Source organism: Somniosus microcephalus, chromosome 25, assembly GCF_052327205.1.
Source record: "Somniosus microcephalus isolate GS21.2 chromosome 25, FLI_Smic_1.0, whole genome shotgun sequence".
Classification (NCBI taxonomy): domain Eukaryota; kingdom Metazoa; phylum Chordata; class Chondrichthyes; order Squaliformes; family Somniosidae; genus Somniosus; species Somniosus microcephalus.
In genome coordinates, this window is record NC_141011.1 from 1,809,760 (window position 1) to 2,053,642 (window position 243,883).

At 45.7% G+C, this 243,883-nt stretch overlaps 1 protein-coding gene across 10 annotated transcripts; it reads left to right on the top strand.

Annotated features, from left to right (window-relative positions):
- The first annotated feature begins 22,661 nt into the window (after positions 1-22,661).
- Positions 22,662-230,982, top strand: usp48 (ubiquitin specific peptidase 48). Of its 10 annotated transcripts, XM_085966771.1 has the most exons (28): positions 22,667-23,277; positions 49,523-49,643; positions 54,966-55,122; positions 61,995-62,122; positions 63,491-63,615; positions 74,984-75,092; positions 88,637-88,770; positions 95,907-95,989; positions 105,574-105,753; positions 108,679-108,813; positions 110,751-110,900; positions 116,962-117,162; positions 135,959-136,073; positions 157,131-157,273; positions 166,857-166,931; positions 178,055-178,179; positions 183,891-184,013; positions 189,226-189,287; positions 194,921-195,095; positions 196,347-196,453; positions 201,465-201,598; positions 202,433-202,539; positions 215,544-215,648; positions 224,622-224,786; positions 225,831-225,956; positions 229,194-229,242; positions 229,543-229,569; positions 229,944-230,982. In XM_085966771.1, the coding sequence occupies exons 1-28, from the start codon at positions 23,144-23,146 to the stop codon at positions 229,964-229,966; spliced, it is 3,318 nt and encodes a 1,105-aa protein (XP_085822897.1). In that variant the 5' UTR covers positions 22,667-23,143; the 3' UTR covers positions 229,967-230,982. The 10 variants fall into 10 exon arrangements, 5 of the variants coding, with proteins under 5 accessions (XP_085822897.1, XP_085822896.1, XP_085822901.1 ...); XM_085966770.1 differs by having other exon boundaries at positions 229,543-230,982; XM_085966773.1 differs by lacking the exon at positions 194,921-195,095 and having other exon boundaries at positions 22,668-23,277; positions 196,343-196,453.
- Positions 230,983-243,883: the final 12,901 nt, after the last annotated feature.

The window sequence follows — 243,883 nt, forward strand, 5'->3', positions numbered from 1 at the left end:
CCATTATAAAAGATGTAATAGCAGAGCACTTGGAAAGCAGTGACAGGATCGGACAAAGTCAACATGGATTTACAAAAGGTAAATCATGCTTGACTAATCTACTGGAATTTTTTGAGGATGTAACTGGTAAAATAGATAAGGGAGAACCAATGGATGTGGTGTATTTGGACTTTCAGAAGGCTTTCGATAAGGTCCCGCATAAGAGATTAGCGTGCAAAATTAAGGCACATGGGATTGGGGGCAAGGTATTGACTTGGATAGAGAACTGGTTGGTGGACAGAAAGCAAAGAGTTGGAATAAACGGGTCGTTTTCCGAGTGGCAGGCAGTGACTCGTGGGGTACCGCAAGGATCGGTCCTAGGACCCCAGCTGTTCACAATATATATTAATGATCTGGATGAGGGAATTGGATGTAATATCTCCAAATTTGCAGACGACACAAAGCTGGGTGGAAGGGTATGCAGTGAGGAGGATGTTGTGAAACTCCAGTAAGATTTGGACAGGTTGGGTGATTGGGCAGAAACATGGCAAATGCACTATAATGTGGATAAATGTGAGGTTATCCACTTTGGTGGCAAAAACAGGAAGGCAGATTATATTTTGAATGGCAATAGATTGGGAGAAGGGGAAGTGCAAAGAGACCTGGGTGTTCTTGTGCACCAGTCGCTGAAGGTAAGCATGGAGGTGCAGCAGACGGTTAAGAAGGCAAATGGTATGTTGGCCTTCGTAGTGAGAGGGTTCGAGTACAGGAACAAGGATGTCTTGCTGCAGTTGTACAGGGCCTTGGTGAGACCGCCCCTTGAGTATTGTGTGCAATTTTGGTCGCCTTATCTGAGGAAGGATGTTCTTGCCATGGAAGGAGTGCAGCGAAGATTCACCAGGCTGATACCTGGGATGGCAAGAATGACGTATGAGGAGAGATTGTGTCGATTGGGCTTGTACTCACTGGAGTTTAGAAGATTGAGAGGGGATCTCATCGAAACCTATAAAATTCTGTCAGGCCTGGACAGACTAGATGCAGGAAGGATGTTTCTGATGGCCGGGGAGTCCAGAACCAGGGGTCATAGTCTAAGGATAAGGGGTAAGCCATTTAGGACTGAAATGAGGAGGAATTTCTTCACCCAGAGAGTGGTGAACCTGTGGAATTCTCTGCCACAGAGGGCGGTGGAGGCCAGTTCATTAAATATATTCAAGAAGGAGTTGGATATATTTCTTAAGGCTAAAGGGATCAAGGGATATGGGGAGAAGGCAGGGACAGGGTACTGAATTTGGATGATCAGCCATGATCTCATTGAATGGCGGAGCAGGCGCGAGGGGCCGAATGGCCTACTCCTGCTCCTATCTTCTATGTTTCTATGTTTCATCTTCCTGGCGGGCTCAAGTCGTCATTGTTAAAAATCCTCTGAAGCAACACAAGAAACGTCTTTGCATCGATTACTCACAAACTATTAACCAGTATACCGACCTGGATGCCTACCCACTACCACGCATCGATGACATGGTCAATAACCTTGCCAACTACAAGGTATTTTCAACTTTTGATTTAAAGAGTGCATGCCATGAAGTACCGTTAAAGCACTCTGACAAAAAGTATACGGCCTTTGAGGCCAATGGTCAGCTTTATCAGTTTTGTCGCCTTCCATTTGGGGTCACCAATTGGATGGCCGTCTTTCAACGGGCAATGGATAGCCTAGTCAAACAGGAGAACTTAACGGACACTTTTCCATATCTGGATAATATCACCATTTCTGGTCATGACCAGAGGAGCATTATGCCAACCTCCAGAAATTTTTTGACGTTCTCCGTCATCGCAACTTAACCTTAAATGAGTCCAAATCTGTGAAATCAGTACCATCAGTCAACATCCTTGGCTACTGGGTGGGCAACGATGTCATCAAACCGGATCTGAAGCGACTTCGTCCGCTTCAGGAGCTTCCTCCCCCTACGAATCTCGGCTCTCTTCGTCAGGCACTCGGCATGTTCGCCTAATATGTGAAGTGGATACCCCACTTCTCTGACAAGATCCAGCCCCTGCTTCACGCAAAGTCATTTCCGTTGGAGGCAACGGCTATTTCAGCTTTCAACCTCCTCAAGCGACAACTGGAAAAAGCCACGCTTCATTCCATCGATGAAAATCTTCCTTTCGTGGTCGAGTGCGATGCATCTGAGGTGGCGATCTCGGCTATCTTGAATCAAGGTGGTTGACCCGTGGCATTTCTGTCCAGAACTTTGCAGGTTAGCGAGCTGCATTATCCTCCTGTCAAGAAGGAGGCTACGGCTATCATCGAAGCAGTACGTAAATGGAGTCATTTTCTCGCTCGTCGCCATTTCACGCTTATAACCAGTCAGCACTCCGTGGCCTTTATGCTGGCTAACCGGATACGCACTAAGATCAAGAATAACGAAATATAGTGCTGGAGGATGGAATAGGCCGCCTTTGGCTACATCATACATTATCGACCCAGCAAAGAGAATGTAGTCCCGGATACCCTCACGCGTGCATTCTGCTCTTCTATGTCAACTTCGACTCTTGTGGATCTTCATACTGACTTATGCCATCTTGGTGTTACCCATATGTTGCACTTTGTATGATCTAAAAAGCTCCCATTTTCTACAGAAGATGTGAAAAGAACATGCTCCACCTGTAGAATTTGTGCGGAATAAAAAACCGCAATTCTTCCATCCGTCGGATGGCTCGCTCATACACGCTATGCAGCGACTCAGCATTGACTTTAAAGGGCCATTGCCTTCCTCAACGAGAAACACCTACTTGCTTACTATGGTGGACGAATATTCACGCTTTCCCTTTGCTTTCCTCTATCCCAAAATGTTTACTTCCATAGTGATCAAATGCCTTGATCAAGTCTTTTCCCTTTGCGGTAGGGCCAATTTCATCCACTCTGATCGGGGTCCCTCCTTCATGTCAAGCAAACTCAAAAGTTATCTTTCCCAACAGGGAATCGCCACAAGTAAAACGACACTGTATCATCCCATCGGTAACGGACAGGTTGAGGGAAATTAGGGATAGCATAAAATCCAAGGAGAGGACATATAAATTGGCCAGAAAAAGCAGCAAACCTGAGGATTGGGAGCAGTTTAGGATTCAGCAAAGGAGGACAAAGGGATTCATTAAGAAAGGGAAAATAGAGTATGAGAGTAAGCTTGCGGGGAACATAAAAACTAACTGTAAAAGCTTCTATAGATATGTGAAGAGAAAAAGATTGGTGAAGTCAAGCATAGGTCCCTTGCAGTCAGAATCAGGGGAATTTATAATGGGGAACAAAGAAATGGCAGACCAATTAAATACATACTTTGGTTCTGTCTTCACAAAGGAGGACACAAATAACCTCCCAGAGATGTCGGGGAACATAGGGTCTAATGTGAGGGAGGAACTGAATGAAATCAGTATTTGTAGGGAAATGGTGTTAAGGAAATTGACGGGATTGAAGGCCGATAAATCCCCAGGGCCTGATAATCTACATCCTAGGGTACTTAAGGAAGTGGCCCTAGAAATAGTAGATGCATTGCTGGTCATCTTCCAAAATTCTATAGATTCTGGAACAGTTCCCATGGATTGGTGGGTAGCTAATATTACCCCACTATTCAAAAAAGGTGGTAGAGAGAAAACGGGGAATTATAGACCGGTAAGCCTGACATCGGTAGTGGGGAAAATGTAATAATAATGTAATAGCAGAGCACTTGGAAAACAGTGACAGGATCGGACAAAGTCAACATGGATTTACAAAAGGTAAATCGTGCTTGACTAATCTACTGGAATTTTTTGAGGATGTAACTGGTAGAATAGATAAGGGAGAACCAGTGGATGTGGTGTATTTGGACTTTCAGAAGGCTTTCGATAAAATCCCGCATAAGAGATTAGCATGTAAAGTTAAAGCACATGGGATTGGGGGTAAGGTACTGACTTGGATAGAGAACTGGCTGGCAGACAGGAAGCAAAGAGTTGGAATAAACGGTTTTTTTCCCGAGTGGCAGGCAGTGACTAGTGGGGTGCTGCAGGGATCGGTGCTAGGACCCCAGCTATTCACAATATATATTAATGATGATCTAGACGAGGGAACTAGATGTAATATCTCCAAGTCTGCAGACGACACAAAGCTGGGTGGGCATGTGTGCTGTGAGGAGGATGCCGAGAAACTCCAGTATGATTTGGACAGGTTGGGTGATTGGGCAGATGTATGGCAGATGCAGTATAATGTGGATAAATGTGAGGTTATCCACTTTGGTGGCAAAAACAGGAAGGCAGATTATTATCTGAACGGCAATAGATTGGGAGAAGGAGAAGTGCAACGAGACCTGGGTGTCCTTGTGCACCAGTTGCTGAAGGTAAGCATGCAGGTGCAGCAGGCGGTTAAGAAGGCAAATGGTATGTTGGCCTTCATAGCAAGAGGGTTCGAGTACAGGAACAAGGATATCTTGCTGCAGTTGTACAGGGCCTTGGTGAGACCACACCTTGAATATTGCGTGCAGTTTTGATCACCTTATCTGAGGAAGGTTGTTCTTGCCATGGAGGGAGTGCAGCGAAGATTCACCAGACTGATACCTGGGATGGCAGGAATGACGTATGAGGAAAGATTGGGTCGATTGGGCTTATACTCGCTGGAGTTTAGAAGCATCAGAGGGGATCTCATTGAAACTTATAAAATTCTAACAGGACTAGATGCAGGAAGGATATTCCCGGTGGCGGGGGAGTCCAGAACCAGGGGTCACAGTCTAAAGATAAGGGGTAAGCCATTTAGGACAGAGATGAGGAGGAATTTCTTCATCCAGAGAGTGGTGAACCTGTGGAATTGTCTACCACAGAAGGCAGTTGAGGCCAATTCATTAAATATATTCAAGAAGGAGTTAGATATGTTTCTTAAGGCTAAAGGGATCAAGGGATATGGGGAGAAAGCAGAGACAGGGTACTGAGTTTGGCCGAATGGCCTACTCCTGCTCCTATCTTCTATGTTTCTATTATTTGGAACGCTGTTCGTCTTGCACTGAGGTCACGCAACCTACCAGAACAGCAGTGGGAAACTATGCTCCCTGACGTGTTGCATTCCATCTGGTCTCTTCTTTCTACGTCCACCAATGTCACTCCTCACGAGCGATTCTTCAGGTTCCAGCGTTGCTCCAATCATGGGACGTCCCTACCATCATGATTGGCAGCTCCCGGCCCCGTGCTGCTCCGAAGATTCGTCCGATCTTCCAAAAACGATCCCCACGTCGACGAGGTGGAACTAACGGACGTTAATCCCACTTACACACACGTGCGGTACCCCGATGGCCGGGAGTCCACCGTTTCACTCCGAGATCTGGCTCCAACCAGTCCCACGGGCCCAACTGGTAGAGGAACCCATGGTAATGATGCCGACGCTCTGCGCCCTTTGAGGATGACGCCCTACCTGGGACATCAAGGGATCTGCCGGCTACTCCACCGGCTCAACTCGGGGAGCTGAGCGCTCCCCATGGGATGGCCACCCGAAGCCAGGACGCCAGTCAATCCTCGGCTACCAACCAAGATGACGCCAGCTCTGCACCTGTGGGGACCTGCACCCGGAGTCACGATCTCCCCAGTCTTCCGCAGATCGATCAAGGCGACATGGGCCCCGTTGATCTACCAGTGCGGACCAAGCGACCCAGGGACCAAGACACGGTCCGAGGAGACGTGCCTTCCAGCCACAAGCGAAGATCTAAAAGACTGCGGCTATTCGTGGTCTGTCTAATCCACTAGAAGGAAGTCGTCGGACTTCCCAAATCTTTCAGGCGGGAAGGATGTCCTGAATCTAATCACGACTCATGAAGTAACACTGGGCGGCCAGCTGGTGGCGCGTCCAAGGAGTATAAATACTCAGGCGTGGGCCCAGCTTGCTCAGGATGTTTCTGTAACCAGGAACTAGTGATGTAACTAGAATCTCATGGTTTTGAAACAGTTAATTAAAGCCTTGTTTTATACTCAAACCAAGTGCTCAGTAGTCTTTTTACATCGGTCTACAGAGCAGCAGTGATACCCGCCCTGCTGTATGCTTCAGAGACATCGACCATGTACAGCAGGCACCTCAAAGCACTGGAGAGGTACCAGCAATGCTGCCTCCGCAAGATCCTGCAAATCCATTGGCAGGATAGGCGCACCAATGTCAGTGTTCTCGCTCAGGCCAACATCCCCAGCATCGAAGCTTTGACCATGCTCGATCAGCTCCGGTGGACAGGCCATATTGTCCGCATGCCCGATACGAGACTCCCAAAACAAGCGCTCTACTCGGAGCTCCGACACGGCAAGAGAGCCCCAGGTGGGCAGAGGAAACACTTCAAGGACACCCTCAAGCCTCCTTGAAAAAGTGCAACATCCCCACCGACACCTGGGAATCCCTGGCCCAAGACCGCACAAAGTGGAGGAGAAGCTTCCGGGAAGGCACCGAACACCTCGAGTCTCTTCGCCGGGAGCAAGCGGAAGCCAAGCGCAAACAGCGGAAGGAGCACACGTCAACCCAAGCACCCCACCCACCCGCCCCTTCAACCACCGTCTGCCCCACCTGTGACAGAGACTGTAGGTCCCGCATTGGACTCAGCAGTCACCTGACAACTCATTTTTAGTGTGGAAGCAAGTCATCCTCGGTTCCGAGGGACTGCCTAAGAGGAAGAGGTGCCCTGAATTGGACACAAAACTCCAGCTGGGACCTCACCAGTGATTTATAAAGGTTTACATAGTATTTACAGCACAAAAACAGGCCATTCAGCCCAACAGGTCCATGCCGGATCTAGCGTAACTTCCTTGCTTTTGTATTCTGTTTATCAAGCCAAGAATCCCGTATGCTTTTTTTAACAGCCTTCTCATCTTGTCCCGCCACCTTCATTTATTTCTTTACATTCACCCCCAGGTCTCTCTGTTCCTGCACCCCTTTAATATTGTACCATTTAGTTTATATTGCCTCTGTACCTTCCCCAGCACCGTGACATCCTTCCTAAAGTGTGGTGTCCAGAATTGTACACAATGCCGAACCAGAAATTTGTAAAGATTTAGCATGACTTCCTTGTTTATGTATTCAATGCCTCATTGCTGACTATATTTCTGAGTTTCATGTCATCTGCAAAACTCTGAAATTATACCCAATTCACATCATTAATATATATCAAAAAGAGCAGTGGTCCTAATAAAAGGGAGGCATGGTGGCATAGTGGTTAGCACTGTTGCCTCACAGTGCCAGGGACCCGGGTTCAAATCCGGCCTCGGGCAACTGTCTGTGTGGTGTTTGCACATTCTCCCTGTGTCTGCGTGGGTTTCCTCCGGGTGCTCCGGTTTCCTCCCACAGTCCAAAGATGTGCGGGTTAGGTTGATTTGGCTATGATAAATTGACCCTTAGTGTTAGGGGATTAAATACGTGGGGTTACGGGGATAGGGTGGGATATGTGTTGGTACAGGCTCGATGGGCCGAAATGGCCTCTATCTGCACTGTGGGGGATTCTGTGATTCTGTGAATACCGACCCTGGGGAACATCACTGTATACCTCCCTCCAGTCTGAAAAACAACCGCTCACCACCAATCTCTGCTTTCTGTTTCTTAGCCAATTTCACATCCAGACAACTGCTCCTTTAATCCCATGGGCTTCAACAACAACAACCAGGCTGTTCGCAACCTTGGTTTCATATTTGACCCTGAAATGAGCTTCCGACCACATATCCGCGGCATAACTAAGACCGCCTATTTCCACCTCTGTATCATCGCCCGTCTCTGCCCCGCCTCAGCTCATCCATTGCTGAAACCCTCATCCATGCCTTTGTTATCTAGACTACTATTCCAACGCACTCCTGGCCAGCCTCCCACGTTCTACCCTACATAAACTTGAGGTCATCCAAAACTCGGCTCCCATGTCCTAACTCGCACCAAGTCCCGTTCACCCATCACCCCTGCGCTTGCTGACCTACATTGGCTCCCGGTTAAGCAGCGCCTCAATTTCAAAATTCTCATCCTTGTTTTCAAATCCATGGCCTCGCCCCTCCCTATCTCTGTAATCTCCATCAGCCCCACAACCCCCCCACTCGAGAGATATCTGGGCTCCTCTAATTCTGGCCACTTGAGCATCTCTGATTATAATCGCCCAACCATTGGCGGCCGTGCCTTCTGTTGCCAAGGCCCTAAGCTCTGGACTTCCTTCCCTAAACCTCACTACCTCTCTTTCCTCCTTTAAGACGCTCCTTAAAACCTACCGCTTCCCTAATTTCTCCTACTGTAGCTCGGTGCCAAATTCTGTTTTATAATACTCCTGTGAAGCACCTTGGGACATTTTACTACGTTAAAGGCGCTATATAAATACAAGTTGTTGTTGTTGTTGTTATTAACGCATATTTTTCCGAGTGACAACTTTTTTTGTCTTGGATTATAGGGGGGAAAAATCCGTGTACGCCAAGAGAATTGCTGGTGTCACCGGCAACTCGAGTTAATGGCCACTGAAAATGGCCGTAGCACTACTATTGGCGATGTGGAGCGCAGCGCTAACTTACCGTGCTACACTCTCCAAGTGGCGTAAATGGAGGCCTCCGACCCAAAGTTCCTGTTCACAGTCGGCGTTGCTGCTTCTTACAGCCTGTGGGAGCGAGGCTGTGGAGTTTGCAAGGCATTGTGGGCAATTAAAGGGGCTATGAATTAAAGGGGCAATGCATTCAGAACTGATAAAAATTACAATACAGTGAAAAAATGCAGCTTTCAGCCCTTGCTGCCTTTCGTCTTGCTTTCCCGCCCTCCCCTCACCATAACTACACCCTTGTGCCTTCCTCAGTTCACACACCCAAGAAGACGGGGAGGAGAGTGAAGAAGAAGAAGAACGAGAACAGAAGATTGATTTGACGCTCCCAGCCACCAGCTCCTCAGTCGTCCTGCAAGGCCATCTGCAGTGTCCCCCACTGAAAGTCAGCAGCCTTCCACCAGCCATGCTGCAGCACTGCATGGTATCAGTAGGATAGGCAAAGGCACATACAAGCCAGTCACTAAGAGAATGCACAAGGGTGATGAGTTGATTTCTTGATGTCATTTTGGATAGATAGATGTATAAAGTTGGATTGGAAAGTTTGCTTTGTGGTGGCTTTTATTTCAGCTTTGTGGTCAAGAGGTCACTGAGCTGGTCAGTAACAGAGGGAAGGTAAGGTGTGGGACTAATGTTGTAAGGGGAATTAGGGTTGTGGTTACTGGGACCGCAGGCGGATGATTCCATCCCGGATATCCCAGCCAGAAAGGGTCTGTCTGGGATGCATCCTTCCATCTGCTTCCTCCTCTTCTGTGTCTTCCTCTTCCCTCTGTGAGCGGATGCTGTAAATCTGAAATGACAGCATAAATTGCTGGAAATACTCAGCTGGTCAGGCAGCATCTCGACCTGAGACTTGAGCTCTGTTTCTCTCTCCACGGATGTTGCCTGACCTGCTGAATTTTGCAGCATTTTCTGTTTTCTCAGAGGCCTTCCTTGCAAGCATTCAGCAGCACACCCTACACACTTAAAAACTTTTAACATCTATTGCAGCAAACCACTACTTCAATAAAATCAAAAAAACCCAGTCCAAAAGCTTAAATGCAAACTTACCTGAAAGATGTGTGTGTCCCGTTAAGAAGTGCTAACAGCGCCTCTGTCAGTCTCTTTGCATGCTGGGTTTCCCTGGCGTGGTTATGACCCAGCGCTGAACTCAGCACTAGGGTCGAAGTTGGCCGTGGTGATGTTAAGTCGGCGTGTGATGTCACCAATCTGTCATTTTTATTTGCAGGGCGCTAAAACTGGCAGCGCTATGGGGAGGTCCAAAATGGAGGACGCCATGGAACCCGCCACCAGCTGACGAACGAGCGGCGGCCACCGCTGTTTCGCCATTTTTTGACGGTAACGGGTGCCGTAAAGCCCACGAATATTTCACCCATATTCTCTAAAAGTTTCCCCACCACTGACGTTAGGCAGACCGGCCTGTAGTTGCCGGGTTTATCCCTCTCCCCTGTGAGGGGGCAGTGACCGGCGGCAGAGCTTAAATACCGGCAGTTTGAAATCGGCGGCAGTTGCGAGGTGAGGCGTACCAATTCAACAGCAGAGGAGAGAGGTAAAAAGTAATCCAAGTGTGACGTCACCAGGAAGCAGGTAAGTGATTGGTTGGTGAGTATTTCTTTTATTACAAGCTTAAATTCTGCGGTTTATATTTTCTTGGGTCTCTGTGGTGTAGTGGGGACAGTTGGTAAATAAGCGCCCTAGAGTATATCTTTAACTGGTGGTATTGAATTAATTTAAATTAATTAAAGGGGTAAGTCATGCCAGGAGAGCCCGGCCCCGTGTTATGCTCCTCTTGCTCTATGTGGGAATTCAGGGACGCTGCCAGTGTCCCTGATGACCACGTGTGCCAGAAATGCATCCAGCTGCAGCTACTAACGGGCCGTATTGAGGCGTTGGAGCTGCGGATGGATGGGTTGTGGAGCATTCACGATGCTGAGAGGGTCGTGGATTACACGTTTGATGAGTTGGTCACGCCGCAGGGTAGGGCTGCACAGGCAGGAGGGAAATGGGTGACCACCAGGCGGAGCAGTAGAAGCAGGCAGGTAGTGCAGGAGACCCCTGTGGCCATCCCCCTTTCAAACAGGTATATCAATTTGGATACTGTTGAGGGGGATGACTCACCAGAGGAAGGCAGCAGCAGCCAACTTCCTGGCACCGGGGGTGTTGCTGCTGCTCAAGAAGGGAGGAAAAAGAGTGGGAGAGCAATAGTGGTAGGGGATTCTATCGTAAGGGGAACAGATAGGCGTTTCTGTGGCCGTAGACGTGACTCCAGGATGGTTTGTTGCCTCCCTGGTGCCAGGGTCAAGGATGTCACTGAACGGCTGCAGGGCATTCTGATGGGGGAGGGTGAACAGGTAGAGGTCGTGGTTCACATTGGGACCAACGACATAGGTAGGAAAAGGGATGAGGTCCTGCAACAAGAATTTAGGGAGCTAGGTAGCAGATTAAAGAGCAGGACCTCAAAGGTTGTAATCTCTGGATTACTCCCGGTGCCACGTGCTAGTGAGTATAGGAATAGGAGGATAGAGCAGATGAATGCGTGGCTAAAGAGTTGGTGCAGGAGGGAGGGCTTTAGTTTCCTGGATCACTGGGCCTGCTTCTGGGAAAGGTGGGACTTGTACAAGTCGGATGGGTTGCACCTGAACCAGAGCGGGATAAATATCCTTGCGGGGAGGTTTGCTAGCACTGTTCGGGGGGGTTTAAACTAAAATGGCAGGGGGTTGGGAACCTGAGCAGGGAGGCAGAGGAAAGGAAAACAGGGATAAAAGCAAAAGATAGGAAGGAGAAAAACAAAAGTGGCAGTCAGAGAAATCAACGGTTTAAATCAAACGTGGCCACAGTAAATAATAATTCTAATAGGTTTAAGAGCGTTAAAAAAACAAGCCTGAAGGCTTTGTGTCTTAATGCGAGGAGCATTTGTAATAAGGTGGATGAATTGGCTGCGCAAATAGAGGTAAACGAATACGATTTGGTTGGGATTGCAGAAACGTGGCTCAAGGATGGCCAAGACTGGGAACTCAACATCCAGGGGTATTCGATATTCAGGAAAGATAGGCAAAAAGGAAAGGGAAGTGGGGTAGCAATACTGGTTAAAGAAGGGATTAATACAATTGTAATGAAGGATATTAGCTCTGATGATGTGGAATCTGTATGGGTAGAATTGAGAAATACTAAGGGGAAAAAAACATTAGTGGGAGTGGTATATAGACCTCCAAACAGTAAGGTGAAGGTTGGGGATGGCATTAAAAGGGAAATTAAAGAAGCGTGCAATAAGGGCACAGCAGTCATCATGGGTGACTTTAACCTACATATAGATTGGGCCAACCAAATTAGTAACAATACTGTGGAGGAGGAATTCCTGGAGTGTTTACGGGATGGTTTCTTGGACCAATATGTCGAGGAACCAACCAGAGATCAGGCCATCTTAGACTGGGTATTATGCAACGAGAAAGGATTAATTAGCAATCTTGTTGTACGAGGCCCCTTGGGTCGGAGCGATCATAATATGATCGAATTCTTCATTAAGATGGAGAATGAAGTAGTTGACTCAGAGACAAGGGTCCTCAATTTAAATAAGGGAAACTACGATGGTCTGAGGAGCGAGTTGGGTAGGATTGAGTGGGGAATGGCGCTCAAAGGGTTGACGGTGGATAGGCAATGGCAAACATTCAAAGACCGAATGGATGAGCTACAGAATTTGTTCATCCCAGTTTGGCGTAAAAATAAAACAAAAAAGGTGACTCAACCGTGGCTAACAAGGGAAATTAGGGATAGCATAAGATCCAAGGAGAGGACATATAAACTGGCTAGAAAAAGCAATAATCCTGAGGATTGGGAGCAGTTTAGGAGTCAACAAAGGAGGACAAAGGGATTAATTAAGAAAGGGAAAATAGAATATGAGAGTAAGCTAGCAGGGAACATAAAAACTGACTGTAAAAGCTTTTATAGATATGTGAAGAGAAAAAGATTAGTGAAGTCAAGCGTAGGTCCCTTACAGTCAGAATCAGGGGAATTTATAATGGGAAACAAGGAAATGGCAGACCAACTAAATGCATACGTTGGTTCTGTCTTCACAAAGGAGGACACAAATAACCTCCCAGAGATGCCGGGGAACATAGGGTCTGATGAAAGCGAGGAACTGAAAGAAATCAGTATTTGTAGGAAAATGGTGTTAGGAAAATTGATGGGACTGAAGGCCGATAAATCCCCAGGGCCTGATGGTCTACATCCCAGGGTACTTAAGGAAGTGGCCCTAGAGATAGTAGATGCATTACTGATCATCTTCCAGAACTCGATAGGCTCTGGAACGGTACCCATGGATTGGAGGGTAGCTAATGTTAGCCCACTATTCAAAAAGGTGGTAGAGAAAAAGCAGGGAATTATAGACCGGTAAGCCTAACATCGGTAGTGGGGAAAATGCTAGAGTCTATTATAAAAGATCTAATAGCAGAGCACTTGGAAAGCAGTGACAGGATTGGACAAAGTCAACATGGATTTACAAAAGGTAAATCATGCTTGACTAATCTACTGGAATTTTTTGAGGATGTAACTGGTAAAATAGATGAGGGAGAACCAGTGGATGTGGTGTATTTGGACTTTCAGAAGGCTTTCGATAAGGTCCCACACAAGAGATTAGCGTGCAAAATTAAGGCACATGGGATTGGGGGCAAGCTATTGACTTGGGTAGAGAACTGGTTGGCGGACAGGGATCAAGGGATATGGGGAAAAGGCAGGGACAGGGTACTGAATTTGGATGATCAGCCATGATCACATTGAATGGCGGAGCAGGCTCGAAGGGCCGAATGGCCTACTCCTGCTCCTATCTTCTATGTTTCTATGTTTTGAACGGGGTGTAACATTTGCAATCCTCCTCTTAAATGCTTCATCCTGGTGCAGAAATTGAGCAACTGTAAAATGAGTCTTTAAATAAGGAGCAGGCCGGAAGTAGAGTGGAGGCACCATAGTAACCGTCTTAACTGTCCCAACAAAAGTTCTTCCTCTGGGAAGGGAGGACTGGTGCTGTGAAGACTAACTTGATAAGGAGAATGGCCAAAGGGCTGTGTTATAGTGGAGAAACACCACCATATAATTGGGTCCTGATAAGTCATTTGGACTAAAGGGAGGGAAATAAACGTATCGGTCAACCTGCTGGAAAAGCCAAGTGGTTCAAAGGGCAGGAGAGGCACTGCAGTGAGTGAGTGTGAACTGGATAGATAACCAACAGCCAATCAATAAAAAATAAAAAGGAGGCACATGCATTCTTCACATCCATATGGTGAGCCGCAATGGTGCAGTACTGGAGTCCTTGAATGGAATTATCCATTGTCCAAATCCCACGTGGTGGAAAAAGCTGAATTGCTTCCTCACAGTGGGGAAGAGCCTCTGTGTAATTAGGCCCGCCTAAGTCGTTTTGGAAAACAGGGAAAGAAGCAAATGTGTCAAACACCAATTTGCCAGCCTGAATGGGAGTGACCCAGGCGTTCGCCCGTCAGTTCTGGCCATCGCTGTTTGATAGCCTGTGGCTGAGGCCAGCAACCGATGAAACAGCTCTCCTTTACAGGACTGGGTCATGTTAAACAACATCATTTGTCTGCAATCTATTTTGTTTTCTACTTGGAAAGAAGCAACACACAAAATAGAGTTCAGAATTTGACCCACGTTCTCTGTGCTAGTTCTGCCCACTCCCTGCCACGCTAAAGACTCATCCCAAATCCACAAGAGTGAAATGTTTAGGCTGTTGTTTACACTGAATAGGTGTAATAAATATATCCAGCCTTCTGGACTCCTTTTATGATTATAATAACCTGACCACATTGCTTGCAGCAAGTAGCTGGAAGCAAGGCTCTTACAGGTAAAGCAATAAAATAACAAAAAACAATGCACCAGTGAGAATGCAAATCAAAGAATGATACAGCACAGGAGGCCGCCATTCGGCCCATGGTGCCTGTGCCGGCTCTTTGAAAGAGCTCTCCAATTGGTCCCACTCCCCCGCTCTTTCCCTACAGCCCTGCAAATTTTTTTCCCTTCAAGTATTTATCCAATTCCCTTTTGAAAGGGAATAAGAGCGGCTAAGAGAGAGTATGAGAAGAGATTAGCGGCTAACTTAAAAGAGAACCCAAAAGTCTTTATAAACATATAAATAGTAAAAGGGTAGTTAAAGGAAGGGTGGCGCCGATTAGGGACAATAAGGTGCTATTCCTGTGGAGCTAGAGCGCATGCCTGAGCTACTAAATGAGTACATGGCATCGGTCTTCACTAGGTAAGAGGATGCTGTCAATTTTGCTAACAAGTCTCTTATGCGGTACTTCATCAAATGCCTTCTGAAAGTCCATAGACACAACATCAACCACACTACCTTCATCAACTCTCTCCGTTAATGTAGGAAATGCGGCAGACAATTTGCGCACAGCAAAGTCCCACAAACAGCAGGGAGATAAATAGCTAGATAATCTGTTTTTAGTGATTATGGTTGAACGGTAAATAGTGGCCATAAACTGCTGGCGCTGGAAGCAGAAGACATGCTGAAGGCCAGCCTCCCTGCAGCAGAGCGGGATTGGCGATATGTCGGATTTGAGCTCGCCCACTTCGCGAAGGAGGAGCTCATTCAGCACAAACGGCGGCACACTAGACAATATAATCCTTTGTGCGACTGTCTCCAGAGGGTCGACTGGGAGGAAGGTCGCCCCAGGGTCAAGCCCCTGTTCAGCGCCGTAAATGCCGTCCGCTCGATCCGCAGGAAGGAAACGTCCTTGCCATACATTTCCACAGCCGAGGGGCCGACAACCACGGCTACAACCTTGACGTAGGCATCGATGGTCTTTGTAGGATGGGTGTCACACGTCACACAGCTTTTTCAGCTCAACAGCTTGAAGTGTCCTGGGGCAGCAGAGGTGGCGGGAGCAACTGACACCCTCCCGTACTCCCGGCTCAGGCCTGGTGCTAGTGTATGCTGCTACGCTGTGAATTGAGACTGCAGACCACAAGATGTTTGTTCGCCAATCAATGCAATTAGTTGACCGGCCAAGAAAAGTTAAATGGCCAATCAGTACAATTTTTCCTCAGGCCAAAGGATGTTAATGGCCAGATGGTACTTATTAGAAGTGGGAGGGAGGACTGCTCGCCTCCAGCATCGTTAACGTAGTAAAACGTCCCACAGCGCTTCACAGGAGCATTATAAAAGAAAATGTGACACTGAGCCATATAAGGAGATATTGGGCCGGATATTCCGGGCGCTGTGTACTCACCCGTCAGGGGCATCAGAAATTACGGTTTCAGGCATGCACAACGCGTGCGCTGGAAACCGGCATTTCCAATCTGTCAAGAAAGCTCTCGACAGATCTTCCGGCTGCGCTGGAGCGGGGCCTCTGCAGGCAGAGAGTTCCGCTTTTTGGAGACCCTCCGCCCGCAGACAACACTTACAATTCTTGTGCCTGCTAAAAGCAGGTGCAAGGCCTGCTTTTACCAGGATAAGAGTTGAAAAAAAGTTTTTTTTTAATTTCCACTGATTTATCATTTAAAAATACTTCAAAGAAAGGTAAGTTTATTTTTGTTTAAAATAGTTAATTTACGTAATTTATAGTCATTTTAAAAATGTGATTTAAAAAAAAAAAATTATTTGAAGTTTTACCATGTTTTTGGGGGTGATTTCCATTCATATATTTGACAGGTCTTCCTGTCAAATCTATGAATGGAGATTCCCTTCTTTGATTGGCTCCCCATGGCCCACGTGATCCCAGGGTCGCTGCGAACCACCTGCGCCTCTGGGATACGTGGGCCCTGCGCACCGGCAGTTTGGAGAGGCCCAGCAACGGAACTCTGCACCTCCCGGGAGCCCTCCGGTCCAAGCGAAGATTTTTCCAAATCATAGCCCTCCGCCCGCGGGAGGCCTGCGAACGGAATTTCTGGGCCATTAGGGCAGATGACCAAAAGCTTGGTCAAAGAGGCAGGTTTTAAGCAGTGTCTTAAAGGAGAAAAGAGAGGTAGAGAGGCGGAGAGGTTTAGGGAGGGAATTCCAGAGCTTAGGGCCTTGCCAACAGAAGGCACGGCCACCAATAGTTATCACATTGCTGCTTGTGGGAGCTTACTGTGCTCAAATTGGCTGCCGCGTTTTCTACATTACAACAGTGACTACACTTCAAAAGTACTTTGTTGGCTGTACAGCGCTTTGGGACATCTGGTGGTCGTGAAAGGCGCCATATCAATGCAAGTCTTTCTTATAGGCGTTCTTAGTGATGGCGCGGACATATGGTCGGAAGCTCATCGCAGGGCCAAATATAACACCAAGGTTGCGAACAGTCTTATTCAGCCTCAGACAGCTGCCAGGGAGAGGGATGGAGTTGGTGGCTAGAGAACGGAGATGGTGGCAGGGATCGAACACCTTGGGCTGGATTTTGTCAGCCCCGAGGAGGCAGGTATGGAGGCGGGACTGTCGGTAAAGTTGCAGAATTTGGGGGTGGGTGGAAACCCGCCTCTGTGCCCTCTTGCCAGGAGGCAGGAAGCCCTCCTGGCCCGGGTCCCGTCTCCTCGAGGCGGGAAAGGGATTAAATCCTATTAACTGCTTGTGAACAGGTAGTTAACAAGCAGAAAATAGGATTATTCCCATTTTACCTTCCCAAGTGCAGGCTTCCTGACCTCGGGGAACCCCACCAGGGTGGAGGAGATGAGTAGGAGGTCTGCGGGGGTCAGAGGGGTCTGAAAGTGCAATGTAAAGCTGAGTGATGGGTGCAAGTGTGGAGTAGTAATTATGTAAGGTAAGTGTAAAGTGTTAGAAAATGCTCACTTACCTTTGTTTCTGCCTACAGCCTTCAGCCGCTGAGAAGCCAGAGTCCCCGACATCTCCATTGTAGATTTCACAGACTGGCTGTTGGATCCTCCGAACCAATAGCCAGGTGATTTCTGCAAAGTTGAAAGGTTTGATGAGTCCTGAACACAAGGAGTCATCAAACTACACAGAATGTCAGTGTTTGACAGCTTCACAGAGCTGTCAAACGCTGACATTTCTTCTTTCAAGAAGTCTTGACAGATAGCACGTCAGACGTTTACGTGATCTGTCAGTGACTTCCTCCCTAATTGGCCTGCTGAGCCCGCAGGGTGGGCTTAACAAGGTCAGTCAGGGAAAAATCCCTCTGGTTGGCCAGAAGCTGATGGAGGCGGGACTGAGACCCGGCAAGCAGCAGTCCCGCCTCCAAAAGCTTCCCATTGACAAAATCCAGCCCAATGGCTGCAAAAAACCTTTAAATTATTTTGTTTGACATGAATTATATTAGTACAGTAAGTGAAGATTACATAGAGTTTACAGCACAGAAACAGGCCATTCGGCCCAACTGGTCCATGCCGGTGTTTATGCTCCACACCAGCCTGCTCTCACCTTACTTCATCCAACCCTTCTATTCCTTTCTCCCTCATGTCCTTATCTAGTTGCCCTATAAATGCATCTGTGCTATTCACCTCAACTATTCCTTGTGGTAGCAAGTTCCACATTCTAACTACTCTCTGGGTAAAGAAGTTTCTCCTGAATTCTTTATTGGATTTATTAGTGGCTATCTTATATTTGTGTCCTCTAGTTTTGGATCCTCCCACAAGTGGAAACATCTTTCCTACGTCTATCCTATCAAAGTCCTGCATAACTTCATAATTTTAAAGACCTCTATAAGGTTACCCCTCGGCCTTCTCTTCTCTAGAGCACCAGCCTGTTCAATCTTTCTTGATAGATTGATTTCTGCTGCTAAAAGATTTTTTAAGTAACTTTTAAACTGCATCAGTCTCTCTGCGGAGCAGGTTCTACTGGTTTTTCAGTTTTGTTGGTTTCTGGCTAGCAGCTGCTGTTCTACTTGCTGTCCAGTGACTCGATCCACTGGTTGTTCAGCTTTGCTCGTCGCTGGCTTGTGGTTTTACATTTTCTCTGTCGCTTTTGATCTACGGTGACCTCCAACTTGCGCCAATTTCACCATCATCTTTCTGCACCGCTACCGACTCTCATTCCTACGCCAACAACCTCCATCCTCGAACTCTCTACCCTTCAAATAGCTTCTGGACTTCACTCGCCTGCTACACCTGTCTCCAAACTGTGACAGCAGTTCGTTGATGCTCCGTGCCGACTCCATCCTGCCTACGTCGGCTTTGTCCCTCCATGGATCTCGGACTTTGACCCTGGCCTCCCTGCTATTGTCTCCAACCTATTCCCTGCTACTCAAAGGAAATATGTATCCCATTAATTACTACATAACCAGGCCTATGTAACCTGAGTTTTTCCATGTCCATTCGCGGCGCACTTCGGCTGCCGCTCCGGACCCGAGCCGTTCATTTCTATTTCCACTTTTTTCTCCCCTCTTTTCTTTTCTCTCTATTCCTCCCTGACCGCGCTCTCCTGTTGTCGTGCCTCCTTTCATCTCTCCCCTCTCGGATACTCTGCCCTCCCAAATCCCTACCCCAACCCTTCATTACTCTTCGACCTTCCTACTCTCCTGCCGCCGTCCCAGGCTTGACTCCCTCTTAGATAGGCCTACAACTTCCCTCTGTGCCTCTCTTGGCATCCACCGAAAGGCCCATCGGGCCACTCGTCGCCGTCTCCGCAAAACCAGCATCCCCAACTGTCCCATCCTACTCTCTCACCAACCTTCCCACCCAGCGTGCCCACTGGGGGCAAATCTTGTCAATCTCCTCCCCGTCCAACTCACCCCTCCCAGCGCTGACCCTGTGGATGCTGGCAGTGGATCAGCCATCACCGACCCTCTCCGCATCACCCTGCAGAATGTCCGTTCACTTGCAAAGGCCCTTGCCATCCATGAGCTTATCGTGGATGACCGCATCGACATCATGGCTCTGACAGAAACTTGGCTGAGGGGTGATGACACCTTCCCTTTAAATGAAGCCTCCCTGCCTGGCTATACCTTCCACCACTTGCCCCGCTCAGACCACCGCGGTGGTGGTGTAGCTCTCATCACCAAATCACACCTTGGTCTGTCCCCCTACTCCTCCGGCACTTTCTCCTCCTTTGAGCATCTCACCTTAGTCCACCCCGTCTCACCTCTCATTTAAAATTCTCGTGCTCTACCACCCACCGAAGTACCAAAACATTTTTATTACTGAGATATCTTCACTGCTTTCCTCCCTCAGCCTCTGCACCAAACGACTTCAACCACCTTCTCAATTCATCATGCTCTCTCCCCTCTGATTTCACTGCCCTCCTATCCTCCCGTAATCTCTCCCGCCATGTAAACTCCCCAACCCATAATCACGGCTATTCCCATCATACCAATTGCAGATAAGGCCATCTCTGACCACTTCCTCGTATCGCTCTCCACCCACATCTCCCTTCCACCACTCCCCAACCCTACTTCCTTCTGTGTCCACCCCTAGAAAGAACCCTCTCTCAACTCTCTTACAGCTGCACTAACGATATCCCAACTGTCCAGGCTTTGGCCCTCAATACCCCACCACATTGCTGCAGCTACCGATCTGCTCAACCACACCCTCACCACCATGTTTGATGCCTTCGTCCCTACTAAAACAATTACCCTCTCACTCCCTGGCCGCTCCCCCGGTACGGCCCTCAGCTTCACTCCCTTAAGTCCGAGGGACGCAGACTTGAATGGTGGACAACAGGTTGAGCCATTCACCGCCAGATCTGGCTGGACCACGTAAAACATTATCGGGTCCTGCTCTCGTTTCTCAAATTGCTCACTATTCCAGAATCATTCTGGAATGGAAAGATAAACCCCGGCTTCTATTCTCTACTGTTGTCTTCTTCAACCCCTCTCCCCTGCCTCCTCCACCCTCACCTCCGACAACAAGCGTGAGGAGCTCATGGACTTCTTTGTCTCTAAGATTGAGACCATCCGATCAGCTGCCTCTGCCACTTCCCTTCCTTCCCCTAGCCCACCGGGCCAAACTTCCTCTAAGATTGCCCCCTGCCCTAGCCCTGAACTCACATCTTTCTCCAGTTTCTCTCCGATCGCCTTTTTGACCTTTCCACGCTCATCCTGTCTATGAGACCCACTTCCTGCTCTCTCGACCCTATTCCCACTAAACTGCTGACCACCCAACTTCCTTTTCTGGCTCCCATGTTAGCTGATATTGTTAACAGTTCTCTCTCCTCAGGTACTGTCCCCGTCTCCCTCAAATCTGCCGTCATCACCCCACTCCTCAAAAAACCAACCCTTCACCCCTCCGTCCTTGTAAACTACCGCCCTATCTCCAATCTCTCTTTCCTCTCCAAAGTCCTTGAACATGTGGTCGCCTCCCAAATCCGTGCCCATCTTTCCCAGAACTCTATGTTTGAATCCCTCCAATCAGGTTTCCGCCCCTGCCACAGTAAAGAAACGGCTCTCATCAAAGTCACAAATGACATCCTATGTGATCGTGCCAAAGGTAAACTATCCCTCCTCGTCCTTCCTGACTTGTCTGCAGCCTTTGACACGGTTGACCACTCCATCCTCCTCCAATGCCTCGCCACCATTGTCCAGCTGGGTGGGACTGCACTCGCCTGGTTCCATTCTTATCTATCTAATCGTAACCAGAGAATCACCTGCAACGGCTTCTCTTCCCGCTCCCGCACTGTTACCTCTGGTGTTCCCCACGGATCTATCCTTGGCCCCTCCTATTTCTCATCTACATGCTGCCCCTTGGTGACATCATCCGAAAACACAGTGTCAGTTTCCACATGTACACTGATGACACCCAGCTCTACCACACCACCACTTCTCCCCGGTCTCTAAATTGTCAGACATCCAGTACTGGAAGAGCAGAAATTTTCACCAATTAAATATTGGGAAGACCGAAGCCATTGTTTTCGGTCCCCGCCATAAACTCCGTTCCCTAGACACTGACTCCATCCCTCTCCCTAACATCTGTCTGAGGCTGAACCACACTGTCCGCAACCTTGGTGTCATATTTGACCCGGAAATGAGCTTCCGACCACATATCCGCAGCATAACTAAGACCGTCTATTTCCACCTCCGTAACATCGTCTGTCTCCACCCTTGCCTCAGCTCATCCGCTGCTGAAACCCTCATCCATGCCTTTGTTACCTCTAGACTTGACTATTCCAACACACTCCTGGCTGGCCTCCCACATTCTACCCTACGTAAGTTTGAGGTCATCCAAAACTGGGCTGCCCGTGTCCTAACTCGCACCAAGTCCCGTTCACCCATCACCCCTGTGCTCGCTGACCTACATTGGCTCCCGATTAAGCAGCGCCTCGATTTCAAAATTCTCATCCTTGTTTTCAAATCCCTCCATGGCCTCGCCCCTCCCTATCTCTGTAATCTCCTTCAGCCCCACAACCCCCCTGAGATATCTGCGCTCCTCTAATTCTGCCCTCTTGAGCATCCCTGATTATAATCACTCAACCTTCCGTTTCCAAGGCCCTAAGCTCTGGAATTCCCTGTCTAAACCGCTCCACTTCTCTTTCCTCCTTTAAGCCACTCCTTAAAACCTACCTCTTTGACCAAGCTTTTGGTCACCTGCCCTAATTTATTTATCCTTATGTGGCTTGGTGCTCCTGTGAAGGGCCTTGGGGCATTCTACTACATTAAAGGTGCTATATAAATACAAGTTGTTGTTGATAGAACCTCAGTCCTTGTAAAAAAAATTGCACCTTCTCCAGTGCCTGTGTAGAAATGTATAGTGAGGGTGCAGCTAATTGTATTTCTTTTAAGTTTTCCTTTCTAACTTTATTTAATCAAAGTTAAGACAGTAAATAAACTAACATAAACACAGCACAATTACCATCCTGTGTTTCATGTACGCTCAAGTTAAGCATAACTGTATGTTCTGATTAAACTTGTAGTCAGCATTGAAGTGCATATAGGCTTTTTCCATTCAGGATACATACATACTATAAAATCAGACATCGCATACACTTGTTTGAGTACATAAATAATCACTGAGATGAAGCAGCAAAACCAGCTAGGATGCCAACACATGGGGCTTTCTCGTGAATGAAACGAAGCAGTGTTAGCATACATTCAGTTACCGATAGGCCCGTTTGTGACCCTGCCATGTTAGAAAGCCGTGCTGCAGAGAAAGTCCACACACAAAGGAAGAAATGCAACATTGAAACCTGCCTGTAATATGGGCAAAGCGCAGCCCCAGCTGATCGTGTTGTGTGAGGAGCATCACTCCCTGCCTGTGTACTACGTCACGCTGTCCCTGTGTGCTACGTCAGGTTGGCGGTTGCTTGGCGGCGTAGAGCAGGCCCGGGACCGGAGAGCAGGCCGCGGACCCAGAGTGTCGAGAGCCCGGCCCCGACACCGAGTACAGGCCGCGGACCCCGAGTGTCGAGAGCCCGGCCCCGACACCGAGCACAGGCCCGGGACCGGAGAGCAGGCCGCGGACCCCGAGTCTCGAGAGCCCGACACCGAGCACAGGCCGCGGACACCGAGTACAGGCCCGGGACCGAGCACAGGCCGCGAACACCGAGTACAGGCCGCGGACCCCGACACCGAGCCCGGGACCGGAGAGCAGGCCGCGGGCCCAGAGTACAGGCCCGGGACCGAGCACAGGCCGCGGACCCCGAGCCCCCGACACCGAGCACAGGACCGGAGAGCAGGCCCGGCCCGGCCCCCGAGAGCCCGCTCCCTCAGCCCGCGGCCCCCCGCTAACCCTCTCCCCGCCCCTCAGCGCGCATGGCCCCGAAGCAGCAGCTGGAGAAGGCGGCCTGGCAGTGGGCGGAGAGCGTCAGGCCGGAGGAGGTGAAGCGGGAACACATCGAGCTGGCCTACCGCGTCCGGCTGGGCCCGTGCCGGAGGGACGCCCGCAGGTAACCGGGGCCCGGGGATACACAGACCACGGCCGCTGTCCGAGCTCCGGGCTGCGTCTCACACTCGCGCCATCACCGCCTGGGAGCGGCCCGGCCCGCGGGGGATGGGGGGGCCAACAACAACAACAACAACTTGGATTTATATAGCGCCTTTAACACAGTAAAACGTCCCAAGGCGCTGCACAGGAATATTATAAGACAAAACATTTTGACACCGAGCCACATAAGGATAAATTGGGGCAGGTGACCAAAAGCTTGGTCAAAGTGGTAGGTTTTAAGGAGCGTCTTAAAGGAGGAGAGAGGGGTGGAGAGGTTCAGGCAGGGAATTCCAGAGCTTAGGGTCTAGGCAACAGAAGGCACGGCCACCGATGGTTGAGCGATTATAATCAGAGGTGCTCAAGGGGGCAGAATTAGAGGAGCGCAGCTATCTCGGGCAAGTGGGGCTGGAGGAGATTACAGAGATAGGGAGGGGCGAGGCCATGGAGGGATTTGAAAAGAAGGGTGAGAATTTTGAAATTGAGATGTTGCTTAACCCGGAGCCAATGTAGGTCAGCGAGCAGAGGAGCGATGGGTGAACGTGACTTGGTGCGAGTTAGGACACCGACAGCCGAGTTTTGGATGACATTAAGTTTACGGAGGGTAGAACGGGGGAGGCCGGCCAGGAGTGCATTGGAATAGTCAAGTCTAGAGGTAACAAAGGCATGGATGAGGGTTTCAGCAGCGGAGGCAAGGGTAGAGACAGGCGATGTAACGGAGGTGGAAATAAGCGGTCTTAGTTATGCTGTGGATATATGGTCATCTCATTTCAGGGTCAATATGACACCAAGGTTCTGAACAGTCTGGTTCAGCCTCAGACAGAAATTAGGGAGAGGGATGGAGTTTGTGGCGGGGACCGAGAACAATGGCTTCGGTCTTCCCAGTATTTAATTGGAAAAAATTTCTGCTCATCCAGTATTGGATATTGGACAATCAGTCTGACAATTTAGAAACCGTGGAGGGATCAAGAGAAGTAGTGGTGAGGTAGCGCTGGGTGTCGTCAGCATACATGTAGAAACATAGGACATATAAATTGGCTAGAAAAAGCAATAATCCTGAGGATTGGGAGCAGTTTAGGAGTCAACAAAGGAGGACAAAAGGATTAATTAAGAAAGGGAAAATAGAATATGAGAGTAAGCTTGCAGGGAACATAAAAACTGACTGTAAAAGCTTTTATAGATATGTGAAGAGAAAAAGATTGGTGAAGTCAAGCGTAGGTCCCTTGCAGTCAGAATCGGGGGAATTTATAATGGGAAACAAGGAAATGGCAGATCAACTAAATACATACTTTGGTTCTGTCTTCACAAAGGAGGACACAAATAACCTCCCAGAGATGCCGGGGAACATAGGGTCTAATGAGAGGGAGGAACTGAAAGAAATCAGTATCTGTAGGGAAATGGTGTTAGGAAAATTGATGGGACTGAAGGCCGATAAATCCCCAGGGCCTGATGGTCTACATCCCAGGGTACTTAAGGAAGTGGCCCTAGAGATAGTAGATGCATTGCTGGTCATCTTCCAGAACTCGATAGACTCTGGAACAGTACCCATGGATTGGAGGGTAGCTAATGTTACCCCACTATTCAAAAAAGGTGGTAGAGAAAAAGTGGGGAATTATAGACTGGTAAGCCTGACATCGGTAGTGGGGAAAATGCTAGAGTCTATTATAAAAGATGTAATAGCAGAGCACTTGGAAAGCAGTGACAGGATCGGACAAAGTCAACATGGATTTACAAAAGGTAAATCATGCTTGACTAATCTACTGGAATTTTTTAAGGATGTAACTGGTAAAATAGATAAGGGAGAACCAGTGGATGTGGTGTATTTGGACTTTCAGAAGGCTTTCGATAAGGTCCCACATAAGAGATTAGCGTGCAAAATTAAGGCACATGGGATTGGGGGCAAGGTATTGACTTGGATAGAGAACTGGTTGGCGGACAGAAAGCAGAGAGTTGGAATAAACGGGTCGTTTTCCGAGTGGCAGGCAGTGACTAGTGGGGTACCGCAAGGATCGGTCCTAGGACCCAGCTGTTCACAATATATATTAATGATCTGGACGAGGGAATTGGATGTAATATCTCCAAATTTGCAGACGACACAAAGCTGGGTGGGAGGGTAAGCTGTGAGGAGGATGTCGTGAAACTCCAGTACGATTTGGACAGGTTGGGTGATTGGGCAGAAACATGGCAAATGCACTATAATGTGGATAAATGTGAGGTTATCCACTTTGGTGGCAAAAACAGGAAGGCAGATTATTATTTGAATGGCAATAGATTGGGAGAAGGGGAAGTGCAAAGAGACCTGGGTGTTATTGTGCACCAGTCGCTGAAGGTAAGCATGCAGGTGCAGCAGGCGGTTAAGAAGGCAAATGGTATGTTGGCCTGCGTAGCAAGAGGGTTCGAGTACAAGAACAAGGATGTCTTGCTGCAGTTGTACAGGGCCTTGGTGAGACCGCACCTTGAGTATTGTGTGCAGTTTTGGTCACCTTACCTGAGGAAGGACGTTCTTGCCATGGAGGGAGTGCAGCGGAGATTCACCAGGCTGATACCTGGGATGGCAGGAATGACGTACGAGGAGAGATTGTGTCGATTGGGCTTATACTCACTGGAGTTTAGAAGATTGAGAGGGGACCTCATCGAAACCTATAAAATTCTGTCAGGTCTGGACAGACTAGATGCAGGAAGGATGTTTCTGATGGCCGGGGAGTCCAGAACCAGGGGTCATAGTCTAAGGATAAGGGGTAAGCCATTTAGGACTGAAATGAGGAGGAATTTCTTCACCCAGAGAGTGGTGAACCTGTGAAATTCTCTACCACAGAGGGCGGTGGAGGCCAGTTCATTAAATAATATTCAAGAAAGAATTGGATATATTTCTTGAGGCTGAAGGGATATGGGGAGATGGCAGGGACAGGGTACTGAATTTGGATGATCAGCCATGATCTCATTGAATGGCGGAGCAGGCTCGAAGGGCCGAATGGCCTACTCCTGCTCCTATCTTCTATGTTTCTAACTGACACTGTTTCTGGATGATGTCTGCAAGGGGTAGTATATAGATGAGAAATAGGAGGGAGCTAAGGATACCTCCTTGGGGCACCTCCGAGGTAAGGATGCGGGAAGAGAAGCCGTTGCAGGTGATTTTCTGGCTACGATTAGATAGATGAGAACGGAACCAGGCGAATGTAGTCCCACCTAGCTGGACAATGGTGGAGAGTCGTTGGAGGAGGATGGAGTGGTCAATCGTGTCAAAGGCTGCAGACAGGTTGAGAGGGACGAGGAAGGATAGTTTACCTTTGTCACAGTCACAGAGGATGTCATTTGTGACTTTGAAAAGAGCCGTTTCGGTGCTGTGGCAGGGGCGGAAACCCGATTGGGAGATTCAAACGTGGAGTTGTGGGAAAGATGGGCACGGATTTGGGGGCGACAACACGTTCAAGGACTTTGGAGAGGAAAGGGGGATTGGAGATGGGGCGACAGTTTGCAAAGACTAATCGGACAAGGGTTGGTTTTTTGAGGAGTGGGGTGGTGATGGCAGATTTGAGGGAGAGGGGGACAGTACCCGAGGAGAGAGAACCATTAACAATGTCAGTTAACATGGGAACCAGAAAAGGAAGTTGGGTGGTCAGCAATTTAGTGGGAATAGAGTAGAGGGAGCAGAAAGTGGGTCTCATGGACATGATGAGCGTGGAGAGGTCAAGAGGGGCGATCGGAGAGAAACTGGAGAAAGATGTGAGTTCAGGGCTAGGGCAGAAGGATCCTTAGAGGAAGTTTATCCTGGTGGGCTAGGGGAAGGAAGGGAAGTGGCAGAGGCAGCTGATCGGATGGTCTCAGTCTTGGAGACAAAGAAGTCCAGGGGCTCCGCCCCAAACCTCCTTTAATATCTTGGTCCCTCCCCTCACTATTTTCTCCCTCCTTTCCGTCCCGCCCCTCCTTCCCTCCCTCCTTTCCGTCCCGCCCCTCCTTCCCTCCCTCCTTTCCGTCCCGCCCCTCCTTCCCTCCCTCCTTTCCGTCCCGCCCCTCCTTCCCTCCCTCCTTTCCGTCCCGCCCCTCCTTCCCTCCCTCCCTCCTTTCCGTCCCCTCCCTCCCTCCTTTCCGTCCCCTCCCTCCCTCCTTTCCGTCCCCTCCCTCCCTCCTTTCCGTCCCCTCCCTCCCTCCTTTCCGTCCCCTCCCTCCCTCCTTTCCGTCCCCTCCTTTCCGTCCCGCCCCTCCTTCCCTCCCTCCTTTCCGTCCCGCCCCTCCTTCCCTCCCTCCTTTCCGTCCCGCCCCTTCTTCCCTCCCTCCTTTCCATCCCTCCCTCTTTTTTTTCCTGCCCCTCTCCTTCCCTCCTTCAAGCATTGTTGCTGTGTGTATTTTGTGTCTTGGCTTGAACTTGAGGCAAATATTTCTCATTAAAATGTGGTGCTCTTAACCTATCACTGTAAATTGCTGCTACCAGCATGTAACAGCTCTGTAACCACTAGTATTTCACCCCAGTGTTATGTAGCTCGAAATATTCTTGTTTTTTTATTCGTTTATGGGATGTGGGCGTTGCTGGCAAGGTCAGCATTTATTGCCCATCCCTAGTTGCCCTTGAGAAGGTGGTGGTGAGCCGCCGCCTTGAACCGCTGCAGTCCGTGTGGTGAAGGTACTCCCACGGTGCTGTTAGGTAGGGAGTTCCAGGATTTTGACCCTGTGACGATGAAGGATCGGCGATATACTTCTATGTCAGGATGGTGTGTGACTTGAACATAACATAAGAAATAGGAGCAGGAATAGGCCACTTGGCCCCTCGAGCCTGCTCCGCCATTCAATAAGATCATGGCTGATCTTGGGCTCAAAGCTACTTCCCCGCCCGCTCCCCATAACCCTTCACTCCCTTATCTTGCAAAAATTTGTCTATCTCCACTTTAAATGTATTTAATGACCCAGCCTCCACGGCTCTCTGGGGCAGAGAATTCCACAAATTTACGACCCTCTGGAGAGAAGAAATTCCTCCTCATCTCAGTTCTAAAAGGGCGACCCTTTATTCTGAGACACTGCCCCCGAGTTCTAGATTTCCCCATGAGGGGAAACATCCTCTCTGCATCTACCCTGTCGAGCCCGCTCAGTATCTTATATGTTTCGATAAGATCACCTCTCATTCTTCTAAATTCCAATGAGTATAGGCCCAGCCTGCTCAACCTTTCCTCATAAGTCAACCCCCGCATCTCTGGAATTAACCTAGTGAATCGTCGCTGAACTGCTTCCAATGCAAATATATCCTTCCTTAAGTAAGGAGACCAAAACTGTACGCAGTACTCAAGGTGTGGTCTCACCAATACCTTGTACAGTTGGAGCAGGACTTCCCTGCTTTTATACTCCAACCCCCTTGAAATAAAGGCCAACATTCCATTTGCCTTTTTGATTACTTGCTGTATCTGCATGCTAACTTTTTGTGTTTCATGCACAAGGACCCCCAGGTCCCTCTGAACTGTAGCATTTTGTAATCTCTCTCCATTTAAATAATAGTTTGCTTTTTTATTTTTCCTGCCAAAGTGGATAACCTCGCACTTTCCCACATATACTCCATCTGCCAAATGTTTGCCCACTGTCTATATCCCTTTGCAGATTCTCTGAGTCTTCTGCACAACTTGCTTTCCCACCCATCTTTGTATCATCCGCAAACTTGGCTACATTACACTCGATCCCTCCATCCAAGTCATTAATGTAGATTGTAAATAGTTGGGGCACCAGCACCAATCCTTGTGGCACCCCACTAGCTACCGTTTGCCAACCAGAAAATGACCCATTTATCCCGACTCTCTGCTTTCTGTTAGTTAGGCAATTCTCTATCCATGCTAATATATTACCCCCAACTCCGTGAGCTCTTAACTTATGCAGTAACCTTTTATGTGGCACTTTATCGAATGCCTTCTGGAAATCCAAATACAGCACTTCCACTGGCTCACCCTTGTCAACCCTGCTTGTTACATCCTCAAAGAACTCCAGCAAATTTGTTAAACATGATTTCCCTTTCCTAAAACCATGCTGACTCTGTTTGACTGCAGTATATTTTTCTAAATGCCCTGCTACTGCTTCCTTAATGAAGGACTCCAGCATTTTCCCAATGACAGATGTTAGGCTAACTGGTCTATAGTTTCCTGCTTTCTGTCTCCCTCCTTTCTTAAATAGGGGTGTTACATTAGCGGTTTTCCAATCCACTGGGACCTCTCCAGAGTCCAGGGAATTTTGGTATATTGCAACCAATGAATCCACTATCTCTGCAGCCACTTCCTTTAAGACCCTGGGATGTAGGCCATCTGGTCCAGGGGACTTGTTGCCTTTTAGTCCCATTGTTTTACAGAGTACTATTTCCTTAGTGATGGTCATTATCTTTAGTTCCCCACTCTCTGTGGCCCCTTGATTATCCATTATTGGGATGTTGTTAGTGTCTTCTACAGTGAAGACAGATGCAAAATATTTGTTCAGAGTCTGTGCCATTTCCCCGTTCCCCATTACAGGTAGACTATCCTTTATCCGAACTTCCGAAAACCTCTAAAAACCGAAAGTCTTTTTGTTCAGCGTAAGTCGTGCGCACGACATGACCAGAGTGGCGCACGACTTACGCTGAGCAGGGCAGAGGGTCACAGAGTTCCCTCCTGGGTAGGAGATTGCAGGCCGAGCCAGGCAGTGTGAAGGAGATACCGGGAGAGTGAACCCAACAATACAGCGGCCCGTCCGATAGCTGCAGCGGCCCGTCCGATATTCTTTTCTCCCCTCCCCACCCGACCTGACCCCCGACCCGTCCGATATTCTTTTCTCCACCCGACCCCCGACCCGTCTGATATTCTTTTCTCCACCCCCAACCCCCGACCCGTCCGATATTCTTTTCTCCCACCCGACCCGACCCCCCCCCCCCCCGACCCGAACCGCGGCCCATCCGATATTCTTTTCTCCCCGCCACCCCCGACCCCCGACAAATTTCCCAGTCTTATAAAATACCTTCTGAAATCCGAAAACCGAAACTCAGCTGGTCCCAAGGCTTTCGGATAAGGTATAGTGTACCTGTATTAATTCCCCAGTCTCATCCTCTAAGGGACCAACGTTTACTTTAGCTACCCTCTTCCTTTTTATACACCTGTAGAAGCTCTTACTATCTGTTTTAATGTTTCTTGCCAGCTTACTCTCATAATTCATCTTCTCTATTATTTTTTAAGTCATCCTTTGCTGGTTTTTAAAAATTTCCCAATCCTCTGACCTCCCAACAATCTTGGCAACATTGTATTGTATTTTATTGTATTGTATTGTATTGTATTGTATGCCTTTACTTCCTTAGTTAGCCACGGATAGTGCTCCCTTCTCTTAAAATCTTTCTTTCTCAATGGAATATATTTTTGTCGAGTTATGAAATATCTCCTTAAATGTCCGCCACTGCATTTCAACTTTCTTACCCTGTAATTTGTTTTTCCAGTCCACTCTAGCCAGTTCTGCCCTCATGCCATTGTAATTGCCTTTGTTTAAGATCAGGACACTGGTTTGAGATACAACTTTCTCACCCTCCAACTGAATCTGAAATTCAACCATGCTATGATCACTCTTTCCTAGAGGATCCTTTACTATGAGATCATTTATTAATTCTGTCTCATTACATAGTACCAGATACAAGATAGCCTGCTCTCTGGTTGGTTCCATTACATACTGTTCTAGCAAACCATCCCGGATACACTCTATGAACTCCTCCACCAGGCTACCATGGCCAATTTGATTTGTCCAATCAATATGGAGATTAAAATCACCCATGATTATTACCGTACCTTTTGTTACAGGCCTCCAATATTTGTTGATTTATACTCTGTCCAACAGCATTGCTACTGTTCAGGGGCCTGTAGACTCCGCCCACCAGAGACTTTTTCCTTTTATTATTTTTTATCTCCACCCAAACCGATTCTACATCTTGATCTTCTGAGCCAATCTCACTTCTCACCACTGCACTGATCCCATCCTTTACCAACAAAGCCACCCCACCTCCCTTTCCTTTCTGTCTATCCTTCCGAATTGTCAAATACCCCGGAATATTCCGTTCCCAGCCCTGGTCACCTTGCAACCACGTCTCTGTAATGGCGATCAGATCATTCCCATTTGTATCTATTTGTGCCGTCAACTCATTTATCTTGTTACGAATGCTGCGTGCATTCAGATATAAAGCTTTTAACTTTGTCTTTTTACCATTTTTCCTGGTTTTGGCCTTTTTTTCTGTTACACTCTTATTTTTAAACATTCTGTCCCTTCCTGTCACACTCTGGTTATAATTTCCCCCATCTCTAACCTGCTCTATTGCTTTCTCATTTCTCATTGACTTTTTATTTTCCTGCTCTCCTGGATCCTCCGCCCCCCCCCCCCCCCCCCCCCACTATTTAGTTTAAAGCCCTCTCTACAGCCCTAGTTATTCGATTTGCCAGGACTCTAGCCCCGGCATGGTTCAAGTGAAGCCCGTCCAAACGGAACAGCTCCCTCTTATCCCAGTACTGGTGCCAGTGCTCCACGAATCGAAACCCATTTCTCCCACACCAGTCTCTGAGCCACTCGTTCATTTCTCTGATCTTATTTACCCTATGCAAATTCGCTCGTGGCTCCGGTAGTAATCCAGAGATTATTACCTTTGTGGTTCTGCTTTTTAATTTAGCCTCTAGCTGCTCGTACTCTCTCAACAGAACCTCTTTGTCCTACCTATGTCATTGGTACCTATGTGGACCATGACAACTGGATCTTCCCCCTCCCACTCCAAGTTTCTCTTGGAGGGGAACTTGGAGGTGGTGGTGTTCCCATGCGCCTGCTGCCCTTGTCCTTCTAGGTGGAAGAGGTCACAGGTTTGGGAGGTGCTGCCGAAGAAGCCTTGGCGAGTTGCTGCAGTGCATCATGTAGATGGTACACACTGCAGCCACAGTGCGCCGGTGGTGGAGGGAGTGAGTGCTTAAGGTGGTAGATGGGGTGCCAATCAAGTGGGCTGCTTTGTCTTGGATGGTGTTGTGCTTCTAGAGTGTTGTTGGAGCTGCACTCCAGGCAAGTGGAGAGTATTCCATCACACTCCTTACTTGTGCCTTGTAGATGGTAGAAAGGCTTTGGGGAGTCAGGAGGTGAGACACTCGCCGCAGAATACCTAGCCTCTGACCTGCTTTTGTTGCCACAGTATTTATGTGGCTGGTCCAGTTAAGTTTCTGGTCAATGGTGACCCCCAGGATGTTGATGGTTGGTGATTCGGCGATGGTAATGCCATTGAATGTCAAGGGGCGGTGGTTAGACTCTCGCTTGTTGGAGATAGTCATTGCCTGGCACTTCTGTGGCGTGAATGTTACCTGCCACTTATCAGCTCAAGCTTGAACGTCGTCCAGGTCTTGTTGCATACGGGCATGGACTGCTTCACTATCTGAGCAGTTGTGAATGGCACTGAACACCGTGCAGTCATCAGCGAACATCCCAATTTCTGACCTTATGTTGGAGGGAAGGTCGTTGATGAAGCAGCTGAAGATGGTTGGGCCTAGGACACTGCCCTGAGGAACTCCTGCAGCGATGTCCTGGGGCTGTGATGATTGACCTTCAAGTACCACAACCATCTTCCTTTGTGCTAGGTATGACTCCAGCCAGTGGAGAGTTTTCCCCCTGATTCCCATTGACTTCAATTTTACTAGGGTGCCTTGATTGCACACTCGGTCAAATGCTGTCTTGATGTCAAGGGCAGTCACTCTCACCTCCCCTCTGGAATTCAGCTCCTTTGTCCATGTTTGGACCAAGGCTGTAATGAGGTCTGGAGCAGAGTGTTCTTGGCGGAACCCAAACTGGGCATCAGTGAGCAGGTTATTTGCGAGTAAGTGCTGTTTGATAGCACTGTCGCTGACACCTTCCATCACTTTGCTGATGATTGAGAGTAGACTGATGGGGCGGTAAATGGCCAGATTGGATTTGTCCTGCTTTTTGTGGACAGGACTTACCTGGGCAGCTTTCCACATTGTTGGATAGATGCCAGTGTTGTAGCTGTACTGGAACAGCTTGGCTAGAGGCGCGGCTAGCTCTGGAGCACAAGTTTTCAGCACGATAGCCGGGATGTTGTCGGGGCCCATAGCCTTTGCTGTATCCAGTGCGCTCAGCCGTTTCTTGATATCACGTGGAGTGAATCGAATTGGCTGAAGACTGGCTTCTGTGATGGTGGGGACCTCAGGAGGAGGCCGATATGGATCATCCACTCAGCACTTCTGGCTGAAGATGGTTGCAAACGCTTCAGCCTTGTCTTTTGCACTCATGTGCCGGGCTCCACCATCATTCAGGATGGGGATATTCATGGAGCTTCCTCCTCCCGTTAGTTGTTTAATGGTCCACCACCATTCACGACTGGATGTGGCATGACTGCAGAGCTTTGATCTGATCCATTGATTGTGGGATCGCTTAGCCCCATCTAGCATGCTGCTTCCGCTTTTTAGCATGCCTGTAGTCCAGTGTTGCAGCTTCCCCAGGTTGGCACCTCATTCTTAGGTACGCCTGGTGCTGCTCCTGGCATGCTCTTCTACACTCCTTATTGAGCCAGGGTTGGTCCCCTGGCTTGGTGGTAATGGTAGAGTGAGGGATGTGCCAGGCCATGAGGTTACAGATTGCGGTGGAATACAATTCTGCTGATGGCCCACAGTGCCTCATGAATGCCTAGTTTTGAGCTGCTAGATCTGTTCTGAATCTATCCCATTTAGCACGGTGGTAGTGTCACACAACACGATGGAGGGTGTTCTCAGTGTGAAGACGGGACTTCGTCTCCACAATGACTGTGTGGTGGTCACTGCTACCAATACTGTCATGGACAGATGCATCTGCGACAGGTAGATTGGTGAGGACGGGGTCAAGTAGGTTTTTCCCCTCGTGTTGGTTCTCTCACCACATGTCGCAGGCCCAGACTGGCAGTTATGTCGTTCAGGACTCGGCCAGCTCGGTCAGTAGTGGTGCTACTGAGGCACACTTGGTGATGGACATCGAAGTCCCCCACCCAGAGTACATTCTGTGCCTTTGCTACTCTCGGTGCTTCTTCCAAGTGGTGTTCAACATGGAGGAGTACTGATTCATCAGCTGAGGGAGGGCGGTAGGTGGTAATCAGCAGGAGGTTTCCTTGCCCATGCTTGACCTGAAGCCATGAGACTTCATGGGGTCCAGAATCAATGTTGAGGACTCCCAGGGCCACCCCTTCCCGACTGTATACCACTGTGCCGCCACCCCTGGTGGGTCTGTCCTGCCGGTGGGACAGGACATACCCAGGGATGGTGATGGAGGAGTTCGGGACATTGGCTGAAAGGTATGATCCTGTGAGGATGACTGTGTCAGGCTGTTGTTTGACTAGTCTGTGGGACAGCTCTCCCAATTTTGGCACAAGTCCCCAGATGATGGTGAGGAGGACTTTGCAGGGTTGACTGGGCTGTGTGTGCCGTTGCTGTGTCCGTAGCCGGTGCCGAGGTAGATGCCGGGTGGTCTGTCCGGTTTCTTTCTTATTATTTTGTTTCATAGCGGTTTGTTACAACTGAGTGGCTTGCTAGGCCATTTCAGAGGGCAGTTAAAAGTCAACCACATTGCTGTAGGTCTGGAGTCACATATAGGTCAGACCGGGTAAGGACGGCAGATTTCCTTCCCTAAAGGACATTAGTGAACCAGATGGGTTTTTACGATAATCCGATAGTTTTATGGTTACCATTACTGATACTAGCTTTTTCTCACCACATCCCAAGTTTGGAAGCCCAGATGTAATTGTACTACAGGAAACTTCGCGATATCCGGCACCGACGGGACCGGCGTGATGCCGATCTAGGAAAACTTCCGGACAGACCAGCGCTAATGTTGAAGGATACGGAGGTTTTCATCTCCGTATCTGACAACAAACACTGTTGCTTAGCAACAGCTTGTAAACAGTCGGCCCGTACCTTGGAAGCGTCTCTGTAGCTTAGCAACAGCTTCAGAGACGCTTTCCAGAGACTGTTTAAAAAAATGCTAGGAGAAGAAAAAAAAAAGAAAAAAAACCTAACAAAATGGCTGCTGATTTCTGCCATTAGATCGAGGTTTCCGGACATACAACCTCTGGATAAACCAAAGTTTCCTGTATTGTATATTTACTGTTCAAGTGAATGTACTTGAAAATTTTACATGCCCACCATTCTGCTTTAGTGACATTTTATGTACAGCACTAAAGCTGGTCATGCTTGGCTACTCTGCATGCTTTGTAGCAGGTGGCTGTAAAGTGATTGGCAGTAGCCTTTGGCAGGGAAGTTCTTTAGCCTATGCAGACTCAGCATATAATTCCAGGCACCTTAGAGCATTGTCATCACCAGCATTCAAAGCCTGTAGGTCACCAGATGGTTTAGTTAGTGAGCATGAGCGATGTAGGACGTGGCTAGTATTTGTTCTCTCGGACATTTACCGTGGTGACGAAGGCACCATTGGTGAAGATTTGAAGTGCATTGTCCCAGTCCAGTTTGGAAACGGATGTTAAGTGCTCAATTGCATCGCGGTTAGTTGAATCCTGGTTGACGGTCTGTATGGTTCAAGATAATATGGTGATTTATAAAAGCATCTGCTCTCCACTCTTCCCGCCAGCGAGTTGATGAGGAAAAGTCAAATGAATCAATAAAGGTTGATCATATTGAGTGAGTTGGTGGATGAAACTAGAATGAATTGGCAACATGATTTTTACACAAAGCCTACTTAACCAATTTTGCATCTGACCAACTAAGATGTGGAAGAGCTATGTTGCAGAGGGCTAGTAACTTTGGTATAGAATTTTGGTTAGACCACACTTGGAGTACTGTACGCAGTTCTGGTCTCCGTATCGCAAAAAGGATATAGAAGCACTGGAAAAACTGCAAAAAAGATTTACAAGGATGATACTAGAACTGAGAGCGTACAACTATCAGGAAATACTGAACAGGCTGGGGCTCTTTTTTATCTGACTGAGTGGTGACCTGATAGAGGTCTTTAAAATTGTGAAGGGGTTCGATAGGGTAGACGTAGAGAAGATGTTCCCACTTGTGGGGAGTCAAAAACTAGGAGCCATAAATATAAGATAGTCATTAATCCAATAAGGAATTCAGGAGAAACTTCTTTACTCAGTGTGATGAGAATGTGGCACTTGCTACCACCTGGAGTGGTTTAGGCGATTAGCATAGATGCATTTAATGGGAAGCTAGGTAAGTACATGAGGGTGAAAGGAATAGGATATACTGATAGGGTGAGGGCGAAAGGAATAGGATATACTGATAGGGTGAGGGCGAAAGGAATAGGATATACTGATAGGGTGAGGGTGAGAGGAATAGGATATACTGATAGGGTGAGGGCGAGAGGAATAGGATATACTGATAGGGTGAAAGGAATAGGATATACTGATAGGGTGAGAGGAATAGGATATACTGATAGGGTGAGATGAAGTAAGATAGAAGGAGGCTCGTGTGGTGTATAAACACCGCCAGTTTGGCTGAATGGCCTTTCTGTGCTGTAAAGTTCTATGTAACTGTGGGAGTGAATTATGGCGTGATGTGCCTGGCAGACTACCAGTACAGTGGCAAACCCAAACGGAGTACAATATTTCTGCAACTGAATAGCAGGGTGTGAGAGCAAATAAGTGTAAAGTGGAGGAATTTGCTCCCAGACAGTTGACAAGTTTGGCAGTTAGGTTATTTCAGGTTTGAACTTCCTCAACAGTTTTGAATGGATGGTTTTTGTAGATTAGTGACCGGTCTCCCAAGTCAGCAGGGTGAGCATCATGTTGTAGGAGTTGACCATTTAGGATGTTAGGAAGTTCACGAGAGGCACTATGATTGTGCCAAGTGAAAAACAGAGGACACAATCTTTGTGGTACTTGGTTGAAGATGTTATTTCAGGCAGTTCTCTGCCATAAGTTTCATAGTCTTACAATGTGCAGTTTCCAGGGTGGAAAAGTTACTACCAAATGCACTGTCAACAGCATAGTTGGATTTCTGCGGTCTGGTCACAGGCAGGTCATTTACGTACAGATTAAAAAGGAGTATGGAGCTAGAACTGATCCATGAGGGAGGCCACTGATTTGGTATATCCACGTGCTGTTGCGGTCGGCCATGTGAATTCCAAAATATCAACCTCGGAGCTTTATTTCAGCCAAGCAGGGTGGCTCAATCTGGCGGGACTGTCGCCATTTTTGCCAGAACCCCAGTATGCTAGTCAGTGTGGTCTGGCTCAGCAGCTCATTCTGATTTGAGGCCCCTTAGTCTTTCTTTCCAGAATTACATCTACAACTTTAGTGTCAACTATTCATATAAGTAGTGAAAGGGTTGTTGGAGGAAGGGTGGGCCAATTATGGACTAGAAAGGAAGATCATCTTATGGAGGCAGAGGGCATGGTTGAGGTATAAATGAGTATTTTGCACGTGTCTTCATGAAAGATGATAGTAAAGGAGGAGATAGTAGAGATATTGTATCTGATAAAAATAGACAGAGGTACTTAAAAAAGTTGGTAGTATTCAAAGGAGAAAAGTCACCCGGTCCGGATGGGATGCGTCCTCGGTTGGTGAGGAAATAAGGGTGGAAATTGCAGAGGCTCTGGCCACAATCTTCCAATCCTCATTAGATGTGGGAGCCGTGCCAGAGGACTGGAGGATTGCAAATGTTACACCCCTGTTGAAAATAGGGAAGAGGGATAAACTGGGTAAATACAGGCATGTCAGCTTAAAGTCGGTGGTGGGGAAACTTTTGAGACAAAAATCCGGGACAAAATTAAGTGGCACTTAGAAAAGAATAGGTTAATAAATGAAAGCCAGCACGGACTTGTTAAAGGTTTGTGTTTGACTAACTTGATTGAGTTCTTTGAAGTAACGGAGAGGGTTGATGAGGGTAGTGCAGTGGGTAATGTGTACATGGGCTGTCAAAATTGAAGCCCGTGGGATTAAAGGGACAGTGGCAGCGTGGATACGAAATTGGCTAAGGGACAGAGAGCAGTGGTGAGCGGTTGTTTTTCAGACTGGAGGGAGGTATACAGTGGTGTGCCCCAGGGGTCGGTATTAGGACCACTGCTCTTTTTGATGTATATTAATGACCTGGACTTGGGTATGTATACAGGGCATAATTTCAAAGTATGCAGATGACATGAAATTCGGAAAGGTAGTAAACAATGAGGATAGATTTCAGGAGGACATAGATTGGTGAAAGACATGTGGAAAAGTGATATATTTTGGTAGGAAGAATGAGGAAAGGCAATATAAAGTAAATGGTACAATTTTAAAGGGGGTGCAGGAACAGAGTCCTGGGGGTATATGTATCGAAATATTTGAAGGTAGCAGGGCAAGTTGAGAAGGCTTTGGGGATCCTTGGCTTTATAAATGGAGGCATGGAGTACAAAAGCAAGGATGTTATGCTAAAGCTTTATAAACACTGGTTAGGCCCCAGCTGGAGTATTGTGTTCAATTCTGGGCGCCGCACTTTAGGAAGGATGTCAAGGCCTTGGAGATGGTGCAGAGGAGATTTACTAGAATAGTACCAGAGATGAGGGACTTCAGTTACGTGGAGAGACTAGAGAAGCTGGGATTGTTCTCCTGAGAGCAGAGAAGGTTAAGAGGTGATTTGATAGAGGTGTTCAAATCATGAAGGGTTTTGATCAAGTAAATAAGGAGAAACTGTTTCCAGTGCCAGAAGGGTTGGTAACCAGAGGACACAGACTTAAGGTCATTGACAAAAGAACCAGAGGCGAGATGAGAAACCGATTTTTACACAGTGAGTTATGATCTGGAATGCACTGCCTGAAAGAGAAGCAGATTCAGTCGTAACTTTTAAGCAGATTCAGTCGTAACTTTTAAGCAGATTCAGTAGTAACTTTTAAGCAGATTCAGTCGTAACTTATAAAAAGGAATTGGATAAATATTTGAAGGGGAAAGATTTGCAGGGCGATGGGGAACGAGCGGGGGAGTCGAACAAATTGGATAGTTCTTCCAAAGAGCCGGCATAGGCACAATGGGCCAAATGGCCTCCTCCTGTGCTGTATCATTCTATGATTCTAGACTCGGAAGAATAGGAATTGGTATTGTGCTCAGCTCAAGGTGGCAGAAAGGTTGGTGGAAAAGAAAGTTGTGAATAATTACAGTAACAATAGTAAAATCATTTTTAGTTATGTTATAATAAAGGATGGCATTGGGGCATTGGAAGAACTCCATTACATTAATGGTAGCAGAGCATAGTCTACAGGAGTGAAAACTGATGCAAAGCAACCATTTCAAACCTCTGCCATGTCCTGGAAGTGTACCTGAAACTCTCCTGAAGAGTTCTTCCAAGAATGGCTCAAGTTGGCCATCTTGACTTTGTTCTTCCACTCTTCTTTTGCCTTTAAGGATGACCTTTGCAATAGTATAGTATTCCAATTTTCAGTATAGAGAGGAGATACATACAGAAGATAGTGGATGTCGTTTGCTTGTGTGCGCAGTTTGGCACCCCACATCGGCCACGTTTTGATTTTTCAAACGTGCAGATCGGATAAGAATTCAGAAATACACTTCATTAACTGGAAAGATTTTTTTTAAATACAAGGTGAATTTTTCTTTCCATGTTTTGGTGCTACACTATACCATCCTTTGGCAAAGATGGTGGGCAAGCAGCCTGCTGCGAGGCTTTTGCCAGTAGTGCTTTTGAGTTGGCCAGAAAGCAGATAGCGTAGATGGGAGAACAATTCCAATACCTTGCTCAAGTAGGCATTCTTCGTGAGACCCCGGACAGTTAATGACTGAGGGAGCTGTTTGGCTGTGGCAGCTATCGCAGCTGAAGCTGTCTGACATAAGTGAATTGCTGCACTTTGCCCATGGGTTGCTGAAAAGCGAGCAGGAACCAAGGCTGATCTCTCGTTACTCTCTGCCCATAACTTAGGAATGGTGAGGCCAGTTTACCACTGTAAAACTAACTCGACAAAGTTCAGAGATCAAAGCTGGGACTGTCCTGTTCTTGGTGCAGCAGCTTGTGGGACATTCTACATTGATCTACTGGCAGGGGCATCTCCAGTTTTAATCTGTCTTGTGAGGGAGAAGCTGGCGAGTAGGTAGGAAGATTTCAGCTAATCTTCCCACCTCCTTGTTCCCAACGCTCCTGAAGCTGCAAGGTAATTGGCTCGCTCGGCTGTCTGATTTATGGTTCTGGGCTCTTGGTCAAGAAACAATAACCTTTAAATTACTTGGGCCAACTTCCAGAAAATTATCTAACATGAACTTGCGCTTCATCAAAAGTCATTAGATTTTCTTCCTCTAACCATAAGTTCAAGACATCTTTCATTGTTTTCTTTTCGATGCAACTGCAGTCCTGTCTTTTCCATAACATTTAAAATTTTTGCCTATATATATCTGGTGCGAGGTCGAAACTGCGAATTGATTGTTTTACATTGTAATCCACGCTATATTTATGAAAACACTTACTGCTAAGTTCCAGACTTTTGCCCATATTTCTGTTTCCCCATCTATCATGGTTTGCTAACAATACCCTTTAGATTCAGTCTTTGATCCCCCTCCTTAAAATGTGGAATAAGGTTAGGTTTAATTGTTATTCTGTACAGATTTATGGGCTGAATCAGTTGGACCCTCACTTGCAGTCTCAGTCTTTCAGCCTCTCTGCCAATTTAAGTGGACATCAGCATTGGTTCGGTTCTGTGTTATGTGTCCTCTAACTCACCTTGTGTTGGCACGACTCTCTCTTCAGCCTCATGGTGATGCTGCCCTCCTTCCCCCTTCCCTTTGCTGTTCGCTCTACTTGTTTCAGCTTCCAGTTTCCCCACTATGGAATTAATTTCTGAACTTGTAGCTATAGTAACAGCAACTTGTTTCTGATAATTTGCTTAAATTAATACTTTGGACAGCTTGTTTGGTCTGTACGGTGACATTTATCCCATCTTAGCTGACATCAGTTGTTACACTTTGGGCTTTTCCCCAACACTTGCCTTCACAGCAAAAAATAGTTTCTATAAGTAGAATGTGTCTCCTATGATCTAAAACCTGCTCCCTTTTATGTGCCATGTTTTGGAAAGTAAGAATCTAAATGGGGTAAAGGAGCAAAGGGATCTCTGAGTACAAATACACAAATCACTAAAAGTAGCAATGCAGGTCAATAAGGCAATAAAAAAAGGCAAATCAAGCACTCTGGCTTATTTCTAGAGGGATAGAATTGAAAAGTACAGAAGTTATGCTAAATTTGTATCGAACCTTGGTTAAACCACACTTGAAGTACTGTGCGCAGTTCTGGTCGCCATATTATAAAAAGGATAATGGAGGCACTGGGCAGGGTGTAATAAAGATTTACAAGGAGGATGCCAGAACTGTGAGGTTATAAATATCAAGAAAAGATGAACAGACTGGGTCTCCCTTCTCTTGAAATGAAAAGGCTGAGGGAGTGACCTAATAGAGGTCTTTAAAATGATGAAAGGTTTTGATAGAGACACAGAGAGTGTGGGGGAAGAGCAAAACTAGAGGCCAGCAATATAAGCTAGTCATCAAGAAATCCAATAGGGAATTCAGGAGAAACTTCTTTACCCAGAGAGTGGTGCGAATGTGGACCTCACTACCACAGGGAGTGGTTGAAGCGAATCGTTAAATGCATTTAAGGGGAGGCTGGACAAGCATATGAGTGAGAAGGGAATAGAGGGTTATGCTGATAGTTAGATGAGGAAGGATGGGAGGAGGCTCAAGTGGAGCATAAACACCGGCATGGACTGGATGGGCAAAACGCCCTGTTTCTGTGTAATTCTATGCTTGATTTGAAGAATACAAATCAGAAGAAAGAATATTGTAGTTTAAAAAAAAATGAATGGACATCCAGGCCGCAAAATTCGGCTCCTTTGCGCCTGCCGTTAGCGCCTCCGGGGGGCGTTAACGGGGCGCAAAGGGCTTATCGCCTGGGCGGAGGCTTCCCGTGAAATTTGACGGGGCGCTACTGAGGCGCTAGCCGATAGCGCCCGGGCCGCTGCGTCACCGGCGATGGTGTCATCGCCCCGCTGCGACCCCTTACTGCCCAACGGCCGAAATTTGGCTGCGCCCCACGAGCAGTTTTGGCACCAGCCTTGCGGGTCGCGAGCCAGGTCGACCTCTGCTCATGGGGTGCTAATTAAAGGGAGGTGCGGCCGCAACCCGCGCCGCCATTTTATTTATTTTCGACGACCTGCAGGTCGGCCCTCCTTGGCGTGGTCCGTGGCCGCCATCACGCAGCCTGGCACCGCGTCTTGTTGCCGGGCTGCAGCCATGGCACCACGCCGCCCTGGTGGGCTAGTGTGGGCCATCGGAGGCCCTACAGAGCTCACAGCATCCCTTCCCTTTAACAGAAGGGGAGGGGCGCTGAAACGCGTCAGTGCTACGGCGAAGCGGCCGCGTAGCGGTCCAGCGCTACCGCGCTTTGCGCCCCCGACACTGCCCAAGTGGAAGTGGAGAGCCCGAGATAGCGCTCCGCTTCCTCGCCGAGGCGGTAAGTCAAATTTAGCGGCCGGGGTGGTACTTCCGCGCTGGGCGATAAATCTCCGGTGTTAATTTGATTACCACCCCCAAACAGGGCATAACCAAATTTCACCCCCCCACCCCCCAGTTTTCTAATCGTGCCAACAAGATCAACAATTCTACCAAAGATTGGTAGACAACTGATGGTAAAGTACATAATCAACTTCAGGGAAAGAACTAACTTACTAAGCTAGATCAGGACTCCTCTGAAGTTCCTGCCTAGTACTGCGAGCTCAAAGGTGAAGTTGAAACACATAACTGATTTTATTGGTGCTGTTGAAAAAAGTCTTCAAGCCACGCTTGTACGCATGATTGCAGGAGATGACTTGTCATTTTGGATGTCCTTTTCCTCCCATGGCCTTCGAGGGGCATTGCGGGGCAACGGGTTCACTTTGCCAGAGTCATGGAACACATGAGCATCATTGTCCATTGAATTGATGCAAAGTTTTGGAGCTTTTGAGTTCACAGTTCCCTACCAGCTGGAAATTGTGTTTATCTACTAGAAGTGCAACTCAAATTGCTAGGCTCTGTTGAAATGAGGGTGCGTGCGTGACCACAGTATGATGAAGACATTTGAAAGCTGAACAACTCTGCCACCAGCATGTTCTTGAATTTGCTCTGTTGGCCCTGTTTCCCATTCCCTGCTTAAGTTCCCTGACGTGTATACCAGAAGCAAAGAGCAAGCTGAATGTGGCAGCACGGACAGGGATGGTAGGGAATGCAGTGGGAATCCGGATACTGGTGACATTGGTCTGTTACTGTAGCAGATGATTAAAGCATACACTTTCAGTGGCTGCAATCATTTCTGTAAAACTCAGGATATTCTGCGTTCTGTGCAGCTTTTACATTGCTGCAAAATGAACAACTATGATTGGAAGATCTGTCATGTTTGACTAAATCTTAGTGCTTTTTTAGAGACTAGAGAGACTGTTTGAGTTTGAAAGGTGGAAGTTGAGTGTTTACTGTGTGATGGATGTTTTTTTTTATGGACTATTAAAGATGCTGTTGGTGGCATGTTTACTGGGTATATGGTTACTGTGTACAGTGGAAGATGGACCGATGTGTAACTATTGTCGCATAGCCCTTCAATCCAAGAGATTCCTACTGAAGCTGAACACAAGCTACGTAGAAATCACCAGAGGAATTGATTTTAGCAAAATATAATGTGAAAGCTTGAATAGAGCATGTGTAGGTGTAACACTTTCTTCCTGCTGCACCTTGTCACCCTCCTGTCACTCTTAATCCTAGTCAAGTTTATTATAATCAGCACAAATTTATTCTAACCTAGTCAAATCTATTTTATCTAACACATCTAATTGGGTCATTCTTCCTATATGATTGACTCCCATTCCCAACTTCGACTTTTTCCAAGAGATTTAGCAGACCACTAAACTAAAACAAACCAATTCAACCCAACCTAGATGTAAAAGTAAGAGGGGGAGAAATTCGGTGGGCTGCGCCACCAGTTAGCGCCTAAAGAGGGCACTCAGTGGCTTTAGCGCCACTGGCCACGCCTCCCGCGATATTTAGCTGGGGCGCTAATGGCGGCGTTAGCCTGTTGCGCTGCGCTGCCACCAATGATGTCATCGGTGTGCGCAGCGCCCCGCTACCGCCCTGATCGCGATATTTGGCAGCGACCACCTCTAGCGCCGCTCGCTAATCGCGCCCGGTTCACGGGGCCTACCTGTGGCGGCAGTGGCGCAAATTAAGGTGGAGGTGCGGGGCGGCCTTTTTTTTCGGCGGCCGCCTGCCAGCACCTCCGTCCCCGGCCTCCTGTTCTCCCCCCGCGGCAGTGCCAGCTGTTTTCCGAGAGCCCGGCACTTCTCCTCGGTGCCGGGCTCTTTTGCCGGCACTCGCGATCGCTCATCGCGCTGGTGCAGGCCCCTCCCCCTTAAGAATGGGAGGAAGGCCTGCAGTACCGCAGCGCGCTGTGCGGCACGTTGCGCTGCGATATTCAGTTTCAGCGCCCTAAGGGACGCGGAGCGCCCCGAGCCTCGCCCCGTGTCCCTCTTGGGGCGCTCAAGCTGAATTTCCGGCGATCGCTGCTGCTCCGATTGCAGCGCTAAATCTGGCGCCCAGGCGAGCTTGGCGCCCCGTTTGCGGCTCCACCCAATTTCTCCCCCAGAGTGTTTAAACTTTTTAAAGAAAGATTTTCAAAGTTTAGATAATGTACACCTTTCACCTCCTGCACTTGGCTCTCTATCTTATAGATACAAACCAATCTTAAAATGCTTTGTTCCAGCTCCCTCCTCAAATAACATACTGGTTCTGCACTGCATCCAACTTGTTAATTGACCTGTCAAACAAACAAGGGTCCTTGTCTAACTGAACCTGCAAGTGAGCGCACCGTTTATTCAGAGTTCTTGAACGTGTTGTCGCCTCGCCTCTGATTCTCTGGCTACGATTAGATAGATAAGAATGGAACCAGGAGAGTGCAGTCCCACCCAGCTGGATGACGGTGGCGAGGCGTTGGAGGAGGATGGAGTGGTCAACCGTGTCAAAGGTGGCAGACAAGTTGCGAAGGACAAGGAAGGATAGTTTACTTTTGTCACAGTCACAAAGGATGTCATTTATGACTTTGATGAGAGCCGTTTCAGTACTGCGGCAGGGCCGGAAACCTGATTGGAGGAATTCAAAGATGGAGTTGTGGGAAAGATGGGCATCCATGCCTCCTCATCCTTCTCGACTTGTCTGCCACCTTTGACACGGTTGACCACTCACCATCCTCCAACGCCTCTCCACTGCTGTCCAGCTGGGTGGGATTGCACTCGCCTGGTTCCATTCTTATCTATATAATCGTAGCCAGAGAATCACCTACAATGGCTTCCCTTCCCGCACCCCTGGTGTCCCCCAAGGATCCATCCATGGCCCCCTCCTATTTCTCATCTACATGTTGCCCCTTGGCGGCGACATCCGAAAGCACAGCGTCAGTTTCCACATGTACGCTGACGACACCCAGATCTACCTCTTCTCTCGACCCCTCCACGGTCTCTAAATTGTCAGACTGCTTGTCTGACATCCAGTACTAGATGAGCAGAAATGTTTTCCAATTAAATATTGGGAAGATCAAAGCCATTGTTTTCATTAGCCACTGACTCCATCCCTCTCCCTAACATCTGTCTGGGGCTGAACCACACTGTTCGCAACCTTGGTGTCATAGTGACTCTGGAATGAGCTGACCCTATATCCACAGCATAACTTAGACCGCCTATTTCCACCTCTGTAACATCACCCATCTCTGCCCCTGTTTCAGCTCATCCACTGCTGAAACCCTCATTCCTGCCTTTGTTACCCCTAGACTTGACTATTCCAACGCACTCCTGAATGGCCTCCCACATTCTACCCTCCGTAAACTTGAGGTCATCCAAAACTCGGCTGCCCGTGTCCTAACTCGCACCAAGTCCCGTTCACCCATCACCCCTGTGCTCGCTGCCCGTGTCCTAACTCGCACCCAGTCCCGTTCACCCATCACCCCTGTGCTCGCTGCCCGTGTCCTAACTCGCACCAAGTCTCGTTCACCCATCACCCCTGTGCTCGCTGCCCGTGTCCTAACTCGCACCAAGTCCCGTTCACCCATCACCCCTGTGCTCGCTGCCCGTGTCCTAACTCGCACCAAGTCCCGTTCACCCATCACCCCTGTGCGCGCTGCCCGTGTCCCAACTCGCACCAAGTCCTGTTCACCCATCACCCCTGTGCTCGCTGCCCGTGTCCTAACTCGCACCAAGTCCCGTTCACCCATCACCCTTGTGCTCGCTGACCTACATTGGCTCCTGGTTAAGCAGTGCCTCGATTTCAAAATTCTCATCCTTGTTTTCGATTCCCTCCATGGCCTCGCCCCTCCTGTAATCTCCAGCCCCACAACCCTCCCGAGCTATCTGCACTCCTCTAATTCTGCCCTCTTGAGCATCCCTGATTATAATCACTCAACCATTGGCGGCCGTGCCTTTGTTTGCCTAGGCTCAAAGCTCTGGAGTTCCATCCCTAAACCTCTCTGCCTCTTTACCTCCCTCCTTTAAGACACTCCTTAAACCTACCTCTTTGACCAAGCTTTTGGTCACCTGCCCTAATTTCTCCTTGTGTGGCTCGGTGTCAAATCTTCTGTCTTACAATGCTCCTGTGAAGTGCCTTGGGACGTTTTACTATGTTAAAGTTGCTATATAAATACAAGTTGTTGTTGGGGACTTTTTTTTGTCTGTTTTCCCCCACGCACTCCCTCCCCATTTTAGTTGGCCCCAGGCACAATTACTGATTGGGTGAAAGTAAATGCTGATCCTGGACCCAGGGTATGCAAAATTCTGGGATCGCAGGAGTCGTGTGGATTGTAAACTATAGTACTTTTCCATTATTATTTAATTTGATATCAGAAACCTCCATTTACCCCATGTCGAATGAGTTGGTGTGTTGTCTCAATCAGTAAGAAAATGTTTTTGATATGTACATTGGTAGCTGGTAATCTGATGCTGTTTGAAATCATTCTGTATTAATGGACAACATCCTAATCCAGTGACAAACCCCATGATTGACAGCCCTGCCAGAGCCTGGGCTCACTCCATGTCGAATACAGAGGCATGTTCCAGCAGTAGTAGTTAGATCAGGAAAGGGAACCCTGGCTGATGTTTCTCCACCAAATTCTTATTTTAAAAATAATGTTCCTTAGAAGAATAGTTCTGAATCTTGGCCAGTTCAAATGGAACCAAGTTTGCAAAATGTGCCAGGCGTCTCCTTATTTATATGCTGGAGCCATTCTCGTTACCTGTCGCGCGACTGCAGCCACAGTAGACATGTGCCTGATCCTGGAGCTCCTGACTTGCTCCTGCTCCTCCTCTTCTGCATGTCCAGCAAAGTGCCAAAGCCCCTGTGTAGACTCGAGGTCATGTTGGTCCTTCCAGTGTCTCTTGTACTCCTTTCTGGACCTCCGCTCACTCTGGATGCCATAATGTCACCTTTAATAATGGACATCATTAACATTATGCTGTATAGATACTAGGCAACTTGGTGTTACCGAATCATTATTTACTGATTTACCTCATTTCCTTTTACGTTCTTAATTCTTCACTTCAGTTTTTCCATTTAAAAGTTGAGTGTGTCATGGAATTTTGAGTAGGCAGTATAACTGCAGTTTTATCAAGATTTTCAAAAGCAGTTCTTAACCTATGAGATCTGTGTGAAATTGTGACGTTTAGAAACTGGGTTTGTGGTCTAATGCAGGTTTTAAGCTTTACTTAAATTAACACCGTGATTGAGACTGGTTTCACTATACAGGTAGACTATCCTTTATCCGAAAACCTCAGGACCAGCCGTGTTTCGGTTTTCGGAAAATTTCGGATTTCAGAAGGTATTTTATAAGACTGGGAAATTTGTCGGGGGTGGGGGTTGGCGTCGGCGGGGGGTCGGGGGTGGGGGTCGCGGGGGAGAAAAGAATATCGGCCGGGCCGCTGCAGCTATCGGACGGGCCACTGTATTGTTGGGTTCACTCTCCCGGTACCTCCTTCACACTGCCCGGCTCGGCCTGCAATCTCCTACCCAGGAGGGAACTCAGTGACCCTCTGCCCTGCTCAGCGTAAGTCGTGCGCCACTCTGGTCATGTCGTGCACACGACTTACGCTGAATGAAAAAACTTTCGGTTTTTAGAGGGTTTCGGTTTTCGGAAGTTCGGATAAAGGATAGTCTACCTGTACCAGATACAAGAAGATAGTAACAAACTTGTAGAATGGGCGCATAAATCAGCGTCACAAATCATTAAAAGTAGCAATGCAGATTAACGAAGCCATGAAAGTGCAAACAAAACACTGGGGTTCATTCCAGAGGAATAGAATTCAAAAGCAGAGAAGTTATGTTAAACTTGTATAGGACCCTGGTTGGACCACACTTGGAGTATTGTGCACAGTTCTGGTCTCCATATTACGAAAAGGATATAGAAGCATTGGAAAACGTGCAAAACAGATTTACAAGAATGATACCAGAACAGAGAGGGTTCAACTATCTGGAAAGACTGAACAGGCTGGGGCTCTTTGAAGCCTGAGGGGTGACCTAATAGAGGTCTTTAAAAATTATGAAAGGGTTTGATAGGGTAGACAGAGAAGATGCTTCCACTCGTGGGAGAGTCTAAAACTAGGGGCCATAAATACAAGCTAATCACAAAGAAATACAATAAGCAATTCAGGAGAAATGTAAGTGAGGTGAAGTAAGGTGGCAGGAGGCTTGTGTGGAGCATTAACACTGGCACAGACCTGTTGGGCCAAATGGTCTATTTCTGTGCTGCAAAATTCTATGTAAATAACACTTGAAAAATAGAATGAATTAAAATTAGTTTTAATTTGTTAATTTTGAAGTTAGCCAGTAGGAGTTGGCATTCCTCTCTTGTGGAAAGTAGTAACGTATGCCTGCGTTTGGTTCTGTGGGGATCAGAGCTCTCTGCCCAATAGCCAATATTTGGGTGAGCCTGGATGGAGTGTCAGCAGGCTCAGACCACGGTGGGAAGGGAGCCTGATCCTGTCCTTGCCTGGTATTCTCCGATGTAGATTCTGCAGTATGGGTCACTGGGCAGTGATCAGGAGCTCAATACTGTTTACGTAATGAGTCAATAGAGTGCACGATTGAAGGCTTTTAGAGTGAGTTAGTAATAACAAAAATTAGATAATTGGATCACAAAATATTGCAACAGTTTTACAAGCACTTTCTTGCTGGCAACAGTGTTTTAATAATTGTCTGCAAGACTCACTCACGGTTTTGATATTAATGTTTGCTTCCCCCTCCAATGTAGACGCAACTGTAGAGGAAACCCAAACTGCTTAGTGGGTCTTGGTGAACATGTGTGGCTGGGAGAAATTGATGAAAATAGCTTCCACAACATTGATGATCCAAACTCTGAAAGGAGATGCAAGGTGAGTAAATGCAGTGCATTTTGGAGATAGCTTAGTGCAAAATGTAAAGAGGTAGAGTTCCGCTTTGAGTGCAATCTGCAATCAGGGCGCAAATTGCACTCAAAATTGCGCCAGTTTTCTAAATTGATTTTATGCTTCAAGTTTCTGCTCGCTCATTTGCATAATCACAAATGTAAAATCTTCCATGAATCATAGGAGCAGGAGTAGGCCATTCGGCCCCTCGAGCCTGCTCTGCCATTCAATGAGATCATGGCTGATCATCCAAATTCAGTACCCTGTCCCTGCTTTCTCTCCATATCCCTTGATCCCTTTAGCCTTAAGAAATATATCTAACTCCTTCTTGAATATATTTAATGAATTGGCCTCTACTGCCTTCTGTGGTAGAAAATTCCACAGGTTCATCACTCTCTGGGTGAAGAAATTCCTCCTCATCTCTGTCCTAAATGGCTTACCCCTTATCCTTAGTCTAAGACCCCTGGTTCTGGACTCCCCGGCCATCGGGAACATTCTTCCTGCATCTAGTCTGTCTAGTCCTGTTAGAATTTATATGTTTCAATGAGATCCCCTCTCATTCTTCTAAACTCCAGCGAGTATAAGCCCAATCGACCCAAACTCTCCTCATACGTCATTCCTGCCATCCCAGGTATCAGTCTGGTGAATCTTCGCTGCACTCCCTCCATGGCAAGAACATCCTTCCTCAGATAAGGCGACCAAAACTGCACACAATACTCAAGGTGTGGTCTCACCAAGGCCCTGTACAACTGCAGCAGGACATCCTTGTTCCTGTACTCGAACCCTCTCGCTACGAAGGTCAACATACCATTTGCCTTCTTAACCGCCTGCTGCACCTGCATGCTTACCTTCAGCGACTGGTGCACAAGGACACCCAGGTCTCGTTCCACTTCCCCTTCTCCCAATCTATTGCCATTCAGATAATAAGCTTCCTTCCTGTTTTTGACACCAAAGTGGATAACCTTGCATTTATCCACATTATACTGCATCTGCCATGCTTCTGCCCAATCACCCAACCTGTCCAAATCATACTGGAGTTTCTCTGCATCCTCCTCACAGCACACACGCCCACCCAGCTTTGTGTCGTCTGCAAACTTGGAGATATTACATCTAGTTCCCTCGTCTAGATCATTAATATATATTGTGAATAGCTGGGCTCCTAGGACCGATCCCTGCGGTACCCCACTAGTCACTGCCTGCCACTCGGAAAAAGACCTGTTTATTCCAACTCTCTGCTTTCTGTCTGCCAACCAGTTCTCTATCCAATACCTTGCCCCCAATCCCATGTGCCTTAACTTTACGCGCTAATCTCTTATGCGGGACCTTATCGAAAGCCTTCTGAAAGTTCAAATACACCACACCCACTGGTTCTCCCTTATCTATTTTACCAGTTACATCCTCAAAAAATTCCAGCAGATTAGTCAAGCACGATTTACCTTTTGTAAATCCATGTTGACTTTGTCCGACCCTGTCACTGTTTTCCAAGTGCTCTGCTATTACATCTTTTATAATGGACTCTAGCATTTTCCCCACTACAGATGTCAGGCTTACCGGTCTATAATTCCCCGTTTTCTCTCTACCACCTTTTTTGAATAGTGGGGTAATATTAGCTACCCTTCAATCCATGGGTACTGTTCCAGAGTCTATCGAATTTTGGAAGATGACCAGCAATGCATCTACTATTTCTAGGGCCACTTTTTTAAGTACCCTAGGATGTAGATTATCAGGCCCTGGGGATTTATTGGCCTTCAATCCCGTCAATTTCCCTAACACCATTTCCCTACAAATTCTGATTTCATTCAGTTCCTCCCTCTCATTAGACCCTATGTTCCCCGACATCTCTGGGAGATTATTTGTGTCCTCCTTTGTGAGGACAGAACCGAAGTATGTATTTAATTGGTCTGCCATATCTTTGTTCCCCATTATAAATTCCCCTGATTCTGACTGCAAGGGACCTACGCTTGACTTCACCAATCTTTTTCTCTTCACACATATCTATAAAAGCTTTTACAGTCAGTTTTTATGTTCCCTGCAAGTTTACTCTCATACTCTATTTTCCCCCTCTTAATTAATCCTTTGCTGAATCTTAAACTGCTCCCAATCCTCAGGTTTGCTGCTTTTTCTGGCCAATTTATATGTCCTCTCCTTGGATCTTATGCTATCCCTAATTTCCCTTGTTAGCCACGGTTGAGTCACCTTTTTTGTTTTATTTTTATGCCAAACTGGTTTCTATGGCACAATCGGGCAGCATTTTACACCGTAATTGTTTTTTTTTCTTCCATTAGAAAATATTCTGTGATATACTTAAGAGTGGTAATCTGGTGCAGTTTGATTAATACAGCTGGAAATAGGTTTATCACCAAAAATAAGCATTTTTAATCACTGTCTAGTCCACCACCCGTGAGTAACCTGACTTTAAATAATTGAAAATTACTTTAAAAAAAAACTGTACAAAACCATTTACTAGTTTCACTGCTGTACACTAGTCAGCTTCTTAGTAAATTAAAACATTTACATTTTTAAAAGGTGCCTGTTAGTGCCCTTGCGCCTAAAAAAAGCTTAACATTGAGCCTCCTCGAAGGCCCACAAGCGGGCACAATTAGCTGAAACTCCCAATGTTGATTAATTCGATCTGGAGGCGTGGCCAGTTTTGTGGGTGGGGCCGGCTTCCAGCACAAAAGTCTGCGGAAACTCAATTTGTGCTGGACGTAACTTGCACTTGAAATTCCTTCATCTTTTCACAGAATCACAGAAACCCCACAGTGCAGATAGAGGCCATTTCGGCCCATCGCGCCTGCACCGACACATATCCCACCCGATCCCTGTAACCCCTACACCAACACATATCCCACCCTATCCCCGTAACCCCACGTATTTAATCCCCCTAACACTAAGGGTCAGTTTATCATAGCCAATCAACCTAACCCGCACATCTTTGGACTGTGGGAGGAAACCGGAGCACCCGGAGAAAACCCACGCAAACACGGGGAGAATGTGCAAACTCCACACAGACAGTCACCCGAGGCCGGATTCGAGCCCGGGTCCCTGGCGCTGTGAGGCAAACAGTGCTAACCACTGTGCCACCGTTGCGGTGGTTTGGCCGATTTCGCGCTGCACAGCCTAGTGGACATGCTACCCCAAGATTGAGATGTTTTTGATTATATGTGAGACGCTGCGTAGATATGCAATAGGGGTTTAATCGGTGAAAAATCCGAAGGGCTTTGGAGGAGGACGTGTCCTTCTGGCAGGTGTTTTGATGTTTAACGCAATACTTGCAAGAGATTATAGGCTCTCCAGGAGATGCAGTGCTTTTCTACTTTTACAATTTGTTGTTGCAGTTCACGGGAGTAAAATCGCGAGACAATTTTTAGCCTTTCTGCTGTACGGGGAGTAGTTTATCGATAAGGCAGTGTTCAGTAGAAATTGCTGACTAGCAGCTACATGGTATGGCTACGGCGACACCATTTTAGGCACATGCACTAATTTCAGTTTTAAAAGAAATGCCTTGCATACACTCACAATACAGATAAATGTACTTCATGTGCAATGTTCCCTCTAATTTTGTTTGGTGCAGCGCCGCCCTTTTAAAGTACCACGCATGTGCGGTTTTTGTATTGAAAAGCCGACTGCGCGGGTTCCCTGGAGCATTGTGCAGCTTTCAGGGAACATTGTTCATGTTCTTATCCATCTAGTCGTAGCTAGAGACTCACCTGTAACGGCTTCTCTTCCCACTCTCGCATTGTTACCTCTGGTGACTCTCAAGGATTTATCCTCGGCCCCCTCCTGTTTCTTATCTGCATGCTGCCCTTTGGCGACATCATCCGAAAACACAGTGTCAGTTTCCACATGTACGCTGACGACACCCAGCTCTACCTCACTACCACTTCTCTCAACCTCTCCACGGTCCCTAAATTGTCAGACTGCTTGTCCGACAAGCAGAAATTTTCTCCAATTAAATATTGGGAAGACCGAAACCATTGTTTTCGGTCCCCGCCATAAACACCGTTCCCTAGCCACTGACTCCATCGCTCTCCCTAACATCTGCCCGAGGCTGAACCACACTGTTCGCAACCTTGGTATCATATTTCACCCTGAAATGAGCATCCGACCACATACCCGCAGCATAACTAAGACCGCCTATTTCCACCTCCGTAACATCGCCCGTCTCCGCCCCTGCCTCAGCTCATCTGCTGCTGAAACCCTCATCCATGCCTTTGTTACCTCTAGATTTGACTATTCCAATGCACTCCTGTCTGGCCTCCCACATTCTAGCCTGCGTAAACTTGAGGTCATCCAAAACGCGGCTGCCCGTGTCCTAACTCGCACCAAGTCCCGTTCACCCATCACCCCTGTGCTCGCTGACCTACATTGGCTCCTGGTTAAGCAGCGCCTCAATTTCAAAATTCTCATATTTGTTTTCAAATCCCTCCTTGGCCTCGCCCCTCCCTATCTCTGTAATCTCCTTTAGCCCCACAACCTTCCCCCCCCCCCCCCCCCCCCCCCCCATATATCTGCGCTCCTCTAATTCAGGCCTCTTGAGTATCCCTGATTATAATTGCTCAACCATTGGTGGCCATGCCTTCTGTTGCCTAGGCCCTAAGGTCCGGAATTCCCTGCCTGAACCTCTCTGCCTCGCTACCTCTCTTTCCTCCTTCAACACGCTCCTTAAAACCTCCCTCTTTGACTGAGCTTTTGGTCACCTGCCCCAATTTATCTTTGTGGCTCGGTGTCACATTTTTTGTCTTTTAATACTCCTGTAAAGTGCCGTGGGATGTTTTACTATGTTAAAGGTGCTATATAAATAAAAGTTGTTGTTGTATATTTACTTAACAAACATCTCCCACTATTCAGTAACCAAGGAAGTAAAGCACTCAACGATCAACAAACACTCGCACTCTCTGCTTTTACCAACAAATGCACAAAAAGATTAAAGTACAAATGCAAAAGCTGTGGGAATGAGTATTGAGATCACATGCCTAATAATGGTGTATTTTATTTACTAATCAGAAATGCAATTAGCGGTATGTGGCTAATATATTGGACAACATTGCAAATAAAGTGTTAAATGTGTTCTTGCAATCTGATTCCCTGTGAGGTGCAGCCTGCGAGCTTGGGCCTTCATTTGTCTTATCCTGTCTGGGCCAGTTGGGATGGTATCTATAGAAAGTTCCCTTTATCTTTTATAAACTCTGTAGTTTAGAAACCTGAATTTTCACCGTGCTTATTTATAAAAGAAACCTGAATTTTCACCGTGCTTATTTATAAAAGAATTCTTTCTTGTAATTCAATCTGTTTTTTCTTTTTCTTAAGAATACCTTTGTAGGACTAACTAATCTTGGAGCTACTTGTTACGTCAACACCTTGCTTCAGGTTTGGTTCCATAACCTTGAGTTGCGACAAGCACTGTATCTCTGCCATGGTCCTCGAAAGGAGATGGGCACTGGAGAAGGGATTGAGGAAGATGCAGGTGAGTATTGGCAGTGGAATAGTCTTGAGGCAATTGAGAAAAACTGGGTGGACTTTGACCAAACTGCAGTGTAGTAGCTTCTGATATTTTCTGTTGTATTATTAGACTTGTGAGCATGGCCTGGGTGACCATAAGCAACTCATTAATTCACATCCTCAACACAAACTTACCCAGAATTTGTTATGAATGGATCCTTTTTGATAATTCTCATAGGTGGTGTAAAAATAAGCTGCTGTGGAAAATGTCACAGCATATAGATGCAATAATGTGCTTTGTCATAGAACATGGGTTCTATATGTTCGTTACTTGTTGAGTTCTTGATCTCACCAAGTGAAAGTGAGCGAGAAAGCCTGTACTGACTTGCAGCAACTGCAAGAACAGGACTGGCAGTCCTGGGTTGAAGTTCCTTTGTCACTCTCTTGGCCAGGGAATAGTGTCTTTCCTCTTTGCATTATGAAGGTGGAAACTGTAACAGTGAGGGTCAGTTTTGAGAATGTATTTTGATTTCAGGACATAGATCTCTAATTTTCTTCCCTGCTTTCCTCTCAGTCATTGAATCAGACGTTCAGTGTAAAAGCTCAATGTCTGTTTATGTTTGAAGTTGACCTCTGCTGTGAAAACTAGACATAAGGGGCAAGGAAAGGGCAATATACAAAAAGACTGGACTGGTGGTAATTTTTAAAAACATAAAGTCCCAATTCACCCTTTGAATCCTTTCCAAATGGTCATTGTCTTTTTGAAGGTAGGCTGTCCAAGAATGCATGAGTTATTTCAGGTGTGACCTATACTAGTTTGGAATAACTTTTAGTCAAATGCCCTTTAAGACGCATCCCTGTAAGTGAATGCCCTTTGTCAGTAATAGATTCTCCTTGACTGGATGCTTTCAGTGAATGCTCAGTAATGATCTTCAGACCTGTTTGTTTTCTACTTTTGCAAATGAGTACCCTTTCGTTGTGTGTACATTTCCAGTGTACATTGTCTTTTTTTTTTAAATACATAGAATTTACAGCACAGAAACGGGCCATTCGGCCCAACTGGTCCGTGCTGGTATTTATGCTCCACACGAGCCTCCTCCCACCCTACTTCATCTCGCCCAATCTGCAAATCCTTCTATTCATTGTACTTAGCTAGCTTCCCCCTAAAGGCATCAATGCTATCAATTGGCATTAACATCCATCAAGTTAATTGGTCCAGATTCCTTTGAATTTGCTAATAATTATCACATGGCCATGCAGCTTTGGAGTCATTGGCAAATTTAATAGTACAAGAGGTATCTCACATCACAGCATGGCAACCTTCTGGCTGCAATCATCCTAACGTGGCTCACTCTTCGGAGGACTAAAAATTAGCGTGTTGTTTGAAATACTTCTATTAAAAAAAAATATTTTGAAGACTATTGTTTGAAGATGAATTTGTGTAAATTTCCCCTTGCCCTTTTGTTTGAGGTTAGTGCTGTACATCCTGAGCACTGAATGCATCGCATTCTGCTAAAGACAAATAAATGTGCATATTTATAAAATGAAAATAGGTCCTCAGGAGCCAAACATAGGAGCAGGAGTAGGCCATTCGGCCCTTCAAGCCTGCTCTGCCATTCAATATGATCATGGCTGATCCTCTATCTCAATACCATATTCCTGCTCTCTCCCCACACCCCTTGATGCATTTTGTATCTAGAAATCTATCTATCTCCTTAAATACATTCAGTGACTTGGCTTCCACAGCCTTCTGTGGTAGAGAATTCCACAGGTTCACCACCCTCTGAGTGAAGAAGCGTCTCCTCATCTCAGTCCTAAATAAGAACATAAGAAATAGGAGCAGGAGTAGGCCAATCGGCCCCTCGAGCCTGCTCCGACATTCAATAAGATCATGGCTGATCTGATCCTAACCGCCAATCTATCACAGAACCATCTCCTGAATCTAACAGAATTAGACACACGAAATAGGAGCAGGATCAGGCTACACGGCCCCTGGGCCCGCTCCGCTACCCACAGGGCCATGTCCGATCCGAACCTAGACTCATATCCAAATTCCTGCCCGTAACCCTTAATTCCCTTTACTTCTAGGAAACTGTCTATTTCTGTTTTAAATTTATGTAATGATGTAGCTTCTACAGCTTTTTGGGGCAGCATATTCCATGGACCTACCACCCTCTGAGTGAAGTAGTTCCTCCTCATCTCAGTTTTGAAAGAGCAGCCCCTTATTCTAAGACTATGCCCCCTAGTTCTAGTTTCACCCATCATCGGGAACATCCTCCCCGCATCCACCCGATCCAACCCCTTCACAATCTTATATGTTTCAATAAGATCGTCTCTCATTCTTCTGAACTCCAATGAGTAGAGTCCCAATCTACTCAACCTCTTCTCATATGTCCATCCCCTCATCCCCGGGATTAACCGAGTGAACCTTCTTTGTACTGACTCGAGAGCAAGTATGTCCTTTCTTAAGTATGGACACCAAAACTGTATGCAGTATTCCAGGTGCGGTCTCACCAATACCTTGTACAACTGAAGCAATACCTCCCTATTTTTATATTCTATCCCCCTAGCAATGAAAGCCAACATTCCATTGGCCTTCTTAATCACTTGCTGCACCTGCATACTAACCTTTTGAGTTTCGTGCACCAGGACCCCCAGATCCCTTTGTACTTCAGTACTTTCCAGTTTCTTGCCATTAAGATAATAACTTGCTCTATGATTTTTCCTGCCAAAGTGCATAACCTCACACTTTCCAGTATTGTATTCCATCTGCCAAATCTCTGCCCACTTACTTAGCCTGTCTATGTCCCCTTGCAGGTTTTTTATGTCCTCCTCACTCACTACTTTCCCTCCCACCTTAGTATCATCTGCAAACTTTGATATGTTACACTCGGTCCCCTCCTCCAAATCGTTAATATAGATTGTAAAGAGTTGGGGACCCAGCACTGACCCCTGCGGAACACCACTAGTTACTGATTGCCAGTCTGAGAATGAACCATTTATCCCAACTCTCTGCCTTCTGTTAGATAGCCAATCCTCTATCCATGCCAGAATATTACCCCCAATCCCGTGATTTTTTATCTTAAGCAATAATCTTTTGTGTGGCACCTTGTCAAATGCCTTTTGGAAGTCTAAATACACTATGTCCACTGGTTCCCCTTTATCCACCCTATATGTTACTTCCTCAAAGAACTCCAGCAAATTTGTCAAACATGACTTCCCCATCATAAAACCATGCTGACTTTGTCCTATTAAATTATGATTATCCAAATGTCCTGTTACTGTCTCCTTAATAATGGACTCCAAAATTTTACCTACCACAGATGTTAGGCTAACCGGTCTATAGTTTCCAGCCTTCTGTCTACTGCCCTTTTTAAATAAGGGTGTTACATTAGCTGTTTTCCAGTCTGCCGGGACCTTTGCTGAGTCCAGGGAGTTTTGGAAAATTATTACCAATGCATCCACAATCCCTACCGTCACTTCCCTCAAGATCCTAGGATGTAAGCCATCAGGTCCAGGTGATTTATCAGCCTTGAGTCCCATTATTTTACCGAGTACCACTTCCTTAGTGATTTTGATCGTGTTTAGCTCCTTCCCCCCCCCCCCCCCATAGCCCCCTGTTTGTCCAGTGTTGGGATATTCTTAGTGTCCTCTACTGTAAAGACTGATACAAAATATTCATTCAGTGTTTTTGCCATCTCCATATTTCCCACCATTAATTTCCCGGTCTCATTCTCTAAGGGACCAACATTTACTTTAGCCACCCTTTTTCTTTTTATATAACTATAAAAACTCTTACTATCTGTTTTTATATTTTTTGCTAATTTACATTCATAATCTATCTTCCCTTTCTTAATCAATCTTTTTGTTATGTTTTGCTGTCTTTTAAAGTTTTCCCAATCCTCTATCCTCCCACTAGATTTGGCTACCTTTATATGCCCTTGTTTTTAGTCTAATACTTTCCTTAATTTCTTTACTTAGCCACGGATGGCTGTCTTTTCTTTTACACCCTTTTCTTCTCGGTAGAATATATATTTTTTGTAAGTTGTAAAATAACTCCTTAAATGTACACCACTGATCATGTATCGCCTTACCTTTTAATCTATTTTCCCAATCCACTCTACTCAGTTCCGCTCTCATACCTTCATAGTCTCCTTTATTCAAGCTTAGCACGCTTGTTTGAGATCCAACCTTCTCACCCTCTAATTGAATATGGAATTCAACCATGTTATGGTCACTCATTCCAAGGGGATCCTTTACTAGGACATTTTTAATTAATCCTGTCTCGTTACACAGGACCAGATCTAAAGTTGCTTGCCCCCTGGTCGGTTCAGTTACATACTGCTCAAGAAACCCATCCCTAATACACTCAATGAACTCATCCTCAAGGCAGCCCTGCCCAATTTGATTTGTCCAATTACAGGAAACTTTGTGCTATCCGGCACCCACGGGACCGAGCTGCTGCCGTTGCCTAAAAAGTGCCGTACTCTCCAGAGTTAATGTTGAGAGATACGGATAGCACAAAGTTTCCTGTAATATGATAGTTAAAATCCCCCATAATTATAAATGTTCCCTTATTACAAGCCTCAACTATTTCCTGATTGATACTCCGTCCAACAGAGTTGCAACTGTTCGGAGGCCTATAGACTACGCCCACTAGTGTTTTTTCCCCCTTATTATTCCTTACCTCCACCCAAACTGTTTCATTATCCTGATCTTTTGACTCAATATCATTTCTCTGTATTACAGTGATTCCTTCCTTTATTAACATAGCCACCCCACCTTCCCTTCCTTCCTGCCTGTCCTTCCTGATTGTTAAATAACCTGGTATGTTTAATTCCCAGACATTGTCACCCTGCAGCCATGTTTCTGTAATGGCCACAAGATCATACCCATATGTAGTTATTTGTGCCATTAACTCGTCTATTTTGTTACGAATGCTACGTGCATTCAGATAGAGAACTTTCAAAAATGTTTTGTGACACTTAGTTCCTGCTTTTGCCCTTTTTATTACTTTACCTTTTACTCCATACCTACTGCCCCTTCCTGACACGCTCTGGTTTTTAATTTCCCCACTGCTACCTAAGTCTATGACCTTCTCTGTTGTCATTTTTATTATTTGCTCTCTAGGAACCTCCCCCCCACTAGTTAGTTTAAAGCCCTCTCTACAGCCCTAGTTATATGATCCGCCAGGACTCTAGTCCCAGCACTGGCCAAGTGAAGCCCATCCCAACGGAACAGCTCCCTCCTGCCCCAGTACTGGTGCCAGTGTCCCAGGAAGCAAAACCCATTTCTCCCACACCAGTCTTTGAGCCATGCATTTAACTCTCTAATTTTATTTGTCCTACCCTGTATCCTGAGACTGTGACCCCTCGTTCTAGACCCCCGCCCCCCCCCCCCCCCCCAAAGCCAGGGGAAACATCCTCCCTGCATCCAGTCTGTCTAGCCCTGTCAGAATTTTATACGTTTCAATGAGATCCCCTCTCATTCTTCTAAACTCTAGTGGATACAGGCCTAGTCGACCCAATCTCTCTTCATACGACAGTCCTGCCACCCCAGGAATCAGTCTGGTGAACCTTTGCTGCACTCCCTCTATGGCAAGTATATCCTTTCTTAGGTAAGGAGACCAAAACTGCACGCAGTACTCCAGGTGTGGTCTCACCAAGGCCCTGTATAACTGTAGTAAGACATCCTTGCTCCTGTACTTAAATCCTCTTGCAATGAAGGCCAACCTACCATTTGCCTTCCTAACTGCTTGCTGCACCTGCATGTTTGCTTTCAGTGACTGGTGTACAAGGACATACTCCTTCCCACCACCCCAATGGTCATGCTGTAGAGGTCCAAACTGCACTGATGCTTCCCAAGCAGCAGTTTTGCTGTTTGTGTGATGCCCTCTATAGCAATGAGAGTGTTTCTGTTTATAAAAAAAAACTAGGATCATTTATTCACCACATTGGAAAGATGAAGGCAGTTTCATGTGTGGCGGTGATGCCTCCCTTCAAACAATGTGGACTTTCGCTTTGTAGAAGAAGTAGACTTAAATACAGCACAATCCAGTTGTAGTGACCGATTTGGAAAGGAACCCGAATGATCACTAATCAGAAGGTGGCACTCCCAAAACCAGTCGGACTGAGAGCTTTAAAGTGCCAGTAGGCAGCTTTGCTAACCGGCTGAGCAGAGCTGGTCAGCAGTTCACACAGCTGATTGGTAAACTGTATACAAGTACTGTTGCACTGCTTAGCCTTTGCTCCATTACAGTATACCTGCAGTATATTACAGAGTTGAGACAAGAGTAAAGTATTGTTTATGGGTTCGGCACAATCCCAGTCCGTACAATCAATGGAAATCATTTAGATTCAATACAATGTGTTTTGGCAAGCAAGATTTAACCATTTGCATCCAGTTATAACAAGAAGTGATCACTAAAAGTGGATTCTGTTGTATGTACTATCCTATAGGATATATATCACAGAATCACAGAAACCCCACAGTGCAGATAGAGGCCATTTCAGCCCATCGAGCCTGCACCGACACATGTCCCACCCGATCTCCGTAACCCCTACACCAACACATATCCCACCCTATCCTTGTAACCCCACGTATTTAATCCCCCTAACACTAAGGGTCAATTTATCATAGCCAATCAACCTAACCCGCACATCTTTGGACTGTGGGAGGAAACCGGAGCACCCGGAGAAAACCCACGCAAACACGGGGAGAATGTGCAAACTCCACACAGACAGTCGCCCGAGGCCGGATTCGAACCCGGGTCTCTGGCGCTGTGAGGCAACAGTGCTAACCACTATGCCACCATATAACCTGAAGATAAGTCATTCTAGAGCAAAACAAGATTTATTAAAAAAAATAATCAGTTATTAATGTGTTTTCTACCTCCAGAGTTTGAACCGCAGTCCATCTGTGAGCATCTTCAGTACTTGTTTGCTTTGCTGCAAAGTAGCAATAGACGATATATTGATCCTTCTGGCTTTGTAAAAGCATTGGGCCTGGATACAGGACAACAGCAGGTAAATGGATGCGAATCCAAACAACTCATTTGCCAAGAAATATGCACGGATCAGGATTTCTATGACTTCCAAATTACAAATAAGCACCCTAGTTAATCTCGATCCAATTTAAACAATAGAAAAGATTTTTTGCCAAGATTCTCTGTTGGTTCATAGTTGACTATAATTTCCTGAGCATTAAATACCAAGTTTGAGGATATTTCATGCTTGGATCATGGTTTTGTATTGTATGTTGTGGAAACATAAAGAATCATACTGGTGTAACAGTGGGCAAGAAAACCTAATGTACTATCCAACAGTCGTGGTTCAGTTAATAAAAAGTAAATTCACAAATGCTGGAAACTGCAAATACACATGTATTGGTCAGAATCTGAAAGATAATTAGCAATTTGGGCAGACCCTTCATAGAACTGCTTAAAGAAGAAAAGTCGGCAAGAGTCCAAAGGGAGGGTCCAAGAGGAGTTGGAAGGCTGGAGGTAGAAAAAATGGTTGGAATGGTGAGGAGTACCTCTGGCTAAGGAGAAAGCCTGAAGACAGGGGCAGCAGAAGATGTAGTCAATAGCAAAAATGTTGAGTTTTGAATTCATTGAGGTGAGGGTGGAGGAAGAGGAAGGTTAAGGATCTTGCTGAGGACACATTATTCCGGGTCAGAAAGTGTAAATGTGGAAGGGCTGGTGAAAATCGGGCAGGAGTGCAGTTAAAACTTGTCACTGAATCATCAGTTGATTGCTTCTAAATTAGCGAGCATCCACCAAAATATCTTAGACTGCCGATGCTGGAAATCTGAAATAAAAACAGAAAATGCTGGAAATACTCAGTAGGTCGGGCAGCATCTGTGGAGAGAGAAATATCTTGTTATCTGAATGTAGTCGTCTGCTGGGATAGCATGCCAGTGTTTTTAGGACAATTAACTGCAGTTTTACAGATCCTTTCTAGTGCTAGATTTTCAAGAGCTGTATTAAACTTCCTTTTAAGTGCCTTTGTGCAATTATTATGGTAGCTTTAAAATGTTTAGTCCTATTTTGGCAGGGACAGAGTGCTAAAATAGAAGTTAACTTGGTGGAGAATGTTTACAGTTGAGGACCCGCTCTGGTTTTCATGGACACCTAACCTTAGCTGTAAATGTGGCTAAAAGTTGGGAATCATGTCCAGTTGATCGCAACTTCATTAAATCATGGTTGTTACTTGGGATTTTGAAGACTAAATTGGTAATCACATGGTTGCCTTTGGAATTGATGGAAACGTCCTGTTTTAGATTTTCCTGCTTTACAGCCATTTCTTAAAACCCTTAATTTATGTCCAGTAGTTAGGATGGCTGCTTTTATCTTAACTGCTAAACATTTTAATCTTTTGTAATTGTGTCTACAGGATGCTCAAGAATTCTCCAAGCTTTTTATGTCACTGTTGGAGGACACGCTATCAAAACAGAACAATCCAGATGTACAGAATATTATCCAGCAGCAGTTCTGTGGCCAGTACGCCTACGTCACAGTGTGAGTGGACTGGAATCTATTGCTGAACTCTGCTGCAGAACTTTGCAGATAATGTTTAACTCTAAAGTATATCAGTAAAGAAATTGCAACAGGAAAAAAACTGAGACACACACAAACTGGTAACCTGTGTCCCCCCTTTGTTGCTGGAAGTGTGTGTTCTTTTGTGACTAGTGAGCTTGGCTGATTTGATATATTTCAATTTGGGAATATGATTTTTGAAGTGTATGTTATTGTTTCAGTGCTGCTCAATGTCTCTTTCTTAACCATCTCCTACAGAATATTAACAAAAGTTCACCCTGTGATGCAGGAATGTAACATTTATTTCTCCAGAGTTTGATTCAGAGACTAACTGTATAGTGAGAAAAAGAGTCCATTTGCACCATTTTAAATATTTGGATTCCCTGCCATACATTTATTTAGAACCTTTTATCACTAACTGTAACTAACACTCAACTGATTATCTGACTTCTCCAATATCCTGTACCATGTCTGAAGGTATAGGCAGTGGTTAACTATCTTGCATTCCACATGTCCCTGCTGGAATTCCTTCCTGTTTGTTAGCAAAGTGAGAAGCTTCTGCTTCCTGTTAGCTTTAAGATGTTTCTACCCTGAGGCAAGAATTTCAGAAAGACACACTTAATTTACCCATATTGCTACATTTTATCCTACCTACAATTCTTAGATTAGCCAATCTGCCTTGGTTTCAGTAAAAACTAAAAGTGCAAAAATATATACAGTATACAGTACTCCAACACAACCCCTTTTCAAAACACACAACACAACACAATGCAATATTGCAAATCAAACAATTCAAGCAATGGTGGTGAAACAGGCCAACAGGTTCCAGAGTACGAAGCTATGGCAAACTGATTAGGGACAAAGCCAAATAACTTACTGCCTGGAATGACTCAATCCTGCCATCAGCAAGACATTCTTCTGTTTAATTAAAAACCCCACAATATGCTGGAAATACTCAGCAGGTTCACCACACAACAATGGCTCCACACCTGAAGTGTCAATTTCTCCATTCTCTTCACAGTTGCTGATTGACCTGCTTAACTGGTTTACCATCAGCAGGTTTTTCACCTTTTTGTTAACCCTCTTCCACAGATATCTCTACCCATTCCTCGAGGGTCACCCTTACTGATTGATTCAGTGTCTGATTCAGGTGCATCTAGTTAATTCGGCATGATTTGGTCTTTCTGAATCCCTCAACATAACCTCTTGAGATACAGACTCCCAAACATGACTTATTACTGTTGTGGCGGTATACCTCATTGTTCTACCTTCAGGCATTGAGCCAGCAATTTTCAGTGATGTTCTAACTGTGATAGCTGAAGATTTTAGGTCAAGCTTCCTGGGACCATAGCTGGTGTATTTTATATGGGGCCAGTTTTAACACTGTTCAGCTTCTGGGCTTGTTTTGAATTCAGCGCTGAGAGCTCCTCCTCAGAGATCTGCCTTTGGATCAGGTTAGGTCAGTTGATGATCACTCACACATTGAATCTGAAGGTTGTAGCTTCGAGCTGCACTCTAGAACTTAAGCACATATTCTAGGATGACACTTCAGTCTGGTACTGAAAATATGTTGTATTGTCAGAGGTGTGCTGTCTTTTGGATACGACATAAAACTAAAGCCACACCTGACTGTGCTGGAGGTTGTTCGACTCCTTAGCACTATCCAAAGAGAACCAGGGTGTTCTCCTAGTGTCCTGGGCAGCATCTTCCCTCAACTAAATCTAGTATGGCCTATCCTCACGTTGATTCAAGAACGTGTTGTGCCAGAAAACTGTCTTGAATACATTCAAGAAATTCGCTGCCTTTGGGATTGGAGCTGTTTTGCTTCATCCAGTCTATGAAAACTAAAGCACTCTGTTTTTGCAACAAACTACTCTGATCTATGTTTATGCATTCAACTGCTTTATCACTGCTATCAGGAGGTCTGTACACAACTCCCACCAAGGTATTGCATCTTTTTCGATTATCAATGTTGCTACTTTCCCTCCTTTTCCAATTTCCCTGCCTGTTTTTATAGCCTGAAATATTTCCCTCCCAGTCATGCGCAGCTTGTAGCCAGGTCTCGGTGATGGCCGCCAGGTCTCGGTGATGGCCGCCAGGTCTCGGTGATGGCCGCCAGGTCTAGGTGATGGCCGCCAGGTCTCGGTGATGGCCACCATGTCACGCCCTTTAAACTGGATTTGCGCTTCTAATTGGTGTGTTTGATTCCTTCTGCATGTATAGAACTCTTCTTTGGGCAGCCAACCCTACCCTGCCCTTTTGCTGTTTTTCTCTCACTTTTTAAGTTATCACACTTGTTTTTTTTTTTATCACTCCTGTTGTATTTTATCAATTCCTACAATTTTTTCTGAACCTGAAGTATTTATATCACCTTTAACACTATTTATCATCTGGACTTTGCTCTCGCCCTTTTTTCTTTAGTCCCTTTGCTACTCGCCCTGGAAACTGCACTCAATGCTATGAAACTTGTGGAGGGAAATGTATTGAAGCCTGTGGCTAGAGGGAGAGCTCGAGAATATTCCCGAGAGTTACTGGTCCAGAAGTAGCAATGTTTGTTTTTGTGAGATAAAGTTTGTAATTTTGTTAATGGTCCTGTTTCTAATGCTGGGCATTAGATGTACTAACTATCACGATAGTACCAAATAGTATCCTACGTAAGTTTTTTTTACTGTCCTTAATTCTAGTTTGTAGACAATATCTACATTGTTGGTTCAGTGCTTGCACTGCTTTTCACTGTATAATATGTGCAATAGTAGGTTCTTCTAGGCCCAGGGCAGGAGACAGTGGATTTAATTTGGCTGTGTAGGTTTATGGAGATGGAGTTGTGAAATTTCATTGGAAATCACAATGTGGGTATTGGGTTCATGAGAATCTACTGTACTCAATATTCAAAGATTGTCCTTATATACCAGGATCTCAGATATAGCAAGTGAATAATTGCTTTCAACATGGAATCTGCACAGTAAAATATTGGTATTATACTACAGGTAGACTATCCTTTATCCGCACTTCCGAAAACCTCTAAAAACCGAAAGTTTTTTCGTGGAGCGTAAGTCGTGCGCACGACATGACCCAAGTGGCGCCAAACATGACAGGAGTGATCCGGGAACTCTGCCTTTCCCTGTGAGCAGGGCAGTGGGCCACAGAGTTCCCTCCTGGGTAGGAGATTGCAGGCCGAGCCAGGCAGTGTGAAGGAGGTACCGGGAGAGTGAACCCAACAATACAGCGGCCCGTCCGATAGCTGCAGCGGCCTGTCCGATAGTCTTTTCTTCCCCCCCCCCCCCCCCCCCGACCTGATTTGCGGGCCGGCTTACTGTAGGAGTCAGCCGATATCCGGCTTTCCCACAACTGGCGGCGGCAGTCGAGCCCCAGACCCCCGCTAAGTCAAGGAATTCAGATACGGAGCAGGGGGAGCCGGAAACCTCGATCTAACGGCAGAAATCAGCAGCCGTTTTGTTAGGATTTTTTTCTTCCCCTAGCATTTTTTTAAACAGTCAGGCTGTGGAAAGAGTCTCTGTAGCTTAGCAACAGCTCCAGAGACGCTGCCAAGGCAGGGCCCGAGTGTTTACAAGCTGTTGCTAAACAACAGTGTTTGTTGTCAGATACGGAGATGAAAACCTTCTGAAATCCGAAAAATTCCGAAAACCGAAACACAGCTGGTCCCAAGGTTTTCGGATAAAGGATAGTCTACCTGTAGAAACTATACGTGCCTAAAGTAGGGGGAACTCTCATTTCGACCAGCTTTTTATTTAGGATTTCGAACTGAGTTCCATTTAGGTAGTCTGTGCCTGACTGGAAAGGTCAGCAATTTATAAAGGAACTTTTCAGGCAAAGTCCTTAATTAACTTTAAAACCACACAATCAACATACGCTTCTAGTATAAAAACAGAAAATGCTGGAAATACTCAGCAGGTCAGGCAGCATCTGTAGAGAGAGAAACCGAGTTAAAGTTTCAGGTCGATGACCCGTCGCCAGAACTCTTCTAGTGTCTGAAATGTATTTATTTTCCCCTAGCAATAGGAGTGCATTTATGTTAATAGTATATTTTGTAAAGCCAGGCAAACTAATGATTCAGATTATGCTGTTAAAATAATGGTGAGGCTAATGGCACTCAGTGTTACTTATGCGCAAATGGTGCAGTAACTGTAAGCGAGGCGTAGACGCGCGTTAAATGGCATTATCCAAAAGTTGCTGCTCGAATTGTGCCTCTCCGCTGTTAGCTTCACGAAAGCGGCATTTTGCTGTCTACCTCACCATTGAAAGGCTTTGAATGTCGTGAAGTTGCTGTATTTGCGCAGTCGATACAAACTAAACTCGCCATAGACGGTTAAGTCTTGTTACAGTATTTCAAATGTAAGTACCCTTTTAACATGTGTGTTAATTACTGCCAATCAACCTCTCTGGCACTGAAAATTAACTTTTACAAGTGTGGAGTTTCATTCCTTCAGCTATTAATTATTGTTGGAGATTTAAAATTTACATTTTTAAAAACTTTTTCTTTGTCTCTTTTTCTTTCTCTCTTAATCTGATCTTTCTCTCTCTCGCTCTCTGTACCTGATTTGACATTGAATTCACTCACTCTAATTGACACTTCCTTCTTGGTCCTTGCGCTGTTTACTTCTCAGTCCTTCAATCTGATTGGTTAAGGTGATGCAGAGTTTGTTGCCCTGTTCACTCAGGTCCCAGATGCCTGGTTTCCCTCGCTGTGACATTATCAGCTCTCACTTTCAGCAACCTGCCATGCAAAAAATTAAAAAACCTAAACATGCAGGGGCAAGTCTAACTACCCTGCTCCAACAAAGTCTGGGCCATTATTTCTCAACTTTAGTTTAACTACCATTTACCAGAAATAATGTTAACTTCAATTTAGGATTTGTCATTTATCACATAAAAAGTAATTACGAATTAACATGGGAACTTTTCAATATATTGGTCCCATTGAACTGAGTTGTTTTATTGCCCTTTCAAAAAAAAATATAGGCCAGGATTTCGTGGTCAGCGGCGAAGTGACAGTGCGCGCTGCTGATCTTGAAGAAAGCTGCCCACAAAGATCTAGTGATCTCCGTGGCGTGATTTTCACCTTTCCCGACATTCATTTAATTTCTGCCGCCATCTATAGGAGATCTCTGGCGTCCAGCAACAGTGATGTGATCAAGCAGGCTAAGCAGCCAGTCACATTGAATAATTCTCAGCCAGCAAACCAGGAAGTAAAAAGAACTGATTATCCTTCACTTTTTAATCATTTTACAGAGAGCAAAATAAAGATTGGGACATACACATGGGATGAAGGTAGAAGCTGAAATACCATAAACAAACTTAAAAATATTTTTTTTATTATTTTGAAACTGTGTGGAATTTTTTCATAATGGAGAAATTTGACATTCCACAAACATAAAAATAATTTTTCAGTGTCAGAGAGGCTGTTCAGTAGGAATTATGACTTAGTATGCCGTTAGAAACCCAGTTACACCTCATTCAACAGGCTTAACATTTTCGGGGGGGTTTTTACAGCGAGATCAGAGCTTCTGAGAGGCATGCAGAAGATCCCATGATTCTATTCAAAGATGAGTCAGGCTTCCTGGTTTCTGAGCCAATCAACATCATTACAGCAGATGATTTGGTCATTTATCTCATTGCTGTTTTATGGGAGCTTACTGTGTGCAAATTGGCTGCTGTTTCCCTATACTACAACAGTGACTACACTTCAAAAGTACTTCATTGGCCCAGAAATTCGGGTCGGGGGCTTCCCGCGGGTGCAAGCCCCCGACCTGCACTTACCTACCACGCGGCCGTTGAGCTGTGGGCCCGCATGGGATTCCGATCCTGGGCCTCCTCCAACTGTCGGCGCGCAGTGCTTGCGTATCCCAGGGGCGCAGTTAGTTCGATGCGTCCCCTGGGGTCACGTGGGCCATGGCAAGCCAATGGTAGCAGGGAATGCTCCATTCACAAGACCTGTCAAACCTATAAATACTATAAGCCCCAAAACATCACTAAATCTTCTATAAATTTTTTAAAAAATCAAATTTTTAAAGTAAACTATAAATTGCATGAAATAACTTTTAAACAATAATTTAAATTTTTGAAAAAATTAATTACATTTTCTAACGGGGCTAAAAATAAACTTTCTTTAAAGTATTTAAAAATAATAAACCTGTGGAAAAAATGTTTTAATTTTAATTAATTCACCACTTACCTTGTTAAAAGCAGGCCTTGTGCCTGCTTTTTAAACGTGTAACTCCTGGAGACTTGCACTCCCAGGAAAAGCTGGAAAAAAAAACCGTAAGTTCGATGCGCACGCGCTGCATCTCCTGCACATGCGTTCCACCTCTGAACCCCTTCTTTCAGGGGAACGGAAGTGCCGGTTTCCCGCGCATGCGCAGTGCATGCAGGAAACCGGCATTTCCATTGGGCTTACGGGTGAGTACCCCATGCATACTCACCCGTGGAGACCCGAATTTCTGGGCCATGGGCTGTAAAGCGCATTGGGATGTCCTAAGGTCGTGAAAGGTATATAAATGCAAGCTATTTTTTTTCTCTATGTTCTGCCTGAGGATCTTTGTAAAGTGAATTTATTAGTTGCCTCTCATTGTAATGTCGTTTTAGCCAGGATCCATAGACGATTCCTCTGCCTTTGCCAGTACTATTTTGTAATCGGCTTCTGGGAGGTGCACAGAGGCAGCCTGGGTGACTTTGTTGCCAACATTTTTTCCACTGGTGTTGAAATGCTTAGTTTTCATGCTGGATTTCTCCCATGACTACTGAGAGTGGGAGATTTCTGTAAAAATAGTTATTGTGTATTGGCATTCCCACATTCAGCGCATTTTAAACTAATGAAATTATAAATTTCAGTACAATATTTAATTTTTACACTTGGTACAGAAGGTTGTGTATTCATTGGTAGTGCTTTGTGAAGTTTATTTGGTCAGATTGTGAGTAAATTCTTTATCTTGTAAAGAAATGCATGAAGTTTTTTCACTTTGATGTTCTAGACTCAACCATTCGAGCCATACACAAACTTTACAGTGGGGTGATGAGCTAAACTAAAAGGTGCACTGCAATGGTTATTCTAATTCAGGTGCTCTCTCAACACACTCAATTCAGAGGCACAGTAAAAAGTCAGTTTCCAGAAGCTGACCTGTCTCTTCTATGAACTGAAACTTGCACTCTGACAGGAGCTGTGAATGGGGTAGCATGGGGCTGCTCACCTGGTTCTCCTGTACAATTTTAGCAGTGCAAAGTAACACTGGCTGATTGTTACCTTTAACTTCATGGTCAAATTTGTTTGCTGGTATTACACACAAGCAGAAAGACACAGCAAGAAAGTAGCAATCAAAGATTTGACTTAAATAAAGCATGAACTATTTCAGTACTCTCCAGTCTTCAGACGTAGTTCCGTTCAATAACCTTTGAACTGAGTCACTAATATACCCTTATATTGGCAGAACTCCACAGAGCCCCTCCACTTGGCCGCCTTGTATGAAAAGTGCAGTGAGTAGCAGGGGACTGGAGGGATATGAAAACCTCCAGCTCTTGTACAATTCTCCAGTGCTTCCAAAGGCCGAGTTCCTGTGACGATCAAAGACCTTCTTAACAGCCAGGCAATCCGCACAGCTGTTATTTCAGCTAGATTAAGCTATGAATTTATGCAGTGTCTCGGTTGTTTGCCCTGGAAACTCGGCAATGGCATAAACTATTCGGAATATCTGTTATGGGTCTGCAAGCTCAAATTCATTAACATTTCAAAAATGTTAGACTGGCTAAGCAAACTTGCTGATTTTAGATTCTGATTACAGACAATGATATGCTACCCCCCATGATTGTCTATGTCACAGAATCACAGAAATCACAGAAACCCCACAGTGCAGATAGAGGCCATTTCGGCCCATCGAGCCTGCACCGACACATATCCCACCCGATCCCCGTAACCCCTGCACCGACACATATCCCACCCGATCCCCGTAACCCCTGCACCGACACATATCCCACCCTATCCCCGTAACCCCTACACCAACACATATCCCACCCTATCCCCGTAACCCCACGTATTTAATCCCCCTAACACTAAGGGTCAATTTATCATGGCCAATCAACGTAACCCGCACATCTTTGGACTGTGGGAGGAAACCGGAGCACCCGGAGGAAACCCACGCAAACACGGGGAGAATGTGCAAACTCCACACAGACAGTCACCCGAGGCCGGATTCGAACCCGGGTCCCTGGCACTGTGAGGCAACAGTGCTAACCACTATGCCACCATGCTGCCCGCTTGTCCTCTTGATGTCCTCTTGAAACCAGTTACTAATTATAGACATCTCAGCCTTGTCTTTCAGCCCACAACAACAAAAGAACTAATTTTAAGAATCCAATTCCTGAAGCCAGTCTTTAAAGTACATTGATCTATCGTATGCAAAAAAAAAAAAAAAAAAATCCTATTTTGAGGCAAGACAGTGCTCTGTTTCTGTCACCTTGATAAAGGCTTTAATCGTTAGCAAATTTTTATGCTATCCTACCAGTAGTTTATAAGGAATTAGTTTTAGGCTATATGGGATTTTACATAAGATGGTGTGAGTATTTACAGAGTGTCCAATGAAAAACCTGTAATAAAAACACAAAATGCTAGAAATGCTGTGAGGAGAACGCAAGGAGGCTGCAAAGGGATATAAACAGGTTAAGTGATTGAATGGGCAAGGACGTGGCAGATGGAATATAATGTGGAGAAATGTGAAGTTATCCACTTTGGTAGGAAAAATAGAAAAGCAGAGTATTTTTTAAATGGTGAGAGATTGGGAAATGTTGGTGTTCAGAGGGACCTGGGTGTCCTTGTACACGAATCAAAGTTTACATGCAGGTACAGCAGCAATTAGGAAAGCAAATGATATGTTAGCCTTTATTACAAAGGGATTAGAGTACAAGAGTAAAGAAGCCTTACTACAATTATATAGGGCCCTGGTGAGACCACACCTGGAGCACTGTGCACAGTTTTGGTCTCCTTACCTAAGGAAGGATATACTTGCCTTAGAGGGAGTGCAACGAAGGTTCACGAGATTGATTCCTGGGATGAGGGGATTGTCCAAGAGGAGAGATTGAGTAGACTGGGCCTGTACTCCCTGGAGTTTAGAAGAATGAGAGATGATCTCATTGAAACATAAGATTCTTAAGGGGCTTGACAGGGTAGATGCTGGGAGGATGTTTCCCCTGGCTGGTGTGTCTAGAACTAGGGGTCATAGTCTCAGGATAAGGGGTCGGCCATTTAGGACTGAGATGAGAAGAAATGTCTTCACTCAGAGGGCGGTGAATCTTTGGAACTCTCTCTGTAGATGCTCAGTCGTTTGGTATATTCAAGACCGAGATCGATAATTTTTGGATAAAAAGGGAATCAAGGGATATGGGGATAGTGCGGGATGGTGGAGTTGAGGTAGAAGGATCTTATTGAGTGGCGGAGCTGGCTTGAAGTGCCGAATGACCTACTCCTGATCCTTGTTCTTATGAAATACTCAGCAGGTCAGGCAGCATCTGTGGTGAGAGAAACAAAATTAACGTTTCAGGTCAATGACCTTTGATCAGAACTGGAAAAAGTTAGAGATGTAACAGGTTTTAAGCAAGTACAGAGGCAGGGAAAGTGGGGAGGGGAGGAAAGAACAAAAGGGAAGATCTGTGATGGGATGGAAAGCAGGAGCGATTAAATGACAAAAGGGATGATGGTGCAAGACCAAAAACCTGTACTTTTTTTTTGGTCCAAACTGGGAAAAATCACACAAACAATACAGTTGATTAACTGATTATGATCACCAAAACCCATGAGAAGCCAAACTAGATTAGAGACTGTTTTCAGAGAAATATTGATACTTTGGTGCTTGGCTCGAAGTCTGACATTCTGTATTGGAAATTTCATCCTACTAAACATTGGGGAGACCGAAGCCATTGTCTTTGGCCCTCGCCACAAACTCTGTTCCCTAGCCATTGATTCCAACCACCTCCCTGGCCACTGTCTCAGGCTGAACCAGACTGTTCGTAACTTTGCCATCTTGTTTGACCCTGAGCTGAGCTTCCAACCCCGGATCCTCTCCATCACCAACACCGACTTTTTCCACCTCCATAATATCGCCCACCTCTACTTCAGCCTTTCTGCTGCTGCAACCCCCATCTGGCCTATTGCGCATCCCGACTCCCTTTGCCCTATCATTGACGAGTGTGCCTTCAGCTGTCTAGGCCCTAAGCCCTGGAATTCACTCCCTAAGCCCCTCCACCCTCTTTACCATCTCCTTAAAACCTACCTCTTTATCCAAACATTTGCTCACCTGTCCTAATGTCTCCCATCCCCCTTGGCCCGGTCAGTGTCAGTTTTTGTCTAATTACACTCCTGTGAAGTGCCTATGTTAAAGGCGCTGTATAAATGCAAATTGTTGTTTTGTTGATGGCATTTTAATGTCCTTGTGTTTTCTGCGACTGCCCCGTTTTCTTACTTACAAATACAGGAAACTTTCGATTAACCGGCACCTAAATAACCGGAAATATCGGTTAACCGGCAAAATTCAGGAGTAGGTTCAGGTAACTTTTATTACTTTTTTTACTCCATTTGTTGCTGTGCAAGGGTGTGGCTGCAGCTGTTGCTAAGCTACAGAGACGCTTGCAATTTGTGCCCATTGTTCTGAAGCTGTTGCTAAGCAACAGGGTTTGTTGCTTTATACGGAGCTTTCAGCTCGTATCTTTTACTATAGCGTTCGGTTATCCGGAATTTTTGATGAACCGGCACCACGTCGGTCCCATCCATGCCGGATAAAAAAAAGTTTCCTGTAACATGATGTCACCATCGAGTAACTGCATCTTGAATGTGCCTCCCTATGTGCTAGGTGGTGCAAGTGATCTGCAGACATAATTATCTCTTAGCTGTTGCATACATTGTACATCCACATAGACAGCTGGCAGCTTAACAGTTGTTGCACAAACCAACTAAACATATATTTTTGTTGACATTCAGAACATTCAAATTCAGTAGAACAAAGAAAACCAACTTTTCATCTGATACTAACTTTTTAGGTAAATTGATTTGTTAATCTGTGACCAAGCAGAATTTGCAAAATGGTAATTGTTACAAGTCTGAGATTCCTTGATGGGAGGAGTATTCTGACCAAATGTTGAGCGCCTATTTGAAATGAATGAAATTCTTGGTGATCCAGATGGGAATCTGAAGTTGATAGTTGCTTGATTCAACTCCTTGTATCCCAGGTACATCTAATATAGAGGAGGAGTTCCACTTATTGAACTATGGTCAATACTATAGTAGTGCATTTTTCAAAACAGTCATTTGTTTAGTCTCCACTTAATTAGGAATGTCTCTCTTTAATTTCAGGTGTAATCAGTGCGGGCGGGAGTCTAAGCTGTTATCCCGTTTTTATGAACTGGAGTTAAATATCCAAGGACACAAGCAACTGACAGATTGCGTTGACGAATTTCTGAAGGTACCTTGGCATCTAGTAATGGGGGGGAAAAGGCACAGTGACTCACTCTGCAGTTATATCTTATAGTAAAGGATCTTTTAGGGAAGAGTGATCATATGATAGAATTTCATATTAAGTTTAAGGTTAAGTCTGAAAATAGAGTTTTAAACTTAAACAAAACCAATTACAAAGGTATGAGGGGCGAGTTGGCTGAGGTAGATTGGGAAATTAGATTAAAAGATATGATGGTAGATAAGCAATAGGAAACATTTTTTTTTTAAATTCTCAACGGATATACATTCCCTTGAGGAATAAAAATGCCACAGGAAAAGTGGTATAGCCATGGCCAACTGGAGAAGTTAAGCATAGTATTAGATTAAAAGAAGAGGCTTATGTTGCCAAAAAGAGTAGTAAGCCTGAGGATTGGGAGGGTTTTAAAAATCAGCAAAGGATGACCAAGAAATTGATAGAGGGAGAAAATTAGAGTAAGCTAGCAAGAAATATAAAAACTGATTGTAAGAGCTTCTACAAGTATGTAAAAAGGAAGAGATTAACAAAAGTAAACGTGGGTCCCTTAGAAGCAGAGACAGGAGAAATTATAATGGGGAATAAGGAAATGGCAGAGACGTTAAACAAATAATTTGTGTCTGTCTTCACAGTAGAAGACAAAGAACATAACGGAAATTGTGGAGAACCAAGGGTCTAATGAGCGTGAGGAACTTAAAGTAGTTAATATTAGTAAGGAAAAAGTACTGGAGAAATTAATGCAACTAAATGTTGACATCCCTTGGACTTGATGTCCTACATTGTAAGGATTTAAAAGAGATGGCTGCAGAGATAGTGATGCATTGGTTTTGATCTTCCAGAATTCCCTAGATTCTAGAATGGACCCCATGGATTGGAAGATAGGAAATGTAACCCCGCTGTTCAAGAATGGAGGGGAGGGGGAGCGGGGGCGAGAGAGAGAGAAAACGGGGAACTACAGGCCAGTTAGCCTGACATCAGTAGTAGGGATAATGCTAGAATCTAGAAGTGGTAACAGGGCACTTAAAATTACAATATTATTAGGCAGAGTCAACATGGTTTTATGAAAGGGAAATAGTGTTTGACAAATCTATTAGAATTTTTTGAGGATGTAACTAGCAGGGTAGATGAGGGGGAACCAGTGGATGTAGCATATTTGGATCTTCAGAAGGCATTTGATAAGGTGTTACACAAGATTAGTGCTCATTGGATTGGGGGTAATATATTGGCATGAATTGAGGATTGGTTAACGGACAGAAAACAGAGTATGAAGAAACGGGTCATTTTTGGGATGTAACTATAGGAGTGTCGCAAGGATCAGTGCTTGGGCCTCAGCTATTTACAATCTATATCAATGACTTAGATGAGGGGACCAAGTGTAATACATCCAAGTTTGCTGATGATCCAAAGCTAGGTGGGAAAGTAAGCTGCGAGGAGGACGCAAAGGAAAAAATACCGGTTAAGTGATTGGGCAAGAAGGTGGTAGATGGAGTATAATGTGGACAAGTGTGAGATTATCCACTTTGATAGGAAGAATGGAAAAGCAGAATTTTTTTTAAAAGGTGAGAGACTAGTTAAGTATTGGTATTCAGAGGGATTTGAGGGTCCTTGTACACTAATCACAGAAAGTTAACATACAGGTACAGCAAATGCCATGTTAGCCTTTATTACAAGGGGGTTGGAATATAAGAGTAAAGAAGTCTTGCTGCAATTATATCGGGCTTTGGTGAGACCACACCTGGAGTACTGTGTACGGTTTTGGTCTCCTGACCGAAGGAAGGATATACTTGTCTTGGAAGGGCTGCAACGAACGTTCACTAGATTGATTCCTGTGATGAGAGGGCTGTCCCATGAGGAGAGATTGAGTAGAATGGGCCTATACACTTTGGAGTTAGAAGAATGAAAGGTGATCTCATTGGAACATATGGGCTTAACAGGGTAGATGCTGAGAGGCTGTTTCCCCTGGCTGGAGAGGCTAGAACTAGGGACCATCGTCTCAGGATAAGGGTTTGGCCATTTAGGACCGAAATGAGGAGAAATTTCTTCACTCCGATGGTTGTGAATTTTTGAATTTCTTTACCCCAGAGGGCTGTGGGTACTCAGTCGTTGAGTATATTCAAGACTGAGAGCGATAGATTTTTGGGCACTAAGCGAATCGAGGGATATGGGGATAGGGCGGGAAAGTGGAGTTGATGTAGAAGTTCAGCCATGATCTCATTGAATGGTGGAGCAAGCTCGAGGGGATGTATGGCCGACTCCTGCTCCTATTTCTTGTGTTCTTGTGTTACATTACTCTTCATATAAGTTTGACCTGTACAAATCCTGTCTATGGAAATTCTTTCCCCTTGTTTCGAATATATCAGAATATTTTGAAACACAACTTACATTGTGGATTTAATACCTCATTTAGTATTAGAAATGACAGTGACTTCATATTCAAAGTGTGTATATTTATATTTGCATGTAGATGAGCAGTCTGCATGAATATAAAAGTATTTTGCAAGTAAATCTGTATTGTATTTTAGTTCTGAAAAGTCTTAGTCAGGCCCCTTGCAGTGGTAAGGCTAGTTGGAGGAGAGCTGAAGAACCCAACTGGTAAACTGCAGCCATGTTTTAATGTGCAAGATATAGGACCAAGTGCAGACCCCTGTTTGGTGACCAGTGCACGCTTGATCTTCAAGCTGCTTTAGGACTGATACCAACCATTCATGTAGGTCTTTTGCAGCCAGGAGTTTTAAACCAGTGCAGCTTGTACGGTACTGTAGTTTAATTTTGCAAAAAGATGCCCATTGATTCACACGTTTTATTCCAGCACAGGCTGTTATAAACACTTCCAAGAATGCAACACTATAAATACATACGTGAAAATAATGAAAGCTGTAGGGGGGAAAATTTGGTTGGTTTGCGCCTCCTGTTACTGCCTTAAGAGGGCGCTAATGGGGCGCAAAGCAACTAACGCCCAGGCGCAGCGATGTCTGCGCTGCTCGCGAAATTGACCAGACATTTTGCGGCGGCGCTAAACACTCACACCCCGATCTCCTGCGCCTGCAGATCTTGACATCAGTCGAGTGTGCAACGTCCTTGTGGCGCCCCGGACCGGATATTGAGTGGTGCCCCCCTCCTTTCCGCCTGGCGCAAGCAACGACAGGGAGACTGGAACGTTTCCCAGTCGGTGAGGGGCTGGGGGGGGCGCTATTTAAAGGCAGCCTCTTCCTGGCTTTTTCTGTGGTAGACATTTTTGCACTACACATTCTAACGGAGAGATTCTGAGAGAGAGATAGAGAGACTTCTGCATAGAGTCAACGCTGTGTGAAGTAGTTTTGGCTACTGAGCGTCACTTTGCAGGTACTTTTGGATTTGACCTTGATTACCGAGATTCGGGGTGGCATCCTGCGCCTGCAGAATTGGAGGCAACAGAGACGTAGAGAGAGAGTGGCAATCATGGCCAGACGGAGGAGGGCCAACAGGCCTCTGTACAGGAGACCTTACCCTCCCAGGGTATTTCGGCAACAATTCTCCTACATTCATTTGTCTGAGGAGCAGTGTTTGCGCAGGCTGCGCTTCACCAAGGAGGTGGTCACTGAGCTCTGCTACCTGCTGCAGCCTCTACTGAGGACCAGGATGTCTCTGTCGGTGGCAGTGAAGGTCACAGTGGCTCTGAACTTTTATGCCATCGGCTCCTTTCAAGCAGCTATTGGGGACATCGCCAATATCTCCCAGTTCGCGGTCCATTGCTATATCCGTCAGGTCACAAATGCCCTCTATAAAAGGAGAGGCCAGTACATCTCTTTCCCGATGACCCGGGCCAAACAGCATGAACACGCATTGGGCTTTGTGAGGATAGCGGGCTTCCCCATGGTGCAGGGCGCCATTGACTGCACGCATGTGGCATTGCAGGCACCACATGAGAATGCAGAGGTTTTCCGAAACCGCAAGGGGTTCCACTCCTTAAACGTCCAGTTGGTCTGTGACCACAGACAGCTGATAACTCGCAGTCAATGCCCACTATCCTGGCAGCAGCCACGATGCTTTCATCTTGCGCCAGACTACTGTGCCAGAACTTTTCCAGGCACCGCATCAGCCAAGTGGTTGGTTCCTCAGGGACAAGGGTTGAGCCCACAATGTTGAAACTGCAAGGGCTGTCCGTTAATGGCTGATAACAAGCCGCTTCTAGGCCCCAGCTGAGGAAATGGCTTCTGGCACGGAGAACAACATGAATGAAACCAACCCGCAGCCCCTAAGCCGGCCAAGGCAGCAATGATTCCAAAGGCCAAACCTGTACATTTTGAATACAAAAACTTTTTTTTAATTTTACAAACTGTGTGTGTCATTTCTTCATGACAAACTAATAGAAACAAACACAAAAAATCATTCATTAACATAACTGGTTCTCACAACCTGGAGATAATGTCCAAAACAATAAACAAAAGTTTGAACACTAACCTCGGCCTTCAATTAAAAAAATGACCAACATTTTGTCACACCTCCTACTTTTTGCCCTTCGAAGGTGATCTCCTTCCCTTGCGCACTTTCCCCCCCCCCCTTTCCCACCCTACTCCTCCGTAATGGGACCCCAGTGGCTGCAGCAAGGCTGGTGGAAGGCTGCTGATTGTCAGAACCTGAGACTGCAGATGCCCTTGAAGGACGGCCTCGACCAGCTCTGGGCCTGGAGGGCCCGGCTGCAGACTGCACCAACTCTGCATGGGCAGCAGCAGTCTGTCCTACAGGCAGTGGCAAGTGCAGTGGAGAAGTGACAGTGGTGGCAGCAGGAATGCTGTCATCTTGAGAGAGGACAGCAACTCCCTGCTCGGCCAACACACTGGCACTCCCAAGGGGCAGCACATCAGCATCCGGAGCAATCTGCTGGAGCACAGATTGCTGGCCTGCTGCAGCGCGGAGAGCGCCCCGGGGAAATGTGTCCGAACCAGCGACAATGGCAGCAGTCAGTGCTTGCGTGGCCTCAATCTGAGTCTGCATGAGAGCAGTCTGAGATGGGATCACGGCAGCCAGTGATTGAATTGCAACACTAAGCATTAGCGTGGCATCCGCCTGTGCTACAGCGAAGTGCTCCACACTCCTTGCCAGTGCTTCAATGCATTCGGGCACCCTTCCCACTGCACCCATGAGCTGAGTGTGCATGTCCACTGCTTGGGTGCATTTCAGCGATGAGCCGCTCCTCCTCTGCGTCCAGTGCAGCAGGACTCGCTGGCCTACTCTCCCTCCAGGGAGGAGGCCCCCGAGCTTCCCTAGCCACATCGCGTTGCTGCAGCCCGCTGGGTCCTGGAGCTTCACCCTCATCAGACCCTTCCCCCCTGCTCCCCTCCAAGGAAGGCGTGTTCCCAGTGTGGGCATGGGCTTCCTCGGGAGAGGGTGGTGCTGATGCTCCGGCTTCCTCCTCTTCCTGGCCTGCAGCTTCGCTCCCACTGGCAGCTTGAGGGCCCGTCTCCTCAGCTGGTGAATCACCATCTGAAGTCAAGGAAGTACAAGAGTGGCTTTAGTGTGAGGACAGGGAGGCAGTAAGGGAGGAAGGAGTGGAGCGATTTAGTAAGTTGGATTGAAAGTGTCAAAGGCTGGTGTTGTGAGGGACAAGTGGAATGAGAGAGGAGAAAAAGGTGATGACCTTACCATTACTGTCCCAAATGGAGTCGGCCTCTCCAGGGGCGACGGGACCAATCACCTGGCTTGCCACAATCCTATGGACACGTGCCTCAAGATCGCTGAGGGGTTGCAGCTGAGGCTGCCCTCCACCCGTCTGTTGCTGCTGTCTCCTATTATGAGATAGCTTGGCCTGCAAGAAAAAGGACGGCGTCTGAGTAAATATACAGCCATGGTCTTGCCTGATGTGCCTCCCATAATTGAATAGCCTTTAATGTATGCAAAGTGTGGAATGTGCATGTGTGTTTCATGAGAGGGCCACAGGTGTTGGATGAGTGTTGGGCATTGGGGTTTTAAGACCCCTCTGGCCATAGTGAGTTAGGGATGGAGAGGTATTGGAAAAAAAGCCACTCACCCTGACGACCCGAGTGAGGTGGTTGAACTTTTTGCGACATTGAGTATGGGTCCTGGTCACCATGCTCCTGGAGGAGACGTGCTGAGCCACCTCCCTCCACACTCTTCTGTAATCGCGCGGCAAAGGCCTCCTGCCACACTCGGAGTCGAGTATAGATCTCTGCGCCAACCAGAGCCTCCAAGGCCCGCTCGCTGAAGTGCTGAGCTCGTTCTCTCACCCTCTCCATAGCCCTTGGCTGGAAAATGTAGTCACAGGTGTCTCCAGGCCGAGATTCAAGGCTCCAATGAGCAGGGTGTGGCTGGAGAGCAAGATCGACCCTCCCCTTTAAGAACTGTCCGGCGCCAGTGTGTCTGTGTTCCATCGCTAACTGACATCACCTGCGCTGCGCACACGCTCCTCGGCCTTTGCACCTTAAGACAGGTGTGCAGTGCCTGATTTAGCGCTCCAGTCACATCCAGGGGCAATAAAAGCCAAGTTTGCAGTCTGAGGCGATAATTAGCACCAGGCGCTAAACTTTGCGCCCAGCCGATAATCGCACCCCAAACGGGGCGATGCGGAATTTCTCCGTAACAACATTCCTTGACCCTAAATGTGCTCCCTATTTTTTTCCAGTGTGATTTTGACCAGCTTATAGTTGGTTTTAGTATCCATTTATGCAGGTTAGAAACAATGAGTGCAAGCCCAGACCCCTCCTTGGCTTCGATAAAATGGAAAGTGCCATTCCTTATGATACAATTTTAGATTTTTCAGAAAGCTTTTGACGAATTTTCTTATGAAAAATTTCTAAATCACCTAAAAGCTACAGGAAAGGGTAGAAAAAAGGAGTGGTTAAGAAATTGGTTTAAAAATAAGAGCGCGCGTGAAGAGCCTTGTCCCAATACACTCCTGGCCAACCTCCCATTCTCCACCCAGCGTAACCTTCAGCACATCCAAAATTCTGCCCTCCCTGTTCCAGCCCATCATCCCTGTCCTCACTGATCTGCATTGACTCCTGATCCCCTAACGCCTCGAATTTAAATTCAAAATTCTCATCCTCATATTTAAATCCCTTCATGACCTCATTCTTCCCTATCTTTGTAACCTCTTGCCCTTCCCCCCCCTTTACATACCCTGTATTTGCCACACGTGTGTGACCACTGCACTCTGTGTCTCTCAGTGTTGACACTTATGGGAGGTATTTTCATGACACTTCTCTTTGTGCATACTGTTCTTCTTAGGCAGTCCCTCAGAACAGAGGATGACTTGCTTCCACATTAAAAATGAGTTCGCAGGTGACTGATGAGTCCAATGCGGGACCTACAGTCTCTGTCACAGGTGGAGCAGACGGTGGTTGAAGGGGCGGGTGGGTGGGGTGCTTGGGTTGATGTGCGCTCCTTGTGCTGCCTGCACTTGGCTTCTGCTTGCTCCCGGCGAAGAGACCCGAGGTGTTCGGCACCTTCCCGGATGCTTCTCTCCACTTTGTGCGGTCTTGGGCCAGGGATTCCCAGGTGTCGGTGGGGATGTTACACTTTCAAGGAGGCTTTGAGGGTGTTCTTGAAACGTTTCTTCTGCCCACCTGGGGCTCTCTTGCCGTGCCGGAGCTCAGAGTCTTGTTTTGGGAGTCTCGTATCGGGCATGCGGACAATGTGACCCGTCCATCGGAGCTGATTGAGCGTGGTCAAAGCTTTGATGCTGGGGATGTTGGCCTGAGCAAGAACACTGACGTTGGTGCACCTTTCCTGCCAATGGAGTTGCAGGATCTTGCGAAGGCAGTGTTGGTGGTACCTCTCCAGTGCTTTGAGGTGCCTGCTGTACATGGTCCATGTCTCTGAGGCATACAGCAGGGTCGGTATCACTGCTGCTCTGTAGACCATGAGCTTAGTGCCGGGTTTGAGGTCCTGGTCTTCAAACACTCTCTTCCTCAGGCGACCGAAGGCTGCACTGGCACACTGAAGGCGGTGTTGGACTTTGTCGTCGACGTCTGCCCTTGTTGACAGTAGGCTCCCGAGGTATGGAAAGTGGTCCACGTTGTCCAAGGCCTTGTGGATTTTGATAATTGGGCAGTACTGTGTGGCGGGGGCAGGTTGGTAGAGGACCTTTGTCTTACAGATGTTTAGTGTAAGACCCATGCTCGCGTACGCTTCGGTGAAGGTGTTGACGATGGTTTGGAGTTCGACCTCCAAGGGAGCGCAGACGCAAGCGTCGTCTGCATACTGTAATTCGACGACAGAGGATGGGACGACCTTGGATCTGGACTGGAGGTGACAGAGGTTGAACAGTTTCCTGTTTGTTCTGTAAATTAGCTCCACTCCAGTGGGGAGCTTACTGAGGGTGAGATGGAGCATTGCAGCATAGTGTACAATGCAGCTAGTTGGTCTTCAAGCTTGGCAGCGCATTTCTTGTGCAATCCACTTAATCAGCATTTCATCCAAGCGTACTCCATTTGATGCTCGTGGATCGAGGTTGGGTCACATCTTGCATGTCATGCAGTAAAAAGTTAAATGTTTACAACAGCCAGCTAAATTCTGTGGTATTGCAAAAAGAGTGATACCTGGGATGGCAGGAATGACGTATGAGGAGAGATTGGGTCGATTGGGCTTATATTTGCTGGAGTTTAGAAGAATGAAAGGGGATCTCATTGAAACTTATAAAATTCTAACAGGACTAGATGCAGGAAGGATGTTCCTGGTGGCGGGGGAGTCCAGAACCAGGGGTCACAGTCTAAGGATAAGGGGTAAACCATTTAGGTAGGACAGAGATGAGGAGGAATTTCTTCACCCAGAGAGTGGCGAACCTGTGGAATTCTCTACCACAGAAGGCAGTTGAGGCCAATTCATTAAATATATTCAAGAAGGAGTTAGATATATTTCTTAAGGCTAAAGGGATCAAGGGATATGGGAGAAAGCAGGGACAGGGTACTGAATTTGGATGATCAGCCATGATCTTATTAAATGGCGGAACAGGCTCGAGGGGCTGAATGGCCTACTCCTGCTCCTATCTTCTATGTTTCTATGTTTGGCATTACATTTTTTAGAATGGAAGTTGAACTTTTTTTGAAAAGTTGTCGCAAAGACAATCTCCTATAAAAAAAACAAAATGCTGCGGATACTGGAAATCTGAAATAAAAACAGAAAATGCTGGAAATACTCAGCAGGTCAGGCAGCATCTGTGGAGAGAGAAACAGAGTTAATGGGCTGGATTTTGCGACCCTTGTGGGTGTGTACGAGGTGCGTACACGCCCGTAGGGACTGCTCAAGTGCCAGCTTTAGGAATGCGAAGCGCATGCGCTGAAACCCGGCACTTGCGATCTGTCAAGAATTCTCTTGTCATCATCTGCTTGCCCGGGAAAAGTGCCTCTGCGGGTGGAGTTACGCTTTGTACATAACTTCTGCCTGCTGAATGACTGACAAATTCTTACGCCTGGTAAAAGGCCTGCTTTTACCAGCTTAAGAGTTTAAAAAAATAGAAAAATGAAATTTGATGGCTCATTTATAAATTAAAATTACTCTTTAAAAAGGTGTTTATTTTTAGCCCTGTAAAAAATATAAAAATTTCCCCCAAATTTTTTTTTTTTTTTTAAATATGAAATTAAATGGCATTTTAATTTTAAATATGTAATTTAAAAAAAAAATTCATTTAATGTGTTGGTGTATTTTTTAGGTGATCCCCATTCATACTTTTGACAGTTCCGTACTAACAGAACTGTCAAAAGGTTGAATGGCGATTCCCTTCTTCCATTGGTTGGGCCGGCCCACGTGATCCCAGGAACGCCTACGAACCGCTTGCGCCCCTGGGATACGTGGGGCTCTGGCCGCGCGGACCCGGAGAGGCCCAGGAGTGCAAGCTGCCATTCTTCCCGGGCCACCAGGTAAATTTGTAGACATTTTGCAGGTCGGAGACGTCCGCCCGCAAATGTTGGCCCATTGTTTCAGGTCGATGACCTTTCGTCAGAACTGAAAAAAGTTATGTAGCAGGTTTTAAGCAAGTACAGGGGCTGGGAAAGGGAAGAGGGGAGGAAAGAACAAAAGGGAAGGTCTGTGATAGGGTGGAAGGCAGAAGATATTAAGTCACAAAAGGGATGATGGTGCAAGGCAAAAGTGGGTGGTAATGGGACAAGTTGGCGGAAGTAGGACCATATTAGATAGGAGCAGACTAAAAGACTACAAAAAATTCAAAAATGGGTTTAGAATGCATGTACGTAAATGCACAAAGCGTGGTGAATAAGGTTGGTGAGCTACAAGCACAATTAGCCGTGTGGCAATATGATGTAGCAATAACAGAAACGTGGCTTAAAAACAGTGAGGACTGGGCACTTAATATTCAAGGGTACAAGGTATTCAGAAAAGATAGGGAAGGGAAAAAGGGAGGTGGGGTGGCAGTGCTGATTAAGGAAAACATTGTAGCGTTGGAAAGGGAGGATTTCTTGCGGGGACAAGGACAGAATCCATTTGGTTGGAGTTGAGCAAAAACGGTCTGATCACACTATTGGGGGTATTCTATAGGCCTCCAAATAGTGAGAGGGAGGTAGAGGAGCAAATCTGCAGGGAAATCGCAGAGATATGCAAGAACTATAGAGTGGTGATATTGGGAGACTTTAATTACCCAAATATCGATTGGGATAATGCTAGAGTAAAGGGGAAGGAATTTCTGAAATGTGTTCAGGAGAGAGAGCGGGAATATGGCATTGAGATAGAGGATCAGCCATGATCATATTGAATGGCGGAGCAGGCTCGAAGGGCCGAATGGCCTACTCCTGCTCCTATTTTTCTATGTTTCCTTGACCAGTATGTTTTTGGCCCAACTAGGAAGGAGGCATTGCTGGATCTGGTGCTGGTGAATGAGGTGGGCCAGGTCGACCAAGTGTCTGTGGGAAACACTTGGGTACGAGTGATCATCGTATCATAAGATTTAGATTAGCAATGGAGAGGAGCAAAGGACAATCTAGAGTGGAACTTCGAAACTGGAACATTGCTAACTTCAATGGGATGTGAAAGGATCTAGCCAGGGTAAAATGGAACCAAATACTGACAGGAAAAACTAACGGAACAGTGGGTGATCTTTAAGGAGGAGATGTTCCAAGCACAGGCTAGGTACATTCCAACAAGAACCAAAGCAAGGGCTTCTTGGATGACGAGGGAGATAGAGAAGATGGTGAAACAAAAAAAGAGGGTGTATGATGCATGTCAGGTGAATTCTTCAAGGGAGAACCAGACCAAATAAATAAGTTGAGAGGGGAAGTGAAGATCAAAATAAAATTGGCAGAGAGAATATGAGAGTAGAATGACGGTTAACATAAAAGGGAACCCAAAAATCTTCTACCGGCATGTAAACAAGTGGGTAGTAAGAGGCTGGGTGGGGCCTATTGGAGACAAAGAGGGTGATATATGCTTAGAGGCGTAGGGCAAGGCTAGACTACTTAATGAATATTTTCCATCGGTGTTTACTAAGGGGCTGGATGCTGACAAAATATCGGTAGCAGTGGAAAAGGTAGAAGCAATGGAAGGGGTGAAAATTGATAGACAGGATGTACTAGAAAGGCTGGGTATGCTTAGAGTGGATAAGTCGCCTGGTCCAGATGGCTTGCATCCCAGATTGCTAAGGGAATTGGGGGACGAGATAGTGGAAGGGCTTGCCATAATTTTCTAATCTTCCCTAGATGCGGGGGAGGTGCCTGAGGATTGAAAAGTGGCAAATGTGACACCATTGTTCAAGAAAAGATGCAAGGACAATCCTAGTAACTACAGGCTGGTCCAGTTTAACATAAGTGGTGGGTAAAGTTTTAGAAACAATAATCAAGGAAAAAATTAGCAGGCACTTGGAGAGGTTTAAGCTAATTAAGGAGAGCCAACACGGGTTTGTAAAAGGCAGACCATGTTTGACTAATTGAATTTTTTGATGAAGTAATGGAGGATTGATGAAGGGAATGCAATGGATGTTGTCTGCATGGATTTTAGGAAGGTGTTTGACAAAGTACCACATGGAAGACTGGTTAACAAAATTAAGGCTCATGGAATAGGTGGGTCAGTGACAGCTTGGATCAGGAATTGGCTTAAGGACAGAGAACAGCGAGTTGTGGTAAATGGCTGTTTTTCAGACTGGAGGATGGTAGACAGTGGTGTTCCCCAAGGGTCAGTGCTGGGGCCACTGCTTTTTTTGATATATATAAATGATCTGGATATTGGAATACTGAGTAGAATTTCTAAATTTGCCAATGATCCCAAACTTGGGGGTGTGGCAAGCAGTGAGGATGATACCAATCGACTGCAACAGGACATAGAAAGGCTAGCAGAATGGGCAGACAAGTGGCAGATAGAATTTAATACAGAGAAGTGTGAGGTGATGCATTTTGGCAGAAGGAACAGGGAGAGGCAATATACACTTAATGGCACAGTTTTAAAGAGTGTGCAGGGTCAGAGGGACCTGGGAGTTAACGTGCATAGGTCCCGGAAGGTGGCAGGACATATTGAGAGTGTGGTTAACAAAGCATATGGGATGTTGGGCTTCATAAATAGAGGTATTGAGTACAAAAGTAGAGAAGTTATGCTGAACCTTTATAAAGCGCTGGTTAGGCCACAACTGGAGTATTGCGTCCAGTTCTGGTCACCGCACTTTAGGAAGGATGTGAAGGCCCTTGAGAGGGTGCAGAGGAGATTTAGCAGAATGGTTCCGGGGATGGGGGATCTTAGCTACAAGGGCAGGTTGGAGAAGCTGGATTTGTTTTCATTAGAGCAAAGGAGGTTGAGGGGTGATTTGATAGAGGTGTACAACATTATGACGGGTTTGGATAGGCTAGACGGGGAAAGGCTGTTCCCAGTAGTTGATGGTACAAGGACTAGGGGACACAGATTTAAGGTTTTGGGCAAGAGATACAGGGGGATGTGAGGAAAAACATTTTTACGCAGCGAGTGGTGAGGACCTGGAACTCGCTGCCGACGGAAATGGTGGAAGCGGAGACACTCAATGTTTTCAAGGAGAGACTAGATAGGCACTTGAGGGAAATAAACTTGCAGGGCTGCGGGGATAGAGCCGGGGAATGGGACTGACTGGATTGCTCTACAGAGAGCCGGCACGGACTTGATGGGCCAAATGGCCTCCTTCTGTGATGTTATGACTCTGACTCTAAGTAAAGAAACAAAGGATGGGTCGAGAGGAGGTGTAAATGGGAAGAGCAGAATCATCAACAGCTGCTGTCCGAAAAAATGGGAGCAGTGTTTATGATCTGAAGTTATTGAACTCGATGCGAGTTTGGAAGGGTGTAAAGTGCCTAATCGACAGATCAGGTGCTGTTCCTTGAGCTAATGTTGAGCTTCATTGGAACAGTGTAGAAGGCTGAGGATAGAGAGATTAGAATGGGAGTGGGACGGTGAATTAAAATAACAGGCGACTGGAAGCTCGGGATCACACACGTGGACTGAACGGAGCTGTTCTGCAATCTCTCATAGCTTGGTAATGAAACTGAGAAGTATATAGCGTTTACTATTTAAGGAAAATCAGATGGTGCATGTAAAATTTGCTTTGCATGTTTTTGCATTAATCTTGAATTTTATTTCAGGAAGAAAAGCTGGAAGGGGATAACAGGTACTTTTGTGATGAATGTCAGGACAAACAGAATGCCACCAGAAAAATTAAACTACTCAGCCTTCCGAGAACCCTCAATTTGCAGCTTTTGAGGTTTGTCTTTGACAGGTCAGTCACGTTTAATTTGCTGAAAGCATCATCAGTAAATATTTGTGGTGCTTTTCCCAGAATAAGAACATAAGAAGTGGGAGCAGGAGTAGGCCATACGGCCCCTCGGGCCTGCTCCGCCATTCAATAGGATCATGGCTGATCGGAACCTAGACTCATGTCCACTTCCCTGCCCGCTCCCCGTAACCCCTAATTCCCTTATCAGCTAGGAAACTGTCTATCTCCGTTTTAAATTTATTTAATGTTGCAGCTTCCACAGCTCTCTGAGGAAGCAAATTCCATAGATTTACTACCCTCTGAGTGAAGAAGTTTCTCATCTCAGTTTTGAAAGGGCAGCCCCTTATTCTAAGATTATGCCCCCTAGTTCTAGTCTCACCCATCAGTGGAAACATCCTCACCGCATCCACCCGATCAAGCCCCTTCACAATCTTGTATGTTTCGATAAGATCGCCTCTCATTCTTCTGAATTCCAATGAGTAGAGGCCCAACCTACTCAACCTTTCCTCATAAGTCAACCCCCTCAGCTCCAGAATCAATCGAGTGAACCTTCTCTGAACTGCCTCGAGAGCAAGTATATCTTAAATATGGAAACCAAAACTGTACGCAGTATTCCAGGTGTGGCCTCACCAGTACCCTGTATAACTGCAGCAAGACTTCCCTGCTTTTATACTCCATCCCCCTTGCAATAAAAGCCAAGATTCCATTGGCCTTCCTGATCACCTGCTGTACCTGCAAACTAACCTTCTGTGTTTCATGCACCAGGACCCCCAGATCCCGTTGTACTGTAGCACTTTGCAGTTTATCTCCATATAGATAATAACTTGCTCTTTGATTTTTTTCTGCCAAAGTGCATAACCTCACACTTTCCAACATTATATTCCACCTGCCAAATTTCTGCCCACTCACTTAGCCTGTCTATGTCCTTTTGCAGGTTTTTTATGTCCTCCTCACTCACTGCTTTCCCTCCCATCTTTGTATCATCAGCAAACTTGGATATGTTGCACTCGGTCCCGTCTTCCAAATCGTTAATATAGATTGTAAAGAGTTGGGGTCCCAGCACTGACCTCTGCGGAACACCACTAGTTACTGATTTCCAACCCGAGAATGAACCATTTCTCCCAACTCTCTGTTTTCTGTTAGATAGCCAATCTTCCACCCCCAATCCCGTGATTTTTTATCTTGTGCAGTAATCATTTGTGTGGCACCTTGTCAAATGCCTTTTGGAAGTCCAAATACACCACATCCACTGGTTCCCCTTTACCCACCCTGTTTGTTACGTCCTCAAAGAATTCGAGCAAATTTGTCAGACATGACTTCCCCTGTCCGATTAAATTATGCTTATCCAAATGTCCTGTTACTGCTTCCTTAATAGTGGACTCCAACATTTTACCAACCACAGATGTTAGGCTAACTGGTCTATAGTTTCCAGCCTTTTGTCTACCTCCCTTTTTAAATAAGGGCGTTACATTAACAGTTTTCCAATCTGCTGGGACCTTTCCTGAATCCAGGGAGTTCTGGAAAATTACCACCAATGCATCCGCAATCCCCACCGCCACTTCTCTCAAGCCCCTAGGATGTAAGCCATAAGGTCCAGGGGATTTATCCGCCTTTAATCCCATTATCTTACCGAGTACCCACTCCTTAGTGATTTTAATCATGTTTAGCTCCTTCCCCCCCCCCCCCCCCCCCTTCCCCATAGCCCCCTGTTTGTCCACTGTTGGGATATTTTTAGTGTCCTCTACTGTAAAGACTGATACAAAATATTTGTTCAGCGTTTTTGCCATCTCCATGTTCCCCACCACTAATTTCCCGGTCTCGTCCTCTAAGGGACCAACATTCACTTTAGCCACCCTTTTTCTTTTTATATAACTGTAGAAACTCTTGCTATCTGTTTTTATATTTTTTGCTAGTTTACTTTCATAATCTATCTTCCCTTTCTTAATTAATCTTTTAGTTATTCTTTGCTGGCTTTTAAATGCTTCCCAATCTTCTATCCTCCCACTAGATTTGGCTACTTTATATGCCCTTGTTTTCAGTCAGATACTATCCTTTATTACTTTACTTAGCCATGGATGGCTGTCATTTCTTTTACGCCCCTTTTTCCTCAGTGGAATATATTTTTCTTGAAAGTTGTGAAATATCTCCTTGAATGTACACCACTGCTCATGTACCGTCTTACACTTGAATCTATTTTCCCAGTCCACTTTAGTCAACTCTGCTCTCATACCTTCATAGTCTCCTTTATTTAAGCTTAGTACGCTGGTTTGAGATCCAACTCTCTCACCTTCCAACTGAATTTGGAATTCAACCATGTTATGGTCGGTCACTCATTCCAAGGGGATCCTTTACTAGGACATTTTTTATTAATCCTGTCTCATTACACAGGACCAGATCTAAGATTGCCTACCCCCTGGTTGGTTCAGTAACATACTGCTCAAGGAACCCGTCCCTAATGCACTCTATGAACTCTTCCTCAAGGCTGCCCTGCCCAATTTGATTTGTCCAGTCAATATGAAAGTTAAAATCCCCCATGATTATAGCTGTTTCCTTATTACAAGCCCCAACTATTTCCTGATTTATACTCTGACCAACAGAGTTGCATCTGTTAGGAGGCCTATAGACTACGCCCACTAGTGACTTTTTCCCCTTATTATTCCTTATCTCCACCCAAACTGTTTCACTATCCTGATCCTTTGACCCAATATCATTTCTCACTATTGCAGTGATTCCATCCTTTATTAACATAGCCACCCCACCTCCCTTTCCTTCCTGTCTGTCCTTCCTAATTGTCAAATACCCCTGGATGTTTAGTTCCCAGTCATGGTCACCTTGCAACCATGTTTCTGTAATGGCCACCAGATCATACCCATGTGTAGTTATTTGTACCGTCAACTCGTCTATTTTGTTACGAATGCTGCGTGCATTCGGATAAAGAACTTTTAAATATGTTTTGTGACAATTTATTCCTGCTTTTACCCCCTTTACTACTTTACCTTTATACATTCTGTCCCTTCCTGACACGCTCTGGCTTTTAATTCCCCCACTGCTACCTTGCTCTTTTGCCTTCTCCGCTGACATTTTTATTTTTTGCTCTCTTGAAACCTCCCTCCCCCCCCCCCCCCCCCCCCACTAATTAGTTTAAAGCCCTCTCTACAGCCCTAGTTATTTGATTCACCAGGATTCTAGTCCCAGCACTGGCCAAGTGAAGTCCGTCCCAACAGAACAGCTCTCTCCTGTCCCAGTACTGGTGCCAGTGTCCCAAGAAGCAAAACCCATTTCTCTCACACCAGTCTTTGGGCCACGCATTTAACACTCTGATTTTATTTACCCTAGCCAAATTTGCTCGTGGCTCAGGTAGTAATCCAGAGATTATTACCCTTGTACTTCTGTTTTTTAATTTGGCCCCTAGCTGCTCATACTCCCTCAGCAGAACCTCTTTCCTTGTCCTATCTATGTCGTTGGTACCAACATGGACCATGACAACTGGATCCTCTCCCTCCCACTCCAAGTTTCTCTCCAGCCCAGAGGAGATGTCCTTAACCCTGGCACCGGGCAGGCAACACAGCCTTCGGGACTCTCGCTCTCGGCTGCAAAGAACCCTATCTATCCCCCTAATACTATCCCCTACAACATTTCTTTTTACTCCCCCCCCCCCCCCCCCCCCCCCACTTGAATGGCCCCTCGTTCCACGGTGCTGTGGCCAGGTTGCTCATCCTCCCTGCAGTCCCCGTTCCCGTCCCCACAGGGAGTAAGAGCCTCGAACCTATTGGACAAGAGCAAGGGCTGCGGCTCCTCCAACACAATAATTGTCTATGCAGTCAGTTTTGGAGCCATGATTTGCTGTATAATTTAATTAAAGGCCTGCGGTAGAAGATATGCATCAAAATAGGTATTGGAATTGTCACTCTGGAAAAAAGTTTTCAGTGCACTCTTATGATTATGATTCTTATAATTTGTGATAGCAACAGTTGAAACTTAGGATTCACTTTCACAGATGAGTGATTCTGTTTATGGTGGTACATATTCTTTCACACTTCTGTGAATCAACTCAAATGTGGGAATCACATACATCGTGGGGTGGGGTGGGAGAGGTTAGAAGAAGGTTTCTCTAATGGAATAAGATCCCTGTGTATCATTCCACCTCGTTTGTCTAATTTTCTGCCCCCTCTTACTGGAGTCCTGTTCCAGAGGCTGCTGTTTGCCCTCCATTACCTTGCTCAAGTGGCAATTCTTCGTGTGTTAGCTCAGACAATGAGTGTGGGCAGGCTGGTCCACCACATTGGGTATGGGAAATTGCAGTCGGGCTTGATCTTGCCATCAATGATGTCGATGCATGTGGACTTGTCACTAGAAGCCACCATACAGGAGCAGGACGCCTGACTTTTTTTTAAAAAACCCACTCTCCGAGGAACATTGAGGCCACTAGTGGTGTCCCTTTCAGATGCCGAGACTGAGATCGGCACAGAGCAGGAATTGAATCGAGGCCGTTCTGGTCTGTACAGCTTGGCTACATACTGCTTTTACCAAGTGATGCTTATTCCACTTAAAGGGCAGTACACTTGAGAATATCCGGTAAGCATCTGGGATAAGGTTTTTTTTATATAAAGTGGAATTTGGTCCTGAAATGGGATGGACGATGCTGAATGACCATTGCTTGCCTGCATTATTTCCCCATTTACAATATTACAAAATTTTACAAAAGCATTTATAGCCTTTTACCATTTATTCAAAAAGGGATCCAGTGGCACAGTCTGCTTTTGCAGTTGTTCAACATGCACACAAAAATGAACTAGCTATCTTCCAAATTCCTGTATAACCACTGGGACACTGCTTCTTTAGGAATTTGGAGCCACCCAGTCAGTAACCCTAGATCCACTCTTTGTTAGTTGTCAGTGCTACGTCCAAGTTCTTTTTCTCATGGTTTGCAGCAGTTTTTTGTTGTTGATGTAGAGCAGACAAAAATTCAGCACCATTTAAAATGGCTTTCCTGTGTTTTGAGGAGTTTGCTAAAGAATCGTGGTGCTCAAAGATTTATCAGTGTTCTGTAATGATTTTCGTTACTCTACATAGTCATCCATATCGACTTTGATTGGAGAACCTGTTTTATTTGTGGCATTAAGTTCATGCTTAATGTCAGGTAGTGGCTTTGGCTTTGAATGAAGCACTTTCATACTTTGCTCAATTCCCTCATCCAGATTGAAAACTTGTAGATTCTGCCAGTGGTCCATTTTGGTGATGCACAACTTTAAGAACTCTGCCTCCAGCAGGCTTGTTGTGACTGCTTACTGAATCATAGAATCTTACAGCACAGCAGGAGGCCATGCGACCCATTGTGCCTGTGCCGGCTCTTTGAAAGAGCTCTCCAATTAGTCCCACTTCCCTGCTCTTTCCCCAGAGCCCTAGACTTTTTTCCTTTTGAAGTATATATCCAATTCCTTTTTGAAAGTTACTATTGAATCTGCTTCCACCACCCTTTCAGTTTGAAGCACAGTTTGTTATGGCATTACCATTTATAAACTTCAAATTTTGTGAATTTGAGATGTTAATTTTTAGATTTCCCATCAATACTGTTTATATAAAAAAAATTAAAAAAAATCCAGTTACAGCAAACCATTTTGTATCCGGCACCTACGGGACCGGGATGGTGCCAGTTGATTAAAAATTTTGGATAACTGAGAGGTATACCAAGGCAATTTATATATCGGCTGACCTCAGTCCAGGAGAAGGGACATGGAGTGACAATGGCCCAAGGTGCGAGAGCCCCGGTTACACGGCCACAGGTACGAGAGCCCCGGTTACACGGCCACAGGTACGAGAGCCCCGGTTACACGGCCACAGGTGCAGGAGCCCCGGTTACACGGCCACAGGTGCAGGAGCCCCGGTTACACGGCCACAGGTACGAGAGCCCCGGTTACACGGCCGCAGGTACGAGAGCCCCGGTCACACGGCCACAGGTACGAGAGCCCCGGTCACACGGCCACAGGTACGAGAGCCCCGGTCACACGGCCACAGGTACGAGAGCCCCGGTCACACGGCCACAGGTACGAGAGCCCCGGTCACACGGCCACAGGTACGAGAGCCCCGGTCACACGGCCACAGGTACGAGAGCCCCGGTCACACGGCCACAGGTACGAGAGCCCCGGTCACACGGCCACAGGTACGAGAGCCCCGGTCACACGGCCACAGGTACGAGAGCCCCGGTCACACGGCCACAGGTGCAGGAGCCCCGGTCACACGGCCACAGGTACGAGAGCCCCGGTCACACGGCCACAGGTACGAGAGCCCCGGTCACACGGCCACAGGTGCAGGAGCCCCGGTTACACGGCCACAGGTACGAGAGCCCCGGTTACACGGCCACAGGTACGAGAGCCCCGGTTACACGGCCACAGGTACGAGAGCCCCGGTTACGCGGCCACAGGTACGAGAGCCCCGGTTACACGGCCACAGGTGCGAGAGCCCCGGTTACACGGCCACAGGTACGAGAGCCCCGGTTACACGGCCACAGGTACGAGAGCCCCGGTTACACGGCCACAGGTACGAGAGCCCCGGTTACACGGCCACAGGTGCGAGAGCCCCGGTTACACGGCCACAGGTGCAGGAGCCCCGGTTACACGGCCACAGGTATGAGAGCCCCGGTTACACGGCCACAGGTACGAGAGCCCCGGTTACACGGCCACAGGTACGAGAGCCCCGGTTACACGGCCACAGGTACGAGAGCCCCGGTTACACGGCCACAGGTACGAGAGCCCCGGTTACACGGCCACAGGTACGAGAGCCCCGGTTACACGGCCACAGGTGCAGGAGCCCCGGTTACACGGCCACAAGTGCTGGAGCCCCCGTTACACGGCCACAGGTACGAGAGCCCTGGTTACACGGCCACGGGTACGAGAGCCCTGGTTACACGGCCACAAGTGCTGGAGCCCCCGTCACACGGCCACAAATATACAGTATACGGAAGCCTCAAAACCTACTCCTGAATTTTGCCGGTTATCAGAGAATTCCGGATAATTAGGTGCCGTTTAAAGGAGAGTTTACTGTACTTGGTAACCATGTAACTTTTAGCCTTTTTAAATAAGACAAAGCTTTACAGAGTCAGAATTTGTCAATACTGGATTTCTCAAATTTAACTTTTGCAGGCAAACTGGTCATAAGAAAAAATTAAACTCTTACATCAGCTTTCCTGAAGTTTTAGACCTAACTGCATACCTTGAAAGGAAAGGTAAGGAATAATTTCATATTAATTATTTCAGTCGAGATGTTACGTCTTCAGTTATCTCTGGAATTGCATTTTCTCCCTTAGTTGTGAGGACCCAGTTCAAATTCATCTATTATGTGGGAAATGGATGTTTGGCTTCTACTGACGGCCCATTAACATGCTTATTAGCTGGCACTCGGTTAATGAAAATATTTGCTCAAGCACTGATTTATACTGTTTGCTGAAAGCAAAAGTGAATTTATTTCCAGATCATTTTAAAGGATATCGAAGACAGAGATCCTTATGAGAAAAGGTGAAACTTCATGAGATCCAGACCAAAATTGCTAAATGATGATCAGAAAATATCAAATATTTAAAATACTCCAAAACAAAAAGTAATGAGGGCTGGGAGTTCTACTAAAGCCAGTTGAGATTAACTAAAAGGCAAGCTTGAATAGGTGATAGAAATTTCAGAAGACAGAAACAATTTTTTTAAGGTACAGTATGTTTAAGATCATTTTAAGCCTTTGAAGGGGTCTATTGGCAAGTGAATTTCTGAAGGAAAATCAAGTGCAGCGTGTTAAATAGATTCGTTACAGATAAAGATTTGTCACATTGCAGGCCACTTTGGCTTAGGACTCTTGTGCAAGTAGATAGTACATGTTATAGCAGATGGTTTGAACAAACTCAAAGAATTGATTGTATAGAGGCACCTAGACCAGTTCTGATACACCCTAGGAAACTTAAGGAAATGAGGGTTTTGTAAATGATTTCTGGAAGCTATAGACACTGCAGCTGAGTCTGTGGGTTGGAGGATAGCAAATATTATCCTAATAAATTCAAAAAAGGAGTGAAACCGGAACCTGGGGGAAATGTACCCGTTACTCCAACAATTCTAGTTGGGTGGGGGGGGAATGCTGGAGCATAATATGGAATGTTGGCAGTGTTTAAAGAGCACAAGTGCCATAAGTAGTTCTGTGTGGTTTCAAACCAAGGGGTTATGCCTCATCAGTCTGTTGGAATTTTTTAAGCAGATAACTAAACTCTGAGTTTATGAGGACTATTCATTGGATATTGTTTCGAGAAGGCAATTGATTCAGGTCTCCCCAAATGAGGTTAAGATTTATCAAATTAATTGCAGATTAGCTAACTGGCTTGAAAAGTAACTTGGCAGTAGGAAATAGAAGGTGGTGATGTACAGAAAAGACTGCCTGCTGGGGGCTAGTGACTGGTGGAGGAGTTCCGTAGGAGTTTTTTCAGTACACCTATTTTTCCCACTATTCATTAATTACTTGGAGGCGAGTATTAGAAAGTAAAATGTAATGAGGCCAAGATATGTACCCAGTTCAGACTGAAGCAAAGGAACGAGATACTAGGCGGGGTGACTAAAAGCCTGGTCAAAGAGGTGGATTTTAAAGAGAGTGTTAAAGGAGATCTTGCTGGTGAAGTGCACTTGTGATCTATGCAGCTTAAGGCATGGACACCAATAGAGAGACGATAGGTGTAGGCCAGAGTTGTAGAAAGGCAGAGTTCTCGGAGGGTTGTAGAGCTGAAGAAGGTTACAGAGATGGGGAAGGGTGAGCCCATGAAGGGATTTAAACATGAGACTGAGGGCTGGATTTTGCTACGGGGGCGGGTTGGAGGTGGGAAACCCACATTCGGGCTTGTTGTCCCGCCTCCATGGAGATGTGGCCAACCCACTGGATTTTCCTCTGATTGACCTTGTTGAGCCCGCCCTGTGGGCTCAGCAGGCCAATTAAGGGCCACCCGGCAACAGGTGACGTCAGAGATTGACATTTCATCTGTCAAAAGCTTTTGGCACATGAAATATCAGTGTTTAACAGCTGTTTGAAGCTGTCGAGCACTGAGAAACTGCTAATTCAGCCTCAGTCCTAGAAACCAAGAAGCTGATTTTTTTTTAAAAATCGGAGCTTCTGTGGTTCTTGCAGCCGACTCCCGACACCGGAATGCAGGACTCCTGTAAAGGTAAGTTAAACTTATTTAAACACTTGCAAAACACTTACCTTTGCACTCCTGCACCCCTCACTCACCTGAACACTGGGCATCTCGACCCCTCCAAGACCTCAGACCCACGTCCCGCCTCGAAAACTTTTTGTGGTTTGGAGCTGTCGGGAAGCCCACAAACCTGCAATAAAAATCGTGAATAGGCAAAAAACTACCTGTTAACTACCTGTTAACAGGCAGTTTAATTGCCTTTAATCCCTTCCCACCTCTGGGAGTCGGGTTCCAGCACTTGTCGGGAACCCGACTCCTATGAAATTGACATGGAGGCGGGATGGGGTCGGGACCCCCGGATCTCCGATTTTTATCGCCCGCACGCCTCCAACCCGACTCCAGGGGCTTAGGAAAATCCAGCCCTGAGTATTTTAAATTTGAGGTGTTAGTGAAATGGGAGCCAGTGTAGGTCAGCAAGCTCAGGGTGATGGGTGGTCCTCAAAGTAAGTAGCAGGGGTGCGACATTCAGTGGAGTAGACTGCAGATGGCCTTGGAGGACAACCTCGAGCAGCTCTGGGCTGAGAAGGCCTGGCTGCAGACTGCACCAGCTCAGCATGGGCAGCAGCAGTCTGGGCTGACTGGCAACAGCAAGGGCACTGGCAGGGGTGCGACCAATAATGCTGTTGTCCGGAGAGGACAGCAGGTTCATGCTCCATGGAGCCACTGCCACTCTCCTGGGGCGCACCTCAGCATTCCTAGTAATCTGTTGGAGGACAGATTGATGGACTGCTGTGACACCCTGGAATCCTCTGAACACTGGTATCTAGAGCCATGATGGCAGAAGTCTGATCTACTGCAACACTCGGACGTTGGGTGGCTGTTGCTTGTGCTGCATTGGAGCTGAGACATTGGCCATCAGACGCTGCATCATGGTGGGTTCCACAAGTGCGTTGATGGAGGTGCCCACCTCTTCCATGCTGGAAAGGATGGGCTCCAAGCTGTGCGTAAAGCCCTGTGCCAAGTTGGTGCCGGACTCCTCCATGCTCCTTGACATTGAAGGCAGACTTTCTGGCAGGCTTCCCAGTGCACCAAGCATTTGGGTGTGTATACCCAACAGCCTTTGTCAGGATACAGAGCATCTCTCCTCCTTTCCACCTCCTCCACCAAGACTTCCAGTGCAGCGTCTGAAATCCTGGTCCCGTGCTCTCAGCAATTCTTATCTCTTTCCCAGGTTGGATTCAGTTGCAGAATGACTCCCAGCACCTGCTCCAACCACACTGCATCTGCTCTTTAAGAGGTGCAGGCTAGTTTTAAGTTGTGCAAGTTAGTAAAGATATTGGGCCCTCTGCTGATGTGTGCAGTCAGTGAACAGCGGGGGAGCGCTGGCTGCATGCAGAAATCATTATAATTAGCAGGCAGCGTGAAGTTGGCGTGCTGCCTGCATTCTACGCAATGGGCGCAGATTAATCGGGCATTGTGATCCCCATGCCCATTTTCAGGGGCTAACCAATTTAACCCCCGACATGTTTGATGAAGGACGATCAGAACAGAGTCAAACCTAATGCCTGTGCAGTACTTCAGGGTTCTGATGATTGACTTGCCAACTGGCTCACTATTCAGACCTGGAAGGGTGGACCTGGCACTGGGATTCTTCCCACCCTGCTTTAGAGAACCTTGTAAGCCGGTACTGTAATGAGTCCCAGTGGGACATGCAGGGGGAGGCTTAGCAGTGCTCTCTGTTGGTGAGCTGCACGGTTTCAGTTGATTAAACTCATTTGTTCACCAGCACCATGCTACTTGGAGTTGGTCAAGTGGGGAATGTCCTTGTAGGAGTGAAATTGCAGGCCACCCATCAGCTGACGAAAACTCTACCCATGCGAATCTCCCAGTAGCTTGACTTGGAGAATCTTAAGAATGGTGATAAATTTCTGCCTGTAAGATAACAGGTGACCACAAAAAGGTTGCCTCATTTATATTGTTTCACGGTAACTATGCACACACAGACATGTTCGCTCTTAGACTGTAGCCAGCCTGAAGTGGCGGCCTGAGATGTCAACGGCTCACAACCAGAATCATGTTAACAAGGCCATAAAAATAGCAAATAAAGCATTGGGGTTCATTTCTAGAGGAGTAGAATTGAAAAGCAGAGAAGTTATATTAAACTTGTGTAGAACCTTGGTTAGACCGACTTCGAACACTGTTCACAGTTCTGGTCTCCAGATTTACAAGGATGATGCCAGAACGGACAGGAAAGACCAAACAGGCTCGAGCTCTTTTCTCTAGAAAATAAAAACTATGGGGTCGATGTAGAGACCACGTTTCCACTTGTGGGGGAATCTAAAAAAATACAATATAGTCACGAATAAATCCAATATGAAATTCAGGAGAAATTTCTTTACCCAGAGAATAGTTAGAGTGTGGGACTCGCTACCACAGGGAGTGGTTGGGGTGAATAGCAGAGATGCATTTAAGGGAAAACTAGATAAGTAGATAAGATGAGGGTGAAAGGAATAGAAAGTTAGGATGGGAGGAGGCTTGTGTGGTGCATAAACCATTTAAAGACCATTTGGGCTGAATGGCCTGGTTCTGTGCTGTAAATGCTATGTAAAATGGCAGACTTTTTTTTATTTGTTCAAAGGATGTGGGTGTCACTGGCAAGGCCAGCATTTATTGCCCATCCCTAATTGCCCTTGAGAAGGTGGTGGTGAGCCGCCTTCTTGAACCTTCTTTATAGCCGTTTCTTTGATGCAGCTGGATGACTTGTTAGGCCATTTGAGAGGGCAGTTAAGAGTCAACCACATTGCTGTGGATCTGCGGTCACATATAGGCCAGACCGGGTAAGGTCTAGAGGACATTAGTGAACCAGATGCATTTTTAGCAACAATCTGGTAGTTTCATGGTCATCATTACTGACACGTTGTCCACAACGTGGACCACTTTCCATGCCTCGGGAGCACACGTCAACCCAAGCACCCCACCCACCCGCCCCTTCAACCACCGTCTGCCCCACCTGTGACAGAGACTATAGGTCCCGCATCAGTCACCTGCGAACTCATTTTTAATGTGGAAGCAAGTCATCCTCAGTTCTGAGGGACCGCCTAAGAAGAAGATGATTACTGACACTTTTATTCCAGATTTTATTTAATTAACTGCATTTAAATTCCCCAGTTGCCATGGTGGGGTTTGAACTCGCGTCTCCGGATCATTAGTCCAGGCCTCTGGATTACTAGTCCAGTAACATAACCACTATGCTACCGTCCCCCTGCTGGCCATACAGAGTGAAGCCATGTTCAATGAGCGGCATGTTTTATCCGGCACTTCTGCACTGTCATTTGCACTATAGTGCGCTTGCTGTCAGACATTTTTAGAAGGGATACTGTCTCATTGTTCCCCTATTTTGGATGAAGAGGATTAAAAGAATGAGGAAGACCATACAGAAAGTGGGTAATGTAATGTGACACTTTTAGCTTTAGTTTCCATAGCAATAGAATTGACTTTTTTCCAAATGGATTTTCTCCAAAAGAGAGGGACTAATAAGAGTGACAGCCACTGTGTGTGATTGTCACATGTTTGAATGAACGCCAAGTGAGAAAATGAAATATTTTGCTCATGCAAGCAAACTGTTTCTGCACAATTTCCAAATAGTGGAGTAAAAAGGGGCGTGTCTCAGACAGCTTACAATTATTCCTTTGAGTTATATGTTATCTGTTACTGAACTAATTTCCTCTTTCTACTGTGCGTGTGTGGCTAATGTAAATATTGTGACTGTACATAACTTATTAAAAATGGTTGTTACAAATTAGTATGCTTTAGCTTTAACTTGCAGGTTTGGTACTTCACTAAATTAAATTTATATTGAGATGTCAGTGGTTTCAATGCCTGTCACACCAGAAAGCCTATAGTACATCAGCCAGGAGTCTTTCAAAGAGCCTCTCAGTGTACTTTTGTCCGCATGTGGGATAGAAAAGCACAGAAAACAGTAGCGTACTAAAAATAAAATATGAGATTGCTTTGCTGTACAAGTGCAGTCGAAGTAATTTATGTGTGTGTTGAGGTTTGTTGAAAGCACACTGAATTCAGGTGTCGTTTCCTTGGTAATTCAGGTCATTGGTGTCTGCAAGAATTCACTGAGAGAAGCAGCAGAAATATCAGAACATGTTATTTAACACTAGACTCGCATTGAGGTTGAAATACTAATGATGTCTGTGTACTGACTGAATAACAAATAATCTTTCCTCTACTTTGCGGCACTAGAAGTGTTTACTGAAAGTATTTTACCACCTACCTGGAAATGCAAAACCATGGTTAATATTAGCGCAATGACAGGATGAGAGGAGCCTATTCAGTAATATGTGTGGCATTGCATTATTTGGGGATGAGGTCATCATTCATTTTGCATCACCCTTTAAATGCTGCAGCAACAATATGACCATGGGCTTCTCCATAGGTAGCCAATTTAAAAAGCTATTCCGCACAAAATTTGTGCTATTTGTGAGTTGGTTCGCAAGTGTAAAAAGTAGTCTCTGTACATGCATGTGACTGTAAACAGACAGTTTTTATGCTGAAAGGGGGCAGGTCAGCTTTTGTAAAACCTTTTCCCTGTTGTATAATGGAAATAAAAGTCTGACTTGTTTTATGTGGAACATCAAACTGGATTTATCTATCTCCCGCAAAAACTGTCATCACTTCAACAACAACAACTTGTATTTATATAGCGCCTTTAACGTAGTAAAACTTCCCAAGGCACTGCACGAGTATTGTAAGACGAAACATTTGACACCGAGCCGCAAAAGGATAAATGAGGGCTGGTGACCAAAAGTTTGGTCAAAGAGGTAGGTTTTAAGGAGCATCTTAAAGGAGGAAAGAGAGGCAGCGAGGCGGAGAGGTTTAGGGAGGGAATTCCAGAGCTTAGGGCCTAGGCAACAGAAGGCACAGCCAACAATGGTGGTGAGATTATAACCAGGGTTGCGCAGGAGGTCAGTATTGGATAGCGCAGAGACCTAGGAGGGTTGTAGGGCTGAAGGAGGTTCCAGAGACGGGGAGGGGCGAGGCCATGGAGGGATTTGAAAACAAGGATGAGAATTTTGAAATCGAGGCGCTGCTTAACCGGGCGCCAATGTAGGTCAGTGAGCACAAGGGAGATGGGCGAACAGACTTGGTGCGAGTTAGGACACGGGCAGCCGGGTTTTGGATGACCTCAAATTTACATCGGGGTGGAATGTGGGAGGCCAACCAGGAGTGCGTTGGAATAGTCAAGTCTAGACTTGACTAACAAAGGCAGGGATGAGGGTTTCAGCAGCGGATGTGCTGAGGCAAGGGCGGAGACGGGCGATGTTACGGAGGTGGAAGTAGGCGGTCTTTGTTATGCTGCGGATATGTGGTCGGAAGTTCATTTCAGGGTGAAATATGACACCAAAGTTGTGAACAGTGTGGTTCAGCCTCAGACAGATGTTAGGGAGAGGGATGGAGTCCGTGTTTAGGGAATGGTGTTTGTGGCGGGGACCGAAAACAATGGCTTTGGTCTTCCCAATATTTAATTGTAGAACATTTTTGCTCATCCAGAACTGTCAAATCCAGAAAGCAGTCGAAATGGTCCGAAATGAGTACGGCCCAGAGCGAAATTTACACCATCTCCCCTCGATTTTCAGTGGTCTTGATTTTATTTAAAATATGTCCCCAATGACTGTCAATATTTTAGGCCAGCAATTCACACTAATAATTAGTGGGTGCGTATATTTATATCTAACATTTTGGCATTACCACTCAAGTACAGGTTGCTTAATTGAGACATTTACACTTTAAATAATATTGTATTATAAATTACTTTTATTTTGTTTAATATTATGTTCTAAAGCCTGTAGATGGTATAACCAATTTGATTGTAATTGTAAAACAAACCCTGATAAATCCTTCTTAAGTGTAATATCACAGTTCTGGTAATGTGTTGTATATAAATGGAGGTTACCTTTCCAGCAATGCATAAAGTTAAATGTTAGGCTGTAACTATTTGTACCACCAAAGTTCTGATTGGTCCCCTTGGAGGGCAAGACCAGATTTCTGATTGGCCCCCTTGGAGGACAAGACACACCAAGCAGCTTGTCTGGAATGTGTAATTAGAAAATGTCTGCCTGAGTAATCAAGTACTTTGCAATGTGTAATATGATCCATTCATTGTGACAGCCAGCTCCAGAGTTCTGCTTTCAGAGAATGGGCGGGGCTCACCCTCCTGGGTTTGGAGCACTCAGTGCTGAGTTCAGATAGGAAGGGATGAGGCCATGGAGGGATTTTAACATGAGAATTTTAATATCAAGGTGTTGGTGGACAATGTTCCCCCTAATAGAAAAGCACAATACTGCAGATGCTGGAAATCTGAAATAAAAACTGAAAATGCTGGAAATACACAGCAGGTCAGGCAGCATCGTGGAGAAACAGAGTTAACGTTTCAGGTTGATGACACTTCGTCTGAACTGTGTTCCTCCCCCTCCGATCCCCTGACTTTCTCTGCACAGAGCCGAGGAAAGCGTGGCGGTGCAGGCTGCAGCCGCCGCATCGTTGGATGCTGCACCAGGCGCGCATGTGCAGAGGGCCAAAAATGCAGTGCAAATAATCACGCGTAAATGTTGTTCTCAAAACAGAAAATAGCTACTATTTTTTAAAATGCCACCTGTAAGTTTTACAAATCAAGAATGGAAAAAAATAGTATTGCTGAGTACCTCGATCACTCGTAAGTGATTAGGTAAATATAATGGGATCTCATTGATGCACAGAGGTTTTGCGATGCCATTTGCACGTGCTCATAGTACAAATGCTACACAGGCCCGTACTCTTTTAATCAAATGTTCTATGGCCAAGGCTTGAAGCAAGAATTGGGATGTTTAATGTTGGTTTGTACAGGGGCATAAGGAGATGAATGTTGGATTGCAATTAATGAAGATAATAAATGTCACCAAATCTCTTAAAGTTCAACAATAGGCTTCTGTTATTGGCCTCTTCTATGTTGAGGTACATTATTGCACCTTCCCATTGGGCTGGGCATGAGATTACAGGATGTTATTGAGCATCCCAAGATCCATCAAATTCTGGCTTTCTCCAACTGCTGTTTAGTCAAAGTGCACCAATTTTAGTAACGTTTGAGATATAGCCAGTGAGATCAGAGATCCAGAATCTCTAGATTCACAGCCAACCTCCTAACTAGAATCTTACAGTTGTGCCTGAACCAAGAAATGGGACAGTTGCTGGCTCAGTCCTTGGGAATCTGAATGAATAGTGCTGTTGCTTTACTGTGTATATTACAGGTTCTCTTAATCATGAATATAATTAGTTTATGAGCATGCTTCCATTTATATCTGAAGTATTCTTGTCGAACTTGTGTGAAAATGCATCAGGTTCTGTGACTTACCTGCTAATAACATTTGTTTTTGCAACCGTTATGGACGTAAAAGCTAACAACCCAAGGGGTGGATACAAATAATTTTATTTCCTATATGACAATTTTGTATTTAGCTATGCATAGTCTTGTATGGGGAAATAATGGCAGCATCCTTTTTCCATCGTGCATTGCAAAAATGAGTAGTCTGCTGGTTAATGTTAGAATTATCATGATGATGTTGTACATTGATCAAGTACTTTCTTCCATTTCTGTGCCCTTCTAGATGTTGGCTGTGTTTATGAACTGAGTGCGGTGCTGATCCACAGAGGGGTGAGTGCATATTCCGGCCATTACATTGCACACGTACGAGATGACCGGACCGGCGACTGGTATAAATTTAATGATGAGGAGATTGAGAAAATGGAAGGGAAGAAGCTGCAGCTGGGGATAGAGGAAGATCTTGGTGAGCAACCAGTGGCTTGATGTTGGTCCACATTCACAAGTTTTACAGAAATGTTTGTGTTTAGTGTGAGATTTCTCCTTAATGTATGTTTGGCCCTGAAAACCACATTAGCTTGGTGGTAGGTCAGGCAACCTGTTTTTGGGCCTGTGCCAATGTGGCTCTGAAACTGTTCACGAAGTGCCCCAAGGGTGGCTTGGGCACATGTATTCCTGTCATGCTGAGATGGGGAACTGGGCATGTAGAGGATCGGGACAGCTAACCCATGCCATACCACTCCTGTCAGCACATTGTGACTCGTGTGCTGAACAAAATGTTCCTATGCAATTGAAGTTCAAACCTTGAACAAGTTATATGCATGATTTATTTGGGCAGTTGGCATTTAACTAGTGTACTGATTCATAGATACCGGTGATAGATGAGCCTATGAGAGAGACTAACCCAGTTACTCACCTACTTTGCATCAACAGCATACTAGTTTGCACTGCTCAAATCAGGGGTGAGAAGCTAAGTGCTGCAAGCTCAGTAACTGAGACATGCTACCGATATGAGAGTTATGGGTTGAAATTAAGTTATACTGCTGATAGCTGCTTTGGTGCAATATCAGTTAATTAACAAAAAACATTTTGAACTTTTTTCTGCCCCTTTTACCTTCATAGAGTCTCATGTGTTATGCACCTTCCAAGCTGAGGGAATGGGCTGGTGACTTGTTCGTAGGCTTTTACTAATGCTGCTGGCTAATGATTCCACAGTAGGGGGTGTGCGAGAGTGGCCTGGGATGGCTGGCCTTGCCAATTACCCTAGTTTCCAGCAGTGACGCGCCTGCTCCACCCCGCGGTGGGATCATGTAAGAAATCATTTGCACAAAATCTGCATCCTAACCCTCCATGTAGCGACATGAGTTCTGTGCCATTGTGGTGCTGCAATCTGATATTTCACTGAGTATTTGCTTTTATTTTAAACGATAGATCTGTGTGAGGATTTGCTCCTGTTCATTACCGTTTATGATTACACTGGAGTGTTGCTGTTGGCCAGAGTAATTAGTTGATGTATTATTGTGTGAATTTGCCTTCCCTCCCCTTTCTCCCTCCCTCCTTTTCCCTGGCCACCTTCCTTTTCTTTTCCCTCTCCTCTTCTGCCCCCACACCCCCCTTCAATTATTGAGGATGGCATCAGAGCGGCTCCCCACTGTGTCCTCATCCATGAACCTACACTTCTAATGGGGGTTGCTGGATAACCATCGGGAACAGGAATCGTGGCTGTTTACCCATCTCCCTAACTCAAGGGTGCGAAGACCAATTATAGAGCCTCGTCAGCACATCTTCACTGTATAATCAAGTTTTTGCATTTTGTGTTGGAAAAGTGGTGCAAGTTGGTTTTGTGAGGGTTTTTTTCATTCTTGGAAGTCATCAGCATCTACCTCTGGTTTCAGAACATATCTATTCATATTTCAAGTTAAGTCTTTGAACTGGTGTCATTGTATTAATTGGAATTGGAATTAATTTTGATACTATTGCTACATCTTGGTTAGTTACTGCCCACAGGAAAAAATTGACTGTGTAATGTCTGCAGTGTGTAACGTCTGCAGTATATAGAGCAACTAGTCCTCTTCTAAATGTTTAATTGAGGGAAGGGGATCTCGTCGGATAGGCTCCACTGGACGCTTAGTGCATAGCGTTTGACGTGTAGCTCATTGAAGAAAAATATACCCAACTTCCCTGCTGGCTCAGGGAGTTTCTCCAGTAAGTAGCTGAACTGTGTAGAAAGGCAGGATCTCAGGTTCAACTACTTGCATTTATATAGCACCTTGGGGTCTAGATGGCTGTAGGCACGGAGTGGGAATTGCACAAGAGGCTAGAGTTGGAAGAACGCAGAGTGTTTGGATGGTTGTAGGGCTGGAGGAGGTTAGAGACTGGGAGCAACGAGACCATGGAGGGATTTGAACACAATGAGAATTTTAAAATGGAGGTGTTGCTGGACTGCGAGCCAATGTAGGTCAGTGAGCACAAGGGTGATGGGTGAAATGGGGCTTGGTGTGAGTTAGGGTGCGGGCAGCAGAGCTTTGGAGGAGCTCAAGTTTATGGAAGGTGGAAGATGAGTGGCTGCCCAGGAGAGCATTTGAAGAGTCGAGTCTGGAGGTAACAAAAGCAGCAGATGGGCGGAGACGGGCAATATTACAGAGATAGAAGTAGGCAGTCTTTGTGATGGAGAGGATATGGAGTCGGAAGCTCATCTCGTTCAAATACGTCATCAAGGTTGTGAACATTCTGGTTCAGCCTGAGACAGTGGACAGGGATGGGAATGGAGTCGGTTGTTAGGGAACTGAATTTGTGTTGGGGACCGATGACAATGGCTTCAGTCTTCTCGGTATTTAATTGGAGGAAATGTTGATGCATCCTGGACTGGATGTCGGACAAGCAGTCTGACAACATAGAGGCAGCAGAGGGGTCGAGAGACATGGTGGTGAGGTAGAGCTGGGTGACATTAGTGTACACGTGGAACCTAATGTGTTTTCTGAGACGTTGCCAAGGTGCAGCATGTAGATGAGAAATCGATATCGTTCAAGTCTGTGGTGACTTTCCTGATCTCCTACTTGCCTGTACTTGAAGGGTTGGTGTCTGGAATTGTACTTCAAGATGAGTTGCTGCCTTCAAATCAAACCATGTTGGAGAGTTGAATGTCTACACTTTGTCATTTGGAGCACCTTGTTCAGATGTTTCACAGCACAGCATAATGCAAATATCGTACTTCTGTTGCAATAAACTTACAGAATGCAAATGACTGAAAATAGTATTCAAACCATCCTATTGAATTATCTAACCATTCATCATATTCCTGGCATACTTAAGATGTTCTCTTGTCCTTTCTTGTGTGGTTCAATTCTGTTGCCAGTATTGACATTGTGGTTTTTTTGTTGCACTTTTTTAGCAGAGCCTTCGAAGTCACAGACACGAAAACCCAAATGTGTTAAAGGTGTTCATTGTTCAAGGAATGCTTACATGTTGGTGTACAGACGGAAAGTGGAAGGAAGCAAAGAAAAGGAAATAAGTGTTCAACTCCCATGTAAGCAGCTCTCTGTCTATCCTCAATACTTTTTTCAGTGTTTTTATCTGCATGTTTGATGTATTTTAAAGTTGGCGGCATTTTATCACGATGAAACGACAGTCTTGGTCTGACCGAAATATTTTAAGCTTGTAAATTACAATTATGTATTGCTTGAAAATGTTAATATTGATCTGAAATTTGTTGGTAATACAATTTTCTGATCACTGGTATTCCTTTTGTGTTCACACTACTAAATATTGGAAAGTAGTTTAGAATTACAAGAGAAACCCAGCACTCCTGGCAGGACAGTGACTCCATTCAACCATTGCCTGCACATTTCCCTGAGCCAGATTGATTAACAAAATTAGAGGAGCGGCTCAGGCCATTTACAGCGCTGCTGGGGTACCTATCTCAACGGGGGGAAGGAAATCCCTGCAGTACCTTGCTGCAGTGTACCATGGCCAGCAGTGCTGGCTGAGATCGCACTCGTCAAACTGGCCATGCAGTGCTGGGCGTCAGGAAAACCGTGGCATTCCTGGTGCCCAGCTTTGCTTGGGCTCAAAGCATGTAGTATGACATCATCCAGCCAGTTGTGTCTTGTAATCTATTGCCCAAATTCTGGTAGTGATTGGTTTGGCGGGAAAGCCGGTATGTAGGTCTTTCTCTTACTACTGTTTGGACCTCGAGAATTACGAATTAGCTTAACAATGACAGATAAAGATGTGATCAATAAAATTGGTCTTTATTTACACTATAGTTCAAAATTCGAGTGTGCATAGAAGAACCTTCGGCAATAAATTCAAAGCTCTCGCAGCTATAAATAGGCCTACAACTTATCAATTCAAACTTACATAAAAGTACCCCCTTATCAATTCAAACATACATAAAAGTACCCCATTAACAACATCTAAGCTTATGTCTGACTTTCATACATATTCCTTTATATCTCTGTGTGATCGGTCCAGGGAAATTGTAAGTTGGCCAGCTTTCTCGGCTCATCCTTCCTCCTGCTCTGTCTTCTGGGCTTCTTCGGAATCTTGAAAACTCCTGCCCCTGGGTTATCGTAAATTACTCTCTGCCTCCCTCTGATAGGTCAGTTTCACTCCAAACCTTCCCTGATTGGAGTTCCTTCCACATGACATGTTCCTGTTCCTGTGAGATGTATGGGGCGGGACTTCCTTGTCAATCATGTTCTTCCTTCTTGTCCATGTGGCCTCTCAAACAAGGAGCACACACTGACCACCAGGCAAAAGACCTCTTCCTGACTTCTGCCATTTTGTCTCTTCACAAAGAACACATACTGACCACCATTTTGTGTCTTCACAAACAAAGAACACATGCTGATTTCCTACATTTTGAATCCGTCCATTATCATCTTACAATTCGTTTGCAATTTCGATCTCCACACGGTAGCAGCGGTTTTATTACAATTTTCAGAATCTTACAGGTGGAACGTCTTCCCCGCCCACTTTTTTCTCGCGCCCCCCCACCACCGCCCTGGCCCCCAAACTCCCCGTTAATCTGAAGTAGTTTGGTGTGATGATGTTTTCAGAAAAGCTACTTGGTTTACAGTGAATTGCAATCTCAGTGCTGGAAGAATCCTGATTCTCAGTCCAGGAACCCAGTCAGCCTGTCTGTAGCACTGCAGTACAGACTACCTGCAGACTCATTTCTACATGTTAGATTGCTGACCGCATCCAATGCTTTAATATTAAAATAAATTCAATGTTATATTATAGTTTAATTGGGAAAAGATTGCTTATAATAATTATTGTTGATAAGCTTCTTTGCTACTGTTCCTGTCTTGAGCGTAGAAACCAATAAATTTGTGGGTTTGTAATTTGGGTAAAACTCTGGGCCTGCTATATCTTGTGGAGTTTTTTGGTTTGTTGGCTCTACACATTAAGCCCATGGTATTTCCCAGTTCCTGAGGAACTTTCCTTCCTTTTTTGCAGCACATCTACAGAAAATGGTTGAACGTGACAACAAAAAATTTGAAGAGTGGTGCATGGAAATGGCTGAGATGCGGAAGCAGAGTGTGGACAAAGGCAAAGCCAAGCATGAGGAGGTGCAAGAGCTCTTTAACATGTTACCAGCTAAAGAAGGTCCGTAAATTTAACAGAGGATGGAGTTCAGTTATTATATGTACATCTATGTGAAGAATTTTCTTTGAAGAAAGCCATTCAGCTGGTTATAATATTTGTACGGTAAACCTGTCCGATAATGCTGTACAGGTGATGTCGGTGGAGATAATGGTGGAAAGTTTCTTGATCCTGCGTGAATAGTGGAGTACACAGGATCTTATTTAGTGAATTGATTCTTTGGCAAGAAAAACAATTCAAAGTTTAATATAAATATTTCACCAGAGTAGTTATTTTACTTCCAAATTGCCCAGATGTTCCCTGATGATCTTGTGGACAAAAGGACATACAAATGCAAAACTTGATTCCAGTCTCTGTGAAGGTAGCTGAGATCATCTGTGGCTGTGCTACAGATTTACTATCTAGTGATCCATACAGGCAAATACGCAAGTGTAGAAGGGCGAAATTGGGATTGACTAGGATGGCGTCCATGATGGAATAGCCTGCCAACACTCACTGTGTAGACTCTCTCATGAAGAATTCCCACTTGGGTGAGATAACACAAGGCTGCCAGTCCTGGTGGATTGTATGCATCCAGAAGGAAAAGGGATATAATGGGCGGGGGGCGCAGGAATCAAAACAATAGCAAGTCTTTTGAACACAGCTTGTTTTTTCCATTTGAATACAACACAACCACAAGTTAGATATATTTCTTAAGGCTAAAGGGATCAAGGGATATGGGGAGAAAGCAGGAACAGGGTACTGAATTTGGATGATCAGCCATGATCTCATTGAATGGCGGAGCAGGCTCGAGGGGCCGAATGGCCTACTCCTGCTCCTATCTTCTAAGTACTATATACAGTGGTATAGAAACAAACTATAGAAAAATATCAATCATTGATTGCAAGTCAGCATTTTTCCTTATGTCTTTTATATACTATGGCCCAGATTTTGTGGTAGAAATAACGGTGGGGCTAACAGCATTCACCGTTAATAAAGAGTAAATTAGATAGCAACATCCGGTGTCAGGAAGTTGCTGCCCGAGTTGCCCTGCTCCTCTGTTAGCTGCGCTATGCTGGTACTTCACCTAGAGACTCAACATTCAAATACATGAAGGGTGTGAAGTTGCGGTACTTACCTACTAGATACCCACTAAACACGATTTGACATTGAATTAACTATTCTAACCTACACTTTTTGGTTTAGACTCTGCGTGTCTCAGTAAGGATTCTTCAATCTGATTGGCTAAAGGGATACACAGTTGCTTGCCCTGTTAACACAGGTCGCAGATCCCCTGTAAAGGGCACTGCGCTGTTTTGGCTCTCTGATAGCTGCAACTTCCAGTGCAAAAGTCCACAAAGTCTGTGGGCAAGTCTAGGTGTAACTGTTCATTCGCCAGTGACTGCAAAATCTGGGTCATTATTTTTTTGCAATTAAGAAACCTAGGCCTGGATTTTGTTGTGAGTGGCGAAGGAGCGAGCGGCCTGTCATTCACCTCCCGTACAGTTGCCCAGAGACTTTTCACGGGCTTGTCAGCGGAGACTTCCGGTCAACCAGAGTCTGACCTAGTGCGGCATCCTCTACAGGGGATCTGTGGCGTCTGTGAGCAGAGCAAGCAGCTGGGAGGCTCTTCAACCAATCAGCTTGAAGAATCCTCACTGAGACACGCAGACTGCAAACCAGGAAGTAAAAACCAGGAAATATAAATTGCATTTAAATTATTCTACAGGAAGCGAAAGAAAGATTGGGACATACACATGGGATTAAGGAAGAGACATGAGAGAAAAACAGAAAAGCTTAAAAAATATATTTTAATTTACATTTTTTTAAAAATCTGCAACATTAATTTTCTTCTGAGGGAGTGAGACTCCACACTTCTAAGTTTAATTTTTCAGGTTCAGCAGTAATTATTACTACTTGCACCGTTTAAAAACTCACTTACTCCTGATTGCACTAGCCTGAACTTTTTCCTCTGTCTTTTTAGTAAGAGACTGGTGGATAATAACCCTAAGTTCTCGCCACAACAGTGATCTCTCTGCAGACTCCATCGGTGGCAAAGACTGCAATAGCGCAGCCTGTGGAGAAGCAGGGTATCACCAACAGCAACTTCCGGATTTCCGCTTTTAACTGCGCATGTGTGGACGCCAGAAGTTGCTGTCAGTTTTACCCTGTAATAATGGCGAGCGCTGACAGCCTCGTTGTTATTAGTACAGCAAAATCTTGGCCAATATCTCATGTCTCAAACCGAAACAATGGCATGCTAAATTGTGCCTTATTGATAGAAGATAGGAGCAGAAGTAGGCCATTCGGCCCCTCGAGCCTGCTCCGCCATTCAATGAGATCATGGCTGATCATCCAAATTCAGTACCATGTTCCTGCCTTCTCTCCATATACCTTGATCCCTTTAGCCTTAAGAAATATATCTAACTCCTTGAATATATTTAATGAATTGGCCTCAACTGCCTTCTGTGGTAGAGAATTCCACAGGTTCACCGCTCTCTGGGTGAAGAAATTCCTCCTCATCTCTGTCCTAAATGGCTTATCCTTATCCTTAGACTGTGACCCCTGGTTCTGGACTCCCCGACCATCGGGAACATCCTTACTGCAAGATTCGCCAAGATTTCAAATTCCCAAAGCCGCATTGACATCACCATGTCCTCTCCAGATTTTTTTCTACCCGTAGTTATTATGCATCTGCTCACCTGAAGCTCAAATACTGCATTAGAGTTTTATATTTAACATAGACACAAGAATTAATAAATACCACCTTCAGTGGTATTTAGTAAGAACATTACAAATATTGTACCAAGTCCTAGCTTTCTACACATTGATGAGTAGTGTTTCAACTCCCTTGATGTTGGCCACAGCTTTGGAAGTACTACCTGTGTTTTGGAGGAATATCGAAAGCCATTATCTTGAAAGCTGAAAGAGATCATAAAATCCAAAATGGCCGTGACCGCCATACTTGGTCTGCTTCAGCTCCTAATACGTTTGTTCTCATGTTGCATAAAGTGTCCCCAGCACCAATCCTACGCCTTCGCAGTTTTGCAATCTGTACTGAGTTAACTAAAACATAGGGTAGAATTTCATCTTCACCTGCTGGGCTGGGCTGTAATCTGGCAAGGCAAATTGCATGCCAGTTTCAATTGCAACGATCTCTATTAGATCACAAGAGCCCGCCTGATTTTTATTCCATTGCGATCACCCTGCAAGATTAGCACCCAGGTGGTGAAGATGACAATCTATCCCCATGGATTATGACACTCGAGGAATGGAATGCCTGGAAGGCACCTGCGTTCAATGGAGTTCACCCTAGAATCTTTTAAAGAAATGAGAGGACGTAACTAAGGTCTGGTTTAAAAAATTGCGATTACTAGCCATGATAGTAAACTTGTTCTTGACTCCTCCGCAGGTGAAAGGAATGTTTCTTGTACTCATACTATTACATAGGATTTACAGCACAGAAAGGCCATTCAGCCCAACTGGTCTATACCGGTCTTTCTGCTCCACACGAGCCTCCTCCCACCCTACTTCATCTCACCCTATCTGCATAACCTTTGATTCCTTTTCCCCTCGTGTACTTGTCTAGCTTCCCCTTAAATGCTTCTATCCTATTTGCCTCAACTATTCCCGTGTGGCAGCAAATTCCACATTCTAACCACTGTGAAATGGTAAAGAAATTTCTCCTGAATTCCTTATTGGATTTATTAGTGACCATCATATATTGATGACCTCTAGTTTTGGACTCTCTCACAAGTGAAAACACCTTCTCTACGTTTACCTTATCAAACCACTTCATAATTTCAAAGATCTCTATTAGATTACTAGAGAAAAGAGCCCCAGCCTGTTCAATTTATCCTGATAGTTATAACCTCTCAATTCTGGTAACATCTGTATACATTTTTTTTGCACCTTCTCCAGTGCCTCGATTATCCTCTTTATAATTTGGAGACCAGAAAGGTTCTATACAAGTTTAACAACCTCTCTGCTTCTCAATCACATTCCCCCAGTGCTTTGTTTGCATTTTTTATGGCCTTGTTAACCTGCGATGCTACTATTAACGATTTGTGAATCTGTACCCCTAGATCACTTTGTTCCTCTATCCCATTCACATTCTTAATTTCCAAGGAGTATGTGGCCTCCTTATTCCTCCTACCAAAATGCACCACCTCACTCTTATCTGTATTGCAATTCATTTGCCATTCTGCAAGTTTATTAACGTCTTCTTGTATTTTGTCGCAGTCTCCTCAGTAGTAACTATACTCCTGAATTTGGTGCCGTCTGCATATTTTGAAATTGTACTTCTGATTCCTGAGTCCAAATCGTTTATGTAAATGATGAACAACAGTGGCCCCAGCAGCGATCCCTGTGGAATACCACATCCCACCATCTGCCAATCTGAGTAAATACCTTTAACCCCTACTCTTTGTTTTCTGTTTTGTAGCCAGCTTGCTATCCATTCTACTACTTGTCCCCTGACTCAACATGCTCTGACCGTAGCCATGAGTCTGCTATGCGGTACCTTATTGAAGGCCTATGCTAAATAAAATTGTTAGTTTTGTTTTAAAGTAAGTGTGTGAAGTGATCATGAGTTATAAGCAGGGGATATAAGAAGCTACTATCTCATCTAGAAAACATACCGACCCTGAACTGTGTAATATCAACTGAGGCATTTGCTCATTTTTACTGGACTCCAAAAGGAACGTCAGAGTGGTGTGGAGTTACTTTAGATTACCCTCTTATACTCTGGGAAAACAATACTATTTTTATTTCGAATGGCAAATGGGGAAATTGGTCTTGGGAATGTTGCATGTCGTACAGAAAAGTTCAGAAAATAATGATATAAGGGAGCATTCTTTTCAGAAATAGGCATTGTTAAAACTGAGCATTGTTGGCTGGTGCGCAAACAACTTCAGTGCAGTTTTGAAAAAACAATTTATTATACAAAGAAAGTGAATATAACATATGAGAGAACGATGGATAGAAAAAGCCCAGCTGGTGTACAGTTCTGGTCACCGCATTACAAAAGGGACATTGCAGCTATTGATAGGGTACAGAAGAGAGCAACCTGAGTGATTGAGGGATTGGATTATATACATTGGGCATGTTCTCACTGGAAAAGAGAAGGTTGAGAGGTGATATGATTTTTTTTTAGGATTCTAAAGGGCCTAGATAATATAGACCATGATGAGCAGTTTTACCTTGTCCAGGACAGCAGAACCAGAAAACACAGTCTGTGCTTGAAGGTGGGTAAATTCAGAACTAATCTGTAAAATTATTTCAGTGAGCGAGTGGTACATTTATTGGAGCAGGCAGTGGAAGCAGATAATGTTGATTAATTCAAATGAAAATTAAATAGATTTCTTTCAGAAAATAATATTTTGACGATGCAGTATATGAGTAATTTGAGACATGACGTGGTGAGTGTAGCAGGTTTGGAAGGAAAGGCTGACTCTAGAACTACGGTTCCCATAGCTTTCCATCACTGGGGTTTTCCTCGCCTCATGTCTGGATCTGTTGTAGACTAATTGATCGAGATTGATTGCTGTGATTAGTCAGCAACTCCATTATCATTGTAGCGTGCGACTACCAGGATGGTAGAAGGTGAACTAGAGGGACCGTGGTCATTTTCCGTCCAGCAATTCCTATGTTCCTAGTCCATTGAGCCTGTTCCATTTAGCTGTGTTGCAATTGGGTAACATGACCCCCAATGCTCCACTCCCACCAGCAGCCACGTAATCTAGGAGAGGCAATAAAAACATTTCCTACGTCGGTAGGTCAAGTTCCATGTGTGTCAGTGTCCCTCTAGTAGTTCTCCCAAGTGGCTGTTTTTCATGTGTGAACCTGGACAGTGAGTTTTGACAGTAGATTTGATCAGTACGGCCATCACATCTTCACAGTTGCCTTCTGCTTTTCTTTTCCTGCACAAGTGAATACCACCTGTACAGCTACTGAAGGTGTTGGCTGAAGGTTTTCACACAATGAAAATTGTCTTGTTATTTTATATACCATTTTAAAGTAACTTTAGCTAAATGTTTGCTAGTTAAAGATCACGGACTAAAACTTTCACTTTTTTTTGTTTTAGACGAGTGCTATGAATTTCTACCAGTGGACTGGCTACGGAAGTGGCTGGATGACTCTGCAGTAACAAAGCCAATTGATAATTCTAACCACCTGTGTGTACATAACAGACTTATTCCTGATAAAATCTGTGATGTTAAAAGGATCTCCCAGAAAGCAGCAGATATCTTCTATGCGAGATATGGAGGTGGTCCCAGATTGGATGGCAAGTAAACTTTTTGTAACCTTTTTTGAAAAAGTCTGCACAGTTCACTGACCAAATAAACTAGGGAACAGTTAAAAATAATATATAGAAATCTTAGTTAAATTAAACTCAACTTTGTTGGTTCAAGTTCACAGCAATAAATGTGCAGAATGGGTGTGTAATTGGCAAATACATTTCAGTATAGTTAAGTGTAAGGTGGTGCATTTTGGTTGGAAGAATAAGGAGGCCACATATTCCTTGGAAAATGTGTGTCTAAATGGAGTAGAGGAGCAAAGGAATCTAGGGGTACAGGTACCCAAAGTAACTCCACAGGTGAATCTAGGGGTACAGATACACAAAGTAACTCCACAGGTGAATCTAGGGGTACAGATACACAAAGTAACTCCACAGGTGAATCTAGGGGTACAGATACACAAAGTAACTCCACAGGTGAATCTAGGGGTACAGATACACAAAGTAACTCCACAGGTGAATCTAGGGGTACAGATACACAAAGTAACTCCACAGGTGAATCTAGGGGTACAGATACACAAAGTAACTCCACAGGTGAATCTAGGGGTACAGATACACAAAGTAACTCCACAGGTGAATCTAGGGGTACAGATACACAAAGTAACTCCACAGGTGAATCTAGGGGTACAGATACACAAAGTAACTCCACAGGTGAATCTAGGGGTACAGATACACAAAGTAACTCCACAGGTGAATCTAGGGGTACAGATACACAAAGTAACTCCACAGGTGAATCTAGGGGTACAGATACACAAAGTAACTCCACAGGTGAATCTAGGGGTACGGATACACAAAGTAACTCCACAGGTGAATCTAGGGGTACGGATACACAAAGTAACTCCACAGGTGAATCTAGGGGTACGGATACACAAAGTAGCTACACAGGTGAATAAGGCCATAAAAAAGCAAACAGCACTGGGGTTCATTTCTAGAGGGATAGAATTGAAAAGCAGAGAAGTTATGTTAAACTTGTAAAGAACCATGGTTCAACCATACTGAATACTGTGCACCGCTCTTGTCTCCATATTATAAAAAAGATATCGAGACACTGGAGAAGGTGCAAAAAAGATTTACAAGGATGATGCCAGAACTGAGAGGTTATACCTATCAGGAAAGATTGAACAGGTTGGGGCTCTTTTCTCTAGAATGCTGAGGGGTGATCTGATAGTGGTCATAAGATTATGAAAGGGTTTGATAAGGTAGACGTAGAGAAGATGTTTCCACTTGCAGGAGAGACCGAAACTAGGGGCCATAAATATAAGATAGTTACTAATAAATCCTATAGGGAATTCAAGAGAAAATTATTTTCCAGAGAGTGGTTAGAATGTGGAACTTGCTACCACAAGGAGTAGTTGAAGCAAATAGCATAGATTAATTTAAGGGGAAGCTAGATAAACATGAGGGAGAAAGGAATAGAAGGTTATATTGATCGGGTGAGCTGAAGTAGGGTGGAAGGAGGCTCGTGTGAAGCATAAACACCGGCATAGACCAGTTGGGCTAAATGGCCTGTTTCTGTGTAATTTTCTTTTGCTTGCCTTACAGTCTTTCTAAAGGTGGTGATTTTAATTTGTTTTTTTGCCTCTCTACTGTCCTTTGGGTTACAAAAGTGGGTGTTTTCTTATGGTAAAAATACTGTTTTCTTAATGTACAAAAATGCCATATAACCCACTATTTTTGCTTATTTCTTTTGCAGAAAGTTTTCTTGAGTTGTCAATTTTTTTCAAACGTTTCTCAGTCATTGCCACATTCCAACCCACATTTTATTTGTTTTTAATTTTTCTGTATTGCTTGTTGGAGATCTGCTGCCTTGGCAGAACTTATTCTGTCAAGTTATGTTTGGGCTGTGATTGCTGCTCCTTGAGGCTGTATTAATGGCAGCAGCCTGGCAGTACCCTGGTTCATACTGCCTGGATCCTGCCTGGCTGGCTGGAACTCCAGCTGTGACCAGAAGAGAGCTTTGCTGATGCAGGGATCGAGCTGCTCGCCCAAGAATTAAAATGTAAATGTTGAGAGTGTGGAAGGGGGATTCATCACACTCACTATTTAACTTAATGTCTGGTACGTTTAAAATGTACCCAGTGTTGCCTGAGCACTTGGTAAACTAGGTTTGACATGGATTTACACTCAGTGATGTCAAATGGAAGTGATGTGGGACACGCTCCTCCAGAGATTCTCTCACCCTCTCTCTGGAATCACTTGAGCCCTATCTCTGGGTTTGCACTGCTAGTTTAGCATTGGTGCTAATCTGGAACCATTTTCCACAGTTGCTAAATTTGTCGTATTAAATGCACCCTAAGATCAACCGAGATTTTTGTAGCTCCTTTCCCTAGTGCACCTGATCTCTGGACTCATGATTTCCAAACTCTGCAAGGTGCCCACTGTGAGCTCCTCGGTCAATGGAAGGCATCCATTTAGGTGAGATTTGCCACCTTTGATCATTAATGTACTTGATCTACTCCCATGCTAACTGATATTCTCAATAGTTCATTCTTCTCTAGTACCATCTCTCTTCCTGAAATCATGATTATCACCCCCAACAAAACCTGCACTCAACTCTTCGCCAAAAAATGCCACATCTGCAGCTAGGTGCAGGTCAGAAAAGGAATGGTTCCTACTTGTATTCCATTCTCAGGAATGATATGGAAAGATATTATCAGCTAATAACCACATCTGTCTTAAGTTCAGAAGACTTGGGACAAGGTACTACACCCTCTGCGGTTTGCCAACCTCCACCAACTCCAGCTTTGCTTGATCTCTGAGCTCAGTTAAGCCATTGGCTCACTTTGCTGCACAAATAGCATGGAACAGATTCCACTTCTACTCTCAATTGAAGTGGAGTTCATGCTCTTAGGAACAGGATCTGACTATAGATGAATTCATAATGACTCAACTTAAGGAAGGCTTTCGTTTTGGTCGATACCCAGCTGAATATGGGAGATTTTCTATACTGGGGAAAGCCTTTTTCCCTTGCTCCTAGAGGAAGAGGTTGAATATAGTTGAGTAAAGGTTTTTGGCCTGCACAAGATTGTAATGTATATACCTTTAAGGGGGGAACTATCTTTTACAGCTCATGTATACTGCAGTACCGGCAGTGACCACACCTGTATATAGCACTGAGTAGTAATCTGTACAGATCAGTTCCAGTGTGAGCCACGTTGAGTAAACACCTGTTGTACCGTCCTCCTGCAGTCTGTGTCTTATTATACACAGACACAACATTGGCGACAAAGCAAGTTCGAACCTACCTGCAAGTCTGCATCACCTCCCGGGGGATTCGTTCCTGGAGATCAGTGGATTGGAGGTCAAGGCCAGAGACTCGGGCGTCGACCACGGGCAACCGCCCAGTCATCCAGCAGAGACTCGAGAATTGCGGGGGAGGCTGTCGAGAGCCAGGCTTGGCTTTCCAGTCGAGGTGGTCCAGCGAAACGGGCTGGCAACAGGTAGTGCGCAGACTCTTCCCGGACAGCGGTGGGCTAGAGCCCGACCGAGCGGCACAGCAAAGGGCCGAGCAGCGTCGACGGGGGAGAGAGAGAGGGCAGAGCGCACAGGGCGCAGCCGGTGTTCAGGGGCCGAGCAGCATCGAAGAGGGAGAGAGAGACGCACAGAAACCCGCGAGGCGCCGCCATTGCCACGAGGACCGCCGAGAGCGGCGTTGGCAGCAGCGCAGGAGAAGCGCGCGAAACCTACAGGGCGCCGCCATTGCCACGAGAACCGCCGGGAGCGGCGTTGGCAGCAGCGGGGGAGGAAGGAAAGCGCAAGAGACGCCATTTTAAACCACACCCAAAATGCCGAAGAGTGGCAGTATCACCGTGTTTGACAATGAAGTCGAAGATTGGACTACATATGTCGAACGAATAGAGGTATACTGCAAGGCAAATGAGGTGTCAGATGACAAGAAAACGTCAGTATTGTTAAATTTAATGGGTGCAAAGACGTATGGTTTATTACGAAATCTAGTAACCCCAACGATGCCAATGGAAAAGAGTTTTGAAGACATAGTAACGATACTACAGGAACATTTAAACCCCACACCGCTGCTGATAGCAGAAAGATTCAAGTTTCACAAACGGAACCAGCATAAGGATGAAAGCAATGCTGATTATTTAACAGAACTGCGCAAACTATCGAAACACTGCCAGTTTGGAGCGGGACTGGCAGATATCTTAAGGGACAAGTTTGTGTGTGGGCTTCAAAGTGAAGGAACCCAGAAACGGCTTTTATCTGAAAAGGACCTTACGCTGGAAAAGGCTTTCAGCATTGCGGTATCATATGATGCGGTATCATATGAAGCGGCAGCACAGGGCGCTGCAGAGATACAACAGAGAATATGGCACAAACGAAATGTCATATAGAACAGAGAAGTGCTATCGCTGCGGCAGAACAACACACGACCAGAATGATTGCTGGTTCAAAGACAAAGTGTGCAGACAGTGTGGAAAAGTAGGACACATAGCACGAGTCTGCAGGTCGGGAAAGAAAACCAGCAATAAGAAACCTACCAAAGAAAAGTACAAGAAGGTACATAAGATGACGGAGAATAGTTCAGACGAACAAAAGAGTGATAACGACTCCGAAAGCAGGGAACTGAGTTGTCTGAAACTACATAATGTGATCACAACAGAGGATCACCGAACCATTTGGGTCACTCTCAAGATAGCAGGAGTCCAGGTAAAGATGGAATTGGACACAGGATCAGCCCTAACAGTCATAAACCGACGGGACTACGAGCGGCTATTCTCACACATACCCTTGAGAGACACAAAAATTATTTTGAAGACGTACACGGGGCAAAATGTCTGCCCCAAAGGAAAAATAAGGGTGACCGTTATATATAACGGTAAGGAAACACCAAAACTAGACCTGTATGTATTGCAAGATGGAGGACCACCATTACTGAGACATGAATGGATCCGGAAAATACAACTGGATTGGCATTCCATACAGGCACTGACTGGCTGACAAAAAGGATGACGACGTCACACCTGGGCGACTGTCAAAGATCCTAACTGACGCGAAAGAAGTGTTCCAGCAAGGACTCGGAACACTAAAAGGCATGACAGTGACGATTAAAATTGAAGAAAACACAAGCCCAAAATTTTTTAAGGCCAGATCCTTAATTTTTAAGGCTTATACGATCCGCCCAGCCGTCGAAGCAGAGCTATGTACAAGGTAGACTGGAGCGAGTGGGCTACACCCATCGTCCCTGTGATGAAAAAGTCATTGAGCAGCACGCCTGGGGAACCAAGGAAGGTTCGCATCTGTGGGGACTTTAAGGTAACAGTGAACCCCGTCCTTCACACCGTACAATATCCACTTCTGCGAATTGAAGATATTTTCGCCTCGCTATCTGGAGGGAAACGCTTCACTAAGATTGATCTGGCCCAAGCATATCTGCAAATGGAGGTAGAAGAAGCATTTAAAAAAATACCTCACAATCAACACCCATAAAGGTCTCTACCAATACAACCGGCTTGTATTCGGGGTAGCATCAGCTCCGGCTATTTGGCAGAGGGCAATGGAACAAGTCCTGCAAGGGATCCCAGGGACCCGGTGTTATTTGGACGACATCCTGGTCACGGGCGAAAATGACTGATCACCTTGCCAACCTGGAGCAGGTGCTCACTAGATTCCAGGAATATGGGCTCCAAGCTAACCGCCCCAAATGCGAGTTTTTTAGAAAACATCTCGTATTGTGGCCACGTTATCGATAAAGAGGGGTTACATAAGTCCCCAGAGAAGATTGAGGCAGTAGTCAAGGCTCCAGCACCGGAAAATGTGTCACAACTGAGGTCGTTCCTCGGGCTGGTAAACTACTACCACAAGTTCTTGCCAAATTTGTCTACAATACTACACCCACTGAACACCCTACTGCAAACTGGGGTGCCATGGAAGTGGAGTGACGAATGTAGACGAGCTTTCCAGAAGAGCAGAACACTAATCACATCGAAAGAGGTATTGGCCCATTACAACCCGGCATTACCAATTCGGTTGGCATGTGATGCGTCACCCTACGGCATTGGAGCGGTGCTGTCGCACAAATTCTGGGACGGCTCAGAGAGGCCAATAGCCTGTGCGTCACGATCACTAACCTCAGCCAAGCGTAACTACGCCCAGATTGACAGGGAGGCCCTCAGCCTAGTGTGGGGAGTGAAAAAGTTCAATCACTATCTGCACGGGCAGAAATTCACCTTGCTGACTGATCACCAGCCTCTTGTCTCCATTTTTAATCTGAAGAAGGGTGTTCCGGTGATGACTGCGCAACGACTACAAAGATGGTCACTTTTTCTAGGGGCGCACCACTATGAGATTGAATATAAGGGCACGAAACAGCATGGAAATGCTGATGGGCTATCACGCCTGCCACTGCCTACTGCGGAGGAAGCACCAGCAGTGGATCCTGTCGAAATATTCCATTCGACTATAGTTGAATACCTACCGGTAACTAACGCTTGTATCGAAAAGGAAACCCGAAATGACCCGACACTGTCTCGGGTATATGATTTGACGGTGAAGGGATGGCCAGCACATGGCGACTCACTGTTGCCAGCATTCTCGACAAGGAGAGAACAGCTGTCAGTGTGCCGGGGGACCTTGATGTGTGGATCCCGAGTGGTAATTCCACCCAAGTTAAGGGATAGAGTGCTCAATGAGCTTCATGAGGGTCATCTGGGAGGGGTAAAAATGAAAAGCCTAGCCAGGGCTTATGTGTGGTGGCCGGGAATCGATAAACAAATCGAGGACCTGACCAAGAGCTGCTCAGGATGCCAGAAAGTCCAAAATGCACCACCACAGGCCCCTCTACACCCATGGGAGTGGCCCTCATCTCCATGGCAACGGGTGCATATTGATTTTGCTGGTCCATTCATGGACTCGATGTTTTTAATAGCCGTGGATGCGCACTCGAAATGGCCTGAGGTCATCAAAATGTCCTCCAACACCACGGAGAAAACTATTGCAGTCCTATGGACCATTTTTGCCAGGAATGGCTTGCCAGAACAGATTTGCTCCGACAACGGACCACAGTTTGTGTCCGAAGAGTTCCGGAGGTTCTTGAAAAAGAATGGGGTAAGGCATTACACATCCGCCCCGTATCATCCAGCCACAAATGGATTGGCTGAGAGGTTCGTACAAACCTTTAAGAAGGCAATAAAGGCTATGTACAATGACAACATTCCGCTGCAGCACAAGGTGGACAATTTCCTGTTCGCCTACCGGAATGCGACACATGCAGTCACCAACCAGGCCCCAGCCATGATGTTCTTTAACCGAAGGTTAAGATCTCGCCTGGATTTGCTCAGACCAAACGTACGAAGAGGTGTTGAGAGTAAGCAATTCCAGCACATCCATGAGAAGCCAACAAGGAGCTTCAATGTAGGGCAACCAGTCTTGGCCCGCGACTACCGAACAGAAAAATGGCAGCCAGGAACGATATGCACACGGCAGGGCCCACTAATGTACACAGTGGATGTTGGGGAGAGCATCGTGAGACGCCATGCTGACCAGATCCTAGAGTCACGGGAACAAGTCAACCCCATGCCTCGCGCATACGTACCTGGTGATGAACCCGACGTACAGGTCGCATCTACCCCAGAAACAGTAGCATCGGAAGCTGATGAAGCAACCGACGACAGGGGGCCAGAATCGCCTCCGCACCAAGAGCAAGACACTCGGGAAAGGCGCTATCCAGAAAGGATCAGGAAGCCTCCCCAAAGACTGAATATATAAATAGACTATTTTCAGCTAATGTTGCATGTTAAAAGTGTTAATTGTAATTAGTTTGATATTTAATTGTTAAATGAGTGTTATGGTACTGTTAATCTAAAAGGGGAGGAATTGTAATGTATATACCTTTAAGGGGGGAACTATCTTTTACAGCTCATGTATACTGCAGTACCGGCAGTGACCACACCTGTATATAGCACTGAGTAGTAATCTGTACAGATCAGTTCCAGTGTGAGCCACGTTGAGTAAACACCTGTTGTACCGTTCTCCGCAGTCTGTGCCTTATTATACACAGACACAACAAAGATGCTCTTTAAATGAGATTGGCATGCTGTTAGCATTTTGGGCCAATTTTATCGAAGTAATCTGCACCGATTGGAGCAGCAGCCCAAATCTCTGCAACCGTCAGAATTGGTATTTCACAATCAAATAGCAAGCATGTTATAAAACTTAAAAGCCGCAGCAAAATTTAATATCCAGGGATATTTCCTAAAATGCTACTCCTTGGAAACGGCCCTTTTCATGATTCGTGGGGGAGGAGGGTATACCTGAATTCAAAGCGACAACCAAGGAGGCAAACAATGTTTATGTTGCTGTCGTTGGGAAGACACGTTTGAGAATTACGTAAGCTTGTCAGATATCTTCCCCCAAGATTCAAACTTTCGAGGAAGATTGCTTATTTATCTTAATAACTCCTTATAAGCTAAGGAAAAAAAAGTGTCCAAGAGGACACAGGCCCATAACATAAATTGGCATCAAGCTAGCAATTCACAAAGATGACTGATGTGGGGAATGGATAAACCACATTGATGCAGTAAGGGGCATTATTCTGAGGTTGGAGGTGAGTCGGGTGAGCATTGCTCCGCAACAGGCCTGTACGATATTGGTCTTTGAAGTGCTCAGTGTTGACACAGGTTGATAAAAGTAGAAGTGTCCTCAGTCCTGCTATACATCCCAGAAAAATTAGCTAGTAAGTGCCGAGATTACTTTTTTTTTTTCATTTTATGTTTATTGTTAATTTGTTTTGGCCACAATTGGGAGTTTGTGCCACTGCTGCCAATATTTTGGAACGTATTGAAAATCCATTTCGACACGCATAATAAGGTGTTTCTTTGATTAAGCGTGATTTTTTACAATCACTTTAAAGCACTCTCACCTCCTCCATCCTAACCTTGAACATCAAGTGCAAGGAAGTCGAGGATTTCCTCTCCACGATTGAGACCATCCATCCAACTGCAACCTGCCTTTCCCTTGCCCATGTCCCTCCCCCCAGTCGCCCACCCACTTTTGCTGAGAGCCCCCATCTTTCTGCAGTTTGTCACACCCTACCCTCTGCAAGCTCATCTCTTTATTGAGATCTGTCTCCTGCTCCCTTGATTCTCTTCCCGTTCAGCTCCTGACCACCCAACTCCCTTTCCTGGCCTCCTTGCTAGCTGACATTGTCAATAGCTCTCACTCCTCTAACACTTGCTCGCTCTTCAAATCCATTATTCTCGTCTCTCTCCTTAAAAAAAAAAAAACCCCACCTTTGACCCATTCTCTCCAAAATCCACCCCACCCCGATCTCCCTTTCCTCGCATTTTATGTTTGGATAATTGAGCTGTGATTTCAAGCTTGAAATTTAAGTAAAGTTCAGTTTGCTGAGTATTTTATAACCTGACGGTAAGCAGGAGTCCTCGTACATTTATGCCCATCTAAAGACAATGTGGGGAAGTGTGAACTGCAGTCACGTTGATTAGGGATCGATTGATGCTGTGTGTTTGCTTATTTTCGGCTAGAGTACTGCGTTCCATTGCAGGAAAGATGTGATTGCACTGGAGAGGGTACAGAGGAGATTTACAAGGATGTTGCAGGGAGTAGAGAATCTTAGCTATGAGGAAAGACTGGATAGGCTGGGTCTGTTTTCCTTGGAACAGAGGAGGCTGAGGGGAGACCTTATTGAGGTGTATAGATAAAGTGGATAGAAAGGACCTATTTCCCTTAGCAGAGGGGTCAAAAACCAGGGGATACAGATTTAAAGTAATTGGGGGAAGGTTTAGAGGGGATTTGAGGGGAAATTTCTTCACCCAGAGGGTTGTGGGGGTCTGGAACTCACTGCCTGAAAGGGTGGTAGAGGCAGGAATCCTAACCACATTTAAAAAGTACTTGGATGTGCACTTGGAATGCTCTAACCTGCAGGTCTACGGACCAAGAGTTGGAAAGTGGGATTAGGCTGGATAGCTCTTTGTTGGCCGGCGCGGACACGATGGGCCAAAACGGCCTCCTTCCGTGCTGTAACTTTCTAAGATTCTATGATTCATCGTGGTTATGTTACTGGACTAGTAATTGGGCAATTTAAATTCAGTTAATTTATAAATTTGGAATAAAAAGCAAGTATCCGTAATGGTGACCATGAAACTACTGGATTGTCATAACCCATCTGGTTCACTAATTTCCTTTAGGGAAGGAAATCTGCTGTCCTTACCCGGTCTGGCCCATCTCTGACTCCAGACCCACAGCAATGTGGTTAACTCTTAACTGCCCTCTGAAATGGCCTAGCAAGCCACTCAATTGCACCAAACCGCTACAAAGAAACAAGCCAGACAGACCACCTGGCATCGACCTAGGCACCGGACACGACAAAGGCACACCCAGCCCAGTCGACCCTGCAATGTCCTCGTCACTAGCATCTGGGGACTTGTGCCAAAATTGGGAGAGCTGTCCCACAGACTAATAAAGCAACAGTCATACTCACAGAATCATACCTTCCAGCCAACGTCCCAGACACATCCTCCACCATCCCTTGTTATGTCCTGTCCCACCGGCAGGAGAGACCCACCAGGGGTGGCAGCACAGTGGTATACAATCAGGAGGGAGTGGCCCTGGGAGTCCTCAACATTTACTCCGGACCCCATGAAGTCTCATGGCATCAGGTCAAACAAGGCAAGGAAACCTCCTGCTAATTACCACCTACTGCCCTTCCTCCATGTTGAACACCACTTGGAAGATGCACTGAGGGTAACAAGGGCACAGAACGTTCTCTGGGTGGGGGACTTCAATGTCTATCACCAATTGTGGCTCGGTAGCACCAATACTGACCGAGCTGGCCGAGTGGAGTTGAGGTAGAAGATCAGCCGTGATCTTGTTGAATGGCGGAAAAGGCTCGAAGGACCAAATGGCCTACTCCAGCTCCTATACATAGCCTGCGGCAGGTGATGAGAGAAACAACACAAGGGGAAAAACCTACTTAACCTCGTTCTCACCAATCTACCTGTCGCAGATGCATCTGTCCCTGACAGTATTGATAGGAGTGACCACTGAACAGTCCTTGTGGAGATGAAGTCCTGTACTTCACACTGAGGACACCCTCCGTTGTGTTGTGTGGCACTACCACCGTGCTAAATGGGACAGATTTAGAACAGATCTAGCAGCTCAAAACTGGGCATCCAAGACAAGCTGTTGGTCATCAGCAGCAGCAGAATTGTATTCCACCACAATCTGTAACCTGATGGCCTGGCATATCCCTCACTCTACGATTACTATCAGGCCAGGGGACCAACACTGGTTCAATGAGCAGTGTAAACGACCATGCCAGGAGCAGCACCAGGCATACCAAAAAATGAAGTGCTAGCCTGGTGAAGCTACAACACAGGACTACATACATGTTAAACAGCGGAAGCAGCATGCTATAGACAGGGCTAAGCGATCCCACAACCAACAGATCAGATCCGAGTTCTGTAGTCCTACCACATCCAGTCGTAAATGGTGCTGGACATGTGAACAACTAGCTGGAGGAGGAGGCTCCATGAACATCCCCATCCTCAATGACGGCGGAGCCCAGCATGTGAGTGCAAAAACTAAGGCTGAAGTGTTAGCAACCATCTTCAGCCAGAACTGCCGAGTGGATGATCCATATCGGCCTCCTCCTGAGGTCCCCACCACCACAGAAGCTAGTCTTCAGCCAATTCGATTCACTCCACGTGATATCAAGAAACAGCTGAACGCACTGGATACAGCAAAGGCTATGGACCCCGACAACATCCCGGCTATTGTGCTGAAGACTTGTGCTCCAGAACTAGCCGCACTTCTAGCCAAGCTGTTCCAGTACAGCTACAAGGCATCTACCCGACAATGTAGAAAATTGCCCAGGCATGTCCTGTCCACAAAAAGCAGGACAAATCCAATCCGGCTAATTACCGCCCCATCAGTCTACTCTCAATCATCAGCAAAGTGATGGAAGGTGTTGTCGACAGTGCTATCAAGTGCTACTTATTCATCAATAACCTGCTTGACTGATGCTCTGTTTGGGTTCCACCAGGACCTCTCTGCTCCAGACCTCATTATAGCCTTGGTGCAAACATGGACAAAAGAGCTGAATTGCAGAGTTGAGGTGAGAGTGACTGCCCTTGACATCAAGACAGCATTTGACCAAGTGTGACATCAAGGAGCCCTAGTAAAACTGAAGTCAATGGGGATCACGGGGAAAACTCTCCACTGGCTGGAGTCATACTTAGCACAAAGGAAGATATGTTGTGGTTGTTGCAGGCCAATCATCTCCGCCCCAGGACATTACTGCAGGAGTTCCTCAAGGCAGTGTCCTAGGCCCAACCATCTTTAACTGCTTCATCAATGACCTTCCCTCTATCGTGTGGTCAGAAGTGGGATGTTCGCTGATGATTGCCCAGTGTTCAGCGCCATTAGCAACTCCTCAGATAATGAAGCAGTCATGCCCACATGCAGCAAGGCCTGGACGACATTGAGGCTTGGGCTGATAAGTGGCAAGTAACATTCGCGGCACAGAACTGCCAGGCAACGACTATCTCCAACAAGAGAGTCTAACCACTGCCCCTTGACATTCAACGGCATTACCATCGCTGAATTCCCACCATCAACATCCTGGTGGTCACCATTGACCAAATACTTAACTAGACCAGCCACACACTGTGACAACACGAGCAGGTCAGAGGCTGGGTATTCTGTGGCGAGTGTCTCCCCTCCTGACTCCCCAATGCCATTCCACCATCTAAAAGGCACAAGTAAGGAGTGTAATGGAATGCTCTCCACTTGCCTGGATGAGTGCAGCTCCAACAACACTCGAGAAGCTCGACACCATACAGGACAATGCAGCCTGCTTGATTGGCACCCCGTCCACCACCTCAAACATTCACTCCCTCCGCCACCGGTGTACCGTGGCTGCAGTGTGTACCATCCACAAGATGCACTGCAGCAACTTGCCAAGGCTTCTTCGGCAGCACCTCCCAAACCCACGACCTCTACCACCTAGAAGGACAAGGGCAGCAGGCGCTTCGAATCACCATCACCGCCAAGTTCCCCTCCAAGTCACACACCATCCTGACTTGGAAGTATATCCCCATTCCTTCATCGTCGCTGGGTCAAAATCTTGGACCTCCCTCCCTCACAGCACCGTGGGAGTACCTTCACCACACGGACTGCAGCGGTTCCAGAAGGCGGCTCACCACCACTTTATCAAGGGGAATTAGGGGTGGGCAATAACATAGAAACATAGAAGATAGGAGCAGGAGTAGGCCATTCGGCCCCTCGACCTGCTCCGCCATTCAGTGAGATCATGGCTGATCATCCAAACTCAGTACCCTGTCCCTGCCTTTTCCCCATATCCCTTGATCCCTTTAGCCTTAAGAAATATATCTAACTCCTTCTTGAATATATTTAATGAATTGGCCTCAACTGCCTTCTGTGGTAGAGAATTCCACAGGTTCACCACTCTCTGGATGAAGAAATTCCTCCTAATCTCTGTCCTAAATGGCTTACCCTTATCTTTAGACTGTGACCCCTGGTTCTGGACTCCCCTGCCATCGGGAACATCCTTCTGATGTCCTGTCTAGTCCTGTTAGAATTTTATAAATTTCAATGAGATCCCCTCTCATTCTTCTAAACTCCAGTGAGGATAAGCCCAATCGACCCAATCTCTCCTCATACGTCATTCCTGCCATCCCAGGTATCAGTCTGGTGAATCTCCGTTGCACTCCCTCCATGGCAAGAACATCCTTCCTCAGATAAGGTGACCAAAACTGCACACAATACTCAAGGTGTGGTCTCACCAATGCCCTGTACAACTGCAGCAAGACATCCTTGTTCCTGTACTCAAACCCTCTCGCTACGAAGGCCAACATACCATTTGCCTTCTTAACCACCTGCTGCACCTGCATGCTTACCTTCAGCGACTGGTGCACAAGGACACCCAGGTCTCGTTGCACTTCCCCTTCTCCCAATCTATTGCCATTCAGATAATCTGCCTTCCTGTTTTTGCCACCAAAGTGGATAACCTCGCATTTATATCCACATATGGTAGATGCAGTATAATCACCCAACCTGTCCAAATCATGCTGGAGTTTCTCGGCATCCTCCTCATAGCACACACGCCCACCCAGCTTTGTGTCATCTGCAAACTTGGAGATATTACATCTAGTTCCCTCGTCTCGATCATTAATATATATTGTGAATAGCTGGGGTCCTAGGACCGATCCCTGCGGTACCCCACTAGTCACTGCCTGCCACTCGGAAAAAGACCCGTTTATTCCAACTCTTTGCTTCCTGTCTGCCAACCAGTTCTCTATCCAAGTCAGTACCTTGCCCCCAATCCCATGTGCCTTAACTTTACATGCTAATCTCTTCTGCGGGACCTTATCGAAAGTCTTCTGAAAGTCCAAATGCACCACATCCACTGGTTCTCCCTTATCTATTCTACCAGTTACATCCTCAAAAAATTCCAGTAGATTAGTCGAGCACGATTTACCATTTGTAAATCCGTGTTGACTTTGTCCGATCCTGTCGCTGTTTTCCAAGTGCTCTGCTATTACATCTTGTATAATGGACTCTAGCATTTTCCCCACTACCGATGTCAGGCTTACCGGTCGATAATTCCCTGTTTTCAATCTACCACCTTTTTTGAATAGTGGGGTAACATTAGCTACCCTTCAATCCATGGGAACTGTTCCAGTGTCTATAGAATTTTGGAAGATGACCAGCAATGCACCTACTATTTCTAGGGCCACTTCCTTAAGTACCCTAGGATGTAGATTATCAGGCCCTGGGGATTTATCGGCCTTCAATCCCGTCAATTTCCCGAACACCATTTCCCTACAAATACTGATTTCATTCAGTTCCTCCCTCTCATTAGACCCTATGTTCCCCGACATCTCTGGGAGGTTATTTGTGTCCTCCTTTGTGAAGACAGAACCAAATACAGGAAACTTCGCGATATCCGGCACCAACGGGACCGGCGTGATGCCGATCTATGAAAACTTCCGGACAGACCAGCGCTAATGTTGAAGGATACGGAGGTTTTCATCTCCGTATCTGACAACAAACACTGTTGCTTAGCAACAGCTTGTAAACAGTCGGCCCGTACCTTGGAAGCGTCTCAGCTTAGCAACAGCTTCAGAGGCTTTCCAGAGACTGATTGTTTAAAAAAAATGCTAGGAGAAGAAAAAAAACCTAACAAAATGGCTGCTGATTTCTGCCGTTAGATCGAGGTTTCCGGCCATACAACCCCTGGATAAACCAAAGTTTCCTGTATGTCTTTAATTGGTCTGCTATTTCTTTGTTCCCCATTATAAATTCCCCTGATTCTGTCTGCAACGGACCTACGCTTGACTTCACCAATCTTTTTCTCTTCACATATCTATAGAAGCTTTTACAGTCAGTGTTTATGTTCCCTGCAAGCTTACTCGCATACTCTATTTTCCCCCTCTTAATTAATCCCTTTGTCCTCCTTTGCTGAATCCTAAAGTGCTCCCAATCCTCAGGTTTGCTGCTTTTTCTGGCCAATTTATATGTCCTCTCCTTGGATCTTATGCTATCCCTAATTTCCCTTGTTAGCCGTGGTTGAGTCACCTTTTTTGTTTTATTTTTATGCCAAGCAGGGATGAACAAATTCTGTAGTTCATCCATGCAATCTTTAAATGTTTGCCATTGCCTATCCACCGTCAACCCTTTAAGTAACGTTCCCCAATCCATTCTACCCAACTCGCGCCTCATACCATCGTAGTTTCCTTTATTTAAATTCAGGACCCTAGTCTCTGAGTCAAACACTTCACTCTCCATCTTAATGAAGAATTTTCCATCTTAATGAAGAATTCTATCATATTATGAATACTCCGCCCCAAGGGGTCTCGCACAACAAGATTGCTAATTAATCCTTTCTCATTACATAATACCCAGTCTAAGATGGCCTGATCTCCAGTTGGTTCCTCGACATATTGGTCCAGGAAACCATCTCGTATACACTCCAGGAATTCCTCCTCCACAGTATTGTTACTAATTTGGTTAGCCCAATCTATATGTAGATTAAAGTCACCCATGATAACTGCTGTGCCCTTATTGTACGCACCTCTAATTTCCTGTTTTAATGCCATCCCCAACCTTAGCATTACTGTTTGGGGGTCTGTATACAACTCCCACTAACATTTTCTGCCCCTTGGTATTTCTCAGCTCTACCCATACAGATTCCACATCATCAGAGCTAATATCTTTCCTTACTATTGTGTTAATCTCCTCTTTAACCAGCAATTCTACCCCACCTCCTTTTCCTTTTTGCCTGCCTTTCCTGAATATTGAATACCCCTGGATGTTGAGTTCCCAGCCTTGGTCACCCTGGAGCCATGTTTCCGTAATCCCAATCATATACCCATTTACATCTATAAATGCTGGCCTTGCCAGCGACTCCCACATCCTGTGAACGAATTTAAAAAAAGTTAGTGTTTATAATTGGCAGTATTGTAAAATGCCATGGAAAGCAAATTTTGGATTGGTTTAATAAAGGGGTCTCAAACTCACTCGCCAAAATAAAGCAATGATCAGCCTCTTCAACTTTGGAATGCCAGAAAATGAGTTGTAAAGTAGGGCGTGAAGCAGCATTTACAGGTAAAGTCTAAGTTCTGAGCCAACAAGGCTGAGAAGCATTTTAGCATCAAAATGATACCGCACAGAAGGAGGCCATTTCCCCATCGTGCCTGTGCTGGCTCTGGATGAGCTATCCAATTAGTCTTACACCCCTGCTCTTTCCCCAGAGCCTTTGACATTTTCACCCTTCCAGTATTTATCCAGTTCCCTTTTGAAGGCTGCTATTGAATCTGTTTCTACTGCCCTTTCAGGCAGTACGTTCTACACCATAACTCGCTGTGTAAATTTTTTTTCCTCATGTCGCCTCTGGTAGCTTTGCCAATTACCTGAAATCTGTGTCCTCTTGTTCCTGACCCTTCTGTCACTGGAAACAGTTTCTCCTTATTTACTCTTATTAAAACCCTTCATGACTTGATCACCTCCATCAAATCTCCCCTTAACCTTCTCTGCTTTAAGAACAACCACCCCAGCTTGTCTAGTCATTCATCCCTGGTACCATTCGAGTAAACCTCCTTTGCACCCTCTTTAAGGCCTTGACATCCTTCCTAAACTGTGACGCCCTGAAGTGGCCACAATACTCCAGCTAGGGCCTAACCAGTTTAGCACTTACTTACTTCTGTACTCTCATACCTTTATTGACAAAGCCAAGGATCCCATACGCCTTTTTAACACAAAACAAAACAAAAGCAAAATACAGTGGATGCTGGAAATCTGAAACAAAAACAGAAAATGCTTGAAATACTCAGCAGGTCAGGCAGCATCTGTGGAGAGAGAAACCGAGTTAACGTTTCAGGTCACTGACTCTTTGTCAGGCCTTTTTAACAGCCTTCTCAACTTGTTCTGTTACGTTCAAAGACTTGTGTACGTACACCCCCAGGTGTCTCTGTTCCTGCTCACCCTTTAAAATTGTACCATTTAGTTTAGATGCCATCTTCTCATTCTTCCTACCAAAATGAATTTTTAAAAGTGGTCCTGGTATGACTGGCAATTGTAGGGGCAAGAGAAAAAGAAACCATTTTATTGGCTGCCCGAGTAACATTTAACCATTTGCAACACAGCCAGTCCTGTATAACTTCAGGGTTTAAGATCCCCATTTTTTTTCTCTGCACTTGTCTTTGGTGTCTTTCTTTCCCTTTGTCATGTGCACACTATACTGGGTATTAAAAGCATATTTGCATATGCAGTGAAGCCTGATTCTGTGAAAAGCAGCCCATTTGTTGGTAATTTAAGATTTTAATTCGTTTAACTTTAGTGAAAGAACAAACTTGTGTACCACCTTGCATGTCCTCAGGAAGCCCAAAAGCACTTCACACCCAGTGAAGTATTTTTGTTGATCTATTTGATTTAGACCTGAGGTTTTATGGACAATAAAGTCTAGTAATGCAAGCCTGGTATATCCTGCGTGTGGTTCTTGTATAGCACATGGCATGCTCTGCTGATTTTTTTTGCACAGCCATTTTCAACACTCCATCTAAACTTGGGTTTGGGGGGAGGGTGAGAGAGATAGACAGCCAGGCTGTGTGCCTCAACAAGCCTGTTGCACTACTATCTTCCAGTACCCACGTTAACATTCTTCTTTTCCCCTTTACATAGGATTACATACTGTACAGAAACAGGCCATTCGACAAAACCAGTCCATACTGGCGTTGATGCTCCACTCGCTCCTCCCGTCTTTCCTCATCTAACTCTATCAGCTTAACCCTCTATTCCCTACTCCCTCATGCTTATATAGCCTCTCCTTAAATGCATCGATACTATTCGCTTCAACCACTCCCTGTGGTAGCGAGTTCCACATACTCACCACTCTCTGGGTAAAGAAGTTTCTTCTGAATTCCCGATTGGATTTCTGCTGCTGCCTGTGTTCCATTTCCATAGCGCCTACCCAACCACTGTTCCATCTTTACATCTGGGATTGGGTTGTACCTACTTAAAAGCTGTACCAGTGTGAAAGTACCCCTTCGTATTGTGCCCATCTACTTGAGCTATAATTCTGTGTCCTCGTAGCGTTCCTTTGCTTTACCAGTGAAATTCTGTGTTTGTTAAACACTTGAAAGTATCCTTTGAGCTAAACATTAAAGTCTTATATTAATCTGGGTACAACCATCAGTAGCAGTCTTAGTCTTGTAAGAAGCAAAAATTTTAGAGTATAAAAGTTGTAAATAAGTATTGCTTACTAATGAAACATTTTTCTTATCCTTAGCTTCTGCTTTATGTAGAGATTGTGTGGTGGAGAAATGTAGGATTCTTAGATTAAAGAATCAGTTAAATGAAGATTACAAGATTATCTCCAATCTGACCAGGACCACATTACAAAGGTACATTTTGTTTTGAAACTATCCATTCTATTTAACCAGATCATAACAATTTTTATTTTCTAATCGTCTGAAAATCGGTCATTTCTCTTGTGGATTTTGGTACAGTTCCGTTGGCATATTTATTTTTAAACTTGTACTAATATATTTTGTGACGTTGTGCTTGCATGTTTTCATTCCCCATCTGGTCTCCTATTCTTGCCTGCTTTCACCCAACTAGTGTCACTGAATTTTATGTGATGAGGTGAAAAAGCAAGCTATCCTTACAATACTAGCCAGTATGAGAGACCACCTTAGAACAGAAACCAGCAGTTCTTTGGCATTAAGTCAAATCAAATCAAATCAACTTTTATTGTCATTGTTAGTGCACAAGTGCAGTACAACGAAATGTAGGCTTGTGGCTCCCGAGAGTGTACAATTTGGATTAGGACACTTAAACATTTCAACATACATTTGTACATATGTATTAGCATAAATATGACCATAATAAAGTGCATCGGCAGATGTGCAGGCTTTAGTGTTTATTTGTGGAGTTCAGTAGGATGACAGCCCTGGGAAAGAAGCTGTTCCTAAATCTGGTCGTACGGGTGCGAATGCATCTGTAGCGTCTTCCAGATGGTAGGAGGGCGAACAGACTGTGGCTGGGGTGGGTAGGGTCTTTGATGATGGACCGTGCCCTCCGTAGGCAGCGTTTCTGATATATATGTTCTATGGTCGGTAGCCGGGTGCCGGTAATGCGTTGGGCAGTTTTGACTACCCGCTGCAGGGCTTTCCGGTCATGGGAGCTACAGCTGCCGTACCATACCGTGATACAGTTTGTCAGGATGCTCTCTATAGTGCAGCGGTAGAAGTTAGAGAGGATCGGGGGTGACAGATTACATCCCTTCAGCCTCCTCAAGAAATATAGGCGCTGCTGGGCCTTCTTCACCAGAGAGGAGGTGTTGAGGGACCAGGAGAGGTCTTCCATGATGTGGACTCCGAGGAACTTAAAGCTGGCCACCCTTTCCACCTCCGCCCCATTGATGTGGATGGGGGTGTGACTTCCGCCTTTGGACTTCCTGAAGTCCACGATTATTTCCTTTGTTTTCTTGGTGTTAAGGGCCAGGTTGTTGTCGGCGCACCACTTCACGAGATGCTGGACCTCCTCCCTGTAGGCTGACTCATCGTTGTTGGTGATCTGGCCTACTACCGTGGTGTCATCTGCAAACTTGATGGTGTTGGAACCATTAACAGCCACACAGTCGTGGGTGAAGAGGGAGTAGAGGAGGGGGCTCAGCACACATCCTTGTGGGGCCCCCGTGTTCAGGGTCAAGGGGGGGGAGGTGTGGTTGCCTAATTTGACAGACTGGGGTCTGTTTGTTAGGAAGTCCAGGGTCCAGTTGCAGAGGGAAGTGTTCAGGCCAAGAGTTTGGAGTTTGGTGGCCAGCTTGTTGGGGACGATAGTGTTGAATGCTGAGCTGTAGTCTATAAACAACATTCTGATGTAGGTCTCCTTACCATCTAGGTGATTCAGTGCCGAGTGTAGAGCAGTTGTGATTGCATCCTCCGTTGATCTGTTTGCCCGATGGGCAAACTGGTGTTGGTCAAGGGAGGCAGGAACACTGGCTTTGATGTGGGCTAAGACCAGTCTCTCGAAACACTTCATTATGATGGGTGTGAGTGCGACAGGTCGATAGTCGTTCAGACACGTCACAGCCGCTTGTTTAGGCACAGGAATGATGGTGGCGATCTTGAAGCATGTAGGGACTACTGCCTGGACCAATGACAGGTTGAAGATGGCGGTGAAGACATCAGCCAGCTGATCAGCACATTCCTTGAGTACCCGTCCAGGGATGCTATCCGGTCCAGTAGCCTTTCGTGTGTTCACTCTGCGTAGAGCGCCCCTTACGTCGGAGGTCGACAGAGTGAGCACCTGGTCTTCCGGGGGTGGCAAGGCTTTGGTAGCCGGCTCCTTGTTGTCCCTGTCGAAGCGAGCGTAGAAGTTGTTAAGCTCCTCCGGGAGGGAGGCGTCGCTGACCGGGGGACTGGTGTTTTTGCCTTTGTAGTCAGTGATGGACTGGATGCCTTGCCACATGCGCCGGGGGTCCGAGTTGTTGCGGAAGTGGTCCTCTATCCGCAGTGTCTGTTTCCATTTGGCAGTCCTGATACCCTTTTTTAGGTTGGTCCTAGCTGCTCTGTGAGCCGCCGCGTCGCCAGATTTAAATGCTGCGTCGCGTGCTTTCAACAGTGAGCGGACCTCTCCGTTCATCCAGGGTTTCTGGTTGGGGTATGACCTGATATTTTTGTGGGTCGTGACGACCTTGACGCAGCCGTTGATGTAGAATAGCACTGTGGATGCGTATTCCTCGATGTCATTGTGGGCAAACATGCCCCAATCAGTGCGTTCGAAGCAATCCTGAAGCTCCGATACTGCCCCCTCTGGCCATACTTTCACTGCTCTCATTGATGTTCTCTCTCTTTTGATGAGCGGTTTGTATGCCAGGGCTAGAAACAGGGAGAGGTGGTCAGACTTCCCAAGGTGGGGGCAGGGAATGGCCTTGTAAGCGTCTACAATGCTCGTGTCGACTTGATCCAGTGTGTTCTCCCCTCTTGTGGGGCAGGAGACATTCTGGTGGAATTTCGGTAGTACAGTTTTTAGGTTTGTGTGATTGAAGTCCCCCGCGACGATAAAAGCTCCGTCTGGTTGCGCAGTTTGTTGTTCGCTGATGGCCCTGTAGAGGTCCTTCAGTGCTAGTTTGGCATTAGCGTGTGGTGGACATCGTGGATATTTGTTCTGAGCTTATTAGTCACAGTCAATCATCTGCTACAGTTGCGATGGTTTGGGGGCATCAGATCAAATGCTAATGATTTTAATGTTGCGGATCAGTCGGGGATATAGGCTAGCAGAACCAGGAGACATGAGTGTAAGGTGAAAGATTCAGGCAGGACTTGAGAAAGCACCGAGGGTGGTCAGATTTTGAAATAGCTTAATCAGGGAGGTGAAAGGGAAAAATAGCTTGGATCTCTTCGAGGTCAACAAGTATCTTGAAGAAAAACACATACAACTGCTAGGGCAACAGGAGGGCAGACTAGATGGACCTATGGATTTTCAGCCTTGAGATTTTCTTTGATTCTGTTTCATTTGTATGCTGCCAAAAGACTGAGGCCCTGGACAATAATGAGTTGAATAATAGAAGTCTTTCTTCTAAGATGTTCTGAGCACTGGTGATGGTCCCATACATTATTAAAGGCATTCTGCTGCTGCATAATGTCACCGTTCTCTCTTGGCACCTGCAGCTGTGGTCATCTCCCCATCCTGAAGGAACAAGACAGTTCCTGGCTTGAACGCTATGCAAATTAGCACTTGGGTGTCTTTGTGTCTGCTGCCTGTCGAAGCACAATGTAGTCTCATTTAATGCCTGATTTGCTCTTGCATAGTATCTCTGAAGGAATGTTCCATCAAGAGAGAAGGAAGCCTGAGGGACATTGTCACTCAGGATAAGTCCTGGGAGCCTCGAGGTTTCTCCAGACCCATTTTTTCCAGGTGATCTTTGTGGGGGTTTAACTTATTTTTGAGTTAAAAATTAAACTTTAACATTTAGGGATAAAACACTTTTTTTCCTGAGTGGTGACCATCAGCAGCAGTTTCTTACAGACCTTTTATTAAAAAAAAAGCATTAAAAATTGTAAATAAGTCTCATTTACTGATTTTCTTAATCCATACCTTCTGCCTTTGGCACCTGTTCTGAATGTGTATTGCCTAGTACTGTACGGAATAGAGATGATGTAAACTGCTCTCTGGTACAGGTCATTCTTCCCCTTTGATGCCCAAAATCCTGATGAAAGAAAAAGGTTTAATTATTTGAGAGTCTAAAATCAAGACAGAGTTGGTGCCAACCATATCACAAAATATCCGGTTAAAACCATAAAGTAGGTATAATGGTTCTAAGAACATAAGAAATAGGAGCAGGAGTAGACCGTTCGGCCCCTCGAGCCTGCTCCGCCATTCAGTAAGATCATGGCTGATCTTCTACCTCAACTCCACTTTCCCGCCCGATCCCCATATCCCCTTAGTGCCCAAAAATCTATCGATCTCAGTCTTGAATATGTTCATTGACTGAGCACCCACAGCCCTCGGGTAGAGAATTCCAAAGATTCACAACCCTCTGAGTGAAGGAATTTCTCCTCATCTCAGTTCTCTTTGTGATCACCTCTTGCTGATACTCTAGATCGTTTCATGATGACAGGTAGAGTATACAGTCTACTCGCCATAACTTAGTTTTTTTTACGCTACAGAAATTTGAATTATTCTATATTTGAATTTAGCAATGTGAACAGCACAGCAAAGTGGGAATGTAGAGCTAAAATAATTGAATTACTGTATTTGAATGAAAGAACTTTGAATAGAGAAGTAGACTAAGTTACCGGTGACGAATAGTCTGGTTAAAATCCTTAACTGCTAAATGCACTCTTTTTTTATTGTTGCTCTGTGCCACGTGTCTCTGCCTTGGAGTCTCAAAGACTCCTTTCTTCAGGCAGCTTGCACCCTGCTGCCCAGCAATTGGGGTTTATCTTCACTGTCAATTTGATAGATTAGCTTCTGTGGCTGCTGTTGCCCCTCTTGTTTGGCACAGGGTAAACAAACTGGCACTGATCACACCTCCTACTGTTAAAATTAACAAGTATATCTTGTAGTTTAGGCAGTTGTTTAGTTTGAGAACGCCAATTACTAAGCACCATTTGGCTATATGTATAGTAGACTATTTTGTGATTTTAGGTGGTTAAGATTCATCAAGAAAAGCTGTACTATGGCCAAATCAGTAGCTAATATGCAAAGGGTTGCTGTTCACTTCACATGTAAGGTCGATACATTTTTGGGAACGAAAGGAATTAAGGGATATGGAGATAGTGCGGGAAGGTGGAGTTGAGGTAGAAGATGAGCCATGATCTTGACGAATGGCGGAGCAGGCTCGAAGGGCCAAATGGCCGACTCCAGCTCCTATTTCTTATATATAGATTTGGATAATATACTTTATGAAAGCCTGTGGGTTTTTGTATGAAGCTGCCTTACATTGTGACCCCGAAGCCCTGGATAGACCTGTCCATTGTTTCCCTGAACACCTGGAGAGACCTCTCCATTGTTGCGCCAAAGCCCTGCAGAGTCCTCTCCATTGTTGCCCCGAAGTCCAGCATACTCCTAGCCAATGAATCTATTGACTCAGGCATCTTCTCCACTGCAGCCATCAGCTCCGTATGTCTGACCCAGGCCTGTTTGCTCATCTCTGCCAGGCGACGGACCTCATCTGCACTCTGTGCAGCAGTCATGACGACCCGCCTTGCCCTGCGGGGAGACGGTGGCCGAACTTGCCTATCCCCCCTGCGTGGCTCCATGCCGCTTGGTCCGGCAACTGGTTCATCCTCAGAGCCACCCCCCCTCCCCTCCAGGGGACTACTATCCCCAGTCTGCAGATGTCTCAGCTCCCCGGATTCTGCAGCGGCTGGTCCGGATTCCTCCTGGTCCTCTCCTCCGGTGGCACTGGCACTGGCAGCTTCAGCGCGTTGAGCCCGAGTTGGTGCTGCTTCATCTGAAAGTGGGAGGTGGAAGAGTGGCTTTAGCAGAAGGACCGGTTTGCTGAAAGGCATGCCAGATTGCGGCAAGGCTCTGACATGGCTGCACACTGAGGATGCATGCTGGCAGGGGGACCAAGTGGAAGGCAACAGGTGGAAAAGGTGAGAGTCTTACCCTCGCTGTCGGTAATGGGGTCGGCAGACGCAATGGTCACTGGACCAGACAGACGTCCTCCAAGTATCTGGTGCACTCTCTCCTCCAGATCCATGAGAGTGACCACTTGTGCAGGTCCACCACCGGTTCGACGCTGCTCCTTCCGGATCTGCGCCATCTTGGACTGCAGGGGAAAGAAGGGGAGGTTCTGTTACATGAGGCCTTGAGACCTCCTCGCATAACCCCATTGTGCAAGAGCCCTTAGATGAGGCCTTGAGACCTTCTCGCATGCCCCCCATGGTGCAAGAGCCCTTACATGAGGCCTTGAGACATCTGTCCATGTGTGTGCCCAGAAAGGGCCATGGGTGCATACTGACAGATGGCCATTGGCGCATCATTGCAGCAGGGTGCCCGAAGTCAGATGCAGATGGAGGGAAGCACAAGTTTAGTAAACCATCACTCACCCTGACGATCCGTGTGAGGCCGTTGAATTTCTTCCTGCACTGAACAGGGGTCCTGGTCGCCATGCTGCTGGAGTTCACCCTCACAGCAACCTCCCTCCAAGATCGTCGGTAAGCCTTCTGATTTGGCCTCTTGCCATTATCCGGGTAGAGGACCTCCCGACGGTGTTCAACTGCAGCCACCAAGTGGTCCAGAGCCCCAGCGCTGAAGCGCTCTGCTCTCTGCCTAACCTTCTCCATAATGATCACCTTGTACCGCCAGACAAGGGCGAGCGCCGAATCTGAGGCCTGCAGAGCGTTGGGTGTTGAAGCTCAGTCTGACTGACCCACCCCTTTAAGAGCCGGCCGGCGCCTGTAGGTCTCGTGCTTTGCCGTAATTGAGTTCACCTGCGCTGCGCCCGTCCGCGTCGATATTGAGTAGCGCCTGACCTTTTGCGCCTTAAGAGCACCGTGCAACGGCTGATTTAGCGCCTCAATCCCCTTTGGGGGCGAAGCAACCCAATATCGCGCCAGGCGCAGATAAGTCTCGTCTGGCTATAAACTTTGCGCATCGCCAGTTCTAACGCCTCAAGTGGGGCTATACCCAATTTCTAGGCCCATGAGTCCTAATTTTGTGGCACCTTATCGAATGCATTTTGAAAATCCAAATATACTACATCCACTGGTTCCCTCATATCCATTCTACTAGTTACATCTTCGAAAAACAGATTGTCAAACACAATTTCCCTTTCATAAAACTATGACTCTGCCTAATTATAGTATGATTTTCTAAGTGCCCGGTTACCACATCCCTATTAATAGATTCTAGCATTTTGCCTACTACTGATGTCAGGCTAACTGGCCTATAGTTATTCGTTTTTTCTCTTCCTCCTTTCTTAAATAGCGGGGATGTTTGCTACCTTCTAATCCTTGGGGATTGTTCTAGAATCTAGGGGATTCTGGAAGATTCATACCAGTGCGTTCATAATCAAGGCCACCTCTTTTAAAACCCTAGTATGTAGGTCGTCCGGTCCAGGGGATTTGTCACCACTTAGTCCCATTAATTTCTCCAGTACTATGTCTTTACTTATACTGATTTCTTTAAGTTCTTCAATCTCTCTAGACCCTTGGTTCCCCATTATTTCCGGAATGTTTTTTGTGTCCTCTACTGTGAAGACAGATACAAAGGCCCCGATTTTCCTGGAGCCGTCGGGCGGGGTTTCAGGCGGGCAGGGGCTGAAAATCGCAGAAATAGGGGGTCACGACCCCCCCCCCCCCCCCCCCGCCCGACTTTCGCCCCGGTGTTTCAGCGCGACCCGAATCAGCCCCGCCCGCAGCCGGCGGGACTGGTCGTCGGGAGCCTAATGAGCAATAATTGGCAGCTGTAATCCAATTTTAAGGGGCCCTTGCAATTTTCAGCCTTTCCCCCACGTAAACCACACCTGGTGGGAACACCGCTGATGAAACCTGGCGTGAACAATGTTGGCTTGCTTACTTTCAGCTGCAGGTCAATCAGGAATGAAGAGATTTAATCAGCCAGCATTGGTAGACTGCAGGACCTTGTTGCTCCAGGCTTGGGGCAACTTGTTGAAGGCTTAGACACAGCTGTGGAAGGTTGGAGCCTCACACACTTCTCCAGTGTGAGCTCCTGGGAAGCCCCTCTCACCACCCTCACTCAGCGCTTCCTCAACAGAGGCATCTGCCAGAAGCATGGGAGGCCTTTTGTTCCTTCCCTTCTTGGCATTAGAGGATGTCGAACAGCAGAGGAGGCTGGAGCAGATCCAGCAACAACAGCAGCTCCAGCAACAGCAGGAGCGACAGGCTGCGGCTCAGCCACCTGAGGCAGCACAGGCCAGAAGGGGCCAGCGCATGGAAGGCCGTCTGCGCAGGAGATACCCCCCAAACAGGGTCTACAGACACAGGGTGAGCTACCTCAACATGACTGAGCAGCAGTGCCAAAGGCAGCTCCGACTTTCGCAAGAGGTAGTGACTGACATCTGCACAATGCTGCAGCAAGACCTGGAGCCAGAGCACCAGGTCGACACTCCTTACCAGGGGCCATCAAAGTCAACACCGCACTCAACTTTTATGCCTCAAGCTCCTTCCAGGGATTAGCAGCAGACATCAGCGGCATCGCCCAGGCGGCCGCACACACTTGCATCAAACAGGCCACCGATGCCCTCTTTGCCCTCGCGCACAATCACATCCATTTCACCCGGGATCACGCAAGTGTGAGGGCGCGAGCGCTTGGATTAGCTCAGCTGGCAGACTTTCCAAGGGTGCAGGGCGTCATTGACTGCACGCATGTGGCCCTTAAGGCACCCCACCGCAATCCAGCAGTTTTTGTCAACCGCAAGGGCTTCCACTCCCTTAACGTTCAGCTGGTGTGTGACCACAAGAAGGTGATTTTGCATGTTTGTGCCAAGTACCCTGGCAGCTGCCATGGCATGGTGGCATAGTGGTTAGCACTGTTGCCTCACAGCGCCAGAGACCCGGGTTCGAATCCAGCCTCGGGCGACTGTCTGTGTAGAGTTTGCACATTCTCTCTGTGTTTGCGTGGGTTTTCTCCGGGTGCTCCGGTTTCCTCCCACAGTCCAAAGATGTGCGGGTTAGGTTGATTGGCTATGATAAATTGACACTTAGTGTTAGGGGGATTAAATACGTGGGGTTACAGGGATAGGGTGGGATATGTGTTGGTGTAGGGGTTACGGGGATCAGGTGGGATATGTGTCGGTGCAGGCTTGATGGGCCGAAATGGCCTCTATCTGCACTGTGGGGTTTATGTGATTATGTGATATGTGACTCCTTCATACTGCGCCAGTCTACTGTGCCTCCACTATTCAGTTCGCCAAACGAACTTCAGGGATGGCTACTTGGAGACAAGGGATATCCCCTGCGTTCTTGGCTAATGACCCCGTTGAGGAGACCAGCCAACGAAGCTGAGGAGCGCTACAACTCCAGCCACATTTCCACCAGATGCATTATCGAGCAAGCCATCAGATTGCTGAAGATGCGCTTCAGATGCCTCGATAGATCAGGTGGAGCCCTACAGTACTCATCAGCCAGGGTCTCCACAATCGTCGTGGTATGCTGTGTGCTTCACAACATGGCACAGCGTCGTGGCTTGCCGATTCCGCAGGACCAAGAGGCTCCTCACAGAGCCGCCTCGGATGAGGATGATGCTGAGCAGGAGGCGGCGGAGGACGGAAACGAGCATCCTGCAGAGGCCCGTCAACCAGCGGCACCAGTGCGTGAGAACATTGCTGGGCGGAATGCAAGGAACGCACTCATCCTGGCCAGATTTGCGTAGCCTGGTACATCAAACACTAGCCTCGCTGCTTCTTAACTGACCATGGACAGTGGCCCATGCCTGCACATTTCTACCTATTTGACCAGCTTGCTGACATCTGCAAGTAATCCTAAGGCCTCAATGTGATATCCCCATTTGCCAAATGACAGACGCCACAACTGCAGCAGTTGCCACCAGATTTTTTATGTACAGGAAACTGATGGCATTAAAACTATATACAAGACTTTTCACCCAAGTTGACTACCCATGTGATTAGTGGTGCTTTATTTTTCTCTTACGCGTGCTCCTACGCAGTGGTACCCCTGTGGCTTCAGCAGATGTGGAGGCCCCTTGCTCACTTTCCTGCTGCTCCTGTCTCGACACCTTTGGCGGGCATCCTCTGGGGTGGCGAGCCTGTGAGGGCTCGCCAGCAGTCTGCTGCTCCTGTGGTTGTGCAGGGGTTGAGACTCCTATCTCACTTGGGTGTGGACTCCGGCGGGGCTCTGACCGAGGGCTCTGAAGTGGCATGGAAGTGTGAGCGCGTGGAGAGGAGACCCCACTTCCTTGAGCTGTGCCAACAACCTCCCTCTCATGGGTCAGCTCCCGCTCAGCGCCTGCAAGTGGCTAGAGAGCACCTTGCTGCACATCAGGGGGGCCATGGGGACCTGTCTCTGTACTGGAAGTCCTGCTCAGAGGGACTTCCATGAAGTTCTGGTTTCGGTGCTCAATAGATGCCCATCGCTGCTCAAGAGATGACATTCTATTCTGAGCACTCACCATGTTTTCGATACCCTGGCGACTAAGCTCCTCCATGGCCGCAGCCCTCCTCTCCTCGGCCGCAGCCAGCCTTACCACGGAGGAAGCCATCCTTTCCGTGGTGATGCTTTCATGCGCCAATGACTCCAATAAGGCTGTGCTCATGCTCGCCATGGACTCCTCCATTCGCTCCACACTCGCAGCGACCCTGGAGACAAAACCTGCCAGAGACTCCTGTATCTGTGCATGGAGATCCATCACCTCCTCTCTTGCGGATGGACCCAGAGGCATAGGGTCGACATGCAGCTGAGCTGTGCTGGCAGAGGCCTGTGCCCTCTGACGAGGACTCTCCACTGCTGTCCCTGTCTCCACAATCTGCTGATGCTCACTTGTGAGCTGTGAAACACCAGGTGACATCACTACTCTATGTCCCAAAGGCCCCCCCCCGAGGTGTGAGTGGCTGCGCTGGTGCTGGGTGCGCTTACTTCTGCTGACGCTGCACCCTCAGAGGCTGGAGCTTCCTCTGAGGAGTCTGGCTGCAAAGCCTCTTCCTCCACGACAGTGGTGACGGGGGCTCCAGATGGTCCTGTGGGGGAGTAAAGGAAAGAGTTAGAGATGTGATGCCAAGGCTACTTGCACATTGACTTATGAGCATCTGCCAAATCCAATGATGTAGCTTCAGAAACATATCAGCGACTCGTGCTATGTCAATGAGAGAGATGGGAAACTATTCTGTCACCAGCTTGCGGGCTTGCTCCTGTCTCTCCTGCCCCAGCTTCCTCAGCCACGTCAGCCCCAACAATCTCCATCACTGCTTCCTCCCAGGGGGTCAGGTGGGCGATTGAGGGTGGTCCTCCTCCAGTCCTGGCTCGCGCTCTCCTGTTGTGAGCTCTCTTTTCCTGCAGTGAGGGAGACAAGTGGAGTTTGAGTGAGAGTGCAGGAGTGAGTGTAGAGATTGCATAGCATAGATACATAGAAGGAGACAAAGATGGTGTGAGGCTGCAAGACCTGTGTGTTGTCAGTTGTGTTCCAAGCATCAGAGTGAGGGGCAGTGTGAGGGCTACACGGTGGAATAGTTATGTGAATGTGAGCATAGAGAGAGAGGGAATGGGTAAGGGTGCATGGATGTGACTGTGAAGTGGGATGTGGAGGAAGTGATTGCTGGAGCTGAGTGCTGTTGGGGAAAGGCAATGGGGATCAGGTTGAGGGTGATGGAAACTTCATACTTACTTTTCCTGTACGGCGAAGGTCATGGAAGCGCTTCCTGCACTGCATCCAGGTTCGACGGGTGACTCCGAGAGTTGACCTCTGCAGCCACCTCCATCCATGCAGCTCTGGTCTCTTTGGGAGGCCTCTTCCTCCCTGAGCTAGGGAAGAGGACCTCCTTGTGGGCCCTAACCCCATCCACCAATGTCTGCAATGAGGTCTCATCAAATTTGGCAGCAGCTCGGCCTCTGCCGCTGGCAGCAGCTGGTGCAGGCTCCTCTGCCATTCTGTCCGACTGGTTGGGAAGCCTGCAGAGGTTGAAAAGCTTGCTGGAGACTTTAAAAGCACCACGAATGATGACATCATACTGTGGGGCTTTCTGACTGGAAATGGACAATTAGCAAGGGTGCCCACACGCTGGAAATAAATTGGCCAATTGAGGGAAAATTGCGTGCAGCTGGCTGACCCATTTAGATTCGGGTCGGAAGCCGACATTCGGGGAACCCGACAATTCCCCGCACCTTCGGGAAAATCGGGGTCAAAGTATTTGTACTCAGTATAACACAATGCTGGAAAAACTCAGCAGGCCAGGCAACATCCGTGGAGAGAAATTAGAGTCAACGTTTCGGGTCGAAACCCTTTAAAAAGGGTTAGACCCGAAACGTCGACTCTATTTCTCTCCACAGATGTTGCCTGGGCTGCTGAGCTTTTCCAGCATTTTGTGTTATTTTGGATTTCCAGCATCTGCAGTATTTTGCAGTATTTGTACTCAGTGATGTGTTCTGGTTCTTCAGGTTGGGCACAATATTAAATCAGTTTCTCAATCTTAATTTCTAAATAACACATTCAGTACTAGCAGAGTTCCCAAAAGCTTTGCTACGTGAGTAAAAAAAAACAGGGATGTTGTCAAGTAGTACTACAAAACCCACCGACTTATCAGCATTGAGAGCAACCCTGGGGCCAGGGAGTACTTGGGAGAGGGCCCAGAGTCCGACAGTACTGGGATCAGGTCCCTGGGTCTAGCACGGTTTTTGGGGGAGGGAGGTCACAGGAAATGGTAGCACTGGGAGGGAGGTCCCAGAAACACTGAAGAGAGATGTTCTGGGAGCACTAGGGCAGGTTGTGGGTTCACTGGGAGAAGAACATATATCATTCTGGAATCGGGGAGTGCTGGGAATGCAGTCTGGAGTATATTGAGTACTGAAAGGGGATGTTAGGATCTGGGAGTGGGATCGGCGGGGTGGGGGGAGTTGGGAAGAGGACCATCAGGACTAGAGAAAAGCTTCAGAGTCTGGCAGTATTGGGGACTTGGGTAGCAGTAATGGAGGGTGATTGGGAGCAAGGTCTGGCAACCTTAAAGGGGAATGGACCCAGGAGACCCAAACTGCCTATGACACCTTTGAATCATCTGGCATAACTGTGGTAAACCACTGTTTGTATTCCACTGTGTACATGCCTGGACATGCCTCGGCTGACTCCTCCCACAAGTCCTAGTATAAAGGTGACTGCTCCCCAGCCCTTTGTATTTCTGGACTGGTCGACCACTCGAGGCAGACCTTCATTCTTTTGTTAATAAAAGCCTTTAGTTACTCTCTTAACTCTCAGTCTTTTATGAGTAATTGATAGCGCATCAATTTTATTAACAAAATTTTTATAATGGAGAAGATCCTCACACCAGCATGCCTGGACTTAGGTCATCGGGAGGCGGACTCATCCACCAAGTTTACTCACTGGCTTAAGTGTTTCGAAAAATTCCTGACCGCCTCCGCAGCAATCAAATCGGACGAGGACAAACTGGATGTCCTGACCTCCAAAGTGAACCACCGAGTGTACTTGGTCATCCAAGACGCGACCTCGTACGCGGACGCTATCAAGCTCCTCAAGGACCAGTACACGTGCCCAGTGAACGAAGTGTACGCCAGGCACCTTCTGGGGAGTCGTAAACAACAACCTGGGGAATCGACCGTGGAATACCTTCAGGCACTGTCTGTGCTTGGCCGGGCCTGTGGTTGTAAGGATGTAAAGGCCGCCGTGTACACAGAGGAACTTATCCGGGACGCTTTTGTAGCGGGCCACAGATCCAATTACACCCGACAGCGACTGTTGGAGCAGAGTGACCTCGACCTCAACAAGGCCTCTGAACTCGCACTATCATTGGATGCAGCCTACCGGGGCATGGATGCCTACTCCTCTGCACCGTGGACGCCGCGGGGAATGACAGCCTGGGACACGGTAGGACCGCCTCATAGCGCCGTGCCACCCCAGCCACGGCCCAACTACCGCAGCAGTGTCCCAAGGCCAGAAATGCTACTTCTGTGGCCAGGCAAAACACCCCAGAGCGCGCTGCCCGGCGAAAAACGCGATCTGCTCGGGCTGCGGGAAGAAGGGACACTACGCTAGCGTCTGCAGGGCCAAAGCCACCCCGAACCCCAGCAGCGCCGCGTGTGGGCCATGCGGGCCGCCATCTTGGGCCTCCCCGGCCATGTGCGAACCACCGGTACAGCAGCCATTTTGGACGCCTCCAGCCACATGGGGATCATGGACGCCGCCATCTTGGACGACAGCCGGAACGCAGCAGGCCCCCAACACCGCCTCATCTGATACCCACAGTGACACACCGACCCCTACGCTGGCATCCGTTACACTGGATCAAGCGAGACCGCACCAGCTGGCCAGTTCCACAATGGACATTAAGGTAAATGGTCACGATACAATCTGCCTTTTTGACTCTGGGAGCACGGAGAGCTTCATCCACCCCGACACGGTGCGGCGTTGCTCTCTCCCAGTCCTGCCTGCGCACCAGCGGATTTCTATGGCCTCCGAGTCCCAGTCGGCGGACATCGGCGGCTACTGCGTGGTGACACTCGTAGTAGACGGGACTGTGTACGATCATTTTAAACTTCTGGTCCTGCCCGACCTCTGCGCTGCCGTCCTGCTGGGGTTAGATTTTCCGTGCCACCTTAAAAGTGTTACGATGGTGTACGGTGGACCCCTACCCCCACTCACAGTCCGCAGCCAGCAGCTTCCAAATTGCCCGCTGCGCACCAGGTGCAACCTCTCCACACTCAGAGTCACCCCCCCCCCCCCCCCCCCCCCACTGTTTGCTAACCTCACCCCCGACTGTAAGCCCATCGCCACAAAGAGCAGGCGATACAGTGCCGGGGACAGGGTTTTCATTAAAACCGAAGTGGAGCGGCTCCTGAAGGAAGGGATTATTGAGGGCAGCACCAGCCCCTGGCGAGCCCAGGTTGTGGTCGTTAAGACCGGCGAGAAGCAGCGCCTGGTCATCGACTACAGCCAGACAATAAATCGCTACACCCTGCTGGACGCCTACCCACTCCCCCGCATAGCTGATATGGTCAACCAGATCGCGCAGTACCGCGTCTTCTCGACCATTGACCTGAAATCAGCGTACCACCAGCTCCCTATCCGCCCTGAGGACCGCCAGTATACCGCCTTTGAGGCAAACAGCCGCCTCTATCACTTCCTTAGGGTTCCCTTTGGCGTCACCAACGGGGTCTCCGTCTTCCAAAGGGAGATGGACCGGATGGTAGATCAAAATGCATTGCAGGCCACTTTCCCATATCTGGACAATGTGACCATCTGCGGCCGTGACTTGCAGGACCATGACGCAAACCTCGAAAAATTCCTCCGCACCGCCCAACTCCTGAACCTGACATATAACAAGGAGAAGTGCATATTCCGCACAAACCGCCTCGCCATCCTTGGCTGTGTTGTGGAACACGGAGTCATCGGCCCCGACCCCGACCGGATGCGTCCCCTTATGGAACTCCCACTGCCCCACTGCCTCAAGGCCCTGAAGAGGTGCCTAGGGTTTTTCTCCTATTACGCCCAGTGGGTCCCCTACTATGCGGACAAGGCCCGTCCGCTGATCAAGTCCACCTCTTTTCCCTTGACGGCAGAGGCCCGCTTAGCCTTCCACCGTATCAAGGAGGACATTGCCAAAGCCACCATGCACGCAGTGGACGAATCCATCTCCTTCCAGGTGGAAAGCGACGCGTCCGACTTTGCCCTGGCCGCTACCCTCAATCAGGCGGGGAGACCCGTGGCCTTCTTTTCACGAACCCTCCAAGGCCCGGAGACCAGACACTCCGCTGTTGAGAAGGAGGCCCAGGCGATTGTGGAGGCTGTGCGTCATTGGAGGCACTACCTGGCCGGAAAACGATTTACCCTGCTCACTGACCAGCGTTCAGTTGCTTTCATGTTTAACAACAAGCAGAGGGGCAAAATCAAAAATGACAAGATCTTGAGGTGGAGAATCGAACTTTCCACCTACAATTACGAGATCTTGTACCGGCCCGGGAAGCTCAATGAACCCCCGGATGCGCTATCGCGTGGCACCTGCGCCAGCGTGCAGATCAATAGACTGCGGGCCCTCCACAATGACCTCTGCCACCCGGGGGTCACCAGGTTCTTCCACTTCATCAAGGCCCGCAACCTGCCTTACTCTATTGAGGAGGTCAGGACCATGACCAGGAACTGCCAAGTCTGCGCTGAGTGCAAACCGCACTTTTATAGACCAGACAGGGCCCACCTGATAAAAGCCACTCGCCCCTTCGAGCGCCTGAGCGTTGATTTTAAAGGGCCTCTCCCCTCCTCCGACCGCAATGTGTACTTCCTCAATATTATTGATGAGTACTCCCGTTTCCCGTTCGCCATCCCCTGCCCGGACATGACCAGTGCCACGGTCATTAAATGTCTGAACGACCTCTTCACCCTGTTCGGTTTCCCCAGCTATATCCATAGCGACCGGGGCTCATCGTTTATGAGCGACGAACTCCGTCAGTACCTGCTAACTAGGGGTGTTGCCACAAGCAGGACCACCAGTTACAACCCCCGGGGGAACGGACAGGTGGAAAGAGAAAATGCGACAGTTTGGAAGGCCGCCCTGCTAGCCTTAAAGTCTAGGGGCCTTCCAACCTCCCGCTGGCAGGATGTGCTCCCCGATGCGCTCCACTCTATTCGGTCACTGCTCTGCACTGCCACTAACGCCACCCCTCATGAGAAAATGTTTGTCTTCCCAAGGAAGTCCACATCGGGGACATCGCTACCGCCATGGCTGACGTCCCCAGGGCCGGTCCTACTGAGAAGACACGTGAGGACCCATAAAACGGACCCCCTGGTCGAGAGGGTCGACCTCCTCCATGCCAACCCCCAGTATGCTTACATTGCATACCCGGACGGGCGGGAGGACACAGTCTCCATAAGAGACCTTGCACCCTCGGGGGCCGCAGTAACCCACTACTCACTACCACCCCCCCCCCCCCCCCCCCCACGATCCGATATCCAGCCCCAGCAGACGGCAGGCCTGGGCCCCGCGACCCGCTCGACATCTACGAGGACGACACGCCTGTGCCACAGCCTACGCAGGACTCGACGCCGGAAGCTCCACTACCCCTGCCGTCGCCACGCCGATCACAGCGGCAGACAAGACCTCCGGAGAGACTCCAATACACTAACTTTTAATACACTTCACCCCGCCGGACTCAATTTTAAACAAGGGGTGAATGTGGTAAACCACTGTTTGTATTCCACTGTGTACATGCCTGGACATGCCTCGGCTGACTCCTCCCACAAGTCCTAGTATAAAGGTGACTGCTCCCCAGCCTTTTGTATTTCTGGACCGGTCGACCACTCGAGGCAGACCTTCATTCTTTTGTTAATAAAAGCCTTTAGTTACTCTCTTAACTCTCAGTCTTTTATGAGTAATTGATAGCGCATCAATAACCATCACCACATTCCTGCTAGTCAACCTGCTCGCTAACCAACCCATTGCCCCTTTTTCTTCCTGGGGTACTGCCCCACCACTTTGCCCACCATTGGCCAGCTCCTGTCTTACCTGAGATAAAGCTTTGGAAATTCAGAATTCAGTTTCTTTCAAAGCCCTTTGACAAAAGCAAAGAACAAACAAACAAATTTGCATTTATATATAGTGTCTTACATCCTCCAAATGTCTCAAAGCACTTTGCTGCCAATGAAGTGTAGACACAGTTACATAGGAAAGCATAGCAGCCAAATTGCACGCAGCAAGGTTCCACAAACAGCAACGAGATAAATGATTGAGTTAATCTGTTTTAGTGGTGTCCACTGTGGCTCAGTTTGTAGCACTCTCACCTCTGAATCAGAAGTTTGTGGGTTCAAGTCCCACTCCAGAGACTTGAGTACAAAATCAGCCACATGTGATTAGTGGCTAACGTATTGGACACTTGAGTGCAGTACTGAGGGAATGCTGCAGTGTCTGAAGTGCCATCTTTCGAATGAGATGAGATGTTAAACCAAGGCCTTGTCTACTCTCAGGTGGACGTAAAATCCCTTGGCACTACAGGAAACTTTGTGCTATCCGGCACCGACTGGACCGAGCTGCTGCTGTTCCCTCAAAACTGCCGTACACTCCAGAGCTAATGTTGAAACATACGGAGATTTTCTTCTCCGTATGAATCAACAAACCCTGCAACAGCCTCTAAACAGTCGGCAAGCATCTCTGTAGCTTATCTAGCTGAAGCTGTTGCTTAACTACAGACGTTGCAGAGCTTGACTGTTCAAAAAAAGAAAAGAAAAGAAACGAAAAGAATAAAAAACGGCTCCTGATTTTTGCCGGTGGCTCGAGCTTGCCGGATGGTTCGCCTCTGGATAACACAAAGTTTCCTGTATTTGAAAAAGAGCAGGGCTGTTCTCCCCGGTGTCCTGGCCAATATTTATTCCTCAACCAACATCAATTAAAAAAAACACATTTTCTGGTTATTATCACATTGCTGTTTGTGGGGCCTTGCTTTGCACAAATTGGCTGTCGCATTATAACAGTGACTACACTTCCAAAGTACTTAATTGGTTGTAAAGCGCTTTGGGACGTCCCGAGGCCATGAAAGGCGCTATATGAATGCAAGTTCTTGTAGTTGAGGGTGAATGTACCTCAGTACACCTGGAGCACTCCCTGGCTCTTCCTCGAGTAGCACCAAGGAATCTTCTATATCTGCGCAGGCAGATGAGACATCAACAATTCAGCAGCTCTTCAGCACTGCACTGAATTGTTGGCCTAAACCATTGTGCAATAGAAGTCGCTGGCTCGCCACAGGTGTGGCTATGGAGACACCATTTTCACCACATGCACTGTAGAAAACTCCTTGCGCACAATACAGGTAAATGTACTGCACATTCAGTGCAAAACTTTTCGGTCTTTCTCGTTCACCAAAGTCAGCAGCTTCTAGATTTTTGTCCAGCATTTGCAAGCAGTGCTTAATGCTTGCTGAGAATGTTGACTCACACAATGAGGCACGCCAGACCTGCCCCTGCTGTCCGTCCAGAGTGTGGTTGGATGCTGCTTTCCCTTTGCATGACGTGCCCTGTTGGAGTTGCTCGTTGTTGGTTGCGCTTGCTTGCTTCTGCTGGTCTGGAGCAGTTATTCCAATTGTTCGAGCTGGCCACGATGACAGCTGCCCTGTCCATACAATGTTGCTGTTTCCATGGTCCTGAAGTCTGGTGTTTTCAGCCATGTTGCACAATATTTTAAGAGACAACCAATAAGCAGTAACAGAGGAAGTAAAGCACACACAACGATCACAAAACACTCTCGCACTGTTTTTTGACTTAGCATTTTACTAACAAATGCACACAAAGGTTAAAGTACATATGCACCGCCGTGCGAATCCAAGTATTGAGATCACTAGCCCAGTGAGGGTGTCCAGTATACATTTTTTATTTGCTAATCAAAAATTCCAGTGGCTACATCTGGATTCCCAATTAGCCACATGTGGCTAACTTATGTGACAACAGTGGCCTAAATAATGTGCTGGAGTGGGGCTTGAACCCACGACTATTTGACTGAGAGGCGTAGCGCTACTACTGAGCAAGCTGATATTTTAAAGCTCTCGACTCCTTTCAGGATTAAGGGACACACTCTTCTACTCTTCAGCTTGTGTTGATGCATGGATTGCCTGCTGAGAAATTCTACAAACTGCACATGCTCAGAATGCGCACATGAGTTGACAGCAACTGTTGTGGTCAAAATATCCAGTTGAAGCCCAGGCGTTTGAGATAGGCTGTATCCTTGGAAATAACATTTTTAATAAAAGCATTAAAAGGCAATTCAGTGGATAAATTTAATCATGTCATTATGAAATATATTTTTTATTTTGTATGAAACCTTTTTTTAGGACTTTAGAACTTTCAGTTCCAAAAATATTTAATTGATTTGATTAATTTGTGACCCATTTGTAACAAAGTGTTTATAATAGGAAATGTTTCCATCCTTAGATAGATTTCTCATGATCAATGTTTAAGTAGTGATTTTCAGTGTTGACATACAATGCACGACTCAAAGCAGTGACTCAAGTGCTGTTTGTGGGCAGGAACTGCATGACGTAGGCAGGATTTTTAATATAATATTGATATGTTTAATCCCATTAGAAAAAAAAATCGTAGTAAATACCTGGGTAGGAATAGGTTACATATAGACATAAACATAAACTAAGGCGATGAAATATTCCATGGTGTATGGTACTCCCCATGCTGCTGTGCAAAACGGCCAACCAGAGAGATGACTAATGAATGTGTAAGGATGGTAGGTAGTCCAGAAACCCACTCCATTACCTTTTGTTCAGGAGGTTTAATGAAGCCAAGCCCTTGCTAGAACAGACTACCCATGGAGGCCAATTTTCAGCTTCACCACATTGATGGTAATTTGGCAGAGCGGATTGCCCACCCATTAACAAACCAGCCTGATTTCATTCCATCGCATTTAATGGAATGAAAATTAGGTGGGTTTGGTCATGAGTAGGCGAACTGTTCCACCTGATTGCTTTTTGCAATGAGCGGGTGTGACACAGGCTAAATAACCCTATTTTGTACTTTGCTTTCTTAAATAAAGCTCTCTTCCTCCTTCTTTGTTCTATCTCTGAGTTGGAACTTATTAGTTTTACAGGATTCTCTTGTGGTTTTGCATCATCTTAATCTCTGTTGCTGCTACTATCTTCCATAAGAAGGGAAGTGCAATACCAGAGCAAAGCCTTGCTTGTAATGGGGCTATAGGAGATCAATGTGTATGGTACTGAGAGTTGTTGAACCCCCCGCCCCCCAAAAGGTGTCCCCCAGACTGGGGTATGGATTTGTCAGGCATTGCTGCTAGCAGCCGAAGAGAACCTCATCCTTTAAATTTCTCGCAGCAGCAGCGGCTCCCACGCTCCGTGACGTCACCGGCTCGGTGACATCACCTACCTGCCACTGTAGAGAGCCATCCCCACTTGGGGGTGACTGGAAACGGGACTGGCTGGCGGAGAAACAGAATGCTGCCACCATGCCTATCGCTGTGTAACCCTGAATTTATCCTGGATATTGTTTCTCATTCTGAGAATGATGAGAATCACTGGGTAGATGGTCTCAGTTACCTACTTCGAGTCAGAAGGTGCAGATTGTTAACAGCCCTTCTAACGTATTTATGTTGGGTAATGTGCTCATGCCAGTAATCCTGTTGTGCAGCTGCCCTGTTCTCTTGCTGAGATTTATAATTGTTTTTATTGCCTTGAACAACTTTAATCAGGTACGGCCCTGACACTCAGAACTCCAGATTTGTAAAGTTAACCTACTTTATTGAATTGCTAGTTAGATACTGTTTCTTTTAAAAACCTAACTCTCGACTCGTGTGACTTTTCTAGCCATGAAGGATACTGGGTGGGGAAAGCCTCACTTCGAAGCTGGCGTCAACTAGCACTAGATCAGCTGGATGGAAAGGAAGATGACCCAGATCATACTGATGGGAAAAGCAATGGAGAAGGCCCCAACAATCTGCATGCTAAAGGTATTTTTCCAAAAGGAGATTGTTAAGAGTACAGCTAATTCATTGTCCGAGCTAAGCAGGTGATGACGGGACCTTCTCAAATACAAAGCCACTTTACTGTGGGGAAACCTGCGAATAACTGATTTAGCTGCAGCACTGTTGTATGTTAGCCTTTTGCAATATGTTTTGCATCAGAGTGTGATGGAAATTTGTGGTAATTCATTGTGACATCCTTCACATGCTTGGTTTGGTTCTGGAGACACAACATGCTAATCACACCAATGAAAATTATCCTGTCGTGTTACTGGATCGCAACACACGGGACCTTCTGCTCCCACCTTATATAAAGCCTTAGGCTCTGTGGAATAGTGCTAGTTCAGTTTTCCTCATATTCTCAAAGTTCCCTGCTCCCATCATTGCACTTTTCCAAGTTGAGACACTGCCTGCAGCTTTTGGCACTTTTAAAGAAACATGGGGATAGTTTTAGTGATGTTTGCTAGGGCCTCTTGTCAACCATGTTCCCTTTCACCTATGGGATACTCTTTTATGGAAACATGGTATGGGCCAATTCAAATCTGCTGTAACAACCAACCATTGTATATCTCAGTAGAATCTGCCCTTTGAAGACGCAAGACCATTTTTTTCAAAAATCCAACAGAATGGTGTTCAGACATTCCAAAAAGCAATAAATACCTGAGGCACTAACGCGGGCCACTAAAGCCCGTATTTTAACTTCAATGGGGAGTCGTGCATGTGGGGGTCAAAACGGATGGGAAACTGGCACTCTGCAATGTTGGTCGTGGCCTCCAGTGGGAAGCACTAGCTGGATGGGAGGAAGGAGCATGGTTTCGGGCAGCAGGAAGCTCCTGCCGGGGACCCGGAGGAACTGTTGGGTAAGTGCTTAGGAGAGGGTTCGGGAAGGCATCGTGGTCAGGGGAGGGTAGGCGAGGCCCACGGTTTCCTTGTGGGGCATGGAGGAACATTCTTGCTCCTCCTGGCCCACAAGGAACCAGAAAAATATTTAAAATAACTTGCCTTTCTGGTCGGATCCGCTTGCTGACTGGTTGGTCTATCGGGGGTGGTCATGACGTTTCCCCGTGCAGCGGCTATGCGGTTTCCCCGTGCAGGCCTCGAGTTAAAATTGCAGTAAGACTGCGATGACGTCATTAGAGCCCGCTCCATGTATTTACAGAAGCCCCGCGTTCTGGCAGGTGTCCTGGTTGCCTGCTCGAAAGTTCAGGTTAAAAATGCAACTCACTACGGCCATTTTAACTGCCCTCTCGCCTGGTTTCTGTTGGAAGAGCAGGTTCAAATTGGCCTATGACTTTTGTGCATCAAAATATTTTTTAAACATAAGAAATAGGAGCAGGAGTAGGCCATTCAGCCCTTCGAGTCTGCTCTGCCATTCAATGAGATCATGGCTGATCTTCTGGCTCAACCCCATTCGCCGGCCCAATTGCCATATCCCTTGATGCCCTTACTAGTCAGAAATCTTATCGACTTCTGTTTTGAATATAGAATGACTGAGCCTCCACAGCTCTCTGGGGTAGAGAATTCCAAAGATTCACCACCCTCTGTGTGAAGAAATGTCTTCTCATCTCAGTCCTGAATGGCCTACCCTTTATCCTGAGGCTCAATATAAACTGTTCTCTCACTTTATAAAAAAAAATGAAAAATGTAATACTGTAATTAGGATTTAACCATTTTTGTTAATAGATGTCTTACTCCCACAGCAGCTGTGCTCAGAAACTTTGATCCAGGCTCAATATAAACCGTATAGTACCTTGGCTGCATCCCATATTTCCAAAATCTATAATGGACATTTAGGAACATTTTGTGGGCTTCGATATACCCATGCAGACCCCAAAGAGAAAAACCCGGAGGGAGAAGCCTTCCTTTCACCGTGCTAATGTCAGGTTATGTGGGTGCATTGGTTGTCATTTTCCAAAATTCCATAGATTCTAGAACAGTTCCTACGGATTGGAAGGTAACAAATGTAACCCCACTATTTGAGAGAGAGAAAACAGGGAACTACAGACCAGTTAGCCTGACATCAGTAGTAGGGAAAATGCTAGAACCTATTATTAAGGATGTGGTAACAGGGCACTTAGAAAAAATAATAGGATTGGGCCGAGTCAACACGGATTTATGAAAGGGAAATAGATGAGGGGGAACCAGTGGATGTGGTGTATTTGGATTTTCAGAAGGCATTCGATAAGGCGCCACACAAGGTTATTAAACAAAATTAGGGCTCATGGGATTGGGGATAATATACTAGCATGGATTGGTTAACGGACAGAAAACAGAGAGTAGGAATAAATGGGTCATTTTCGGGTTGGCAGGCTGTAACTAGTGGGGTACCACAAGGATCAGTGCTTGGGCCTCAGCTATTCACAATCTACATCAGTGATTTGGATGAGGGGACCAAATGTAATATACTCAAGTTTGTTGTTGATATAAAGCTGGGTGGGAATGTAAGTTGTGAGGAGGATGCAAGGAGGCTTCAAGGGGATATAGACAGGCTCAGTGAGTGGGCAAGAACATGGCAAATGGAATATAATGTGGAGAAATGTGAAGTTATCCACTTTGGTAGGAAAAATAGAAAAGTGGAGTATTTTTTAAATGGTGAAATGTTGGTGTTCAGAGGGACCTGGGTGTCCTTGTACACGAATCACTGAAAGTTAACATGCAGGAACAGCAAACAATTAGGAAAGCAAATGGTATGTTGGCCTTTATTACAAGAGGATTTGAGTATAAGAGTAAAGACGTCTTATTACAATTATTATATAGAGCTCTGGTGAGACCACACTTGGAGTATTGTGTACAGTTTGAGTCTCCTTACCTAAGGAAGGATTTACTTGCCATAGAGGGAGTGCAACCAAGGTTCACCAGACTGATTCCTGGGATGGGGGGATTGTCCTATGAGGAGAGATTCATTAGACTAGGCCTGTATTCTCCAGAGTTTAGAAGAATAAGTGGTGATCTCATTGAAACATACAAAATTCTTACAGGGCTTGACAGGGTAGATGCAGGGAGGATGTTTCCCCTGGCTGGGGAGTCTAGAACCAGGGGTTACAGTCTCTGAATAAGAGGCCGGCCATTTAGGACTGAGATGAAGAGAAATTTCTTCACTGAGGTTGGTGAATCTTTGGAGTTCTCTACCCCAGAGGGCTGTGGAGGCTCAGTCGTTGAGTATATTCAAGACAGCGATTGATAGATTTTTGAATATTAAGGGAATCAAGGGATATGGGGATAGTGCAGGAAAGTGGAGATGAGGAAGATGATCAGCCATGATCTTATTAAATGGCGGAGCAGGCTCGAAGGGCCAAATGGCTGACTCCTGCTCCTATTTCTTGTTGTGTTGCAGGTAGCTCTATGGATAGTTTAGTCACCTAGGCCTAGAAATTCAGTTGTTTGCGCCAGCCGCTGGCGCCTTAGGAGGAGGAGGAGAAGTGGGGCGCTAAGCGGCTAGCGCCCGGGCGCGGCACGATCTGCACCTCTCGCGAACTCCAGTTAAGATTTAGCGGCGGCGCAAAACCTTTGCACGCGCTCAGCTGCGCACGCAGATCCTGACGTCATTTCATGGTGCAACGCCCTTTGTGCGCCCCGAACCAGAAATTAAGTGGCGCCGGCCTATTGTGCGCCTGGTGCCCCTAGCGACTGGTAGAGGGGAATGGTTCCCAGTCGCCGCGGGGGGGGGGGGGGGCGCTTATTAAAGGGGACTCCTCCTGCAGTATAAATGGCAGCCATTTTGCACCACTTTTTCTTTGTGAGAGACGGATCTTTGGAGAGAGACAAAGGTAGAGAGCTTTCTGGTTTGGCTCAACACTCGCACAGGTACTTGTGGCTTCAGGCCACAGCTTTGCACTTGTCTTTAACTTCAGTGTCATAGCATTGATTGGAAACATATAATGGGGGCTGCAATGGGTGGAAACGTTGGGCTTCTCCATTGCATTCAAAGGGCTCAGAGACGCTGTGAGAGTGCCAGTCATGGCCAGACGGAGAAGGGCCAACAGGCGTCGGCAAAGGAGGCCTTACCCACCCAGGGTATACCGCCAGCAGTTCTCCTATCTGAACATGTCTGAGGAGCAGTGTGTTCGGAGGCTGCGATTCAGAAGGGCGGTGGTCACTGAGATCTGCCACCTGCTTCACGAAGATCTGCAGCCACAGCTGAGGAGCAGGACGTCTGTCGGTGGCAGTGAAGGTGATGGTGGCTCTCAACTTCTATGCCACCGGCTCCTTCCAATCCGCTACTGGGGACATTTCCAACATCTCCCAGTTTGCGGTACATTGCTGCATCCGCCAGGTGACCAATGCCCTTTTCAGAACGAGACGTCAGCTCATCTCCTTCCCCATGACCGTTGACGAGCAGCAAGAGCGTGCAATGGGCTTTGCAGCATTAGCGGGCTTCCCCATGGTGCAGGGCGCCATTGACTGCACGCATGTGGCTTTGCGGGCACCTCTAGAGAATGCCGAGGATTACCGCAACCGGAAGGGCTACCATTCGCTCAACGTGCAGTTGGTGTGTGACCACAGGCAGCTCATCCTAGCTGTCAGTGCCCGCTTTCCAGGCAGCAGCCACGATGCCTTCATCCTGCTCCAGACTTCTGTGGCAGACATGTTCGAGGCCCAGCCTCACCCACGAGGATGGCTTCTCGGGGACAAAGGCTATCCTTTGTGCACCTGGCTGATGACCCCGCTCCGTGCGCCCAGCACCCCTGCTGAAGAGGGATACAATGACAGCCATCAAGCGACCAGGAACATCATTGAGCAAACAATCGGCATGCTGAAGCAACAGTTCCGCTGTCTGGATCGTTCCGGGGGAGCCCTACAGTACTCGCCTGAGCGAGTCTCCCATTTCGTTGTCGTGTGCTGCATGCTGCACAATCTGGCTATCCGCAGGACTCCGCCACCGCCAGCAGACATTGGAGGAGGACCAGCACAGGAGGGAGGCAGAAAGTGCAAGGGCCGCCCATCAGCGGCTTATTGCAAGTCGGTTCTAGGTCCCCTCTCAGGGAATGGCTTGTGCCAATGGCAGAAGATGAATGTAGCCGCTCCACAAGCCCTCAGCCAAGCAGGGCAACCAGGACTTCCAAAAGAAAGCATGGACAGTGCGATTTAAGAATTTTTTTTACTGTAATACCTCTGTGCCCTTCCCACATGACAAACTAATGGAGCGAACCCCCCCCCCCAAAAAACACAAATACACCAATCTCAGCCTTTACAAGTAAAACAAATATACCAGTCTCGGCCTTTAAATATGAAACAAATACACCAGTCTCAGCCTTTATATATAAAACAAAACATTTGGCCACACCTTCTACTTTTTCCCCTGCGAGGGTGATCCGTTTCGCTTCCGTGACTGGCCCCTACCTGCCCTGCAGCTCCTCCTCAATGGGACCCCAGTGGCTGCAGCAAGGTTGGGGGAAGGCTGCTGAGGGTCAGATGGTGAGACGGCAGATGCCCTTGGGGGTCGGCCTGGACCAGCTCTGGGCCTGGAGGGGCCGGCTGCTGACTGCTCCAACTCTGCTTGGGCGGCAGCAGTCTGTCCAACAGCTGGTGGCAGCTGCAATGGAGGAGTGACCGTGTTGGCTGCAGGAATGCTGCCAACCTGACAGATCACAGGCACTCCCTGGTCGGCTGATACATTGGCACGCGCATGGCGAGCACTGCAGCATGCGCAGCAATCTGCTGAGGCACAGACTGCTGGGCTGCTGCGGCACGGCGAGTGCCCCGGTGATGCCTGGCCGATCCAGCGAGTGTGGCAGCAGTTAGTGCCCGTGTGGCCCTGGTCTGTGTCTGCATGACAGCAGCCAGTGAATGCACGGCACGACTGAGCATTTGGCTAGAAGCCGCCTGTGAAGCAGCAAAGTCCTGCTGACTCCTAGCCTGTGCTGCCGCAACGTCCTGCAGACTCCTGGCCTGTGCTGCCCCGAATTCCTGCACACTCCTTGCCAGTGGCTCTATGGAGTCAGGCATCCTTGCCACTGCAGCCATGAGTTCAGTGTGCCTGCGCTCAGCCTGGGCGCCCATTTCCGCTAGGAGCCACTCCTCCTCTGCGCTCACCGTAGCAGGACTGGAGGCCGCACTCACCCTCAGGGGAGAAGGCCGCCGAGCTTCCCCACCCCTCCCGCGTTGCTGCAGCCCGCTGGTCCCCGGAGCTTCACTATCCTCCGACCCCCCCTGCTCCCCTCCAGGGAAGATGTGTCACCATCATGGCCATGGGCTGCCTCGGCTGAGGGTGTCCCTGATGGGCTGGCTTCCTCTTCCTCCTCCTCTATGTCTGACTCGGACACAGTGCCAGCTTGAGGGGCCGCCTCCTCACCTGGCGAGTCACCATCTGAAAGCAGGGAGGCACAAGAGTTGCTTTAGAGTGAGGACAGGGCGGCAGCGAGGGAGGCATGAGTGCTGCTGTGCACTGCATTGGTTCGATAGTGGCAAAGGATGCTGGTGTGAGGCGCAAGTGGAAAGGGAGAGGTCAAAAAGGTGATGACCTTACCATTGGTGCCCAGAACAGAGTCAGCATCTCCAGTGGCGACGGGGTCACTCAGCTGGCCTGCCATGATCCGCTCCACTCGCTGCTCGTGGTCGCTCAGCTGTTTCAGGTCAGGACGGCCTCCCCTGGTCAGTCGCTGCTGTCTTCTGTTATGCGCCAGCTTGGCCTGTAAGAGAAAGGACAGCCTCTAAGTACAGTGTCAAGTCCTGATCTTGCCTGCACTGCCTCCCATGGTCGAATAGCCCTGACAGTGTCTTAAGTCCTGAATGCGCAAGTGCTTTTCATGACAGTCCCATAGCTGCTGGATGAGGGCTGGCCATTAGGGCTTTCAGACCCGTTTGGCCATAAAGTGAGGTGCACATGCAGGGATGAGGAGGATACTGGAAAGGGTACTCGCCCTGACAACCCGAGTGAGGTCGTTGAATTTTTTCCAGCACTGGGTTGGTGTCCTGCCAACCACGCTGTTGGACGTGACCCTGTTTGCCACATCCCTCCATGCTTTCCGATATTTGGCGAGCAGTGGCCTCCTGCCACCCTCAGAGGATATGGCGCCTGCGGTCCACTGCGCCAACCAGCAGCCTCAGGTCACCCTCGCCGAAGCGCTGCGCTCTCTCCCTGGCCTTCTCCATTCTCCTGGGCGTGGGGCTGTTCCAGAAGCAGTGTTCAGGCCTTGCCTTAGGGCTGCAGTGTGCAGGGCGTGGCAGCCAAGCAATTCCACCCTCCCCCTTTAAGTGCTGACCGGTGCCTGACTGTCTGCCTTCAATGAACAACTCGCCGCACCTGCGCTGCGCCCGCCTTCAGTGTTTGCGCCCCGGATCGCCGGCTTAGCGCCTAATGATAGTCGTGCATCGCCTGCTTTAGCGCAGCAGCAATCTCTTGGGGCGATGCAACTGAATATCGGCGAAGGTGCATATCGGCGAAGGTGGCGCTAAGTTGCGCCGGCGCAAAAGTTAGCGGACGCCATGCTGTAGCGCCCCAAACGTGGCTATACTGAATTTCTAGGCCCTAGTGCTTTAGTAGGGTAGTGTTTATTTTAATAAGGATCATCCTTCATACACCACAATCCCAGGAATATGTTCAGGTGTATCATTTTGAGAACATTAGTGTTCAGCGCTGAGTTTGCTGTTCGCTTCAGTTCAAAGCGAGCTGCTGCAAGTCCTGGACATCTTTCCAGTGTAGGAGTAAGAGACCATGTGCAGCACTGCTGATCTGAAATGTGACAACATTTTCATGTACGAGCTCAGTAATTAGCTTCCCAGAGCCATCCAAGGTAGCTGTACTTCTGTGGTGTGCAGAACTGCTGATCCGAAGTAATTGGGTGGCTGTGTGACGGAGACCATGGGGAGCATTACTGTTTTAACACCAAAGGATTCTCCCTGTTTCAGAAGTCAGGATTTTTTCAATACGAGGACACAGTTGACCAGAGTGACGAAGGTCACTTGATTAAAATTACAGCACTTTGCAATATTTTTGAAGATCTTGGGAAAGGTACTTACATTTATGTAGCACTTTGTAACGTCAATATCTCAAAACTCTTTCACACACACAATTTCTGTTGGCGTGCATTATGCACCAGCACTGTCCCACAGTGAGGTGAATGGTTAATCTTTTTCTGGTGGGATTGGTTGAGGAGGAATTTTGGAAGGACTCTGGGAGAACTCCCTGCTCTTTGAATAGTGACATGGGATGTTTTACTACGTTAAAGGCACTATATAAATGCAAGTTGTTACGAGATCTTTATCATACATCCGAACAGTTGACGGAGCCTTAGTTTAACATGTCATCTGAAGGACGGTCCCTTTGACATTACAGCACTCTCTCAGTACTGTACTGGAGTGTCAGTCTGCATTGTGTGCTGGTACTGGTGTGGGGCTCAAACCCATAACTTCTGATAGAAGTAAGGTGCTACCAACTGAGCCAAGCTGACATGAATGATTGTTAGGTGACACTTCTTCCCCATGGGTGTATAAGTTGAATTTCCTTCAAAGAATTAGAAAGAACATATCAATAGCAAAATACTGCAAATGCTGGAATCTGAAATAAAAACAGAAAATGCTGGAAATACTCTGCAGGTCAGGCAGCATCTGTGGAGAGTTAACGTTTCAGGCCTGTGACCTTTCCTCCGAACTGGAAAAAGTTAGAGATGTAACGGATTTTAACCAGGTGCAGAGGCGGGGAGAGGGGAGGAAAGAACAAAAGGGACTGTCTGTGATAGGGTGGAAGGCAGGAGCGGTTAAATGCTGCAAATGGAAATGGCAGAATCAGCAACAGCTGCCGTTGGGGGAAAGAATAGGGGCAGAGATTATGGTCTGCAATTGTTGAACTTTGAGTCCAGAAGGCTGTAAAGTGCCTAATCGAAAGATGAGGTGCTGTTCCTCGAGCTTATGTTAAGCTTCATTGGAACAGTGTAAGAGGCCGAGGACACAGAGGTCGGAGTGGAGCGGAGAATTAGTGACAGGTGACCAGAAGCTCAGGGTCACCCTTACGGACTGAACGGAGGTGTTCCGCAAAGTGGCCACCCAATCTGCATTTGGTCTCCCCAATGTAGAGGAGACCACATCGTGAGCAGTGAATACAGTATACTAGATTGCAAGAAGTACAAGTAAATCGCTGTTTCACCTGGAAAAAGTGTTTGGGCCTTGGACAGTGGGAAGGGAGGAATGTATCAATAGTAAGTAATCTGATGTTCTTTTGGAAGAAGCCATAGTACATAATAAATTCATACAACTTGCATCCAAAAATTATTTTCAGTTGCCAATAATGTTTTGTTGAAAATGCTAATGTTTTTACTTGGATCAAAAAAAATCAGAGGCAGCCAGGTGTTGTCTTTAAGGGTATCTGAAAAGTACAATAAATATTGGTCTTACTAACAGAATTTTGTTGTAACAAAACTTGGTGCACAGGTTTGGAAAGTGTCTATTAGAATTCTAACGATAGCTCACTTCAACCACATTTTAGATCTCTCTGAATATGTTTTTAACATTTGATGTTTTGTGCTGCTCAAGTTAAAAGGTCCCATTTAATGTGTACCCGTGTGTATTTAGTGTAATTTGATATTTTTGGTGTGTATGTTTTGGGGAAATCATCCACTATTGTAATTTGTTCAAGGGGACGACGAGGTAGCAGGAGATAAAGATGACGATGAAGACCTGAACTTCAACGAAGACCTTGTCTGTCCGCATGGTAAGTATGAAATGTTTAATGCAATGAAATTCCTTTTTTTAACTTCTGTTTTTCTCTTTAATTAATTAGTTGGTAACCAAATAATGGGTTGGATCTTGCTGGAGTAGGGCATCTCACCACGTCCAATGTTGGTTAGACTTTTTTCTGCACCCTTCTGCTCAAATATTTTTTGTGCTGTAACTTGCTGAAGGTGCAAGCTGATAACAGCGTGGCGAAGTCAACCGGACATCTGGGACCTTAGTGGAACCAACAGTGTATCCCCCTTAACCAATGAGATTAAAGGTTTGAGAAAGAAACAGGAACGGCTGAGAAGGGGGATAAATTTGAGTCAAATTGGGTACAGGAAGGGAAAGAATTCAGTACCCTGTCCCTGCCTTCTCCCCATATCCCTTGATCCCCTGAGCCTTAAGAAATATATTTAACTCCTTCTTGAATATATTTAATGAATTGGCCTCAACTGTCTTCTGTGGTAGAGAATTCCACAGGTTCACCACTCTCTGGGTGAAGAAATTCCTCCTCATCTCTGTCCTAAATGGCTTACCCCTTATCCTTAGACTGTGACCACTGGTTCTGGACTTCCCTGTTTTTATGTTCCCTGCAAGCTTACTCACATACTCTATTTCCCCCCTCTTAATTAATCCCTTTGTCCTCCTTTACTGAATCTTAAACTGCTCCCAATCCTCAGGTTTGCTGCTTTTTCTGGCCAATTTATATGTCCTGTCCTTGGATCTTATGCTATCCCTAATTTCCCTTGTTAGCCACGGTTGAGTCACCTTTTTTGTTCTATTTTTATGCCAAACAGGGATGAACAAATTCTGTAGTTCATCCATGCGATCTTTAAATGTTTGCCGTTGCCTATTCACCGTCAACCCTTTAAGTAACATTCCCCAATCCATCATAGCCAACTCACGCCTCATACCATTGTAGTTTCCTTTATTTAAATTCAGTACCCAAGTCTCTGAATCAACTACTTCATTCTCCATCTTAATGAAGAATTCTATCATATTATGATCGCTCCTCCCCAAGGGGCCTCGCACAACAAGATTGCTAATTAATCCTTTCTCATTACATAATGCCCAGTCTAAGATGGCCTGATCTCTAGTTGGTTCCTCAACATATTGGTCCAGGAAACCATCCCGTATACACTCTAGGAATTCCTTCTCCACAGTATTGTTACTAATTTGGTTAGACCAATCTATATGTAGATTAAAGTCACCCATATAAAGGTACTTGAACTGTTAATTATCAGGCTTAACTTTCTGTGGTGAGTTTAATGGACAATTAATGTGCAAACCTGCAAGTTCTTTAAAAAAAAAAAAAAAAAGGGGAGGCTAAGGGCTCAATGCCGTTTATGCAAAGCAAATGGCAGAGCGGCGTAAATTGACCAAGTTCTGGAGATTCACAACTCACCGCGACATCAGTTCATTGATGCTCTAAGCTGATTCCACCCTACCTGCATCAAACCTATCCCACCCTCGACCGTGTCCGTTCCATTTCCCGCACTTCTGCTCTCACCCCTCCTCCTCACCCCCCACGATAGGCTTCCCCTCAAACTCACTTTCCACCCCACCAGCCTCCACATTTAATGAATAATCCTCTGTCATTTCCACCACCTCCAGCGTGATCCCACCATCAAACGCATCTTCCCCCTCCCCTCGCACCAAGTCCCGTTCACCCGTGTTCACTGGCCTACATTGGCTCCCGGTTAAGCAACACCTCGCTTTTAAAATTCTGATTCTTATTTTCAGATCACTCCATGAACTCACCCCTGCCTATCTCTAACCTCCTCCAGCCCTGCAACCCTCAGATCTCTGCGCTTCTCCAATTCTGGCCTCTTGTGCACCCTGATTTTTTTCGCTCCACCATATGCGACATGGCCATTAGCTGCCTAGTTCCTGAGCTCTGGAATTCTCTCCCGAAACCTCTCCACCTCTCTCTCCTCCTTTTAAGATGCTCCTTAAAACCTACCTCTTTAACCAAGCTTTTGGTCACCTGTCTTACTATCTCCTTATGTGGCTCGGTGTCCAATTTTGTTTGACAGCGCTCCTGTGAAGCACCTTCGGACGTTTTACTACGTTCAAAGTGCTGTATAAATGCAAGTTGTTGCATCTCTTAATCCCCTGAATTTACTGACCGATTTGCACATTAATGTGTCATTGACATTAGCGTGTGGCATTTAACATGCTGTTATTTTTCCAGCAAAATCCAGCCCATTATAAGAAATTGCACATTTTAATGCCTTACGCCTACACCGTTTCATTAGGCCTTTAATTATAGATTAAAACTTTATCTGCTTTCCATTGAAAGGTATTTTGGGCCCTAATGGTGCAGTTATACTGTGTGAGCCTCTCCAAGAGGCCATCTTGCCTTCCGTCTGCGTATGAGCTGAGTATAGTGTAGCTTCAGCTAGGTGCAAAGTAGCATTTTAGAAGTGCCCAGGTGACCCACTTAACCTGCTGAGGAAGTCACAAACTTACATTTCAGTATTCTTACTGTTGAAGCAGATGTCCCTGACTACAATCTTTCAATCCTCATTGGATATAGGAGTAGTACCGGAGGACTGGAGGGCTGCTAATGTTATAGCATTATTTAAGAAAGAGGAGAGGGATAAACCATGAAACTACAGGCCCGTCAGTCTAACATCGGTGGTGGGAAAGATATTGGAAGCCATTATAGGACAAAATAAACTTTCATTTGGAAAGGCCTGGGTTAATCAAGGAGAGCCAGCATGGATTTGCTGAAGGCAAATTGTGTCTCACTAACTTGATTAAATTCTTTGAGTTAACAGAGAAGGTTGATCAAAATAGTGCAATAGATGTTGTATACATGGACTTTTGGAACGCATTTGAAAAAGTACCTCACAGGAGGCTTATTAAGGAGATGGAAGCCCATGGAATTAAGGGGAAAGTGGCACTATGGATACACACTTGGCTCAGTGACAGGAAGCAGAGGGCGGTGGTGGATGGATGTTTTTCAGACTTGGAGGTGGTTTGCAGTGGTGTTCCCCAAGGGTCAGTTTTGGGTTCGTTACTTCTGTCAATTTTCCTAAACAACCTAGACTCTGGTATAGGGAGCAGCATTATAAAGTTTGCAGATGATACGAAACTTGGCAAAGTAGTAGATAGTGATGAGGATAGTTCCAGGCTTCAGGCTGACAGACAGGATGGTGAAATGGGCAGAAACAGGGCCGATGGAGTTCAATGCGGAGAAGTGTGAAGTGATGCACTTTGGGAGGACTAATATGGAAAGACAGTAAATGATAAATGGCGCGATTCTGAAAAGTGTAGATGAGCAGAGAGACCTTGGTGTCCATATACACAAATCCTTAAAGGTGACAGGGCAAGTTGATAAGGTGGTTTGAAAAAGTATATGGGTTACTTGGGTTTATATTTAGAGGGATAGACTATAAAAACAGAGATCACGCTAGAACTTTATAAATCGTTGGTTAGGCCTCGGCCTGGAGTATTGTGGACAATTCTGGGCCCCACACTTCAGGAAAGATGTACAGACCTTAGAACGGGTGCAGAGGAGGTTTACCAGGATGTTACCAGGGATGGGGGACTTCAGTTATGAGGAGAGGTTGGAAAAGTTAGGACTGTTCTCCTTGGAACAGAGAAGGTTAAGAGGGGACCTAATAGAGGTTTTCAAGGTGATGAGATTTTGATAAGAGTAGATAAAGAAAAACTATTCCCTCTGGCAAGTGGGTCAAAAACCAAAGGTGATGGACTTAAAATTCTTAGCAAAAGATCTAGAGGGGAGATAAGAATTTTTTTCACTGAGCTGTTGGGATCTGGAACGTTCTATCTGAAAAGGTGATGGAAGCTGTTTCCTTAAATAATTCTAAGAGTTGGACAGGCACTTGAGGATGAGGAACTTAAAGGGTTACGGACAAAATCTGGGGGGTGGGACTAAGCAAGACTGCTCTTTCAAAGAACCAGCACATACAAATTAAGGGTAGGACATAGCAGGGCAGCTCGGCAGCGTGGAGTGCTCCTCCTGTTGCTATGTGGGAAGGCAGGGACACTTTCAGTGTCCAGGGCGAACACATGTGCAGGAAGCGTCTCCAGCTGCAGCTACTCGAAATCCACGTTTCGGAGCTGGAGTTGCAGCTGGAGTCACTGTGGAGCATCCACAAAGCTGAGATCTTCGTGGATAGCACGTTTAACGAGGTGGTCACACCGCAGGTAAAGAGTGCACAGGCAGACAGGGAATGGGTGACCGCCAGACAGAGTAAAAGAACTAGGAAGATAGTGCAAGAGTCCCTTGGGTCCGGGTCCATCTCCCTCTCCAACAGATTTTCCGTTTTGGATACTGGGGGAGATGGTTTCTCAGGGGAATGCAGCAAGAGCCAAGTCTGTGGCACTATGAATGGCTCAGCTGCACAGGAGGGGAGGAAAAAGAGTGGGAGAGCAATAGTGATGGGGGATTCTATCGTAATGGGAACAGATAGACGTTTCTGTGGCCACAGATGTGACTCCAGGATGGTATGTTGCCTCCCTGGTGCCAGGGTTAAGGATGTCACTCAACGGCTGCAGGGCATTCTGAAGGGGGAGGGCGAACAGTCAGAGGTCGTGGTTCACATTGGTACCAATGACATAGATAGAAAGAGGGATGAGGTCCTGCAACAAGAATTTAGGGAGCTAGGTAGCAGATTAAAAAGCAGGATCGCAAAGGTTATAATCTCTGGATTACTCCCAGTGCCATGTGCTAGTGAGTATAGGAATAGGAGGATAGAACAGATCAATGCGTGGCTAAAGATTTGGTGCAGGAGGGAGGGCTTTAGTTTCCTGGATCACTGGGCCTGCTTCTGGGGAAGGTGGGACCTGTACAAGTCGGACGGGTTGCACCTGAACCGGAACGGGACCAACATCCTTGCGGGGAGGTTTGCTAGTACTGTTGGGGGGGGGGGGTTTAAACTAACTTGGCAGGGGGATGGGATATGAAGTGGAGCTATAGTAGGGGGTGATGCACAGCCAAATATAGAGGAAAAAACAAGTCAGCCTGGAAGGCAGAGCAAATATGTAACGGCACAAGGGAGTATGGCAAGGCTGGATGGCATTTATTTTAATGCAAGGAGTCTTGCGAGTAAGGCAGATGAATTGAAGGTGTTGATGAACACATGGGAGTATGATATTGTTGCTATCACAGAGACATGGTTAAGGGAGGGGCAGGACTGGCAGCTCAATATTCCGGGGTATAGAATCTTCAGGCGAGACAGAGGGGGGTGTAAAAGAGGAGGGGGTGTTGCAGTATTAATCAAGGAGTCAATTACTGCTGTAAGGAGGGATGATATCTTAGCAGGTTCCTCTAATGAGGCCATATGGGTAGAACTTAAAAACAAAAAGGGGGCAAGCACTTTGCTGGGAGTGTACTATAGGCCCCCAAACAGTCAGGGGGAGATAGAGGAACAGATATGTAGGCAAATCTCGGAAGTGTAGAAATAATAGGGTAATAATAGTAGGGGATTTCAACTACCCCAATATTAATTGGGATAGTCAGCGTGTGAAAGGCTTAGAGGGTGCAGAACTCTTAAAGTGCATCCAGGAGAGCTTTTTGAGCCAGCATGTAGAAAGTCCTACAAGAGAGAGGGCGGTACTGGACCAAAAGGCTGATTTTAATATATAATGCAGGATCTGGTCAAAGTGGACTGGGATCAGCTACTTGTAGGAAAATCCACACCAGAGCAGTGGGAGTCTTTCAGAAAGAAAATAGAGAGTAGAACGCCAACATGCTCCCGTAAAGGTCAAGGGTGGGACCAACAAACCCAGGGAACCCTGGGTGTCAAGGGAGAAACAAGAATGGATTAGGAAAAAAAGGGAGGCTTTTGGCAGATACAAAGGACTAAAAACAATGGAAGCCCTAAAGGAGTATAGAAAGTGCAGGGGGGTACTTTAATAAAAAAAATAAAAAATAAAAAAGAAATAAAATCCCAAGGTGTTTTATAAGTATATTAAGGGCAAGAGGATAACCAGGGAAAGAATAGGGCCCATTGGGGACCAAAGTGGCAATCTGTGTGTAGAGCCGGAAGATGTAGGTGAGGTTTTAAATGAATGTTTTGCATCTGTGTTCACTATGGAGAAGGACGATGTAGGCATAGAAATCAGGCAGGGGGATTGTGATATACTTGGAACAAATTAGTATTGAGAGGGAGGTACTAGCGGTTTTAGCAGGCTTAAAAGTAGATAAATCCCCAGGCCCAGACGAGATGTATCCCAGGCTGCTGTGTGAGGCAAGGGAGGAGATTGCAGGGGCTCTGACACAAATTTTCAGAACCTCTCTGGCCAGAGGACTGGAGAACAGCTAACGTAGTACCATTATTCAAGAAGGGTAGAAGGGATAAACCAGGGAATTACAGGCCAGTGAGCCTAACATCAGTGGTAGGGAAATTATTGAAAAAATTCTGAGGGACAGAATTAGTCTCCACTTGGAGAGGCAAGGATTAATGAAGGCTAGTCAGCATGTCTTTGTCAGGGGGAGATCATGCCTAACCAATTTGTTTGAATTTTTCGAGGGTGTGACTAGGTGTGTGGATGAGGGTAGTGCAGTTGATGTAGTCTACATGGACTTCAGTAAGGCTTTTGACAAAGTCCCACATGGGAGACTGGTCAAGAAGGTAAGAGCCCATGGTATCCAGGGCAATTTGGCACATTGGATCCAAAATTGGCTTAGTGGCAGGAAGCAGTGTGTAATGGTCGAAGGTTGTTTTTGTGACTGGAAGCCTGTGTCCAGTGGTGTACCGCAGGGATCGGTGCTGGGTCCTTTGCTGTTTGTGGTGTACATTAACGATTTAGATATGAATGTAGGAGGTATGATCAGTAAGTTCGCAGATGACATGAAAATTGGTGGAGTGGTAAATAGCAAGGAGGGAAGCCTCAGGCTACAGGACGATATAGACGGGTTGGTTAGATGGGCAGAACAGAGGCAAATGGAATTTAACCCTGAAAAGTGTGAGGTGGTGCATTTTGGGAGGACTAGCAAGGCAAGAGAATACACAATGAATGGTAGGGCAGAGGATCAGAGGGACCTTGGTGTGCATGTACATAGATCCCTGAAGGCAGCAGGACAGGTATATAAGGTGGTTAAAAAGGCATATGGGATACTTGCCTTCATTAGCCGAGGCATAGAATGTAAGAGCAGGGAGGTTATGATGGAGCTGTATAAAACGCTAGTTAGGCCACAGCTGGAATACTGTGTGCAGTTCTGGTCAGCACACTATAGGAAGGATGTGATTGAATTGGAGAGGCTGCAGAGGAGATTCATCAGGAAGTTACCCAGGCTGGAGCGCTTCAGCTATGAAGAGAGACTGGACAGGCTGGGGTTGTTTTCCTTCGAGCAGAGAAGGCTGAAGGGGGACCTGATTGAGGTGTACAAAATTATATGGGGCATAGATAGGGTAGATAGAAAGGAACTTTTCCCCTTGGTAGAGGGGTCAATAACCAGGGGGCATAGTTTCAAGGTAAGGGGTAGGAGGTTTAGAGCTGTGCTCCTTTAGTCACTGACCTCAGTTTTACCTGCGGCGATGCGCAGTTGGCAGTAGAACTCCAATCTGCGTGATATTTAAGTGTATCGACCAGTAGCTGCAGCTTAAGTACTTATTTAAAATTTCCCATTGCCCATGGAGTCGAAGCTTACACAGTAAGTGAAAAGGGTTAAATTATTTAGGTTCATTATTATTATTTTGACACTTGGAAGGCTAACTAGGATGCCTCACCTTTGTCATTGACTGACAATAGGTTCACATGACTTTGCAAATGATCTGTGTTCTACTAGGGAAGACTCTTCAATAAACTGGGCTGGAAGATTTTCTGTTACGGTTTTGGGTTTATTACCCAAAGGAGCATCACTTTACTTTGTCTTTTTAAAGATAAATCAATCTGCACCCCCTGAATTACAAAGCAAAAACATTCTGAGAGGCCACTGTAAATTAGAGCAAGTTTCTTCTTTCACATTCAGACAAATGTACAAAATTATGAGGGGCATAGATAGGGTAGATAGAAAGGAACTTTTCCCCTTAGTAGAGGGGTCAATAACCAGGGGGCATAGTTTCAAGGTAAGGGGCAGGAGATTTAGAGCAGATTTGAGGAAAAACATTTTCACCCAGAGGGTGGTTGGAATCTGGAACTCACTGCCTGAAAGGGTAGGGTGGTAGAGGCAGGAACCCTCACAACATTCAAGAAGCATTTAGATGAGCACTTGAAACACCATAGCATACAAGGCTATGGAGCAAGTGCTGGAAATGGGATTAGAATAGACAGGGCTTGATGGCCGGCACGGACGCGATGGGCCGAAGGGCCTCTTTCTGTGCTGTATAACTCTATGGCCTAGAAATTGGGTTGGTAGCGCCGGCGCTGAGCGCCTAAAGAGACCTAGAATTGGGGCGAAGCCCTATGTTGGGGCAGATGCTATGAAGATAGCGCCAGCTCAGATATTGACTATACATTTAGCGCCTGCGCTAAGTGTTTGCGCGCGCCCGCGAGCGCAAGCAGCTCATGACGTCATTTCAGTGTGGAGCGCCTGAGCGCATATTGGGTGGCGCCCGGAGCCTTAGCGCCCAGCGCTATTAGTGACAGTTCGAGGGAGGGCTAACAGGCCCTTCTCGGAGTAGGGCAGCGCTATTTAAAGGGGACAGCTCTACTGCAGAATCTTCTGCCACTTGGCCTGCTCATTGCGCTCGCTGCTAGAGAGATGGCGAGCTAATGTGGAGCAGAGTTCTGGGATTTGAGCTTTACAGTACTTGGTACCTTCAACCCTGTCCGAAGCACTTGCACCACTACACCTAAAAGCCTTTTGACCAACTGGCATCGGAATGGGAGCTTGTTTGGAGGGCGACGGACCTCATCTGCACTCTGTGTAGCAGTCATGACGACCTGCCTTGCCCTGCGGGGAGATGGTGGCCGAACTTGCCTATCCCCCCTGCGTTGCTCCATGCCGCTTGGTCCGGCAACTGGTTCATCCTCAGAGCCACCCCCCCTCCCCTCCAGGGGACTACTATCCCCAATCTGCAGATGTCTCCGCTCCCCGGATTCTGCAACGGCTGGTCCGGATTCCTCCTGGTCCTCGCCTCCGGTGGCACTGGCACTGGCAGCTTCAGCGCATTGAGCCCGAGTTGGTGCTGCTTCATCTGAAAGTGGGAGGTGGAAGAGTGGCTTTAGCAGAAGGACAGGTTTTCTGAAAGGCATGCCAGATTGCGGCAAGGCTCTGACGTGGCTGCACACTGAGGATGCATGCTGGCGGGGGGACCAATTGGAAGGGAAAAGGTGAGAGTCTTACCCTCGCTGTCGGTAATGGGGTCGGCAGATGCAGTGGTCACTGGACCAGACAGACGTCCTCCAAGTATCTGGTGCACACTCTCCTCCAGATCTGTGAGAGTGACCACTTGTGCAGGTCCGCCACCGGTTCGACGCTGCTCCTTTCTAATCTGTGCCATCTTGGACTGCAGGGGAAAGAAGGGGAGGTTCTGTTACATGAGGCCTTGAGACCTCATCGCATGCCCCCCATGGTGCAAGAGCCCTTACATGAGGCCTTGAGACATCTGTCCATGTGTGTGGCCAGAAAGGGCCATGGGTGCATACTGACAGATGGCCATTGGCGCATCATTGCAGCAGGGTGCCCGAAGTCAGCTGCAGATGGAGGGAAGCACAAGTTTGGTAAACCATCACTCACCCTAACGATCCGTGTGAGGTCGTTGAATTTCTTCCTGCACTGAACAGGGGTCCTGGTCGCCATGCTGCTGGAATTCACCCTCACAGCAACCTCCCTCCAAGATCGTCGATAAGCCTTCTGATTTGGCCTCTTGCCATTATCCGGATACAGGACCTCTCGACGGTGTTCAACTGCAGCCACCAAGTGGTCCAGAGCCTCAGTGCTGAAGCGCTCTGCTTTCTGCCTAACCTTCTCCATAATGCACAAGTTTCTAACGCCAGACAAGGGCGAGCGCCGAATCTGAGGCCTTCAGGGTGTTGGGTGTTTAAGCTCAGTCTGACTGACCCGCCCCTTTAAGAGCTGGCCGGCGCCTGTAGGCCTCGTGCTTTCCCGTAATTGAGTTCACCTGCGCTGCGCCCGTCCGCATCGATATTGAGTAGCGCCTGACCTTTTGTGCCTTAAGAGCACCGTGCAACGGCTGATTTAGCGCCTCAATCCCCTTTGGGGGCGATGCAACCCAATATCGCGCCAGGTGGCGACAAGTTTAGCCTGGCTATAAACTTAGCGCATCGCCAGTTCTAACGCCTCAAGCGGGGCTATACCCAATTTCTAGGCCTATGACTCTAAAGAGCCTGGATTTTGGAACTAATAGTTTCAAAAATATGATGCAAAAAAACCTTTACTTTTCAGGAGGTACAGTAATCAGGTTCAATGCTGAATTTCCTTTCTGTGGTGACGTGCATTCCCGCTTTCAGTCACACATCAGGTAGCTGCTTTGATGATGTATATTACAAGTGTGTCCTGACATGAGATGAATCCTGAAATGGCAGACATCTGTGGGAAGGAAATGTATTAACTAATCTGCTGATGTTTCCAGTGAGCGATCTTTGGAAATTTATACAAATGGGACAGGGGCAGTATTCTATTCTGAAAGTACTCTATTGTACACTTGGTTTTTTTAATTGCTTCTAACTGCTTTTTTGCACACCTGTTTAATTTTATATTGAGGTGAAGGATTTACATTACAAAGTGATATTTAAATTAACCACGCACATAGAAAGTCTTATCTCGTACTAACTGGGAAAGTTGAGCCTAAAATTGAAAGGTAGACAGAGTTGCACATTGAAGGTTTATGTATTGTGAACTATTTTAGAATTTAATTACTGGATTTATTTCACCTTGATATCACCACATCGAAGTCCACTAAAAATGTGTGGGGCAGTACAAGCAAACTAGTAAGAATCCATTATTAGGAATTGTACATTTCTCAATCCTATTCAAAGTGCAAAATATGACACATAAATACGCAAAGAATGTAAAATTTCCATTTTGCCCCAGGATCTGTAGGTGAAACTCTTATATCTGCTGCCCAGGGAACACCTGAAACTAGGAAGGATTTTGAGGATCAAAAGCACATCACTGTGTTTGTAATTTAGCTGGATAAACTAAAAGATTTAATAATTCACAAATCTTTTCAACAGGGGACTTGTGCACATCTGAAACTGAAAGAAGGCTCGTGTCTGATGAAACGTGGCATAGGCTAAAGGCTTATTTCCCCAAATCACCCGAGTTTGCTCATTACCACTCGCCTTGTGTACAGTGTCAGGTAATAGCAATACTTGGATTTAAAAAAAAAAAAAAAACTTCAGTCTGACTGTGATAAATGGTATCGCAAAATTGTTTTAGTTTCTTGCATAGCGAGATAGTGTCTCTGAACAGGACAAGAAAATTCATCAGTCAGGTTGGACAGGAAGTCAAAAATGGAAACATCTTCTCTATGTATACCCTATCAATTTCTTATAGACCTCTATCAGGTCACCCCTCAGCCTTTTCTTTTCCTGAGAAAAGAACCCCAGCCTGTTCAATCTTTCCTGATAGGTAGAACCTCTCCGTTCTGGTATCATTTTTCTAAATCTTTTTTTTTACACCTTCTCCAGTGCCTCTATATCCTTTTTATAATATGGAAACAGAACTGAGCACAGTGCTCCAAGTGTGGTCGAACCAAGGTTCTATACAAGTTTAACATAACTTCTCTCCTTTTCAATTCTATCCCTCTAGAAATGAACCCCAGTGCTTTGTTTGCTTTTTTTATGGCCTTATTAACTTGTGTAGCTACTTTGTGATTTGTCTACCCCTAGATTCCTTTGTTTCTCTACCCCATTCAGACCCTTGCTTTCCAAGGAGTATGTGGCCTCCTTATTCTTCCAACCAAAATGCATACGGGGGAATGGTAGGGTAGTGCTAATGTCAGTAATCCAGAGGCCTGGACTAATGATCCTGAGACACGAGTTCCAATCCCACCACGGCAGCTGGAGAATTTAAATTCAGTTAATTAAATAAATCTGGAATAAAAAGCTAGTATCAGTAATGGTGACCATGAGACTATCAGATTGTCGTAAAAACCCATCTGGTTCACTAATGTCCTTTAGGGAAGGAAATCTGCCGTCCTTACCCGGTCTGGCCTATATGTGACTCCAGACCCACAGCAATGTGGTTGACTCTTAACTGCCCTCTGAAATGACCCAGCAAGTCACTGAGTTGTAACAAAACGCTACGAAACTTAATCAAAATGAAACCGGACGGACCACCCGGCATCGAGCTTGGCATCGGCTACGGACACGGCAACGGCACACCCAGCCCAGTCTAGCCTGCAAAGTCCTCCTCACCAACATCTGGGGACTTGTGACAAAATTGGGAGAGCTGTCCCACAGACTAGTCAAGCAACAGCCTGACATCGTCATACTCACAGGATCATAACTTTCAACCAATGTCCCAAACTCCTCCATCACCATCCCTGGGTATATCCTGTTCCACCGGCAGGACAGACCCACCGGGGTGGTGGCACAGATGGTATACAGTCGGGAAGGAGTGGCCCTGGGAGTCCTCAACATTGACTCTGGACCCCATGAAGTCTCATGGCTTCAGGTCAAGCATGGGCCAAGGAAACCTGCTGATTACCACCTACCGCCCTCCCTCAGCTGATGAATCAGTACTCCTCCATGTTGAACACCACTTGGAAGAGGCACTGAGAGTAGAAAGGGCACAGAATGTACTCTGGGTGGGGGACTTCAATGTCCACCACCAAGAGTGGCTCGGCAGCACCACTAGTGACCGAGCTGGCCGAGTTGTGAACTGCCAGTCTGGGCCTGCGACAGGTGGTGACAGAACCAACACGAGGGGAAAAACCTACTTGACCTCGTCTTCACCAATCTACCTGTCGCAGATGCATCTGTCCATGACAGTATTGGCAGCAGTGACCACCGCACAGTCATTGTGGAGAAAAAGGGGGAGAAATTGGGTGAGTAGCGCCACCTGTTAGCGCCTAAAGAGGCAGTCAGTGGCTGTAGCGCCACTGGCTGCGTCTCCCGCGATATTAAGCAGGGGCGCTAATGGTGGCGTTAGGCTTTTGCGCTGCGCCGCCACCGATGACGTCATCGGTGTGCGCAGTGCCCCGTTCGCAATATTTGGTAGCGAACGCCGCAGTTGCGCCGCTCGCTACCCGCGCCCGGTTCACGGGGCCTTACTGTGCCGGCAGCAGCGCAAGTTAAGGTGGAGGTGCGGGGCGGACGCTTTTTCGGCGGCTGCCTGCCAGCACCTCAGTCCCCGGCCTCCTAACCGCACCCCCCCCCCCCCCCGGCGGCATTGCCGGCTGTTTCCCGAGAGCCCGGCACTTCTCCTTGGTGCCCGGCTCATTTGCCGGCACTCGCGATCGGGGATCGCGCTGTTGCAGGCACCTCCCCCTTAACAGTGGGAGGAAGGCCTGCAGTACGCGCTGCGGCACGTTGCGCTGCGATAATCAGTTTCAGCGCCCTAAGAGGGACGTGGAGCGCCTTGAGCCTCGCCCCGTGTCCCTCGAGCGGCACTGAAACGGAATTTCTGGCGATCGGAATTACTCCGATCGCTGCGCTAAATCCTGCGCTCAGGCGACTTTTGCGCCACTTTGCTGCCCCAACCCAATTTCTAGGCCAAAGTCCCGTCTTCATACTGAGGACACCCTCCATCGTGTTGTGTGGCACTACCACTGTGCTAAATGGGATAGATTCAGATCAGATCTAGCAGCTCAAAACTGGGCATCCCTGAGGCACTGTGTGCCATCAGCAGCAGAAGAATTGTATTCCACCACAATCTGTAACCTCATGGCCCGGCATATCCCTCACTCTACCATTACCACCAAGCCAGGGGAACCAACCCTGGTTCAATAAGGAGTGTAGAAAAGCATACCAGAAGCAGCACCAGGCGTACCTAAAAATGTGGTGCCAACCTGGGGAAGCTGCAACACAGGACTACATGCATGCTAAAAAGTGGAAAGCAGCGTGCTATAGACAGGGCTAAGTGATCCCACAATCAACGGATCAGATCAAAACTCTGCAGTCCTGCCACATCCAGTCGTGAATGGCGGTGGACCATTAAACAACTAATGGGAGGAAGAGGCTCCATGAATATTCCCGTCCTCAGTAATGGTGGAGCCCAGCACATCAGTGCAAAAGACAAGGCTGAAGCGTTTGCAACCATCTTCAGCCAGAAGTGCCAAGTGGATGATCCATATCGGCCTCCTCCTGAGGTCCCCACCACCACAGAAGCCAGTCTTCAGCCAATTCGATTCACTCCACGTGATATCAAGAAACAGTTGAGCGCACTGGATACAGCAAAGGCTGTGGGCCCCGACAACATCCCAGCTATTGTGCTGAAGATTTGTGCTCCAGAACTAGCCGCGCCTCTAGCCAAGCTGTTCCAGTACAGCTACAACACTGGCATCTATCCGACAATGTGTAAAACTGCCCAGGTATGTCATGTCCACAAAAAGCAGGACAAATCCAACTCGGTCAATTACTGCCCCATCAGTCTACACTCAATCATCAGCAAAGTAATGGAAGGTGTCATCGACAGTGCTATCAAGTAGCACTTATCTCACCAAAAACCTACTCACTGATGCCCAGTTTGGGTTCTGCCAAGACCACTTGGCTCCGGACCTCATTACACCCTTGATCCAAACGTGGACATGGGAGGTGAATTCCAGAGGTGAGGTGAGAGTGACTGCCCTTGACATCACGACAGCATTTGACGGAGTGTGGCATGAAGGAGCCCTAGTAAAACTGAAGTCAATGGGAATCGGGGGTGGGGGAGGGAACACTCCACTGGCTGGAGTCATACCTAGCACAAAGGTGGTTGTGATGGTTGAAGGTCAATCGTCACAGCCCCAGGACATCGCTGCAGGAGTTCCTCAGGGCAGAGTCCTAGGCCCAACCATCTTCAGCTGCTTCATCAATGACCTTCCCTCCAACATAAGGTCAGAAATGGGGATGTTTGCTGATGACTGCAGTGTTCAGCGCCATTCACAACTCCTCAGATAATGAAGCCGTCCTTGCCCGCATGCAACAAGATCTGGACGACGTTCAGGCTTGGGCTGATAAGTGGCAAGTAACATTTGCGCAACAGAATTGCCAGGCAATGACTATCTCCAACAAGCGAGAGTCTAACCACCTCCCCATGACATTCAACGGCGTTACCATCGCCGAATCCCCCCCCCACCATCAACACCCTGGGGGTCACCATTGACCAGAAACTTAACTGGACCAGCCACATAAATACTGTGGCAACAAGAGCAGGTCAGTGTCTGCGGCGAGTGTGTCACCTCCTGACTCCCCAAAGCCTTTCCACCATCTACAAGGCACAAGTAAGGAGTGTGATGGAATACTCTCCACTTGCCTGGATGAGTGCAGCTCCAACAACACTCAAGAAGCTCGACGCCATCCAGGACAAAGCAGCCCGCTTGATTGGCACCCCATCCACCACCTTAAACATTCACTCCCTCCACCACCGGTGTACCGTGGCTGCAGTGTGTACCATCTACAAGATGCACTGCAGCAACTCGCCAAGGCTTCTTTGGCAGCACCTCCCAAACCCGTGACCTTTTCCACCTAGAAGGACAAGGGCAGCAGGCGCATAGGAACACCACCACCTCCAAGTCACACACCATCCTGACTTAGAAATATATCGCCGTTCCTTCATTGTCGCTGGGTCAAAATCCTGGAACTCTCGACCTAACAGCACAGTGGGAGTACCTTCACCACACGGACTGCAGAGGTTTAAGAAGTCACCTCACCACCACCTTCTCAAGGGGCAACCAGGGATGGGCAATAAATGCTGGCCTTGCCAGCGACGCCCTCATCCCATAAAAACGAATTTTAAAAAATCCTCACTTGCCTACATTGAAATTAGTTTGCCATTTATACGCCTATTCTGCAAGTTTATTAATGTTGTCTTGTATTTTGTCGCAGTCTTCCTCAGTATTAACTACCCCCCAGTTTGGTGTCATATATCTATCTAGTAACCACCCTTTCATTAGCCTTCAGGGACAGTGCATTTCACATCTTCTCAACCATTTTGTGTGAAGAACTTTTTTCTGGATCTGTTTTTGACGATTAGTTTTAATTTCCCTTATTCTGGGTTTCTTTACTTAGCTAATATGTCACTCCATAACCTTATCTCTAAATAGTATAATACGAGTCTCTGTTCATAGTTAGAGTAGTTATAGAATCATTCTGTAGTTAAATATTTTATATCTTTGGTGCCACTATGGTCGCTTCTTCTTCGCTAATTGCTGTATTTTTTGCAGGAAATAAAGTATAATCAAAGGATGCAGTTTTTAATCTTTTGGGAATAGTTGTGTGGCAGTGAGCTGCATATAGTTGCAGATCATACAATCATAGAATTTTACAGTGCAGAAGGAGGCCATTCGGCCCATTGTGCCTGTGCCAGCTTTTTGGAAGAACTATCCATTTTTGTCCCACTCCCCATAGTCCTGTAAATGTTTCCTTTTCAAGTATATATCTAATTCCCTTTTGAAAGTTACTGTTGAATCTGCTTCCAGCACCCTTTCAGGCAGTGCATTCCAGATCATCATAACTCGCTGTGTAAAAAAAAAAAAATAATAATAAATTCTCCTCATCTCCGCCCCCCACCCCCAGTTCTTTTGCCAATTATCTTAAATCTGTCTCCTCTGGAAACAGTTTTTCCTTATTTACTCTTATCAAAACGCTTCATGATTTTGAACACCTCTATTAAATCTTCCCTTCACCTTCTCTGCTCTAAGGAGAACAAATTCAGCTTGTCTAGCCTCTCTGCATAACTGAAGTCCCTCATCCCTGGTACCATTCTAGTAAATCTCCTTTGCACCTTCTCCAAGGCCTTGACATCCTTCCTAAAGTGTGGTGCACACGTTGAATACAATACTCCAGCTGAAGCCTAACCAGTGATTTATGAAGGTTCAGCATAACTTCCTATGTCTAACTGCAAACTTTTTGTTTTGTGGAGAAGGTATTAGAAAAGGAGGGTGAGGAAAATGAGACCCTGAGCAAGATGATGGCAAATGAGCAGAAATCAGCACTACTTTGTCTTTTTCAAGATAAAAACAGACCGCTGCTAATCAAATGGCCTGAGGTGAGAGGGTTTGACGAGATGTTCCTATTTGTTATTAACTATTCAATCATGAATACAATTGAAAATTATGCGTATTTCTGTTTCTACTGTATCTGGCATGTGAAATATTGGTACAAATCTTAATTGTGCAACTACAATTGCTTGCCAGTGAGAAATGATTCATGTTAAATGGATAACTTATTTTTTTCCATGTAGCAGAAGTACTTAACAGGGATTCTTATTGGCTGTCGGAACCACGTAAAACATGCTCTAGAGGCGCATGCAAGGCTATTTTACATTTTAAATACTTGAATTTTGTAGTGCCTTATCACAGTATTCTCTCAAAGCACTTCACAGAATGAACTAGTTTAGAAGTGCAGTGAGTAGTGCTGTCTATTCGAATGTCGCTGATTCTGCACTTGCCACGTCTCACAAACAGCAATTGGATGATTGACAAGTTTATCTGCTACTTGATGGCATGTTTTGAGGGAGGAACCTTTAACTTCTCACTCTTTAAATAGTGCTGTTTCACCCATGGACATTCACCTGAGCTTGGTGTAGCATCATCCACGGGGCGTCCCCTTCCACAATGCAGCACTCAAGAGCACTGTGCTGGGGTGGGAGGGAATTGCCTCGCTATCATCAGCGCACTAACAGTGTATAAATGGCGCAGGAAATTATCTTTAAGCAGGAAAATCAGGTGGAAGTTATTTCTGCCCAATTTCCGCCATTAAAATGCTTCCCTGGGTTCCCTCACTTTTTTTAAACCTTCCCACGATCCACCCGCAGATTCCCCACTGGCCTCATTCTGTCAGAGTGAACCAATGGCGTAGCAGCTGAGAATTTCCTGGGCTTACACTGCTAATGCACTTTGGGTAAGGTAGACTGAGATATAAGGTGCAGCAGGTGCCTGGATCACCTGATCAGGGTGAAAGAGCCGAGTTTGTGCGCCTGAAGAGTCTGGAGAATTTGAACACTGATATCTACAGCTTTATAACACTTTTTAAAGTGTGTTTTTTTTAAATTTTTGGCTACAAATACCTGCACTTGCTTCTCACAGGGTCACCCCACCAGAAGATTTTCAGACCCCCACAATTGGCATTCAGGGCTTCTCTGGAGTAAATATGACATTCCCTATAGTCCATTATCGTGGAGGAGGAGGAGCACAGGATGGCGCTAAGGAGAGTCTGGCACCATTTTCAACAGTGAGGCAATACGGCATCTTGAGACCTGCTGCAGGAAGACCTCAAGCCGCACTCATCTGCCTGCACTACTTTCTGTGGCTATGATGGTGACCACCCCCCTCAATTTCAGTGGCTCGGTCATTTCAGGCTGCTCTGTGGGGTGCAGTACGGGTGTGCATTTTTCGGGTCACTGGCACCCTTTGTAGGAGAGAGGGTAAATTCATCACTTTGACAGTACAGCAAGGCAGCTGTGAGATAGGGCAATAGTTTTATAAGAGTGACTATAAATGCAAGTTGATCTTAACAACACTACAACGAGGCACATGCCTCTACTAAGACTGGTCATCGAGAGGACCATTGAGGTGTTAAAGGGACGCTTTCACTGCCTGACAGGTCAGGAGGAGGGGCACTGCAATATGATCCAGAATAGTTAGAGCCTGTTGTATCCTTCACAACTTCGCAGTTCAGGAAGGGCTGTTTGATGAGGGGGCTTTTGTTCAGTTGGATGCAGAACTACATGGAGCAGATGATCATGACGAGCACTCAAAGGAATCCTCAGTGACTGTTGCAAGGGGCATCAAAACCCAGATCATCTCTACACTCTTCTCTTCTGTAGCACAGTCCACCTCTGCCATTACAGTCTGACCTCCTTCTCCCCACTTGCAAAGAAAGGGACATTCCCTCAAGTCACTAGTCATCCTACGACATGAACATTGTTTTTTTAGCCCTCTTTGCCCCTACATGAACGTACCTTTAATCATCACCTGAGTAAATAAGTTGGCACCAAATGCATGCATCTTTTCCTGTATGATTGTAACCTCCATGAATAACACGGCGCCATGCCAGTGCACAGCCTATTTTATTACAGTAATTGCGAAGTGCCCACAGTCATCCTACTCTTTCCTAACATCGTGCTTCACCTGAGTGCCAACACGTGCCTTTCTGTCACCTATTCCAGGTGGCACCAGAGGGTCACATTCGTGAGAAGTGATTGGTTCTGCATGTGATACAAAAGGGTCATGGGACTGAGGTGGCTAACTTCCCCTGTCAGATCGCTGCTGGGCAGTTTGGAGTCACCTCCCGCATTCCACTGTCGCAACCTGGCATTTGCTGCTTTCCGGAGAGTCCTGTTAGTAGAGGAAGGGGTTGTGGGATTATGCGCGGGGAGCTGGTTTAGCCATAGTGCAAGATGCCAAGTTAGAGCCCCTCTTAACCAGAGAGCATTGTGAAAGATTAGTTGTGCTTTAAGAGGGTGGCGTGTGCTGGTGCCAAGGGTGGGCAAGGAAGAAAAGGCAGAGAAGTCCCATGTGTTACCTAGCCTGCCCTGCGGAGGATGTGGAATGATTTGTGGTACCATCCTGCGGGTGAGCGAATTAGCACCCAGTGCCACCTCCCTCCTGTTGGCACGATTGATATTTGAGCGGCTTGGTGGCACCCACACCCAGGTGTTTTTCACCTGCCTTCACTCCCTCCAAGAGAGTTTGTATGTCTGAATGAGTGAAGTTCTGCTTTCTACTTCTCTGGTTAAGTGCCGTGCCCTGCTGCCTTCTTGGTACTGGTGTTGCTGATGTTGTTAAACTTCTCAAAAATAATCATAAGACAAATGGCGAAGTTATTGTGAAGTTATGAGAGTGAAATGAGAGAGCCCAGCACTGTTCTTAGCTGGTTGTTCCCCGGTCTGCTGCTGAAGTGCGCAGGGTGAACAGTGTTTTTAAAGGCTGCAATGAGGTTCCATACAGTTCACCCATTTTACTCAGGGTTTCTGACGATGCCTACTGCAATGGATCTGCAAATGAGCAGACCAGGAAACCTGTGGGTAGCTCCCTCTACAGACCACTGATGGGCGCAACACTTTTTTAAAGGTGTAACTGCGGCATAATTCACTTCAACTGGTATGGGGCACAAACTCGCATCCTGTTAATCGAGAGGTGAGAGTGCTAACAACTGAGCCTAACAGCTGTACCCTTTTTCCTTAAAATGGAAAAGAAAACCTAGGAAAATATTTCCTCTCTCCCTCCTCCTCTGCCCCCTCCCCAAATCCTACTTCTGAAAAATATCTTTAAATATACTAACTTTGCTGCTTGGCTGTCTCTGTACAGGAAACTTTGGTTTATCCGGAGGTTATATGTCCGGAATACTCGATCTAACGGCAAAAATCAGGAGCCGTTTTTTTAGTTCTCGTTGCTTTTTTTTTCCCAGTCAGGCACTGCAAGGTCTGTAGCTATAGCAACAGCTTCAGCTAGAGACGCTTGCAGCTGCAGCCGACTGTTTTGAAGCTGTTGCTAAGCAACAGGGTTTGTTGATTCACACAGAGCTTCTCAGTTCCGTATGTTTCAACATTATGCTGGTATGTCCGTCACTTTTGATGTTACGGCACCAGCTCGGTCCCGTCAGTGCCGGATATCAGAAAGTTTCCTGTATTTGTATCCAACCTAGTGTGAAGTGCCAACTTCCACCTTAGTGGAGTTACTGCAGGATGTACCCAAGACCTGTCATTGGACCAGCTTCTGGTGTGTAAGGGAACTCCGAATGGGTCTCCGTGGGAGGGAAAACGGAGCATAAAATTGGCAACACAGCAAATGTACATATTTATTGCACATTATAGAGGGGATACGTCATACTGAAGATCTCCTCTCCCAATCTCATTCTTTTTCCTTGAATGAGGAAGACTTCATTCTGCCCCATCAGGTGGAGGTAAAAGATCCCATGGTACTATTCGAAGAAGAACGGGGGAGTTATCCCCGCCCGCTGTCCTGGCCAATGTTTATCCCTCAAGCAACATCACTAAAACAAATTATCTAGTCATTGTCACATTGCTGTTAGTGGGATCTTGGCTGCTGCGTTTCCTAAATTACAACAGTGACTACACTTCAAAAGTATTTCACTGGCTGTAAAGCACTTTGGGACATCCTGAGGTTGTGAAGGGCGCTGTGTAAATGAAAGACTTTCTTTCTTTCAAGCAAACAGTATATTCGAATAAAGGGTTACTTTATGTGTATGAAAATCTCCAGCAAATGGTTCAGTAGATGCAGAGTAATCTGGGAAATGTTGGTCCTTTTCCAGACACTAGATGCCAGCAAATACAGGGTGTATAATTGGTTGAGGTAAATTGAAGCTCATTACCTGATGAAAGGCTTGAAAAAACTTGTGAAGAATGGTAATGAAAGTTGGGCTGGTGCTGTTTGGAGAAGAAGGGATTTCACGCTGACTTGATTTGAACTTTTGAAGATTGCGAAGAGAATGGAAAAGGTTGATCCAGACACATTGCTCATTGTGCCTTAGAATTCAAATATCAGGGAGCACAAATTTAAAAATTACTTTAAAATAAGAGTCTGGTAGCACTTCCATTTAACAAAGGATAATGTGAATAAATTATCAGAGCTGATTATTAAATGTGGTTGAGGCAACGAGATGTGTTTCTGGAGAGAGATGGGGGGAATAGGGCAATCAGTGAGAGGTAGTGTAGCTGATACTATTCTAGGATTTAGCAACACTGTGAAGAGGAGGTCTGGGGTTTGACAAAAGTGGTGGGAAGGTGGAATGTGGGGTTTGGCTCCCTGATGGATTGTTACGAAAATAACATACAAAAAGATGGACAGGAAAAGCCGTGGAAAAGGCTAATGGCAAATTGCTTGTTCCTAGGCTACCCGATATTCTTGTATTGGCAGTTTTGTGGCGCACGAGCATCCTGCAGGGACTTGGGTCTGATTTTTCCTCTTGTGAAGAAGCACTGGCCTCTGCTTGGCACCACCCACTATGGCAGTGATTTGAGTACTCGTAATATGGAGAACTGACATAACCGCGTGTTCAACCAGGGTAGCAGCAGGGTTTAAAGGAGCAATAGAAATGTTGGCAGTATATTGCCAAAGAAAATTTTAAAAATATGTTTTTAAATATTTAGGACTGCTATGACCAAAAGTTTTTATTGAAATACAGCCTAGTTTCTCATTCATTTCACAATATGATACTAGAAAACTGCTTTGACTGACTGACTTGGTTCCATAAATATGTCGGTTTTTATTTACAATTCCTCGATGTATGTTTTCCAGGAGACTGACGTTCTGTACGTTGTTTCCCAGTTTTTTGTTGAAGAATGGAAAAAGTTTATCAGGTGACTTTTTGTTTTATTTTTATATAATTTCTGCTGTGTTATTTAGTTATACTTTGGCAGAAATCAAATGAGATTCTAAACTGCTGTGCATTTTTTGGGAGTGGGGGAAAGAATTACCGTTCTTGGCTTTGGTTATTGGTCAGGTATAATTTGTTCTTACTTTGAAAATGGTTTTCCCATTCATCAACTCCACATACAAACAGCAAACCCCCCTGGAATGCAGCCTCCCTTTAAGAATTTGGAGTCACAAAGGGGAAATATAAGCACCACATCATCCCCGCCCTTGTTGCATATTGGGCCTTGTTCTAGGATTGCACCTTAGTATGTACTTTTTCCTCCTATTATCAGCAGCACTAAGAATAAGTTGTCCAACTCTTTGTGGTTAAATTCTTTTAATTGCCATTGTTCCTTTGCCGATGTTTGTGAAGTTTACAATCTGTTCTAAAGTGTTCAACTTTGGCAGCCATTGCTGCAGACTTCTGATTTTTAGGGTACATTTTATTCCAAGTACTTTTGGTCAATAAACTTTCCCCCAGTCTGTTTGTTTGCCTCACTTACTGCTGGCAGTCAGATTGCAGACTTGTATGTGTTCCCATACGCTCTCTCTGATGACAACTGGTCCTTGCATTGTCTCCCAACATTGTTTGATTTCCAGAAGAGCAGTGTTGTTCAAGCTATCCAGTAAGTCTAATTAGGGATTGCTTAAAGTGCCATTAAAAATTCACACTGAGGAATCCAGCTCAGGAACCATCTGTTGCATGGAGTATTTCACAAGACACTTCAATTTTGTATTTGGTTCTCCAACTCTTAACTAACTGTCTATAATACCTCTCAATCTTAGAAAAACCTGAATCATGTTCTGACTGTTTTCCCTCTAAGGAAAACAAATTCAGCACTGTGCATCTCTTTCACAACTAAGAGCCTTTAATCCCCAGAATCATTATGGTCACTTTTCCTGAACTCTGTCCAAAACAGATGTGGGCACCTTTTGAAGATAGAGGGGCCAAATTTCCACATCCATTCTGTTAAGACTCCTGCCAAAACTGGTCAGAGTCTGGCAGAACAGCTCGGAGCCCAGATACACCGGGTCTCTGCCCAAGTTGGGAAATCTTTCTTGGCTTTGTATGGGGCAGAGCCTCTGCCTTCTTACAAAGCCAACCATGTCAGAGGTGGAAAGGTTGCTCAGCGAGGAAAGTGGGCTGAACCCCTAAAGGTGGGGAATGTGCTCATGGAGTCTCGGGGGTGGGGGGGGTGCGGTTGGCAGTTGTAGAGGGCTGGAAAGCTGGTTGGCACTGGAGTTTCTGACAGAATGAGGCAGGCAGTGGCCTTTAGTGGTGTGGGCAGCTGCTGGTCCCATGTTAATGAGCTGTCGTCTCACTGATCCCACAAATTACGGCGGAGTCCATGCTAGCGGGCACTGCTGGGCATGATCTTGGCATAACTGCCAGGATTGTGGCCCAACTGTGCCCCAAATTGCTCATGGTGTTCTAAATATGGTCTCGCTCTACATGTAACCTTAAAATAAGTTGCTTCAGTCTTTAATCAGAAATGTTGATGGAGCTTAATATTGATTGTTGACTATTCGTCAAACCTTAATTCTTTTCCAAAAACTTGAAGTGAAATTTTATTAAATGCCTCCTTAAATTCTATCAATTGTTGACCCTTGCATCATTAAATCCTGCACCATTACCTCTGGAGTCCCCCAAGGATTTATCCTTGGCCCCCCTTCTATTTCTCATCTACTTGCTGCCCCTTGGTGAAATCATCCGAAAATACAACATCAGGTTCCACGTGTGCTGATGACATTCAGCTCGATCTCACCACCATCTCTCTTGATCCCTCCACTGTCTCTGATTTGTGTCACTGCTTGTACAACACCAAGTATTGGATAAGCAGAAATTTCCTCCAGCTAAATATTGGGAAGACCGGAGCCGTTGTCTTTGGTCCCTGCTCACCGTTTCCATCCCTGGCAAAGAACATAATAAGAACATAAGAAATAGGAGCAGGAGTAGGCCAATCGGCCCCTCGAGCCTGCTCCACCATTCAATAAGATCATGGCTGATCTGATCCTAACCTCAAATCTTCTATCACTCTGCATCCACCCGAACCCATGTGATCTCCCGGGAGAGGCGAAAAACCAGATAAAGACCCAATGGCCAATTTGGGAGAAAAAAATCTGGGAAATTCCTCTCCGACCCATCTGGGCGATCGAAATTCTTCCAGGAGATCACTCTGTCCCTATATTTTCTACAGTACTTCCCTTCTGTAAAGGCGATCTCCACCCCAGCCAGGAACAGGAATAAAACCATCTCCTGAAATCTAACAGAATTAGAACACAGTAGGAGCAGAACAAGGCTACACGGCCCCTGGGCCCGCTCCACTACCCACAGGGCCATGACCATTCCGAACCCAGACTCATGTCCAATTTCCTGCCCGCTCCCCGTAACCCTTTATTCCCTTTACTTCTAGGAAACTATCTATTTCTGTTTTAAATTTATTTAATGATATAGCTTCCACAGCTTTCTGGGGCAGCAAATTCCACAAACCTACCACCCTCTGAGTGAAGAAGTTTCTCCTCATCTCAGTTTTGAATGAGCAGCCCCTTATTTTAAGATTATGCCCCCTAGTTCTAGTTTCACCCATCATTGGGAACATCCTCACCGCATCCACCCGATCAAGCCCCTTCACAATCTTATATGTTTCAATAAGATCGCCTCTCATTCTTCTGAACTCCAATGAGTAGAGTCCCAATCTACTCAACCTCTCCTCATATGACCACCCCCTCATCCCCGGGATTAACCGAGTGAACCTTCTTTGTACTGACTCGAGAGCAAGTATGTCTTTTCTTAAGTATGGACACCAAAACTGTATGCAGTATTCCAGGTGCGGCCTCACCAATACCTTGTACAACTGCAGCAATACCTCCCTGTTTTTATATTCCAACCCCCTAGCAATAAAAGCCAACATTCCATTGGCCTTCTTGATCACTTGCTGCACCTGCATACTAACTTTTTGAGTTTCGTGCACCAGGACCCCCAGATCCCTTTGTACTACAGTACTTTCCAGTTTCTTGCCATTAAGATAATAACTTGCTCTATGATTTTTCCTGCCAAAGTGCATAACTTCACACTTTCCAGTATTGTATTCCATCTGCCAAATCTCTGCCCACTTACTTAGCCTGTCTATGTCCCTTTGCAGGTTTTTTATGTCCTCCTCACTCATTACTTTCCGTCCCATCTTTGTATCATCTGCAAACTTTGATATGTTACACTCGGTCCCCTCCTCCAAATCGTTAATATAGATTGTAAAGAGTTGGGGACCCAGCACTGACCCCTGCGGAACACCACTAGTTACTGGTTGCCAATCTGAGAACGAACCATTTATCCCAACTCTCTGCTTTCTGTTAGAGAGCCAATCCTCCACCCATGCCAGAATATTACCCCCAATCCCGTGATTTTTTATCTTGAGCAATAATCTTTTGTGTGGCACCTTGTCAAATGCCTTTTGGAAGTCTAAATACACTACGTCCACTGGTTCCCCTTTATCCACCCTGTATGTTACTTCCTCAAAAAACTCAAGCAAATTTGTTAAACATGACTTCCCCTTCATGAAACCATGCTGAGTTTGCCCTATTAAATTGTGTTTATCCAAATGTCCCGTTACTGTCCCCTTAATAATGGACTCTAACATTTTACCAACCACAGATGTTAGGCTAACAGGTCTATAGTTTCCAGCCTTCTGCCTACTACCCTTTTTAAATAATGGTGTTACATTAGCAGTTTTCCAATCTGCCGGGACCTTTGCTGAGTCCAGTGAGTTTTGGAAAATTATTACCAATGCATCCACAATCCCTACCGCTACTTCCCTCAAGACCCTGGGATGCAAGCCATCAGGTCCAGGGGATTTATCCGCCTTGAGTCCCATTATTTTACCAAGTACCACTTCCTTAGTGATTTTAACTGTCTGAAGCTCAGCCAACCTTGGTGTTGTGTTTGACCACATATCTGTAACATCGCCCAACTCTGACCCAGCCTCCGCTCATCTGCTGAAACCCTCATCCAGGCCTTTGTTACCTCCAGACTCGACTATTCCAAAGCTCTCCTGGCCGGCATCCCATCTTCCACCCTACATAAATTTATGCTCATCCAAAACTTGGCTGGGTATCTTAATTCACAGCAAATCTCGTTCACCCATCACCCCTGTGTTTTCTGATCTACACTGTCTCCCGGTCCGAAAACGCCTCAATTTTAAAATCCTCATCCTTGTTTTCAAATCCCTCCATGGCCTCGCTCCTCCTTATCTCTGTAACCTCCTCCAGCCCCACAAGTCTTGCGATCTCTGCACTGTTCCAATTCTTGGCTCTTGCGCATCCCTAATTTTAATTGCTCCATCATTGGTGGCCGTGCTTTCAACTGCCTTGGCCCTAAGCTCTGGAATTCCCTCCCTGCCTCTCTACCTCTCTCTCCTTTTAAAATGCTCCTTAAAACCTACCTCTTTGACCAAGCTTTTGGTCATCTGTCTTGATAGCTCCTTCTGTGGCACAGTGTCAAAAATGTTTTTATTGATAGCACTCTTGGTAAGCACCGTGGGACATTTTGCTACTTTAAAGGTGCTATATAAATGCAAGATGTTGTTTTTGTTGGCCTCCACTTTAATGACCTAATCCAGAAATTTCACTAGATTTGTGAGGCGTGGCCAATTGCTTCTAAATTCATGTTGGCGAATACTTGGGGACTCTGAATGCTGTTGATAAACAGTAATATTCATAAAATACTGGTGCATTTTGGATGTTAGACTGATTGGCTGTACTTCCCAGGATTGTCTTTCCATCTTTGAACACATGTATAACTTTTGCTATTTTCTAGTCTTCCATTGCATCTCATGTTCTTTATGAAGCTCATTAAAAATAGTAACTAGAGCACTGCTTGCTTCCATGAAAATTTTTAGATGTCACGTGTCCTATTCTTCAAGCATGTATTTTATTGACCTGTACATACATTATAAAGGTTCCTGTGACAAAATGAAGCAATCTGAAATTTGTTCACTCTTTGTTATTGGACAGTGATGTGAATACATTGACTTCTTCCTGACCCTTTATTACACTTCTACTGAGTTATCTAATCGTTAAAACCACCCATCTTCTACTTAGATATAGTACAATGCACATGGTTATGTTCTTTCATTGTTTGGATCAACCAAGGAAGATTTAAGCTCATACTCATGGAGGGGCGACATGATGCATACTCTGTTACTTCCAGGGTAGCTATACGGCCTAATCTGTGTGCTAACACAAAGCGTGTCTTTATCTCGCAGTTCAAGATGATAGTGTTCCTGTGCCCCAAACTGGATTCCAAATTAAATCCCAGACTATCCTGACTCCATTTTATATGGGACTTTAATATGATTTTTTTGTATGTGGAGTTATATGAAAGGAATATTATTAAAATTACATGCCATCGGTATATTGTGTCTCTTTTTTGATGGTAGTTCACTTCCACATACAAAGCTTCCTCCTTATTTGCCTCTGTGTAACTCGGTACACTGGAAAGTTTCCTGTTTTTGTGTGTTCAATTCCTCACTACATCAATTAGGTCTCCTTGCTGCCGCTTCTTTTGAAAAGAACTATATTACAGTTCCAGAACATGCCCCTATATGCAGCAGGGGTGGAGAAGGACTGTGAGACCAGTAAGGCACCCAAACGTTAATGGGACAGTGTTGCTGTGCTTTTACCTTCATTTGGATGATGGACATTTCATTTGTATGTGGAGGTTGAGCTACCTTCAAAGAATGAGGAAGACAATATTTATGGTAAGCAGTCTTGACACTTTGGATAAGTTCATATACATAGTTTATTAATATGTAAGTACATTTGCAACCAAAGTCAGTTGGCCACTGTAAGCACTGGGAAAGTTAATTGGTGACCGAGTCCTATCACCGAGTATTACCGCAGTCCTTTCACTGTAAATCCCATTAAGGCGGTGTACATTGTTTTATGGTGGGACCTTTAGTAAATAATTAGTCCAGTAAATCAATGAAAATGTACATTAAACACTTATTGCAGTGCTGCAGTTAAATGCTGCAAGTGGATTTATATAATTGCGGTCGTTGATTATTCCAGTGGAGTATTGATTGGGCCAGCATTATTTTTGCATCTCCCATTAATGACCCAGTATGTTATACAAAATGGTTAATCATGCATTTTATAAAATTCTATATAAATTAATTCATATGTTCCAACACAAGAGTTAGATTGGAAAAATACTAATCTTAAGCACAAGAGTAATGGTGTTTAACATTAAGCAGAGATGCCAACATTGAAAATGTCAAATGCTGAAATTGTCATTCCCTCCCCCCTCCCCCACATCGCAGAAGGATGGGGTGGGGAGGGGTTACAGGAGGGGTAGAGGGATAAACACCACATTTGAGTAGTTCATGGGAACTGAGAAATAACGTGTAAATAAACATTTGTTTTGTGCACTGTTGGCTTGTGTTTGCTTTGATCTAAGTCTTAGATTAGTTGACAATTTTGAAGGGTGACAGCTTGGTTGTGGGGTAGTAAGGCCAACTCAAGGTCTAATCAAATGTCCTGTTGAATATCATCGAGCTTAACCTTGGGCAACATCGAGGGAATGTTGATGGAGCTTGTGCCAGAGGTACGTTGCTGTTGGTGAGAGCTGAGCAGAATGGCTTCAGTTTTGGCAGTGTTGAGTTGTAATGAAGTTATGGCTCAGCTAGACTGACAAGTGGCTAGTGCAGCAACAGCCCTGGCATCAGTGGTGATGCTACATAGCTAGTATGGGGTGTCATCAACAAAGCAATATCAATATACACAAGCTCAAAGCGATGTCTTTGACAAGGAAGTGCAGGACCCACGGCAGAAAAAAATCACTTGGGGTGCAGGCTGAACATAGGCCTTGAAGTAATGTCTCCAGTTTAATCTAATTCAGAAGGGAAATGATCTCACTCTGAGAGCAAAAAGTTGTACTTCATTGTAGAATGTGTTACATTGCTATAAATCCCTCCCCTGTGCTTTCATTTGGTTCTGTTTGCTGAAGGAAGCCGACGAAATGCAGTCCTGTATCATCTGTGGGCAACAATGCACTTCTCTGTCCGCACGGAGGTCTCATGTTTACAGCAGAGTCGATGACCAAAGAGGATTCAAAACAGTGAGTCTTATTCCATCGCTTTCATAACACGTGCCTGTACAGGCTCAAACATTTAATCCCTTTTAGGCAGCTCAGTAAGTTATGCTTCCAATATATTTAAGTATTATTTTCGTAGTAAATATGTTTCATTGAAAAGTGATAAATGAAGATAATTAGTACCTCCTCACTTGTTCAATCTCCACATGCAAAAAAGATACTACTGCCATCACATGGAGGAGAATCTCAAGCAGGCTGGAATATAAAGGGGAGGACGTTATGCTTCAGTTGTACAGAGCCTTGGTCAGAGCCCATAGAATCATAGAATGGTTACAGCACAGAAGGAGGCCATTCGGCCCCGTCAAGCCCGTGCCGGCTCTCTTCAAGAGCACTTCAGCTAGTCCCACTCCCCCGCTCTTTCCCCGTAACTGAACGCAGTACCCCATCTAGAGCACTGCTTTCAGTTCTGGGCACTGTGCCTCAGGAAGGATATACTGGCCTTGAAGGGGGGAGCAGTGCAGATTCATCAGAATGATACTGGGACTTAGAGGGTTAAGTTACGTGGACAGGTTGCATGAACTTTGCTTGTATTTCCTTGTGTTTAGAAGAGTGAGGTGTTTAAGATGTTAAAAGAATTTGATAGGGTAGCTACAGAGAAACGATTTCCTCTGGTGGGAAAATCAAGAAAAAGGGTCATCTTAAAATCAGGTGGTCCATTCAGAAGCAAAATTATGAAGCATTTTTTCACAAAAGATATTTGAACTCTTCCTCAAAGTCTGTGGATGCCGGGGGACAATTGGAGCTGTCTAAACTGAGCTGGATAGATTTCTGTTAGCTCTGGGTATCCAGGGATATGGAGCTAAGGCTGGTAAATGGAGTTGAGGTGCAGATCAGCCATGATCTAATGAAATGGTGGAACAGGCTCGAAGTTCCTCTGTCTCTAGAATTCTGGGGATATTCATCCACTCCAGGTTTTGTTCTGAGCTGCGCTTAGTTCCTTTTTCCTCCTTGGCAGGAATCCTAAATGTTCATATTTTCCCTTCCACTATAAATCAGTAATTTAATTATAAGCAGGTTAGCAGTTGTTGTGTGCCAGTCTTTTCTGAAAGACATATGCTAGTTTAAGTTTTCACAATCAGCAAATTTGTCCTCAACTAATACATACCATACCTCAGAATCGACCCACTCCCTTAGCTTGATCATTCAGTTCCAGTTGACTTGGCTTCATTTGCTGATCAATGTCAAGTCCCAGTTCCGAAGTTTCTTGTGAATGGCACAGATCCCTCTGAGTTACTGATGCCAAAGACACCTTCTTGCATTACTCTGCATTGTTAAACTTTTTAGCTGATTCTAGTTAGAGTTAGGTAGCACAAGCAGCCCTACAATAGGTCCCAAAGCCACAGGGTTGGGGTGGGTTGCCGCTCTCTATCACTATCCATTAATCTTTGGTGGATATTTGTGTATGTGAACAATGGATAAGATGGGATCTGGCTTGACTGTGATGCCCAAACGGTCACTAATAAAATATCGGAGCGACAGGTGCTCCTGAAATTGTATTGTAGCAGAGTCGAGACGCGAGTGTTGCAGTTACAAGTCAGCACGAAATACTCTCGGGTTCAGCATCACCAGTCTTACCCCTAACTGGACCCCATGTCCTCTACACTCAGAAGTTTATGAGCTACGGTAATCTCATATTTCTCTGTGTCTTTTCTGTTTTCTTGGAAGGCAGATTGATGAGCCCTCTAATGAAATGAGGCCAATTCTAAACTGAGAGACTGCTTTATTTTCCATGTAATTATAAGAACAAACAATAACATTTTCAGGTTCATTCAGTCCAATTCGTATTGCTCCTTTTAACATCAAAAATAATAAATTAAGTAAACTTAGCCCCGAATACAAGTCAGTATTCAATGAATAGACTGGTTTGAACCTTGAGTAAAGCGATCTCTCCCTTTGTCTGTTTTCACTCCAAACCTCTGCTCACTATCTGTTCCAGCTAGACAGAAAGTCAAAGGCTTGTACCGCTGAACTCCCTCAGCTCTATGTTGGGGATTAGCTAGTTGAGCTGTCAATCAAAACTACAGCTACTGTCCTGAGTAATGGATCCCCTGGCAACCACCTCTGGATGCAAATGAATAAGGCCATTCCAACATTATTATATGTGATTGTGACTAGAATATAATAACTGTCTCAAGTTGATATGGTATGTGAGAAACACAATTCTGCCAGCAACTTCAACTAGTTATGGCTACACGGTCAAATATGCTTTCCCAGCTGGCTTATGTATTATGTGGACTTAACCCCTTGTGTGCTGACTTTAGCAGTATCTTGATATAAATTGCCTGAAATTTCTCAGACCAAATAGTCAAAAATCCCGTGATGGTGGGGTGGGGGGGGGGCGGTGCGGGGCGGGGGGAAGTGTTATCAAAAGAGGAAAAAGAACAAATTGTTTTAGGATTTCGGGCAGTAGCCTTCAACAGCCTCATCCTCATGATCTCCTAGAAGGGAAAGTTTCTGTGTGTGTCTCCCCCTACCCCCATTCACTTCCCTTAGTAACAAGGATCCTTCACAGGGCTTCTTGAGGCAGAAACCTGCAACAATGATGATTTTCTTATTTGTACAATTTCCACAGCAAATGGCAACTTCTTACTCCACATCTGAGACACTCCCATGGAAAAAGAATTTCTGTCTAGGTGACATTCCTCTATATCGCTGTATCATCAGAGTCTCAATCTAAGGCCTTGAAGTTTCTTTCTGTTGTCACAGGCAACAACAACAACTTGCATTTATATATCGCCTTTAATGTAGTAAAAAGTCACAAGCAGGTGCAACCAGTTGTCGCCTATAGTTGGGAATCTTTCTGCACTGTTTAATAACATGCAAAGGGCTCTTCTCTACTTCGAGTATTTCACGTGTTTTTGACCAGATTTTCTTTGCTTGACAGCGCAGGATAACGGGTCATTCAGAATTGTTGTGCTCTGGAGAGGGTACAGAAGAGATTTACTAGAACGGTTCCAGGGATAGAAATATAGAAGCATAGAAACATAGAAGATAGGAGCAGGAGTAGGCCATTCGGCCCTTCGAGCCTGCTCCGCCATTCAATGAGATCATGGCTGATCATCCAAATTCAGTACCCTGTCCCTGCCTTCTCCCCATATCCCTTGATCCCTTTAGCCTCAAGAAATATATCCAACTCTTTCTTGAATATATTTAATGAACTGGCCTCCACCGCCCTCTGTGGCAGAGAATTCCACAGGTTCACCACTCTCTGGGTGAAGAAATTCCTCCTCATTTCAGTCCTAAATGGCTTACCCCTTATCCTTAGACTATGACCCCTGGTTCTGGACTCCCCGGCCATCAGAAACATCCTTCCTGCATCTAGTCTGTCCAGACCTGACAGAATTTTATAAGTTTCGATGAGATCCCCTCTCAATCTTCTAAACTCCAGTGAGTATAAGCCCAATCGACACAATCTCTCCTCATACGTCATTCCTGCCATCCCAGGTATCAGCCTGGTGAATCTTCGCTGCACTCCTTCCATGGCAAGAACGTCCTTCCTCCGGTAAGGTGACCAAAACTGCACACAATACTCAAGGTGCAGTCTCACCAAGGCCCTGGAGAACTGTAGCAAGACATCCTTGCTCCTGTACTCAAACCCTCTCGCTACGAAGGCCAACATACCATTTGCCTTCTTAACCGCCTGCTGCACCTGCATGCTTACCTTCAGCGACTGGTGCACAAGGACACCCAGGTCTCGTTGCATTTCCCCTTCTCCCAATCTATTGCCATTCAGATAATCTGCCTTCCTGTTTTTGCCACCAAAGTGGATAACCTCGCATTTATCCACATTATAGTGCATTTGCCATGTTTCTGCCCAATCACCCAGTTGTGTGGATAGACTAGAGAAGCTGGAATTGCTCTCCTTGGAGCAGAGAAGGCTAAGGAGATTTGATAAAGGTGTTTAAAATCACGAAGGCTTTAGATAGAGTAAATAAAGAGAAACTGTTTCCAATAGCTGAAGGGTCGATAATGAGAGGGCACAGATTTAATTGATTGACCAAAGAACCAGAGGCAACGTGAGGAAAAACTCTGGGTCCTAAGCTCCGGAATTCCCTCTCTAAACCTCTCCACCTCTCTTTCCTCCTTTAAGATGCTCCTTAAAGCCTACCTCCGTCTGCCCAAATATCTCCTTATGTGGCTCGGTGTCAAATGTTGTTTGTTAGCGCTCCTGTAAAGCACCTTGGGATGTAGGTTAAAGGCACTATGTATATAGTTGTTTTTGTACTTCCTCCTTGTATGTGGAGGTTAAACTAATGATGGATGTTACTTCCTGTCGATGGCTTTCCTCGGCCTTTGTAAAGTTCAATCTACACATGCAAAGTTATATCTCAGTCTATCCGTTCTCTTTCTGACTGGCATGGCTTAGTTTTGTTCATCATTTGAGGTTAGTAGTTTTTGATACCAATTTAATAATCTAAATTTTTAAGTGCTCTTGCCAAGAACTGGAAGAGTGCCTGAGATTGGGGCTCTGATGCCATGGACCTTCAACCTGCAGCGCGTATTGTTAAAGGGATAGTGAACCTGGAGACTTTCACCATGCACTGATGGCAGCTCTTATTTGCATGTGACAGCTGAACCTCTTTCAAAGACCTGTTCTGTTACTTTAGTGATGTACTGTATAAAGTGCACCAGTTTCTTTTGGGAGATGACTACAGCTGTTCTTCATAATTTTGGGGGGGAAAGTGACTTAAATATATTCAAAGAATAAGATTGGAGAAGACTGAACAAATAGATCTGGACCTTTCAAGTTATTCTATCAGGATAAGGAGGAATTAGCACCTTCATGTGACTAGCGATTTTATAGTGTTTGGCTATTTTGGCTGAAAAGTCTCTGATAAAATTTGAGCTATTTTTGGGGTGGCACACTGCTGCAGCATTATCCCCGCACTCCTCTTAGATTTTGAGTATTTGTAGTTTTGTTGTTTTAGAAAAACATTCTTTCAAAATTCAATAACCTGTATCTTCCTTTGCACAGTGTAGCTCTTATATGGCCAAATGAATGGGAAATCATCCACAAATTATTTGTTGTTGATAACACAATTAAAGTTATTCGACTGATGAACACTGGAGATTCTGGCACTGTACAATTGGAATATAACACCAGTCCTGGTAAGATTTTCCTGCATGAGTGTTAGCATGAAAGAGATGGATTAATTTACATTAATTGCAGAAACATTAACATTCTAACTTTGAGGTCTGCTGCTTCCTCTAGTCCCTACTTTTGCAAAGAATTTTCAAACGTTAGTCGCAAATATGCGGTTAGTCTGATCATACCCCTCATCATCATCATTGCACTTATTGTAGCCACTGTTCCCACTCCTGTTTAAAACTTGTGGCACAAGTGAAGTTTTACTCGTGTTCTAACACGCACTGCAGCATACAGCAGGGTGCCTAGACATCAAGTGAAATGGGTGGTACGCTGTCTATTCTTGCACATGGTTAGAGAGCCATCTTCAGCTGTGCTATCTGCACAAATCCAAAAAAATAGCCATTCTCACACTTACAGGTGCAATCTCAATTAGCCACAACCTGTTAAAACTATGGAAGTTGGAACTGACTAATATTCTGCAAGGAAAAAACCTATTGATTTTTCACAATGCAGCTATGCATATGTTCATAGTGATTTTCCTGCATGTTAGGTTCACTAAACTGTAGAACTGCAGGAGCGCTCCTCCCGACCCCACATTTAAAGAATGCGGGCCTCAATCGCCCGACAGGCTACATTTTGGTTTGGTTTTCCTAAGGATCCATAACTATTGGAAAAAGCTGTAAACCGAGGATGGGTATGGGCAAATGGTCGGAACAGCCAAAGGGATAGGACCGGAAAAGACCATTGGAGACCACGAAGCTTCAGACCTCCCCTGCTCTTGATATCACTGAAAGCCCAAATGTATTTCTTAAACTTAAAAGTCACAAGCTTTTCCTTTGCTTTTTAACATGTAGATCTTTGTGGAGAGTGTCGGGAGGGCTTGCTCTGTCAACAACAGCGGGATTTAAGAGAGTATACACAGGCCACTATCTATATCCGCAAAGTGGTGGAGAGTATAAAGGTAAGAATTTTTTATAAATTGTATTCCTGAGAGGCTGACTTGTAATTTAATTAGTGGAGCTTAACTAAAAGCAGCTTTGTCAAGATTTCCATTCATCATTCTAGCTAATCCTAGACTACTCCATTTTAAAAGTTGCCATTTAAAATAAAATAGAATCTCCAGCTGCTTTATCCTTGTATAGTATATTGTTAAATCGTAATATCTTTGTAAACTGCAGTGTGTGTGTGTATTGTCGAAGGTGGTCCAACCATGGCCAACAAGAGAAGTTAAAGATAGTGTTAGATTAAAGGAAGTGGCATATAATGTAGAAAAAAGAGTGGTATGGCTGAGGATTTTAGAATTCAGTAAAGGATGACCAAGAAATTAATAGAGCGAAAATAAAATGAGAGTAAACTAGCAAGAGACATAAAAACAGGTTGTAAAAGCTTCTATAGGTATGTATAAAGGAAGAGATTAACAAAAGTAAACGTGGGTCCCTTAGCGGAAGAGACAGGGAAATCATAATGGGGATAAGGAAATGGCAGACATTAAACAAATATTTTGTATCTAGAAGACACAAAAAACATTCTGGAAATAGTGGGGAACCAAGGGTCTGGTGAGAATGAGGGATTTGGAGAAATTAGTATTCGTAAAGAAATAGTACTGGAGAAATTAATGAGACTAAAAGCTGACAAATCCCCTGGACCGAATGGCCTAAATCCTAGGGTTTTAAAAGGTGGCTTCAGAGATGTTTGATGCATTGGCTTTGATCTTCCAGAATTCCCTAGATTTTAGAATGGTCCCCGCAGATTGGAAGGTAGTAGATGTAACCTCGCTATTCAAGAAAGGAGGGAGAGAGAAAACAGAGAACTATAGACCAGTTAGCCTGACATCAGTAGTAGGGAATATGCTAGAATCTAATGTTAGGGATGTGGTAGCAATGCACTTAGTAAATTGGGCAGAGTCAACATGGGATTATGAAAGGGAAATCATGTTTGTCAAATCTATTAGTTTTTTGAGGTTGTAACTAGCAGGGCAAAACCAGTGGATGTAGTGCATTTGGATTTTCAAAAAGCATTCGATAAGGTGCCAAACAAGAGGTTATTACTTCCAATTCCATGTGCCCTAATTTTGTGTAATATTTTAGCATGGGTTGAGGATAGGTTAACAGACAGAAAAGAGAATAGGAATAAACGGGTCACTTTCAGGTTGGCAGGCTGTAACGAGTGGGGTACCACAATAATCAGTGCTTGGGCCTCGGCTATTTACAATCTATATTAATGACTTAGATGAGGGGACCAAGCTTTCTAACGATACAAAGCTAGGTGGGAAAGTAAGCTGTGAGCAGGATGCAAAGGGATATAGACAGGCTAACTGAGTGGGCAATCATAGAATCATAGAAAGTTACAGCACGGAAGGAGGACATTTCAGCCCATCGTGTCCGCGCCGGCCAACAAAGAGCTATCCAGCCTAATCCCACTTCCCAGCTCTTGGTCTGTAGCTCTGCAGGTTACAGTAGCCCAAGTGCACATCCAAGTAATTTAAAATGTGGTTAGGGTTCCTGCCTCTACCACCCTTTCAGGCAGTGAGTTCCAGACCCCCACAACCCTCTGGGTGAAGAAATGTCCCCTCAAATCCCCTCTAAACCTTCCCCCAATTACTTTAAATCTGTGCCCCCTGGTTTTTGACCCCCCTGCTAAGGGAAATAGGTCCTTTCTATCCATTTTATCTATGCCCCTCATAATTTTATACACCTCAATAAGGTCTCCCCTCAGCCTCCTCTGTTCCAAGGAAAACAGACCCAGCCGATCCAGTCTTTCCTCATAGCTAAGATTCTCTACTCCCAGCAACATCCTTGTAAATCTCCTCTGCACCCTCTCTAGTGCAATCACATCTTTCCTGTAATGTGGTGACCAGAACTGCACGCAGTACTCTAGCTGAGGCCTAACTGGTGTTTTATACAGTTGAAGCAAAACCTCCCTGCTCTTGTATTCTATGCCATGGCTAATAAAGGCAAGCATTCCGTATGCCGCCTTAACCACCTTATCTACTTGCCCTGCTACCTTCAGGGATCTGTGGACATGCACTCCAAGGTCCCTTTGTTCCTCTACACTACTCAGTGTCCTACCATTTAATGTGTATTCCATTTCCTTGTTAGCCCTCCCGAAATGCATTACCTCACACTTCTCCGGATTGAATTCCATTTGCCACTGTTCTGCCCACCTGACCAATTTATTGATATCTTCCTGCAGTCTACAGCTTCTTTCTTCAGTATCAACCACACAGCTGATTTTAGTATCATCTGCAAACTTTTTAATCATACCCCCTATATTCAAGTCTAGATCATTGATGTATACCACAAAAAGCAAGGGACCTAGTACTGAGCCCTGTGGAACCCCACTGGAAACAGCCTTCCAGTCACAAAAACACCCATCAACCATTACCCTCTGCTTCCTGTCTCCCAGCCAGTTTTGAATCCAACTTGACACTTTGCCCTGGATCCCATGGGCTTTTAACTTCGTGACCAGTCTGCCATATGGAACCTTATCTAAAGTCCATATACACTACATCAAACGCTCTACCCTCCTTGTTACCTCAAAAAATTCAGTCAAGTTTGTCAGACACGACCTTCCCTTAACAAATCCGTGCTGACTATCCTTGATTAATCCGTGTCTTTCTAAATGAAGATTTATCCTGTCCTTCAGAATTCTTTCCAATAATTTTCCCACCACCGAGGTTAGGCTGACTGGCCTGTAATTACTCAGTCTATCCTTTTCTCCCTTTTTAAACAAGGGTACCACATTAGCAGTCCTCCGGCACCACACCTGAAGCCAGAGAGGATTGAAAAATGATGGTCCGGGCCTCTGCTATTTCCTCTTTTGCTTCGCTTAACAGCCTTGGATACATTTCATCCGGGCCTGGGGATTTATCCACTTGTAAAGCTGCTAAACCCCTTAATACTTCCCCTCTCACTATGTTTATTTCATCTAATATTTCACACTCCTCCCTCCTGATAGCAATGTCTGCTTCGCCCCTCTCCTTTGTGAAAACAGACGCAAAGTATTCATTAACAACCTTACCGACGTCTCCCGCCTCCAGAGACACATTACCCTCATGATCTCTAATAGGCCCTACCCTTTCTTTAGTTATCCTCTTACTCTTAATCTATATATATAAAGCGGCTCTTCTGTCTGTCCCGATGTCTGTCTGTCCGTTCTCTATACGTTTGAAAGTTACAGAGCGTACCGACGCGCGCGTCACCTCAAATGAAAGCTTACGATTCCGGACCGGTCATAGGCGTATTTATGTTTCGGCCGGACAAAAATCCCGCCCGCAGTATCCCAAAAACGTTCAGCGTTCCGCTCATTAGCATCTCATTAGCGACCGTATGACGTCGAGGTCCACCAATCGGACGGCGGGTTCCTTCCTACAGTTGAGTGTCGAGTGACTCGACGATTGACCAATCCTACGCTTCGGTGACCTGACCGGTCGACCAATCGGTGCGTGTGTGGGCGGGCCTTATCCTTCTGAACCGAGGTGAGTGGCCGCCATCTTGATTTTTCACAATTTTTTCCCCCACACTTTGTGTGTTAGGGAACTAAGGTAAATATTTTAATGATGTGTTAGGGAATTAAATAACAATTTAATGGGGGGGGGGGAAGAGCCTCGGGAAATCGCGGGGGGGGGAGAGCCTCGGGAAATCGCGGGGGGGGGGGGGAGAGCCTCGGGAAATCGCGGGGGGGGGGAGAGCCTCGGGAAATCGCGGGGGGGGGGGGAGAGCCTCGGGAAATCGCGGGGGGGGGGAGAGCCTCGGGAAATCGCGGGGGGGGGGAGAGCCTCGGGAAATCGCCGGGGGGGGGGGGGAGAACCTCGGGAAATCGCGGGGGGGAGCCTCGGGAAATCGCGGGGGGCTCGCGCCGCCCGCACAGACCGCGCATGCGCCGCCCGCGAGAGCCCGCTCCCGGCGCCGGCCGCCGCTCAGCATTCCCGCTATCGGAACGGCACCGGACCTCAGGCGCTAGGCAGGGGGAGGGGCCGGAGAGAGGGACAGAGGGGAGCGGGGGAGTGAGGGAGGGGTAGGGGTGGGCGAGGGAGACAGAGGAGGGGAGGGAGAGGAGGGGAGGGAGGGATAGGACAGGGAGAGGACATGACAAGGAGAGGGGGGACACACAGGGGCAGGGAGACCAAGCGCCCCAAAATTGCCCTCGCAACGCGGGGCTCCCCAGCTAGTATATTTATAAAACATCTTTGGGTTTTCCTTGATTTTACTTGCCAAGAATTTTTCATGCTCTCTCTTTGCTTTCCTAATATCCTTTTTAGTTGCACCCCTGCACTTTCTGTACTCTAAAGATTCTGGAGTATTTAGCCCTCGGTATGTCATACGCCTCCCTTTTTTCCTTTATCCTACCCTGTATGTCCCTAGACATCTAGGGGGCTCTAGATTTGTTAGTCCCACCTTTTTTCTATAAGGGCACATATTTGGTCTGAACCCTCCGGATTTCCTCCTTGAATCCTCCCACTGCTCTGACACTGATTTACCTTCAAGTAGCTGTTTCCAGTCCACTATGGCTAAATCCCCTCTGAGCTTAGCAAAATTTGCTTTTCCCCAATTTAGAATTTTTATTCCTGGTCTATCCTTGTCCTTTTCCATAAACACCTTTAAAATAACAGAATTATGGTCACTCGCACCAAAATGCTCCCCCACTGATGCGCCTTCTACCTGCCCAGCTTCATTCCCTAAAACTAAGTCCAGAACTGCCCCCTCCCTTGTTGGGCTTGCTACATACTGGCTAAAAAAGTTCTCCTGGATGCATTTTAGGAATTCCACACCCTGTATACCCTTCACACGAATTTTATCCCAGTTAATATTGGGGTAGTTGAAATCCCCTACTATTACTGCCCTATCGTTTTTGCACTTCTCAGAAATTTGTCTACATATTTGCCCTTCTATCTCCCTCTCACTGTTTAGGGGTCTGTAGTACACTCCCAGCAGTGTGATCGCCCCTTTTTTGTTTTTCAATTAGACCCATATGGCCTCATTTGATGATCCCTCCAACATATCATCCCTCCTCACAGCTGTAATAGTTTCTTTAATCAATACCGTGACCCCCTCTCCCCCTCCCTTTTTACCTCCCTCTCTATCCCATCTGAAAATCCTGTAACCAGGAATGTTGAGCTGCCATACCTGCCCCTCTTTCAGCCATGTCTCTGTAATAGTCGCTATAATATCATCGTCCCAAGTATCTACCTGTGCCCTCAGCTCATCTGCCTTGTTCGCTATGCTTCTTGCATTGAAGTAAATACCATTTAGTACAGGCAAACCTCCTTGTTGACTACTATCTAGCCCTTGATTCCTCTGTCCTTCCAATTTAGTTTCTACCTTTTTATAAGAGCAGGAGTAGGCCAATCGGCCCCTCGAGCCTGCTCCGCCATTCAATAAGATCATGGCTGATCTGATCCTAACCGCCAATCTACTATCACAGAACCATCTCCTGAATCTAACAGAATTAGACACACGAAATAGGAGCAGGATCAGGCTACACGGCCCCTGGGCCCACTCCGCTAGCCACAGGGCCATGTCCGATCCGAACCTAGACTCATGTCCAAATTCCTGCCCGCTCCCCGTAACCCTTAATTCCCTTTACTTCTAGGAAACTGTCTATTTCTGTTTTAAATTTATGTAATGATGTAGCTTCTACAGCTTTTTGGGGAAGCATATTCCATGGACCTACCACCCTTTGAGTGAAGTAGTTCCTCCTCATCTCAGTTTTGAAAGAGCAGCCCCTTATTCTAAGACTATGCCCCCTAGTTCTAGTTTCACCCATCATCGGGAACATCCTCCCCGCATCCACCCGATCCAACCCCTTCACAATCTTATATGTTTCAATAAGATCGCCTCTCATTCTTCTGAACTCCAATGAGTAGAGTCCCAATCTACTCAACCTCTCCTCATATGTCCATCCCCTCATCCCCGGGATTAACTGAGTGAACCTTCTTTGTACTGACTCGAGAGCAAGTATGTCTTTTCTTAAGTATGGACACCAAAACTGTATGCAGTATTCCAGGTGCGGTCTCACCAATACCTTGTACAACTGAAGCAATACCTCCCTATTTTTATATTCTAGCCCCCTAGCAATGAAAGCCAACATTCCATTGGCCTTCTTAATCACTTGCTGCACCTGCATACTAACCTTTTGAGTTTCGTGCACCAGGACCCCCAGATCCCTTTGTACTTCAGTACTTTCCAGTTTCTTGCCATTAAGATAATAACTTGCTCTACGATTTTTCCTGCCAAAGTGCATAACCTCACACTTTCCAGTATTGCATTCCATCTGCCAAATCTCTGCCCACTTACTTAGCCTGTCTATGTCCCCTTGCAGGTTTTTTATGTCCTCCTCACTCACTACTTTCCCTCCCATCTTAGTATCATCTGCAAACTTTGATATGTTACACTCGGTCCCCTCCTCCAAATCGTTAATATAGATTGTAAAGAGTTGGGGACCCAGCACTGACCCCTGCAGAACACCACTAGTTACTGATTGCCAGTCTGAGAATGAACCATTTATCCCAACTCTCTGCCTTCTGTTAGATAGCCAATCCTCTATCCATGCCAGAATATTACCCCCAATCCCGTGATTTTTTATCTTGAGCAATAATCTTTTGTGTGGCACCTTGTCAAATGCCTTTTGGAAGTCTAAATACACTACGTCCGCTGGTTCCCCTTTATCCACCCCATATGTTACTTCCTCAAAGAACTCCAGCAAATTTGTCAAACATGACTTCCCCTTCATAAAACCATGCTGACTTTGTCCTATTAAATTATGATTATCCAAATGTCCTGTTACTGTCTCCTTAATAATGGACTCCAAAATTTTACCTACCAGATGTTAGGCTATAGTTTCCAGCCTTCTGTCTACTGCCCTTTTTAAATAAGGGTGCTGCATTAGCAGTTTTCCAGTCTGCCGGGACCTTTGCTGAGTCCAGGGAGTTTTGGAAAATTATTACTAATGCATCCACAATCCCTACCGCCACTTCCCTCAAGACCCTAGGATGTAAGCCATCAGGTCCAGGTGATTTATCCGCCTTGAGTCCCATTATTTTACCGAGTACCACTTCCTTAGTGATTTTGATCGTGTTTAGCTCCTCCCACCCCCCCCCCCCCCCATAGCCCCCTGTTTGTCCAGTGTTGGGATATTCTTAGTGTCCTCTACTGTAAAGACTGATACAAAATATTCATTCAGTGTTTTTGCCATCTCCATATTTCCCACCATTAATTTCCCAGTCTCATCCTCTAAGGGACCAACATTTACTTTAGCCACCCTTTTTCTTTTTATAAAGCTATAAAAACTCTTACTATCTGTTTTTATATTTTTTGCTAATTTACTTTCATAATCTATCTTCCCTTTCTTAATCAATCTTTTTGTTATTTTTTGCTGTCTTTTAAAGTTTTCCCAATCCTCTATCCTCCCACTAGATTTGGCTACCTTATATGCCCTTGTTTTTAGTCGAATACTATCCTTAATTTCTTTACTTAGCCACGGATGGCTGTCTTTTCTTTTACACCCTTTTCTTCTCAGTGGAATATATATTTTTTGGAAGTTGTAAAATAACTCCTTAAATGTACACCACTGATCATGTATCGTCTTACCCTTTAATCTATTTTCCCAATCCACTCTACTCAATTCCGCTCTCATACCTTCATAGTCTCCTTTATTCAAGCTTAGCACGCTTGTTTGAGATCCAACCTTCTCACCCTCTAATTGAATATGGAATTCAACCATGTTATGGTCATTCATTCCAAGGGGATCCTTTACTAGGACATTTCTAATTAATCCTGTCTCGTTACACAGGACCAGATCTAAGGTTGCTTGCCCCCTGGTCGGTTCAGTTACACACTGCTCAAGAAACCCATCCCTAATACACTCAATGAACTCATCCTCAAGGCAGCCATGCCCAATTTGATTTGTCCAATTAATATGATAGTTAAAATCCCCCATAATTATAGATGTTCCCTTATTACAAGCGTCAACTATTTCCTGATTGATACTCCGTCCAACAGTGTTGCCACTGTTCGGAGGCCTATAGACTACGCCCACTGGTGTTTTTTTCCCCTTATTATTCCTTACCTCCACCCAAACTGTTTCATTATCCTGATCTTTTGACCCAATATCATTTCTCTGTATTACAGTGATTCCTTCCTTTATTAACATAGCCACCCCACCTCCCCTTCCTTCCTGCCTGTCCTTCCTGATCATTAAATAACCTGGTATGTTTAATTCCCAGGCATTGTCACCCTGCAGCCATGTTTCTGTAATGGCCACAAGATCATACCCATATGTAGTTATTTGTGCCATTAACTCATCTATTTTGTTATGAATGCTACGTGCATTCAGATAGAGAACTTTCAAATATGTTTTGTGACACTTAGTTCCTGCTTTTGCCCTTTTTATTACTTTACCTTTTACTCCATACCTTCTGCCCCTTCCTGACATGCTCTGGTTTTTAAGTTCCCCACTGCTACCTAAGTCTATGACCTTCTCTGTTATTTTTATTATTTGCTCTCTAGGAACCTCCCCCCCACTAGTTAGTTTAAAGCCCTCTCTACAGCCCTAGTTATATGATCCGCCAGGACTCTAGCCCCAGCACTGGCCAAGTGAAGCCCGTCCCAACGGAACAGCTCCCTCCTGCCCCAGTACTGGTGCCAGTGTCCCAGGAAGCAAAACCCATTTCTCCCACACCAGTCTTGAGCCACGCATTTAACTCTCTAATTTTATTTGTCCTAGCCAAATTCGCTTGTGGCTCAGGTAATAATCCAGAGATTATTACCCTTGAGGTTCTGTTTTTTAATTTGACCCCTGGCTGCTCATACTCCTTTAACAGAACCGGCTTCCTAGTCCTATCTACGTCGTTTGTACCAACATGGACCACGACAACTGGATCCACCCCCTCCCACTGCAAGTTTCTTTCCAGCCCAGAGGAGATGTCCTTAACCCTGGCACCGGGTAGGCAACACAGCCTTCGGGACTCTCGCTCTCGGCTGCAGAGAACTCTATCTATCCCCCTAATAATACTATCCCCTACCACTACAACATTTCTATTTACTCCCCCCTCTTGAATGGCCCCCCGTTCCACAGTGCTGTGGCCAGGTTGCTCATCCTCCCTGCAGTCCCTGCTCCTGTCCCCACAGGGAGTAAGAACCTCGAACCTGTTGGACAAGAGCAAGGGCTGCGGCTCCTCCAACACTACCTCCTGGATCCCCGTACCTGCCTCACTCGTAGTCACACCGTCCTGTCCCTGACCATGGGCTCCATCTGAATTAATTAACTTCATAGGTGTGACCACCTCCTGATACAGAGTCCAGGTACTTCTCCCCCTCCCTGATGTGTCGCAGTGTCTGAAGCTCAGACTCCAGCTCATCAACACGGAGCTGGAGTTCCTGTAGCAGCAGACACTTGTCACAGACGTAATCACTGTGAGCCTCAATGGGGTCCACCGGCTCCCACATCTCGCAACAGTAACACATCACCTGCTCCATTCTATGTAATTAATTAAATTTTTTATTGTTAGTTATGGACACCCTCTGCCCGATTTTAGATGCTAGTATCCCCTTTAATTAATTGGATTTAAATTAAATCAATCCCTCTAATTACACCAGTTAAATGGTTTACCAACAGTCACTCTGCACCAGAAAGGCCTTATTAACTACAACCCACAGAGTTAAAGTTTGAAAAGAGCACCTAACACCCCACTTACCCAAACTCACAGCACTCTGCTGACTCGCACTCAGTGCTAGCACTGGTCTTTTTATACTGTTTGTTTGTTTACAGCCAAGTGAGTCACCCCTGCTGATTGGTTAAAAAACTGGTTTCCACTGCCTGCTGTGCCAATTTACTCCTACTGCAGTGTAACCTTGTTTTACTCTTCTTAAACCAACAGAATCTCAAATATTTAACTTTTCCCCTTTACTTAAACTGCTTAAGTAATCTTATCAAGAATGATTTAAAGAGAAATAACAATTAAAGAACTCTCACACTTACCCAAACTCACAGCACTCTCTGCTGACTCGCTCAGTTCCAATTCCAGTTTTTCTTCCCTCCCTATTGACTCTATACTTAGGTTCCCAACCCCCTGCCAAACTAGTTTAAACCCTCCTCAACAACACTAGCAAACCCTCCCACGAGGATATTGGTCCCATTCCCGTTGAGGTGCAACCCTTCTGGCTTGTAGAGGTCCCACCTCCCCCAGAAACAGTTGCAATTCCTCAGGAATCTAAAGTCGTCCCTCCTACACCATCTCTCCAGCCACGCATTCATCTGCTCTATCTTCCTATTTCTGTACTCACTAGCACGTGGCACTGGTAGTAATCCGGAGATTACTACCTTTGAGGCCCTGCTTTTTAACCTCTTTCCTAGCTCCCTAAACTCCGACTGCAGGACCTCATCCCTCTTCCTACCTATGTTGTTGGTACCGATATGGACCATGACCTCTGGCTGTTCACCCCCCCCCCCCCCCCCCCCCCCTCAGAATGCCCTGCAGCCGTTCAGTGACATCCTTGACCCTGGATCCAGGGAGGCAACATACCATCCTGGAGTCACGTCTGCGACCACAGAAACGCCTGTCTGCTCCCCTAACTATTGAATCCCCTATCACTATTGCTCTTCCCCCTCCTCCCCACTGCCTGTGCAGCTGAGCCTTCCATGGTGCAAGAACGTGACAGATGGAATATAATGTGGAGAAATGTGAAGTTATCACTTCAGTAGGAAAAATAGAAAAACAATATTTTTTAAAAGGTGAGAGACTGGGAAATATTGGTATTCCGAGGGGGCTGGGTGTCCTTGCACATGAATCACAGAAAATTAACATGGAGGTACAGCAAGCAATTAGGAAAGCAAATGGTATGTTTGCCTTTATTACAAAGAGATTGAAGTATAAGCGTAAAGAAGTCTTTCTGCAATTATATAGGGCCTTGGTGAGACCACATCTGGAATACTGTGATAAAAAGAGAAAATGCTGGAAATGCTCAGCAGGTCAGGCAGCATCTGTGGAGAGAGAGACCGAGTTAACGTTTCAGTCCTTTCGTCCATTTCTCTTTCCACAGTATCTTTTATGTTTCAAACTTATAATTTATAAAGGCAGTATCATACAAGGGCCTCTTTATACAATTGAATTGATGGGAAATGTCAGCACTTGATTCTAAATTAGAGTTTTAGGAGTTTTTAAAAAATGTATATTTAGTTGCTTCCAGAGAGACAGACTGCTCTTTGACAGAAGGTAGTGCTGTGGCCTGACACGCCATTGCTGAAGATGTATTGTGACCGAGGCAGGCACCAGTCCGAGGGATGCTGCAGCTGTATGAATTACAATAATATTTTGTAACGCTGCCATTTTGTTTCAGAAATAGGATGTAGGAATCTGTTGCATATTCTCTCATCTGCATCCAATTGGTACCACAGCAAGTCCACTCGAACATCTAGGCTGAGTTAGCTGATATACACCTGAGCGAGTCTGAAATGGGTGGTACCGTGTTGTGAAAAAAAATTCCATGCCAATTAGATTTAATGAGTGATGACCATTGCTTTCAGATTTTAATTAAAGGAGAAGGCAGTTTTAGTTCTTGATTTTTTTTTAATCTGACCATTACTGCTGTGTACATGACCAGTACTGTTGCAAAAGTTCAGTTCCATAGGCAAGCCCCGAGTCCTGGTGAACCAGAATGTCACCTGGTGCACAAAGTAATGTGGGATAGCTGCTATTGCCAGATCCCCCTGATCGCTCCGACTGATGCACAGATATCACTCTGACAGATCAGAGACTAAAACTACTTTATAAAGAAATTAGGTTAACAGAAACCAGATTTAAATCAGCAGATTTCAGTTAGAGTACAGCACGTCACATAACTCATTCTTTCAAAAGACACGAGTCCTTTTTATGTAGAACATATGGAAGTGATGGAGCCTTTTGTTACAGAATAGGAGTGTAACTAAAAGATGAAAGCCCGTTAGTAGTAATTTAAATTGGATGCTGATTTAAATATAGATAAAGCATTGAACTGGGCACACCAAATTATAAATATAATTATTTAATATGCTGTCACCATGACTATCTTTGTACTGGCAATTTATAATGTAATCTCATGTCTTTTTCTGTTGCAAACAATTTTTGGTTCTGTTCTCCCTTCCTCTCTTTCCCCCCCCCCCCCCCCCCTGCCAAAGAAAGCTGCTTTGTCACCAATGGAACTGCCCATTCCCCACCTGAGACCTTGGGCAGGTGACTTGTTTGCAAGCCTCACAAGCACCTGAACTGCCTATTCCGCGTTGCTGTGCAAGAGTGGTGTATTCTGCTGCGGACTTTCCCGAAATAGATTGACAAAGTACGATGTACGGACTGTAAAGGATAGTTTCTTTATCCTGGTCAGTGTCCTGAAATCCTGTGCCACCAATTTTAATTGGAGGTTGCTTTTGAATTTTGTAACTTCACATTGTACTTTCTAAAAACTCATCTGAGGATTTACATTTCCTGTCTACTGAGTTGTAATGCAGTAAAGAAAGCTTGCTAATAACCTTGGCTTCCAATTTCCATTTATTATGGTACAAGATGGATGCTCCACGACTGGTTGAGAAATATAGTTGACGGAATTAATAGGATAAAAAGACTGTAAACTAATTAATGGGATTTGCTGACATTATGGACCATTGTTCCATAACTTAAATAGTTTATGAACTTCAAGATCCTAAACTTAAAGAGACCACCTCATATCCTCTGCAGTTTGAGGTTATAAAAATGGAATTGATCATTAATACTTTATGAACTGCATTGCTGAGGTGATTGAACACTTTGAGGAGAATGTTTAAAGACTGTAGTAAGTAATGTCAAAATGACACCCACAATGATTCAACAAGCAGTTGTGATGTCTTTAAAGTAGAATAACTGAATTGTGTGATTGACAGAAAAGTAAAACGGGGTTTATCTTAATTTAGCGATTACATAATTAGTTTATATTACATGGTCATTGCTTTATTTCTCAGGTGATGAAAGAAGGTGCACCAGAGCTAAATTTGAGTGGTTCTGAGGCTGAGGAGGAGAGAGAAGAATGCAAGGTCGAAGGGGAGAAGGACCCCGACTTTAACCAGGTACTATGTCATTTGATTCCATTTAAAGTGGTACCTTGCAGAAGAGTGGTCGCAAGGAGTCTCACTGAGTTTGTTCTTAAACTTAGCTTATATTCCTATTTTGCACTTGGGTAGTTGGTTACATTAATACAAAACGAAAATACTGCAGATGCTGGAAATCTGAAATAAAAACAGAAAATGCTGGAGACACTCAGCAGGTCAGGCAGAAACATAGAAACATAGAAGATAGGAGCAGGAGTAGGCCATTCGGCCCCTCGAGCCTGCTCCGCCATTCAATGCAATCATGGCTGATCATCCAAATTCAGTACCTGAACCATGCTTTCTCCCCATATCCCTTGATCCCTTTAGCCTTAAGATATATATCAAACTCCTTCTTGAATATATTTACTGTATTGGCCTCTACTGCCTTCTGTGGTAGAGAATTCCACAGGTTCACCACTCTCTGGGTGAAGAAATTCCTCCTCATTTCGGTCCTAAATGGCCTACCCCTTATCCTTAGACTGTGACCCCTGGTTCTGGACTCCCCGACCATCGGGAACATCCTTCCTGCATCTAGTCTGTCGATTCATGTCAGAATTTTATAAGTTTCAATGAGATCCCCTCTCATTCTTCTAAACTCCATCGAGTACAAGCCCAATGACCTAATCTCTCCTCATACGTCATTCCTGCCATCCCAGGTATCAGCCTGGTGAATCTTCGCTGAACTCCTTCCATGGCAAGAACATCCTTCCTCAGATAAGGCGACCAAAACTGCACACAATACTCAAGATGTGGTCTCACCAAGGCCCTGTATAACTGCAGCAAGACATCCTTATTCCTGTACTCAAACCCTCTCGCTACAAAGGCCAACATACCATTTGCCTTCTTAACCGCCTGCTGCACCTGCATGCTTACCTTCAGCGACTGGTGCATAACGACACCCAGGTCTCGTTGCACTTCCCCTTCTCCCAATCTATTGCCATTCAGATAATAATCTGCCTTCCTGTTTTTGACACCAAAGTGGTTAACCTCACATTTATCCACATTATATTGCATCTGCCATGCTTCTGCCCAATCACCCAACCTGTCCAAATCATCCTGGAGTTTCTCGGCATCCTCCTCACAGCACACACGCCCACCCAGCTTTGTGTCATCTGCAAATTTGGAGATATTACATCTAGTTCCCTTGTCTAGATCATTAATATATATTTTGAATAGCTGGGGTCCAAGGACCGATCCCACTTGTCACTGCCTGCCACTCGGAAAAAGACCCGTTTATTCCAACTCTTTGCTTTCTGTCTGCCAACCAGTTCTCTATCCAAGTCTATACCTTGCCCCCAATCCCATGTGCCTTAACTTAACACGCTAATCTCTTATGTGGGACCTTATCGAAAGCCTTCTGAAAGTCCAAATACACCACATCCACTGGTTCTCCCTTATCTATTTTACCAGTTACATCCTCAAAAAAATTCCAGTAGATTAGTCAAGCACGATTTACCTTTTGTAAATCCATGTTGACTTTGTCTGATCCTGTCACTGTTTTCCAAGTGCTCTGCTATTACATCTTTTATAATGGACTCTAGCATTTTCCCCACTACCGATGTCAGGCTTACCGGTCTGTAATTCCCCATTTTCTCGCTACCACCTTTTTTGAATAGTGGGGTAACATTAGCTACCCTCCAATCCATGGGTACTGTTCCAGATTCCATCGAATGTTGGAAGATGATCTGTGAAGAGAGAAACAGTCAACGTTTCAGTTCAGTGACCTTTCATCAGAATGTTCTGACGAAAGGTCATTGAACTGAAACGTTAACTCTGTTTCTCTCTTCACAGATGCTGCCTGACCTGCTGAGTGTCTCCAGCATTTTCTGTTATAATTGGTTACATTGTTGGCCTCATCTGGGACTTACAGCGGCACTTGGATAATTAGTTAATAAGTAATTTAAGAATAAACGTCTTTTAAATTTAATGCATTTTCTTTTTCTGTGATGGTGTACATTTGTACATGGTTAACACAATAGTACTCCATATTGTTCATGTAATAGTTGACTAATACACTCGGCTAACACCAGGGCCCAAGGGCATTACAAACCCATTTATTGTGTAACTGTAAATTGCATAGAGGACAGTCAGAAATAGAAAGTTTCTGTTTCCATTGAAGTAGTTCAAAAATCAAGTAAAATGAAATGAATAATTCCATAAATAGACATTAATCGGCTATAATGCACAAGGTCATTTTCTAAATGCCAAATGAGTACATCACACATTTGCAATGATGTAAATTACATTGAATCTGTACCCCCAAGTAGCATGACTAAGGTAATTGGAACATTAGAGGGACATTTTAAGAGAATGTTTGACTGCAGTATGTGATCATCCTTTACTGCATCTTAGACCACCTCGTCAGGTAGCCATCTTGTGATTATTCTCTCACTGACCGCCAGTTATATTGTGTTGTACCACTGCAAAGGAAATTAAACCATGCTAAGAATATTTTGTCTTAACTGATAATTTGTAGTGCTTTTATTTACCAGCTGTTAACTTAGAGTTTGGCTTGTCTGCCACTGATAGTTTGCGCATGGCTCTCAGGCATCCTCCAGGTACTCTGTAAACTTGTACTCTCCTAACAAGGCGCTGGTTGTCACTGTTGTGCACATGATTTTTTAAACGAATTGTGTGTTTACCTCGCATCTCGTGGCTAGCTCTGGAAGACAATCTCTCAGTGTACAAATGTTAATTGCGCTGGGTTTCCAAGTGAACATACAGTTATAACCTTTTCACAACATCCCCTTTGCAGGAACCTGGTTCCAGGTAGTATTGGGCAAAGTCTACCTGACTGCAGATTCCGTGATTCAGTGTTGATTAGCAAGATCACAGCCAAATAACCAAGCTCTTTGTGCTTCCATGATGCGCTTGACAATTCTGATTTTCCAACAACACTCAGTAGGCATGCAGGTGGTTCTAGTCTCTGCATCAAACTTTGTGGAGGGTCTTGCTGAGAATGCCCTCACAGCCCTGTCTCCTCTAACTGTTGATGCCTCTCTTTCAGGCTAGGGTAAGCTAGTTGGGCAAAAGGCATCTGCCCTCAACAGATATAAATAAAAAGCTGGAAATCTGAAACAAAAACAGAAAATGCTGTTAACAACTCAGCAGGTCAGTCAGCATCTGTGGAGCGAACAGACAAGTTAATGTTTCAAGTATAATCTTTCATCAGAACTTGAAAGCATTGCAGATGGGCAGTATTTAAAAACAGTGCAAAGGAAATGGGAGGAACAAACACACACACGGGCTCCTTGCCAAGGTTAAAGACATCTCCTCGCGGCTGGAAGAGAAGTGGGAGGGGGAGGATCCAGTTGCCGTGGTCCACGTAGGAACCAACAACATAGGTAGAACTAGGAATGAAGTTCTGCTGAGGGAGTTTGAGGAGCTAGGATCCAAATTAAAAAGCAGAACCTCAAAAAAACCTGAGCCACGTGCAAATTGGCATAGGGACAAACAGACTAGAGGTTTAAATGTGTGGCTCAGAGTGGTGTGGGAGGAAGGGGTTCTAGTTCATGGGGCACTGGCACCGGTACTGGGGAAAGAGGGAGCTGTTCCTTTGGGACAGGCTCCACTTAAACCGGGCTGGGACCAGTGTCCTGGCGAACTGAATAACTAGGGCAGTAGACAGAGGGCTTTAAACTAATGAAGGGGCGGGTGGGAGGATTCAGGAAAGAGTAAATTTAAAAGCAGTGAGAGAAATGTCAAGGCTCTAGAGCAGAGTAGAGTTTTGGGTAAAAATAAGCAGAGTGGGTCAGGAAGGGACAGAGAGAGTAACAAAGGTAATAAGGCATCAGTGACTAAGGTGACATCAGGGGAAAATAGAAATAAGTCAAAGCTAAAGGCACTATATCTGAATGAGTGAAGCATTCGCAACAAAATAGATGAATTAATAGCGCAGATAGAAATGAATAGGTTTGATCTAATAGCCATTACGGAGACGTGGTTGCAATGTGACCAAGGTTGGGAACTAAATATTCCAGGATACTTAACTTTTAGAAGAGATAGGCAAAATGGAAAAGACGGAAGGGGAGCCCTGATAATAAAGGATGGGATAAAGACAGTAGAGAGAAAGGATCTTGGCTCCGAAAATCAAGAAGTAGAATCAGTTTGGGTGGAGCTAAGAAACAGCAAGGGGCAGAAAACATTGGTGGGAGTTGTTTATAGGCCCCCAAACAGTAGTTGTAATGTAGGGCAGAGTATAAATCAGGAAATTAGAGGCACACGTAACTAGGGTAATATAGTAATCATGGGGGACTTTGCATATAGACTGGGCAAACCAAATTTGCAGTAGTAGTGTGGAGGACGAATTCATGGAATGTATGCAAGATAGTTTTCTAGATCAATATATTGAGGAACAAAAGATAGTATTAGATCAATGGAAGAGGCTTATAATGCTGCCAAAAAGAGTAGTAAGCCTGACGATTGAGAGGATTTTAGAATTCAGCAAAGGAGGACCAGGAAATTGATAAAGAAAAGGAAAATAGAATAAGAGTAAACTAGCGAGAGACATTAAAACATACTGTAAAAGCTTCTATAGGTATGTAAAAAGGAAAAGATTAGCGAAAGTAAATGTGGGTCCCTCACAGGCTGAGACAGGAGAAATTATAATAGGGAATAAGGAAATGGCAGAGAAATTAAATAAATACTTTGGGCTGGATTTTCCTTAAGCTGTCGGGAAGGAGGCAGGACTACAACTTTCGGGTTTTAGTCCCGCCTCCATCGAAGTCTGGCCATTCAACTCGATTTTCCCTTGATTGACCTTGTTGAGCCCGCCCAGCGGGCTCAGCAGGCCAATTAAGGGCCACCCGACAACAGGTGACATCACAGACTGAAATTTCATCTGTCAAGAGTTTTTGACAGATGAGATATCAGTGTTTCACAGCTGTTTGAAGCTGTCAAACACTGACAGTCTGACTTCTAACCTGAGTCCTTCTACGCAGACTCAGTTAGAACTGTCACCAGCACTGAAAGCTGAAGGCTGTCACTTTTGACAGATCACAGCCGTTCAGCTTTCAGTTCCGGCTGAGTGACGGACTCCCACAGCCTAGAGGAAGAAAGGCTGTTAAGGTAAGTACAGGTAAGTAAAACTTCTTTACACACTTTAGACACACCAAACACACTTACCTTTGCACTCATGCACCCATCACTCACCTTTACACCGACATCGCAACCCCTCCAAGTCCTTCAACCCGACGGCCCGCCTGCTCTAATCTGGCGTGGTTTGGAGCCGTCGGGAATCCCATACGACACCCCTCAAAATAGGGATTAGGCTAAAAACTACCTGTTAACTACCTGTTAACAGGCAGTTAATTGGCACTAATCCCTTCCCGCCTCAGGTCGGCGGGTCCCAGTGCGGGGCGGGTACCCGCCTCCCTTGAAACTTACGTGGAGGCGGGTTTTGGGCGGGATGGTGTCGGGACCCCCAAATTCAGGATTTTTGTCCCTGCACGCCTGAAAGCCCGCCTCACAGCCCAATGAAAATCTGGCCTTTTGTGTCTGTCTTCACGGAAGAAGGCACAAAAAACTTCCTGGAAATAGTGGAGAAATCAAGGGTTTAGCGAGAATGAGGAACTGAAAGAAATTAGTATTAGTAAAAAAAATAATAATACTGGAGAAATTAATGGGACTGAAAGCCGATAAATCCCCTGGACCTGCTGGCCTACATCCTAGGGTTTTGAAAGAGGTGGCTATAGAGAGAGTGGATGCATTGGTTGTCATTTTCCAAAATTCCATAGATTCTATAATGGTTCCTGCAAATTGGAAGGTAGCAAATGTAATCCCACTATTTAACAAAGGAGGGAGAGAGAAAACGGGGAACTACAGACCAGTTAGCCTGACATCAGTAAATGTTAAATCGGAAAATGTTAGAATCTATTATTAAGGATGTGGTAACAGGGCACTTAGAAAATAACAATAGGATTGGGCAGAGTCAACACGGATTTATGACAGGGAAATCGTGTTTGACAAATCTGTTTTTTGAGGTTGTAACTAGCAGAATAGCTGAGCTGGAACCAGTGGATGTAGTGTATTTGGATTTTCAGAAGGCATTTGATAAGGTGCCACACGAGGTTATTAAACAAAATTAGGGCTCATGGGATTGGGGGTAATATACTAGCATGGATTGAGGATTGGTTAACGGACAGAAAACGGAGAGTAGGAATAAACGGGTCATTTTCGGGTTGGCAGGCTGTAACTAGTGGGGTACCACAAGGATCAGTGCTTGGGCCTCAGCTATTCACAATCTACATCAATGATTTGGATGAGGGGACCAAATGTAATATATCCAAGTTTGCTGCTGATACAAAGCTAGGTGGGAATGTAAGTTGTGAGGAGGATGCAAGGAGGCTTCAAGGGGATAAAGACAGGCTAAGTGAGTGGGCAAGAACATGGCAAATGGAATATAGTGTGGAGAAATGTGAAGTTATCCACTTTGGTAGGAAAAATAGAAAAGCAGAGTATTTTTTAAATGGTGAGAGATTGGGAAATGTTGGTGTTCAGAGGGACCTGGGTGTCCTTGTACACGAATCACTGAAAGTTAACATGCAGGTACAGCAAGCAATTAGGAAAGCAAATGGTATGTTGGCCTTTATTACAAGAGGATTTGAGTATAAGAGTAAAGATGTCTTACTGCAATTATATAGGGCCCTGGTGAGACCACACCTAGGGTATTGTGTACAGTTTTGGTCTCCTTACCTAAGGGAGGATATTCTTACCATAGAGGGAGTGCAACGTAGGTTCACCAGATGGGGGGATTGTCCTATGAAGAGAGATTGAGTAGACTAGGCCTGTATTCTCCAGAGTTTAGAAGAATGAGAGGTGATCTCATTGAAACATACAAAATTCTTACAGGGCTCGACAGGGTAGATGCAAGGAGGATGTTTCCCCTGGCTGGGGAGTCTAGAACCAGGGGTCACAGTCTCAGAATAAGGGGTCGGCCATTTAGGACTGAGATGAGGAAAGATCTTTTCACTGAGGGTGGTGAATCTTTGGAATTCTCTACCCCAGACGGCTGTGAAGGCTCGGTCGTTGAGTATATTCAAGACAGAGAGCGATAGATTTTTGGATATTAAGGGAATCCAGGGATATGGGGATAGTGCAGGAAAGTGGAGTTGAGGTGAAAGATCAGCCACGATCTTATTGAATGGTGGAGCAGGCTCGAGGGACCAAATGGCCGACTCCTGCTCCTATTTCTTACGTTTGACACTGAATGGGCACACAGAAATTAATAGGTAAAGTTTCTCCACTTTATGTAGTAGGGGGATAGAGCATGTCCAGGGAACTATAGACCAGTCAGCTTAACATCGGTGGTAGGAAAAATAATGGAATCCCTACTAAAGGAGAAAATAGAAGAACATCTAGAAACCAAAAATATTATAGTGGATAGTGAGCATGGATTTTAAAAGGGAAAGTCTTGCTTGACCAACCTTACTGAATTTTTTGAAGAGGTAACAGAGAGAGTAGACAACGCTAATGCAGTAGATGTATAATTTATCTGGATTTTCAAAAAGCCTTCGATAAGGTACCCAATTATAGACTAGTGAACAAGGTCAGAGAATGCAGAGTCAGAGGGCAAGTAGCAGAATGGATTGCTGGCTGGCTTCAGGACAGAAAGCTGAAAGTAGTAAAGGGTAGCTATTCACAGTGGCAGAAGTTGGGTAGTGGTGTTCCACAAGGATCAGGGCTGGGACCACTGCTGTTCACAATTTACATTAACGATTTAGACTTTGGAATCAAAAACACAATTTCTAAATTTGCGGATGACACCAAATTAGGGGGGGGATAGTCAATACTGAGGAGGACTGCAACAAATTACAGAAGGACATTAATAAACTTGCAGAATAGGCATATACAGAAAACTCTTTTTTTTATCCAGCACCGACGGGACCAGCGTGGTGCCGGTTGATCAAAAAGTCCGGATTACAGAGAGGTATACTTACTAAGGTACAAGAGCCCCGTACATGGCCACAGATCCAGGCGTCCCTGTTTCATGGCAACAGGTCCAGGAACCCCAGTTACACGGCCACTAATATGAAGTAAAACTTACCTGAACCTACTACTGAATTTTGCCGGTTAAGAGAGATTTCCGGTTATTTAGGTGCCGGTAAAAAGAGAGTTTCCTGTAATTGGCAAATGAAGTTCAACACAGATAAATGTGAGATATTGTATTTTGCTAGGAAGAATAGGGAGGTCACTTAATACTTGGAGGGTGCGAATCTAGGTGGGGTAGAGGAACAAAGGGATCTTGGAGTACAAATACACAAATCACTTAAAGTTGCGAGACAGGTTAGCAAGGCCATTAAAAAAGCAAACCAAGCACTAGGGTTTATTTCTGGAGATATACAATTGAAAAGTAGGGAAGTTATGCTAAACCTGTTTCGAACCTTGGTTAGACCACACTTAGAGTACTGCGTACAGTTCTGGTCGACATGTTATAAAAAGGATATAGAGGCACTGGAGAGGGTGCAGAGAAGATTTACAAGGATGATACCAGAAATGCGAGGGTATACATATCAGGGAAGAATGAATAGGCTGAGGGGTGACCATATAGAGGTCTGAAAGGTTTTGATAGAGTGGATAGAGAGTGTTTCCACTTGTGGGGAAGAGCATAACTAGAGGCCATCAATAGAAGATAGTCACCAAGAAATCCAATAGGGAATTCAGAAGAAACTTCTTTACCCAGAGAGTGGTGAGAATGTGGAACTCGCTACCACAGGGTGGGGTTGAAGCGAATAGTATAGATGCATTTAAGGGGAGGCTAGACAAGCACATGAGGGAGAAGGGAATAGAGGGTTAAGCTGATAGAGTGAGATGAGGAAAGACGGGAGGAGGCTCGAGTGGAACATCAACACCGACATGGACTGGTTATGTCGAATGGCCTGTTTCTGTGCCCTATATCCTAGGTAATCCTATGTATGTAAGCTGTAAGGTACACTTCAAACCTTCTGCTTTCAGAGTAACGGAGCGAAGCGGCGGAAGCTGACACACCCTTGTATTGGCGGTGGTAACAGCAGCACGTACTATAAACAGGGAATTCGACGCAGTACACGGCATAGAGTTCGTGGAGAAAAGGAGCTCATCGTGTCAGCCAATCAAACTCTCAAAGAGTTGAAAATACAGGTACGGTATTTTTAAAATGTTTTGGGAGAATTAGAGATACTGATTTTAAGTGAGTGATACCGCTCCTGTTCTGTAACCGGCAGATTTGTTGCTGATTTTATTTGTGAAATAGGTTACCAGGAGAGTCATTGAAATGAACCATTATAAATGATTTCAAAAGGCAATTGGATGTGTTTCTGAAGAAAGAAGGTATTCAGGAATATTGCAAGAAAGCAGATTAATGGAGTTCAGATCTGTCGAGTAATGGATCATTTATTTCATGATCTGAAAATTCTAATTTGTGTATTCTGTTGTGCTTTTTTTCACTGCAATTATGATTTTAGGTAGTAACATACCCGAGTACATGTTAGGAGGCAGTAGTCATACTGAGGGGTTCAGTTAACAATCCACTAAAGCAAAACGCAAACCATTTGGCTATTGAGTCCTACAGAGGTCAGTAGTATTGGTGGGAGCAGCTTCATTCTGGTTGCACTTGAGGATTAATGATGGATAGAACCACTGAAACCACTATATAATGCAGCACTAGGATTTAAACTGATGTTGTACAGGATGAAATGGTATTCCTGCACACATACCTTAGTATATTTTTTCAGTCTACAGTGAGGAATACCAATGGAGGCACCAATAGTATAAACTTCCTGGTAAAATAATTACAGTCGCTCTTCCATCTCCTGAATCAGGAGATGACATAAAGTATGATCTGTATTAATGCACTTTTTGGAGACATTCAAAAGTATTGATATTTTTGTTTTCCTCCTATATTAGTTTTAATGAATAAGTCATCCGGTTTCTGTAGATACATTTCTGGATTTGTATAAACTAACAGTTTTGAAGAAGGGTTCGACCCGAAATGTCAACTCAAATTTCTCTCCACGGATGTTGCCTGACCTGCTGAGTTTTTCCAGAGTTTTTCCAGCATTTTCTGTTGTTATTTTACACGAGATGAAGTGTTGGGAATTGTCTCTGTGATGGTGCTGATCAGGTTGATTGTTTACTGGAATTCCTGGTTTCCAGCTGCTTTTAAAGCTTTCACCCCTTCTACAGATCATGCACGCCTTTTCCGTTGCACCATTTGATCAGAATTTGTCACTGGAAGGACGGATGTTAACTGATGACACTGCAACACTGGGCAATCTGGGAGTCATCCCAGAATCCGTCATTCTGTTAAAGGTACTTTTATTCAACCATTGGTGATTGTTACTGGTGGAGTTAGCCTGCTTTAGTTTATTATTTAAGCTATGATTTAGTGGTAATACGTTGATAGTAATGTAATCAAGGTATTTTATTTTCCTCTTTACTGACTGGCAGCGGTTTCACCCCCAACTGGCTTGCAAACACCTTCAGATGATTTATCCCGCAGGGTGTGTTAAATTTACATTCTGTTACACTCTGGCAGCATTCCAGACTTCGGATCATCCTCCTGCTTTCAGCTTCTGTTTATAAACACTTGCAGCAAATTGATGAGACCCCCTCCATTACTCAGGTGGTTTAATGCTGCAGGTGACCAGATGTATTCTTTAAAAATAACGAATTAATTAAAGGCAGCATTCTGTGCTGCTTTGATTCTGCAAAACTGCTTTAGATTGCAAACACAAACAAGGCTGCAAAAATGGAACCTCATACAATCATTGACTTTACAAGGAAGGCTATTAACCCCATTGTGCTAGCTGTCTACTGTCCACTGCAATCCCATTCCCCTACCTTTCCCCATATCTATTTATATTTGTCCTTTTCAGATGCTTATCCAGTTCCCTTTTAAATGATGTTATAGTCCCTGCCTCAATACCCATTTGTGGTAAATATTCCATGTTCCAATAATCATCCTTGTGAAACATTTCTCCTGATTTGTCCCTTTATTCAGAGTTTCTGCCCCTTGTTACTGATTTGCCAACCAGTAGAAACAGTCCATCACTAATTACCCTCTCAAAGCCTTTGATTAATGTGAACATTTTTATTGAAGTCCACCTTAACCTTCCCCCAGTGAAAAAATCCAATTTTTCATGCCTATCTTAATAACTATAACCTCTCATTCTGGTATCATTCCAGTGAATCTTTACTGTACCCTTTCCACAATTCATATAATATTCACCTAATGAGGTGCCCAGTGATGTGCCACATATACAAAGCTCAGACTCCATCCACTTTTTTTAATGGCCTTTTTACCTACATCCCCCACCTTTTTATTTTAAAAAATCTGTTTCTGCCCCACTACATCTCTGTTCCTCAACTCTAAGGGTTGAATTAATTTCAAGCTTTTCCCCAAAATGTATTACCTTACATTTCTCCATATTTAACTGCATCTGCCCACTGTTAAACCATATGCTCCTCTTCATGCTAACCATACAGTTTACCATGGCTTCTAATTTGGTATGGCCTTCAAACTTTGACATAATTCATTTAATATCAAAATGATTTATTCAAGTAGAAGATGAGAGATTCCACCATGATCACCATTCTAGAGACCCTCTGCTTTTACCCCCACTCGTTGCTTTCTCTCCCTGGGCCGTCCCTCTGTTGATGCAACAACATTCCTTTTAATACCATGTGCCATAATTTTCATGACAAATCTCTTAATTTACCTAAACTGTTACCTTCTTAAAAAAAAATCTATATAAACATCTCATTCCCTTTATCTATAAACTTTGATTTCTACAACAACAAAAATCAGTTAAATTAGCTCTTACAAATCCATGTCGACGGTTTCTGATTATCCCAATCCTATCTAAGTGTTCACTAATTTCATCCTGTATTATAGACTCTAGGACCTAGAAATTTGATGCTTTAACGCCGGCCGGCTTTGTAGAAAAAAATGGCAGCCGCCTTGATTCTGCCCACGTGTGGAGCGCGGCGGCCGCCATATTGGGCAGGCCAGCAGCGCTGCCGTTGCCTGCGCTCACCGCAAGTATTTTAATTACCAGGAGCATGACGTCAATCGGTGTGCAACCGAATTGACGCCGCTCATCGGTTTTAGACGCCGCCGCTCCTCGTATCACCCTCTCCAAAGCACACCCGTGTGTGCAGCCATTTGACAGCATGGAGAGCCGGGAGAAAGCAGCGGTGAGCTATAAACTATACAGTAAACAGCTGCTGAAATAACTGGTAACTATGGAGAGCTCCGACTATGTAATTGGAGTGAAAACTGCTTCCAATGAGATGCATCAAATCCCCCCTTCAGTCAAACATTACAGGAAGTAAATACTTTTAAAATAAACTAGACTGTATTACAGTTGTAAGAATCTCAGGAAAAAAATCAAAACTGCATTTCCTTAAATTTTATACATTGGATTTTCCAGTTTAGATAGAAATTGATATAATATACAAAGTTTTGAAGTCTTTTTAAAAGGCCAACTATTAAGATTTAACAACATATTCTCACCAAGAGTTCTTCAAAAGTCTGTTGTTAAAAATGTAATTGGACTCTTCTGCACGATTTGCACCAGTGGACTTGTGAACAAGAGGTTCATGTTTCCCTTTTTAAAATTTATTTCAATTGATTTCTCATGCAATTGCTTAACGACATCTATGTCACAGTCTTTATGTGGCATTTCCAGTCACAGTCCCTCCAGATCTGAGCCTGTGCTTTAACAGCCACTCACCAGGGAGTGAATCCCATATGTGATCTGCAGGCTAGTGCACTGTCACTGCGAGCTGTAAGATGGTGCATTCCCCTCCCCCTCCAGCACCATGGAGCACAAACCGCCACATAGCTGGGTGAAACATCTGTGGGCCTATGGCAGCCAGCGAAGGTGGGAGCACCAGACAGTCTGGTACCCATTTGTGAATCCCACACCCTCAAGACCCAGACAAATGTCCAAGAGTAAGAGGGGAGCCGTGGACAAACACATGCTTCCTAATGTGCCACAACGGACAATGCTCCAACCCTACAAGGGCCATCAGCAGACTCGATACCTCCTGACCCAGCAAAACCCACCAAATTATCCCAACCAGCACATTCACTGTTAACAGGTGACTGCCCAAGAACGCCGCACCGATCCTTTAGACCCGACCTCCTTCCTCCTGCTGATGTTGCCCCCGGAAAGAGCGCGTTGCACAGGAGATTCTGCACTGCACTCATTTAAATCAGCAGGCAGCGCCAAAATACCGGTGCTGGCACCGCCCGGTTTCAGGCTTAATCAAATTTCTAGGCCAATGAGTTTAACCACAAGCCAGGTAAGACTAACTGGTCTATCATTTCCTGTGCTATACAAAAGTGGAATTTTCTTCCTGGTATGTTTTCTGTAGTTTAAATTGTTCTTAAAAATATGATTAAAATTCTTGTGAAATTACAAGAAATACCTTGGTGCAGATTTGATCTTAACAGACTTTTGATTAATCATTAAATGTATTTTGTGTTAATGTGCAAGTTTATGGAAAATAATGTAAATTCCGTTTCATTATCTACTTAAGGCTGATGAACCAATTGCTGATTATACAGCAATGGATGATATAATGCAAGGTAAGAGATCTTGGGTGGTGATTTACTAGAATTTGTACGTTTACCTTAATTTAAAATAAATTACAGCTGAACCTTCTAACTCGATTTTATATATAACGTGGTCAATGGCCATTTAAATACGGATTATTTATACAACTATATATCAGTAGAATTCCTAAACATTTAATGAGGTGAGGAATACAAATGATTGTGTTTTATAGTTGGTAAATTTTGATCTTAATGTAAGTGATTTCTGTGTAGAATTTTATAATGTGAAGTTTTTGTTTACAGCTATTAATTCACATTTCTCTTTCTTCCCAGTATGTATGCCTGAAGAGGGTTTTAAAGGTGAGTCTTTTATAAAAAAAAGTTAGAAGGGAGTTTGTGACCAACTGTATTTGAATCTTTTGCAGCCTGTCTGCTGGTTTGTGTGGGTTTATCGCACTAGGTATTGGTAGTGATATGCCCAATATCGGTACACCAAGTTATTGATATCAATATGCCAGGTATCGGTATTGCTATATCAAGTTTTGATATTGATACCTTAGATATCAATATGCCAGCTATTGATTGTCTGATCTAGTAGCTCATTACATAAGAGATTGAGGACAGACAGCTGACCATTCATGCTTATTTTGTTGAGGATAATCACTGGTCCATTAATGACCTTGTCTGGCTGGTCACAAAGAGCTGAGTAATCCGCTGTATGGTTCTTGTTGCAGGTACTGGTCTATTGGGCCACTGAAGTGATGAAAGTTGCTGTAGACAGCCGAGTGGAAGTTGTGCAGTAAGGAGGAAGGACGGAGGTGAAGTCACTCAAACATTGCACCAGGCATACAGGGGTGTACATTGACTTGGTTCATACTTTTAAAAAGAAAGAACCAGTCTTAAAGTTTGCTTGCATCTCCTGCCTTTTTATGCAAAAGCGCACAGTGTCTTGAATTCAGTTCATGGAGCAATAGAGGAAAATAAATCCCTTTCGATGCTGCCTTGACATATGATGGTGACCAGATAACTGACTGATGTTGAGGGAAACAATTCCCCTCAATTCACTGTGTCTAAAAACGTGTTTGAAGCAAAAGTGGTGTCTTGGTGGCTATTCTGTCCAAGCAATTTGATGTAAAGTTTCCTCCTTGGGCACTCATAACTGTTGTTGGCAAGTTGCTGTTGACCACTAGGCCAATGATTAACTTTTCTCTGTGTGATCCCACCACACGCCTAAACTTGATTTCTGCTTAAGAATGACACACCAAATTGACCTTAAAATTGTGTAATACTGAGTTACATAAATTGTTTAACACACGTCAGATTAACAAGTCACCACTGCATTTCAAAATGTATAATATGCAAGATGAACAGATTTAATATTCCACCGTATGAAAGAGATCCTTAAGCCAGGTTGTTCCTTGCAACTTACAAGCTGTGTCCACAGTGAAATAGTTGCCTGCATTATTACATTAGTAATGTTTCCTGATATGTTCAAGTAATATTGTACTAGGACCACTGAAGTGCTGTAAATAAATGCAATGCTTCTTGATTTAATACATTTTACTGTTTTGTTTTTTGATACGGCCTTTTGCTTGGAAAAGAATTGAAAGTGTGCTGAAATAGGTTTTTCCAAATCCTGTTAAAAGGGTTGTGCAAATTGCGTTTGTTGTAGAAATGCTGTGGTAAGAATGCTATCTTGATAAATCCACTAGAATTGTTATATTGCTTATCTTTACTGTACCAAATAAAAGAACAGATGGTTATAGAAAATAAGATGTGATTTTTTTTTTAAGGTGCGAGGCCTGAAGGTGCTCACTGCTCCACTGGCCGGATCTACTTGTGTCCATGTCTCGCATAACAGAATATCATCTGGGATAACTAGTTGTGAGCCAGTTATAAAACTGCTAACTTATGAAGTGGTTCCATCCCAAATTGTAAAACGCCATTGAGATTTGTTGGTTGTACCCTCACTGGAGCCAGTGTGCACAGACTTGCCTGTGGATGATACCTGCAGTCTGTTTCACCTCTGCTTACAGAGCACGAGCCCACAAAACACATTTCCCTGTGTACCCCCTTCTTTCCTAAATCCCTCATTTTTGACTTTTATCTGCTAATATCCAAGTAGCGTGAACAGAATGGAAATCGCTGCCAGTTCGCCCGGCACATGAGCGGTTCGCAGCTCTAATTGGAAATTAGTGCCAAACTATTCACATCAAATGACATTATTTAGTGATTTTTGCCAAGTTAACCCTTGGGGAGGTGCTTCATGCAGGCCCTTAGACACTTGTTGGCAGCCTCAGATAAACCGAACTGAAGAGGAAACATGTCCCAGCAGGGGGAGCACAGATTTTTAAAGTAAGTTTTGCAAATACATTTTTTTAAACTTATAACAGCAGCCCAGATTCTTTCATCTTACTGTGCTACGTCACTGGATCCCATATGCATCATTAACCCCTTAGAGACCCTGATATGTTGTTGCCTCCTCAGTCTCACTGAACCATGGGGGACTCTCTGTAAACCATCTGGTTTAGTGTCCAACACACAGTGCCACGGAGCAGTCAAACTCTAGTCTACATCCCAGGACTCGACACATGGTGAGTTCCCAATCCTAGCAGCAGTATCCGGGCAGTTCACCTATTAGAGGCTGAATAGTTGTACGTCAAACAGGTTAGAAAAACAGATCATCTCAGAGTTCATATAGCAGTGTGTGCAGGAATGATGTAAAGGTCCTCAAAAACAAGAGGTAGGGGAGCTGTGGTGGGAGTTTGAAGAGCTAGTTGGATGATGTGCAATTGTTAACAGAGCACCAAAGGCGGGAAATCTTACAGCAATCAATAAAAAGGGTTGGAGTATGTGTTCCAATTGCTGGGTTGGTTTGGCATCTACAGTGGGAAAAGTACTGGAGCTTGTAATAAGAGGGCAACTGGTTAAAATAACAGCAAGAAATCTTGTCTTCTCGTCCTGTTTTGTTCCGGCAGCATTTCTATTGACTTTTTTTTTTACTCCAATTGGTCCAGCTTGCCACAGAAAAATACGGTTAATGATGACGCCTGGCCCTTTAATCTACTGCAGCCATTCCAATCCTGCAGCAGTAGCTCATTATTCCCTGCCCTGTTACCAATCGGAGGCGGCAATATTAGCAGGAGCCCACCTTTTATTATTTAAGTTAAGGTGACTGCGGGATATTCGGTAGGAGCAGTACTGCCACAGTCAGCTGGCAAAAACCTGTTTGTTGATACGCGAGGAAGAGATTCATTGGGTCACCATTTCTAAGTCTGGATGTAGTCTCATTTCTGTCCAGTTGCTCTTTCTATGATTGATGTGGTCATTATACATTCATCAAAGCAATGATAGGAACTCTACCTGGGCACAGTGTAAGGTGGGCTGAGTTCAGCCCACCATTGATTCAACTTCCTAGTTTGATGCCTTCAGCTGGGAGGTTTTCTCCGTTTTGAAGGCAGAATCACTGATAATGTGGACAGGTCAAATAGTAAACAATGTGGAAAAGTATCTGAGCACCGCTATCTGGAACCATTTCTCACCTTTACTCTGCAGAACTCCGCGCTACAGGTCTCGCCATACTGAAGCATAACTTTTCATCCAATAAATGCACCGAAACCCCTCCACGGACCACAGTTGTATTTTTGCACCAAATAATAAGCTAGTATTTGTTTAGCTCAATTATTGATTAAAGTCAGCTAAAGGATGGTCCCAATATGCTTCATTTAGTAATTCTTGTGGTGGGGTGCTGGATTCCCAGTTCAGATGTGAGTTGTTGCACTGCAGCTTCGATGGAGAGTCCGTGGAACAGTACATGTTGAGCAATGGTCTGTACTTGTAGGTATACAGCACTAATCATTGCCATAACTGGCTGCAGTTAGGAAGGCGCCGAACACCTTGAGTCGCTTCGCCGGGAGCAAGCGGAAGCCAAGCGCAAGGAGCGCACGTCAACCCAAGCACCCCACCCACCTGACCCTTCAACCACCGTCTGCCCCACCTGTGACAGAGACTGTAGGTCCCGCATTGGACTCATCAGTCACCTGAGAACTCATTTTTAATGTGGAAGCAACTCATCCTCGGTTCCGAGGGACTGCCTAAGAAGAAGAACTGGCTGCACTCATGAGAGAGTTTTTATTTGGGACATTAGAGCCGTTAATTTCTTCCTGAAGATATAAAGAACCGTAGAGGTGAACAGTGTTCTGAATCCGCACAAACTGAATGAAAAGACTGAAAAAGTGAAACTTGATTCATCTGCCTAGTAAATATTTATTGCCATAAAAAACCAACCCTCTGCCACTTTAACAGTTTCCTGGCCCTAACCATCTCTTTTTCACCATGGATATCCAGTCCCTCTACACCTCCATCCCCCACCAGGACAGCCTGAGGGCCCTCCACTTCTTCCTTGAACAGAGGCCCAACCAGTCCCCTTCCACCACCACCCTCCTCCACCTGGCATTGAACGACGACTCCCCTCACTTCCTCCACATAAAAGGTGTCGCTATGGGGGTCTCCCATGCCTGACTGTTTGTGGGATATGTGGAGCATTCTTTGATCTTGTCCTACACTGGTCCCCTTCCTCACCTCTTTTTCTGGTACATTGATGACTGTATCGGTGCCATTTCCTGCTCTCACCCTGAACTAGAAAATTTCACCAAATTTGTTTCCAATTTCCACCCATCCCTCACCTTCCCGTGTTCCATCTCCAACTCTAATCTTCCTCAACTTCTCTTATCTCCATTTCTGGGGACAGGTGCTCAACCAATATCTACTATAAGCCCACCAACTCCCCACTGCCTCCCACCCCGCTGTCTGTAAGGACTCTATTCCATTATCCCAGTTTCTCCATCTCCGTCACATCTGTTCTGATGATGCCACCTTCCACATCAGTGCTTCTGATAGATCTTCCTTTTTCTGCAACCGAGGATTCCCCTCCACCGTGGTTGACGGGGCCCTTGACCGTGACCGTCCCATTTCCCGCACCTCTACCCTCACCCCTTCCCCTCCCTCCCAGAACAATGATAGGGTTCCTCGCCTTTCACCCCACCAGCCTCCACATTCAACGGATCATCCTCCACACCTCCAGCGTGATCCCACCACCAAACACATCTTCACCTCCCCTCCCCTTTCAGCATTCCGAAGGAACCGTTCCCTCTGCGACACCCTGATCCACTCTTCCATTCCCCCAATACCCACTCCCCTTCCCGTGCAAGCACAGGAGATGAAACATCTGCCCTTTCACTTCCTCCCTTCCCACTGTCTAGGGCCCCAAACAGGTGAAACAGCAAATCACTACTTCTTTCAATTTAGTATACTGTATTCACTGCTCACGATGCGGTCTCCTCTACATTGGGGAGACCAAAGGCAGATTGGATGATTGCTTTGTTGAACATCTCCGTTCATTCTGCAAGTGTGAATCTGAGCTTCCAGTCGCTTGCCATTTTAATTCTCTCAATCCCTCTTTGTCCTCGGCCTCTTACACTGTTCCAGTGAAGCTCAACGAAAGCTCGAGGAACAGTACCTCATCTTTCGATTAGGCATATTACAGCCTTCTGGACTCAACATTGAGTTCAACAATTTCAGACCATAACCTCTGCTTCCATTTTTTTCAGACAGCAGCTGCTGGTAATGATCCTGCTGTTGCCATTTACACCTCCTCTAGACCCATCTTTTGTTTCTTTACTTGTCCCATTACCACCCCTTTTGCCTTGCACCATCGTCCTTTTTGTCATTTAATCTCTCCTGCCTTCCACCCTATCACAGACCTTCCCTTTTGTTCTTTCCTCCCCTCCCCCCATCCCTGCCTTTGTACTTGCTTAAAACCTGTTACATCTCCAACTTCTTCCTGAAACGTTAACTCTCTTTCTCGCTCCACAGATGCGGTCTGACCTGCTGAGTATTTCCAGCATTTTCTGTTTTTTAGATTTCCAGCATCCGCAGTATCTTGCTTTTGTGTGTTTGTATATATGTTTTATTCCTCGCACCTCTGAAGCACCCTGGGCATATCCCTTTCAGTGAAGCTCTAACACTTAGTGGTAAATAACACTGGGGAGAGTGGTGCTTTATCTTTTTCATTACTTCGGCTACCTGAGCAGAATATCATGAACAACAATTGCAACCCTGGGGAAATCCCTGCTCAATGCTGTGGAAACTCCTTCAGCTTGTTTTAGTAAACAGTAAATTGAACCCCTTTCTCTTGTCGCACTCACTGGAGTCTGACCTTGTTTTTCAATTAACTGTACACTTATACATGTAATTAAGCTGTGCTACTGAAGACCTGGCTAATGTTTGCAGTGAAACATATAACACACGGTAAGTCTCATATTTTTGTGTTGTAGGGCCAAAAACAACCGAGCACTGCTATAGTTCTAGTTAATGTGCCTCAGGTCCCAGATCACACTATTACCCTTTAACCTGCACCTTTCAGAACAATGTTCAACTCACAGAAGCTCAACACAATCTGTAAACAACTTAAAGCTAAGCTACCTCTAATTGGTTACAAATTATTTTAAGTACTTGGCAGTAGTTGAATCTCTGGTTCCGATGATTTTATAAAAAGGTCTTACTGTGTCAGCCAAACTCCTCGATTCGATTACTGCCGGTACACTGCATCCAAAAGACTAATCACACGGTTTTCCTGCTAATTGTGTTAGAATCACTGCATGTTTGAGAAACAGCTAGATTCTCCTTGGGTGGATTTAGCTCGAAGTGTACCAGAACGGCCCTATTTTTCTCTGCACTTTCATTAAATACTCGTGGTTGGCTGCCAGCATTATTAGCATCCTCTATAGGGAGCCTGCCTCTCTTTGGGAAGGTGGGCAGAATCTCGTACTACTGCAGCAGCTGATGGGCTATTGCATAGTTTCACCAGAATTATACCAAGGGTTAAAGTATGAGGACAAGGTACATAAGCTTGACTTGTATTCCCTTGAGGTTAGAAGGTTGAGAGGTGATCGAATCAATGCTGCCTGCCCAGCTGAGTGTTTCCAGCATTTTCTGTTGTTTCAGATTTCCAGCATCCACAGTATTTTGCGATTGTAAAGGATTCGACAGTGTGGATGGGGGAATCCAGAACAAGGGGGCATTATCTTAAAATTAGAGCTAGGCCTTTTAGGAATGAAATCCAGAAGTAATTCATCACAAATGATAATGAAAATCTAGAACACTTCCCCAAAAGGCTGAAGACACTGGGACAATTGGAGATTAAAGCTGAGGACTGAGATTGATGATTTTTGTTAGGTAAGGGTATCGAGGGAAATGGAGCAAAAGCAATAAATTGAGTTGAGGTGCAGATCAGCCATGAACTTGGAACATAGGAACCGGATGATAAGCCATTCAGCCACTTGAGCCTGTTCTGCCATTCAATAGATCATGGCTGACCTGGACCTCAAACTCCTGATCTTGGATCTAATTGAATGGCGGAACTGACCCGAGGGGCTGAATAGCCTATTCGTGTTCCTGCAAAAGGGCAAGGCAGCCATTTTGTGTCTAGTAACAGTGTGGCTGTCGAGGTTGGAGCTTCTTCAGGGCAACAAATCCACAGATTTAGAGGGCCTTTAGCTGAGGTGTTACTGTCTGTAGTCCAGCAAAGAAGGACCCAGCTTTTTCCCACAAGTGAAGGAAGTCCACAAAAGGCATCATCTAGGCCTGTGGCAGGAGGTGGTCTTGGCAGTAAGTGCCATGTCCAGCAACACTCATAGCTACTCAATGCTGGGAAAAGCTCACTGCACCCAACGTAGCACGAGGTAATCGTACCTGCAATAAAACCACAATCATCTTGCCCACTTATAATCACCTTGACCTCATATCATTGAACACCTCCTGCCTCTTACCACTACATGCAGGCCATACCACAATACCCTTCACACCCCCTTCTACTACAAGTGTTCCTTTACTCACAGCTGAATATGTAGAGAAGCAGTGGAAGACTCACCATTACCAGCACCCGTTCGCGGCCCCAATAAGGAATGCTTCTGAAACCTGGGCTCTATCCAGACAATGTCACGCAGAGTGCCTTCACTCGCCACTTTCTTCCTAAAGGGGAGATGTACAACCAAAGACGAAGTAGCATATCAATTCCTTAAGGTTCCTGCTGCATATCATCAGCCAGCCGCCTCAGAAGCTCCTGCCCCTGTAGGAGGCATAGGAAGCGAGGATTGAAAGGGCACTCCAGGCACCCAGGGGAGCTGCAGTGACCTTAAACTGCAGGAATGTTGTCCGATTTATTTTCAGTGAGATGTTTTTTGTTGTGAATGCAGTATGCGCAGAATGATTTGGGGCAAGGTGGGGCATGCCTGTGCAAAGGAATACAAGAATGATCTCCAAATGGGAGCCTTGGTAGCTGTGCAGGAAAGCTGCATTTCAGCAGGTGACTGAGTTTCACTTGTTGCTGAAGGTGGTCGTGATGTGGTGGGACTCATTTGGCAGTGGGCTCAATCTTAGTCAGCTGAAGGTCTTCCTTATGAGCTGTGCCTGCCACTGTTTGGCATCTGGCACAAGTCAGAAACTGCTTCATGGAAGAACCACAATCTTCTCCAGGATTGCCAAAGGGTCGATGGGAAGTAGCCCTGCCTGAATCTGTAGACACTGACTTCTAGGCACCAGTGGGTGGGGGTCAGAGGTTACCTCCAGTGCTTGTTCAGCCTGGCATCTCTCCAGTGGTCTTCCTGATGTTCCTCCTCTCCCCCCCTCAAAGAAGGGAGCAGGGAAGACCCCACTAGTTCCCAAGTACAGGGTGCAACCTTAAAGCTTTTTTTTTAAAGGATTATGGGTTCAAGTCCCACTCCAGGACTTGGGCACATAATCCAGGCTGGCACTCCAGTGCAGTACTGCGAGTGCTGCACTGTTGGAAGTGCCATATTTTGGATGAATCGTTAAACTGAGACCCTGTCTGCCTTCTCGTGTATCGACCAGTGGCTCAGTTGGTAGCACCCTCGCCTCTGAGTCAGAAGGTGGATTCAAGTCCCACTCCAGAGACTTGAACACAAAAATCTAGACTGACACTCCAGTGCAGTGGTGAGGGAGTGCTGCACTGTCGGAGGTGCTGTCTTTCGAATGAGACGTTAAACCGAGGCCCCGTCTGCTCTCTCAGGTGGACGTAAAAGATCCCATAACACAATTTCAAAGAAGAGATGGGGAGTTATCCCTGGTATCCTGGCCAATATTTATCCCTCAATCAACATCACTAAAAAAACATTATCTGGTCAACATCACATTGCTGTTCGTGGGAGCTTGCTGTGTGCTAATTAGGTGCTGTGTTTCCTACATTACAACAGTGAGTACACTTCAAAAAGTACTTCATTGGCAGTAAAATGCTTTGGGACGTCTGTTGGTCGGGAAAGGTGCAATAGAAATGCAAGAGTTTCTTTCTCTCAGGTGGATGTTAAAGATTCCATGGTACTATTCGAAGAGCAGGGGAGTTCTCCTGGTGTCCTAACCAATATTTATCCCTCAGCCAATAGTATGAAAAACTGATTATCTGGTCATTCATCTCATTGTTGTTTGTGGGAACTTGACTCTGCATTTGCCCACAAAGTAACAGTGACCATACTTTGAAAGTAACTAATTGGCTGGGAGGTGCTTTGGGATGTTCTGAGGAAGAGAAAGGCACAAGCACATAAGAACATAAGAAATAGGAGCAGGAGTAGACCAATCGGCCCCTCGAGCCTGCTCCACCATTCAATAAGATCATGGCTGATCTGATCCTAACCTCAAATCTTATATCAGTCTACATCCCTCCCAAACCCATGTGATCTCCTGGGAGAGGCGAAAAACCAGATAAAAAACCCAATGGCCAATTTGGGAGAAATAAATCTGGGAAATTCCTCTCCGACCCATCTAGGCGATCGAAACTCGTCCAGATCACTGTCCCTATATTTTCTACAGTAAAGGTGAAAGGTGATCTCCACCCCAGCCAGGAACAGGAATAGAACCATCTCCTGAAATCTAACACATAATTAGAACACAAGTAGTAGGAGCAGAACCAGGCTACACGGCCCCTGGGCCCGCTTCGCTACTCACAGGGCCATGACCGTTCCGAACCTAGACCCATGTCCAAATTCCTGCCCGCTCCCCATAACCCCTAATTCCCTTTACTTCTAAGAAACTGTCTATTTCTGTTTTAAATTTATTTAATGATGTAGCTTCCACAGCTTTCTGGGGCAGCAAATTCCACAGACCTACTACCCTCTGAGTGAAGAAGTTTCTCCTCATCTCAGTTTTGAAAGAGCAGCCCCTTATTCTAAGATTATGCCCACTAGTTCTAGTTTCACCCATCATTGGGAACATCCTCACCGCATCCACCCGATCAAGCCCCCTCACAATCTTATATGTTTCAATAAGATCGCCTCTCATTCTTCTGAACTCCAATGAGTCCCAATCTACTCAACCTCTCCTCATATGTCCATCCCCTCATCCCCGGGATTAACTGAGTGAACCTTCTTTGTACTGACTCGAGAGCAAGTATGTCTTTTCTTAAGTATGGACACCAAAACTGTATGCAGTATTCCAGGTGCGGTCTCACCAATACCTTGTACAACTGCAACAATACCTCCCTGTTTTTATATTCTATCCCCCTAGCAATAAAAGCCAACATTCCAGTGGCCTTCTTGATCACTTGCTGCACCTGTATACTAACTTTTTGAGTTTCGTGCACCAGGACCCCCAGATCCCTTTGTACTACAGTACTTTCCAGTTTCTTGCCATTAAGATAATAACTTGCTCTATGATTTTTCCTGCCAAAGTGCATAACCTCACACTTTCCAGTATTGTATTCCATCTGCCAAATCTCTGCCCACTTACTTAGCCTGTCTATGTCCCTTTGCAGGTTTTTTATGTCCTCCTCACTCACTACTTTCCTTCCCATTTTTGTATCATCTGCAAACTTTGATATGTTACACTCGGTCCCCTCCTCCAAATCATTAATATAGATTGTAAAGAGTTGGGGACCCAGCACTGACCCCTGCAGAACACCACTAGTTACTGATTGCCAGTCTGAGAACGAACCATTTATCCCAACTCTCTGCTTTCTGTTAGATAGCCAATCCTCCACCTATGCCAGAATATTACCCCCAATCCCATGATTTTTTATCTTGATCAGTAATCTTTTGTGTGGCACCTTGTCAAATGCCTTTTGGAAGTCTAAATACACTACGTCCACTGGTTCCCCTTTATCCACCCTGTATGTTACTTCCTCAAAGAACTCAAGCAAATTTGTCAAACATGACTTCCCCTTCATAAAACCATGCTGACTTTGTCCTATTAAATTATGTTTATCCAAATGTCCCGTTACTGTCTCCTTAATAATGGACTCTAAAATTTTACCAACCACAGATGTTAGGCTAACAGGTCTATAGTTTCCAGCCTTCTGCCTACTACCCTTTTTAAATAAGGGTGTTACATTAGCAGTTTTCCAATCAGCCGGGACCTTTGCTGAGTCCAGGGAGTTTTGGAAAATTATTACCAATGCATCCACAATTCCTACCGCCACTTCCCTCAAGACCCTAGGATGTAAGCCATCAGGTCCAGGTGATTTATCCGCCTTGAGACATCCTTCTGTCCTGTATCATTCAATGATATAAATGAAAGTTTTTTTCTTTCTAAACATACTTTAAGAACATCTAAGAGAGTTTAAAACAGTCAGAAACGTAAAAGTGATTTTTAAAACCTTGAAATAATGCTGATTTTAAATAACGGGTGTTGTTCAGCTCTAGAGTGCCTCAGGCCCGTCATAAACAGGCGCCAATAGCTCCGAGGCATTGGGTCCGCGGGGAAAGAACTTTATATCAGGCGCTGCGTATAACAGGCGGGAGATCCGATACCGCACGTTTTGCGTCACTGCCCAAGATGAATTCTTAAGCTTAAGACTTTTAATTGTTGAGTCAAACAGAAGCCCAAATTCCAGCTGAGATACATGACGTATAATGTGGAAACAAGCCAATTAAAGAAAATTCTATTGTTTATAATTAGAACATTAGCGGAATGACACAAACATGCTCAATTGACTTCAAATATATAGTTCAAGGAATTAAGCAAAGGTCTGAATCAACTAGAAAGGACGATAGACTAAAATGAACACCACAAACTAATGAAATGGATTTCTGTAGCAGAAAAGGTTAACTGATGTGGAAATAGAAAAGTAGACGTTTTTCGAGATGACATTAAGGCTAGAAGTTGCTGAAGATCTTGTATCTGTTAGAGTCAGACCTCTAGAAATCTATGACAAAAGAAAAATGCCGTGTTTGCTGGAAATCTGATGTAAAAACAGACAACGCTGGAAATGCTCAGCAGGTCAGGCAGCGTCTGTGGAGAGAAGAGAGAGAGAGAGTGTCCACCGTTCGGGTCGATGAGTTCTGACAATAGGTCATCGACCTGAAACGTTAACTTTGTTTCTCTCTCCACAGACGCTGCCTGACCTGCTGACTGTTTCCAGCATTGTCTGGTTTTACTCCAGAAATCTACACTGGCTGAAAAACTGCTGAGCCTCAAGATACAGTTGGCAATGCTTTAGAATTCACACTGACTGAATTTCATGTAACCAAATTCTGACTTCCAACAATATGTATAAATAGCACCGTAGAAAATTTCAATAACTGCCATCCTAGAATTGAGAAATGTAGGAAAACTGGGGTTGAATAAATGATTGAAAACAACCAAAGGAATGAGGAAATCCGTGATCAATTGGAGAGACAAACTGGAAGAAGAGACGAGAAGAACATTTTAATTGAGAAGTTAGTTAAGAAAAAAGGCAACTAACTACAACAACAACTTGCATTTATATAGTGCCTTTAATGTAGTGAAGGTCCTAAGGTCAGACTAAAATGGACCTTTCTGCCACGGGAAACAGTTTTTCCTTATTTACTCTATCAAAACCCCCCATGATTTAAATACTGCTATCAAATCTCCTCTTAACCTTTTCTGCTCTAAGGAGAACAACCCCAGCTTCTCCAGTCTCTCCGCATAACTGAAGTCCCTCATCCCTGGTACCATTCCAGTAAATCTCCTCCGCACCCTCTCTGGTGCTCAGAATTGAACACAATACTCCAGCTGAGGCCTAACCAGTGTTTAGAAAGGTTTACTTGCTTACTTTTTTTCTCTATGCCTCTATTAATAAAGCCAAGGATTCCGTGTGCTTTTTTAACAGCCTTCTCAACTTGTCCTGTCACTTTCAAAGATTTGAGTATATTCACCCCCAGGTGTCTCTGTTTCTGCACCCCTTTAGAATTGTACCATTTGGATAATATTGACTCTCAATCTTCCAAAATATATCACTTTACACAAGCATTAAATTGCATGTATCTGCCCATTTTACTGTGTCCTCCTGAAGTCTGTAACTATCCTCCTCACTGTTTACATTTCCAAGCTTTGTCTCATCATTTCGCTTAAAGTCTTTTGTCAAACTAGCTATTGAAAATTCTGCACTGAATTGATGGAGTTGGCATTTGTTTTACCCTGTAATCCAAACTGAGGAAATTTGCTCAAGCTCTTGTTTAAAAAGTAGTCAAGGATCCATGGAAAAAATTTACTGGGGAAGTTTATTAAATGAAGTTTAAAATCCTTCAATGATGAACTTTACTGAATGCTCCTCCAAGTCTGTGAAAAACAATCTCAAACTAGAGAGTAAAAGCATAATTATCAATCCTGGATTCTAACACATCTTCAATAAACAGTCACAAAATGACAAGCAAGAATAAGGATGAATATTCTACTCTAAGCTGCATTTAAACTGCAATTATTTCACACCACCTGCTGAATCTGCCCAAAAGCTCATCTTAAAGCAATTAAAATGTAAGTGATTGGAGAGTGTGGCTGGTGTTGGCTGCACTCAGTAAACATTTCAGTTTACTGCAGGTAGGTTTAAAAAGCGTCCAAAATCTAATGGGGTCCCTGGGTAGTTCTCTTTAAACCTGATTTGATACTGCACAGGAGCCAAAGCAGTGCGAGACTACCTGCTCCAAGATACACCGCTTCTCTCTCTCGAGTCAGGTCGAATCCCGACTCCAGATTTATACGATAGCAAAATACTGCGGATGTTGAAAATCCGAAATAACAACAGAAAATGCTGGAAAAACTCAGCAGGTCAGGCAACATCTGTGGACAGAAATTTGAGTTGACGTTTCGGGTCGAACCCTTCTTCAAAACTGGAAAGAAAAGATAGATCGGAGGCAGGGCTGCGATCGGACAAAAGAATAAAAGAAACAAAAGAAGTAAAAAAGAGACAATAAAAGGTATTAGAAGCTAGACGAGATGGTAATAGGCTGAGATTACTGTGAAGTGTACTGGCAGGGCAAGAGATAGCTGCCAGGTGTGAGAGAAACAAAAGGAATGGGGGGGGGGGGAAGGAGTGGAAAAATTACAAGAAAAAATGAAATAGGGGCCGAGGTTATGATCTGAAATTGTTGAACTCGATATTGAGTCCGGAAGGCTGTAAAGTGCTTAATCGGAAGATGAGGTGCTGTTCCTCGAGTTTGCGTTGCGCTTCCGTGGATTTATACTGCAACTTGCAATGTGAATGCACCTCCTCTCCCAGACAGACGCTCAATCCACAGCTCCAGGTAAAGAAAAATAACTTGTATTTCTATAGCGCCTTTCATGGCCTCAGGATGTCCCAAAGCGCTTTACAGCCAATGAAGTACTTTTGAATTTTAGTCACTGTTGTAATGTAGGAAATGTGGCAGCA

Excerpts from the sequence above, each read along its gene's own strand:
- usp48 (XM_085966770.1), top strand. The coding sequence starts at position 23,144 with ATGGCCCCGAAGCAGCAGCTGGAGAAGGCGGCCTGGCAGTGGGCGGAG. Across the intron at positions 88,771-95,906 it reads TTGAGGTTTGTCTTTGACAG|GCAAACTGGTCATAAGAAAA; the intron begins GTCAGTCACGTT and ends TAACTTTTGCAG. Across the intron at positions 225,957-229,193 it reads AATCCGTCATTCTGTTAAAG|GCTGATGAACCAATTGCTGA; the intron begins GTACTTTTATTC and ends TATCTACTTAAG.